The sequence below is a fragment of the Rhodamnia argentea genome, chromosome 10 (genome assembly GCF_020921035.1).
Source record: "Rhodamnia argentea isolate NSW1041297 chromosome 10, ASM2092103v1, whole genome shotgun sequence".
Classification (NCBI taxonomy): Eukaryota; Viridiplantae; Streptophyta; class Magnoliopsida; order Myrtales; family Myrtaceae; genus Rhodamnia; species Rhodamnia argentea.
This window is the reverse complement of record NC_063159.1, coordinates 19700398-19976522: the sequence shown is the minus strand read 5'-3', so window position 1 is coordinate 19976522 and position 276125 is coordinate 19700398. Positions and strand designations below refer to the sequence as shown.

General features: G+C 41.2%; 34 protein-coding genes, 1 long non-coding RNA gene and 4 pseudogenes across 50 annotated transcripts; 15 read left to right on the top strand and 24 right to left on the bottom strand.

Annotated features, from left to right (window-relative positions):
• The window catches only part of LOC115730124, a 6474-nt pseudogene extending 3601 nt beyond the window's left edge, over positions 1-2873 (bottom strand).
• Positions 2874-4398: 1525 nt separating this feature from the next.
• Positions 4399-6550, bottom strand: LOC125312589 (caffeic acid 3-O-methyltransferase-like). The gene is made up of 4 exons (XM_048270985.1): positions 6129-6550; positions 5139-5449; positions 4895-4959; positions 4399-4753 (listed from the first exon to the last, which is right to left on the bottom strand). Exons 1-4 carry the CDS (start codon positions 6548-6550, stop codon positions 4451-4453), a joined length of 1101 nt encoding a protein of 366 aa, XP_048126942.1. The 3' UTR covers positions 4399-4450.
• A 14464-nt stretch (positions 6551-21014) lies between these two features.
• LOC115742328 (caffeic acid 3-O-methyltransferase-like) lies at positions 21015-23130 on the bottom strand. The gene is made up of 4 exons (XM_030676553.2): positions 22709-23130; positions 21709-22019; positions 21457-21521; positions 21015-21317 (listed from the first exon to the last, which is right to left on the bottom strand). The coding sequence occupies exons 1-4, from the start codon at positions 23128-23130 to the stop codon at positions 21015-21017; spliced, it is 1101 nt and encodes a 366-aa protein (XP_030532413.1).
• An 8230-nt stretch (positions 23131-31360) lies between these two features.
• Positions 31361-32263, top strand: LOC115742195. The gene is made up of 2 exons (XM_030676333.2): positions 31361-31486; positions 31571-32263. Exons 1-2 carry the CDS (start codon positions 31361-31363, stop codon positions 32261-32263), a joined length of 819 nt encoding a protein of 272 aa, XP_030532193.2.
• A 9966-nt stretch (positions 32264-42229) lies between these two features.
• LOC115747629 lies at positions 42230-44336 on the bottom strand (annotated as a pseudogene).
• Positions 44337-52670: 8334 nt separating this feature from the next.
• LOC115747553 (nascent polypeptide-associated complex subunit alpha-like protein 2) lies at positions 52671-54800 on the top strand. Its single transcript, XM_030683758.2, has 4 exons — positions 52671-52861; positions 52962-53067; positions 54074-54192; positions 54270-54800. The coding sequence occupies exons 1-4, from the start codon at positions 52778-52780 to the stop codon at positions 54618-54620; spliced, it is 660 nt and encodes a 219-aa protein (XP_030539618.1). The 5' UTR covers positions 52671-52777; the 3' UTR covers positions 54621-54800.
• A 3664-nt stretch (positions 54801-58464) lies between these two features.
• On the bottom strand, positions 58465-60419 carry LOC115747552 (peroxidase 5-like). The gene is made up of 4 exons (XM_030683757.2): positions 60072-60419; positions 59314-59505; positions 59049-59214; positions 58465-58949 (listed from the first exon to the last, which is right to left on the bottom strand). Exons 1-4 carry the CDS (start codon positions 60273-60275, stop codon positions 58525-58527), a joined length of 987 nt encoding a protein of 328 aa, XP_030539617.1. The 5' UTR covers positions 60276-60419; the 3' UTR covers positions 58465-58524.
• Positions 60420-61963: 1544 nt separating this feature from the next.
• Positions 61964-66975, bottom strand: LOC115747551. Of its 3 annotated transcripts, XM_030683755.2 has the most exons (7): positions 66863-66949; positions 66621-66666; positions 66117-66398; positions 64202-65400; positions 63369-63551; positions 63051-63228; positions 61964-62979 (listed from the first exon to the last, which is right to left on the bottom strand). In XM_030683755.2, exons 3-7 carry the CDS (start codon positions 66220-66222, stop codon positions 62114-62116), a joined length of 2532 nt encoding a protein of 843 aa, XP_030539615.1. In that variant the 5' UTR covers positions 66223-66398; positions 66621-66666; positions 66863-66949; the 3' UTR covers positions 61964-62113. The 3 variants fall into 3 exon arrangements, with proteins under 3 accessions (XP_030539615.1, XP_030539614.1, XP_030539616.1); XM_030683754.2 differs by lacking the exon at positions 66621-66666 and having other exon boundaries at positions 66863-66975; XM_030683756.2 differs by lacking the exon at positions 66621-66666 and having other exon boundaries at positions 63054-63228; positions 66863-66975.
• A 5023-nt stretch (positions 66976-71998) lies between these two features.
• On the bottom strand, positions 71999-74024 carry LOC115747648 (heavy metal-associated isoprenylated plant protein 28). Its single transcript, XM_030683877.2, has 2 exons — positions 73676-74024; positions 71999-72489 (listed from the first exon to the last, which is right to left on the bottom strand). Exons 1-2 carry the CDS (start codon positions 73800-73802, stop codon positions 72215-72217), a joined length of 402 nt encoding a protein of 133 aa, XP_030539737.1. The 5' UTR covers positions 73803-74024; the 3' UTR covers positions 71999-72214.
• A 7458-nt stretch (positions 74025-81482) lies between these two features.
• On the bottom strand, positions 81483-83319 carry LOC125312427 (heavy metal-associated isoprenylated plant protein 9-like). The gene is made up of 5 exons (XM_030661888.2): positions 83054-83319; positions 82818-82956; positions 82480-82658; positions 82186-82276; positions 81483-82018 (listed from the first exon to the last, which is right to left on the bottom strand). Exons 1-5 carry the CDS (start codon positions 83072-83074, stop codon positions 81543-81545), a joined length of 906 nt encoding a protein of 301 aa, XP_030517748.1. The 5' UTR covers positions 83075-83319; the 3' UTR covers positions 81483-81542.
• A 3210-nt stretch (positions 83320-86529) lies between these two features.
• Positions 86530-90455, bottom strand: LOC115731237 (protein NTM1-like 9). Of its 2 annotated transcripts, XM_048271478.1 has the most exons (7): positions 90005-90455; positions 89268-89545; positions 88206-88439; positions 88076-88122; positions 87778-88042; positions 87133-87580; positions 86530-87028 (listed from the first exon to the last, which is right to left on the bottom strand). In XM_048271478.1, the coding sequence occupies exons 1-7, from the start codon at positions 90168-90170 to the stop codon at positions 86703-86705; spliced, it is 1764 nt and encodes a 587-aa protein (XP_048127435.1). In that variant the 5' UTR covers positions 90171-90455; the 3' UTR covers positions 86530-86702. The 2 variants fall into 2 exon arrangements, with proteins under 2 accessions (XP_048127435.1, XP_030517747.1); XM_030661887.2 differs by having other exon boundaries at positions 87778-88122; positions 90005-90454.
• A 3780-nt stretch (positions 90456-94235) lies between these two features.
• Positions 94236-96317, bottom strand: LOC115747562 (annotated as a pseudogene).
• A 1746-nt stretch (positions 96318-98063) lies between these two features.
• Positions 98064-100493, bottom strand: LOC115747564 (WAT1-related protein At5g64700-like). The gene is made up of 7 exons (XM_048271855.1): positions 100294-100493; positions 100048-100110; positions 99627-99746; positions 99178-99409; positions 98906-99069; positions 98429-98593; positions 98064-98310 (listed from the first exon to the last, which is right to left on the bottom strand). Exons 1-7 carry the CDS (start codon positions 100491-100493, stop codon positions 98067-98069), a joined length of 1188 nt encoding a protein of 395 aa, XP_048127812.1. The 3' UTR covers positions 98064-98066.
• Positions 100494-105382: 4889 nt separating this feature from the next.
• Positions 105383-107339, top strand: LOC115747600 (60S ribosomal protein L9-1). Of its 2 annotated transcripts, none has more exons than XM_048271637.1 (3): positions 105383-105826; positions 106574-106733; positions 106873-107017. In XM_048271637.1, coding segments are annotated over exons 1-3 (537 nt in total). In that variant the 5' UTR covers positions 105383-105451; the 3' UTR covers positions 106875-107017. The 2 variants fall into 2 exon arrangements, with proteins under 2 accessions (XP_048127594.1, XP_030539668.1); XM_030683808.2 differs by having other exon boundaries at positions 105385-105826; positions 106574-106696; positions 106995-107339.
• A 1978-nt stretch (positions 107340-109317) lies between these two features.
• On the bottom strand, positions 109318-111217 carry LOC115747565 (annotated as a pseudogene).
• Positions 111218-113101: 1884 nt separating this feature from the next.
• On the top strand, positions 113102-115578 carry LOC115747598 (probable L-type lectin-domain containing receptor kinase S.7). Its single transcript, XM_030683806.2, has one exon. The coding sequence runs from the start codon at positions 113348-113350 to the stop codon at positions 115373-115375; it is 2028 nt and encodes a 675-aa protein (XP_030539666.1). The 5' UTR covers positions 113102-113347; the 3' UTR covers positions 115376-115578.
• Positions 115579-117235: 1657 nt separating this feature from the next.
• On the bottom strand, positions 117236-120825 carry LOC115747601. The gene is made up of 2 exons (XM_030683809.2): positions 120760-120825; positions 117236-117829 (listed from the first exon to the last, which is right to left on the bottom strand). The coding sequence occupies exon 2, from the start codon at positions 117780-117782 to the stop codon at positions 117375-117377; it is 408 nt and encodes a 135-aa protein (XP_030539669.1). The 5' UTR covers positions 117783-117829; positions 120760-120825; the 3' UTR covers positions 117236-117374.
• LOC115747566 lies at positions 120198-122121 on the bottom strand. Its single transcript, XM_030683773.2, has 2 exons — positions 121953-122121; positions 120198-120825 (listed from the first exon to the last, which is right to left on the bottom strand). Exons 1-2 carry the CDS (start codon positions 122119-122121, stop codon positions 120245-120247), a joined length of 750 nt encoding a protein of 249 aa, XP_030539633.1. The 3' UTR covers positions 120198-120244.
• A 7572-nt stretch (positions 122122-129693) lies between these two features.
• Positions 129694-130858, bottom strand: LOC115747599. The gene is made up of 2 exons (XM_030683807.2): positions 130607-130858; positions 129694-130316 (listed from the first exon to the last, which is right to left on the bottom strand). The coding sequence occupies exons 1-2, from the start codon at positions 130766-130768 to the stop codon at positions 129744-129746; spliced, it is 735 nt and encodes a 244-aa protein (XP_030539667.1). The 5' UTR covers positions 130769-130858; the 3' UTR covers positions 129694-129743.
• A 3289-nt stretch (positions 130859-134147) lies between these two features.
• Positions 134148-137915, top strand: LOC115747659 (chloroplastic import inner membrane translocase subunit HP30-2). Its single transcript, XM_030683892.2, has 6 exons — positions 134148-134575; positions 135088-135203; positions 136856-136982; positions 137273-137421; positions 137555-137617; positions 137704-137915. The coding sequence occupies exons 1-6, from the start codon at positions 134288-134290 to the stop codon at positions 137735-137737; spliced, it is 777 nt and encodes a 258-aa protein (XP_030539752.1). The 5' UTR covers positions 134148-134287; the 3' UTR covers positions 137738-137915.
• A 389-nt stretch (positions 137916-138304) lies between these two features.
• On the bottom strand, positions 138305-152875 carry LOC115747627 (protein RESPONSE TO LOW SULFUR 4-like). Of its 2 annotated transcripts, none has more exons than XM_030683848.2 (2): positions 152852-152875; positions 138305-138968 (listed from the first exon to the last, which is right to left on the bottom strand). In XM_030683848.2, the coding sequence occupies exon 2, from the start codon at positions 138935-138937 to the stop codon at positions 138575-138577; it is 363 nt and encodes a 120-aa protein (XP_030539708.1). In that variant the 5' UTR covers positions 138938-138968; positions 152852-152875; the 3' UTR covers positions 138305-138574. The 2 variants fall into 2 exon arrangements, with proteins under 2 accessions (XP_030539708.1, XP_048127918.1); XM_048271961.1 differs by having other exon boundaries at positions 152858-152873.
• On the top strand, positions 147722-152187 carry LOC115747612 (autophagy-related protein 13a). Of its 5 annotated transcripts, XM_048271960.1 has the most exons (5): positions 147722-147964; positions 148089-148400; positions 148486-150220; positions 150331-150503; positions 151611-152187. In XM_048271960.1, the coding sequence occupies exons 3-5, from the start codon at positions 148928-148930 to the stop codon at positions 151918-151920; spliced, it is 1776 nt and encodes a 591-aa protein (XP_048127917.1). In that variant the 5' UTR covers positions 147722-147964; positions 148089-148400; positions 148486-148927; the 3' UTR covers positions 151921-152187. The 5 variants fall into 5 exon arrangements, with proteins under 5 accessions (XP_048127917.1, XP_030539688.1, XP_030539689.1 ...); XM_030683828.2 differs by lacking the exon at positions 147722-147964 and having other exon boundaries at positions 147980-148400; positions 148605-150220; XM_030683829.2 differs by lacking the exon at positions 147722-147964 and having other exon boundaries at positions 147980-148400; positions 151614-152187.
• Positions 152876-152903: 28 nt separating the features above from the next.
• On the top strand, positions 152904-157408 carry LOC115747696 (zinc finger-containing ubiquitin peptidase 1). 3 transcript variants are annotated; one of them, XM_030683946.2, is made up of 7 exons: positions 152906-153204; positions 153315-153411; positions 153808-154703; positions 154805-154916; positions 156580-156675; positions 156759-156876; positions 156993-157408. In XM_030683946.2, exons 1-6 carry the CDS (start codon positions 153143-153145, stop codon positions 156840-156842), a joined length of 1347 nt encoding a protein of 448 aa, XP_030539806.1. In that variant the 5' UTR covers positions 152906-153142; the 3' UTR covers positions 156843-156876; positions 156993-157408. The 3 variants fall into 3 exon arrangements, 2 of the variants coding, with proteins under 2 accessions (XP_030539807.1, XP_030539806.1); XR_007196799.1 differs by lacking the exon at positions 156993-157408 and having other exon boundaries at positions 152904-153204; positions 156587-156675; XM_030683947.2 differs by lacking the exon at positions 156993-157408 and having other exon boundaries at positions 152905-153204; positions 153315-153415; positions 153812-154703; positions 156759-156900.
• A 2765-nt stretch (positions 157409-160173) lies between these two features.
• On the top strand, positions 160174-167707 carry LOC115747568 (membrane protein of ER body-like protein). The gene is made up of 9 exons (XM_048271962.1): positions 160174-160853; positions 161930-162577; positions 162962-163046; positions 163771-163843; positions 164063-164243; positions 164847-165113; positions 165903-166082; positions 166525-166586; positions 166905-167707. Exons 1-9 carry the CDS (start codon positions 160316-160318, stop codon positions 167361-167363), a joined length of 2493 nt encoding a protein of 830 aa, XP_048127919.1. The 5' UTR covers positions 160174-160315; the 3' UTR covers positions 167364-167707.
• Positions 167708-170948: 3241 nt separating this feature from the next.
• On the bottom strand, positions 170949-171458 carry LOC115747570 (putative polyol transporter 1). The gene is made up of 2 exons (XM_030683778.2): positions 171273-171458; positions 170949-171191 (listed from the first exon to the last, which is right to left on the bottom strand). The coding sequence occupies exons 1-2, from the start codon at positions 171456-171458 to the stop codon at positions 170949-170951; spliced, it is 429 nt and encodes a 142-aa protein (XP_030539638.2).
• A 619-nt stretch (positions 171459-172077) lies between these two features.
• On the top strand, positions 172078-173953 carry LOC125312732 (probable polyol transporter 3). Its single transcript, XM_048271854.1, has 2 exons — positions 172078-172155; positions 173516-173953. Exons 1-2 carry the CDS (start codon positions 172078-172080, stop codon positions 173951-173953), a joined length of 516 nt encoding a protein of 171 aa, XP_048127811.1.
• A 22984-nt stretch (positions 173954-196937) lies between these two features.
• LOC115747661 (cathepsin B-like protease 2) lies at positions 196938-200244 on the top strand. Its single transcript, XM_030683894.2, has 10 exons — positions 196938-197302; positions 197960-198013; positions 198091-198171; positions 198294-198450; positions 198640-198719; positions 198802-198927; positions 199070-199288; positions 199466-199579; positions 199670-199705; positions 199803-200244. Exons 1-10 carry the CDS (start codon positions 197231-197233, stop codon positions 199935-199937), a joined length of 1074 nt encoding a protein of 357 aa, XP_030539754.1. The 5' UTR covers positions 196938-197230; the 3' UTR covers positions 199938-200244.
• A 2955-nt stretch (positions 200245-203199) lies between these two features.
• Positions 203200-207018, bottom strand: LOC115747660 (LRR receptor-like serine/threonine-protein kinase RPK2). Its single transcript, XM_030683893.2, has one exon. The coding sequence runs from the start codon at positions 206740-206742 to the stop codon at positions 203392-203394; it is 3351 nt and encodes a 1116-aa protein (XP_030539753.1). The 5' UTR covers positions 206743-207018; the 3' UTR covers positions 203200-203391.
• Positions 207019-210638: 3620 nt separating this feature from the next.
• LOC115747665 lies at positions 210639-213275 on the top strand. 4 transcript variants are annotated; one of them, XM_048271936.1, is made up of 6 exons: positions 210639-210731; positions 211505-211616; positions 211708-211854; positions 212205-212278; positions 212361-212496; positions 212959-213275. In XM_048271936.1, the coding sequence occupies exons 2-5, from the start codon at positions 211557-211559 to the stop codon at positions 212494-212496; spliced, it is 417 nt and encodes a 138-aa protein (XP_048127893.1). In that variant the 5' UTR covers positions 210639-210731; positions 211505-211556; the 3' UTR covers positions 212959-213275. The 4 variants fall into 4 exon arrangements, with proteins under 4 accessions (XP_048127893.1, XP_030539760.1, XP_048127892.1 ...); XM_030683900.2 differs by lacking the exon at positions 212959-213275 and adding an exon at positions 212583-212747 and having other exon boundaries at positions 212361-212539; XM_048271935.1 differs by lacking the exons at positions 210639-210731; positions 212959-213275 and adding exons at positions 210758-211008; positions 212583-212747 and having other exon boundaries at positions 212361-212539.
• A 1623-nt stretch (positions 213276-214898) lies between these two features.
• On the top strand, positions 214899-216833 carry LOC115747664 (putative expansin-A17). The gene is made up of 3 exons (XM_030683898.2): positions 214899-215058; positions 215448-215769; positions 216233-216833. The coding sequence occupies exons 1-3, from the start codon at positions 214914-214916 to the stop codon at positions 216609-216611; spliced, it is 846 nt and encodes a 281-aa protein (XP_030539758.1). The 5' UTR covers positions 214899-214913; the 3' UTR covers positions 216612-216833.
• Positions 216834-216869: 36 nt separating this feature from the next.
• LOC115747663 (protein COP1 SUPPRESSOR 2) lies at positions 216870-220837 on the bottom strand. The gene is made up of 6 exons (XM_030683897.2): positions 220562-220837; positions 220206-220421; positions 218816-218939; positions 218329-218402; positions 218005-218162; positions 216870-217305 (listed from the first exon to the last, which is right to left on the bottom strand). Exons 1-6 carry the CDS (start codon positions 220669-220671, stop codon positions 217142-217144), a joined length of 846 nt encoding a protein of 281 aa, XP_030539757.1. The 5' UTR covers positions 220672-220837; the 3' UTR covers positions 216870-217141.
• Positions 220838-223671: 2834 nt separating this feature from the next.
• Positions 223672-224871, bottom strand: LOC115747658 (germin-like protein subfamily 2 member 4). The gene is made up of 2 exons (XM_030683891.2): positions 224634-224871; positions 223672-224433 (listed from the first exon to the last, which is right to left on the bottom strand). The coding sequence occupies exons 1-2, from the start codon at positions 224737-224739 to the stop codon at positions 223886-223888; spliced, it is 654 nt and encodes a 217-aa protein (XP_030539751.1). The 5' UTR covers positions 224740-224871; the 3' UTR covers positions 223672-223885.
• A 1289-nt stretch (positions 224872-226160) lies between these two features.
• On the bottom strand, positions 226161-232908 carry LOC115747610 (protein phosphatase 2C 32). Its single transcript, XM_048271239.1, has 4 exons — positions 229586-232908; positions 228784-228897; positions 227199-227463; positions 226161-226497 (listed from the first exon to the last, which is right to left on the bottom strand). The coding sequence occupies exons 1-4, from the start codon at positions 231803-231805 to the stop codon at positions 226382-226384; spliced, it is 2715 nt and encodes a 904-aa protein (XP_048127196.1). The 5' UTR covers positions 231806-232908; the 3' UTR covers positions 226161-226381.
• A 6391-nt stretch (positions 232909-239299) lies between these two features.
• LOC115747672 (peptidyl-prolyl cis-trans isomerase) lies at positions 239300-242842 on the top strand. Of its 2 annotated transcripts, none has more exons than XM_030683913.2 (7): positions 239300-239622; positions 240395-240614; positions 241289-241430; positions 241522-241610; positions 241728-241782; positions 241939-242024; positions 242397-242842. In XM_030683913.2, exons 1-7 carry the CDS (start codon positions 239582-239584, stop codon positions 242550-242552), a joined length of 789 nt encoding a protein of 262 aa, XP_030539773.1. In that variant the 5' UTR covers positions 239300-239581; the 3' UTR covers positions 242553-242842. The 2 variants fall into 2 exon arrangements, with proteins under 2 accessions (XP_030539773.1, XP_030539774.1); XM_030683914.2 differs by having other exon boundaries at positions 239303-239626; positions 240402-240614.
• LOC115747673 lies at positions 242661-243035 on the bottom strand. Its single transcript, XR_004016148.2, has 2 exons — positions 242779-243035; positions 242661-242734 (listed from the first exon to the last, which is right to left on the bottom strand). It is a non-coding gene; the product is annotated as an uncharacterized LOC115747673 (long non-coding RNA).
• Positions 243036-244350: 1315 nt separating this feature from the next.
• LOC115747667 (protein ABC transporter 1, mitochondrial) lies at positions 244351-250282 on the top strand. Its single transcript, XM_048285924.1, has 9 exons — positions 244351-244491; positions 244542-245161; positions 245814-246039; positions 246147-246299; positions 246803-246961; positions 247256-247415; positions 248463-248572; positions 249225-249341; positions 249704-250282. The coding sequence occupies exons 2-9, from the start codon at positions 244599-244601 to the stop codon at positions 250103-250105; spliced, it is 1890 nt and encodes a 629-aa protein (XP_048141881.1). The 5' UTR covers positions 244351-244491; positions 244542-244598; the 3' UTR covers positions 250106-250282.
• A 1731-nt stretch (positions 250283-252013) lies between these two features.
• On the top strand, positions 252014-256073 carry LOC115747668 (pectin acetylesterase 3-like). The gene is made up of 12 exons (XM_030683907.2): positions 252014-252395; positions 252825-252907; positions 253099-253228; positions 253332-253405; positions 253811-253897; positions 253969-254093; positions 254182-254242; positions 254496-254549; positions 254650-254727; positions 255145-255250; positions 255341-255486; positions 255693-256073. The coding sequence occupies exons 1-12, from the start codon at positions 252185-252187 to the stop codon at positions 255801-255803; spliced, it is 1266 nt and encodes a 421-aa protein (XP_030539767.1). The 5' UTR covers positions 252014-252184; the 3' UTR covers positions 255804-256073.
• A 1068-nt stretch (positions 256074-257141) lies between these two features.
• On the bottom strand, positions 257142-258825 carry LOC115747671. Its single transcript, XM_030683911.2, has 2 exons — positions 257708-258825; positions 257142-257595 (listed from the first exon to the last, which is right to left on the bottom strand). Exons 1-2 carry the CDS (start codon positions 258603-258605, stop codon positions 257510-257512), a joined length of 984 nt encoding a protein of 327 aa, XP_030539771.1. The 5' UTR covers positions 258606-258825; the 3' UTR covers positions 257142-257509.
• Positions 258826-269393: 10568 nt separating this feature from the next.
• Positions 269394-271534, bottom strand: LOC115747670 (transcription factor MYB61). The gene is made up of 3 exons (XM_030683909.2): positions 271030-271534; positions 270741-270870; positions 269394-270639 (listed from the first exon to the last, which is right to left on the bottom strand). The coding sequence occupies exons 1-3, from the start codon at positions 271160-271162 to the stop codon at positions 269658-269660; spliced, it is 1245 nt and encodes a 414-aa protein (XP_030539769.1). The 5' UTR covers positions 271163-271534; the 3' UTR covers positions 269394-269657.
• Between the last annotated feature and the right edge of the window lie 4591 nt (positions 271535-276125).

The window sequence follows — 276125 nt, the reverse complement described above, 5'->3', positions numbered from 1 at the left end:
ATTTGATTAGAGATAAGGTTTGGTTGGATTGAATGTCTATCTATTTTTTTTATGAGGATTATCTAAAATTAAATTTTCAAATCTCAAAGATAATTTCTCAAATCAAAAATGGATTGAATTTTTGGATGAGGAAAGGTGGATCCCCAATCTCATAATTTCGGCCACCCCTCTTTTAATTTTCGAAATTTCAAGCTCAATTGATTTTCATTTTCATTTTATTTTTGTCATGCTTGTTTGTTTTGATTTGTTATAAAATTTGCACATCTTTAAACAAACATGCCCATAATATATGCTCCCTATGTGCCTAGACCCGTCGGAAAAATAAATTACACGCCTTAGCCACGATCTCGTGGAATGGGATGGTGATTTAGTATAGAAGTTCGTGTTCTGCCATTCGGCAAAAGGGATGTTGTTTTTCTATACGCGTATCCGCATACTGGTTCGAATCCTCGAGGATGTAGCGGATGAAATCTCGCTCTAGCCCGGATCTTTGGAAATGAGAGGATTTTCGAGAAAATCGAAAATTAAAGGTATATTATGGGCATTTTTGTTTATTTTTGTTCAGATTTTTGAATGCTTTTGAATGTTTTCTTTTATTGTCGAAAATACCAAAAAAATCATCCTCTAGACGCATAATATATGGTCTCATATTACACTTTTTTTTTTCAAAAAAAAAATCAAAATCAAAATCATTCAAATCACATTGATTAATCAAAAAGGGATTTTTCATGAAATTGGTACCGAAAGGGCATTAATTTTTCCAATTAATGTAACCAAGTCCCCGAATCCATTTTTCTCAGGTGCGCAGAAATAAAATAGTTCTCCCTCTATTTTATTAAGGTTTCTAATCAACCTTCCGTAAAATGATTAGTGACGGCTTCAATTGAATATATTTTCATGAATAAACCTAAGTTGCGATTCGATAGGACTTGGGAGGGTCCAAATTAGGTTAGTTGATTCAATTGACACGATAATCCGTTAGCCTAATTTTAGGTCGCGACAGACCCATATTGGTAAAAAATTTTCATATTTAAGCTCATACGCCAATTGAGGTGAGAGCGCGGAGTAAGTAAGCGCGAGATCAAGCGAGAGCAAGAAAGTGTGAGGAGAGTCATAGGGGTGGGCTAGATTTAAGTAAGTTGTGAATTCATTTAACACACATATTATTTTATGCCTTACTGTTCTAAACCCATTAACTGAATATAACTAAATCATTTAACAACTCAATCTATTAAATATTAGTTAAGAAATGAGTTTATGATATATTTTAATAGCTATAGTTGCTCAGCCTGATAGTGATGGACCTGAGCATGTCCTTAAAAGGCTAAAGGGGAGATAGGGGAAGGAATTCCCCTATAAGTTTTCTCTATATTCCCTCTTTTCAAGGAAGAAAAATATTTAGAAGGAACTTAAGGGGCCTCTGGCAGGGGAAGATAGACCCTCGATCAACTTAGGTTGGCGACAGCTGGGTAGGCGGGTAGAGTAGCCTCCCACACCTACAGTCACAAGAAGAAGCTTTGATGCTCCACTGAGTAGATTTGTGCTTCGCCCAATTTCTGATAACCAACTTATCTACCTAGTACCACCACCCGATCCTTGTAAGGTCAAGTCCCAATGGTGGGAGACAAAGTGGACAAATCGACATCATATTTTTTTGCATTGTCTTAAGGTGTGGCCATTGGCCCAATCCTGATACGCTTTCAGACCTCATCATAAGAAAGTAATTGAATCAAACGAGGATCCAACCTCCGCCCAATAAAAAGTAACTTATCCTACTTTTGGGTTATAGACAACTTAGCTCGATTGAGAATTCATTGGGTGATGAAATCCCGGTTGTTCTAATGAAATCGATGGATTATTAGTAAGGTGAGTAATACGGACTTTAATTTTAATATATTGATTAAATTTAGGTTTGCATTTAAGAAATGAAACAATAATCGATGAATTATTATGTTCACATTTAAGAAATAAAAAAATAGATAAGATATAATCGGTCCGGGCTGTCCGATTCTCTCCTAAAATCAAGAACTAGATCGAAAATCAGCGATTTCAATTTAATGAAATCGAAAATTAGGCCGAACCGATCAGTTCGGTTAGATTTGATTGGTCCGTCTTGCTCACTCCTAGTGAGGAGGAGATCGCACGGTAGAAAGGACACAAGCTACAACTTCATTTTTGGTAATTAGTAAAGCTAATCTTGAAATGAAAAATAACAATTCTTCAAAGAAGTGGTTATAAGAACAAAACGTTTTCGAGTAAGATCTAGTGTTAAGGAGCGGTAAAGAACTTAACATTGATGTAGTTACAGTTTAACATGTCCTTTGTTGCGTGAAATTGATGGTGATGTCTCTGGCTTTTGAGGAAGAAAAATCATGATAACAATCCCAAAGAAATAAAAAAAAAAAAACAGCAAAAGAACGTAAAGGTTTTAGAAAAACGGATACCAGCTTTCCATGAAGACCTTGTCCTGGATGGTCGGGTTGAGTGCGGCAATGGAAACGCCATCCGCGTCCTTGACCAAGAACCTGCACACGGGGAGCCAAACCGGAGAGCCGTTCGACCTCGCTGCCGGGGAGGTCGCGACGGGTGCAAGTTAGCACGGATTAGCTGGCCAGCAGCCGGAAGATCCGGCCGAGCATGACGGGGGTGTCAGGGTTTCGGGGTCGGGAGTTGGGTCGCGACTTCGCTCGGGGAAAGGCAAGCACCCGGCCCAGCCCGGCATTGGCCACAATCTCGAGGAGGTCGAGCTCGATGGTGGCCTTGAGGACCATGGGGAGAGTGGGCGCGATCGCCAGCTGCATGGCGAAGAGGTTGGCCTCCTCGTTGGAGACTTGGGTCGAGGTCATCTGGGTCTCAGATCCTGCTGAACTCATCCTTTTCTCGTTTTCCATTATCCGATGAGTATTGGGAAAGGAAAGCACAGGTAATGGTACGAAAAGATTGCAAAATCGTAAACCGTCATTGATATTTTTCGTCAAGCGCGCCTCCCATTTCCACCCAAAAATAAAAATAAAATTAGATCCCCATTAAGATAAAGAAAGTTACAGCTTCTAATGGTACTGTACACACCGAACGGAGTTTTGGTTTTTGATCCAACAAGCTGTATACCTGTCGAATCATTCCAAAGAAGACGAGAAAGAAATGAAATCGGCACGTGCTTGTGCTCGTGCTCTCATTTTGAGCCTATGATAACAAGTCTGAACCTTTTGTACGATCCAGACATTTTTATAAGCCTTCACTTGCTTACTCCGGCAACTCGTACGTAGAACTTGCCGAAATAGGCGTGCTTTCTTAATTGCGAATCATTTTACAAGGCATTATGTTTACCCCATTTTACTTTCTTCGGGTTGGACCGTCCAACCCGAATTAGTTTTGAATCTCCCCACAATAGGAAAATTAATCAAAATTGTCCCAAATTAGGAAAGGACACGCATCCGCCTCGGGGAGAGATGACTCTGTGACCACATTGAACGTTGAAGAAGAGTTTGCAGACCTCTCATGTCACTTTCCCTTTAGAGAATAATCTCTACTAAACAACTTATATTTAGATGACTTAAGAGGGGAAAGAAATCAATAAGAGTCCACACATCACATCTAAACTTATCGAAATCCTTAATATCTTTATTACTGTTCGTCCTTCTCAAGAATAGATCTATAGCTGCATGAAATAAGGCACTCGCTTTGGTAAAAAAAGGAACTTATTCACAAAATGTGCCAGCATATGATTTCAACTAACCTTTTCATAGCCTTTGATCAAGCTTAGTAATGCTCCATGCCTCCTTTGGTTGTGCAAACTTTCGATAAGTACAAGTGAGGGTGGCATCGGCGATCGCAATCCTGACAAGCCGAGGATGAAGGTTGCCTCATTCATCTATCCGTGCGATGGTCCAACCGATCAGCCTGCTGGAATCGTTGAAGAAGAGGGATCTGTAGCTTGTACCACAACTTCACCCTCTACAGAATATTCCAACAAGTTCTGGACCAAGAACACTGCCCGAAGCTTTTGAAGAACTCGCGCAATTCGGTAGGAAGCGACATATCATCCTTCTTTCTCGAAACGGGTTAACTCGACGTACTCTCCTTATAGTTTTGGTGAGAGTTGGATTTGTTACTTATTATTACATAGTGTTAGCAAGGTAGGGTTATTTATGTAATTAGCCCATATAATTGTACAAGTCTTAATCCTAAGCTCATAAATTTTTCTTTTGACCTCAATAATATTATTCTCTCTTTTACCAACAACACAAGCATCTCCACATAATCTGCTTTGTTACCCCTTTTGTAAAATCAATATGCAGACTCAAACTATATGAATATAAAATTCCTTATTCTTTCCTTTTATTGGCAGAACTTGGTACACCGAAACGAAAGCATACTGCGAAAAAAAGAAGGGATCATTTGCGACCTTCCAAATCCAGGAACCATGAACATCACCACCAAGAAGAGCAGCTCAAGCCATCTTCAAGAACTCCATGATGTGGGTATTGAAAGTGCAACACATGACTCGGAAGCCCTGGAATCCCGCCCCTTTGGCCAAAGCCTCAAATTCCTTCTCCGTCCTCTCTTTCGCACCCGAGAAGTAAGCTAACATCATGCAGTCCATGTGGATCACTCCCTTGGTCGCTAGGCTCGAGTCTGGGTACACGGGGAGTATGTACTCCGCAACGATCACCTTCCCGTTTACTGGAAGCGCATCGTAGCAGTTCTTGAGTAACTTTCCGCAACGTTCATCGCTCCAATCATGGCAAATCCACTGCAAGAATGTAATGTTCTTTTTATGAAGCAATCTTGTACTTGCCAAGAGACAAAATTAAAGCAAAGAAACCAGCAACAGGCCTTGTCTTAGTATTTCCTGGAAATTTCAACTTCAGGAACAGAGAGACATCAATCTGACCTTCATGAAAATGGCATCTCCCTTTGGAACGCTGATGAACATGTCGCCTCCAACGTGCTTGACACCTGCGTTAATCCCGAGATTAAATCCTTCGGTGTCATTTTCGGCAAGTGGCTTCATATTAATTAAGGGGCAACGAATCAAATGTGAAATGTGAATCTGTTCGTAGATCTTGGGTTACTCTCACTTATCCAGGAAATGACAACTAATCTCGAAGTGCGAGCGAGTGATGAAATTTTTTTACCGGGATAGGACGGAGCAACTTCAATCACGTGAGGCAAGTCATAGTTGATGCCTTTAATTAAAGGGTATTTCGCAACGATCATGCTGAGCACGGCCCCGCTGCCGCCTCCTACATCCACCACTATCTTGAGGCCCTCGAAGCCATCGTATGTTTCCAGTATCTTCTTCATCGTAATGGTGGAGTGATCGGACATTGCCCGGTTGAACATCTTGTTGATTCGCGGGTCAGCGCCTTGATACTCGAAGAGGGTCATCGGGTGCGCCTTGGTGAATGGGGTTCCACCTTCGAGAATCGCATCTTTCAGGCAGTACCTGCGAGTTAAAAAGCGAACATTCCAATTCAATAAAAAGCGAACAATCCAATTCAATGCTCAAAGAACATGTAATAATGGAAGATTAACAAGTTCTTGAGCTGTGAAATATGGAAGGAGATTCAGGATGATTCAGAAGATGGATTACGATCACCAGGGGCTTCAATTTCTCTGAGGATGACTAAACACAAAAAGTCTCCATTGATTAATATCATTCCAAAATCTATGAGTTTGTCAAGTTTTGACAGTCATTAGCTATTTCTCGCAATATACTCATATTTGTTTTACACAGTTCCATGGTCCTAGAGGTCAACTTAAGGTTGGTCATTATGTACTCAGATCCTAAGGCTTGGTGAGAATTTACCAAAAAAATGGAGGGAAATAACTATGCGCGTCTTCTTCAATTTCCAACCTCACCTTGACCAAGAAGGATGGTTTAGTCATGTGAAAGGGACCACCATGCAGAATTTCATATGATTGCTTCCTATTATTGGCACACACCGGAGGGATAAATTTCATATGATTGCTTCCTTTGATGACCAGTTACAGTTTACCATGTACTTTTGTATATTTGTTGTGTAAAATTGATCTTTATATGTCTGGCATTGAGAATGAAAACCACGAATACAAATAGCAAAGAAAAAGAGCAAAAGATGGCGAGGGGTTAAAAACAAGTGAACCAGCTTTCCAGGAGGACTTTGTCTTGGTTGAGCGAGTGGAGCGGGGCAATGGAGGCCCCGTCCGCGTTCTTGACCAAGAACTTGCACACGGGAGCCAAATTGTAGAGCCGCTCGACCTCGCCGCCGGGGAGGTCGCGAAGGGTGCACGTGAGCACGGAGTAGCTGGCCAGCAGCCGGAAGATCCGATCGAGCATGACCGGGGCGTCAGGGTTTCGGGTTGGGAGCTGGGACGCGACTTCGCTCGGGGAAAGGTAAGCACCCGGCCCGACCTTGGCCATGATCTCGAGGAGGTCGAGCTCGATGGCAGCCTTGAGGACCATGGGGAGAGCGGCTGCGGTCGCCAGCTGCATGGCGAAGAGGTTCGCCTCCTCGTCGGAGACTTGGGTCGAGGTCATCAGGGTCTCAGATCCTGCTGAACTCATCCTTTTCTGGTTTTCTATCCTCCGATGAGTATTGAAAAGAGTGCAGAAGCCAGGGCTACAGGCACAAGGACACTGGCAAAATCTTAAACCGTCGTTGATTATTTTTCGTCAAGCACACCTCCCTTATAAAGGAAAAAAAAAAGGCTTCGACAACAATTAATTCACGTTCTATTATATCCCCATTTCCACCAAAAAAAAAAAAATTAAGATAAAGAAAGGTACAGCATGTGATGGTACTGTAAACACCGAACGGAATCTTGGTGTTTGATACGGCAAGCTGTGTACCTGCCGAATGATTCCAAAGAAGACGAGAAAGAAATGAAATCGGCACGTGCTCGTGCTCTCATTTTGAGCCTATGATAACAAGTCCTGAACTTTTTGTACGATCCAGCCTTCGCTTGCTTATTACTTCATTTTTCCTGCCGCGTCAGCTGATGTCTTCTTCCTTACTTGGAACTCCATTCGCTCTTTGATGTTGATTGGTAACGGCCGCATGTTCTACTGATGCGCTGAACAAGTTTCCTCTATTCACAGAGTTTGCAAATTGTTACTGGATTGATGTGAATTGGCACAAGAAACTTGATCCTTATTTTGAGGAACTAAACCGCGTTTTGACGTAAATTTTCCATTGCTCAAACCTCATGGACAGAGAGGACAGCATCGAGATAAACATTCCGTTCTCGATCAGATTAGGGGCTACTTTAGTTTATGCATCATCTGCAGATTTTACACCCTTGTAGAAACGTGTTTTGCAGGCAAGAATTTGAGAACCTAGAACTTGTTGAAACCGGCATGTTTTCTTAATTGCGAATCCTTTCACGTGGCATTGCGAATCATTTCACGTGGCATTAGAACTTGCTGAAACCGGCGTATTTTCTTAATTGCGAATCCTTTCACGTGGCATTGCGAATCCTTTCACGTGGCATTTTCTTAATTGCGAATCCTTTCACGTGGCATTGCGAAACATTTCACGTGGCATTAAAACTTGCTGAAACAAGCGTGTTTTCTTAATTGGGAATCTTTTCACGTGGCATCAGAACTTACTGAAACTGGCATGTTTTCTTAATTGCGAATCCTTTAACATGGCATTGCGAATCATTTCACGTGGCATTATTCGCCCCCACCCCACCCAACCCAACCCAACCCCACCACTCTGTGACCACATTGAATGTTGAAGAAAAGTTTGCAGACCTCTCTCATATCACTTTCCCTTTAGAGAATAATCTCCACTTGTTAACACCCAAGGTTACTCCAAGAGCCATGCGACGGGCATGAGCAGGAGTTTTGATCACCTGCGGGCAGAAGTACCAAAGACAGACTCAGGAGAACCTCGAAGATACCACGTGTCAAGGAAAGTTTTGGCAGCATCTTCCTTGAGGGACGAAAGGAGAAGCTCGCGAAAGGAGCCATGATCGGGGCGGTTAATTAAAGATTGGCGGTAAGCCCCACGAAGTGAAAAGAAAGGGCACGAGAATCAAGAAACCGTCAAAAGGCTATTCACACGACTTATCCGAAAAGGATAAAACGTGGAGCCAAAGGAAATAACCGCTCGACAGTTACTAGAGCTAGTCTATAAATACCCTGCGGCAACAACACAACAACACACACAGACAAACACAAACACTTATATTTACAATTAAACTCCTAGCCTTTAGCTTAGCTGTAGCTTTCAAATTCCCATCGTCGATTCAATTCCGGTGAGTTTCATATCTAGAGTTAGGTGTCGTCGATTAGATTTTGGCATCTGCTTATTAGGTTTAGTACCATTGATTCAATTCCGATGTTGTACCCTTCGCTCATTTTGTCCAATACCGTCGATTAAATTTCGGTATTGTATCCTACATTCCCCCATCCAAGGTCGTCGATTAGATTCCGGCATTGTGTCATACAATCTGGTTTGGCCTCGTTGATTAAATTCCGGTGTTGCACCCTAAGTCCTAGTACGTTGAAGTTCGTATCACTGTCGAATGTGTGGGGCTGTCGAATTGTCAAGAGTCCGTATCACGCCTACGATGTCAATATAATTATTCTTTGCATTCGACACTCTCTGTCCAAAACCGACCCGAAACTCCCGATTGGAAAACGAACGGATTAAGTTCGATAAAAGATTCTCGCGTTACCAATCCTTTTCGGCTTCAACCCTTTTTTGGGCCAAGATTCATCCGCTTGGGCCTCGTCGAGGGATTTCGACACGCCAACACCACTAAACACCTTATATGTAGATAACTTAACTTTTCGTGGCCTTTGATCAAGCTCGGTAATTCTCCATGCCTCTGGTTGTGTAAAACTTTCGATAAGTACAAGCGCGGGTGGCACCGGGTGATCGCAATGTCGACAACCCGAGGATGAATGACGGTTGCTTCATTCATCTACCCATGTGACGGCGCATTGATTAGCCTATCGGAATCGCAGAAGAAGACAGATTTGAAGTTATGTACAGCGACTTCACCCTCTATAGGATATTCCAAGAAGTTCTGGATCGAGAACGGGCTTTTTTTCTAATTTAGTATAACAAAATAAATTTATCAAAATAGGTTAAAAAAATTTACCACTTTGGGTGTGGCTCAGCAATAAGACTGTCGAGCGTCCCGGGCCCCCCCTCACTCATGGGCGCTACGGCTCCCAATTAAAGGCGTTGTAGTGCCTTCACGGGCGCCACAGAGCCTTCGGCTCTGCCTCCCTCATTTTTACCCCGATCAGAAGCTCTTCAGCTTTGCCTTCCTCACTCTTCGTCTCAGAAGCTTTTCGACAGAAACTCCCTCCCTCGCCTTAGAAACTCCTCATCGAAGGCTCTCTCTCGCCTCACTCAGAAACCCTCTTCCTCGCCTTGCACTCTCCCTCACCTTAAAAGCAAAGCCCTTTCGCTGCTGTCGTTCATTTTTCCTCGCTCGATACTTTTTGTTCATTGGCCTCATTTGCTCATTGAAGGAGACCCCCCTCACCTCGGGTGCCTTTATCGATATTAAATAAATTTTCAATTAAGTATTACATTTTTTTGTAAATTGATGTTATTATCGGTTGTTAGTTCTTATTTTATTGTTAATATTTTCGTAATGTTTAAATTAATTTGTGAATTTTTTATTTTTAAGAATTTGAAATAAAGGCAAAGTCGGCCTCCTTATTCGGTGCTTTCTCTTGGCGGATTGAGCTCTTCATTCGGTGCGTGCTCTCCCTCGGTAGTTTGAGGTAAATTTTGTTGTAGTTATTTTTTGCGGTTTCGTAAGTATAAATTTATTTATTTGGTTATTATTTATACCTGAATTTGTATGTTACTTATAGGTTGTTAATGATATATTTTAATTATTTGTTAATGTTTTGATAATAGTTATAATGTTTACGAATTTAGGTATTCTTTAAAAATATTTACTGTTTTAGGAACCAGAAAAAAAATTACGTGTCATGATCCGGCGATTTTCAAAATATTTCGCGACTTTCAAAATATTAAAAGTATTTATGTTTACATATTCTGTAAAATAATTACGAATTTAGGTATTCTTTAAAAATATTTATGTTTACGTGTCACAATCCGGCAACTTTCAAAATATTAAAAATAATTTTAAAAGTTTAAAATGAAGTTTTGGGAAAATAAAAAAAAAGGTGATCAGATGGCTCGAGAAGCGCGGGCCGAGTTTGACCTGGTCTTAAAAATATTTTTTTAATAATTTCAAATTTTGAATAATTAAAAAATCAGAAAATAGAAAATTGATTAAAAAATGTAGATAAATCGTAGAAAATTTCAAAAAATTTAGAGAAATTCTTTAAAAATCTAAAAAAATAGGAAATGACCACAATCAACTGGCCATGGACTATTGTGGGTATTTAGCCTCTGATTTTTCAAAAAATGATGATTTTACCCTTACGGTAAATTGTCTCCCAAAAAAATTGAAAAAATCTTTAAAAATCCCCAAAAATAGGAAATGGCCACAATCAACTGGCCATGGACTATTTTGAGTATTTTGGCCGGTGAATCTAAAAAAAATGATGATTTTTCCCTTCTGGCAAATTGTCTCTCAAAAAAATAGAAAAAATTCCAAAAATTCCCGAAAAATAGGAAATAGCCATAATCAACTGGCCAAATTCTAATTTGGATGCAAAAAGTCAAAGGGTGGGTACATACACAATTTGTGAGTACGACGCTCGAGCAAAATAGTCGAAGAGCAAATAGGCATGAAGTGACATATTTCAACTCTGATAGCGGGATTTTTGAAGTGAAAACCGAACGTAATGCATCCGGAGGATTAGGGGGCCACAAGCACGGTGCGCTTAGAAGTGCGAACGTGCACATGTGAAATTTTTTTTTTTGGTCGAAACACATGTGAAAAATTTGAAGAGCTAAAAATCCAATGTTCCCATGTAATTGCAGCATGTCAAGCACATGCAATTGATTACCGTGCGTACGTAGATGAATAGTATACGTTGGATAAAACCCTTAAGTGTTATCGGTATATGTTTTATCCGTTGGGGGATCCTGACATCTGGCATGAATCTAACGAGCTGCCATTAGTGCCATATCCGAGCAATATTCGGAAGAAAAGAAGGCCCCGTGCATCACAAATACAAAATGAGATGGACTGAAGAATACCAAGCAATAACACTTCGTATAACCATTGCACCAACTATGAAAAATCAGGGTACAACAGGCAAATTTGTGCATACGGATCTACCTAGAGTAGATCACGGTTGTGTGAATTATGAAAATTAGTTTGATGAATTTTTTGTAATATTATAATATCATTATTGGATCGATATTTATTAAGTTCATTTTTTTCCTGATTTTTACATTAGATATGTGAATTTTTTATAATGTTATAATATCACAATTGCGCAATATTTATTCAGTTCCTCTGTTCCATGTCTACATTAGATATGTGAATTTGTTGTAACGTTATAATATCACAATCGTGTAGATATGGTACATAGGACTTAAATTCAGCCGGGGTCCGAGGATGGTTCACTACTTACACGGTAGGCCCGACATAGATCACAGGTCATATGGGACGCTCAGGTAACCGAGGAATTTAGCGATTGATTTGTCATTTGGAATATCAATATCAAAATTAGTACTAACAGTTCATGTTACATTTCATAGATAGATCAAAATGAAGTCCTTATATGTCGGCGAGCGACGCTACACGTAGGTGAACTTGATCGCCGCATAGTCCCGTATCTTCAAGTTTCAAGATTTTATGGAATTTATATGATGAGATTTGTTCAGCTTGATTGGCATTTGATTACTGCATTGGTCAAGCGGTGGAGGCCCGAGACCCTCACTTTCCATATGTCGGAAGATGAATGCACGATCACTTTGCAGGATATTGCGGTGCTCACATGGCTTCCCATCGATGGATATGTAGTTACCGACCCTACTAATAAAAATTGGGGCATTCTTTGTGATGATCTACTTGGTGCTCGCAGACCCTAGTTGCGTGACACGCAAATAAAGATGGCCCGATTGAGAGAACACCTTAGTGAGCTTCCGATCGATGCCAATGAGATCACCATAGTGTAGTATGCTATGGCATTCATTCTCCTATTGCTTAGAGGATCTATTCTTGCAGATAAATCAGGGGCCATGGTTAGTTTGCTGTTTCTTCCACTACTGGCAAACCTCGATAGCCATACGTAGTACGGTTGGGTTCGGGAGCACTTGCGTGGTTGTATTAGGAGCTATGTAGTGCAACCGATCCAGAAGCGCAGGAAATTGGCAGTGCCCTATATGTATTGTAAATTTGGGCATATGAGCACTTCGGATGTGTCTCTCCATCGTCGACGAACCCCGATCCTTTACTAGATGCACTTCTCGATGTCGGTATGTAATCTATTGCCTTTTTAGTTCGTGCATCATTGATTCTTTCTAGTGCATATAATATATGAAAATCCCATGTTTTTTGTTTATGCAGCTGGAGTCGAGGCCAACGGACAACGAAAGTCCCCACACATACTTTGTCACATATGCGCTACCAACTTGATAGAATAGTATCCGCAGATGTAAGTAATTATAGCAACCAACGAGTTTAATATAATGTTAGCTTTTAAATTAATTCTTCGTTTAATTTGATATGTTTTATTACGATAACAGATTACTTGAGAGCTTTACAACAAAGACATTTTGGAGACTCTATCATATTACTGCTTGGAGAGACGAGACATTTGGAGGGTTCATGTTCCACTCATCTATTATTGAATAATTGAGTGACATTATCCAGATCGAGCACTTTGGCGGTTTGGTATATAGCAGCCAATACCTATTCCTTCCTGCGATCATAGAGCCTTGCATGATATTGACTTAAGGCCAGTTGGGAAGGATTGGATAGATAAGCACAGACGGTTGATCGATATGTGAGACAGTCGTGTCGATTATACTGTCCATGGTGATCCCGCAACGGAGGCACTTCACTATCATTCAGGATATATGGAGTGGTACCGTAGACATACACGGAGGTTGATTTCTATTACGAGAGACGTAATGGATGCAACGATTCGTGCAAACACTTTCAATTTAATTCATTAATTATTTTTTAGTAACACAAGTTATTGGCATTTGATCACTTTTGTTAATTTTGATATCATTACCAAGGTGATGGCATCGGACAAATCTTATATATGATAGAGTTCGCTAGTCTATCTCCTCGGTTTTAGCAGCTACGGGGAGGATAGCTAGGGCAATGCTATACGCCCATAATGAGGAGACAACTAACATTAACACCGCCACCCCAACTACTAATTATAGCAGCACCCGTTGGGCCGCATGAGGATGACTCACTTGAGATTGTTCAGCCGACCCGAAGAATCACTCTAGCTCATCCGGTTGTGATGTCGTCCCCTACCTCTTGGAATATCATACGATAGATTTCACGCTAGGGTTCACTCCAAGATTCGGCCAGGTAGATTTCACTCCCGGGTTCAGCTAGTTTATCGGCCCATTTCACGGGGGATTTGTTTTTCAACCGCCGAAGACTCCAGCTACTTCTCCGGCTTCAAAAGTATTCGATTTTCCTCTTCCTTTCCCATGCCCTCCTACAATAGGATATGTATCGTCTGAGCGTGACATATTTTCTCACTTTGATGATGCATCTACAGCACAAGATATGCCTTCATCATCTACACATCATAATCATCCGGATCCTCAAACTCGTCGATACAATACTAAACTTGCCGAATGATTGAGATAACCTAATTGCGGAACATGAGGTCATGTAGGAAGATGGCATCATTAGTAAATGTAATTGCGGTTAACGATTGTTATCTATTATAAAAATCTCATGTTTTTCATATATCTCAACACTTTTATTTTATGAATATTTTTAATTAATTACATAAATACAAAATTATTAATTAATTATATATATTAATTAATTATTGATAATTATGTTATAAAAATAAGCTTCAAAAAAATTATAAATAAAATAAATTTTATAAAAAAAAGTAAAAAAATACGAAATTCAAAAAAATAAAAATAAAAAAAAGGCTTAGTTTGGCAGCTGGGCTACCGAGAGTGTGACATCCCTCAAATTTCTATCATATCTTATATTGTGTAGAAATTCGTAGGCGGTATTTCTCACACGCGAAAATTTAAGTTTGGTGACTTGCATAGTTTAGCGGAGACACGAAATATATTTCAGTGTCTATGGTTCTCGAGAAATATGTTTTGATTACTCGGTATTCATTTCGTATCAATTTTATGGAATGGTGACGAAATACAATTGATTATTAATAGATATCGATACGTTTCGAGTTTATGTAGTAGATTTTAAATTTATTGAAATATATATAATTATTTACGTTCAATAAATTTCGCCATAACGTTTTGATAGGTTTGAAATATTTTTTAACGTATTGATGTTTGAAACGGACACCAATTTTTGTTTACGTAGTGATTTTTCTTTTGCCAACTGACGAGCACTTCATCCCTTAGCTTGCCGATGAAGCTTGGGAGAGATGAGTTCATGTATTATCTCAGCAAATTTGGCCTTAGTTCATAAATGCACTTAATGATTCATTCTAAAACTTGGCCAACGGAGAATCATTTCTTCCTACATTCATCAAAATATCCCCTCTTGCAGCAAATGAAATGAAGCCATATGCCCTACCTATAAACTTAGAGGTCACTTGAATCAATTTTATTGGACCACCTACCCTTGCAATCATTATATTAACTCCAAGACAATTAATTCGTTTAACTACGGTTGAGTTTCCTTCATTCTTCACTCGCCGAATGGGCAATAAGCTCTCTATATAAAAGGCAGTGAGGTCCCCACTCATTCACTGCACATAACAGCTTCCATTCACTCTCTTCATTCTTTCGCTTCCAATTCTATGAATAAAATGAAGGTCCCACGATTCTGTTATTAAAAGTTTCTGCCTTCGTCGTTTGATTTCGAACGAGGTATATTATTGATTCTTATTACTTCTATTAAAGAGCTTTGTCGTTTTCGAAATAAAACATATGTTGATTTTCGGTTTTGTTTATTTGGTTTGAAGGAACCTAAACCTTCGATTGTTGGCTCAAATTACCTTCAAGGTAAGTGAAAACTCTAAGCGCTAAGTTAGAATGATCTACTTGGTACTCTAGACTTGGTTGATTATTGCTCGTTAGCTTAGTTACACTTGAAGGTATACATGAAAAAAAAAAAAAAGGAACAGATTTGGCAAGTAAAGTTAATATACTGAATTGTTATGTTTTGATTTGATAAAAATGGGTGTTGGACTATTATATTTTTTTTTAATAGGCAATACGTTGGATGAAAAGAGTGAATATACATATATATATATACATACATATATATACATATATATACATACGGGTAGTTATTAATTTTATTGTTGATATGGGAATGAAATACTGAAACCTTTTGAGTATCAAAGTCACTAAAGTTCTACATAATAGTTGTTTATGGAAGTTACCGAAAGGAATCGGTGGGGTTAGGAAGTAACCGAACTAGATTTGGTGAGGTATGAATTTTTTCTAAATAATACTATTTCTTACTGAATGAAGACACCGAATTTCGGTATTGTTGGTCATCAGTCAACTTCATGGACTTACTGCGGCGTGCTACGTATTCTACTATTTTAATATTAAAATAATAATATTGTTATTACATCGATAAATTAATATTTATATAAAAAGGAGAAGGGAAGCTTTCGATGTAGATTTTTCTGTGAATGTGTGAGAGTGCAACTTTTGTGTGCCGAACGTGGAGTCCTGATTATTCTAGTAGTATAATAAAATAATTGATTAACAAACAAAAAAGCCATCGAATGAGCAATAGTCAATACTATTGACCGAAAGTCCCATTAAGTTTACCGAATCAGCATCAATGTCACCGAATTATGCGGCTGACCACTATTGTATTACTAAAATAATTATATCATATTATAATAATTTAATAATAAATAGTAAAATAATAAAATAAAATAACATAAAATCAAATCAAGTAATAAAAATCAAATCAAATCAAATACAACTAAAGTTGCCCCTCTCATGAATTCGTTGATTATTGTGAAAGTTCTTGATTTTTCTACTTTGATGTCGCCGAACAAGGAGTTCCCGATTAAAATAATATTAAATAAAAAATATATATTCTGATTTCATGAAGGAACGAGTTGAAATTTTTGACGTGCTCATGTTTGGGATGCCAAAATGATGTATGAAAATACATATGCTTAATGAAGTGATGCGTGAACATATTTATGCATGGAAAAGTGTCAAAAAAGTTATAAACCTATTAGATTAGTGTCAATTAAGTCCTAAACCTTTTTTTGGTGTCAATTCAGTCCTAAACCATTTACATTGGTGCCAATTCAGTCCTAAACCTTTTATTGGTGACAATTCAATCATAAACTTCTTGCATTAGTGTCAATTTAGTCCTAAATTTTATGTATTTATATCATTTGAGTCAATTTTGATCGGAAATCGCTAGCATGGAAGTCAATTTTTCTATGTGGCACGGCTGGTCCTAACTTGGAAATTTTTTTAATATTTTAAATAATGTTTAAAATATTTTTAAAAAAACCAAAAAATGCTTAAAAAATTATTTAAAATATTAGAATAATATGAAAAATGTCCAAGTCAACGCTAGCCGTGCCACGTAAGACAATCAACGTCCACGTTAGCGATTTTCGATCAAAATTGACCGGATTAACTCAATTGGCATAAATACACAAGATTTATGACTAAATTGGCATCAATGCAAAATGTTTAGGACTGATTTGACACCAATAAAAGGTTTAGGACTGAATTGGTACTAATACAAAAGGTTCGGGACTAAATTAGCACCAAAAAAAGCTTTGGGACTTAATTGACACTAATGCAATAGATTTAAGACTTCTTTGGCACTTCTCTCTATCTATGCATGATAATTTGGGGAAATAAGATTGGAAAAAAAAATATCTAGCATATCTTTGCATGATAATTATGTAAAAGATTATATTTCGTCGTCCACTTGAGGTGGCGACGATGTTGCGGAGTTGTGATACCCCGTGTGTCGGGAAGCCCCGAGGAGTGTTTCGGGATGCCGCGGAGTGGCGATGCCTCGTGTGTCGGAATGCCCCGTGGGCGAATGTTATGGGATGCCTCGAAGTTGAGATACCCCATGTGTCGGGATGCCCCGTGTGTCGGGAAGCCCCGGGAGTTTCTGGATGAAAGATGAAGTAATAAAAACAATGGATGATCACGTTAATACATTTAATTGTGTAAATAAAACACTAGGTAATACCGGTGCATTGTGACACAATGTGACATTGACCTGCATCATATACATAATATCATGATATGTCATCATGCGAATGTTCATACATTCTTATATTTTACATGAATGCTTATGATGGTGAATTCCAGGTTGAACGTTAAAAAGATCATATATCTTAGACTTAGAGATTTCATTTACTAGGTCTTGACTCACCCCTTTATTTTCTCAGATATGTAAGATGGATCATTGGCCACCACTTGTTGGAGCCGTCGAGTATGTAGAGTATATTTATGAAGATGTCTTTGTGGCTGAGCAAGCTTTAGTATATCCTAAGTGTACAACGTTTGTATGGATAGATGTGGGACTTACGCAATGGGTCCCTCATCTCTACGTGGCCTGGTACTTTAACGTTGAGGGCCATTTAGTAGGACCGATTAGAGGGTTTGATGGTCCTCCAGGGTTTGGCGATGATGGCCTATCGACGGGTGATGTTATTGATCTGTAATTGTTGACCAACGGTTACACATGCGGACTTTTGATGATGGAGGAGCGTGGTAGAGGAGATAGGTGTCCTTAACCTCTTCCCAGGTCTATATTATCCTATATTATATGATGTGCTGACTATGTTTGTAAAATATAGATAATTGACATGTACATTTGGTAAACTAGTGGTACAAAATAAATGATGCATATGTATTTAGTAAACTCGTGTGAACGTGTGTTGTGGATGATGATGTGAAATGATTTTTTTTTTTTACGTTTCCGCATGCAAGTACGTAAAAATAAATAAATGGATAGGGATGATATGTATAGCTTGTGACATTTTGAGGTGTCATAGAGCGGGCCTTTCTTGACACCTCGGCTGCTGAGTACGCCTTGCTGGGCAGCGGGCCTTGCTGGGCAATAAGATTGCCGAGCCACACCCAAAGTGGTAAATTTCTTTTTAAACCTATTTTGATAAATTTATTTTTTTATCCTATTTTTGAAAAAAGCCCATTGAGAACACTGCCTGGAGCTTTTCAAGAACTCGCGCAATTCGGCAGGAAGCGATGCGCATCATCCTCCTTTCTCGAAACGGGTTAACTTGACGTACTCTCCCTGTAGTTTTGGTGAAATTTGAAAGCAAGGTTTTGCGTACCAAAACGTCCTCTGCACCTCCTGTCAAAGGAGGAGGTCAATCCTCAGGTTTGAAAAAAGCCTTTGGCTTCTTGACGCAGAGAGTATTGGCCTCGTTTGTCAAAGCATTATGTTTTGGATTGGACACTAAAAGGTTTGGCGGGGAATATATATAAGATTTCGAAAAGGATGATGAATCCGTCGGAATTCCACTAAAGTGCGGAGAATTCTTGTGAAAGCTTCCCCAGTTGAAAAAAAGAATGCCGCCTATATAGTTTGTGATTCTATATTTGGGCAAAAAACTGGCCGTCGCAGCTAGTGTACTGTAGGGCGCTGTATACGGGATGTCGGGTTTATCACTGATTATACATTGTATTAGCAAGTTGAGGTTATTAATGTATTTAGTCCATGTAATTGTACAAGGCTTAACCCTAAGTTTATAAATATTTTTTTTTATCTCAATATTATTATTGTCTCTTTCATCAACAACATGGTATTAGAGCAAAACATTCTTACGTAAGAGAATACGTGCGACCACACCGCCGCCACGAGGCTTCCTGCCCTTGCTTCGATCATCAGCAAGTGAGAAGTGATTATTTTGTCTTGGTCGTGATTTTGTCTCATGTCTTCACCCGTGCTGCCTCCACCATCACCAAGAATCCCCATCGCTCCTACTCTTGCGGCCTCGCCCACAGCCTCCAAGCAACTATTGGTGAATTCCAAACAACCACCTGCAATGTTGTCCACTTTTCTGCCATCTTAGATTAACCCTAACACTCGCGCCAGTAGTGCCTCAGTCCAGCGGGCAAGTTTCCAGCGATTTCTCTGGCCTCCTCTTCCGTTCCCTTGAGTTTGTTTCTTCAAGGTGTGTTTTGAGTTGCTTGTGGTGATGTGATAACTGGATCACAAAGTTGTAGTGATTTGGGGGAGATTGGTGTACGTTTGTGGTGTTTCTTTCGTCATTGTGGTTTCCGACTAGTCGAGTAAGTTTCAGGTAGTTGACTGAACACTATAGTTTACTAATAGTAAGTGTGAAAAGAAAAAGTTTCTTTGAATCTCACCGTTTAGTGCTCTTATTGGTGTTCTGATAGCTTGTCGTGTTTTATTCTTAGTTTGTGGGTTTACTGATTTGGCAAGCTCTCCGTCTATTGTTTCGGGGGTGATTCCTTCTACTAGTACTCCTAATTCAGGATCTTTTGGTACCTATCATAGTGGTGCTTATAGTATGAAAGGCTTACACACTACCTTGGTCAAGTTGAATGGTACCATTTATCCTACTTGATTAACGGCTCTTTCAACTTCTATTTATACTAATTACCAGTCCAGATGGCTTGAAGAAGAATCACTTGCAAATCCAGCTAATCTAAAAGAATGGAAGGTCACGGATGCTGTGTTGCGTGCTCTTTTATGGTGAAGTATAGCCAAATCTATCCGTGATCTTTTCATGGGTTGTGCAAAAGCCTATGAGGTTTGGAAATGTGTTTTACTCTATTCCAGACATAATAACATGAGCCGATTTTGCGATATGTGAGAGGCTTTATTTGAATCTAAAATTGATGATGCCGAATTGGCAGAGTATTATGGTCATTTTTCATCTTCGTATCAGCATCTCAAATCCTATTTTCAACCAGCTACCATAGTTAATCAGATGAAGCAACGGGAAGGAGATATGGTGGTAGTTCTCTTCCTCCGAGGTCTTGGTCGAGATTACTTTGGCATCGGATTACTTCTCCGGGCTCTCTACCTTCCATAAAAGAAATGTATGCTACACTCCTAGTCCCAAAACTTTAGCTATATCAAATAGGTGGCTCGTAGAGGTCAAGAAGCTTATGGTTGTGTTAATGGTTGCGGAAATTGGAACTCTAATAGTCCTAACCATGGTTGTAGATGTGGATCACAGGTCTACTTTAGGATACTGTGTCTTCCTTGGTGGTAAATTGTGTCATGGAAAGGTAGTAAATTGTTTCGTGATCTAGTGCAAAGGCTGAGCATCGAGCTATGGCTAATGTTATAGGTGAACTTCAAGGGGTTCATATGTTGTTGGCTAAGATTGGATTGCCTATGATTGGATCATGTATTTCGTTGTGATAATCAATCTGGTATTCACATTGCTAGCAATTCATTGTTTCATGAGCGAACGAAACATTTAGAGGTGGATTTTCCTTTCGTTAGGGAAAAGGCGAATTGTGGTGATATACGGTTGGTGCAGTCGGTGGGCATTTTCACAAAGCCTCCTCAACGTGGAGGAGTTTCCTACATTTGCCACAAGTTAGGCCTATTTTAAATGTACACTCCAACTTGAGAGGGAGAGTTGGGTTTGTTGCTTATTAGTACATAGTGTTTGCAAATTAGGGTTATTTATGTAAGTAGCACATATAATTGTACAAGCCTTAACCCTAAATTTTTCTTTTGAGCTCAACAATATTATTCTCTCTTTTACCAACAACACACGCATCTCTATATACTCTGCTTCGTTACCCCTTTTGTAAAATCAATATGTAGACTCAAACTGTATGAACATAAAATTCTTTATTCTTTCCTTTTATTGGCAGAACTTGGTACACCGAAACGAAAGCATACTGCGAAAAAAGAAGAAGAAGAAGATAATTTGCGACCTTCCAAATCCAGGGACCATGAACATCACCACCAAGAAGAGCAGCTCAAGCCATCTTCAAGAACTCCATGATGTGAGTATTGAAAGTGCAACACAAGACTCGGAAGCCCTGGAATCCCGCCCCTTTGGCCAAAGCCTCGAACTCCTTCTCCGTCCTCTCTTTACCGCCCGGGTGGTGAGCCAACATGATGCAGTCCATGTGGATCGCTCCTTTGGTCGCTAGGCTCGGGTCCGGGTACACGGGGAGTATGTACTCCACAACGATAACCTTCCCGTTTACTGAAAGCGCATTGTAGCAGTTCTTGAGTAACTTTTCGCAACATTCATCACTCCAATCATGGCAAATCCACTGCGAGAAAGTAATTTTCTTTTTATGAAGCAATCTTGTACTTGCCAAGAGACAAAATTACAGCAAAGAAAACAGCAACAAGCCTTGTCCTAGTAAATCCTAGAAATTTCAACTTTTGGAACGGGGACATCGATCTAACCTTCATGAAAATGGCATCTCCCTTTGGAACGCTGACGAACATGTCGCCTCCAACGTGCTTGACACCTGAGTTAATCCGAAGATTAAAATTTTCAGTGTTATTTTCAGCAAGGTGCTTCATATTAATTAAGGGGCAATTAAGCAAATGTGAAATGCGAATCTGTTCGTAGATCTTGGGTTACTCTCACTTATCTAGGAAATGACAACTGATCTTGAAGTGCGAACGAGTGAGCGAGTGATGAACATTATTTACCGGGATAGGACGGAGCAACTTCAATCACGTGAGGTAAGTCATAGTTGATGCCTTTAATTAAAGGGTATTTGGCAACGATCATGCTGAGCACGGCCCCAATGCCGCCTCCTACATCCACCACCATCTTGAGGCCCTCGAAGCCATTGTATGTTTCCAGTATCTTCTTCATCGTAATGGTGGAGTGATCGGACATTGCCCGGTTGAACATCTTGTTGATTCGCAGGTCGGCGCCTTGATACTCGAAGAGGGTCATGGGGTGCGCCTTGGTGAATGGGGTTCCGCCTTCGAGAATTGCATCTTTCAGGCAGTACCTACCAGTTAAAAAGCGAAGATTCCAATTCAATACTCAGGGAACATGTAATAATAGAAGATTAACAAGTTCTTGAGCTGTTAAATATGGGAGGAGATTCGGGATGATTCAAAAGATGGATTACGATTACCAGGGACTTACAATTTCTCTGAGGATGACTAAACACGAATAGTTTACATTGATTAATATCGTTCCAAAATCTATGAGTTTGTCAAGTTTTTGACAGTCATTAGCCATTTGCTTAGCAGATAAGTATTTCATTCTAGCTGTATACTCATATTTGTTTCAACGGTTCCATGGTCCTAGTGGTCAACATAAGGTTGGTCATTATGTACTCAGATCCTAAGACTTGGTGTAAATTTACCAAAAAGAAATTTGGAGGGAAATAACTGTGCGCGTCTTCTTCAATTTCCCACCTCACCTTGACCAAGAAGGATGTTTTAGTCATGTGAAAGGGACCACCATGCAGAATTTCATATGATTGCTTTTTATTATTGGCACACACCGGAGGGATAAATTTAAATTTCATATGATTGCTTCCTTTGACGACCAGTTACAGTTTACCATGGACTTTCGTTTATTTGTTGTGTAAACTGGATCTTTATATGTCTGGCATTGAGAATGAAAACCATGAAAACAAATACCAAAGAAAAAGAGCGAAAGATGGGGAGGGGTTAAAAACAAGTAAACCAGCTTTCCAGCATGACTTTGTCCTGGTTGATCAAGTGGAGCGGGGCAATGGAGGCCCCATCAGCGTTCTTGACCAAGAACTTGCACACGGGAGCCAAACCGTAAAGCCGCTCCACCTCCCCGCTGGGGAGGTCGTGAAGGGTGCACGTTAGCACGGAGTAGCTGGCCAGCAGCCGGAAGATCCGGTCGAGCATGACCGGGGCATCAGGGTTCTGGGTCGGGAGCTGGGACGCAACTTGGCGTGGGGAGAGGTAAGCGCCCAGCCCGGCCCTGGCCATAATATCGAAGATGTCGAGCTTGATGGCGGCGTTGAGGACCATGGGAAGGACGGACGCGCTCGCCAGCTGCATGGCGAAGAGGTTCGTCTCGTCGTCCGAGACTTGAGTTGAGGTCATCTGGGTCTCAGATCCTTCTGATCCCATTCTTGTTCTCTTCTTTTCCTTTTTCTACTTCTTCGCTGAGAGTTGAGGAAGGAAAGCTGAGGAAACGGAATGAGAAAGAGAGAGGGAGTGGGATATATATATAAGGGGTTAAGGTTAACTGTGGAAGTGGAAGCAGATTGTTACATCCCTAGACGAAAAAGTTCATAGATATGTGCTCCGATTTTCTAAAGGACTTCGCTAGCATAATATTTTTTTTTCGATGACGGTAAGAATAACGGTATATTTTGGACCACAAATTCTTCAAAAAGTGGACTCCTACAATAATTTTTAATTATTTGTTATCAATTCCTTGTAAATTACAATATGTTGTTAATCTCATAGTGGATTAAAAAAATTGTCACATAAACACATTACTTCTCTAAAAATCTTAACACCAGACCTAACGTTGTAAGATTGTCATATTTGTGGATATATTTAGAAGGGCAATATTGTATTAGAAACCATTGGGGAAAATACTCGATGAGTCTTAAACTTATTGGACAGATATCAATTTAGTCATAAATTTTTTCAATTCTGCCAATTCAATCCTAAACCTTTATGAGGAATCCCAATTCTAGCCCTACCGATTAATTTTCGTTGGAATTTGCTAACATGACAGTTTGGTCATGTCCAACCATCTTATATGAGACACCGGCACTTTAGCAATTTCCGGCTAAAATTAGCCAGAATGGCCACACTGAAATTCCATGCAAAGCCTTAGCGTAAAATTGGCAAAATTAAAAAGTTCATGACTGAATTAATCACCGTACCTAATTGATTGGACAAGTTTCCCAAAAACCAGATTTGAGGGAACTCTCTTTAATCATATTTTCGATCGGTGGATTGCATCTCGCATGCTGTGGATATAAACCTTACACGTTAAACATAACCGAAATTAAATGCGGATAATGCCCATACTTATGACTCACCGATAAGAAGTATATAGTCGAAAGCGGTTCCTCCCAACAGTAGTTGTAGAAAGTATGACTTTATCTAGAAAATTGTTACTACCGATAATGCAATGCAAGTCATCAACACGTTTAAAAAAAAAAAGAAAAATTTGGTATCTCTTCTTTAATTTGTGGGTTGTCAGTACATTCCGGCGGAGCGGTATCCGATAAGAGTGGTTGACGAAAGCTTGGGCTATAGGGTCTACAAGGAGGCCCGCAGATCTACGGATGAGGATACATACGGTGCGATTTGTCTAGGTGGGGTACGCTTTCAATGGGGTTTATTTAAATATTCCTAAAACAAAACCCTGAATTGTTTTCTTTTTCTTTTTTCTTTTTTCTTTTTTGGCGGTGGATGATCTAATTCTTCAAAAAAATTTAATACGGGACCTATGAGTGAACTTGCCTTCAACAAAACACAAATAGCAGGTGCTATAAAGTAGCCATAGTTATCAACCTTGTATCGACAGAGCTGTCTCAGACACTATAAGGTAACTATGGTAGAGGCTTGTTGAAATTTAAGACGGGTGTACTATCTCGCGACGTCGGCCAACCAAAAGGGATTGGGCTTTGTAGTCTCCATGCGCCATTAACCTATACAATGAACAGTATCGGGGTTTCAACAAATCTTATGATCCGTAGGACCTAACTAATGGCAAATGGAGAGCGTGCTAGCAGAAGTAGTTTGTCTTTTTGGACTAGCGGGATGTTTCTAATCTTTTTTAACACGATCATGGCATCGACGAAAGAAGGAAAAACGTTTTAGAAGAATATTAGAGTGTGTATAAGGAAAGTATGTCCATATTAAGTTGGTAATTGGCTAGAGGAATAGAAACTGAAGTAGGTAGCATTAGTAGCGTCGTCACTTCACAGGGTCAAATTGAAAATAACTCAAACGCCAGAGCCCAACTCGGGCATCAGAACAAAGAATTTCCCAATTAGAAGGTAGAGTATTTAGTCTCAGAAACTAACTTATCCAATTTGCCCCTTTGTTGGACTCTCTTAAGCAGTGGGTAAAGTTGTGTCCTTGAACCAGCTCATGACCCAACGTGCTTCCAAGACGAGAGCGTTCACTTCCTAATCAATCTGCTTAAAAGAGTTTACTGAGTTCTTTTTTTTTTTTTTTGGTGTTTGGTTCTTATTCTATACTATTTTACAAATCACCGCATGTACTATGTATGTGCGCAGGTTGTGAAATCCTGCTCCCTCCTCACTGACCACTGAGGCAAACCCCTAGTGATTTGAGTTCACTAAATTCCCAAGAGTCAAACAGTCGAACTCAAATACGATCGTTTCTTCACTTCTATCTTCGATCGATAGAGAGAGAGAGAGAGAGAGAGAGAGAGAGGGAGTCGTGACCAATACTAGGATTTCGGCTTGGAGGCATTTTCGCTCTCCCACCAAAATACCCCGATGCATCTTGAACTACACAGGCGAAGGCTCCCCTATTTGATTCTTCCACAAATGAACTGTCGAAATTCACCTTCAAAGCTCGAATCTTTTGTTTTTTTTTTCTTACTTTCTTTTTTCTTTTCTTTCTATTTCTGCTAGCCACAGGCGAGGGAGAAGCTCGCTCAAGACCGACGAGGCTGGAGCTCACCAGCATTGAGCGAGTGCCTCTCACATGCTGCTTTGCATGTCAGAATTGTGGGCATATTTGTTGTGATGACAAATTTTTTGTTTTGTTTTTCCTCGTTTCATTTTTTCCTTCTTTTGATTCTAGGCCATGGTAGAGCTGGTGTTTCATCATATTCTTCCTCCTCACTTTTGCTTAACCATGGTACAGTTAGGGCATTCTCTCCTATGCTGCCTAAGATTAAGCCCTTTCACAAACACCATCGCGGTCTCTTCGTCCAGCTTAGCCTCACACTCCATCCTATCCGGTCCGTAGTTGAGGTTTCTCAAATGGCCTTTGTATAATGAGGAGCCATTGAACCAAAGCCCTGATACCCGATTTGAAATTATTGTCCAACTTCCAAGGTTACATCTTTTCTTGGATCGGGTGGAATTATTTGATGCGTCTCTTGAAATCTTCTTTTGCCTTGGACAGGTGGGGCTAGCATGTGCTTCCTCGGTTCCAAGAGCATCATATTTACTCGAACTCTTCTACTTCCTTCTCGTTGCCTACACCCACCACTCCCTTTTTTATCTCCATAATGGTACACTAACGGGAAAAAATCCCTTTGTCTTACGCCCTTTTTCTTATTTTAGCTAGGTTTAAGTCTGAGAAGAATAATATTTTATGACTAGCAATTCATTTATTTTCAAATCGATTCATTTACTATCTATTGTTTGATTGACTAATCCGTTATATTGAAATGGGTGAAGAGTCAAATGTTTTGACATTACCTCAATGGGGGATGAATGAAGAAAATTTTGAATGCGGCTTTTTTGTTTCACAATAAGACTTAGGCCCTGTTTGGTTCAGCATTTGGCCAAGGGACTTTGAGAAAATGCAAATACCTTTGGGCTAAAGGTCTTTTTCAAAATGCAAGTAGTGTTTGGTAAAGTGTATTTTAAAAATACATTTAAAAAGCAACTTTGACGAAAATGTTGTTTGGTGAAAATTGAACTTTGTAAAATTTTTTTTTTTTTTGAAAAAAAAGCGGCGGCCGGCGGCGACCGCGCTATTGGTGGCGACGACCGGTGGCGATCGGCGGCGACCGACGATTGGCAGCGGCGACCGGCGATCGGCGGCGGCGGTGGTTGCGGCAAGCAAAGGTGAAAAAATTAAAATAATAAAAAAATTAGTTGCATTTCGCCAAAGTCCCTTAGCCCAAAGTACCTCCGGGGTACTTTGGGCTAAGGGACTTTGGAGAGCATTTGAGATGCAATTGCATCTTTCCAAAGTGAGTCAAAAAATGAACCAAACAACATTTGTATTTGGCCAAGGGACTTTAGAGCCCCAATACTCATTTGCAATGTTGAACCAAACAGGCCCTTAGACGATTATCCCTGCTCTCGGTAGCTTACGAGTTTACATCCACCCTTCGTCGGGTACAATTTCCTTTCGATTTCTCCCTTGTAGCCGTTACCCGAATTCGCGCAAGTGTGTCTACACCTCCCAAATTAACTTGACGAGGGATCCATTCTCGCGAACAAACACAACCCCTGCACACCTATGATGCAAGGAATTATACACTTGCCGGGCAACATAACATGTATCTCTTTTTTTCTAGTTCTACGTTTCTTCCTGCCTTTCTATTTTACTTTATGTAAGAGGAGGTTCTATGACTTTCCGCAAACAGGGTTTAGCGATAAAAGAACTACTATCGAGATCCTCGGGCCTCTTTGATTAGACCGTGGCGATTCCCCACTGTCCGCAGAGTGCTGCCGCACCTGAGAAATTCCTCGCCGGTAGCAGACATTGATGATGGCCCATATTTATTGTAAATATCAACAAAAATTGCCGCCAATTTATGCCGATTGGAGCCATTCGAAGCTCGCACGTAGTACACGCACTCTAATTCTTCACTGTGTCGGACTCCGTCGAACCCGAGAAGCAGCACATTTTCAGGGAACATAACCTTATCACCGACCCTCGGTGCCGATAAGAGCGAACATTGGCTGAGGAAATCGAAAATGAAGTTGCTGGCGTAAGAAGACAAGTACAATAAGGAGGAGGCGCTGACGATTGGAGGAACGATGTCATCGAGGTATTGAGGCTATGGTGGGACGATAAAAAGAAGAGGAAAACAAAGCGTCGAAGAAGATGGCATGGGAGAGACATGCTCACTGGCGGTGAAAATTTGGCTGGCCGAAGACCCTTATTTGAGACAAGTACTACTTCGGGCATTTTATATATATAAAACACACCAACTTAAAGCTCAAATTTGTTCGACAAAAAAAAAAACTCAAATTTTGAATTATCCCGACAAATTCTAAAATATTTTATCTACTAACCAAAATGGGAAATTTTTTAAATTATATTATTGTTCTACAATAGAAAAAAAAATCATTATGTGCAAATGTAATACAATTAAATAGCAAAAAGCTAATAAATCAGTAGATACAAGTTTTTCTCACTATGTGAATAAAGTACCCAAAACTTTTTCTTGCAATGGTAAAGTCCAACCCTAGTAATCTACAATCTCAAGCAATACACAAAGGTTGCGTTTGGTCGTCCGGATTTTAGTTAGGATAGCATTGAATAAGATAGGATAAGAAATCCAAATTTTTTTTCATATCCTATCTACTATTTGGTGAACTATGAATTTAAAGTCGAATAAGCAGAGACAAGGTACGACTGAGATCGACTCTATTTTGCTGAAACATCAAGATGCTATAGAAATTATTTAATGATGTATTCTAATGAGTAAGTTATTCTTGAGCAGAGATTTGTGCCATATAAGCTCGAGCACATCGACGGAGCAGACCCCGTACAATCACCGGTCTCGATTTGGAGTCTAATTCTTTGAGAATGACCTGTTAGCCTTGTTCGTTATCTTGTCGAGTGAGTAAACAAATGCTGAACAACCTAATTATTCGGCCTATTTTAAAGTTAAAGATGCACCTATGTAAGTCGTCCAAGAGAGCCCTTTTGGATAGTCGAGACCCTTTTTGAAAGTTGATTATCAACCTCGTGTTCTTCATTACATGTTGAGACCCCTTTCAGATGTTGAAAAGGTTCAATTGGTTAAAGAACGAGGAACGTGATCTCATATAACGCTAAACAATTGATTAAAGAACAATAACCTAGAGATATCCAGCTTTGTGGATGGAGACCCTAGCCTGGTGTCGACTCGACGATCGCCGTTACCGCAGAGGTGCGGCTCTCCTATCGATATTGAACAACTAAAACACATGAGAGAAATTGAAAGTCAAGATGATTACAGTTCTCGTGGGAAGCCCAAATTGCAGGTTTTGGATAATGGGATATTGACGCAAGCTGCTGCATTGTATACCCGTACCATTTTTAAAAGGTTCAATGAAGAATTTTTGCAAAGTCTCTCCGAACATATTTCGGGTACTACATTTGATGGATTTGATTATGTTTATACTCTCAAGCGTGGAGGGATTCATCGTGAACATGTTGTCAGATTTAATGCCGCAGACTTTTCAGTTTCTTGTGAATGCAAATTATTTGAATCAAAAGGGTATTTACACGGAGGATGCCTATTATAGAGGCACGGATCAGCTTCCAAACATATAAGTTGAATATCGATAGGAGAGCTGTTCCAAAGTCAGGTAACACCTACTTCAGAAGCCATAGGCACAATGACATAAGGTAAGAAGACGACAATTTAAGAGGTAAAACACAGAGATATTCCTCATAGACAGCATTCATTGTTTCACTGAAAACAATTATACATGATCTGGTCCAACATGGGTAAGCTCTCCCAACCCTTTACTTCCAGAAAAATTATGTAGAGATGGAGCCTTTAAATGGCAGAATTCTCCCCGATGAATCTAATTCAAACAAGACACAAATAGTTGAAATCTTACATGGACAGTAATAGCAAAATGTAAAACAAGCAAACAAACTGAAGGAGAAGGGGGAAACAGGGAAACTACAAATATTATGGCCTACTCTCGTATTCCTCGAATAGCAATTTCTCGCTATTTTCAGGTGCTTTTTGTATTGAAAATACTAAATATCAATTTCGACATGGCAAACACACAAGAGTGAATGCAAAGAGCTACCACAAACAGAATTCACAGCAATATTGACATAGCCTCAAAACACTTCACTGCGAAAAGCAAACTACCTTCGTCCACGCTCCTTCCATATGAGGGCAAGTCAGTTTCTCTTGCCCATTCTGACCAGTAGCTGTCCACCGATTCTACCTGTTCAGCCTGCGCTCTATCATCCATCTTGTTACTAGTACAGCAAGATCAAGGATGGAATACTCGAATTGGACTGCCTCGACCTCACAGGGCACTCTCGATGGACTTATTCACTCCACGTCCCAGCACGAGCAGACCGCTGATCACAAGCACATCGATCCGTAACTCCCAGGACTTCCCTTTCAGTAGACGATTCGGCGTCGCTGACATTTACATGACCATGCCATCAGAAAATCAAAACTGAAAATATACACTCTCAGTTGCTGCGGTAGCAACAGGGATCATCGTACACAAACGAAAATCCGACCCATCAAAAAGCCCGACAATCCGAGAAACTACTCACCGACAAAAAAAATATTCCGCGCACATTTGATGAGACTCTCGATCGGAGTCGCAAGCCGACAGAGAGACTAAGACAGCTAAACCTAGGAGACTTCAAATTAAGCCCGGAAGATCGCGTTCGCTTGATTCCTTTTCAATTTGAAACGGGGAAAGGTAGCTCAGTAACGATTGGAACTAACGCCGATGGACAAAGCCAAAAAAAGAGTTCACTGGATTGCGAGGAAGAACGATAGAACCACGGAGAGCATATCGGATCGCGCGAGCTTCAGTCGTCGAAGGGCATAACCGAATCGGTCGCGAACAGAGAGATGAAGAGAGATCGCACCTTGAACGGAGCCGAACCAGGAGCATCAGAAGCAGTGCCAGCAGTCCGAGCTTTCACGACTCCGCCGTCGAAGAAAATGAAAATGCGTCCTCCAGTCGACCGAGAAGGTCGGCCGTCTTTGTCGAAAACCTCATCCCACCAAAAGATTTTCGGTAATTTGCTTTGTTTTTGTTTTTGGTCCATTTCGGTCCGAATTTCTAGTTTGGGTAGGCCTCTTCATATATGTTCCGTCTAGAGTGTCTCTACATCTCGAAGACAGCTCTTTGTTAAATTGAAATGGACAAGACAACAAGTTCTCTCCATCAAAGGATATACGTCCTGCATTAATCGCAATGATTCATAACGTGAACCATCGAACAATTCATATCCTGCACAAATTATAACTTATATATTAAATAAAACAACACCAGCCCGCACGTCGAGTCATCGTGATCAAGGATTGCTTATTTATGTTTATTTGTTTTTCTGTTACAGAATCCTAAACTATAAGGATTGTCAATTTTCTGTTTTACGTGGGATCCTAATTTGTAGGGGTTTGTTTCTTCAGATATTTTAGTTAGTGGGATATGTTAGTGGGTTTTTGTTATTGCTATTCTGTTGCTATTTTCTTGCTAAGTGGTTTTGGATGTTATGCCTATTTAATAGGTTTTTTGATCTGATGAATAAAAGTAACGTGAGATAGAGCAGAAACTCTCTCTACCGTCTTCTTCTCCAAAGCTTATCAAATTATTTTCTGGCCATTGAACCATTTTTTGTTGCTTGCTCGTTCAACAATCTGGTATCAGAGCCTTCTTCCGGGCGTTTGGTGAGCATCTCTGTTGTCAAGATGGGTGATCTTCAAGTCGTTGGAGGAATCAAGAAACTCAACAACCGGAGCTACAATTCTTGGTCCACCTACATGATGTCTTATATGCGGGGCCAGGATTTGTGGGAGGTTGTGAATGGAAACGATGTGAGACAACCGGAGGTTGAAGATGCGAATGGGACATTGCGAAAATGAAAGATTAAAGCGGGCAAAGCCATGTTCGTTTTGAAGACGACGGTTGAAGAGGATGTGCTGGAGCATATACGAGATGTGGATACTCCCAAGGAAGCTTGGGATACGTTTGCCAAGCTGTTCTCTAAGAAGAATGACACGAAGCTCCAACTTTTAGAAAGTGAGTTGTTGTCCGTGACGCAGCGCGACATGATTGTCGCACAGTACTTTCACAAAGTGAAGACGCTATGCCGAGAGATCACCGAGTTGGATCCGGAGGCTCCTATTGGCGATACCAGGATGAATCGAATCATCATCCATGGTTTGAAGCTAGAATTCAGGAGTTTTGTCGCTGCCATACAAGGATGGAAAATTCAGCCGTCGCTTGTCGAATTCGAAAATTTGCTAGCTGGTCAAGAAGCCTTAGCTAAGCAAATGGGAGGAGTCTCATTGCAGAATGAAGAAGAGGCACTCTATGCCTACAAAGACAAGTGGAATTCCAAGCAGCATGCTTATGGTGGATCTAAAACGAATGATGACAAGGTGAGAAGTCATCAAGGTGAAGGGAGCATTCGCTCATGGAATGGTTCTAAGAACCGTGGCAATGGCCAAAAATTTGAAGGGAAGTGCTACAACCGCCGGAAGAAGGGTCATATGGCGAGGATTGCTGGTCAAAAAAGAAGGCCGTCGAGAGTAATGCTGCTACTTCCAAAAGCGAAGAAGGATGGGATGCTGAGGCTTTCCTCGCTGTAGATGAGGAGGAGTTAGCCCTTACGACAACAACATCCAATCAAATCGATTATGAGAATGATTGGATCGTTGACTCAGGCTGCTCAAACCATATGACCGGTGATAAAGAGAAGCTGCAGAACTTGTCGGAGTACAAGGGAAGTCGGGTGGTAGTGACGGCGAATAACTCAAAGTTACCGATAGCTCACATCGGTAATACGGCCATCTCTCCTCAATGTAGTGATGTCGAGGTGCCACTCCAAAATGTCTATCACGTTCCAGGTATGAAGAAAATCTTCTCTCGGTAGCACAATTAAAATCGTCCGGCCATTTTGTCCTATTTGGTCCACGAGATGTGAAAATATATCGAGACCTTGAGATTACGTAAGAGCTGGTAATGAAGGGACGAAGAACGGAGTCGGTCTATGTGATGTCTCAGGAAATTGCATATGTGGACAAAACGAGAAGGAATGAGATGGCGGACTTGTGGCACATGCGGCTAAGTCACGTTAGCTATTCTAAGCTAGATGTAATGATGAAGAAGTCGATGTTGACGGGACTTCCACAACTTGAAGTGAGAACAGACGGTGTTTGTGCAGAGTGTCAATATGAAAAAGCGCACCAACTACCGTACAAAGAGTCAAAATTCAAAGCGAAGGAACCATTAGAGTTGATTCACTCTTATGTGTTCAGACCAATTAAGCAAGCTTCCATTGGTGGAATGAAGTACATGGTGACCTTCATTGACGACTTCTCGAGGTACGTATGGGTCTACTTTATAAAGGAAAAATATGAAACTCTTTCAAAGTTCAAAGAGTTCGAGAAGGTAGCAAAAACGGAGATTGATAAAAGAATCCTTTGTTTACGCACCGACAACGAGGGAGAGTACACCTCGGATGAATTCACAGATTTTCTTCGAGAGTGCAGAATACGCCATCAATTCACATGTGCTAGTACTCCGCAGCAAAACGGGGTAGCGGAGAGAAAGAACAGGCATCTAGCATAAGTATGTAGAAGTATGCTTCATGCGAAGAATGCTCAGGGGCGTTTTTGGGCGGAAGCAATGAAGACGGCGGTTTTCGTAACCAACAGGCTTCCTCAACAAAGGTTACGTTTCCTTTCACCTTTTGAAAAAATATGGAACATGAAGCCTGCTGTTGGTCATTTTCGAGTTTTTGGATGTGTATGCTATGTATTTGTACCCGATCACTTACGTAGCAAGATGGAGAAAAAGGCTATTAGGTGTATCTTCGTAAGATACAACTGTCAAAGGAAAGGATGGCGATGTTGTGATCCAACAACTGGGAAGTGCTACACATCTCGGAATGTGGTGTTTGATGAAGCTTCCTCATGGTGGTCCTCAAATAAGGAAGTACTACCGGACTCGATGTTTTTAAGGAACTGTTAGGAATTTCTCAATTCCAGTTGAGTTCAAGTGAAACAGAAGCTGTAGATGATGATGTAGATGTTGCAAAAGGCACAGCTCAAAATCCTTGGCAAACAGGTGTATACCAAAGACCAAGCGAAGAAGATGAGCCGAATGGAGCAAGTTCACCAACTACGCTTAGAAGATCAACAAGAGCCAGAAAGCCAAATCCCAAGTATGCCAATGCTGCCATTGTTGAAGAAGCATATGCAAAAGAACTAGAGACATTTGAGGAAGCGTCTCAAAGTTCGGAGTGGATTAAAGCTATGGAAGAGGAAATTGCAGCATTAGAGCGAAATCAGACTTGGGAGCTCGCATCAAAGCCAAGAGATGTCAAGCCTATTTCTTGTAAATGGGTGTATAAAATAAAGCGCCGCACATATGGATCAGTAGAGAGGCACAAGGCTCGTCTGGTTGCCCGAGGGTTCTCTCAACAATATGGACTAGACTATGATGAAACATTTAGTCCAGTTGCAAAGTTTACAACTATAAGAGTCCTACTAGCGCTTGTAGCGAGCAAAAGTTGGAACCCGTGGCAAATGGACGTGAAGAATGCATTCTTGCATGGGGAGCTGGATCGGGAGATTTACATGAGTCAACCGATGGGCTTTCAGAGTCAAGATCATCCTGAGTATGTGTGTAAGCTCCGAAAGGCTCTCTACGGGTTGAAACAAGCACCAAGGGCTTGGTATGGTAAGATTGCTGAATTTCTTACTCACAGTGGTTATTCGGTGACATGTGCGGATTCTAGCTTGTTTATCAAGGCTAAAGGAGGGAAGGTAGCTATTGTGTTGGTGTATGTGGATGATTTAATCATCACAGGAGATTGTGAAGAAGAAATTCTTCAAACCAAGAAGAATTTGTCGGTTAACTTTCAAATGAAAGAACTTGGACAGCTCAACCATTTTCTTGGTTTAGAGGTCGACTATTCCGAGGAAGGAATATTTCTCCATCAGCAAAAGTATTCCAAAGATTTGTTGAAGAAATTTGCAATGCTTAAATGCAAGCCAATCTCGACACCAATGGAGCCAAATGCTAAAATGTGTGCTCATGAAGGGAAAGATTTAGAAGATGCTACCATGTACCGGCGGTTGGTAGGTAGTCTTATCTACTTAACTTTAACAAGACCAGATATTTCTTTTGCAGTTGGTGTGATGAGTCGCTACATGCAAAATCCAAAGAAGACTCATTTGGAATCGGTTCGCCGAATCCCGAGATATGTGAAGAGCACACTTGGCTATGGCATTATGTATAAGAAAGGTGGAGCTTGCGGACTAGTTGGCTATTGCGATGCTGACTACGCGGGTGATCATGATACCCGACGCTCAACTACCGGGTATGCTTTCATGCTTGGGTCCGGAGTAATTTCCTGGTGTAGCAAAAGACAACCAACAGTGTCTTTGTCAACCACGGAAGCAGAGTACCGAGCAGCAGCAATGGCAGCTCAAGAAAGCACTTGGCTTATGCAATTATTGAAAGACTCGTATCAACCAACAAAGTTTGGTATTTCTTTATATTGCGACAACTTGTCGGCAATATGTTTAGCGGAGAATCCAGTTTTTCACGCAAGGACTAAGCATGTGGAGGTGCATTATCATTTTATCGGAGAAAAAGTCTTGCAAGGAGAAATTGACTTGGAGCATGTCAGAACAGAACATCAAGCTGCAAATTTGTTTACGAAAAGTTTGAGTAGCAACAAGTTCGAAAGTTTTCGTCATCAGCTCGGTTTGGTGAAAAGAGTGGAAGCTAGTGTTGAGGGGGAGTATTAAATAAAACAACACCAGCCCGCACGTCGAGTCATCGTGATCAAGGATTGCTTATTTATGTTTATTTTTTTTTCTGTTACAGAATCCTAAACTATAAGGATTGTCAATTTTCTGTTTTACGTGGGATCCTAGTTTGTAGGGGTTTGTTTCTTCAGATATTTTAGTTAGTGGGATATGTTAGTGGGTTTTGTTATTGCTATTCTGTTGCTATTTTCTTGCTAAGTGGTTTTGGATGTTATGCCTATTTAATAGGTTTTTTGATCCGATGAATAAAAGTAACGTGAGATAGAGCAGAAACTCTCTCTACCGTCTTCTTCTCCAAAGCTTATCAAATTATTTTCTGGCCATTGAACTATTTTTTGTTGTTTGCTCGTTCAACATTATATACGTAGAGTATATGCGTTCGAGTGCCGGCCCTCCTATCCCGAGCAGCCATTTTTATAGATCAGCCAATCATTTGGCACACTCTTGCACTGGACTAGTGACTCACACATGTAGATTATCGCATTAACATCGAAATGCCTCATACGTGGCTCACCGGGTAGAGAGCGAGAGTTGCCTAGCGCAGCTCATGCCATATTCAAATTCGAATACGAGAATTGTCCCTTTTAGATCGAGCATGAATTAGTCAATCAATCTCCGAAAGCTAGTTATCATCCTCTTGTTGCGTCATTGTTGCTAAAACTCACATCAAGAGCCGATCAAGCCACTTTCGCATGATTTCTTCTTGGCAAAAGGACACTTAGAGTATTAATATTTGTATACAGTGCTCACTTTAGTATCATTATTTTTTTTTTGGATCACTTAAGTAGCAAATCGGAGAAAAAACGATCACTTAAGTGTCATTTCTAGCAAAAAATGATCACTTGGGTACCAATTCCAACGAAACGGTACACGTGGCATTTCTATTAATTTCTTAATATTATGTGGGATTTTTAAAAAAAAATCTGTCCACATGATGTCCACGTGGCAATTTTTCTTTTAAAATTCAGTCCACGAGGACTTTTAAATTAAAAATTAAGTTACTTTAAAAAAAAAATAAAAGTAAATAGAAAAATAACTTAAAGGATTTTAAAAAAAAGAAACTTGCAGTTGCAAAGGCGAGGGCTGTGAGCCCTCGCCGCCGCAACCGAACTTTTTTTAAATTTTTAACTTATTTTTAGTTTCTTGGTTTATTTTTATTTTTTAAATATTATGTGGATTTTATTATTATTATTATTATTATTTGGCTAACTAGGATGCTCCGGCGATTTTCCCCAAAAAACGCTGTTTTCCTTGTCAATTTTGTATTTTTCTCCCTTCGGTGCTACTTCTCGATATCAAATGAACCCTCATTTCCCTCTTTCCTCCTCTTTCAATCTTTTTAGCCGACCGAATTGCATAATTACAACATTATTTATATGAATATTTTACTAATTTTATATTATGAATATTTTCAATAAATTTCATATATCTTACCAATTTTATTTTATGAATATTTTCAATTAATTACATAATTACAACATTATTTATGAATTATAGATCTTAATAATTTTTTGTATTAATTATTACTAATTATGTTATAAAGATAAGCTTCACAAAAAAAATTATAAATAAAATAAATATAAACATGTTAAAAAAATACGAAATAAACTAAATATTATAAATATAAAGAATTAAAATACTTAAAAAAAAATGAAATTTAAAAAAAAAAAAAAAAAGATAAGCCCAGCCTTGCTCGGCAGTTGGGCTGCCGAGCAGCCATCTTGGGCCCAAGAAACCTAGGCTGCTCGGCGACCCAACCGCCGAGCAAGCCTTGCTTGACAGTTGGGCTGCCAAGTGGGCCTCGCTCTGCAACCTTATTGTCGAGCGAGGCCCAAATCTGTAAATATTTATTTTAAAAAAATATTTTTATAAATATTTTTTAAAAAAAAATTAAATTGGAAAAAAACCCACTTACTGCGGCGTGCTACGTATTCTACTATTTTAATATTGAAATAATAATATTTTTATTATATTGATAAATTAATATTTATATAAAAAGGAGAAGGGAAGCTTTCGATGTAGATTTTTCTGTGAATGTGTGAGAGTGCAACTTTTGTGTGCCGAACGTGGAGTCCCGATTATTCTAGTAGTATAATAAAATAATTGATTAACCAAAAAAAAAAAAAAGCCATCGAATGACCAATAGTCAATACTATTGACCGAAAGTCCCATTAATAATAAAATAGTAAAATAATATAATAAAATAACATAAAATCAAATAATAAAAATCAAATCAAATCAAATACAACTAAAGTTGCCGCTCTCATGAATTCGCTGATTATTATCAAAGTTCTTGATTTTTCTGCTTTGATGTCCCCGAACAGGGAGTTCTCGATTAAAATAATATTAAATAAAAAATATATTCTTATTTCATGAAGGAACAAGTTGAAATTTTTGACGTGCTCATGTTTTGGGATGTCAAAATGATGTATGAAAATACATATGCTTAATGAAGTGATGCGTGAACATATTTATGCATGGAAAAGTGTCAAAAAAGTTCTAAATCTATTAGATCGGTGTCAATTAAATCCTAAACCTTTTTTTAGTGTCAATTCAGTCCTAAACCATTTACATTGGTGCCAATTCAATCCTAAACCTTTTATTGGTGTCAATTCAATAATAAACTTCTTGCATTAGTGCCAATTTAGTCTTAAATCTTATGTATTTATATCAATTGAGTCAATTCAGTCAATTTTGATCGGAAATCGCTGGCATGGACGTCAATTGTCCTACGTAACCTTGCTGGTCCTAACGTGGATATTTTTTAATATTTTTTAATATTTTAAATAATGTTTAAAAATATTTTTAAAAAAACCAAAAAATGCTTAAAAAATTATTTAAAATATTAGAATAATATGAAAAAATGTCCAAGTCAACATTAGCCGTGCCACGTAAGACAATCAACAACCACGTCAGCGATTTTCGATCAAAATTGGCTAGATTAACTCAATTGGCATAAATACACAAGATTTATGACTAAATTGACGCCAATGCAAAAGGTTTAGGACTGAATTAACACCAATAAAATGTTTAGGACTGAATTGACACTAATGCAAAAGGTTTAGGACTAAATTGGCACACAAAAAAAAGCTTTAGGACTTAATTAACACTAATGCAATAGGTTTAGGACTTTTTTGGCACTTCTCCCTATCTATGCATGATAATTCGGGGAAATAAGATTGGAAAAAAAAAATATCGAGCATATCTTTGCATGATAATTATGTAACAGATTATGTTCCGTCGTCCACTTGAGGTGGCGACGATGCCGCCGAGTTGCGATACCCCGTGTGTCGGGAAGCCCCGAGGAGTTTTTCGGGATGCCGCAGAGTGGCGATGCCTTGTGTGTCGGGATACCCCATGGGCGAATGTTACGGGATACCTCGGAGTTGAGATGCCTCATGTGTTGGGATGCCCCGAGAGTTTCGGGATGAAAGATGAAGTAATAAAAATTATGGATGATCACGTTAATACATTTAATTGTGTAAATAAAACACTAGGTAATACCGGTGCATTGTGACACAATGTGACATTGACCTGCATCATATACATAATATCATGATATGTCATCATGCGAATGTTCATACATTCTTATATGTTACATGAATGCTTGTGATGGTGAATTCCAGGTTGAACGTTAAAAGATCATCTATCTTAGACTTAGAGATTTCATTTACTGGATGATGCATATGTATTTAGTAAACTCGTGTGAACGTGTGTTGTGGATAATGATGTGAAATGAATTTTTTTTTACGTTTCCGCATGCAAGTACGTAAAAATAAATAAATGGATAGGGATGATACGTGTAGCACGTGACGTTTTGGGATGTCACAGAGCGGGCCTTGCTTGACACCTTGGCTGCCGAGCAGGCCTTGCTCAGCAGCGGGCCTTGCTGGGCAGTAAGACTGTCGAGCCACACCCAAAGTGATAATTTTTTTTTTAAACCTATTTTGATAAATTTATTTTTTTATCCTATTTTGGAAAAAAGCCCATCGAGAACACTGCCTGGAGCTTTTCAAGAACTCGCGCAATTCGATAGGAAGCGACGCGCATCATCCTCCTTTCTCGAAACAGGTTAACTTGACATACTCTCCCTGTAGTTTCGATGAAATTTGAAGACAACGTTTTGCGTACCAAAACGTCCTCTGCACCGCCTGTCAAAGGAGGAGGTCAATCCTCAGGTTCGAAAAAGCCTTTGGCTTCTTGACACAGAGAGTATTGGCCTCTTTTGTCAAAGCTTTATGTTTTGGATTGGACACTAAAAGGTTTGGTGGGGAATGTATATAAGATTTCGAAAAGCATGATGAATCCGTCAGAATTACACTAAAGTACGGAGAATTCTTGTGAAAGCTTCCCCAGTTGAAAAAAAGAATGCCGCCTATATAGTTTGTGATTCTATATTTGGGCAAAAAACTGGCCATCGCAGCTAGTGTACTGTAGGGCACTGTATACGGGATGTCGGGTTTATCACTTATTATATATTGTATTAGCAAGTTGAGGTTATTAATGTATTTAGTTCATGTAATTGTACAAGGCTTAACCCTAAATTTATAAATATTTCTTTTTTATCTTAATATTATTATTGTCTCTTTCACCAACAACATGGTATTAGAGCAAAACATTCTTACGTAAGAGAATACGTGAGACCACACCGCCGCCACTAGGTTCCTACCCTTGCTTCGATCATCGGCAAGTGAGAAGTGATTATTTTGTCTTGGTCGTGATTTTGTCTCATGTCTTCACCCGTGCTGCCTCTACCACCACCAAGAATCCCCATCGCTCCTACTCTTGCGGCCTCGCCCACAGCCTCCAAGCAACTATTGGTGAATTCCAAACAGCCACCTGCAATGTTGTCCACTTTTCTGCCATCGTAGATTAACCCCAACACTTGCGCCAGTAGTGCCTCAGTCCAACGGGCAAGTTTCCAGCGATTTCTCTGGCCTCCGCTTCCGTTCCCTTGAGTTTGTTTCTTCAAGGTGTGTTTTGAGTTGCTTGTGGTGATGTGATAACTGGATCACAAAGCTATGGTGATTTGGGTGAGATTGGTGTATGTTTGTGGTGTTTCTTTTGTCGTTGTGGTTTCTGACTAGTCGAGTAAGTTTCAGGTAGTTGACTAAACACTATAGTTTACTAATAGGAAGTTTGAAAAGCAAAAGTTTCTTTAATCTCATCGTTTAGTGCTCTTATTGGTGTTCTGATAGCTTGTCGTGTTTTATTCTTGGTTTGTGGGTTTACTGATTTGGCAAGCTCTCCGTCTATTGTTTCGGGGGTGATTCCCTCTACTAGTACTCCTAATTCAGGATCTTTTGGTACCTATCATAGTGGTACTTATAGTATGAAAGGCTTACACACTACCTTGGTCAAGCTGAATGATACCATTTATCCTACTTGGTTAACGGCTCTTTCAACTTCTATTTATGCTAATCACCAGTCCAGATGGCTTGAAGAAGAATCACTTGTAGATCCAACTAATCTAAAAGAATGGAAGGTCACGGATGCTGTGTTGCGTGCTCTTTTATGGGGAAGTATGGCCAAATCTATCTGTCATCTTCTCATGGGTTGTGCGATAGCCTGTGAGGTTTGGAAATGTGTTTTACTCTATTCTAGACATAATGACATGAGCCGATTTGCGATTTGTGAGAGGCTTTATTTGAATCTAAAATTGATGATGTCGAATTGGCAGAGTATTATGGTCATTTTTCATCTTCATATCAGCATCTCAAATCCTATTTTCAACCGGCTACCATAGTTAATCAGATGAAGCAATGGGAAGCAGATATGGTGGTAGTTCTCTTCCTCCGAGGTCTTGGTCGAGATAACTTTGGCATCGGATTACTTCTCTGGGCTCTCTACCTTCCATAAAAGAAATGTATGCTACACTCCTAGTCCCAAAACTTCAGCTATATCAAATAGGTGGCTTGTAGAGGTCAAGAAGCTCATGGTTGTATTAATGGTTGTGGAAATTGGAACTCTAGTAGTTCTAACCATGGTTGTAGATGTGGATCACGGGCTACTTTAGGATACTGTGTCTTCCTTGGTGGTAAATTGTGTCATGGAAAGGTAGTAAATTGTTTCGTGATTTAGTGCAAAGGCCGAGCATCAAGCTATGGCTAATGTTATAGGTGAACTTCAAGGGGTTCATATGTTGTTGGCTAAGATTGGATTGCCTATGATTGGATCATGTATTTCGTTGTGATAATCAATCTATTATTCACATTGCTAGCAATTCATTGTTTCATGAGCGAACGAAACATTTAGAGGTGGATTTTCCTTTCGTTAGGGAAAAGGCGAATTGTGGTGATATATGGTTGGTGCAGTCAGCGGGCATTTTCACAAAGCCTCCTCGACATGGACTAGTTTCCTACATTTGCCACAAGTTAGGCCTATTTTAAATGTACACTCCAACTTGAGAGGAAGAGTTGGGTTTGTTGCTTATTAGTACATAGTGTTTGGAAATTAGGGTTATTTATGTAATTACCCTATATAATTGTACAAGCCTTAACCCTAAGCTTATAAATTTTTCTTTTGATCTCAACAATATTATTCTCTCTTTTACCAACAACACACGCATCTCTATATACTCTGCTTCATTACCCCTTTTATAAAATCAATATGCAAACTCGAACTGTATGAACATAAAATTATTTATTCTTTCCTTTTATTGGCAGAACTTTGGTACACCGAAATGAAAGCATGCTGCGAACAAAGAGGAAGAAGAAGAAAATTTGCGACCATCCAAATCCAGGGACCATGAACATCACCACCAAGAAGAGCAGCTCAAGCCATCTTCAAGAACTCCATGATGTGAGTATTGAAAGTGCAACACATGACTCGGAAGCCCTGGAATCCCGCCCCTTTGGCCAAAGCCTTGAACTCCTTCTCCGTCCTCTCTTTCGCGCCCAAGAGGTGGGCCAACATCACGCAGTCCATGTGGATCGCTCCTTTGGTCGCTAGGCTCGGGTCCGGGTACAAAGGGAGTATGCACTCCACAACGATAACCTTCTCATTTACTGAAAGCGCATCGTAGCAGTTCTTGAGTAACTTTTCGCAACATTCATCACTCCAATTATGGCAAATCCACTGCGAGAAAGTAATTTGCTTTTTATGAAGCAATCTTGTACTTGCCAAGAGACAAAATTACAGCAAAGAAAACAGCAACAAGCCTTGTCCTAGTAAATCCTGGAAATTTCAACTTCCGGAACAGGGACATCGATCTAACCTTCATGAAAATGGCATCTCCCTTTGGAACGCTGATGAACATGTCGCCTCCAACGTGCTTGACACCTGAGTTAATCCGAAGATTAAAATTTTCAGTGTTATTTTCAGCAAGGTGCTTCATATTAATTAAGGGGCAATTAATCAAGTGTGAAATGCGAATCTGTTCGTAGTTCTTGGGTTACTCTCACTTATCTAGGAAATGACAACTGATCTTGAAGTGCGAGCGAGTGATGAACATTATTTACTGGGATAGGACGGAGCAACTTCAATCACGTGAGGCAAGTCAAAGTTGATGCCTTTAATTAAAGGGTATTTGGCAACGATCATGCTGAGCACGGCCCCAATGCCGCCTCCTACATCCACCACCATCTTGAGGCCCTCGAAGCCATTTTATGTTTCCAGTATCTTCTTCATCGTAATGGTGGAGTGATCGGACATTGCCCGGTTGAACATCTTGTTGATTCGCGGGTCAGCGCCTTGATACTCGAAGAAGGTCATGGGGTGCGCCTTGGTGAATGGGGTTCCAACTTCGAGAATCGCATCTTTTAGGCAGTACCTACCAATTAAAAAGCGAAGATTCAAATTCAATACTCAAGGAACGCGTAATAATGAAAGATTAACAAGTTCTTGAGTTGTGAAATATGAGAGGAGACTCAGGATGATTCAAAAGATGGATTACGATTACCAAGGACTTACAGTTTCTCTGAGGATGACTAAACACAAATAGTTTACATTGATTAATATCGTTCCAAAATTTATGAGTTTGTCAAAGTTTTTGACGGTCATTAGCCATTTGCTTAGCAGATAAATATTTCATTCTAGCTATATACTCATATTTGTTTCAACGGTTCCATGGTCCTAGTGGTCAACATAAGGTTGGTCATTATGTACTCAGATCCTAAGACTTGGTGTAAATTTACCAAACAAAGTTGGAGGGAAATAACTGTGCGCGTCTTCTTCAATTTCCCGCCTCACCTTGACCAAGAAGGATGTTTTAGTCATGTGAAAGGGACCACCATGCAGAATTTCATATGATTGCTTCTTATTATTGGCACACACTGGAGGGATAAATTTAAATTTCATATGATTGCTTCCTTTGACGACCAGTTACAGTTTACCATGGGCTTTTGTATATTTGTTGTGTAAACTGGATCTTTATATGTCTGGCATTGAGAATGAAAACCATGAAAACAAATACCAAAGGAAAAGAGCGAAAGATGGGGAGGGGTTAAAAATAAGTAAACCAGCTTTCCAGGAGGACTTTGTCCTGGATGAACGAGTGGAGCGGGGCAATGGAGGCCCCGTCCGCGTTCTTGACCAAGAACTTGCACACGGGAGCCAAACCGTAGAGCCGCTCGACCTCGCCGCTGGGGAGGTCGCGAAGGGTGCACGTGAGCACGGAGTAGCTGGCCAGCAGCCGGAAGATCCGATCGTGCATGACCGGGGTGTCGGGGTTCTGGGTCGGGAGCTGGGACGCAACTTGGCCTGGGGAGAGGTAAGCGCCCGGCCCGGCTTTGGCCATGATATCGAGGATGTCGAGCTTGATGGTGGCGTTGAGGACCATGGGAAGGACGGACGCGCTTGCCAGTTGCATGGCGAAGAGGTTCGTCTCATCGTCCGAGACTTGAGTTGAGGTCATCTGGGTCTCAGATCGTGCTGATCCCATTCTTGTTCTCTTCTTTTCCTTTTTCTACTTCTTCGCTGAGAGTTGAGGAAGGAAAGCTATATATATATATGAGGGGTTTAGGTTAACTGTGGAAGTGGAAGCAGAATGTTACGTCCCTAGACAAAAAAGTTCATACATATGTGCTCCGATTTTCTAAAGGACTTTGCTAGCATAATATTTTTTTTTTTTCGATGACGGTGAGAATAACGGTATATTTTGGACCACAAATTCTTCAAAAAGTGGACTCCTACAATAATTTTTAATTATTTGTTATCCATTCCTTGTAAATTACAATATGTTGTTAATCTCACAGTGAATTAAAAAAATTGTCACATAAACACATTACTTCTCTAAAAATCTTAACACCAGACCTAACATTGTAAGATTGTCATATTTGTGGATATATTTAGAAGGGCAATATTGTATTAGAAACCATTGGGGAAAATACTCTATGAGTCTTAAACTTATTATACATATGTCAATTCAGTCATAAATTTTTTCAATTATGTTAATTCAATCCTAAACCTTTATGGGGAATCCCAATTCTAGTCCTGCCGGTTAATTTTCTTCAGAATTTGCTGACATGACAGTTTGGTCATGTCCAACCATCTTATATGAGACACCGGCACTTTAGTGGTTTCCGGTTAAAATTAGCCAGAATGGCCACACCGAAATTCCAAGCAAAGACTTAGTGCAAAATTGACAAAATTGAAAAGTTCTTGACTGAATTAACCACCATACCTAATTGATTGGACAAGTTCCCCAAAAATCAGATTTGAGGGAACTCTCTTTAATCATATTTTCGATCGGTGGATTGCATCTCGCATACTGTGGATATAAACCTTACACGTTAAACATAACCGAAATTAAATGCGGATAATGCCTATACTTATGACTCACCGATAAGAAGTATATAGTCGAAAGCGGTTCCCCCCAACAGTAGTTGTAGAAAGTATGACTTTATCTAGAAAATTGTTACTACCGATAATGCAATGCAAGTCATCAACACGTTTAAAAAAGAGAAAGAAAAATTTGGTATCTCTTCTTTGATTTGTGGGTTGTCAGTACATTCCGGCGGAGCGGTATCCGACAAGAGTGGTTGACGAAAGCTTGGGCTATAGGGTCTACAACGAGGCCCGCAGATCTACGGATGAGGATACATACGGTGCGACTTGTCTAGGTGGGGTACGCTTTCAATGGGGTTTATTTAAATATTCCTAAAACAAAACCCTGAATTGTTTTCTTTTTCTTTTTTCTTTTTTGGCGGTGGATGATCTAATTCTTCAAAAATTTAATACGGGACCTATGAGTGAACTTGCCTTCAACAAAACACAAATAGCAAGTGCTATAAAGTAGCCATAGTTATCAACCCAGTATCGACAGAGCTGTCTCAGACACCATTGTTGAAATTTAAGACGGGTGTGCTATCTCACGACATCGACCAACCAAAAGGGATTGGGCTTTGTAGTCTCCACGCGCCATTAACCTATACAATGAATAGTATCGAGGTTTCAACAAATCTTATGATCCGTAAGACCAAACTAATGGCAAATGGAGAGCGTGCTAGCGGAAGTAGTTTGTCTTTTTGGACTAGCGGGATGTTTCTAATCTTTTTTAACGCGATCATGGCATCGACGAAAGAAGGAAAAAGGTTTTAGAAGATTATTAGAGTGTGTATAAGGAAAGTATGTCTTGCAATTTGGACACCTCTACTTTTGATGCTGCTATATTCGGTGCTGGCTGTTTCCTTTTGTGCCGACGCCTACTGCTTCATTACTTAGGAGCCTACTATATTGCTGATGCTCAATGGATCCACAACCAACGCCCGATGCTGCTTCTTGATGTTGATACTTTCGGTGCTGTGGGATGGGGTTCCTATTGTACTCTCCAATTTTTTTCTGTCCTCTAAGACTCTGCTTCCCCATAGTTATCTCCTTTTGTTTAGGGTTGTATGTTTAGCCTGTTTTTGCTTCGTTTTAGTTGGCTTTGCCTCGGGTGGTTGTGTTCTACACGCTACTATGTATCTTGCAACCGGTTCGCCGTTGAACCCTCTCTGGCACCTATAGTGCCACCCATGGTTCATGGTTTTTGTGTCCGATTTTCTACTTGTACCTAGCTTTTTGAAAAGTTCAATACACACTTACCTTACCAAAAAAACAAAAAATAAAACAAAAAGTATGTCCATATTAAGTTGGTAATTGGCTAGAGGAATAGAAACTGAAGTAGGTAGCATTAGTAGCGTCGTCACTTCATAGGGTCAAATGGAAAATAACTCAAACGCCAGAGCCCAACTCTCGGGCATCAGAACAAAGAATTGTCCAATTAGAAGGTAGAGTATTTAGTCTCAAAAACTAAGGGTCTGTATGATAACGTTTTTGTTCTTGGGAATATATTTAGAACAAAAACATTTTTTTGTGTTTCTCTTCCTGGCTACGATTTTCAAGAACAGAAACGCGTTTGGCAAGTACAAAAAAAAAAAACTTTTTTCACCAAAAGGAAGGATTTGCAACCGGCGGCCGACAAGGGCGGAGGCCGGCGATTAGCGATGGCGGCCGGCGACGATGGCGAGGGGCGGTGGGTAGTGGCAGCCGGCGATTGGAGGCGACCGGCGGTGGTGACGAGGGGTGGCAAGTGGCGGTGGTGGACGGCGGGCGACGACCGACTACGGCGTCCGGCGGCGGGCGACCGGAGGGCGGCGATCGGCGGCGGGCGGCCGCGTCTACTCCTTGCCGTTGATGGTGGGCTATGGTGGCTTGCACAAGCTCGCCCTCGAGTTGTTTTCTAAAAAGTGTTCCGAAGAACAAGAAACAAGTTTTTTTTGTTCCTTAATTTTGCTTCAAAAGTGTTCTTTTTCTCAAAAATGTTCTCCGGAACACTTTTGGAACATTTTTTTATCATACGCGTTTCTGTTCCGAAAGTGTTCTTGGAACACTTTCGAAACAAAAACACTTTCCAGGGAGTGTTACCATACGGGCCCTAAGGGTCCGTATAGTAACACTTCAGAAAAAGTGTTTCTGTTCCCAAAGTGTTCCCAGAACGCTTTAAGAACATAAATGCGTATGGTAAAAAATTCTTCCAAAATTGTTCCGAGAACGCTTTTGAGAAATAAAAACACTTTTGGAGCAAAAATGAGAAACAAAAAAAACTTGTTTCTGGGTTTTGGAACACTTTTTAGAAACAACTTGAGAGCGAGTTTGTGCAAGCCACCACCGTTCACCATCGTCGACAAGGAGTTAAAGCGGCCGCTGTCGGTCGCCTGTCGCCGCCGGCATTGATGAAAAATGTTTTTTTTTTTTTTTATACTTGCCAAACGCGTTTCTATTCCCGAAAATCATAGCCGGGAACAAAAACATAAAAAAATATTTCTATTTCAAATATGTTCCCAGAAACAGAAACGTTACCATATAGACCCTAACTTATCCAATTTGCCCCTTTGTTGGACTCCCTTAAGCAGTGGGTAAAGTTGTCTCCTTGAACCAGCCCATGACCCAACGTGCTTCCAAGACGAGAGCGTCCATTTCCTAATCAATCTGCTTTAAAGAGTTTACTGAGTTCTTTCTTTTTTTTTTATGTCTAGTTCTTACTCTTTACTATTTAACAAATCACCGTGTGTGCTATGTGTGTGCGCATGTTGTGAAATCATGCTCCCTCCTCACTAACCACTAAGGCAAACCCCTAGTGATTTGAGTTCACTAAGTTCACAAGAGTCAAACAGTCGAACTCAAATACGATCGTTTCTTCACTTCTACCTTCAATCGATCAATCGATCGAGTCGTGACCGCTACTAGGATTTCGGCTTGGAGACATTTTCGCTCTCCCACTAAAATACCCCGATGCATCTTGAACTACACAGGCGAAGGCTCCCCTATTTGATTCTTCCACGAATGAACCGTCAAAATTCACCTTCAAAGCTCGAATCTTTTGTGTTTTTTTTTCTTTTCTTTCTATTTCTGCTGGCCACGGGCGAGAGACAAGCTCACTCAAGACCGACGAGGCTGGAGCTCACCAGCCTTGAGCGAGTGCCTCTCACATGCTGCTTTGCATATCAGAATTGTGGGCATATTTGTTGTGATGACAAATTTTTTTGTTTTTTTTTTTACTCATTTCATTTTTTTCTTCTTTTGATTCTAGGCCATGGTAGAGCTGGTGTTTTCATCAGATTCTTCCTCCTCACTTTTGCTTAACCATGGTACAGTAAGGGGCATTCTCTCCTATGCGGCCTCAGATTAAGCCCTTTCACAAACACCATTGCGATCTCTTCGTCCAGCTTAGCCTCATACTCCATCCTATCCGGTCCATAGTTGAGGTTTCCCAAATGGCCTTTATACGACGAGGAGCCATTGAACCAAAGCCCCGATACCCGATTTGAAACTATTGTCCAACTTCCAAGGTTACATCTTTTCTAGGATCGGATGGAATTCTATGATGTGTATCTTGAAATCTTCTTTTGCCTTGGACGGTGGTGCTAGCATGTGCTTCCTCGGTGCGGAGACCTTCAGATTTACTCGAACGCTTCTACTTCTTTCTCGTTGCCTGCATCCACCACTCCCTTTTCTATCTCCATTATGATACACTAATGGGAAAAAATCCCCTTGTCTTACGTCCTTTTTTATTTTTACTTATCTAAAAAGGATCAAATTATCTGAACCCTTCTTATTTTAGCTAAGTTTAAGTCTTAGGAGAATAATATTTTACGACTAGCAAGTCATTTATTTTCAAACCGATTTATTTACTATCTATTGTTTGATTGACTAATCCTTTATATTGAAATGGGTGAAGAGTCAAATGTTTTGACATTTCCTCAATAGGGGATGAGTCAAGAAAATTTTCAATGCAGCTTTTTTGTTTCACAATAAGACCTAGACGATTATCCCTGCCCTCGGTAGCTTACAAGTGTACATCCACCCTTGGTTAGGTACAATTTCCTTTCGATTTCTCCCTTGTAGCCGTTGCCCGAATTCGCGCAAGTGTGCCTACACCTCCCAAATTAACTTGACGAGGGATCCATTCTCGCGAACAAACACAACCCCTACACACCTATGACGCAAGGAATTATACACTTGCCGGGCGATATAACATGTATCTTTTTTTCTCTAGTTCTACGTTTCTTCCTGCCTTTCTATTTTACTTTATGTAAGTGGAGGTTCTATGACTTTACGCAAACAGGGTTTAGCGATAAAAGAACTACTATCGAGATCCTCTGGCCTCTTTGATTAGACCGTGCCGATTCCCCACTGTCCGCGGAGCGCTGCCGCACCTGAGAAATTCCTCGCCGGTAGCAGACATTGATGATGGCCCATATTTATTGTAAATATCAACAAAAATTGCCGCCAATTTATGCCGATTGGAACCATTCGAAGCTCGCATGTAGTACACGCACTCTAATTCTTCACTGTGTCGGACTCCGTCGAACCCGAGAAGCAGCACATGTTCAGGGAACATAACCTTATCATCGACCCTCGGTGCCGATAAGAGCGGACATTGGCTGAGGAAATCGAAAATGAAGTTGCTGGCGTAAGAAGACAAATACAATAAGGAGGAGGCGTTGAGGATTGGCGGAACAATGTCATCGAGGTGCTGAAGCTGTGGTCGGACGATAAAAAGAAGAGGAAAACAAAGCGTCGAAGAAGATGGCATGGGAGAGACACATGCTCACTGGCGGCGAAAATTTGGCTGGCCGAAGACCTTTATTCGAGACAAGTACTACTTCGATATATATATATATATATATATATATATATATATATATATATATATATATATATATATATATATATATATATATAACACACCAACTTAAAGCTCAAATTTGTTGGACCAAAAAAAAAAAAGCTCAAATTTGGAATTATCCCGATAAATTCTAAAATATTTTATCTACTAACCAAAATGGGAAATTCTTTAAATTATATTATTGTTCTACAATAGAAAAAAAATATCATTATGTGCAAATGTAATATAATTAAATAGCAAAAAGCTAATAAATCAGTGGATATAAGTTTTTCTCACTATGTGAATAAAGTACCCAAAACTTTTTCTTGCAATGGTAAAGTCCAACCCTAGTAATCTACAATCTCAAGCAACACATAAAGGCTACGTTTGGTCGTCCGGATTTTAGTCGGGATAGCATTGGATATGATATAATAAGAAATCCAAGGATTTTATCATATTCTATCTACTGTTTGGTGAACTATAAATTTAAAGTCGGATAAGTAGAGGCAAGGCACGACTAAGATCGACTCTATTTTGCTGAAACATCAAGATGTTTTAGAAATTATTCAATTATGTGTTCTAATGAGTGAGTTATTTTTTAGCAGAGGTTTGTGCCATACGAATTCAAGCACATCGACAGAGCAGATCCTGTAGAATCACCGGTCTCGATTTGGAGTCAAATACTTTGAGAACAACCCGTTAGCCTTGCTCGTTATCTTGTCGAGTGAGTAAAAAAATGCTAAACAATCTAATTATTGGGCCTCTTTTGCAGTTGAAGAGACACCCATGTAGGTCGTCCAAGAGAGCCCTTTTTGAATGTCGAGACCTTTTTTGAAAGTTGATGATCAACCTCGTGTTCGTCATAACATGTTGGGAACCCTTTCATATGTCGAAAGGGTTCAATTGGTTAAAGAACGAGGAACGTGATCTCATATAACGCCAAACAAACGATTAAAGAACAATGTCGTGGAGATACCCAGCTTTGTGGCTAGAAACCCTAGCCTAGCATCAACTCGACAATCGATGTTGCTAGAGAGGCGGGGCTCCTCCCCACTCCCCCTCCCACTCTACTCGCTAGAGAGGCAGCCCAAGCGGAAGAGAGGCGGTAGTTGTGGGAAATATCCAGCTCTCCACGTGTTTGTCCTCTTTAGAAATCCTATCCCGATCTATCTCATCCCTCCCTTGGGATTATTTTATCCTTGACATATCCCTCTTTATCCTATCGTGGCTTATATCGTGACGATCGAAGGCAGCCAAAGATACAACCTTTAGGAGAAAAAATTGTCATAATATATCGGTTGTCCTCTTCCCCTCCCTTGTTAGTTCCTGAAAAGATTTCTCTAGCTAACCTTCTTTCCCCTCTAAATCATAGCTTGAAGTGACATGGCCCTATTCATTTTTAGCCCAATACCTAAAAAAACTTTCAACTTTAACATATGTTCCAATTATATCCAATTTTTTTGTCTCATTAAAAATCCATAATTTTTACTTTTGCCTCAATTCTAAGGCCTAATACAAAAAAAAAAATCCAAACTTTAGCATATCCCCGGCACTCAACAGCCCAAAGAACAACTAGACATGGAGATCTCATTATTTGGATGAACGATATCAAATCTCGTCGTGAAACATGCTATCTTCGAATTTTGGATTCATTGTTAAGTTTGGCAATAAATTCGTGCAACGTAGGATTAACTAGCGACGATTATACATGGAAGGCTAACGGTAGTACAATCAAGACAAAAGTAAAAATTAGGGGCTTTCTATGAATGATTATATATATATAGTTGAGACATATGCTAAAGTTGAGGTTTAGGCCAGTAGAATTGAGAAAAAAGTAAAAGTTCAGGATTTTTTATGAGATAAAAAAAGTTTTGAATATAATTAGGACAAATAATAAATGTGTCCAACTCCGAAATATGCCCAATGATCTCGACAAAGTTAACATGAAAAAACTCTTTAACTTCTCTTTTATTGTCTGTTTCCTCTACACATTGCCGAGAGATACAGAGCCATTCAAGACGACGCATTTCAGATTCTCCCCGGTACTCAACAACCCAAAGAACAGCTAGATATGGAGATATGAATATTTGGACAAACGATCTCAAATCTCGTCGTCCGTGAAACCCGTTGTTTCTGAATTGTGAATATTCAATAGTTAATTCAGTAATAAAATTCGAACCGTGTAAAATTAACTAACAGTGATTATAAACGGAAGGGCGATGGTGGTGGAATTGGAATAAAAGCAAAAGTTGAGGTTTTCTATGAAACGAAAAAAAGTTTTGGATATAATTGAGATATATGCTAAAGTTAGAGGTTTTTTGGATATTAAGTTAGGAAAAAAATAAAAGTTAATGATTTTTTATGAGATATAAATTTTTTTTTATATAATTGGGACAAATACTAAATGTGCCCAACTTTGAAATGTGCCCAAAAGAGTTCCATTAGGACATTATCGGATACTAGGCCTTCATTCTTTGAGCCCTTCAACGGAACTCTGAAATGTACCCAAATGGGCTAACGATGATCTTGTCCGTAAGAGCCGTTGAGGAACAGATCGGATCGACCCCAAAGGGCTGCACGATAAGGCCCGAATGGCGTCCCACTTCGGTTGCTGAAAAACCCTCGTCATCCCCAATCCTCACCGAAGTGCAACATCAAAGCAGCCGTTTCGTCTTCCCCAAATCTTCGTCACCCGCTAACTCTCCCTGCTGAATCCGCCAGCCCTGGCACAGATGTCGCCCGCTCCGATTGTCGATCCCGTCGAGCCGGAGAAGGAGCAGGTCGTTTCCGCGGAGGACCTCAAGAAGATTTCTCAGGTGGGTGTGATGTTCAGTAATCAAGTTTCGCTTTTTTTTTTTTTTGGTCAACACCCCTCGCGCGTACGGGTTCCGACACTTGGAGTCTTGATTGTTGCAGAGCGACGAGCCCACCGTTGAGGACGTGAAGGACGACGACAAGGACGAGGATGACGATGAGGACGACGAAGACGACGACGACGACGACAAGGAAGATGGAACTGCGGGTCGGTTTTTCTCCTTTTTGCCTTTGCCCTCTCCTTGGTCGTCGATGTAGAGCTTACGTGTTGCTGTGTTATTTGTGTGTCGTTGGATGTTTATGAGCTTTTAGAGCAAAAGCTGCTGACTTGCGAATCTGGGGATTCACTTCTATGGAATTTGGGAGTTCCCTTGTTAGTCCTTTTGTCACTGGATTAACGGGGACTTATTGAAGTACCCGCTTACTGTCTCATCTTACTCGAGTGGTGTAATTGTAGGAGTGAATTATCGAATCTTTGAGTGCCCACCGAATTCGAATCCTTTTTTAGTATAATTCAACTAAGGGATAGTTGGAGTTACAATGGTTGTTCTTGGTAGGATAGAACCATGCGATGGTTTTTTGTTAGTCGTTTAACTTAATGTAGTTGTCAGATTAAGCTAGTGCTTGTTCTTTTGTTTTCCTCCCCTTGGATGGAATATTACTGGAGTTGTATTCTGGGAATTGGATTGTCGATTTGCGAGACATTCCCTCATCATTTTTTTCCGTTTTCTACCTATGCCGATCTTTTTTATTCTTCTTTTAATCTATCTCCTGAGTAAGAGTTGCATTAGTGCTGTCATTGTTTCACCCTGCCATCAGGGGGAAATAGGAATTTTAGTCTGGCGTCACCTTTATTTTCAGTTGAAACTTTAGGATCATTTTATAAGTAACATGTTTCTCCACTCCCCTCCTCTTATTTTGCTCTATTTATTTGAATTGAATAAGGCACAATGGTAGCAACTTTTTTTCATGTACTTTTAAGTGGTCTAACTACATTGGATATCAGTTAAAACGTGAGTCGGGCGTTGTTGGGTGGCTGTTCTGATTGATTTCCTGTTTTCTGAAACTAACTTTAGAAATCCTGTAATTGCATCGATGTTCAATTTTTTTCTTACTTGACAGACACTTCGATGGCCAGTTTGCCTAGTGGTATATGGGTTAAGGGTTCATTTGAGTTTACTTTCAAAACTTGGATCATGATTTGTATGGTGCAGGTGCAAATGGTGGCTCGAAGCAAAGCAGAAGTGAGAAGAAAAGCCGGAAAGCAATGTTAAAGCTGGGCATGAAACCAATTACAGGTGTTAGCCGGGTCACCATCAAAAGAACTAAAAACGTAAGTTATTTCTGTTTTCTGTTAGTTGTTATTAACTTTAAATACGGAATCGTATCTATAGATCTCTGGTGCTCCAGATACTGTTCTTCATTTCAAAGCCTGATGTCTTCAAGAGTCCTCACTCTGAGACCTATGTCATATTCGGGGAGGCAAAGATTGAGGACTTAAGCTCTCAGCTGCAAAATCAAGCTGCTCAGCAGTTCCGGATGCCGGATATGTCATCGGTTATTTCGAAACCAGATGCTTCTGCTGCGGATTCAGGTGCACTGGCAGATGAGGAAGAAGAAGATGTCGACGAGACTGGGGTCGAGCCTCGTGACATTGATTTGGTCATGACCCAGGCAGGGGTATCTAAGAACAAGGCAGTCAAAGCTCTCAAGACTCATAATGGGGACATTGTGGGTGCCATCATGGAGCTTACTACTTGAGCTTTTCTTTAGTTTTTTTTTCTTGAAACAGCTGATGTTCTGTAATGGGACTCATTCATTACTTACATGGTAAGTTTTGGTTAGAATGTGTTGAGACTTTGTTGAATTTGTTATTGGCCATGTCGAGGGTGTCTGTCCAATTAATCTATAATTGTGATCTTGAGTACTATTATTTTCTGCGCACTTGATTTCTTGTAATCTATTGCTCAATAATAGTATTTAATAGACTCAATAGAAATTAAGGGTGCGTTTTTTTTTTTTAATGAAATCATGTTGAAAAACATTTAAGAAAATATATTCATTATCGAAAGCAATTTATGTTCAATTATTTTTGTGAAATTCATTCATTTCTATAAGCATTACAAACAATTTTTTTGCAAAAGTTGTTGGGCCGTGCATTTTCCATTCATTTCTTAACTAATATACTCTCTATTTTGGTGTTTTGACCATAATATTTTTTATGGGTCTCGCTTTTTCAGCATGAGATGATACTAATATATCAAAAGTGTTCACTTTTTCTTCCTCTTAAATGTGATGCCGTTTGATTTCTTTCCTTTTTCTTTTCTTGTGGGCTCCACCTTCCATCTTATCTCTCTCAACAGATGATGTTGGTGGTCGGAATATAGACTCATTGCGCTTCAACGCTGAGGGCTCCTGGTTGGACCTTAAGGGAGTGACAGAGGTGGTAGGGGTAGAAGACGCGCGCTCGGAGTGGTGCTTGAGGAAGGGGGAGACGATGCCGGGGGCTGAGGGTGTCGGAGTTATCGAAGGAGGTGGTGGTAGTGGTGGCGGGCTTTGGTGAGGGTCTTGGTATCCCAAGACTAGGCCTTGGTGAACCCAAGGGTGGATGAAGCTAAAAAGATCCATGGGTGAATGCTCGCCATGTGGTCGGGCGACGCCATTGATTGATTCCCCAACCCACCACCCCAGAAGAGTTTATCAAAGTGGTACGTCCGAAGGTGACAAGGATAGTTTGTATGGGTGAGAGAGAGTGAAGTAGGGAGAGAAGAAACAGAAGAAATGGTATACTGAGGGTGAGACTCTGGGAGAGAGTCGAGAGCAGTTAGCTCAAGCATAGACTACTCAGTATATTAGTCACGGTGAAGAAGAAGAGGAAGAAGAAATGGAGAGAGAGAGAGAGAGAGAGAGAGAGAGAGAGAGAGAGAGAGAGAGAGAGAGGAGGAGGAGGACTACAATGTTGGTGGTCCTGTAGTTCATGATCATAATTCAGTGGACGATGACTATGTTTGGAGTCATATTGTCCATGGTCGTAATACGGTAGCTGATGAAGAAAACAAAGAAGCAGAAAAATATCAAACCCAGCAACGGAATGTCTCCAACTGTTTCCGATAAGAGCGAGAAAAAAACGAAATTTTAACTTTGAAGCTTCTCTTCTTTTCCCCTTTTCTTTCCATCCTCTTGGCTAATTGGAAAATGTTAATCTTCAGCGCGATTGAGATGGAAGGGAGGTTATCTTCTTTTCTGGATAATGATAAATTACCATGATAGGATTTAATTAAGCTAATCAGATTTAATGACACCCGGAGGTACCTCCGGGAGAGAGCGAACATAAATAGTTAAAAAAGAAGGAAGAAGGTGGGACACCGTAAGAAAAGCAGGAGGAAGTTAAACGACGGAGGACGCTGGGAATGTGGGACTCGCGGAGGATAATATAGTCAAAGAGTGTATTAGCTAAAGGAGGAGTGGAAAAAGCGAAACCCCAAGATGTTTTTGCAAATTTTTTCTTTGAGATGAATGCACCTCAAAAGAGTCAACTGAAGTCATTTGTTATTGCATATAAAAACCTTTGATATATCAAGTTAGTATAACTATTTAACATGCTTAATAACTAATTAAGGTTAGAGGACGCATATTCGGTAATCTAGGATATACTATGGATTCACGTTGGTTAACCTGTCCGAAAAATAGCAGGACAAAAAGCTCGGTAAAGAATTGGCATTGCATATCTCCAAAAGTATTATCGGCTACATCTTACCAGCAATAAGGAAAGTTGCATTTGCCTTCGCGCTTGAATTGAATGTGTAAGACAACAATAAAGTCCATGCAAGAATCTCATCGAATTTCTCTTTGACGTTGATAGGGTTATCGCCATTATCAAAGGGCAACAATATGGTAGCAAATACGTATGCAGAACGAAATTTTTTAATCAAAATTTTCGAATCAACAAATAGAGGGAAAATTATCAAAAAAAAAAAAAAATCCTAAACCTATTGTAATTGTACCAATTCAGTCCTGCACTTTTTGTAATTGTGTCATTTCAATTCATCCGGCGATTTTTGGCCCGCCGGCTCTGACGTGAACGCAGGCCGGCCGGTGACATAATATTTTCATTTTTTTAATTTTTTTGATTTTTTGAACTTTTTTTTTTTTCCTTCCCCTTCCCTCTTCTACCTCTAGGTGGTTGAGAGGTGATGACCGACAAGGCCAAGCTTTGCCCAGCCATGGTGAGGCAAAGCCAAAGGAGCAAACTTGGTAGCAGAATCAGAATCAGAATCGTAGAGAGATGAGCGATGCGTTTTCAATAGCTGCTGCGAATAAAGAAATGTTCCCACGAACGGAAAAGACGAGCGAGGACCAAAGACGGCGAGCAGAACGGAATCTGAGGGTATCAATTAAAGAAAGTAACGAGAAAAGTGGCACGAAAAGGCGATCTTTTTATGAGGGTAGCGAGGAGCAGAGGACTGTGAAGTTGGGAGATGTGCTTTTCGTCTTTGGGAGTCTTTCTGAAGTCTTCTTCTGGTTGAATGGGGATTCGAGAGACCCTCCAAAGTCCGAAGCAAAGAGAGAGAGAGAGGGGGTGATGCCCAGGCGAGGCAGGGTCGGCGAGGTCAAGCCTTGCCATGGCTGGGTGACGCTCGGCCTCGCGCACATCGCCTCTGGCCGGTCGCCGATGTCCAGCGATTGGCTGGAGGTAGAAGAGGGAAGAGGAAAAAAAAAATTAAAAAAATTAAAAAGTAAAAATTAAAATATTATGTAGCCAGCTGGCCAAAATTCGTCGGATGAATTGAAACGACAAAATTGCAAAAAAATTTAGGATTGAATCGGTAAAAAAGAAGAAGAAGAGTTTAGGATTGAATTGGTACAATTGCAATAGGTTTAAAATTTTTTTTTGGTAATTTTTTCACAAAAACAAGAAAAGAGATAATATTCATGCGCAACTTAGAAACACCAGTCTTGCTTTGCCTTCTTCACTTAAATCTTTTCTTTTTCCCTTGTTCTTGTGTCTACTTTACCACGAAATAAATAACAGTGCGTGGTCCGCACCATGCACATTAATAGGCTAATTCAAGAACAAGCGTTGTTAGCCTTAACAGTTGTCATCACGAACACAAATCTAGAGAAGGATGAAAAATATTTTCCTAAAAATGGCTATTTGTATTGCTCACCAAAATGAATAAACGGAAATTTTTTTAATCCTAAACCTATCGCACTTGTGTCGTTCATGTCAATACTATATGTTTGAGACAGTTGACAAATCCTTATATGACGTGCACATGGCGTGTACTCATAATTTTTCTCAAGCTAACACTCAAGTGATCGTTCCGGCCGTTTTAAGTTGATTCTCGTATGGACATTATCATTTTGTCACACGTTCAAGCATGGAGGCGAATGCAACTTTCCTTATTCTATTGGTTATTGTTGGATCAATTTGATATCTCTCTCGCTCGAGGAAGAGGACTAGAAATGCGATTGGAGCATAGGAGACGTGCACATCTGGTAGTCAAAGACGATAAAGAAGAAAATGTAATTAATGGTCACTTCCATTATCTGGACATGTCACAACTTTGCAACAGTGTTTATTTGTCAACTTCATCGAATACAAGCAGCAAAACGCACAGAATATAGAGGCAAAAACTCTTTCGGCCTTGCCCACTGCCCAGTGTTAATGTCCTCTCAACTGGCCAATGATGACCCTGCAATTCTCTCGGATCTCTCCGGCGTCTCCGGTCAAGACACCGATGTTACCCATCTTCACCATCGCCGCCGCAAAGTTGTTCTTCCAGATGGAGGGGGCTCTCACGTTTTGAATGACTTGGCTTGCGGTCGCGGAGCTTGTGAGGAGCGTCTGGTCCGACGTGAACAAGCCTCGGTTCACAAGTATGCCCCGATAATAGCTTTCGTCCATCGTGTTCGGGCTAGGGGGGTCCATCGGGACAACTAGGTTCGGATCATTGCCCTGCGGACACTGTTGCTTCAATGCGGCCGCATATCCAGGGTCCAGGCTCGGGTCTTGGCTCACAGTTGTGTTGAAGCTGTACAGCCTATTGCTGAAGGAAGTGCAGTGAGACCGACCGATGGTATGCGCTCCTGTAACACCCACATGAAGCAACAACTTATGCATGATCTATCTGTGACTTAAATACCCAAAAAAAATTCATAGAGTGCTGCTCTAAGTGAAAGAGTTACCGGACAGGGTGACCATTTCCTGTTGAGTGAAGCCCTTGTTGTCGAAGTTCTGTGTGAGTTGGTCGACATTGAAGGTCGGGGGAGGTAAGTTTGTCAGCGTCTCCGAAGCTAAAGAGACCCTGCCATCTCTTCTTCCTGCAGGAACATCGTACCCAAAACCTCCCGTCTGCGAAAAGAAAACACAGTGCCTCGTATCTTTTAGCGTGATAAACGTGTGCTCAAGTTGGTAAAATTTGAAGAGTTAAAAGGGGGTTCGCTTGATTACCATCTCCACACTATCTCTTGCTGCAAAGGCCAGTATGTCAGCACAGGAGACAACTCCTTTGCACACAGCTTCAAGCTTAGCCTTGGCGTAGTCGATTACTTCGAACCCTCTCAGGCTAGGATTGTTGACTGGAGAATCCTTTTCGGCCGTGTTCGACGGAGTTGAGTCGATGAGCACGGACCCATCACAACCCTAAAATGGATCAAGCACGTAATGTTTATTTAAAACTCATGATGAAATCCATTCCTGAGATGGAGCTAAGACGCTCCTTCCGTGAGGGCCAATTGAGTGTAGGAGGAGTATATTTAAACAAGATTTACAACGCGGCACATGATTAATGTACATATCATATATAATTCAAATCTGCAAACTTGTTAAATACGTTTAGGTGCATCTACTTAAGCAAGTAGCCTTTAATAAATGCACGTGTCGTATTCCGATTCGAATTTGCAATATAATCAGCAAACGTGCCATATCTATTAATCGAGTCGGGACTCTTCCATTAAATTAATCGAAAGATACTGCATTGACATGTAAGCATGTAATAGTCAAGTTGGCGTTCTACATATGAGGCCAGCAGCGGCGTAAACTGCAACAAATCAGCGGACTCTTAGCCGACACATTATGCTGCATACAAGAATGCAACCAAGGAGAAGGAAAAGAAATTAGTTTAACTCTCTTAGTTGACCTTGATGAAAGCATGAATTGCAATTACAGCTGCAACAAAACATGGCATATCGCCACTGGTATTAACTCACCCTAACAAAACAATCGTGAAAGTGCATCCTCACAAGACCAGCAGCCAAACCCTTGTCCTTGAAGAAAGCTTTCCTGACCTCTTCCTTGACGATGAACTCGGCCGACCAGCATGAGTTCTCATAGAACCCAACTCGAAGTTGAGAGTTGACGCATCGAGACAGCGAGACTAGGATGAGAGCAACACAGACAAGAAGTTTCTTCATCTGGATAAAGCGCTACACGATTTCTCGATCCTTCACCCAAAATCGAATGATTCTTTGAACTGGACTGAAGCTAGTGTTGCATGGCACCTTGTAAAACCACGCCGTATATATAGCACAAGAATGAAAACATATCTAGTCATTGAGATGTGCTCTTTTACGCGGAATTTATGTTTAATTTTTAATTTAGCTATCAGGGAGGGATGTTTGGTTTTTGTGGAGGCCCATGATGAGGATTTTACCCGGTAAATCTGGGTCTACAACAAGGCCGAAACAAAGGAGATGAATCACTCTTCGTTGACTTTGGGCGCGTGATTAGCTAGAAGCAGTTCCGATTCTGCAAATATTATATTGCGATGCTCACGAACGACGACCGGAAATTCGGGTGCGCCGGAGTCGAACCTTTGCGCGTCGCTCCAGCTTTCTTCACATCAACTGGATTTCGCGAAGCTAAGATCGGTTGGGGGGAGAGCAATTATTGGCGTTGCTCCGGCTAGGCAGATTGACCGATGCCGATTAACAGTTTTAACAAAGGGGGTCGGGGGATGAGCCGGCGTTGCTTCGAATCAAATGAACCTGCCCAGCCACTGCCGCCGCTCGAGATGTCAAAGAATTTGCTTCGGAGCCGGCGTGCGTACGTTGTCCTCATGCATATGTCGCCTAGGTTGTGGCCGATTATTCTCGGCCCTCGGGTCATTGGCGTTGTTGAAGACAAAAGAGGAAGTCACCAAATCAAAAACGGATTAACAGCTAATCACGTCTTGTCATTTTGACTTCCCACGACGGTGGGGTCGTCTGATATTTCTCGTCCGGTTCGAACGTGTATGTCTTCGCTCGCACGTCTTTTGCTCCGCGCCATCACATTTGCAAGTTGAATGCCATCGTGCACCACGCGATATCTACCAGAGATCCCGGAAACGGATGGCGAAAAAGCTTAAAATAAGCAGCCGTTCGGATGGGGTTCCGATGTACTCTAATGCAAGACAAAGATGCTGTGATCCACCGCACTTATAATCTAGGGCAGTAGCATTATTTTTTTTTATTAAACTAGAAATCATTTGAGTGGACTAAATGCTAGAGAGAGAGAGAGAGAGAGAGAGAGAGAGAGGGGTGAAAGTTTTGGGTAAGATGGTGCAATAGAAGGACAAAACTTTCGACCAAGTGGGGCTTTGGAGTGGTTTAATTTGGTTCGTCATGTTCTTGTCCATTCTTAGCAAGTTTGTCTTCCCGGTACTCTCCCCGAGTTGGCTCCAACTGACCCTGTCGTTTCTGATCCGTGCATTATTGCAACTCGAAATTCAACTCCAATTCTGATCCGATCCTAACTTTACTGAACCAGTGGTCAGCTCTTGTGAGTACTTCATGTGCTTGATCTTTTGCTTGATGCAACTCAATTAGGAAACCTATGTTCTAATGAAGTTGTACTCCGGGCAAGTGCAAGCCCGGTCTTTTTTCGGATTATTATTCGGTGCACTGCCAGTATACGAAAAAAATTTACATATTTATTGTCGGATGAATAACACGTGTCTTTCTAATTAGTTTTTTAACCAAATTCTTCCGCATGTCAACCGTCAGATGATATGGTGAACCCAATGAAAATCCCCTTCTTTTTTGCCAGTTTTTGCGAGTGGTAATGAAAAATTCAGAGAAAGGGGACGGGGTGGCACTAAGCACAGGTTCAAGCAGAGATGTATCAAACGTTAATCTTATTCAAGCGAAACCGCAAGTTTCCGGAGGATCCTGGTTAACATGGATGAACAACCTTGGCGAGATCATTGATGGCTAAAGGAGAGTCTGAGCCTTCACCCCTAAGTGGCCATTGCTCCCTGAACTTGGAGACTTCATACTTCCGCTGACAAATCTCCTTCACCACACACCTCCCAGTCAGATGATGAATGAGAACTATCCGAGCGCCTTGCAAGATTCAAGTTCGAGGAACCACCAATGCACTGAGATTGGGGTGCTTCATCATCTTCGAGAATTGCACGTACATCCTTCCAGGTTGACATTTCTTCAGCAGGATTTGCAGTCTGATGTGGAAAGGCAGGAGAATTACCGAAACTCGGCACATCGGTTTTCTCTGCCGAGCCCGAAAAATAATCTTTCTTCAAAAAGGAGCCAAGACAAGCAGCCTCCTTTGGCCTCGGCTCAATATTCACAGAGGCAAAACCATCATCTCTCTGTCTCAGGATAGATAGTCTCTCCATGACAGAAGCATTCGCGCCATCCACCAGGTTAGTTGGGATTTTCACAGGAAAATGATCAGACATGCCTTCAACGAAACCACCAACAGAGCATGCTCTGTTTGTTGATCCATCAGCTTCCATGAGATTCTGAGATTTAGAGTCCTCAGGACTAACACATTCCACATCATCTCCAGCAGACATGGCGTTTGACATAAAGTCCCAACCTTTGAGATTATTAAATCTGGCCACAACATCATTTGAGTTATGGCCCAATTTAGAATTCTCAGGACTAACACATTCCACCTTGTCTCCGGCAGGGATGACATCTGAGTTAAAGCCCCGCTCCTTTAAAATGTTAAATCTGGCCATAATATCTTTTATATCGGTACCTGCTCTCAGGGCAGGGAAACACTGGGTAGTGGTGTTTTGGGTTGCATGACACCCAGCCTGAAGGGCTGATTTGTCTTCTGCCCGGGAATAGGAGGAGGGATTCAAACTCAATAACGAGTTGTCAGATGAATCTGCAACCAAATAAATTAGGTTAATATGATGTAGGAAAAAAGTAATAATCACAATTAGGTCAGTCTACAACCACCTCTTTGAAAGGATTTGAGCCTCTCTATCTCCGTCTTCACACGCTTAAAGCAAGACTTGAACTTCATGGAACATAATGCAGCCTCTGCCTCGAGCCATAAATTCTTAAACAATTGAACTTGCAGATTCGGTTCCACCTCATCATCAAAATTATCTATAAGAATTTTCTTGATGGCCTAAATGATCAAGCAGACAAGGAGGAGTAGCTATTATTTGGAGGGAAAATTTGAAATTAGCATCATTAGCCACAAAAGATTCATGTATTAAACCTTATCACTCCACTTTAAGAATAAGAAATATACCCACAAACGAGTACCTGAGTCATTTTATCATTGCCAACATTGTCGAGATCATCGCTAGCAAAAAGCATTGAATCAACTTTATTTGGATCACCTTGCGCAAGATAACGTTTTCTCTCCTCAGAGAAGGGCAGAAGAGTGGATTGACCCTGATAATTAGCCTGGACACTCCTTATCTGTGGCTCTTCTGATCTCACACTCTGCTTCATTAACATATTATACAGCTTAGCGTTCATCTAAAAACAGAAGCATTAAGATCTTGACAAAAATCGATGAAATTGCTTTTGCCAAAAGAAGCCTTTCAACGACTCAATCCTTATCCCGAAAGAAGGTATTTACAAGGAGGATGCCTATCATGGAGGGCACTGATTAGCTTCCAAGCACATAATTTTGATAGAAACAGGAGAACTGCTTCTATATTATATAGCTTAGTGTACTTTAAAAAGGGAAGCATTACGTTCTTGAACAAAAATCTACAGAATGCTATTTCCAAAAGAAGCCTTTCAACAACTCAATCCTTATCCAGAAAGAAGGTATTTACAAGGAAGATGCCTATTATGGAGGGCATTGATTAGCTTCCAAGCGCATAATTTTCATAGAAACAGGACTACTTCAATATTATACAGCATAGCGTACTTTAAAAAAGGAAGCATTAAGATCTTGAACAAAAATCCACAGAATGCTATTTCCGAAAGAATCCTTTTAACAGGTCAATCCTTTTCCCATAAGAAGGTATTTACACAGAGGATGCCTATTATAGAGGCACAGATCAGCTTCCGAACATATAAGTTCAATATCAATAGGAGAGCTGCTCCAATAAGAAATTTCAGAAGTAAGTCACTGTAAGTACCTTTACTTGAGCAGTCGGTTTTCCAAAAAGTTGGGCTCGACGAGGTGGTGAAGATGGTAATTCTTGCCTTTCAGTACCTCGCTGGAAGTGTTTCAGAGATGCACTGAGGTTATCTATCACACTTCTAAGAAGGATATCATAGCCTTCATCCCTTAAGTCCCATGGACCATTGGAGCTCTGAAAGAGAAACAATTCTGACAAACAGTGCATTGCTTTGACCACCAAATGGGCCTGTTCCGTTGGCACTGATTCTGTCCCGCACAATTTGCTAAGCACAGTAGAAGCCCTTCCAAGAGAATGAGATGAACTCGGTGAACTACAGCCATGCCCCATACTGGCGAAGGATTCTCCAGATAAGCTATTGAATGAGGAGTTAATCATAATGTTCCTCGGTTTTGACACATCATCCACTAATCGCTGCACTTTCTCAGGTGCAGATTTGCCTACTTCATAGCTGCATTGCACTGGCAAGTGAGGTTCAAAGCCACAATAATCTGTTGACAAATCAGACTGGACATTTCTTTTACTTTGCTCATGGATAACATCAGATGAGTAAGTCTGATGGAGACAGCTTGATCTGGAATGGCAAGAATCAACACGCATAGCATCATCCAACCTCTGGTTTGATGTATTAGCAGTTGTGTGCTGCTCAAAATAAAGTGGTGAAGTGGAAAGACGATTTCTCTCGCTCAGCAAATTGCATGAATCAATGTACACATCAGAAACTCTATGTCCAAACTTTGTTCTCCATTTTTGATCCAACAAATCATCAGCAACACCCTTCTTCTTTGACCTATTATCATCCCTTTCCGACCACGATTTGTCCAATAGATTATCACATCTTTGAAGGTGGTAGCTGACCTGCGTCGCCTCAAACAAATGTTTTGTTTCGCAGTTCTGCACAGCATGAGGCTCCTCTACACCGCAGAGAGTACCTCTGCAAGAATCCTTATTAGCTGCGGCAATGCCACAAGTAGCGACTCCTGCAAAACCACCAGAGCCGGTCCCAGTAGCCGGTGGTCTGATTGCAAGTATGGGGAAAGAATGAGAAACAGAATTTCCCTCCGTAAGGCTAGAATGATGCTGTGATATGTCAGTGGTTTGCATTCGAATATCCCCACTGTGTGAACCTAACCCCAATGATGATGCCAGGTTATGTCCTTCCGATACTAATAGCACGTTGATGTCATCGGAAGCTTCTGCAAAATGAAAATTGTTTAGATTGTCAATCTCCTAGCAAGAAAAAGGGAGAGGAGGAAAATCTGGATTCACTCCTTAAAAAGAGTTCTCAGACATCAATGACTGCTTTAGACATAGGCAGAATGACAGGAGGTAGACAAGTGGCAACAAGCAAATAATCAGTACACCCCAATACAATTTTTGTTCCAAAGTCAGGTAACACCTACTTCAGAAGCCATAGGCACAATGACATAAGGTAAGAAGACGACAATTTAAGAGGTAAAACACAGAGATACTCCTCATAGACAGCATTCATTGTTTCACTGAAAACAATTATACAAAATCTGGTCCAACATGGGTAAGCTCTCCCAACCCTTTACTTCCAGAAAAATTATGTAGAGATGGAGCCTTTAAATGGCAGAATTCTCCCCGATGAATCTAATTCAAACAAGACACAAACAGTTGAAATCTTACATGGACAGTAATAGCAAAATGTAAAACAAGTAAACAAACTGAAGGAGAAGGGGAAAACAGGGAAACTACAAATATTATGGCCTACTCTTGTATTCCTCGAATAGCAATTTCTCGCTATTTTCAGGTGCTTTTTGTATTGAAAATACTAAATATCAATTTCGACATGGCAAACACACAAGAGTGAATGCAAAGAGCTACCACAAACAGAATTCACAGCAATATTGACATAGCCTCAAAACACTTCACTGCGAAAAGCAACTACCTTCGTCCACGCTCCTTCCATATGAGGGCAAGTCAGTTTCTCTTGCCCATTCTGACCAGTAGCTGTCCACCGATTCTACCAGTTCACCCTGCGCTCTATCATCCATCTTGTTACTAGTACAGCAAGATCAAGGATGGAATACTCGAATTGGACTGCCTCGACCTCACTGGGCACTCTCGATGGACTTATTCACTCCACGTCCCAGCACGAGCAGACCGCTGATCACAAGCACATCGATCCGTAACTCCCAGGACTTCCCTTTCAGTATACGATTCGGCGTCGCTGACATTTAAATGACCATGCCATCAGAAAATCAAAACTGAAAATATACACTCTCAGTTGCTGCGGTAGCAACAGGGATCATCGTACACAAACGAAAATCCGACCCGTCAAAAAGCCCGACAATCCGAGAAACTACTCACCGACAAAAAAAATATTCCGCGCACATTTGATGAGACTCTCGATCGGAGTCGCAAGCCGACAGAGAGACTAAGACAGCTAAACCTAGGAGACTTCAAATTAAGCCCGGACGATCGCGTTCGCTTGATTCCTTTTCAATTTGAAACGGGGAAAGGTAGCTCAGTAACGATCGGAACTAACGCCGATGGACAAAGCCAAAAAAAGAGTTCACTGGATTGCGAGGAAGAACGATAGAACCACGGAGAGCATATCGGATCGCGCGAGCTTCAGTCGTCGAAGGGCATAAGCGAATCGGTCGCGAACAGAGAGATGAAGAGAGATCGCACCTTGAACGGAGCCGAACCAGGAGGATCAGAAGCAGAGCCAGCAGTCCGAGCTTTCACGACTCCGCCGTCGAAGAAAATGAAGATGCGTCCTCCAGTCGACCGAGAAGGTCGGCCGTCTTTGTCGAAAACCTCATCCCACTAAAAGATTTTCGGTAATTTGTTTTTTTTTTTTTTGGTCCATTTCGGTCCGAATTTCTAGTTTGGGTAGGCCTCTTCATATATGTTCCGTCTAGAATGTCTCTAAATTGAAATGGACAAGACAACAAGTTCTTTCATTAAAGGATATACGTCTTGCATTAATCGCAATGATTTCACAACGGGAAACGTCGAACAATTCATATCCTGCATAAATTATAACTTATATACGTAGAGCATATGCATTCGAGTGCCGGCTCTTCCGTCCCGAATAGCTATTTTTATAGATCGGTCAATCATCCGGCACGCGCCCGCAATGTATTAGTGACTCACACATTTAGAGCATCGCCTTAACATCGAAATGCCTCGTCTTGGTTCACCGGGTGGAGAGCGAGAGCCGCTTAGCCTAGCTCCCGCTCGATTCAAATTCGAATACGAGAATCGTCCCTTTTTAGATCAAGCATGAATTAGTCAATCAATCTCCGAAAGCTAGTTATTGTCCTCTTGTAGCATCGTTGTTGCTAAATCTCACATCACGAGCGGATCAAGCCACTTTCAGATGATTTCTTCTTGGCAAAAGGACATCTAAAGTGTTAATATTTGTGTACGGCGCTTATTTTAGTGTTAATATTTTTTTCATCACTTAAGTGTCAAATCGAAAAAAAAAACGATCACTTAAATGTCAATTCCAACCAAAAATGATCATTTAAATGCCAATTCCAGTGAAACAATATACGTGGCTTTTTTATTAATTTCTTAATATTATGTGGAATTTTAAAAAAAATGTTTGTCCACTTAGCGTCCGCGTGGCAATTTTTCTTTTAAAATTCAGTCCACGAGGACTTTTAAACTAAAAATTAAGTTAATTTTTTTAAAAAATTTAAAAGTAAATAGAAAAATAACTTAAAAAGATTTAAAAAAAAAAACTTGCGCATCCTGCCTCCGCAACTTAACTTTTTTTAATTTTTTTTAATTTTAGCTTATTTTTAGTTTTATGGTTTATTTTTATTTTTTTAATATTACTTGAATATTTTTTTATTGACTTTTAGTTCTTTGTTTTGCTGACTAGGATGCTTCGGCGAGTCACGTAGATGCCACGTCAAATTTCCGGTGAAGCTCATTAGAATTGGCACCGAAATAACCGTTTTTCAAAAAAATTGGCACTTAAGTTATCTAAAAAAAATATTAATATTAAAGGGAGCATCGTAGATAAATATTGATACTCCTTGTGTCCTTTTGCCGTTTCTTCTTCATTGCCTGATGATAAGTCAGTCGCGCCGCGTTAATCGTGGGCCATAAATCAAAATTTGCCGCACAAATGGTAACCATCATTAACGGGTTGAACGTGATTAGGAGATGGAACCTAATTCGTGCTAATCCATCCATTCCCGGGGCAAGTGTTGATGGCCGATTTGAAAATCAGATGGATAAGTATAATGCTAGATTGTCGCAATGTGAGGTTCCAGTCCTTCCGGTCATTATTTTGGTCTTTGAATCTGCTGAGCCTGTTTTTATTTATTTATTTATTTATTATTACTAATTTTCAACTTCTCGAGTTGTTTTCAATTGAAGACTGAACTTTTATTTGATACAAAGCGAAAAATTGTTCGATCGGTGATAGATCTATAGTACGGATGCCAATTCGGTCTTAAATTTCTCGTTTTTACCAAGTTAATCCGAAACCCTTTATGCGAAATTCCAATATGATTATTATTTTCGCCAGAAGCCGCTGATGTAGCAGCGTGTCGTGCAAAGTCGCCGGTGATCATCGAATCTCCGTATTTTTGGAAGGAAAATCAATAAATAGCTCTTTAATTTAAAAATGATAAGAAAAGAAAAGAAAAGAAAAGTAAAAGCCACTCCATGGAAATTATTTTCTTCAACAATCCATCCACCAGCAACAAAATGAGTTCAAAAAAATTAATATGCTTCTAACTTGATCAACGAAAATGAAATAATCCTAAAGATGGGATCAATTAACACAACTCGACCCCCAGAACAGAACAACGATGAACCAACGAATCAGAAATAAACGATGAAACTGGAAGGGTGCGAAGGTGAGGACGCATCGTCGTTCGAGGAAGAGGAAGAAGAAGAAGCCAGACGCAAGTTTCGGAGGCCGCCACGCAAGCTCATCCCCGGCGGCAACAGCAGCTCCGTCAACCGCCTCACCGCCGCCGCGTACTCCTCCAGCAGCTCCACCACGACCGCCGCCATCATCATCCTCAACGGCTCGAGTCTATTCAAACGGTCCTTCTTTGTTCACGCGTGGACGCTTCAAACTCCAGTAACGAAGACGGGTCTTTGCTGAGAATTTGAACCTTTGGGGTAAGATGTGGAGTCGACTACCATGTCCATATATATTCTAGAGAGAGAGAGAGAGAGAGAGGAGATTGAGTGTCTTACGTTGTTTTCTGGGACTTTCGAGTCTAGTCTTGTCTCCGATTGCTTCCGGGAATGGAACTGCAGGAGAATCGCGTCCCTGTTTTGCTTGTTCCAATTGGCTTTGCCTCTCGCTTTTAGAGCTCCACGTTTTTCCATTTCCTAATACGGATTAACAGTAGCAATTAAAAAGTTCGATGTTATCACCAAAAATGAAAAAAATAAAGTTAGATTTTGCTTTGATTGACAACTTCCTAATACGGATTTAAAAGTAGCAATTAAAAAGTTCGATTTTATTACCCAAAAATGAAAAAAAGAAAGTTAGATTTTGCTTTGATCGACAACTTGCTTCTTGCCAAAACAGAAATAATTAACACTTCTCAAGAGACCTATGCCAAGAAAAAGAAAAATGAACGATATGAAAAACGTTTTAGTAAAAAATGATTGTATGTGTCATTTACAAGCTCCATTGAACGTAAAATATTTTTATCATTCATAAAAATATTTAGACATAAATTGTTATTTACAATGAAAACATTGACTGACTATTTCAAGTTATACGAGCGATCATTTATAGGAAAATATTTTATAAATCATTCATTCACGAAACAAACGTAGCCTTCTAGCTCAAATTGAGACTCCGCTTGTTTCTTGAAAAATGAATTATTTGAACAATATTTTCCAAATTACAATCTTTTACATCACTTGAAATAAATAGACAATGAAAAATACTTTCATTATCGATAATAATTTATGTCTCAATAATTTTATGAATGATGAAATTTTTTTTTGTCAATTTATTTTTATAAGTGATTAAAGCGATTATTTTAAAAATATATATTTTTCAGATTGTCGGTGTTTTTATGAAACGGACGCGGCTGGATATTCAGGACGTACGGCTCGATAAGCTCTATCCACAACAAAAGTTAATGGCTCTCGACGGCATTACAGTGTGTCGTCTCTAACTTTGAACCTGTACTTTAATTATTACTGAAGGAACAATCCGTGAGTTTCTCGTCAATCACGTCCATGTCGGAAGCAAATCATAATCTCCAATATATGAGTACGTGCTTTGATTTAGACAATAAATAAATAAATAAATAATTTCTTTTTCTAATTCATATTCCGGAAAAAATGGGGTAAGACTAATTTAGCTAAATGCAAGGATAAGGCAACGACGAGCATGTGATATTAAGTGTAGCGGTTGCATGTACAATTCCAACACGATCCGATAATCGTTACTCTCCAGAGAATAATCGACAAGAAAATTCGGATAATCCTTGGGATGAAATTGTACTATGCAAAGAGATTAATTTATTAATATGGAACGTCAATTGAGCGTTCCGATCAAGTATCAACAGATATACGGGACTAGTGATTTTTTAGTGGCGCGAGTATCTAGACCTTTCGACTCGACTACTTTCGTGAATTTCAATGCCCGGGTCAAATTGTAGGCGGGACGGAGGCTTGGTGAGGTCGATCGGGTGGAGAAATTAAGGGGTATGGGGGGACCTCGTCGGTGTAGATTGTTCAAAAAGAAGAGGTTGAAAAATTGGAAGAAGTCAAATCGCGCATGAGACGACCAGCATTCCACATCACGACTTGCTTGCACCTAACTTGATCATCCCACAATGGTGCTAACAATCCTGGCTTGATCCAGAGATTCGCGGTACTTGTTAGGTGGCCGACGACCCAACTTAACGGGATTATCTTGACGAGTTCTGGACTGGACGGTGCACTTTGTGCAATTCATAGTCTTGATTTTGCAAGTTTAAACATCGGTGTTTTTTTTCCTCCAAATTGAGGTATTGAGTTTTGTAAAGTCCTGCATAATAACGTCCACGTCTTTTTTCTATTACTTTTTGGGATTTTGCCAAATACTTTGAGTTTTGTAAGTTCTAAATATTTTGGAGCACCTATTCCGACTAGCATCATGTCGCTTTTCTAGGGAAAATTGCGGAAAAAAAAAAGTTTTAAACATATTGCACTTGTGCCGGTTTAGTTTTAGACCTTTTAATTTGGCCAACTGAGTGCTAAACCTTTTCACAATTTGACAATATAGTTCTTTGCCGGTCTCTAGGCCGCGGTGGCGGTGACTGGCAACCGGCCGCAGGTGATGACCCCGGAGGTTGCCTCTCGCCAAATCTCGAAAAGGCTGAGCTTTGCCCAAAACTAGCGAAGGTGAGCATCCCTCGAGCCCTCGCCAAATCCCGGCAAATCGCCACGTCTAGGCTGTCACTAGCTATCGATAAGGCCCAATGACAGGCAGCAAAAAAATGAAAAAAAAAATAAACGAAAGAAAAGAAACGAAAAAATAAAAAAAAAATTATAAAAATTTTTTATAAAAATTGTCCACGTAATGGTTTTTACATCAGTAATTTCCTATCAAAATTGATCGAATGGACTGTATTTGCAAGTTTTCAAATGATTTAGGACTAAGTTGGCATACTTTAAAGGTTTAGGAGTGAATTGTCATAATTAAAATAGATTTAGGACCCCTTTGGCAATTTCCCCCAAAATAATTTGCAACACGTTTGGGTAATTGAGAATATCCATTTTAAATGACTTCGAATTTGTTCCTCTTTTTGAAATTTTCTCTAGCTCGGCGGCCCAGCCATAAGCCAATTCAGCACCTACATATTAGAATTAAACGGCACCAAGGCTAAGTGATCGAGTTTGGAGGGGGCCGAGACCGAGAACTCGAAAGGCGGACCGGCTCGAATTTACATTCATTCTCGCTGTCATAGCAGTGGCACGACAGGAAGGAACCATTTAAGTCCCCATCAACACGTAATCAAGATCATAAGCATGTTCATGGTTTGATTTGGTGTGCCCTTAAAAGGAATTGGATCTCGCGAAGACTCTCTTCCACGCTCTCCAGCTCAGAGACGACCTCGACTTGGCCAGACGCTTAACGCCGCCGGTGCCCTCGCGAGATCGCGAGCCGTCTTCTTCGCCAGCTAAATCCGGAGTGCTGGTGCCGTCTTCAGGGTTCCAGAAACGAGCTTCTTTCCTCTTGGCCCTCATGGTCTCCAGCACGTCGTGCTTGTTGCAGATCCCCCACACCGTCACCTTCTGCTGGTTGTAGTCCACGTTCACCGAGTATATTCCTGCAACCCCATCGTTTAACCGTAGGGATTAGTGGTTTTGATTAACCATGTTTTAACAGCAGGATGGTGGGGGAAGATGGAGAAGTGGCTGCGTCGCGAATTCGCAATCCCTAATGGGCCGGTGTTTGTTAGCAAGAGAAGCTAATTCTCTTCCCACCAAAAGAGCCTGCGGTGATTGGTACGGATTAGCGATTTAACAGACTGGTCAAACGTGTGGGTCGGATTGGGTCATAAATTATCCTACTCAAATTGACCAGTTAACCCGTATGTAAACCATTTATCCATAGTTCAAATTCTTCGACCCATACCTGACCCGCTCCACATTACTAAAACACTTTCATATTATCTAAGAAAGCTCATTTCCTACCATTTTTGGAAAAGTCATGTTACTAAATCATTGTGGATAATTTTTACAATTTAATTAAAAGATATTAGATTTTTTTATTTTTATTTTTATGTCTTTTAAAAAATCTGAATTTCTTTATTTTTTTTTCTTTTCTTTCTTCTAAGACTGGCAATGGCCGCCCGACCTCGCCTAGGCGGCTACCGGGCGAGGGCCACGACCCTTGCCCACCGCCGATAAGGACTTCGCGGCTTTCGCCTCATTAGGCCTTGCATAGTGTTGGCTGACACCTCCGTTGGTTCTTAGGAAAAAAACTAGTAACATAGAAAAATAAAAAACTGTCAAAGAGTCGTAAAAGATTTTAAAGATATCTCATTGACTCAACTAATAACTTTGATAAGCTAAATGGATCGTTAATGGCTTGAACAAACTCATTGACTAACTTATCTGTGACCGATCTTATTGAATATGGGTTTTTTTTTTTTTTGTCTGGAATATGGGTAATCCATTTTTACACCTCTAGGGTTTAAATAACTATGCTTTAAGATCAAAATGGTGGGAAAGAAGGAGCAGTTGCATCACGAATTCGTAATCCCTAATGGGCCGAAGTTTGTCAGCAAGAGAATCTAATTCTCTTCCCACCAAAAGAGCCCGCGGGCCTCTTGGTGATGATTGGTGTGAAGACCAAAGAAAAGCCTTCAGAAATTTCAGACACCGAAGGAATTTATGCACCGAGAGGTTCTGCATGAAATCACGACTTCCTTCTCTATCCTACCGAAGAAGAAAAATGGTCAGAGTAGGGCGAAACCAGGAAGGGAAATCGAAGAAACCGAGCAGAGCTACCCTTTCTATGGGACAACGCCTTCTTTATCTTCTTCTCGCAACCATAAGAGTACAGAGGCACCATCATCTCCACGTACTGAGCCTCCACATCGTTCTTGCAAGCCGGAACGATCTGCATGTTGGCCATGATTCGATTTCTTTAACGTCCTCACGCCGACACTTCTTCCTCCCTCGACTTCTGCCGTCCTTGATGAAGAAGAGGTTGGCTGATCACCCGCATTGCTCGTTCGCGTCCTCATATAGGATCATCAAAATGATTTTTCAATTGAAAAGCGGTCTTTGCTACTTATCAACTTTCTTCTACTCCTCCGCTTTTTTTGTTTCGGCTCTTGCATTACATTCTCCCGATGATTCTTGTTTGTGCTTTGCTTTACTGTCGACGGCGGCTAGAGATCAGTCGGGCTTTTGGGAGGTTTGTGTCGCAAGAAAGCTAGGGTTTGTTCGGTGAATCTGGAGGATACGTGGGATCGTGAGCTGGAGCAGTGGGATGATGCGTCAGCCACAATCGGAAAGTGTAAGATGAGTCCTCTACGTTTTCTTAGGGTTTCAGTTTCGACGCCTCCTTTTGCTTTTCCCGGTTGCATGTGGGATGTTTCAACTTCATCAAAGGAAGCGCCCAAGACTTGGATGGAATAATAATGCTGGGTATTTTAGAAACCCTTTAAGTGGAGAAGGCTAAGAGTTTAGATTCTTCGACCTATTTTGGATTTGCTCAAGCCAAATGATGCCCCACATGCACATGCATGCATCCTTTTCTTCCTTAAAGAGACGTAGGGTTGTCGTATGCGGGTGCGGATATGTTGTAGCCATTAATGTAGCCATCTACTGTTTTCTCATCAATATAATGGTGCAATTTCAATCACAAGTATTATGAATGGCAAAAAGTATATATAAATTATGACGGGATCCACTTTTGATTTTATGCCTAGCATTCCACCATAATAGTGTCACACGGTCATGCTAGCGACACCCCACCCCACATGATTATTTCTATACAAAAGACCTTGGTAATATTAAATCTCACCCAACATACCCCCTCTCCGCCTAAGATATGTGAGATTTTGTAGATTTACTGTCAACTGTTCTAAAAGTTTAAGTTGTTAGATGATTGTATGATTTAATTCTTAATTATTTTATCATCCCGACGTGCCCACGTATTTTACACGCCACCACACATGATTATTTCTATACAAAAGACCTTGGTAATATCAAATCTCACCCAACATCCCCCCTCTCTGCCTAGGATATGTGAGATTTTATGGGATCAATGTTAATTGTTTTAAAAGTTTAAGATGAGTTTAAAATGTTAGATGGAGGCATGATTTAATATGTAATTATTTTATCATTCCCTCTTACGTTTAGTCCGGTCGTTTTGCCTTATACTAAACGTGAAAATATTTGACTGGGGAGGCAAATGGGGTCCGAAGAAATTTAAACTGGGGATCTCCCGATCCGATTTCGTGTGGGATTTTGTGGGATTACCGCCAACTGTTCTAAAAGCTTCAACCGTTAAGTGAAGGCATGGCCGCCTTGTTGACATCCATCGTTCCCGAGCATGACTCAAAACTCACTCTCTCTTTCTTCTATCCATCTCCTCCGTGGCCGCGTGCTTGGCGGCACCGGCTTTGAGCTTATCGCCGGTGGCGGAGCCTGGCGTAGCATGCATTGAGCCTACAAGATGTGTACTTATCCACGAACGTCTAAAATAAAGGGAGATTTCAAATAATAGTATGAAGTGGACATTATTTCAAATAAGGGTCTAAAGTAAATATTATTTTTAATAAGAGCTTGAAGTAGCCATGTCATTCTCAAAGAAGGGTTCGACATCTCTAGCCAGCCAAATCTATATGCAAATCAAGTGCATTTTCATCCTTTACATTCTCTATTTTTTTCATTTCATTTCTCTTTTTTTCTTTATTTTTGGATTTCTCTCCCTTTTTTCTATGGCCGATCTTAGGTGATGGTGGCAATTGGAAAGGGTTGAGCGAGGGTCGCCCTCACCCGATCTAGTGAGAATCGGCCTCTCTTGGGCGAAGCGAACCTAGCCGGATCTCGGCAAGGGTCATGGCCCTTGCCTGCGGCCAATGAGGGTTGGAACCCTTTCCAGTTGCAACAAATAAAAAATAGAAATGGAAAAGGCAAAAACAAAGGAAAACAAAAGAAAAAAGTGAAGGATACGAATACCCTTGAGCGGTCGATGAGGTCTAGCCCATTTTTCAAAATGACATGGCAACTTCAAGTCTTTAGTTGAAATAAGGTCTACTTCAAGCTCTTATTTGAGACAATAAGGGTAGTTCATACAATTATTTGAAATAAGGTCCATTTCGTTTTCTTATTTGAGAAAATGAGGGCGCTTCGGGTCCTTAGTGGAATTTCCTCTTAAAAACAAACCAGATTCTTTTTCGAGAGATACGGACATGACTGTTGAAAGTGCTTAGCCATCATCCAAGCAGTATATCCCTTACATTTCAATTTAGGGCATATATAATCCGAAATACAAATGGGGTTTTTATTCGGTCCATCAATATGGGTATAAAAAAGCACTTTTTCACATATCGTGTGAAGGTGTTAACGAGCTTGCAATTTTCTTTAGGCAACTTCGCCAATCTCCTAGAATACCACCATTATTTTCCCCCACTTTTCCTGGACAAGATTAGAATTTTGGGTATGACATATATGTACAAATAGGAAAGGCAAATGAAGCAAACTCTGCCCTGAAAAGAATAAGCTTAACCTTGTTGTCTTGAAGATGGTCCTCTGCCTAACTTGATACGGTTTCATTTCCTCCTCCTTTTTATCCATCCCCTCCAGAAACATCTTTTGCCCCACCTCCTCTTTAGCCACGAACCTTCCTCTCTTTTGCGGGGGTTCTCTAGCGAAAAGCTTTTCCTTACATCATCATCGTCCACAACAACATCCGAAACTCTAATCGATTCTCCATCATTACAAGTCGCCAGCATCGTCCCCTAAGTGGCTTTCTTTCTTCTCCAAAGTTCAAAAACCAATCTTTCCGCAATGCCACATCAGTTTTGTCTTCCACTTCCATGGCACCTTGAGTGGGATTAGGGCATGACGAACTGCTGCCTAGTTTTTTTTCCTTTTTTTTTTCCTTCGGGTTCATGACACGCAACAAGAGGACAAAAGAGAGACAGGCTTCCATGGCATATTCTTCGTGGCCATCTCATGACACGTCGAAATGGATCCCGTGTCATTCTTTTTCTTTTTGCCCTTTAGATTGTGATTCGTGTCTAGGCTGATTCAGATGATCCGAAGATCTCCAAAATGTTATTCGGGGCCACCATGTGAAGCCCACAACCCTAGCTTCTGAATTCTTATCAGAGAGAGAGAGAGAGAGAGAGAGAGAGAGAGAGAGAGAGAGGAATCTCTTAGTTGTTAATGGTGCTGCTCTTTTTTATCGATCCGGCGCCTTTTGACATGTGATGTCCACAATCTCATGAACCACGTATCTTGATTACGTGGGTTTGTCCAAGGAACGAGTTTTGGTAACTTAATGTAGACAAAACACGCAAGATTAGCTCATTGGAAGAAGATTCTGCTGGCGTTAGGAATTTCGCTAAGTTTTCGATAAGGGATGAGAGAGAAAAAGTTCAAAAAAGCAATACTGTTAGAAGCTCTTATCTCTTGGCATATTGTTGGGTCTTTTGCGTGGCGAGATCACTTATAAAGAACTCAAATCCAAGCCGGCCAACATATCCATTTGTGTTAGGATTCTGCGTATAATCACAACGAACTAAAGCGTAGCAAGAGAGAGAAAATCGAGACGCGAGATTTTTTCCCGATTTACCCTTAAACTAGGACTACCTCAAGCAAATGATTCCATTATAATTAGCACATCATACCTCTCGTTACATCATTCAGCAAAAAAGAGTATAAATAATACTAACTATTTATGGGCCCAAACCTAAACTATCAATAAAAAAATATGGATTTAAATCGTAAAAGCCCTCTGGTGTCCAGGGAGGCGTTGCCCCTTAAGATCCTCGCTAGGGCGGCTCCTCCGGACCCGGACCCACGTACTTTCCTGTTGTTGAGGAGTATGAACTACATTCCAATAAGTTGAACTCACCTTCACTTAGTGAGTGCCATTTGGGCCCGTGGGCCCGGAACCGGCCCGTTGACCGGCCCGTTGACCGGGCCCACGGTTCCGGAAACGCGGGAACCGGCCCGGAACCGGCGGTTCCGGGCCGGTTCAACCGCAAAAAAAAAAAAAAAAAAAAAGATGGTGGGCCCGGGCGCAGAGCCGTTGGGCTCTCTCGCCCGGCCCCCTCCCCCCCCCCCCTCGCGCCCGCTTTGGGCCGTTGCCAACGTGCAACGGCCAAATTGGCCGTTGCTTTGTGCAACGGCCAATTTGGCGTTGCTTTTCATTTTTTTAAAAAAATTATTAAAAAAAAAATGATTCTTGCCTATAAATACATATGCTTCCCCTTTCATTTTTGTCACAAATTCTCTCGAACAATCTCTCGAATTCTCTCCGAAATCCTCTCAAATCGCTCAAATTCTCCCAATTCTCTCAATCCCGATCAATTCTCTCAAAAAATGGCAAGTGGAAGCAGAAATGCCGACAAGGGCAAGATGGCTATGGGAGATTCCGACTATCCCTTTCATGAATACGATCCTCGTGAGTATGCAAGTTGGGAAGACGACGACGATAATATCAACTATGTCCCGATTCCGAACGTCGAGCACATCCCAACACAAGAAAGTCTTCATCCTCCCACTGGTGTCGAAGAAACGTCAACGGCAAATGAGCCGGAACGGAAGGGCCGAGATAATACATCGGACTTGTGGCTACACTTCGACAAGGTACGTGATGAAGTCGAAGGTAAGTATAATGTAAAATGTAAATATTGTTCGCAAACTTATAAATTCACGAAAGGAGACGGTTACGGAACATTCCGTCGGCATTTGACGAAAAAACATCCAACGCAAGCGGGGATCGACAATACGCAACAACAAATTTCCGGGTACGCCACTTCTAAGCCTCATCCTTTATTTCGTTTCACTGAAGCACTTTATAAACAAACATTAGGTGAATATGTTGCCCTTGATCATGCTCCGTTTAATACTGGTGAAAATTTTAATATGAAATATTTGATAAATACTTGCGTTGGTTCCAAGCGCCAACTATTCCAAAAAATACTCTTAAACGCGAAGTTTTTCATCTTTATAAAAAAGGAAAAAAATCTTTAGCAAAATTTTTTGCGGAATTCAATGGACGTGTGCATATAGGTAGCGATATTTGGAGTGATCCTTGGCAAATTCATTGTTATATGGGTGTCACGTGTCATTGGATAGATGACAATTGGATGATTCAAAAAGACTTATTGCATTCCGAGTTTTTGATGAAAGCCATTCGGCTCATAATATTTATAGAATAATTAGGCAAGTTTTAGAAGAATATAATTTAATAAATAAAGTATTTTCAATTGGTTTTGATAATGCCGCCGCAAATACCGCTTCTATTCCCGAATTAGAAAATATTTGCAAACCCACTTTTGGCGGACAATTTTTTCACATTAGATGTGCTTGTCATGTTTTAAATTTATGTGTACAAAATGGTTTACGAACTCTTGACACTTCTCTCGCCCCAATAAAAAGTGCAATTAAATTTTTATGGAGTCGTCCCCAATGTATGAAATCATGGGGAAAATTTTGTAAACAAAATGGGAGAAGGCCAAGAAGATTTCCAAAAGATATTCCGACTCGTTGGAATTCTACGTACGAGTTGCTTCGGCAAACTTTTGAATATAAAGATTTATTATGTATGTTTATTTCACAAAATATTCCCGAAATTACTTTACTTCCTCAACATTGGGACGTTTGCAAGAAAATTTTAGATATTTTGAAAATTTTTAATGATGCTACTAAGACTTTATCTGGTATTTATTATCCTACAACGCATTTATTTTTAATAGAGTGTGTTAATATTAGTAGTGTTTTTAGTGAATATGAAAAAGATACCGAATTAGGTCAAACTATTTTAGTAATGCGAGAAAAATGGTTGCATTATTATTTGCAAATTCCTCTTGTCTATTTAGTTGGTATTGTTTTTGATCCACGTATTAAATTAGACGGTTTACAAGATTATTTGAATGTGTATTATCATGATTGTTTACATTTGGATGATTCAATAGATATTTTAAATATATTAGGACATGTTAAAGAATCTATAGTAGCATTATATGGAGAATTTTGTAGTAGATATGGTTTAAGTGATTCCGGATCTTTACAATCTACCGCCTCACGTAGCGAAGGTGGTAGTTCACTTAGTAGAGGGTATACTATGCTTAAGAGTAGGCAAAAAAAACAAAAAGGGGCAACAGGTAATATTTCTGAATTAGAAAAATATTTAACCACTCAATTTGAGTTTCGTGATGCAGAACATAGTACAGATTTCGAAATCCCCAAGTGGTGGAAGAGTCACCAAATCGAGTATCCAGTTCTCGCCCTCATCGCTCGTCAAATATTAGCAACCCCTTCTTCAACGGTTGCGGTTGAACAAGCATTTAGTTTTGGAGGATTAATTTTGGACTCTCGCCGTTCAAGATTAAGCCCGGACTCTGTGGAAGCTCAAGCTTGTGTCGGCGATTGGACGAGGGCGAAATATCGACACCAAGAGTTAGATCGTGAACACGAATTTTTTAGCGATGATGTTGGAGATACCACCGCCACGGGTACCACAACGGGTAGCGACGATTGACGATGAGGTAAGTTGGGGTTCTCAAAGGTAAAAAGAACTACATGGGCTTTGATTCTTCTATCCCCAAGAAGATATGTAGGTCGCTTAATGATAATTCATTAAGTTCAAGCCCATTCCTTCTTTTTTTTTTTTTCCCATATTTTATTACAATGTACAATTTAATTGTATTTTATAATTTATAATTTATTATATTTATTTTATTATTTATTATTTTAAAAATTATTATTAAAAATGAATCGGAATGAACCGGCGGTTCCGAACCGGAACCGCCATTTTTCACGGCCGGTTCCTGAACCGGAACCGGCGGTTCCACCGAACCGGCCGCGTCTACCTTCACTTAAAAGCTTAAGCCATCGAATTGTGGGCCAACTTGAATATATTAAATACTCCATATCAATCAATTCTCCGATGTAAGATATCTCTAACACAAGTCACACGCGTATCTCAACACATTCATCGGTTGTTAATTAACTTGCCTAGAGTTTGAAAATCATGCGAAAAGCACATCTCGATCTTGTGAAGATCTTAAGAGGTGATCTTGAGTCCAGACCTTAGTTAGACTGCTTTATGGAATTTATGTAGCGTAAATGGTCTGTGCAAAATATGTAGAACGTAATTTTTGTCTTAAACTTTCATGTTCTAAACGAACCGAAACCAATACATTCCGTGGATGAATGCTATAAAGGTGGAATATTCATCCCTGCTCGTACACAAAGCCCAACGAGATGCGAGCAGTTATACTAGCGTGGGAAAAGGGAGGACAGGATCTAGCTAGCAGTTGCCAGATGATGCGCTAAATAATCCCAAAAATGCTAATAGTGATTTATAAAAATTGTACACAAAATGACCTGACCGACCTAAGTTGAACATTTTGAATACGATTCGCTTATTTAAAACAGCTATCACAGTTCACCCACGAATTAGTCATTATACCAATTTAATAAAATAGCTAGGGTATTGAAGTCCATCGATGTATACTACATTTTAACACTTCCCCTGCCCGTCTATCATAAATTACCCATTATATCGTCAAGATATGTGCTAGGATGTATTGAAAATACTCATCATGTATGAAAAATTAGATCGAGATACAAAGGATGATTAATTATTTCATTGATGTTGCAACCCTTTGGACATTGACGAAGACTAGGAGATGCAGCAAGCATTGGGGTTCTCATCACTGAAGAGCTGAGGAGGTGGGAGTCTCTCAATGACATAGAGTGACTGATAATAATGCATCATCCTCCTCATACCCTCGTCATCCACAATAGTATGATTCGCCGTTGCTGCTTCTTGTTCTTCTTCTCCTTCCTTCTCGGCCTCCTCTTCCTTGCTCTCGCCACCACCTTCCTCTTCGCCCTTGTTTCCCTTCTTTTCTTCTGGCTTATCCTCACTCTTCTGCTCACCATTCTCTTCTTTCTTTCCCTCGGCTTTCGTTTCCTCTGCCGGCTTCTCAGCTTCCTTCTCCTCCTCTTTCTTTTCGAGTTCAGGTTCGGGTCGAGGAACTATCCGGGCTTGCTTTCTGGTCCTTCGGTAGACATAGTCGACGAGCTTGTCTGCTTCCATGGTTCCCGTCACTGTGACCTTCCCGGTACTAAGTTCTGTCGCAGCTGTTTGAACTCCTATAAGCGCCGCAAAAATTGTAAATCAATTTGTCGAAAACAAGATATGGTTCACTTTGGTTTCTTTTAGTAGGATTGATTTCGTCCACGAAATCTACAATTGAGCAAAAGGAACAATATGTAAATCGTGTGCATGCAATGAATCTCTCTTCTTTAGGGTTTAATACCTCTCATTTTGAGGATCTTTCTTTTAAGTTGCTCGGCACAGGCCTCGCAATGCATGTTCACATTCAGCTCCACAGTCGTCGATCCACAAACCTGAGTCATGGAAAAACTTAGTCCATATTAGACCTATAGACAAGTCGCTCTCTCTACAATTGATATAATCGGCATCACTAGATCAAATTTGAGAGAAATAAGGTGTTAAAACAAGGTCAATGTGAGTGAGAGGGCATCACTAGATCAAATTTGAGAGAAATAAGGTGTTAAAACAAGGTCAATGTGAGTGAGAGGGCTGAAACCTGTGAACTGCCAAGTTGTGGAGCTGCTGCTTCGCCTTCGGCCGCAGGTAACGAAGGAGATATAACTTTGACTCTCCGCTTGGTTCTCTTCATGATCATGTTACAAGCCACTTGAGGATCGACTACGCCTTTCAATGTCACTTGGTTTTGAGCCATATCGATCACCACTGCTTCCACTCCTACATATCATTATCACGTCACACACGCCATGACTGAAATTTCCTAGAGGCTAATGTGGATGGTGTTTTACCACATCGATTGTAGAATTAGTCAATCTAAGAATTTCGCGTTGTCGGGATCATGATAGTGAGGGCCTTGGTTAAGAGAGAAGTATGTACCTCTTATTTTCATGATGAGCTTCTCAATTTTCTTGGCACACCCAACACAATGCAGGTCGATATACAAGACGACTGGAGAGGGTGGCTGTGGTGGCTCTTCCTTCTTCTCCTCTGGCTTGGCCTTTGCCTTAACCTCTTCCTATATCATGAAAAATTGTAGGACAAAAAAGAGTCGCATCTAACTCATCCATTCCAAACCAAAAAACAAGAGGGCCATATTCAAAATCCCACATTACCTGTTTTGCCTCTTCCCCCATCTTCTTTCTGCCTCCCAGTCAACAAGAGCTCACCTGGTTGATAAGAGCGAAAGGGGGCAGAGAATTAGAAAGGAGAGGAAGGAGTGAGAATGCTTAGAAGTAAGCTGTGAGCGATCTTTTTATTGCAGGACTGATGAGAAAAATTGCAGAGTGTATGGGCAGTCTGGTGATTGGATTAATAAAAAAGAAAATTCTCTAATCTCAAAGGAGACCACATGCAATGCATTCTCTAGTTTAATATTAGGTTTTTCTCAGTCTTCATGGTAGAGAGAAGTACCAGTGGATCAGGGTTTGCAGATTTAGAGGGGAAGGAGAGAGAGTGAGAGATGGAGAATTTTTATTGTTCATTTTCGGTTTTTGAGACATAAGAAGGATGAGACTTCAAATTCAACCACCGACCGGTTGATTTTTCATGACAAATGCCAAAGGGTTAAAGTAGATTGTAAATTGATTTGAAGCGTTAATTCTTCACGACATAGGAGCATGACATGGATTTATCGAGAGAAATCCGACTCCTATATGACACACAACTTGCTTGAAGTTGATAGGGAGAGTATCGCCACACACCGACTTATTTTTACAAAAATAAACAAACAACCGAGATATACTAGTAAAAAAAAAAGATGCTGTTAGAAAGTCCAATCTAAAAATTTTAATTGGTAATGTGGATATCTTAACATTCCCTCCTATGTGCAAGCTGTATAAAGAATGACACATGATATTTGATGAACGGGGGGCCATACACGCGAAATAAGCTAAGACAGAACCCGACTCGTATCAATGTTAAAAAGTCAAACCGAAGAGCTTAACTAATGCGTATCATACATATAATGGTGCAGCAAAAAATCAATAACTCTGCTTTAAATGACATATCTTAGTGATTCCTACCTCTTAAAAGTTTCAATTAACATACTTTATAAGCGAATTTGATGTGGAATTTTCACCCTGATGAGTGATGACTTGGAGAAGTTATTCTACACTAATGCTAGAACAAAATACTATGAAAGTAGATACAATATATTAGCTTCCTTACCTTTTAAGCAGTTTCTCAAAGTTATAACCCTAATTGGGATGGGTGAAGCATAGGGACCCTAATAACATTTCAAGGCTTTTGCGTGTGAAACACTACGAGGTACGAGAGAAATTGGCATCGCACATGGACATGGTCCTTACCCTTTCCTTCGACCGCAAAACATGTCGCACACAATTTTTTTTTCCCTCATCATCCTTCCTTTAGCCGTTCTTTGAGGTTGCCTTAAAGCTATCACTGGTGTTTCTAATCTCTCTTTGCTTTCCACTAAATTAATTTGTCGAGTTGCTTATTAATGAGATCGATGTCGAAGTCCTTGATTAAGACAAGTTCGTGTCGATTACATCGTTCATAATGTCTTTCGCTTCGACGACAAAAGAGGTAACTTCACAGTGAGCTATACAACTTCATCAAGTTCTATACTATTCCATCCTTTCAAATTGAAATTAATTTAGCTTAATCTCCCTTGGAGGGACAAAAAAGGGATAACTTATGATCTTTTCTTGTTTGATCATGTTTCTATATAGGCTCTAGGGCTTCAAGAAACCAACAGAATGAGTAGCCTGAGAAAAAAAATAAACAAAGAATGACGTGGCATTGCGGTCCCCGCCCAATCACTGGCGAAGATCGCCGGCCACGGGGGGAAGGACAAAAAGAAAAAGACATAGAAAGAAAAGAAAAGAAAAAGTACTAAAATATTATTAAAAATGGTCTCCATAAGCGGCGGCTAGTCAAATGGATTAAGTTTGCAGAAATACAAAATGTTTCGAACTGAGTTGGCAAAAAAAAAGTTTAGGATTGAATTGACACAACTACAATAGATTTAGGACTTTTTTGGTTGTGTCCTCCCTTATCTAAGGTTGATAATTTCACTAGCGGCACTGTCAAAGGCAGTTGCCTGGGAAGTATCATCTCATTCAAAATGAATGTGCATTCAACAAAAGTAAGTTAATCAATTCATGTTATCTTACAACTACATGCGAAAAATAGCGCCACAAAAGAAAAACAGCCGAAAAGAAAAGGGCACATCCCAGAGTACTGAGGTTAACCTAATCCGGCTGATCATTCCTTCGTGTGTTATACTACTAATAAAGCAGATTCTAAAGAAAAGAGAGGTGCGGGGTCGTTGTTCGTTGCCAGATTAAGAGAACCTCGGTGATTGCTTGGCTTAGGTATAGAAAGCAACCTTTGTGCTCTTTTTCCACCTAGATGATTCAATCAGGACACAAACATGCTCAACCGCTCAATTAGGATATTCAACCACTGACTACGATGTTTTAATATTAGGGGTACAACTGATAAAGCTATTGATGAACCTAGTGATTGGGATAATTGGCATAGAGAGTGTGTATCCATTCAATCAATGTAAATAAACAAACAAAATGGAATCAGAGATGTCTCATATGAATGGGCGCTTCATCATGAATCAAATTAACGGGGTTAACCAAAATGCCCTTCTAGATTAAGAGTAAATTTAATATTGAAGTGCCGCAAAATCACGAGACGCTAATTGATTCAACTACGGATCGAGTGTTGAACGCACAATGGTAGCTCTATCTACCGAGTGTTTGTGGGACGCCAATTTTTCTCTATACATAAGAAATCAAGAGCGGGTCGAGAGAGAGAGAGAGAGAGAGAGAGAGAGAGAGATGTTATAGCAAAGCAAGGAGTGCGCGAGGAAGCATCATGGGTTACAGATAAGGATCTTGACTAAAACACAAAGTTGGGCGGGGATATTCGTTCGGTGTATGGTGGTCCTTTTGTGCAAGGATACGAGATTTGCAATCTCAAAATGGCTTTTTTTTTTAGTACATTAAGGAATCATCCTTCGGTTCAATGTATGAAAGGAGTGGGGTCTCTCCACTTGTGTCTCCGCTCTTCAGATATAAAAGCAAAATCCCTCCTGTGCATAGTAGCCGAGTGAGCTTTGAAGAAAGTATGGAGTTGTTGACTGTTTGCTTCACGCGCCAAGCCACCGTAAAAGGCTTCTCCTTTCTCTGTTGTCGATCGAGAACTGTCAAAATAAGTATAGACCTCACTCAAAACCCACCACGTCCGATGGCTCAATCGACTCGATCAGGAATGGACTGAGAATGAACCACCAAGACTAGTCCCTTTTTAACTCCAAATAACATCGCCATAACCCATGCAAAAGCTTATGCTAAAATCGAGAAGACTCATCGAGTTTCTGATTCCTCCAAGCAACAGAAATGTCATGCTTTTCAAAGTTCTGGGGCTAAAATAGCTGCAAATGTATGACTTCCTCACATAAAATCTGAGCTTCCTTTTAACCTCACAATTTCCTACCCTTCATGCGCAGGCGTGGGGACAGAAGTGCCATTTGACACGTTGTACAGAGTGCTAAAAATTGCAGAAATGATTGACAGAAAACACAACTTTAGGGCAAGATAAATACATAGACGAATGAATAGAAAACCGCATGATTAGAGCATCCATTGATCAGATTAGCCTAAATACACCGACATATTACCATATAGACAAAGGGAAATCTACTGAATCTCCACCTATGAGGTTAACTAGTCATCTGGAAAAACGGCAATGACAAAAATACACACAGAGGAATGTTCCTCAAGGGCCTCACAGGTTAATAAAAGTCCACGCACCGATTGCACCCAAAGAAAAAACTAATAAAACAACAAAACTAAACAGACTAATGTGTGACCACACTGATCGAATAGAAGGTCCCATTGTGAACAGAGAAGAGACTAGTAATCTGCTTCTAGAACATTGCTTATTCGATCTTGCATCCCGCGTCACCTTACTGTCTATTTCTCCAGAAACTTCACTCCCTTCATCGATATCAGAAGGAGTAAGCTTCCGGGGTTCATTAGAACTACTACTAACAGATTCGTCACCAACCAAATCTTCACCACCCCCAACCAGCTTATTGAAAACTTTTTCCTTTTCCTCCTGCGCACAACACTTTGATAAGATTCACACAGCAAATACAGGGCAACCTATAGAGATCTATTCTGTCAAAAAGACAATGGTGCTCATGAACTTCTTACCTCTGCATTAACGGACTTGGATTTTTTAACTTCATCACCAGAAATAAAATCACTTGACTTCCTACTGCAGCTTAGTGGACCAATTTGAAGTTTACACTGTATACGTAATCTTCTTCGAGCGGAACCTTGTGCCCCATAATCATACTGAGGTTGCAAAATTTGTGAAGAGCGAGGCCTTATCCTGATTCCGGTTCCAAAAGTGTCACCACTCTGAAGAGCAGTTGAACAAGTGTCTAGGCCTTGAAGGTGAATGCTATTTGGCTTCGCGTCAGATTGAGATGATGGTTCTTCCCCATAAGAGATTCCAAACATTGAAGCTTTGACAATATAGTCCTGATCAACATTAGACGCAGGGAACCCCATTTGGAAGTTTTCTGGAGCCATTCCCATTTGTAACGCGTCTCTCCCATTATCTTTTGCTTCATCCCACTCCAATTGACATCCAATCTGCAGTATACAAAAAATGGTAAAGATTAAAGACATACAGCAAATGAGAAAAGTATCGCCTGCTTCGCAAACAAACATTTCCTACAAAGACACTCGTAAAGTCACATTGTGACAGAAGTATTCAAAGGACAAGGTGGACATAATTAAATTCTGAGGTATTCTATGGGAGAAGATAAAGTTCAATTTCACAAGATCACCTGTCTTTCAGTCGCTTCCTTAGGTAGTTCATTTAATAAATCGTCTTCGCCTACAGGCCCATTCTTCCGGATCTCGCTGCCAAAATCCAAATTATGCTGACCACTCTCATCACAAGAGCCGTCATAGTCAACATTGAATATATGGGCAAAGAAGTCAGATATATCATCTTCATTCTTGTCATTCTGAAGCCACACACCAGTTTCGTCACAGCTAATGTCATTTGTAACCCCATACATGCCGGAAGTTCCCAACTCTTCTTTCATCGGCAACGGTAATGGTGGTAAAGAAAGCTCCATCATTGGTTCTCTAAGCAACTTCATCTCACTGTCTTGTGGCAAATTCACCTGAAGTAGGAGCATTAATAAAGAACTAAGCACTAGAAAAGTGAGACAACGAGACCACGAGGGATATTTAGTTGCATTCTCACCTCATTATTCTTTAAAAGCGAACGCTGGTATTGTTCTAAATCACGATCTTCATCTGGCAGTTTATCTTGGGTCGCAGAAGATGGTCCATCTTGAGCTACCGCTAACTCTGACTCGGTTTCATCAGGTGAACATTTGGCTATTGGAGAAGCAACTAGTACTTCTCCATCCTCACAAGTTGAGCCTTCAAGAGTCTCATCTTGCTTCTTGAACAGACGACACAGAACAAATGCACCCTGCAATGGATGCCAATCAGATGAGGAAGTATACAACAAAAAATTGGCAGTTTGTATTGGCTTATTTATTTTTCGAATAGCATGCTTTCTGCATTAATTTCTTTAGAGGCCCACATAATTCTCGTTTAGAATGCTGAAGTCAGAAAAAGGAGAAATCAACTATCCTTTCTTTACAGAACTGAATTAAGTAACAATGACGGCTACTAAACATTTCAGATGTTACCTAGAAGGTGTAAATTAATACATGCTGTACAAAACTGGTAAATGGGTTCACATTATAGTTCGGCGGCAGATATGTGTAGGATTATCTCCCAATGACAATGCATGTTTATTTTAAAATGAACAATCCTCCTGCAAGAACTTACAAACTCTGCATGAGTTCAACATACAAAGTGTTGCACAAGAACCTGCAGAAGAGGAGAAGACCGTGACTAAACAAACTAACAGAGGAATCTACAATACACATGCTACTTCACTTTGGGTAGCATTGCTATAATCATTACGTATACAAAGCTAAGGAAGCAGTAACAATTCGTCTGCAGTCACATGTCATAAAGTAAATGCAAGTGGAGGTGTTTGCCAATATTGAGACCATTCTTGAGATCAGTGAAGGTGAAGTTATCAAATCGCTTCCTTTTGAATAAACCAGTTTTCTCTTAGGAGGGGGAAAAAAGTACAAATCGGTCAAGTCCTTTCACCTCACGAAAAAGGGTGCAAACAAAATAATATAAATCCAAGGCTAAAACAGAACCCTGAGTGAACAAGCACGGTAGAATGAAACCCAATTGAAGATCAATATCCAAATTTTAACAGGCAGTCAAATCTAACCTGTCCGGGATGAGTACCATTGAGCTCTTCTAAAGTTGTTCGGTATTCATGCATCACCCAATTGGTCCTCTTCCCCCTGGGAGCACGGCCAGTGTAAAAGACCAGAGTCTTCTTCATTCCAATCAAGTTTCCTCTCAATTTTATTTTCCGGTCCTTCCCTGTGGCTTTCCAGTATCCAGTTCCCGTTGCCCGGTTAAGCCGATGGCCATTCGGGTACTTTCTGTCCAAGGGACAGAAGAAGAACCATTCTGGATCCTTCGTCTGTATAGCTGATAAATCTACACCACCATCACGAAATTCAATTACTAAAATAATCATTGATCATAGCTACTCCATCACTAAAGAAATCATTTTGACTGTGGAGGAGATTAATCTATTACATCCAGAAAGCGAAATCAAGCACTAAGTTTCGTTCTCACATCAGAAAGAAATCATATTTGGAAGAATCAAGGCGAACTGCAAACTCATTCGTCAACAGGCGAAAGATCAGAAAACCCTACAATCACTCGTCAAACAACTAATGCAGCAAAAACGCGCGCAGCAACGAAATGAAAGAGCAGGTGAAAAATCAAACAGCACGAGAGACGCGATCAAGCGAAACACAAAACATAAAAATAAAAAAAAATAAAAAAAAAAAAAAAAAAACCAAAAGATCAACCGTAAGGACAGCGTGGACTCAGCGCAATCCCTAAACACAAGACGAACACGAAACATGCGAAAAGGCTCGATGAAAATACCAGGCAAGTCCCAGGGCTCCACTTTGCAGACGTCGATTTCTCTGATCACCCTTACTTCCTTGTGGCTCCCATTGATCTTCAATCGCAGGTAGTGATCGATCAACTCCTGATCGGTGGGGCGGAACCTGAACCCCAGCGGGAGCGAATTGAGAGGCAAGACTGCCATAGCCAGAGCCACACCCCACAACCAGTGACACCAAAAGGAAGCTGGAGAGAGAGAGAGAGAGAGAGAGGAAAAACCCTCTTTATCTTCCTTCAAAAACCCTAAAGAAGATGACAAAGCACGGAGAGAGAGAGAGAGGATCGAGGAATGTTTAGATGGTAGTGTCGCTCGTATGGCCCATTGCTTTGGAGAGATCGCGAGGAAAGAGCAGAGAAAGAGATGAAGAGAAGAGAGAGAAGGTAGAGAGAGAGCGAGGGCGCGAGCGACTGAGCTAGCTGATTCCTCCGTCTGCGAAGTCAATCCCTCTCTCTCCGCGTTTTAAAATACCTCGCGAATCCCGCGTGAGGACGTGTCCTTCGCCCTTACTACGAAATGTGCCCTTCCTCCGCACTGCGCTCGCGTGGGGGGGCAAAATGGGGAAAGCGATAGGGGGCAGAACCGGGAGAAAAAAGACCGTGTTAAGGAAGTTCTTAGATGAGAGAAGTGGGAGTTGACGAGCCAATGAATCGACGACACGCCAGCACGAGGAGAAGGTGGGGGACGCGGGGGGGCCTCTCCGGATGACGTGGACGTACGGACGGACGGTGATAGATCCGAGCCGCGATGTTCTTTTCACACGGCGGGGCTCCGCCCTCTGCTGCTTTCCTCAGCTCGTCCTTCTCTCTAACGTTTCGGTAACGGCGTTAAGTGGCGTGGTGGTTTTCCAATGTCGATTTGGGTTTGCGACGAAAAATATAAAAACGAAAAAAAAAAAAAAAACAGCTCGGACACTTGCTCTCTTGCAATTTGGCAATCCAACATGAATAAACCTTAGAGCCGCGACCTAGATCTTAAGATTCAGATCATCCCTTCACATGGAAAAATTGCTAAGAAAGAATTCTCAATCTATTACAATTATACCGATTCAATTTTAATTTTTTTAATCAATTGAGTCATGTACATTTTGTATTTATGCCAATTCGGTTCATATGATCAATTTCGACAAAGAAAATTACTGACATGAAAGCTGACCATTTAACGTGGCGCGACCAACGCTGACGCGAACAATTTCAGAGCAGAGTCGAGTGTTCTAACATGGGGAGTAGGTGCGACGGCAAGAAAAAAAATGAGGAAGAGCATCGGAAACATTCGCTCTCGTCACTTTAGATCCGTCGTGATACAATGTGAACGCAAGAGTCAAAAGGTATGGCCAAAGTCAATGCTCTCTGCAACAAACGAAATTGGACAGTACAAGAGGGGCCCATCTCTTTTTCTCCAGAACAATGAAAACCGGTGTCTTTTCCCACTATAGCAGTACAACCTTTGGCCCCCTTCTTACGTGGACCAAAGCAAAAGCTATGACCTCTCTCCCAAGCTTCGCGAGTCGCGACAATTTAGGGGTGCGCACGACAATTTTTCTCCTTTACAAATCGACTTTTAGTTAAAATTTGGTTTTTAAATTTCTCCAGCCAAGCAAAAATTGATTTTTTAATTTTTAGTTTTGAAGAGAAGTGAATATTTTTCACCTTTTCAAATTACTTCAAAAGTAAAAAAAATAAAGTTAGGTAATCAAACGAATTTTTACTCTAAAAATTACGTTACCGAACAGATTTTTACTCCAGAAATATTGTCGTGTACGTCCAGGCATTCTCTCCATTATCCTGTATTTTTAGGTAATCGAGCAGAAAAAAAAAAACAATAGACAAAACTTTTGTACTGTATATAGTTTTTTTTTGGGTCGGATACTGTATATAGTTTAATAATTCGACAGTTTGCCTCAGATGTTTATTGGAACACGACCCGGTTCGTAGGTAGGTCCAATAATGCAGATGAAACGGTCGTGGCTTTAAAGTAATGTTTGTTTAAGGACCAACCAACGACGAAAAACTTTACAGGGCAAAGGGAGAAAAGCTTTGATGCACGGTTCTTGATGACTTTCTCTTCTGATTCTCGATTTTTTTTTTTTTGGGGGAGGGGGGCATTAATTGTGAAATTTATAGATTTTCAATTTTTCATGGGTCAAGGGATTCGATTCCAAGAGTGAAAAGGCCCACCCGACAAGCCGGTGAGCTCAATGAAGACAATGTTTAGTGAGATTGGGCCTCGCTTGATAAGACAAAAAAAAATGGATCGCATTGTACATATTCAATCTAATCTCTAAACTATATGAAAATATTCAATATTATCTCCGATCTCGAATTAATGAAAAGATCACATTGAACATTCTTACATTGAACATGTACCTAAAGTCCATATATTAGATTGAACAGATTAAAAGTTCAATGAATCATATTATACATTTAGTTAAAGTTTAGAAGTCACATTGAACAAATTAAAAATTTAAGGATCGCCTTGTAAATTGAATCAAATTTCACATATTATTTATGTTGTTATTCCTTGATAACTCGACAGTTTGTCTCAAATGTTTATCAGAACACGACGACCCACTTCGTACGTCCAACAATTGAGATGAAAAGGTCGTGGTTTAAAGTAATGTTTGTTTAAGGACCAACCAACGCCGATGAACTTCCTAGGGCGAAGGGAGAAATTTTTTTGGTTCCCCTTTTGAGCTTTGAAGCGTAATTTTAGTTTGACCTACAGGTGCATCGTTCTTGATGACTCTCTCTTCTGATTCTCGATTCTGAGGGCACTCGTTTCAGTTAATTAATGAAAGCTAAAAAGTGCCGTGAGCTTAGCAAAGAAAATTCATTTTACTTTTCGTATTTTGGTGGCCCTGAAAAAGGGGGGGGAGGGACATTAATTTAAAAAAAAAGGTATTTTCAATTCTTGTGGGTCGAAGGGTTCGATTCCATGAGTGAAAAGGCCCACCCGACATTCGAGCAAGCTCAATGAACATAAATGTTTAGTGAGATTGGGCCGAGCTCGATAATTAGAAAAATGGACCGCGTATCAAAAATTCAAATAATGATGTGGCAAAACTTCTCCTTATTCGAGGAGTCTCCTCTCTTTTTTTTTTTTTCCCCCTTATGGTAAGTTATTTTTTTTCTCACAACTAATCGTTATAAACTATGATATATTTGAAGATGTTTTATTAAGATCATTGAGCGTGTAAAAAGATGAGTATGCTATCTCCGAAGAATTTTTACTTGGACACTTATTGTATAACAATATTGTGGTTTTACATGGGGAAGATACAAAAAAGTCATAATTTTTTTGTAATTGTGTCAATTCGGTCATAAATTCTTTTTTTTTTTTGGCCGATTGAGTCATAAATCTTTTGCAATTGTGTTAATTCAATCTATTTAGCTGGCCGGCATTGACTTGGCAATTTTGTAATAGTATTTTACTAATTTTTAAATTATTTTGTTAATTTTTTTTTGTCTTTTTTAATTTTTCTTTTTCTTAGGGTTTGGGCTGGCAGCCTTGTTGGTCGCCGGCCCTTGCGATGGTCAAGAGAGGGTCGCAAGCCCTTGCCCAACCGCGAGCGAGGGCTCGAGACCCTTGCCTCGGTTGCCACGACAATTTTCTAGCATTCGGCAAGGGCCACGACCCTCTCCTAGGGGACTAGTGACCTCGTTGGCCCAAATCCTTATAATAAACAAATAAAAGCTAAAAGTGAGACAAAAAAATTATTAAAATATTATCATAAAATTGCCACGTCAACGCCGACCTGTGAAATGGACCGAATTGGCACAATTGCAAAAAGTTTAGGACTCAATCGATAAAAAAAAAAAAAGAGTTTAGGACTAAATTGACACAATTAGAATAGTTTTATGATTTTTTTAGTAATTTTCCCAATTTTACATAGATCTTCCCTATAAGGATAGGAATTTTAATAACGCAAGCAAATATGCCACGCGTCAATCTCCCAACATGAACTTATGAACTATTTTGTTAGACTATTGGCGCATTACATTAAAAAAAAAAAACCACTTTTCAATTATACAGACATAAAGATTGGGCTGTGCTAAGATGAGCTAAGATATGCCAATTCTAAACTTAAAGTTTGAAACTCTAAAGAGGGCCTAAATTTGTTTGTACATATTGTGACACCGCACATGAGTTACATAAACACTTATCCTAATTACCGAACTTCATCGCCGCCTGATGATATCCATCTCTAGCGAATCACTTTGGCACGACGATCATCACTTTCGGCAGCAGGGTCGCTGTAGATCCATCAACGGCCGCATCGACATCCATAGCCGCGACATCATTGACCGGGGGCACGGAATTGGTCCTCAGCTCCTTCCTTTTTCCCCACAGGAAGGAGTATATTCCCACCAGGATCAGAATAGTTCCCACTACACTGCGGCATAGCAAGGAATTGGGTATTATACTGAGTAAAAGTTTTGAAAATTTGTAAATCAAACCTTACTAGCTTAGGAGATATTAGGAAGGCAAAGAAAGGGCTCATGACAAGGAGATTCATCGTACGTTGCGAGGTGGATTGCCTTGCCGAGCATGAGCGCTTCCAGCAGAGCAACGAAGATTAGGGTCAAGGGGTTGAACATGGAAGGGAAGGTAGGGCCTCACTCTGCAATCACCCAAGAAATTAAGCAAAACGTCGCAGCTGTCGACAATGCTCCCTACGAACCAGATTAAGGGCTGAAGAGCAGCAGTTAAAGCAATCGCAGCAGCGTAACTCGGGTGAAACAAGAAATGACCTTACCGAGTAGACGAAGGTGATCAGCTGCAGATCCAATCCCAAACTCCACGACTTTGTCCTGCGGTCGATACATAAGCCTACTGTCGCTGCTTGCACGGACGAGATAACGCACGTCAACAATGCGGACCGATACTTCAAGGGGAAAACCCTAATCAGCTTAACCTATTTGGAAACAAGCAATGTCCGCAAGCAAGCATTGTGATCGGTGGACCGCATCCTTAATTTCAGAAAAAGACTCGGAATTTGGTGTGCGCACCTGCACTACGAACCAGATGCCGTACGACAAGCAGCTTCCGACCAGCATCAGCGTGCCTCTCGTCCAATTAGACCGAATGTTCTTGGTGAATCGGTGATAGCATGAGAGCGAGAGCATTGTTGATTAATGTGAAACGGTTTTCCTTGGTAGAAGATAGTGGTTAGCGCGCCCGCGACACAGAATGGTGCTCCTATTATCTTCACTTTACCTGCTCTTGTGTTTAACCTCAACGACTCTACTGTGTGATAATCCAAAATCCATGCCTTTCAGTAGCATGAAGCGACATTCGGATCGACTTGAAAGAAATGCACGAATCCCATTTGAGAGTAGCTACTGAAAGTTGCTTTTTACTGAGAATGTTTTCTATGGAAGTATGCCCATTACATACAGGGTTAATACCACAAAAAACCTAACGAAGTGTAAATTTGTCACAAGCGTCCCAGTTTATGGAGGTTTTTTGTGATCGGTAAATTTGTGGTAGGTGTACCAATTTGAAGATTTTCATGGTATTAACCCTTACATATATGTACCTGAAGCTTTCGCACGTCACATACCTTAGAATGATGGAAAAGACGAAGGTGGCGATTGGGATCATGTTCAAGAAGTTGTTAGCGTATGTTGCTGTTGTATCTCGGAGACCATAGTAGCAAAGCCCCTGGACAATGATATTCTATAACATTATGTGCGAGGCCACAAATAGACATCTCAAATCTGTTTGAGAAAGGGATAAACAAAAAGAGGAAGTCTTTGTTCTGTAATATTTGTTCAAAATTGGCAAACAAATAGCCTGGCAAGAAATTAAAGAAAAGAAAAGAAAAGAAAGAAGAGCTATCTTACCCCGGTAAATGCGTTAATGAAGAGCCAAATCCACACCTTCAAGCTTAGCTTTGTTGTGCTACCTCTGCAATGGAGACATACTGCTTTTAAGAGATTCTCTACACTCTGGTTCAGACGATAATTTGCCCATTTTTAATGGTCTCAGACGCTTGATAAGAAAAGGCGAAGGCGAAGAAGTATGCCGGAGAAAGGGGGTGGCGGCGACAACTCGGAACGAGGAGAATCGAAGGTCGAGATCAGAACCGAACCTCTCGAAGTACAGAGCAAAGGGCACGACACAGACCGCGCCGACCACGTGACGGTAAGCCAGGATGGCGAAAATGAAGGTCCCGTCGTTCAAGACTACCTTGGAAAGCAGTTGCAACCCGGTCGCGAATGCTTGCACCAGCAACATGCTCGCCACGGCTCTCGACGACTCGTAACATTTCTTGAACACCATCATCGCCATCTTTTCTCTCTCTAGAAAGCTCCTCTCAATCTCTCTCTTGTCAAAGATTACTAAGTGGTCATTTAAAGGCAATCAAAACTGTTGTAGAATGTCTAACATGTTCAAGGAATACAAGAGAAGCACATACAATATATGTAGTGGTCAACGATTTAGGGCAGGTGGGCATTTATCGCATATTAGGGAAGTGCATTTAATGGGTTCAAATGCATTTTTTATGGAGTTATTTGATGCGGAATGTATTAGTAGTGCGTTTCTATATCGATTGGACAGACAGAAATTCAATCGGAAGGTGAAATGGTGATGTGTTAAGAATCGGCGGACCGGGTTGACGACATCGGATCGGGCTCAAATTCGATTGGCTGAAGCGAAACGGCATCCCGATCAATATTCACAGCTTTTGGTTGTGACTAATGATGGATTTTGGTGATTCGGGATCGTCTAGATGAGTTTTCCTATTTTTTTTTTAGTATTTTCAAGATTTATTTTACTATTAATGGCAGTTTTGTAATTTTGGATTTTGATGTTTAGAATCCTACTAGAGTTAGGATTAGGGTTAACACCCTGTAAAAGGTGTGTTTATGACATTTTTGGAGCATGATTATTATTTTATTATCATACTTTTCGAGATTTCTCTCTTAAGTAAGGAATTGCTTGTTATCTTTGCTGAACGCTGCGTCATTATCCCATATCGATTATGAAAAGGGTTGACGATCGGATTATAAGTGTGAGGAAAAACCTTATTCTTTAAACGAATTTTTGGGATGGGAGAGGTGTAAGATTACCCAACAAATATCAGTCCAACAGTTATTGCGGCTCCAACTTAGGGCCCGACCCGATGTGTGAGTGTTGGATTGTTGGGTCATCCATAAAGGGCTAATAGTCGAGTTATAAGTGTGAAGAAAAGTCCCATCTTTTTTTTACTTTTTTTTTTCCGGACCAAATAACTTCCTAAACCTATTTGCTATTACAAGAAGTTATATTATTCGTAATTTTCTATTGTCTAGAAACACTTATCTGCAAAATGTTACATATCCGAAAGTATCGTTACTTGGCACTTACATGTTATATGGTTGACTTCATCTTCAACGAAGGTTTTTATCGTTCACCAGACTTTGCTATTATTGACTAAATCTGTCACTTGTTGGTTATGATTAAAATAACAAGAAATTGGTCATTTCTTGGTGTTAAGACATAAATAGGCTGGACAAAATGAATGAAAATTATTTAATACTCTCTTGCGCCAGCCGATGTCGCTTGATTAGACCATGAAGACTATCGAGAGACACAATCATTATAATGTAAACATTTGGATGACTTCAAGTGAGACTCTTAAGAGAGCAAAATATATATATTACAAAATTTGGATCGTCCCACAGTATGCAAAGGTGGAATTTTTCATTCGTTGGTAAGTCGGTCCAATTAATTAATGCTTTGCCAGTTGCGAGGCATCAAAATACGCAATTCATATTGACTTTGACCAAGACACAAGCATTAGGACAAATGGAGTTCAGTTCGAGAGTTTGACCGGTCAAACCACAAACCTGTTTATACACGTGGATCGTGATGAGTTTCCACGTAATGAACCGCTGAAGTTCAGTGTTATTCACGAAGTTTCGTAGGATCGCATTGATTGAGGTCTGGTACTAGTAGGACATTGATTTTGCCTTCAGCACTACTATTCTCCTCCACGGGCCACAGATGGTATGTAAGAGCGACTTGTGTATACCGTGCCACTGCTCAGAAGCCACATCAGGGCCATTCCTTATTACCTACATTTCGTTGTTGCTTTGTGAAATCTATTTGCTCTAGCGAATCGCTCAGCAAGACGATCATCGCTTTCGGTGGCGGGATTGCTGTGGCTTCAGTAACCATTGCCTCGACATCCATAGGCGCGACGTTATTGACCGGAGGTTGTATATTCATGATCGACTCCTTCCTTTTTCCACTTAAGAAGGAGTATATTCCTCCTAGGATCAGTATAGTTCCGACTAAACTGCAATATAGCAATGAATTTTTCAATAAAAGTTCCGAAAATTTTGAAATTGAACCTTAGTAGCTTATGAAGACTATGAAGCCAAAGAAAGGATTTAGGATTATGAGATTCTTCGTACGTCCCAAGGTGGATTGCCTCTCTGAGTAGGAGCGCTTCTAGCACAGTGACGAAGATCAGAATCAACGGGTTGAACATCGCAGGATAGGTAGGGCCTCGCTTCGCAATCACCCAAGAGATTAAGCAGAAAGCGGTAGCTGTTACGAATGCTCCCCGTATGAAGAATCTAGTTTCGCTCATTAGTGAATGAAATCGTAACGTTCATCATATGTAACCATACAAACATCAGACTATGATACTATTGCTAAAATAGAAAATCGTTGGCACATCGAGTATAAGAGATTCATAGTTAGAGACTTGTAGCCATTGTTAAGTACAGATTATCGACCATCCAACCGTATATATTATCGCTGAATTTAACGAACGACAATTCATGGAAGTTTTCCGCTCATGATTGGCCAGGTGCCACTTCCAACAAATGGAGGACCGACGCGAAACGATTTAAGTAGTCGCGGCGTAATTTGAGGATAGAAATAACCTTACCGAGTAGACAATGGTGATCAGCTGCAGATTCCATCCTAGACTCCACGACTTCCTACTACGATTGATGCACAAGCCCACGGTTGTTGCTTGCCCGGACGCGATGATGCACGTCAGCATCGTGGACCAATACTTCAACGGGAAGACTTTAATCAGCTTAACCTATCAAATGAAAGCAATGTCCACGAGCATTATGATAGGTGGACGGTATCCTTCGTTTCATGAATGTTATTTGCCGAAGAAAAGAAGTTGCGAACTTGTTCTACACACCTGCACTGTGAACCAGACACCAAAAGATAGGCAGCTTCCGAGCAACATAAGCGTGCCTCTCGTCCAATTAGATGGAATGTTCTTGGTGATAGCATGAGAGCGAGATTGTTGATGATTGATGTGGAACGATTTTCCTTGGTAGAAGATAGTTGTTAGCGCGCCCGCAACACAGAGTATCGCTCCTATTGTCTTCACTTTACCTGCTCTGGTGTTTAAGCCCAATGACTCTACTCTGCCATAATCCAACACCCATCGGTTTTAGTAGCATGAAGGGACATTTGGATCGACCCAAAAGAAACGCACGATATCATTTGAGAGTGGCTATGAAAGATATGTTTTCCAAGAATGTTTCTATCAAACTTAACGAAACTTGTCGTTCAGAAATGAAATATGAGTGCGCCCATTATATAAATGTGTACCTGCAGAAACTTTAGATGAATGTCGTATACCTTAGAATGATGGAAAAGACGAAGGTGGCGATCGGGATTACGGTCAAGAAGTTGGCAGCATATGTTGCGGTTGTATCCCGGAGACCGTAGTAGTATAGTCCCATTGGCAATGATAATACTCTGCGACATTAGCATCGATACCAAAATTAGAAAAAAGCCTTTTTTTCTCCCGAACGCCGTTTTACAAAGTGATAAAGAAGAAGCGAAGTCTTTTTGTAGGTTCAGTTTACATCTTAATTGTGATAAAATCGGAAAAGTTTAGTCCATGGTCACCGGGGTTCTAAACTTTTCAAATTTAATTCACCTTGAATCATCACGAGGACTTGACTAGGACTTGCATTGAGAACATGAAAAGCTATATAGATGCATTGAAGAGGAGTAAGACAGAGAAATTCAAGAAAAGGGAGAGGAGCCATCTCACCCGGTTAATGCGTTAATGAAGAGCCAAGACCACACCTTCAAGCTCAGCTTCGTCGCGTTACCTCTGCAACGAAGACGCGCCATTTTCAAGAGTCGTTCTTTGTAACTCTGGTTCGTACAATCTTTGCCCATTTTCAATGGCTCGAAAGCTCAGAAAGGAAAAGGTGAAGATTGAAGAACACATGCCCAAGAAAGGGAAGAGACAACTCGGAACGGGGAGAATAAAAAATCAAGATCAGCATCAAACCTTTCGAAGTAGAGAGCGAGCGGGGCGACACAAACCGCACCAACCACATGACGATAAGCCAAGAGAGCGAAAATGAAGGTCCCGTCGTTCAATATGATCTTGGAAAGCAGCTGCAACCCGGTCGCGAATGCTTGCACCAGCAACATACTCACCAGAACTTTTGATGACTCGTAGTCGTGACATTTCTCGAACCCTATCATCGCCATATTCTCTCTCTCTCTCTCTCTGAAGTCTCTCAGAGTCTCTCTCTAGTCCAAGATTATTAAATGGGCATCTGAAGGCAATCAAAACGGTAGTGCACAGACTCCTGCATTTACAAGAACTGCACGATTCGAAGAACACTGAAGAGAAGGGAATGCATGGATATATACAGGGGTCAGTGAATTAGGGCAAGAGGGAATTCAACACAGAAATTCAGTAGACAAGGGCAAATCCTGAAAGTGATGTCCGCGTGGTAATCTTGGATACTCTCTTGCCACCAACTGATTAGACCATGAAGACTAGCGAGAGCCACTTTTATTTGAATACAAGTATTTGGATGACTTCAAGGGAGACTCCCGAGAGAACAAAATAAAACATTAAAGAATGTTGACCGTCCCAGATATGAAAACTAAAATGTGTAATTCTCCGGTAGGTCGATTGGACTCATTGATATGCCTTACCAGATTTGAGACGCAAGAATAGGCAATTCATACTAACTTGACTAGGGGAGGATTACGTATTTTCTTAATCTAGCGCAAGGGCGAAATGATTTGAACTTCGTCGTTTGTTTCGCCTTCTTGATCAAAGGTCAAATGGAGTTCAGCTCGAGAGTTTGACCATGTTTGACTTGTGGTCAGACCTTCATTTCCCTCAAATTGCTTATACACTTGGATCATCACGGAGTTCCATGTAATTAATCGCCGGAAATTAGCGTCATTGACGAAGATTCGTAGGAGTTCAAGATTGATGTGGTTCAAGCAAATTCTCTTACAACCCTCTCTCCGTGCTCCATAGTTGTTCGATGTAAAGTGTTATCAGAAGGGTCTTTCTCGCGCTGATTCTATGCGTTTTTGGGAAAATTTCCTTAATTATTTTGCTTTCGCCGTGCAACGATAATGAAAAGATTCGAAGCAAGCTCAGAAATTGCAAACACGAGATTGCCACACACACATGATCTGGTACAAGCAGGCATCTCTGCAATGGTCCAAGCGACAGCTAGAGAAATGTTTGATTAAAGTCAAACATATTGTGCGAACAAATATCTTGTTTATTATGGTACTTTACATTTGGCCGGAGAGAAAACAACATGACTTAGTCACGCGGCTGGGGTCAGCAATAATTCTCACGAAGTTCTCATTCATATTCACTAAAAGTACCTACGAAAGAAGTAGCATCACAACCTCTAAAAGCATATAGAAATCGAGTATAGCACAGTCCACGACGTGGACTCCACATGGTGTGTCGGAGACTTGTGGTATTGGCTTATTTTTGGAATCGGTTGAAATATAACGTAAATATCTTGATGTGTCGCCCTTTATCACAAGCCCAAATGATCTAGGATATGGTTAACAGGGCAAGAGATTCAATGAATTCAACCTTTGTAGACATATAATGACAAGGCAAACTCGCGTTCTTGGTAGTAACTGCAACTAGGCCCCTCAAATGGATGGATCGGGTTGTGCCGAAAATGATCCCTTCCCGCATTGACCCATTTAACCCGTTTAGACCCATTTCCATGTCATACAAATTTAGCGACACACATGACCCAATCCAGACCCAACACATACCGATCCTATCCATATTTGCTAAAACACTTTCATATATAACGCAATTTAGGAAAGTCCCGTCCCCAAATTGCTATGAAAGTGCAGAGTTAACGAGCGAAAGATTGAGTGAGGAAGTGAGAGACAGAGAGAGTATCATAGAAGTGGGTTGAATCTAAGTAAGTTGTGAACCTATTTAACGTCCATATTATTTTGGACATTACCATTCTCAATTTATCTATGACCCGTTTACTAAATATAACTAACATATCTAATAACTCAGCAAGTCTCTTTACAAACACTCACTTCTTTACCTTGTTCAATACCCATGATTCCAAATAAGATTCGAACACCCAAAAGTTTTTTCAATCACAAATTTTCAGCACACCACCCAAAAAATTGAAAATTTATTAATCTCCTTTAAAACTCATTTCTACAAAAAAAAAAAAAAGTATTTTACCTTCTTATGAAAGTTTAGGCGAAACGCACGCGCCTCAGTTAAAAGTTAAAACCATAAACATGGCCACCTTTAGACATCTGAGAGTCCCCATAACAAGAAATGACACATGACTACACTCAAAGTCAATGAGATGATACTACCGAAACTACATTAACTCCCAACATGACTTCATCGACTATTGTGTTACATGTCGATGAATCGAATAGAAGATCCATATTATTTTACTGTACAAACATAGAGAACGAGCTAAGATATGCTGTTCTAAAATGGTATTTGCTAATATAACAGTTTTTGGGCAACCGTGAGAATAACAATACCTTATGAGTCACAGATTCTTAAAAGAGTGGATCCCACAATAATTTTTAATCAATTGCTATTTTATTTTTGTAGCCCAAAGTAGATTGTTGACATATAAGTTACCCAAAAGACGGTTATATAATCCATTCTCTTCTAAAATTTGATTAGAGAATACTTTTGACCGTGACCCTAAAAGAGCCTAGATTTGCTTGTATGTAGTGTGCCACTGCACAGAAGCCACATCAGGGCCATTCCTAATTAACCTAGATTTCATTGTTGCTCTGTGAAATCTATTGCTCTGGTGAATGGCTCAGCAAGACAGTCGTCACCTTCGGCGATGGAGTCGCTGCAGGTTCGGTAAGCATTGCCTTGACATCCGTTGGTGCAACGTTATTGACCGGAGGTTGCGGATTCATTATCAGCTCCTTCCTTTTTCCCCGTAAGGAGGAGTATATTCCCACTAGGATCAGAATAGTTCCCACTAAACTGCAATAATAGCCATGAACTGTGGTTCATACTCAGTAAAAGTTCTGAAAATTTCAAAGTAAGCCTTAGGGGCTTCTGAAAACTATGCAGGCAAAGAAAGGACTTAGGATTATGAGATTCATCATACGTTCCCAGGTGGATTGCCTCGCCGAGTATGAGTGCTCCTAGCACGGCAACGGAGATCATAGTCAATGGGTTGAACATGGAAGGATAGGTAGGGCCTCGCTTCGCAATCACCCAGGAGATTAAGCAGAAAGCCGTAGCTGTTGCAAATGCTCCCTATGTGAAGTAGCTAGTTTCGCTTATTAGTGAATGAAATTGTAACGTTCGTCAATGTAACCATACAAGCATTGTCTATGATACAACTGCTGAAAGAGAAAGTTTTTGGCACCTCAAGTTTAAGAGTTTCACAGTTAGAGACTCGTAGCCATTGTTAAGTAGAGATTTTGAACCATTCGACCATGTATGCTTACGATGGAAAATTAAGCCTTGTCACCGAGGAAAATTTTCTACAAAGACTTGTACATCTGCCGCAGCGTCACATGTTAAATGTTTGTTACGAAAAGATTTGTGAAATGCTTGCATTTGCTTAAAAACTGACTAATCTCTAGCAAAGGACAAGGACGACGGAAGCTCTTAAATATGCATTGCTGAAGTTTGCCACTTTAGCAAATCAAGGATCAACGTGGAACGATTTAGTAATCGCAGTGTAACTCGCGGATAAGAAATAACCTTACCGAGTAGAAAATGGTGATCAGCTACAGATTTCATCCCGGACTCCACGAGACGACTTCCTGCTACAATCGATACATAAGCCTGCAATTGTTGCTTGCCCGAACGCGAAGATGAACGTCGACATTGTGGACCAATACTTCAGCAGGTCGACATTGTGGACCAATGCTTCAGCAGGAAGACTTTAATCAGCTTAACCTGGTAAAGAAGGCATGTCCACAAGCATTATGATCGGTGGACCGTATCCTTAATTTCATGAATGTTATTTGCAGAAAAAGAGCGGGAACTTTTTTCTATAGACCTGCACTGTGAACCAGATACCATACGATAGGCAGCTTCCGAGCAGCATAAGCGTGCCTCTCGTCCAATTACACGGAATGTTCTTGGTGATAGCATGAGAGCGAGAGCGTTGATGATTAACGTGGAACAATTTTCATTGGTAGAAGATAACGGTTAACGCTCCCGCGACCCAGAATATTACACCCAAAAGAAATGCACAATTTCATTTGAGCGTATCTACGAAGAATGTTTCTATCAAATTGACGGAACGTATCATTCAGAAACAAAATCTGAACACGCCCATCATATCGCACCATATCCGCCTGAAGCTTTGTCCAAATATCGTATACCTTAGAACGATTGAAAAGACGATGGTGACGATGGGGGCTATTTTCAGATTGAATTGATTTTGAAGCATCACGAGGACTTGACTAGAACTTGCCATGAGAATATAAAGATGGAAATTTGAGCGATACCAAATAGATTTCTGTTCTTTCTCTATTTTCGGGAGCAAAAGAACAGGAACCAGAGAAATAAGAGCATTGTCAAACAGACCCTAAAGTGAAGTCCGTAAAAATGAAACTATGCGTCATTGGAGCACCGACCGCTAAAACTTAAGCTCGTTTGTTTTGCGAAAAAATGAATAATTTGAAATTTTTTTTAAAAAGTGATCGTTTGTATCACTCGAAACTATTAGTCACCAAGAAGAGATCTGCATTGTCGACAATTAATAATTTATGCCTAAACACTTTCGTGGATAATAAAATATTTTCCGCTCATTCATTTGTATATGCAATATAGTCGATCATCTTTAGGAAAACATTTCCAAATCAATGATTTTTTCGTGAGGTAGATGGGCCCTCATTTCCGCTCATTTCTTATCGTCCAAATTCGTCGCCGTTTCATGCCACGTAGGATGTTTGAGCCATAGTCCGAGGAGGTTAGGGGCTATTTCGCAAATAAATGAAAGCCTAGGGGGCTAAAGCCTTGACCATATAGTTTGGGCTCGAAAGGCCTAAACTCTTTGGGCCTTTGCTCACGCCTCGCAGTCGCATCATATTCATATAACCACCTTCGTCGCTAGGGTTTTCGTCTCTCTCCCTCTTCTCCTCCTCCGCCATTTGCACTTCTCTGCGGTTGCATACGAGCCGACGCGGAGATGAAGACGATCCTGTCGTCGGAGACGATGGACATCCCCGACGGGGTGAGCATCAAGATCAACGCCAAAATCATCGAGGTGGAGGGCCCTCGGGGCAAGCTCACCCGCAACTTCAAGCACCTTAACCTCGACTTCCAGCTCATCAAGGACGAGTCCACCGGCAAGCGGAAGCTCAAAATCGAGGCCTGGTTCGGCACCCGCAAGACCTCCGCCGCCATCCGCACCGCCCTCAGCCACGTCGAGAACCTCATCACCGGCGTCACCAGGGGGTACCGCTACAAGATGCGCTTCGTCTACGCCCACTTCCCCATCAACGCCAGCATCGCCAACTCCAACAAGTCCATCGAGATCCGCAACTTTCTCGGCGAGAAGAAGGTGCGCACTGTCTGGATATATTTTGTTTCTCCAGTTACTTCTGACTGATTTGTCTGTTATGCCATTTCATGGTTCTATTGGTGGTGGAATTGACATGTATTCTTGACTGTGTAAACTTTCCTTTTGCAGCTATTGATTGGTCAGATGTTAAACTAGAATTTAGCTTGTTACTCTAGTTCTAGTAAACTTGTTCTGAAATGCCTATGTAAATGCTGAATGCGGTAGTTCTCTTGCTGAACTTTCTGTCAACTACTGGATGTGATGCAAGATGGTTTAATCTGGACCTTTGCAGGCCTTTACTGTTATTCACTTCGAGCCTTATGTTGACATATGTGGTGAGAAAAAAAACTGCATTTGACATGTCCTGATGTAGACTTTCGACTAATTTTAAGGTGTTGCCGCGGTGTCCCTGCATGGCTTTGGTTTGTTGCCACTTGCGAGGACATTCAACTTGTGAGCTGCTGAATGATTTCCTTGATTTTAGCACTCATTGTTACCTGTCCATTTTCTAATGGCCACTATTGGAGAAAGGCTTGATTTGCCAATTTTGAGTGCGTTTGCTTGTAACTGTATTCTAAGTTCTACTGTTGTAGACTTGTAGAGGGTGTGTTGAGAGATGCTAAAAACTATGTTCATGGAACTCTACCAAATGGCTGGATGCAAATACTTGAGCGGTTCATGTCTGCAACTGCTTTAAAAGTTTGACCCTCATTGACTGGATACTGATAAAGTTCCTATTTGAATCAGGTGAGAAAGGTTGATATGCTTGAGGGAGTGACAGTTCTTCGTTCTGAAAAGGTCAAGGATGAGCTGATTTTGGATGGAAATGATATTGAACTTGTTTCCCGATCATGTGCCCTGATAAATCAGGTATGGGCTGCCCCGTTAGCTTCGCTCTTCTTAACATGTTTAGATGCACTTGTGCTCATGCTAGTTGCGTTATTTTGGGGAGAGGAAGGAAGACCTGAGTAATATGTATGCCGGTTTAATATTGTAGTTTACTCTTTCATGTTGCAGTGACGCTCTGAAGTTTGCCTATAAAACAGAATGAAACCCCACACTGGAAAACTATCTATTTGGCCCCATGATTCTGATTGCAGTTAATCTAATGCATGTATGCATGCTTAGCATTACTAATCCAGCTTTTTTTGCTTTTTTTGGGAAACAGAAATGCCATGTCAAGAAAAAAGATATCCGGAAGTTCCTCGATGGTATCTATGTTAGTGAGAGGGGAACAATTCTCGAGGAGGAGTGATTGGTGGAAGAATTGCATGTTATATTGTTTCAACGTTTTGAGTTGATCTTGTTTCAAGCGGTTGTTAGTTGGCCTTTTTGTATTTTGGGTAGTTAAACCTTTTTCCAAAGTTACATACTCTTTTGCTTTTGTCCTTCCTTGGGCCTGTGGTCAACAACTCAGCAAAGGGAAAGCACATCTTTGTTGGATTTTAGATTGATTATTTGAGCACGTTGTCCTCTATTAAACCACTACAAGAGTGGTGACATGTTGATTCAAGCATTGAAGGCATGTGCAACACATCTCTTTTCTATGTTCAGTTTTTGTCCTGCATGCTTCTTGACCCATCTGCCTCCGCTCTTTGGAGAAGCGGAGTTTGTGAACTTTGTGCTGAGTATTCGAAGAGGTAGGAGAAAGTCCATCGACAAAGGTGAATGGAGTGTTGCTGTTGATTTGTATGGTCCTTGTCATTTGCCTTTGGTCGGTCAATTGGCATTTCAGCTAATGATTGTGAAACTTCTATACTTACTCCTTTGTGGTTCACTTGAAAGTATTGCTCGTAGAAAAGAAGATATACAATGCCATCCCTTTTCTGATGTTTTCTTGCAATTTCCATTTCTCTGACATAGACTTTCAGTGGGTAGATACGTATTCTCGATTTCTTTGGGTCATATGCTTTTATCGATAAATTGAACCACCTTCATTCCCTATAATGAGCTTGTGCTTATGGTGGTGGCAATGATCTTGAAGAACTCGAGGCACTTTATCAAGCAGATGCTTCCTTACGAAGATTAGGCTGGAGCAATCTTCTCTACTGATCTCTTGCAGCAAATCATGAACTCACCAATTGCCGTCAATGGTGAGCACTCTCCCTCCTTTTTGGTCCTTGCAAATCCACAACGTCACCACCCCCACCGTAGACGAAGGAGGAGCTCATGAAGCTCGGGCTCTTGAGGCAGCCATTCCTATTGTCGTCATTGTGTATGGTAATGAAGAATACGCTAGCCTATTTATAGATTTTATTAGACAACTATTTTAAGATAATATCTCGATCAAGATATGCATAGCCAAATAGCGATACACGGGCGATGCATGTGCAATCTTGAAAATTATAGATATTAAAAAAACATTATAATTATCTCTAACATAGCTAAATATCCTATAGAAAGAGCTAAATATCTCTTAACACTTCCTCATACTTGAGTTTGCATACAAGTCTGAACAGATGTCCAAGAAAAAATATTAAGTGGTCTGCAAGCGGAATGTCTAGCTGACGTGACGTGCCTTGGTATGCTAATATCCAATCACATTTTGACACATGAATATTGATGTGGAAATTAAAAAAATAATTTTTTCTCTTTTCCTCCTCCATCTTCAACCTCCGCTCCGCCTGAGCTTGGCTTTTCTCCACCACCCAAGTCGTTGCTACCACCGTCGCCACCACAGTCTCCATCCACCACCCAACTCGGCCATGTCCATCGTCTCCATTCATCGCGCAAGGTGTGGTAACCTCCATCTTCGTCTCTTTTTTCTCCACCATGGCTGCCGCAGCAAGTTCCGATATATTCAGATCAGATCGGAGTCATAGCCGCAACAATACAGTTACGCTTTCCTTCAGATTTGGAACCGCGGAGCCATGGTTGTGACAGACCAGTCATGCTCGCTTCCAAATGTGGAAGCGCAGAGCCATAGCCACGGCAGACCTTAGAGGGGAGCTATGGGTGCAGAGCCATGGTTGCTGCGACAGACCTTGGAGCGGAGCTACCATGGCAGACCGTAGAGAGGAGCCATGGCCGCAACAGACCTCGGAGGCACAGTCGCAATAGATTTTGGGCATGACAGCATCCGAGTCAGATCTAGAGGCATCGACCATGGACAAGCAAATACGACGGACGGAGAACTTTCAAATTGTCGTGGCAGATGGAAGAGTAGGGAGAAATCCAGTTGGATTAAGATAATTTTTATTTATTTTATTTTCACGTCATGGTATATGTGTCAGTATAAGCGCACGCCACGTACTCTATTGACGTGGCTCTCACAAACCACTAAACATTTTCTCGATGTCCAGCGGCCAAGATCGTTGGCGGATGCGGCAGCGTTCGGTGGTTGTTCGTGACGAAATTTCCGTATCTAGCTAGAATGAGGGCGGTGAGTTTAGTGGTGTTGTTTGTTCTCTCAACGATGCACGAAGGTTGCGAATTGGAGGGAAAATAGCAAGCGGCTAATTCGGTTGGCTTGAGAATCGGTAATCGATGGATCAGGCATATACGATTGGCGTTGTAGCACCGATTGTGTAGGCTCTATTGGCCTCGTAGAACCGATCCTCCCACTGGATAACCAGCCCAGGTGCTGATTGTTCAGCAGAAGAATTTTGACCGGAAGGTTCTCCACTCTAAAAGTAGCCAACACTCCTGGATGTTCATGATAAAGCTTCCATCTCCATCAATGTCCACAACAACCGCATCAGGCTTTGCAACAGCAGCTCCAATAGCAGCCGGCAATCCATAACCCACAGCCCCTAATCCGCCGGATGTCAGCAACTGCGGAGGCCTCCTGTACATGTAAAACTGCTCAGCCCACATCTGATGCTGCCCGACGCCTGTACTTATGTTCGCATGTCCGTTGGTCAACTCATCAAGAACCTGAATAGCATATTGAGGAGGTATGGCGTCCCCGAAGGTCTTGAATCTTCAATGGGTACTTCTGTTTCTGCTCATCAAGCTCCACCCTCCAAGCGGAGAAGTCGAGCTTAAGCTTTGAGCCTTTCCCTTCCAACAGCCTGTTCATCCGATGCAAGGCCAATTTCACATACCCACAGATGGAAACATGAGGCTGCTTGTTCTTTCCAATCTCAGCTGAGTCGATATCGATGTGAACGATCTTAGCTCGGCTAGCAAAAGCTTCCAGCTTGCCCGTCGCACGATCATCAAACCGAACTCCAAAGGCAAGCAGTAGATCGCTTTTGTCCGTTGCATAGTTTGCATATGCAGTCCCATGCATCCCAAGCATATGAAGGGACAAGTCATCTGAGCATGGGAACGATCCTAGACCCATCAAAGTACTCGCCACAGGAATTCCTGTAAGTGCTACAAACTTCATCAACTCACCACTTGAATTCAAACGCCCACTGCCCACATACAAAACTGGCTTCTTCAAATCAGTTAGCAACCTCACAATCTGTTTCTAGTGCACCTCCCGAGGCGGCTCAGGCAACCTCGACATGTATCCCAGCAACCTCATAGGCATGTTCCAGTTGGGAACCACGAGCTGCTGTTGTATATGCTTAGGTATATCAATTAGAACTGAACCTGGCCTCGCTGAAGTCGCTAAAAAGAATGCCTTTCTATCCTTGCCTCCTTGGTATATCTTCCACGTCAAGAACCAGAAAGTTGTGCTTCATTATAGACTGGGTGATCTGGATAATAGGGGTCTCTTGAAATGCATCCTTACCAATCATTATTCGCGGCACTAAAAATCGAGTACATCGTTCTTTTGTCAAAACGGTGGGAAAAGCCATTGCTTCAAAGTTTACACCTTATAGATGGTGAGCTATCAAATAAAGCAGTGCAGATATTTGCGACTAGAACAACAGCAAATGAAGTACTGGCCATCGATGTAACGTGGCCAGTAATCACGACAATGGGGATGTTATCGAGCAAGGCATCGGCAAGGCCACTGACGAGGTTGGTGGCACCGGGGCCAGAGGTAGCGATGCAGACGCTGGGGAGGCCGGAGGTGCCGATGTAGCCCTCAGCGGTGAAAATGCCGCCCTGCTCGTGGCTGGGAAGGGCGTTCTTGATGACGTTGGAGCGGGTTAGGGCCTGGTGGATCTCCATGGAGGGACCGCCGGGGTAAGCAAAGACGTTGGTGACGCCCTGGCGCTCCAGGGCCTCCACGAGGACATGGTGGCCTTTGCGGGGCCCATCGTGGGAAAGTCGGGAAGTGAGGGCCTTAGGAGAGGGTAGAGTGGTGATGAGAGAGGCGGAGGTGGCGGTAGCGTTGGCTTTTGGAACGGGGTCTTGGAGGGAATTGGAGATGTGGAGACGAGAGGCGGAGTGTCTAGTGGGTTTGGAAGGGTAAGAGAAGGACTTGGGGAGGAGAGAGTGAGATTTGGTAAAGAAGATGAAGATGGATGGAGGAGTGCTAGCGGCCGCCATTGGAGCTTGTTTCCGCAGCGAGGGAGAGACAGGAGGAGGGGAACGGCCATTCCGTCTTTTAAACTTGAGGAATGATCATGAGACTGTCCCCGCTTCGCTAGTTACTTCTTTGAGAATCGAACCCACTAGGCATTAAACTCACACATGCGCCAACCCACTAGGAGTTATATCCATGCACGTACTATTGTTTTGAATCTTGAATTTACTTACATATGCTGTTGCGAAAATGGATCTAGCCATAGAGAGAAGAATTGGTTTTGTGATTTGCTGCCAGAGGTCAGTGGAGAAGGTTTTTCTAGCCAAAGCTCTATAAAGAGGTGTCTCCCCACTAAAAGGTCCATGTCAAGAATGGAAATTGCCAAGAACATCATAAAAACCATATAGGATCGGGCCTGGAAATAGACAAAGCCATAATATTGCACCTTCTTTTCTTGGAGGTATGCTTTCAACTATACCACAAAGGTGTAAACATAGATGTTTCGTCATCGTTTAATGAAAACGAATCTCGTGCATAATGGTGTATGATCGCGATGATTGGATAGATGACATGCTATTCTCATCAGTGGGTTAACAGAGGACACCATGCTCACGCAACCTTGAGGAGTTGGTCCAATTTGGAAAACCATCGAGCGTGACAAAGTAACCAATAATTGATTGTCGAGTGACCGGGCAATTTGCCCAATCGGAGTCACAAAAGTTAGTTAAGTGGGGCGAACCCGTTACTGGTAACATAATACCTTGTCCTGAGTTCTACTTGACAAAGTTAGAAGAAAAAAATTAGTTGCATCCCGAAAATACAACTTTCCAAAGTACATCCAAAGTTACTTTGGGTTAAAGGCCTTTAGAGGCTTTTGGAAATGTAATTACATTTTCTCAAAGTTGAGTAAAAAAATGAATCAAACGCTATTTGTTTTTTACCAAGGGACTTTAGAGTCCCAAAATCCTTTGGAAATGCTGAACCAAACAGGCCCATAGTAGTAGCTATTCATAGTGCTCAAGCTTAAACTACTAATGAAAAAATATATGGCTCAAGCTATAAAAACCTCTGGTATCCAAGAGCGTTGTCCCCTTAAGAATCCCGCCGAGACGGCTCCCCCGGATCTCGTGCTTTTCTGACCATAGGGAGTATGAACCACACCTCAATATAAAGTTGCCGTCGTGAAATACATATAATTCTAATTTATTACGGTATTTAGAAAGTTACCAGCACATTTGAAATTTTACCATCTCTTGAAACTTACCAACTTCATCTTTACAATTGTGGGCAAAAATACAGAGAATCCTGTTGACACTCTGCAAACAAAGACGAACAGGATGGCTATGAACCCCCTCTCAAGGATGGCATGGCATCGAGAGGATACTTGTCCTCTAAAATAATTGATAGAGCGATGCTGCTTCTAAATGAAAATCCCCCAGAGGACTATAAAGACGAATTCCTGGGTATTGACGAGCCTGCGGATGAGGTTGCTAGCATTGTCTTGCGACAGTTTGCCAGAGCTCGCGGTTGGGCGTCTGTCAAATCGTCAGAGTAAACGCCAGACAAACATGTTGGTGGGGATCTTGTGCAGATATTTCTTCAGATACCTACCAAACTTGCTTCCCCCATCAGATTTACCAATTCAAGTTCTACATGAATTTTCCCGACTTCAAGTGGAAGGACCACGTCAACCCTGCCCAGAGATTACATATACTTTCTAGTTTCGTGCCTTCCCCGCTTCAGTCATCTTGTGTGGAAGAATCCGGATTTGTACTGCCTCACGTTACCGAAAGCGGACTAGGAAAACCTCGATCAACGGCCCGTGAGCCTTTCGTCTCGTGTCGTGTTGGGCAATGGAAGGGCTGGTCGTATTCCCGCACAGGAGGACGAAAATAGATGTTCGAAAGCCGGACGTCTCAAGAGCTACGATCCACCACGCACCGTCCAGAAACACGCCCCACGACAAAGATGATAGGGAGCACATGAGACTGGAAATCATCCCGTCGCTATCTGCTACTGGAGTGCCACACAAAAATAAAGATTCCCACTCAAGCGGGTCCCTTTGCTCGTGCAAGCGGAGTCACAAGAGGAATGCATTAGCTTGATTTCACAGAAGCAAAACTTATCTCTCTGCTCCTTTATCTTCTGCTGTCATGGCCTTCTCAAGTTTTCTTTTTCTGCTTCTGCTCTTGGTGGGGAGCTCGCTCGGGGTCGATTCAGCCAAGAAGGAGAAGTTCACGGGGCCCGTGATCAACGTGACGAAGCACCTTTCTTTCCCCGATTTCAGCTTAGACAACCCCAGGATGGTTCATGACGTGAGGCTCTTGGGCAGTGCGAAGCTGTCCAAGGAAACGGGTGCGGTCCAAATCCCCGACGTGTCCGAAGCCATCGATCTTCGGCATCTCGCTGGCCGAGCCCTCTACTCCTCTCCTGTCCGCTTGCTCGACCCCGCCACCAGAACCCCGGCTTCCTTCGAGACCACCTTTGATTTCCAATTCAAGAACGACAGCTCGGTCACTCCTGCCAGGAATGATGCCGGCTCTGCTGGTACAGGGGGCACCCATGGTGGCAGCGGCTTAACTTTTATTATAGTACCAGATGAGTTCACTGTTGGAAGATCAGGGCCGTGGCTTGGGATGCTTAATGACGCATGCGATGAGGAGTACAAAGCTGTAGCCGTGGAATTCGACACGCGCCACAATCCTGAATTTGGAGACCCGAATGACAACCATGTTGGCATCAACTTGGGTAGCATTGTGTCCACAAGGACAATCAATCTGTCGGATATCGGGGTTTCTCTCAAGGACGGGTCCATTCACCGAGCTCGAATTAGATACGACGGTCCAAAAAGATGGATAGAAATCAATCTCGGATCGGTGGGGCAAGAATTCCCCTCGACTCCTGCATTTTCTGGATTCCTAGATCTCTCTCCTCATCTGAAGGAGTATATGTTTGTGGGGTTCTCCGCTTCCACGGGGAACTTGACCCAAATCCACAACGTTCTCTCGTGGAACTTCACATCGACAAGCCAAGCTTCTCTCCGGATCCCGTCAGACGAAACCTGCGAGAGCAAGATCATCCTGGGAAATACTCAGACTCCTGGAGGAGCTAAAACAGAACCAATTAGCAATTTCTTGATTTTTGCAGCTGTCGTGGTGCTGGCTCTCGCAATTCTAGTCAGCTTGTACTATAACAGCAAGCGCAGAGGAGATAAACCGAGCACCATCGTCTTGCCGGAGAAAATACAACGACCAAGGCCTCCTAACAAGCCACGGAGCTTCACTGTCAATGAGGTGTCCTGTGCAACGCGAGGTTTTGGCGAGTATGAAGTACTAGGAAGTGATTACAGAGGTTCTTTTTATAGGGGAAAGCTACCGAATGGCTGCCAAGTTGCTGTGAAACGGTTCTCAACTCATTTTCTGAACTCATATGGATTAGATCGGCGAAGAATTTTGAAAGAAATTTGCGCCATCAGTCGTATTCGCCACCCCAATTTGGTACCCATCAGAGGGTGGTGTCACGACAAAGTGGAGCTCATGGTTATCTATGATTTCTTCCCTAATGGAAGTCTTGATAAATGGTTATTTGGAGTCGGCGTCTTGCCATGGACAAGGCGGTTCAAGGTCATCAAGGATGCGGCAGAAGCTTTGAGTTTTTTGCATTCAAAGAAACTTGCACACAAGAACATGAAGACAACCAGTGTCCTTCTTGACGTCACTTTCCGTGCTGTGTTAGGGGATTTTGGATTTGTGCTCTCCGGTTCGGGATCAAGAAAGTTCGAGTCGGCAACAAGTCAAGCTGCCGATGTCTTCGAGTTCGGGGTCATTGCTCTGGAGGTCATCGCAGGTAGGAGGAGGAGTGACCCAGAGGTGGAAGAAGAAGAAGAGAAGGATCTGCTGGATTTCTCATGGAGAATGCATGAGATAAACGAGAAGGTGAAGGTGTTTGATAGAAGGATGGGCTCCTTGGTCAACCTCGAACAAGCAATTCGAGTTTTGGAGATTGGTTTGCTTTGTACCCTGAACGAGAGTAAAGGTAGGCCTAGTATGGAGGAGGTGGTCAATCTCCTCGCCACTGATAAACCGATCCCTGAGCTGCCACCGAGCCGACCTGTCGCTTTGTTCCCTTATAGCAGCACTACAGGTCTCTGCGCCGGCTATTCTTGTGCACCTTTCCGGTGATGTCGCTGGCCCTATGGAAGCCGCTAGATTTGGGAGACTCCATCAACACATTGCAAGATATGGAGATTCAGAATTGATATCTTTAGACTTTGGTACAACCGGTGTTATGATGATCATAGACTCGATCACTGATTGTTAATGTTGGGTGAATCGAAAATTTCCCTTCTGAAATTTAGACTCTGCTCTTGTGAACCTGTTTCCAAGTTGGACTGCCTGCATCATTTCGACTTATTTCATGATCGCTTAAAAGGGACACGTGCTAAAACAAAGAGATAGAATGTCCAAGGAAGTTTCATGCCTCAATCTTTACAGCTAAAGTAATGTTTGTGATAAATGTCAATAGTCAATGAAAACTTGCGAGGCCTCCTCAAACTCTCTAAAGAGAATTAAAAAGATGGTATACCACATGAGCCTTCGTTTTATGCTTCCACAGGTCATCAGAAAATTCAGAGAGAAGCAAGAAAATACAACAAAAGCAATGTCCATCCACAGCACAGCGCCAAAGTCATCGTTCTGATGACCATCAGCCTGTAATTTGGTCCATGCATATTCATCAAAAAGTAACAATAGCAAAGTTGCACGACTTCTCTGTACGATATTTAAAGCTAAATCTGCTTGAACATTGACATAGAGTTTGTAGGCAAAGCAAAACAGTTTCAGCTAGGAAAAAGCAAATACATGCTTCCTACATCTATTGACTCAACCGGACACTGATTTAAAGCTCCTGCGATATGCTGTACATGCCGATTAATACTTCAACTTGCAGCAGCCACCAATTCGCAGCTTACCTGGCACATCTACCATGTGACTACAAGTGGCCATAACTAAGGAGTTTACTATAGATGCCAAAACCAGGGAACCAAATTATGACCCAATATGATCATACTTCTAGGAGATAACAAGTTTTCAGCAGCTGAGGATGATATGAGTCTCCATTAACCACTCAGCTCGTGCCTCTAATTGTTCTGCCTCTCGATGGAGGCAAAAGAGCAGCGCAAGAAAGAACATTTTAAGACAGTCGGCATGCATGGTGTTCAGGAGGCAGGAACCAAAAAAATTATCTCCATTCTTTCAGCATGTGAAGCTGTACCCTGATCTAGAAGGCAATACCTATGCTTTTCTAAACTGTCATTTGCACGTACGCCAATTGACAATACCTTTCATTACCATACATAAAAGTTACACACAGTTCTCATGCTCTTATACTCTTTGGTTAGCTCAGAGAAGAATAGCACAGATAATGTAGCTCCACCTTGCAACCTCCGCTGCTCTTTCAGGTACGTCTCAAAGTTAAGAAAAACCTGCTCCTGTATCTGAGTACAGATTTCATAAACTTTTTACCCAGTAAGGCAGTAATTATAAAGCTACCAAAAGCAATTTCCATTATAAAACCACATCCCCACACCAAGTAGGAGTAACATATGCATTAGTTTCTCCATCAACGTTTGACAACGCAAGAACACAACGAGACTCCTTTACTACCCGATCAACGAGCAGATAAGAGGCGGTCAAAATAAATACTTCAAGCTTCATTGTAAACTAATACAGACATGGAAAACCTGCATAAACTTCGGAATCCATGCCTCTCATTCCTTGAAGATGTCCAGAACTTGACAATTGAAAAGGCTTACAAGAAACTAGAACACAGCAATCAATTTGTTCCAATCTAATGGTGCTAATTAAGGATTTCCAGCAAAATTTCATCAAATTTCTTTCCCATCAATGAAACAAGGAACGAAAACCAATCTCATCATAAGAATTCGGTGATTTGCAACAAATTAATCACGAAATTTCGAGCTCAAGCACCAAACTTATGCACAACTAAGAACATTACCAGTATTTCACAAGATCACACAGAAATGAATCGATATATCATCAATGATTGATATGACCAAAAGAATTAACGCCCGTGGAATCATCCAACTCTTACATACACCAAAAGCACCCCAGAAAGAGAGAAAATAAAAACGAAAAATTCAACTCGCCTCTCCCGTTATGTTCAGAAAAGCCCGAAAAGAACCGAGAACCCTAGCACAATCAACCAAACAATGTGGACCAAAAGCAGCGCCTGACCCGACAACGGGCCCGAGCCGCCATTCCCGACCTCACAGTAGCCTAATTTCGCGACTTCCACGCCGGAGCACGCGGCGTCCGCGCAGCCGCACCAGTAGGTCACCCCGTCCACGCCGCAGACTGGGTCGGCACGAAAGCACTTGACCGGGCACGAACCGGGTCGGGCCGACCCGGAACAGAGGCCTCCGCGATCGCTCCCCTCAGAGGGCAACCTGATGGCCGAACCAGAGATCTGCGGCTCCGATCTGACAGGGGAGGAGAAGAAGAGGAGGGTGGCGACGATCGCGAAGCCGACAACGAGATGAAGCTTGGGAATCGGGGGATCCATGATCATCTTCTAGGGTTCCAGGCGAGCTTTCCGAAGAAAAAGCTCGCACCTTTGAATTGGGGGGCCAAAATGCGAGACTCGAGAGAATTCAGAAAGGTATGCAATTGCGGGACAAGCGAGGGATCTATTCTTGGGCTCGAACGCGAAGAATTCAATGGGAAAATGGAGTTTTTTCCCAAGAGATTGGTTCGACTTTCGAGGACGTTGGATGGAAAGAACAAGAAAGTTCGACGTTTGGTGGTGGCAGTTGGACAACCTGCGTCGCTTTACTTTTCAACGACAACGCTTTTCCTTTAATATTTTTTTTCCTTTCTTTAATGTTTTTTTTATTTATTTCTGGACTGCGTCGTCGCCTTTGATTAATTCAGTTCTCTAATTCTGACAGGCCGGAGATGGGGCTTGCTTGGTTTGACTTCCGTTGGATTGAGTCAATGAACAAAAATTATGAAGTAATGACGACATGATTGCGTTAATTTTGGTTCTTCGAGACGAGAATATTTTCACAAACCACGATTAGTCCTTTCTAGTGGAAAAAAAAAAATCTTTAGAGTCCCGTAGTATCACATTAGTCTAAGGTATTAATCCACCATCGTAAGTCTCGTGATTATAGTGTTATCACCTTTCAAAATCGAGGTCTCATGCCGACAAAAAAAAAAAAAAGGTGCGACACTAGCTATGTGCCATTAACTCATATCAAAGATGTCTTCTATTAACCAATTACAATTTGCGACGGATGTATTGTCTCTAGGAATGACAAAAATCCTAAATCGCAGCCGACTATCTTCCCGAGGCGACCGTAGTGACGTTGAAAGGGAAATCAAGAGATGGGAACAAGGACCAATGACCAAATGTCACTTAATCAGCTCAATAATTCAAGTGGCGAGACATTCGATTCGGCTTATTAAATGGGAGCGACCAGGCGAAGCGACTCAAAAGCGGATTGCGACACCCGCGCGCACGAGCACTCAACAATAATAGCAATCGTAGGCCATCCGGCCGCCGATGTACCTGCACATGCAGAGGGCTTCGCCGAAGAAGCCGCCGTGGATGCTCTCGCATTTCGCCACACAAGCCTAGTCGGTAACAATTCTAGAGCTCTATGAACTCGAGGCACACCTTCCTTGCTTCTACATGAGGCCACACGAACATGGCTGCATTTTTTTTTTCAAAGGATTCAATCGTAGTTTTGGAAGCTTTCTTGGTAGTACATTCCGTGAAGCAAGTAAATCAGCAAGCAATCACTAGTGATGAGCATGGTCCAAATGAGCGATTCCCAACCTTAAATCGGGAATTGCCCACTAAAATTGGTTCTATGAATTGGGAACCGAGAATCACCCAATGGTTCTATAGACCCATTCGAGAACCCGATCGACGGTCCGATCTAGTTCCCGAGTGGGTCCATGGAACCGGTCCAAATAAGATGAGACTATTTTGAATGAATTGTGACTGAATAAGCGTGCATAAGGGACATTTATCTTGGCTTTGCTATGAGGTGGTCCATGGTATTGAGATGAGGCGTTGCATTTCTAGAAGATGTAATGTGAAAATGCAGTTAGAAGCGAGTCAGCATAGTAAAATAAAGAGAGTTGAAGTACACAAGAAGGTTGCTAGTGTTCCCAATGCAAAGACATTTCTACCTTTGCTACAAGTTCCAGCAAAGCAGAACAACTCGAATTACTAATGGAGATGTCTTGCTGACTTTTATAAATCAGTGTTCATTCATGACAACCAAATTGAAGTAAGTCGTGAGAGACTGCTAAGAAAGACATAATTTTATCATTCACATATTCATATTGGTCTAGCCTAGGCGGGGGTTCCAGGTGTGGATTTGGGAACCGGACCGATCCCCATGAGAACCGCCGGTTCTCGATTCTGCGCAGTGCTCGGTTCTTTTGCACACCGTTAATCAAATAAGGAACAAAAATCGATCTAATAAGGTTAATGCCAAAAAAAAATCTCAAATTGGTATATATGTGACAAATTCATTCTTTGTTAATTTGTATTAAATTAGGTTAATACCACGAAAAATCTTAAAATCGTAAATTGCTACACTCATCAACTATCATATACCATCCAATTCAGGAATTTGATGCTAAAATTTTACGGAAATTAAGAAATGGTAAATTTGTCATAAGTGTATCGATTTGAGGCTTTTTGTAGTCAAAACATTAATTTGAGATTTTTTTTTATGGTATAAACCCGAAGAATAATTCAGCGATTTGCAGAAGATGAATCGCGAAATTTCGAGCTCAAGGACCAAACCTACGCACATCTACTAAGAACTTTACGAGCGTTTCACGAGACGACACGGAAATGAATCGATACATCGACAATGATTGATGATATGAACAAACGAATTAACTCCCGTGGAATCAACCAAAACTCATACATCCACCCACCAAAAGCAATCCCAGAAAGAGAGAAAATAAAGACGCAAGATTCAGGTCGGCCTCTCACATTATATATGTTCAGAAGAGCCCGAAAAGAACCGAGAACCCTAGCACAATCAACCAAACGATGTGGACCAAAAGCAGCGCCTGACCCGGCAACGGACCCGGGCCGCCACTCCCGACCTCGCAGTAGCCTAATTTCGTGACTTCCACGCCGGAGCACACGGCGTCGGCGCAGCCGCACCGGTAGGTCTCCCCGTCCACACCGCATACTGGGTCGGCACGGAAGCACTTGACCGGGCACGAGCCTGGTCGGGCCGCAGCCCCGGAACAGAGGCCTCCTCCGCCGTTGCTCTTCTCGGAGGGCAACCTGATGGCCGAACGGGAGACCTGCGGCTCCGATCTGACGGCGGAGGAGAAGAGGAGGAGGGTGGCGACGGTCAATAAGGCGACGACGAGATGGAGCTTGGGAGTCGGGGGATCCGTGATCATATTATAGGGTTTGAGGCGAGCTTTCCGAAGAAAAAGCTCGCACCTTGAACTGGGGGCCCAAAACCAAGAAAAGATTATAGGGCGAAACAATCCGAGAGGCGTCGAGAGAAATTCAGAACTGAAGAAGAATCTATTCTTAGGCTCGAACGCGAAGAATCCAACGAAGACTGAAACGGGAAAGATTGAAGGAATATTGTTCTGAGACGTCGGAAAGAACCAAGAAAACTTCTACCGTTTGTTGGCAGTTGGACAGCCTGCGTCGCTTACTTTTGAGCGATCATGTTTTTTTTTTCTTTTTTTTTAATCCCTTTCCTTTGTTTTTTCTTCGTTGGGGCTAAAGAGGCTAAGAGACTGGACCGCCCTTTGATTAATTCAATTATCTAATTCTGGCCTTAATCAAGATTTTGGGTTTGTATTGCAACGACTACCCCTACCGTATACTGGGTCGATGTTGTACATTGAGTCAAAGTTCAGAAATCACATTGGGTCATAATTTCAAAATTCACATTATACATTGGGTCACAATTCAATGATCATACATATATTTATGTATGATTAAAAGAAAAGGTCATATCTTTTTTATATTTTGAAGAGTTAACAGCATTTCCTTAATCCGAATACAAGTTAAATTTCTCGGCTTTTATCAAGTAAGTGCATACCAATAAGTTGTGAAGAACCATTACATTCACCATGTTTGGACTGATTTCTCCAAGGTTTTTCAAGACGAGAATACTTTGAAGTACGCTCACACAATCGTGAATAGCATAGTTATGTCAAATGTTACCAAAAACCCACACCTAGCATAGTCTATCGCGTGTCGGACTATTAATCCTCTCCAGTGGCAAACAAAACATCTTTAGAGTCTCGTATTGTCGCATTACTGTAAGGTATTGGTCCATCATTGCAAGATTAGTCTCACGATGAGAAGGGTTATAAAGTGTTCTCACCTTTCAAATCGAGGTCTTGTGCCCACAAGAAAAAAGGTATGACACTAGCTACGTGTCATTAACTTAATTAGAGTTGTTTTACTATCGATCAATTCTAGTCGCGATAGACGTGCCTTATCATAGTTAATTATCATCTCTAGGCAAGACAAAAATGCTGAATATTTTTTTTTTTGGTCGAAATGAAAAAAAATGCTGAATTGATTTCGGCTGTCTTTGATCAATTCAAAATCAAGAGATGGGAGCAAGGATCAGAAACCAAATGTCACTTTGATCAATTCAAGAATTCAAGTGGCGAGACATTTGAATGGCTTTATTACAACGCTCGAGCGCTCAACAGTGATAGTAACATTCGCAGGATAACTGGGCGCCAACTTCTTCGTGCACGCAAGCGGCGTGGCGGAAGGAGCTGCCGTGGTTGCTCTTGCATTTCGCCACACAAGCCTGGTTGGTGCACTTCTGGAACTCTATGTACTCGCTGCACTTCCTCTCCGCTTCTGCGTGACGCCACACGTACATGGCTGCAATTTTTCCAAATCGACCGAGAAACGTCAGTAACAAAGCAGTTCGTAGTCACTTTTTTTTTTTTTTTTGTCATAAGCAGTTCATAGTCACTTCACGTCTCGCAAAGCAAGACAAAAACTACTCGGAGAAAAAAACAAAACCTGAAAAAACGAGGGCAAAGATGAAGAATTGCTTGAAGGAAAGCTTGGCCATCTTAGCAAAGTGAGAGTGGTCGGGTCAAAGATAAAGACGAGAGCTGAGTTTAAGGTGGAAGAGACGATGCGGTAATGCCTGGATGGGATCATAGCTTGTATGAGGCAACATATATAGTGATTGTATGAGGCAACATGGGAAAGAAAGTGACTATGTGAATCGAGAGATTTAGTTCCTAAAACCGCTTGACACATTTTGCTTGGAATCTCTACCTTAATTTGATAGGATTGCATGTGTTCATGTCCGTTTTAAGGATTCAATCGTAGTTTTGGAAGCTTTTCCTACTAGGATACTCCGCGAAGGAAGTGAATCATCATATTCGCCTCGTCACCCGAGTGATTTACAAGATCTCTGGAGCGTTTGAGGATACCGAGCAATTAAAGTGAATCGTGCGACCTTAATTGGTATAGATTGGATAATTAACCTTCGCATGAGAGGGCATGTGCCAAAATTATGATTCAATTCCTTTAACTCAATATGAAAAATGTAGTCTCTCCAAAAATTACAGATCACGTGTTGTTGTTGTAGTTGTAGTTTTTCTTTTTTGTAGGGTAAGGTGGGATGATAACAAAATATAGGGTTTCTTATAAATCGAGGTAATTAGGCGGGAGAGATGGAAGAATTTTTGTAAGGCAATGCCTATTTTGATGACCAAGAGAGAAAAATACAAAAAAAATCTTAAAACTTATTGCATTGGTACCAATTTAATCATAAACATTTCAATTAGACCAACTTACACCTAAACATTTTCACATTGATACTAACTTAGTATATCGGGCCAATTTTGGCCGGAAATTACCGACGTGGACGTTGACCATCCTACGTGGCACCGATGATGCTGACATGGATATTTTTTAAAAATTATTTTTAATTTTTTAATTAATTATTATTTTTTTCCCTTTTCTATTTGTCGATGGCCGGTGAGGCTGGCCTCACCTAGGCGAGGGCAAACATCGGCAAGGCCCCCCTTGCCGGATCTAGCGAGGCCGACTAGATTTAGTGAGGGGGGGCCTCGTTGACGCTCGCCCTCACCGACCACCCGCAAATAGAAAAGGGAAGAAAACATGAAATATAAAAATATTTAAAAATGCTCACATCAATACATGCAAGGCCACATAGGACGGTCGGCGTCTACGTCGCCGATTTCTGATCAAAATTAGTCAAATGGACTGAATTGGCACCAATATGAAAAGGTTTAAGACTAAATTGGTATAATCGAAAGATTTATGGCTGAATTGGTGCAAATGAAATAGGTTTATGACTTTTTTGATACTTTTTCCAACACCAAGACAATATGGAATGCTGAATAATATTGTATCCTCATAATCATGGTTAACAAGATGCGACCTAAGATCGAAATTAGATTTACGAATCAAAATTGCACGGTAGAGCCCGACTTGTGCCCTAATTTAGCGAATCAAAGGCCCTAATACTTCTCGGTACAAGCAACGGTATTATCTGAATTGGCTCGTTTTGGATTTACCAACTCCTCAATGACCGATTTAGTGACTCGCTGGATAAAAATAACTCGATGCAATTCTAGTTGTGTTTAAACATTTATTCGACAAACCCTAATCCATTGGCCGCAATTAAAATTTCATGATCGTCAGGCTATTGACCTCGACCACCGAATCACATCTCAAAACAAAACCCTTTCGTAAAAAAAGAAAAAAAAGAAGAAGAGAAAATAAAGGGGATACTTCTGTTGTCCAAGAGGGAAGATTGGTCAAAATAGTGTCGAATACCCCAAGGCCAAAGTAGCAGCACTAGAAAATACATTGTCAACTCTCAATTTTGATCTTTACCACGTCCAACTGAAAACCCTAGACCAGAACTTAAATAAAAATCCACTAAAAATCAAAACGACCACATTTGCTTTGCACCAATCCAATCCAACCCAAGATCCTCCACTCTGTCAACGCATGATTCTTCCAAGACAGACAACCAAGAACACGTCAACGAAGGGCCAACCTCGTTCTTGCAACAACGTGAGAGAGAGAGAGAGAGAGACGAGAATTAACTGTCGAAACTGTCTCCCCCACCATGTTCCACCACGAAAAACGCCAAACCAGACACAAATCTGTCCAAACCACAAAGGGCCACAGCACAGCACCAACCAATTTCACGATCTCCTAAAAACCATCAGCTCCAATGTTTCTAATATTAGCACCCTCTCTCCGTCTATAATTGTGTGCTCCTTCCCTTATAGAAAAAGCCAGAGCTTCCTCCACAACTTCCCGAAAACTCATTCTCAACAAGAGCCCTCTTGCGTGCGAGTGATCATGGGAGGTTGTGCAAGCAAACCCAAGGAGATCGACGGCACTGTACCCGTGGAGGCTCCCGCCAACCCCGTGGAGGCCGATGCCCAGACTGTCCCTCAGGTAATCACCGGAGCCCGTCGTCTGCATTCTTGTATAGGTCGCAAATTCGAACTTCAATCATGTAATGGTTGTTTCTGTTGTTGTGGGGTGTGATAATGGGTTGTAGGAAAACGAGACTCAGCAGGAAGCCCCCTTGGTGGATCTTTCCGAGCCCAAACCTGAGAGCGGAGATGAGACCGTAGAGGCCAAGAGTGCTGAGCCCCAAACTGTCACCGCCGAGCTCGACGCTTTGGCTGCAGAAACACCTGTTGAGCCAACAGAGACCAAGGTCGAAGCAGCTGAGGACAAGCCCCAGGACGCAACGACCGAAGAGGTGAAGCAAGCCACAGAAGTGAAGAGCTCCTGAAGGCCATGATGCTCCACTTGTTATAACAAGATTTAATTTGAAACTGCATTTGTTTCCAGCATAACGATATAAAAAAAAAAAAAAGGGAAAAAAGAAACGAATTGTGCTAGCCTGTTTTGATATCCAAATAATTTATTTCTTCTATATATCTTGAGTTGCGTCGGCCAAGATTTCAGCAAAACCTTCAGTATCGATTCAAAAACACACGAAAATAAGAACATACATCGCCATGATGGGGTCCTTTTCCCGACCAGGACCTGGCTAGGGACATTCGCGACGGCGAGTTCTCAAGTTCCTCGCAGGCGAGTCCTTTTTTCCCTCTAAACCATCAATGCATAGTTAAGCCGTTGACCTCGAAAGCAATGGAGACGACGCCAATTCCTAGAGTCGTGAACCACACATCTGTTCCAGGCCAAGTGGCTAGGATGATGTGGAAAAATCCTAGGAGTGTTTGAAACTTGAAACTAACGTGTTAGAAGATTAATGGGTACTTTGTTTCTTGAGCGGTAGCTCTCGTCAGCTTCTGCACCAGAATTTGTCCTAACTCCGAACAAAAACAAAGGAAATGCGATCGACCTCTTTGTCCTCTTGCGCTGGTGATTGCATTCTCAAAAAAGTCGAAATCGAAGGTCCCTTTCTGATGCGTTCTCGGCGATTGGGTTAACATAAGCTGACGTGCGTTAGTAGTGCGCATAAGGTCGTAAAAAACAACAATTTAATCAAAGAAACAGTATATAGCTGACCTTGGTGTCCATGGATCTTGAAACCAGGAATTGAATGTCACTCATACAAATCTAAATAACCACGTGCAAATTGTTTTGAATCATACCTGTCTGGACAAATCTTAAGGGTGCGTTTGTTTTTTTCATTTTTTTTTTTATCGAAAGTGGTGTGTTAATTTTTCATATATTATATCTTATAATTTATGTTTTATGTTTTATGGTTTTAATTTTTTTTTCCTTTTCTTTTTTCTTCTCCCTTCGTCGGTCGCTTCGCCTCGACGACGATTGGTCAACCGGGCTCGCCAAAGCCGGTGGCAGCCACCGACAGGCCGTGTTAGCCGGTCGCTATGGAGGAAGAAAGAAAAAGAAAAAAAAAGAAAATGATAAAAAAATTATTTATAAAAAAAAAGTTCATTTTTTATTTGAGATAAAGTGATGAGATTGAAATTATTTTTTAAATGAGGTACAAATATGAGAACACATTTTTTTACGCATATGATCCAAAAAAGAAAAACAACCATTTTCTTAGAAAATGATTTTCCTTTTCATGGAGTGGGAATCATAAGGTGTTTCATAGTCTTCAATAGTCGATTCTCCATGTCAATATCTCAAACCTAAAAAAAAAAAAAAAAAGAGAAAAAAAGAAAAAAAAAAAACTGCGTAATCGTCGTAGGAGGAAAATAATTAAAGGGCTCGTGCTTAAATACTTGGTCGTTTCTATATGGCGACGTTAGAAGCTGTCTTTGACTTTGCTTCCCCGACATTCATTAGGTCTGAGGAAACTTCGTGATTCGCATCAGATTTTTATCAGATTGTCCATTTATATATGCAGCAACTTCCTCGGTGCTCGGCTTTCGTGCCTTCTACCCCACCCCCATTTCACTTTGCTTCGATGACACATCACGACACCGACCCCGTTTCCCTAGGTGGAAATATCCGGATCCAATTTTCTCAACGAATATTCGGTGCCCGTTTGACACAAAAATTTGAAATTGAAAAACAAAAATTCAGATGCATTAATTGTTTAGAGGGAAAATGATACAAACACTCCGTAAACTTTGGCTTAACATACGATGTGATTCCTAATTTTTCATTTGACCAATATGATCTCTGAATCTTTATCTAATGTGAAATATGATCCATCAACTTTCAATTTATTCAATGTAATCTCCGGACTTTTAGAATATATTTAACTTAGTTCTTGAACTATATGAAGATATTCAAAGCCATCATTGAACTTGAATTAATGGGAGGACTAGTTTGAAAATCTTCATATAAGTCACGGACTAAGTTGAATATGTTCCAAAAGTTCATGGATCATATTAGTCAAATTAAAAGTTCAAGGAACACATTGCACATTAAACTAAAGTTTAGAGACCGTATTGATTAAATTAAAAGTTTAGGAACTATATTATATATTGGATCAAAGTTAATAAGACATTTGTGTCATTATCCCTTGTTTAGAGCATTTCTTGCTTAAAAGTGCTTAGGAAATTTCGTAATGACCATCTTTAACAAAAGATGATTTATCCAAATTTTAGAATCTCTTTTTGTGTTGTCCGTGATTTCACTAGTAATTTTTTATGAATTAGTCCTAATTCCCTATTTTACTATCACGAGAGAACTACCCCATTACATTATTTATGTGTAGTCCAAGTGTAATGATATTAAGAAATTATTTTGGCAAAATGCATTTTTGAGAGGAGAATTACCAAAAGAAAGTTCTATACCTTTGGAGTGTGCATGTTTTGAGTGGGCGGTTCCCACTTTGGAACTAGAAAAATTCCATTAATGACCAGTTCTACAAAACGAGAACCGTGAACTGCTCAAAGGCTCTATGGACCCACCCGGGATTCAAACCACCGGTCCGATTCAGTTCCCAAGTGGGCTCTGTTGGTGTGCTCTTCACTGTTCACTAGATTTTCCTTTTATATATGTATTTTTCAGCGAAAAAATAAAAAATAAACGAAGATAAAAGATAACGTAACTGTTTTTTCGGGTTCTTCTGGGAAGGCGCTACGGCCTCAGATCCGATGAGCGGGACCCTTTTTTTTGTTTTTTGCTTTTAAATTTTTATTTTTTATTGAGGTGACGAGGAGAAGAGAAGGGGAAATAATAAAGGGAGACTTTCTGTTGGCCTTGAATAATATGAAGAGCGACTTTATCGTGAATTTCGTGAGGATTATAGGTGAAAGTAAATGTGGGGGTAACTCTTTATCGAAAAAGGTTTTAATACGCGTGATCCGGATTGATTAGTTTTTCGCTCAACAATGGAAAGAGGACGCCCTGCATACTGATAATAACCCCCAAAAGCTGATGCGTGCTAAATTGCCAAAACAATATAAAAATTCGGAATGGGTGGAGATCCATGAAGTATTGACTTTCAGGAGGAAAAGATGAGTGCTTTGAGGATTTGGGGAACAAAACATTCCATGATTATGAAGTTAAATTTTGAAGCTGTGCCTACGCCCCTTCGATGAGGACGCGAGTAGTGAGATTAGGGAAGGGAAAAAAAAAAAGGAGTAACTCGTGAGAGTGCGAGAGAGACTGTTCAGAGAGGTATTATTTTAATATATATATATATGTATGTATATTTATATCGGTTCAATTACGTGGGCAGTTCCAAGTGTGGAACCAAGAATCGGTACTCACCGATCCAATTTTTGGAGCGAAGAACCTAGGAACATGTTCGGATCACGCAGCAGAAGTCCGATACCTTCATTCGGGGAGATTGCCACGAGAGAGCCCAAGTCTGAGCCTATCAATATATTCAGTTGGACCCACTTTTATTCAAAAACTTAAGCCAATAAGTTATGAGCCAACACACATGTAGGACTATGGGACTTCTCTAACACAATCAACAATATCTCCCTCACGTATGAGCTCCAGTGTTAGGTTTGCTCATCAAATACCAATATATATTGGGAGTGAGCTATCAATCAACCATCGACTCTGATACCAATTATTGGGGGCGTGCGGCAGAAGTTCGATACATTTACGCGGTGAGATAGCTAAGAAGGAGCTCAAATCCAAGCCCGTCAATATATCTAGTAAAACCCATATTCACTTAAAAGCTCAAATCAATGAGTTATGAGCTAACAAAGATATAATAACTGCTCCACATTACATCAATTTTCAGATGTAGGACTTCTTTAATACAACTCACACGTGCCTCTCAACGTAACCGGATCGGTCCTCATAAAATTTGTCTATTCTAAGCCTGTTCGATCGGGTTCCGAGCGATTGTTTGCACACCCCCTGCTTAACATATTGCAATGGTGTCAATCCAATCCTAAGCATTTTGCGTCTTTGCCAATTTATTCCATCTGACCAATTTTGATCGAAAATCATAATGCTGACGTGATAATTTTTTATAATATTTTAATATTTTTGAAATGCTATTTGTTTATTATTATTTTTCTTTCTATTTCTCTTTCTTTTTTCTGGTCTCCAATCCGATAATGCTACTTAAGCGATTTCCAGCCAAAATCGGCCTAATTGACTGAATTGGTATAAATGCAAAAAGATTTATGACTAAATCAACCAAAAAAATGATATGATTAAATTAGCACGATCATAATAGGATTTTAAAAAAAAAAATTGGTATTTTTTCCCATGTTTGAGTAGCAACATAAATTGAGGCGTTCCCAACAAAATCACCTGCCGAAACGATTGGAATACTTAAGCAAAAGAAACGTAACAAGACAAGTGCAAACCCTTCTCTTTGCCACTGTCCAACCTCAATAGGACACAGAATCTGCTGCTACGACAACAGAAGTACAAAGCAACAACAAATTTCTGGCAGCTTCCGTTTCAACTTGGATTGAAACCTACGCAGCCCCTATTTATTCTTAATGTACTAAATTATCTAAGATCGGTCTATGGATTTGATACTTAAGTTGATGTTTTAGAGCTTTTTTTATAATATGCTAATTTTATAGGCTGGTCTTAATCATAACCGACATTAGTTTTTGTCTAACCACTTTCTTCGTCTCTGTTACCTCCACGAACGTCATCGTCGTCCTCATGGTGCGGGACAACGGCCCATCCGAAGTCGAAGGTGACGTCCAGCGAGTAGAGCATGGCCACCAGTACGAGGCAACTCACGAACATCGGGACCGGCCCGAACATCCACAGGAACAGAGGCAGCGAGAAGTAGAACGCGCGGAGCCCGAGGGACCAGAAGTAGCTCCCCCGGTTCACGGTGGCCGCCACGTAGTCCGCCGTCACCTGGTGGTGCCGGTGGTGGGGTGACATCTTCTTGTAGGGCACGTTCACGAGGATGCTCCCGTGGCTGTAGTAGCGGACGGACTGGACGTTGAAAAGGAAGGCGATCAGGAAGCAGACGAGGATGGCGAAGAACTTGACCGAGAAGCTGCGGGGGCTCTTGTCGCCGAAGACGAAGAAGGCGAACCGGTCGCCGTTGCCGCCGGTCATCAGGAGGCCGATGAGGGAGGTGAGCATGATCGCCGTCGAGGCCAGGAGGGTCGACGCCATTATGTTGTTGCGCAGCGTCTGCACCGCCAGCACTCCGTTCTTGGGCGAGTCCTGCCATTTTCATCGCGACAGATTAAGAGTACTGAAAAAAACCGAGAAGGGGACCCAAAAAAATGGCCGACCACAGGCACACAAAACATGCAGAGTCGTCTGTTGATCGACAGAAACGAGAAAATCCATCTTTGTGGGTGAAAAATGAGAACTTTATCCAGATTTGTTGTTTGATCCCACGAAAAAACAATACAAAAGCTCTTGACATTGAGGCTAATCGATCTTCTATCACCGAGATCGAAAGAAAAGAAACCATGGAGAGAACTGGGCGATCGGAGGGAAAAACAGACCTCCATCATGGCCTGAACCCAGAAGCGGCGGTTGATGGCGTTGACGCCGATGACGGTCTCGTTCGGGTACTTGACGACCCGGTGGAGCAGCCAGGCGTGGTACGCCAGCATCACGAGCAGGCCCGCCGGGACCAGGACGTAATCGAGGACGCTTTTCTCCATGGACGCCGATCAAAGCACGGCCTTTCTTCTCAAGCTTCAGTGGAAGAGAGAGAGAGAGAGAGAGGCTGTGGTGGGGAAGCAAGAGAGAAACAGCCCGAGTGAGAAACACCAGAATCTTAAATGAGGCCGTGCCAGTGGAGAAATTCGAGTTCGATTTTGCGGACGGCGTGTAGTGGTTTTTTCTTTTGCTTTTTCTCCTTATCACTAATTTTGTTAGTCCAAAACTTTTGGTCCACAATGTCGACCGTGCTTTGCTTGCTCAAATATAACAGAAAACTGTTGAGATCTCGCTTTGATTTCAAATGTAACATAATATTCAAGAAAGAAAGCATCCTGCTGATGTCGCGACTTTGCTCGAGGTGAACCACCGAAAGAAAAACCGATGGATTGCTAAGCTAGAGACTTAACGGACTCTTCCAAGCCCATGCTAATTGCAACTTTGGTGTTTCAATTTAATCAATTTAACACGCAATTGAATTCCATTATAAGTCGCGTCTACGTTGCAATTTAATCAATTTAACACGCAATTGAATTCCATTATAAGTCGCGTCTAATCTATCGTGGGTTAATTAGAAACCTACCAAATAAAGTGTGGGAGAACACTTTACTTTTACAAATAAGAGAAGTCATGGACACAATGACATGTTTACGCTAGATAAATCCAATGCCATTTTCGACACCTTTTCTATTTATTGTCAGTAAATACAGATGATGAATAAATGCTAAAAATATGGCAAAATCTTCAACATCTCAATCAAGGCGAAAGCTACATTACGTGCAACACGCCAAGTGTTACTGCAAAATGTTGACTGAACGATACGTGCGTGACCTGAGCATGATTTCTAAAGGCAATATCAATTAATTCTTTTTCGTCTTTTCTTTTTAATGGAAATTAAACTATATGCAATGCGTGAGATGCAATTTCAATGTAAATTACGTCAATTCGATCCTAATTTGACTAATGATATGTGACATAAACTTTGACATTAACTTCTCCTCCCTCTATCTTCCTCCCTCCCTCACCTTCCCCAGTTCTCTCTTTGTTGCTTTATTTATTTATTTGTAGACTTTTTTGTTGATTTCACGAGCAAGGCGAACGGCATCGAAGTGAGCTTTGAAGATCGAAGTATGAGTGTATCGGAAGAATCTTCTCTCTTCGGATCTGTTTGCTCGCTCCGACTCCAAGTGCTCGCTCCAAATTGTGGAACGATCCGCAAGTCTTTGAGTTTTGTTTATTGTTGTAGTCCCAGCCGTCTTATCCGAAAATGATTTTATGATCAGCTAGTATTTTTCTTGTAGCTTCTCTCTCTCGATCTAGAGCTAAATCTAGATTTGAATGCTCTTCCATCCCAATCTAGATATAAATTTGAGATTTTCAAGGCATTACCTATGTTTTTTCAACCTATTGGGATTAGTGTGATTTCTATACGGTGATAATGCTAGGGACATCGAACCTAGGTGCACATCACCTTTTGGCAAAACCATAGTTACTCGAGAGAGATTTCTTGAGTGTACCCATTACCGATGATTCGAGATTCGATGATCAGCTGTTGTTTATACTTTTATGCTATGATAGATACGTTTTTGAGGATCGGACGAGCGTCCGCAATTTGTATTAAGTTGATTCACTTTTTTTATTTACGTGTTTCATGGGATTGCAAAAATTGCTTGGACTGCGTAGGACTCTACCTAAAAGATTGTATATCGAAAAAAAAAATGCTATATCCGTATTTCCGTTTCGACGTCGAGTTTGATTCCTAAATTTCTTATGCAGTAAATAACTAAACGAGGATCGCTAAAACTCGGGTGTTCACAACTAACTGGCTTGTTAATTTTGGAATCCATAAGCGCTTGGATGTTATGTTCTTTTTCATTGCCTTCTAGAGATTTACTTCATATATTACTAGACGAAAGTAAATGTGCATATAAGAACAGAAGTTATGTTATTAATTGGTCGTACCCCTCCAATATTATCAACATAGATTTTAATATCCCATCATATGGATTTCGAATTCGAAAAATGACTTTTTGGGACTATCTACACTTTTCGAGATTCGAACCACAATTCTCTATCATCTAATGGTGATTTCTCTCGATTCTTCATCACGTGTTTAGCAAATCTCCACTTGGTTCGTAATGTGGCGCTGCATCAACACTCGCCCAAATCTAGGATAGTTTGTTGTCGATGGCTTTGTCTGCGCGTGACTTATCACTCTCCTTCAAAATGTCTGACTAATGAAGGATCTCATCGACTGACATCTGCACCATCTACTATCACCGACTTTTTTGGCGAGTTATCGATTTTTTTTTCCCTAATATTGTCGATTGTGTTGTACCATCGTTGACTTTTGCTTCGACCAGACCCTGCTTTCATCGACCGAGCTTACTACTCGTCGATAATTAATAGCTCAAAGCTGGTCATTTTTTCGTCTCTAATCAAGATGCATAGCATATCGAGCAGCACAAACGACATTTATCCGCATATGACAATTTGGGTACCTACTAAACTTATAAAGCTGAGATTAGAGCTAAGCCATTGATATCGAAATCTCCGTTTCTCGTCTCAAGACAAAACTTCTACGGATGGGTTAGTGTGACTTTACCGAAATGAGTTGTTCATGGATTTCACGACAAGATGGTCTCAACATTTTTTTCATTCTACTTCCCACGAGTGATCGAAATAGTATTATTAATAGAGACAGGGACCGCCATGCTAGTCATTGACTCGATGGATGTTATTTAACATATTAGTCTTTTAATTCTTATTTACTATGAAGTCCTATGCAAGTTGATCAAAACAAATACTCTCCAACACTTCGATACTTTCCGACACTCTTTGACATGCGACCGACATATGGTCGGTGCTCTAAACATGTCAGCGACATGCGAATCCAACATCCCGACACGTTATTTCGATACACACATGGTTAATTTTAAGCTTTTTCAATAAATTCGACTATATGTATTATGTATAATAGGGGTCAAAATGTATATTCATTATAGATACATATATACTTAAGTCATTTACCTAGCCATCACAAAATTAATATACACAGCTAGTCAAAAAAATATATTCATGAATCCCTAATAGAAGAAGAAGAAATTCAATACTGATATTTTTATTATCACGTATTTTATAACGTGTCTCAATATATCATAATTTTCTATTTTTTGAAAAATGACGTGTCGCTGTATCATGTCATGTTTCGTTTCCGTCACGAGAAAGACAGACGGACGAGGTATGCCGCGTGTTACGTGTCGTATCGATGCTACATACAATAGCATAGGTATTGTCTCAAGAAAGACGCGGGGCCGGTCGGACCGGAGTCAGCCGTTTAAACAAACGGACAATCCGAAAAAATCATTACAAAATCCGAATTTCTGCCGGACACTCTCTCTCTCTCTCTCTCTCTAAAATCTATCCTCTTTTCCCAATCTCGAACCCGCAGTCACCGAGCCAACACACGAAACGGCATCCTCAGTCAAATCCTCGCCTAGTTCAATCCAAGTTCTCTGCAAATGGAGCAGGGCAAAGCGGGGATAATGGTGTCCAAGCTCGCGCCTCAGCAGAACCCAATCGAGCAATTGCAAGCTCGCTTCAAGGAGCTCGAGACCGGGTTCAAGACGTGGCTGTCGAAGCAGTCCCTGCCCGTCGAAGCCGCCGTCGTCACCGCCACCAGCGGCCTCCAGGGCGCCGCCATCGGCGCCTTCATGGGGACTCTCACCAACGACGTCTCCTCGTCTTTCGCTCCTCCTCCCCAGGCCAATCTCAACCCTGAGGCCATGGCCTCGCTCAAGCAAGCTCAGGTTGAACTTTTAGCTAACTCTGGGTTCTCTCATTTCTAGGAATTTTGGCGGTTTCTGTTTGGGATGAGTGCTTTGGGTTGGTTCTTATTTCTTCAATAGAATTCATCAGGTTGATTTGCTAATGACAAGACACAAGTGAATTCGTGCAATTGATTTTTCTTTTTGCCTCGCGTTGGTGGAAGGATGACATCCAAGTTATGAACTCTGAGAGTTCGCTGGGTCACATTGTGAGCTCAAGATGTTGTTATGCCATCTCGATCAGTTTTTTGACGTTCATAATATGGTTTTTCAAGGAACACATTGAGTACGGAGATTGTCAGGAATTGAATTCGCATATCTAGAGTGCAAAACTTGCTCAGGAGAAGAGATGTATGGAACCACTTTTAAGAGTTTGCCTTTACTTTAGCCAATTGCTTGGTCCAAGGAGGATCCTTCTGTTGACTTAATCAGTACATTGGCCGATGACGGGTAGGGATTCGTGAAAATGTGGTAAGCGTGTTCTTTTATTGCAGGCTTTATCAGGAGGTCCCTTGGTACAAGCTCGCAACTTCGCTGTCATGACTGGTGTAAATGCAGGCTTATCTTGTGTCATGAAGAGGCTGAGAGGGAAGGAGGATGTTCAGTCCAGGTAATCATTTTCGCCTCTTGTTTTTCTCTAGATCAAAATATTTGATCAGGTTTTTACATGCATTATGGTACACTTAATGCATTATGGTACACTTAATTTCCGCTCCCTTTTGGGTTATTACTGCTGTTCATTTAAAAAGAGTGACATAGGTGCCACATGATTGGATTTTGGCTGCAAGTAAGTTGATTAGTCGTTTGCACATTAGCCTTTTCTAATTTCATGCATGTTACCCTGCAGAAAATACTAATATTGAAGTATGTGAGCAATCAGAGTATTCTGCTGCTCTTAGCAGACTTGCCTATAGCTATCAGAATTATGGAGTTCTGGTTAGAATAATATATCTAACCCTCTTATGTTCCTCGAGTTATCTCTTCTTTGAATTGTAGATCGTCGGTTGTCATTATTGTAAACTTGATAAACATTTGACCCATGGTTGTAGACCTGCATGTTCTTGCCCCAAAGGTTCATTTATAGAGATATAAGTGAAAAATCAGTTGGTGTTTCATATGTAGATATCTTCTTGAGGACGATTATCATCTTCAGCTAAGTCTGACTTTTTTTTTTGGGCCAACTGGTGAACATGTGAACCTTAGGTCATGTAACCTGTGATGTTAAGCCAAGTGACTAATTAGTAATTGCTGGATGACTCTCCTTTTTGCACTTCCATTCCCTGTTGGTTGTTTTTCTGTGCATATCAGGAGCGTTTGGTCATGGAGGCTCTTTTTGTTATTGAGTGTCTCGGGTTAAATAAATACCATCTCATTTCATCGCACTTTTAGTTGCCAATTCTCATATTAATACCGTTAGAAGGAGGCTTCCTTCTGTCAAGATATTGACAGAAGCTTCCTTTTTTTGTGCGAAATATAGCTTTGCTTCAGCTACTCAGTTTGCAGAAAGATTATGGTCAAATGAGATTGTTTTATGGAGTTCTTTTCCTTTTCTTAATGTGTTTAGTATTAGCAATACTCTCACAAATTGTTTAATGAGCATAATTCTCTGTTGCAAATTGTTAGACGGTCATAAATGACAAACTTGGGGTGTGTCTGCAGTGAAGCCAACTAATACAATCCTGAAAGGGTTGAAGGGAAGTTCCTATGTCGTCATTCTTTCTACACTCTGCTGCTTGTCTTATTTGCTTTATCTAATCAATTTCCGTCCGATTTGCTTGTGCTTATTGGGTTATCCAATAGCCCACGCTTCGTTGAAGGCTGAGTTGTTCACTCTGAACTTCAAATCATAAGATACCTTATCTGTGCCTAAATTCAGCAATAGTGCATGGAAATTAAACATTGTGTTTGTTTCTTCTATCAAACTTCTTGTTTCTTCTTTTCCGAAGAAGTTTCACACGACACCTGTAAATTCTGCTTTTGGTCTGACTGGTGTGGCTTCGTTCTTAGCATGTAGGTTGAAGGCGATTCTTGAAACTTTTCTTTTAATTGTAGCGTTCTGTTTTCTTTCCTCATCATCATGTGCTTACTTGTCGGTTTACATCTGAACTGTCAAGATCTTCTCTCTAGCTCATCATCATGTGCTTTCGGTCCTGTAATAGGTTTGCAGATGACTGTTTGCTTGAAATGGCCTGTTTCTCTCTCTCTTATATCTGCTAATCCTCAGCTAATATGTAGTGATATTACTTTTACTTGTAATCGCAGTATGGTGGCAGCTTTTGGTTCTGGTGCCATGTTTTCATTGGTGAGTGGGATGGGTGGCCCAAACCAGGCAGCAAATGCTGTTACTTCAGGACTCTTTTTTGCTCTCGTCCAGGGTGGACTATTCAAGGTGAGATATCAATTATAAGCTTTGCAGTCGTGAGTAGCAGAATTCCGGCCTGAGTTTCACCACAAATCATCGCACACAATCAAACTGGGGATCTTGTACATTTTCGATTTGATTTAAAAAGAATGGGATGGTATGGTAAAGATTAGGACCTGGCGTTTCTTCTTGGAGAGTCGAGAGTTTAAAAGTTTCATTTGACCCTCATGAAACACAACATTTGAGCATGGTTGTTTATGTCATGATGTCATTGTGGGGCAGTCTAATGCTTGGTAAATCTATGTGGGCCTCTGCAGTTAGGGCAAAAGTTCTCGCAACCACCCGAGGAAGATGTGCACTATGTTAGAACGAGAAATATGTTGACAAGGCTGGGTCTTCAGACTTACGAGAAGAATTTCAAGAAAGGCCTTTTGACAGACAACACTTTGCCTCTACTTACCGATAGGCGAGTTTTTGGTTAATTCTTTCTTAGGGGCAGAAAAGATTCGTACGACATTATTACCTGGGAAGTTTATCGTTAATTATCTTCTAAAGCATGTATCTCATCTTGTGACGACTCTGGACTGTCACTTCTGCAGTGCTCTTAGAGATGTGAAAATTCCTCCTGGACCAAGGCTACTCATTCTCGACCACGTTCAGAGGTACAGCACATGACACATTAGACTATTCGTTCCCCCTTTGTGATCTTCATATTTTTTAACAGGGACATGAAATTATTTTCTTCCAGAGATCCAGAGCTGAAAGGAACGAGGAAGCGATAGATGCAGTTGGTTAGCGACGTCAAGAAAATATTTGCCGGTTGAGAAACACCTGTACGAGCGTAAAATTTCCCCCCATCTTTGCTCTAGTCTCTATCACATGGGTTAAATCACATTGCTGATCATCTTGAGATGCAAATGCCGAATGCAACTGATTTCTGATGCGCGTGGTGTTTTTGCTCCGACAGTTCTTCGGTTAGTCTTAACAATAGCAGCCGTATCTTTTTACCTTCAATACACATTATCGGGCAGTAAGTCCGAGCTTCAAGCATTTTGTAACTTTAGGATCCCGATCGGAAGCAAAATAAGGAGAGGAGTGTGCATTTTGTTGACATGATGAAGCGCCCCATTTCTTCGGTTCGGTTAGAATTACCGAAACTTTGTCTCTTGAACAATTCATTCGCTCCGTGAAATCACGCCCAAGACATTTGGAGTCGTCAGTTTTACCATTTACCAGGCTGAGGTTTAGCCGTCGAAGGTCGGTCTACGACCAGTTCGACAATCAGGAATTTAGTGATTTACAGGGTGTGCATGAAATTTACAACGTTGATGAAAGCCAAAAGAAACAGAGACAAGAAACGGGGAATTGGATTTGCTCTATCAAACTCTTCGTCGTCCTCCTACAAGTCGGAGGGGAAAGAATCTACCAATCTCGCTGAATCCCAAATCATCCTGACAACAACTACATTTCGGTTACATCTCTGCTACAGAGCCCTACATCTAGCCCCAGTTGAACCTCAAAACCGGACAACTCACCGCCAATTATACATATTCATTTCAATCTCGTCGGAGGTCTGGGGAGGAATCGTAGGAAAAATTGTACGCAAGGACCGACTGCATTCACGACGGAGAAAGAACGGAGGCGACCTGGTGGAACTTCCGAGCCTGCGCGAGCTGGTCCGCAAGGCTGAGGATGCGGGCATGGTAGGCACGCGCATCGAGGACGGCCTCAGCCTCTAGCTCGCCGAGCTGGGTGCAGAGCCTCTCCTCCGCCTCCTCCGTCACCCTCAGCCTCTCCGCCGTCCTCTGCAGCTCCTCCCTCGTTGCCGCCTCCCTCTCCCGGCTCTCCCTCAGCTCCTTCTCCAGCTCCTCGTTCCTCTGCCTCAGCTTCTCCTGCTCGTCGCCACCCACCAGCGAGGCGCTCGCCCCCTGCGCCAGGGCCTGCCTTGCCAGGGGATCCGACGCCGCCATTGCCGGAGCCATTGCAAACTAATGCACTCTCTCTCTCTCTCTCGCACGACCAATGGATGGATGGTAAGTTGGTTGGTTGGCTGTGGAAGCCATGTATGCGGAGGGGGCGTTCTTTATAGGATAATTCGGGAGTGTCTAGGTTCAGTGAATCCGATAAAGGTACGAGAAATCTAGCTCGCGTACGTGCTTAGCTATTTCGGGTAGAATCCATGGTTGAGGAGGCTTCGTGGTTCCAGAGACTTTTCACGGAGATGCAACAGATCTCAACCGTCCAAAAAAGCCGAGATCTGCCGAACGGTTGAGATTCATTACGATGGAATAAACAAAAGCCGCAAGAGACACGGTGCAATCTATGCTTTTATTCGTAATCTTTTTCACTATGCGAGGAATATAAGGCTGCATATGATAACGTTCCCAAAAAAGTATTTTTGTTCTCAAAGTATTTTCGGAACATTTTGAAAACAGAAACGCGTATGATAAAAAAGTGTTTCCAAAGTGTTCCGAAAACACTTTTGAAAAATAGAAACACTTTTGGAATAGAAACAATAAAAAAAAAAACTTGCTTTTGTGTTTCTGGAACACTTTTTAGAAACATATTTGAAACATTTTTTAGAAATAATTAAGAACAATTTTTTTTTAACACACTCTCTTACCTTTTGTTCTTACACGTAGTTGATACCCGATTTTTGATTATTTTATTTTAGAAAATTAATTAAAAATATCAAAAAAATTCATAAAATTACAAAGTCAACCTTGGAAGCTTTGGACTAGCCTTAGGAACCAATTTTGAACAAAAAATATTTTTCGTAAGTTTTTTACTTTTTCGGATTTATTTTAATTATTAAAATATCCGAAAATAAGGAAAAATAGTATTCATGGTCAGAAAAATGCGTAAAAATAGTCCATATTTTTATTTTAATTCCCTTTTCATTTTGGCCTCTTAAAGTTTTAAAAATTCAATTTGGGACAACATGCCTCTTCATTGAACATAATCCTAAATTGACTAAAAAATCTCATTTTAAATCATTTTAGCCAAAAAATTTTACTTTTAGTGTCATGACATGAGACTTTGATACCCTGCATCTCATTTCAGTCCTCATGTTTGGAAAAATTGCACAATCGGACTAAAATGACCTAAATGCACAAATATTTTTCATTTTAGTCCTCGGTTTCGCTCAAAGTGCAATTAATATTTTTTTAGGGGTCTCCGTTTAAAGGTAATCATATTTTTAACTACTTGGGAACATTTTACGTGTGACTCATAATTGTAATTTTTCCTATATATAGAAAACATATTTGATGTTCTCGATGTCCAATTCCAATTCGTCTTCTCTTTCAGTTTTTTTTTTTTTATAGTTGATCTCGTCCATATGTAATTTGATAAATCGTATATAAACTCCTTATATATATATTGGTCTAATTTGATTTAGTAAATTGAACAAATGAGATTTAATTTGATTTGGTAAGTTAAAAAGATAAAGACATCTCAATTTTAATATATATAGTCCCCTTAATTAAATGAAAAAATTAGGAACAATTTTTTTGTAGTTACTAAACGCGTTTCTTTTCCTTTTTTTTTTTGTTCGGAGAACAAAAACTTTATACAGTTACCAAACACGCTTCTGTTCTTTTTTTATTCCGAGAATAGAATCTTTTTGCAATTACCAAACGCGTTTCTGTTCCCAAAAATCATTGCCGAGAACAGAAACAGAAAAAAATGTTTCTATTCCAAAAGTTGTTTCGGGAATAGAAACGTTACCATACGCAGCTTAAATTAACGAAAACGGAAATATAATTGGCGGATTCATCTTTTTCACAATATTTTTCCACTCTTTTAATTTATTTAATGTGAATAGATGTGATGATGTTTAGTTTAATCAGAGTATTTTGTTTTTTTTTTTCCAGCACGCACGCATTTAACACGTGCCCCAATTGCTCGGCCTCTCGATGCAAAAACCATCGTTCCGGCCCCTGTTGAGACATAGACATACTTATCGTTTCGACGTAACACAACACGAATTCTTCATTCATGGCGAGAGCTGAAAGTAGACGCTACATGAGTTCCATGTTTAAATGATGGTTTGGACAATGCGTAGGCATTCTTCGGACTCCCCTTTTCTTTAGTCTCCTTTTCCCTCACTTTAATCACGGACAAAGAAAGAAAAAGAACCATCCACCCGGGTGGCGCCGCTGGTTCGCGCACTCTTCCTCTCGCAAAAGGTCGAGTGTTCGAATATCAGAGGCGTCACAGGGTGACTTACTCGGTGGCACGTGTGTGGTGGCTAGCACGTGTTGCCCCCGGGGTTTACCCCTCGGCCGCCGGCCGTGCGGGGGTTCCTTGGGTCATAAAAAAAAAAAAAATTAGCGACCACGAACGTAATGGTCGTAATTTTCTTGCCGTTCATCGTTCGATTCCAGAGGCGGGAGTCCAAAAAAGATGAGGCATCTTTTACTCTCTTTTTCCGTATGCCCCGACGTCTTAAAATCGTGGTTATAAAATAAAAACGAGATGTTAGGAAAAAGGGACATAAAAGTTTATCGGTGAAGCCGATAATTTCTTCATCTCTTTTTTTTTTTGGCCCGCTTTTTCGCGGGGCGATCACCTATTTTTATTTTTTATTTATCATTTGTGCGTAAATTTTCCCCCAAGATTAACAAAGGAAAAAAAAAAAAAAGAGGTTGGTAGGCGAATTAACCAAAAGCAGCAATGAGGCTTTTGTGTTTGTCCTTCTTGAGGCTAGGAAGCCTCCGACGGTCAAGGAAGGAGGCCCAAATCTTATTGGAGATCCCCATTACATTTTGTTTGGTTTTTTTTTTTTTTTTTTTGTGAAAGGGAAATTACCAAAATACCAATCAAGTATGTGAGGTTTGTATTGAAAAGCAATTGGCGGTTGCGCTTTCTCATCCCTCCAGGAACCCCCGCTGCATAAAAAAGGCAAATTGATTTGGGGACACGGAGATAAATGAAGGGACTTTAGAGCAGGAGTGAGCATGGTTCGGGAGGACAGTTCCCATCTTAGAATCGGGAACCGCCCGTAGGTTCCATGGGTCTGCCCGGAAACCGAACCGCCGATCTAGTCCGATTCCCGGGTGGGTCTGTGGAATCATCCCCATCAAGAAAATGGAGGTGATCGAGAGTGAGAGAGGGAGAATATGAACGGCTGGAAACGTGGGCGTGTGTCACGCCCCGTGTCCTCCGAGCGCGCCAACATCCCACGTTGTCGAAGAAATCTCGCAACTCACCAGGATCGCAAACGGACGTAAAACATGCGAGATGCAAATGCAAGCGGAAGCAATGAAAACAACCCGACAATGAATATAGAATGACCTTAGAACATAACACCAAAATACATATAACATAGCCCGATAAGTTCAAGGTTCATACGGACCACCGTAAATAAAATGACTACGACTCAAGGATACGGCACGGGGACACAAAAGGAAACTCCCTAAACATAACCACTCGTCGACACACGAGGGTCCAAAAGCGAGGATAAGGACCTCTACACACCTAAGGGTCGGGCGTCATCATCAGAAGTAAACTCGGCAGGGGGGGAGCGTACTCCGGGGAGAAACTCGTCACGATGGCTCCACTAAACACCTGCTCAGGCTCCTCCCATGGCTCCTCCTCTAGATCAGACGCCTCCTCGGGTATCGGTTCTTCTTCTGGTTCAGACTCCTCTTTGGGTTCCACCATCTCCCGGTCATGTGCTGGATCCACGACGTGAACTACGTTCGGGACAGGCTCGGGAAGCATCGGGGGTCCATCAACAGGCTCATCAGGTTCCAAGATCCCTCCATCCGGAGCGGGGAGTCAAGGTATGGGAGACCTCGGCTCGGGGATCGGTCCAACTACGGGTCCAAGGACGGGGAGTCTCGAAGGTGAACCTATCGGGAGTCTAGGTCCGGCGGCATCCAAGACGTGCTCGGGAATCACCTCCTCCCTCAAAGGTCCGGATAAATAGTCCCCATCCTTATAAGTCCAAGAGAGGAAGGAATAATGGGTCAAGTATCATCTCACGTCGTCGATCCACAAGGTGCTAACCCTCCGATAATACGTCCGATCTGGTCCCACTCTATACTCGGTAATCACGGGCTCAAACCGAGTCGGTAGTCCAAAAAGTAGCGGCATCGCGGCGATCGTGGTCGAGGGTCCGAAAATGTTGGTCCCACGGAGGGGTGAGATCGACATCTCAGTAAGCGAAGCCTAACCTATCCTAAGGTCCTAGTACCTCCCGACAAAACACGGCATGCAAACAATCCAATTCAAACAGCAGACGGTGGTCAATTCAAAGTGCACAAATAAAGCAATCGTGTACAGGACCACCCAGAACATGCCAAATCACACAAGTCGATCCTCGCCATAGGGCTCACATACCACCTCCATAATTTAGTATCATAATCTCATATATCAAGTACAAGCCTCGGACTCTTAGGAACACGGCATTGTACGTATAAATACAGATATTTTTGTGTGCACACCGGGGTCTCGGACACTTAGGAATACGCCCCATGGGGTCTCGGACACTTAGTAATACGCCCCATTTATTCAACGGTCTCGGACACTTAGGAACACGACCGGATTAAGTCTCGGACAATTGGGCAAACACGGCATACTATACGGCCTCGGACGCCTCAATTGAACACGACTTTATAATCTCATGTATAGGTCATACACAAAGGGCCTCATGCCCTAATATCACAATATTGCAATTCCACCATTACTTGGGCTATTTAGCATGTCAATACCATCACGAGCTCGAATCGGGCCAATTGCCACATATCGCCTCACAAGGCCAATCATGCAATTACAAGGGGTCTCACACTAGCCAAGACATCACAATATCACATAAAATGCATTTAAAGCACCCCCAATTCAGAATTACTACTTTTGATACCAACAATCCCATTCGAGCGAATTCCACGTTTTCTCTTACAAAGCCACACACTTAATCCCAAGAGGCTTCACACATGCCAAGGCATGTAAAAGTCATTCTAAAACACCTTTCAAGTGCCCCACATCAGAATTACAACATTTAGCACCCACTAACCATTTTAGTGCACAATTGCTCCAATTGAGTTATTTTAGGTCCCGATCGCCCCCAACCATGGTCTACTCTTAAACCGCGTGCTATCCACACATCAAGTCACTCATTTCCACCCATATGACCACATAAACATCCCAGGACCAGCATTGATACCAATTGCACGTAAACTTCCAGATTGGTCCTCTCTAGCATTTCTCACTACCCCAAGCATTTAGCACACCATCTAGCCAAACCCAAGTGTCTCTTAGTAACCTAGGGCTCTTGGAAGGGTTAGAAAACACTTACTCTTGCTTTTTGATGAAGAAAAACCCGGCGAAAGCGTTTCCTTCGAGCACAATCAGATTCGACCTAAAAGGGTGTCCACCGGTTTCAAACACAGAGCACCAACTTTTAGTCCAAGAAAACCTTATCACACATAGCCATGAACCTCCTTTAAACACCCTAGAATCCTTTGAGAAGCTTGAGCTCTTACCTTGAAGTTGGATGAGCAAAACCGGCGGTGAAACCCTAGGGTTTGTTCGGCGCCGAGAGAGAGAAAAACGGACGGCACGGCGGCGGCAACAACTCAAAGCCAAGAAAGGAAGATGAAGTGGCGGTGGCGTGGTGGAGCTCCTCCTTGGACCGGCGGTGTGAGGAGGCCGAAGGGGTGCTCGGCCAAGAGACGAAAAGAGAGAGTTCTTGGGAGAGAGTTGAGCTCAAAATGAAGAAATGAGGGAGTGAGAGAGAGGGTGAGTGATCAGCTAAGAGTAAGAGAGGGAGAGGGTGAGTTTGAGTGATTGAATGAGTGACTTGATGGGTGGGAGATAGTAGGTTTAGTGTAGGACATGAATAGTAGAGTAGGTGGTGGGGTTTTTAGGGTTTGACTTGCATGGGGACTTGATCCCTTCAAGTGTCATGTCCCTCCAATATCCACATGGGGATTTAGGGGCTGATGGGTGCGGTACAAGGGTTGACCGAAATTCCTTCGCGGTCGCTCAAGGGCCGAACGAATCTCGGGACCGGAATGGATTTTTTGTTCCGCAAATCCGATCCTCATTTTTCCAACTTATATGGCTTCCAAATATCCTTAATAACATTTGCAAGGCGACATCCAAGTTTATTTGTATTGGAATTCTCGAATACCCGGCCGCCAATTTCGAAGTCCGCTTCGCGTTCAAAATCATCCGATCGCATTTTCGGTGCACCTCGAACCGACGGGCGGCTTTCAGGAGCTACGCGTATCGACCCGTGATTTTAGTTACCACGTTTTAAGAATTCGGACCACGGCGACCCCGGTTGTCATGTAATCGCGAGGGAAATGGTCGGTCTTGACGGGACGCGATTGTCGGGAATCGGTTCACGGTTATTCGCAAATCATGCTATGGCGTAGCGGTATCACCCGCGAACCAATTGCATGACGCTAGCAAATAGTTCCGACGTCAACCCTGGATCGGCCCGCAATGACCCGCAATGTACCCTCGGCGACCCTTGTGGTCGGGATACCGATCCGCGGTCGAGTCCTTTATGGTCTGCGCACTATCCTATTTAGCCATTCCCCTTTGGTTAGTTATCTCAAGAGTGATCAATTCCGAGTGAGGTTACTGGAATACATCGATACTCATTTCATTCATAACTTCGAAATGGGGTCGGAATTCAGAATGTCACGACGTGAGTCGATGGGAGTGCTCTGATTTGCACGGTGTACCTATTGGTGGTGCTGCGACAATAAATCCGATGAGTTCCTTACCTTGTACTCTGATGAATTCCTTTGTTACATTAGAAAATATGTATGGATTATAGTTAAACCCTCTTAAACGATAGTCTTTGAGGCAATAAAGGCCGTCTAACAAGTGGAATATTTGTCGGAAATACCTACTTAAATGAATCCGAGAGAGAGTCTACCCATATGTATGTCAAATACAAGAGAGCACTTCTGTAGAACTCAAGATACACTATCAGTCCGCCAATGCGGGAAGTTCATGATAGAGCCATGTTCTACTGCAGAATAAAAATGAAATTGGCAAGTTCTCGGTACCTCGGAACAGGACCTTGAAATCAGTAACAAGGTGGATTATAGGTTTCAAGGTGTGAACGATAGGTTCTAGGTTCCAAAGTAAGAATAACAGATTTTAATAAGTGAGTTTCGGGTACTAGATGGAACTTGTAAGGAATCAGAAACCGTTCCCCTTAGGCAAAAGTCAGAAAATAGTTGCATGCATCTCTTATTGTAGGCACGGAATGGAAAATTCAAAGTAGCATCGCGGTAAACGGGGTAAATGTAAGGAGAGTTCTAGATAGTACTGGTAGGACCGCTAAGGTTTCTCTTATTTTAGCTTTTCCTCTTTGATTAATCATAGAAGAAAGCGACTTTGATGTCGTCGCTATTAGGCCCTCTTTAGGGCAACTTTAATGAGACGATTCTTTGGCTTGTATGCGAAGTAGAGAACGGGGTTAAAGAACTCATCTGGTGAAATTAAAGACATAGTTATCATGAGGAGTTGCAGGTAGGGGTGTCGGAAAACAAACCGAACCAAACCGAACCGAAATTTAGTGCATTTTCGGTTCGGTTTGGATAATGAGAAAATCAGCTTGACAAAAAAGAAAAAAGAAAAGGAATTGAGTGCGTTCTTGAAATAGTGAGTTGAGTAGGGAAGAAAAAACGAAAACCGAACCAAACCGGGTCTTCGGTTTGGTTTCTAGTTCAATTCAAAGCTAATGCACACCCAAACGGTTCAGTTCGGTTCGGTTCGAATTTCCTAAAAATCAAATCGTTGACATCTCCAATTTTTTTTTGGGGTCCGCCGTTGACACCCCTAGTTGCTGGGCTTCTAATGGGGCAAATGTTTAATGATTCCAGTCCAATTTCGACAAGGCATCGGATCTCCATTGAGTGTCTTTATACCGTAGAAGACTAAATGTGATTTGGGGCTTTGATTGCTCCCTAATCTGGGGTCCCCCAACTTGCCTTTCTCGACCAGGCCATGCCGTTTCGGACTTGCCATTCGTATTGTAATCTCTAAAACAATGTTAATCTACACGTATGTGTTTCGATCTCGTGTTAATCGTCGTTTGTCGCACTGTTTTGAGGAACGAGTGAATGATTTTACACGCAGCGTATGTCTTAAGAATACAACTAGATGATGTAAATGTGAAATCGAATAGAGTACGAAAATGATCGAATGTTGTCCATGTATTCAAGCGAATAAATGGCGCTTGTAGGGGAGTGAACAAGTACCGCAACATGATATATAGTGCTCATGCCAATCATGTCCATGTTCCACCAAAACTTTGACCGGTGTACAGAGAATGCTTGTGTTGTGCAAATCGGTCTCGATATCCTTAAAATTCATGCATGGATTGATTGCTTTGGCAACTTTAGCTCAGTTCCTTGCGATTACATGCTTGTCGTCTGAGAAAATAGTGCAATAAATCATGATAGCGATAGGATCATGCATTTTCGGAATCGCCATAGTACCTTATATTGTACATGCAACGAGACATTATTTGCGTCAAAAAAATGACTGCAAGATGCAAAACATTTATGACACAAGAAGTGGAAAGGAAAACGAGATCAGACATCGATTTCCAAATAGGGTAGGCTAATCATAAATATCTAAGTAAAGCTTTACCGAATCACTCGGTTTATCGAATTTTTTAACCTTAGTATTGCATCAACCATCCAAATTAAAAAAAAAAAGAAGCGAACTTTAACTTTGCAAACTTGTATCTGAAGCTAATAAAGGAAGGAAAGCTAATTTCACACGATCATCGTCTTCTCCGACAGAGCTCGTGATCGTTTGCAACACCTGCAGTTACGTGGAAGGTCCAATCGAAGCCGAACCACCCCCGGATAAGGACAGATCTCAAATTCCTCCGAGAAAGCAAAATCCATGCGTACAGAACAAAAAACACCACGGTTTAACCCTTTTGTTCTGTTTTTTCTTTTTCGTGTTTCTGAGGCAGCGACGCTAGGCTCGCACGTTAATGAATAAAGAACTCGGGTGCAAAGCCGGTAATAAAACCCGAGGCTTCTTATCCTTTTGGGGGCTCTCTTTCTTATCTCCAAGCACATCATTGACGAGGGTGTGCAATAATTTTGCCTTAAAAAAATGATCTTGCTTGTACCCTTTTACTAGCAAGACAATCGAGAAAGCGTGTCTCAGAGAAAGAGAGAGTGTGCGTGTTCGTTCTCTCCAATGGGAGAATGGGGAGTGAATTGCTGCGTCTTCTTGTCGTTCGATGCTAAAACCGGCCGAAAGCCTCTTCATTCCACGCCCGAATTCGATCGACGGATCCATGATTCGGTGAAACCCAGTGTCTGAGTTGAGTTCGGGAGCCGAATTTTGGAGTCCTTGTTCGTCCCAATTTTATCTCCGATCGCGTCTGTGTCCGGTGCACGCAATCTTGCTGTTTCTCCGCTTTCAAATTCGCCGTTTCTTCTTTTTCGGGTAAGTCTTTCTCTCTCTTTGTCATCAGGATCTGCTCGAAAGTTTCGTTATTTTTTGACGTGGCGGGTCGATCTTTCTCTAGCAGGTTCATTGATCTAAGTTCCTTTGTGAGGTTGGTTTCTTGGTGTGGTTGGATCAGAAGTAAGAGACTTTTTGCGATGATTTTATGCTTGATCTGTGTTTATCAGAAGATTGTTTGATCAGGTCTCTGCTTGAACATGTTGCGTAGAGCTTGTTTCTTCTACTCATCTTGAACTGATGATTGTCCCATTAGTCTTAGCTACTGCTCGAGAGGAACTTAGCATGGGAAAATAATGGAAGCATCTGGCGAAGATACAAAATTTCCTGACCCGTGAAGTTCTGATAATATAAGTAGATTTTCATTCAAGCTTCTCGTGAGGGTGAGATTACTTCTGGCAGTGGTGGTGCCTGGTGACTTCATCTGGGTCCGGGACAATCTATAGATCATTCGGGATGTGTTGTGAGAAGGATAGGACTACCTACAGAAAGTAGAATTGGTGCCTCAAATGGATCAGATAGTATCACAGTTCCTGTTAAAGAGTTTGCACATTATTTTGGATTCGAGGATTCCTTCTCTGCACCCAAATGATCAAAGAAGCGGCCACCGTACATCGGTTTCCCGAGCAAGAAAGAATGACAAATGGTTTAACTTAGTATTGGGAGACCGCCCTGCTGCCCTGGAAAACTTGAACTTTTGGCACAGGAATCTAATGGACCCAATGATTATCGACGTGATACTTGTTGACGAGGGGTCTAATTCCTCATCTGTGGATGCTTACTCTGCTATGAAAGCATCTGTTGAGACAGTCATAGAAAGGTGGGTTGTTCATTATGAGTCTTCTAGAGTTACTCCTAATATCAATGATTCTTCTCTTCACAAGAAGATATACAAGAAGTTGATCGTACTATTGCGTTCTCTTTATTCGCAAATGAGACTCCTCCCAGCTTATAGGATATTTCGGCAGCTAAGTTCATCAGGCCAGACATATAATTTGGATCTCATATACAAAGTATCTACCTTTAGTAATCCGTTCTCACGGGCAGAGGAGGAGATGATGAAAGAATATACTTTTGCTCCTGTGGAGGCCTCTTCAGGACGTTTTAGTGTAGCTGTTTCATATCGTAAGACATTGTCTGATTTCAACCTGGAGCCTGCTACTTCGTTGTTTCCGAGGATTATTACTGATTACGTTGGTAGTCCAGCCACTGACCCACTTAGGTCGTTCCCCTCTTTTGACAAAGGTGTTCGCGCTACATCTTTTTCTTTAAGAGGAGCAAGGCCACCTTCTTCAGCACCATTTCAACGCCCACATAGCTGGACAAGTGGATTCCACAGACCAGCTCCTTTTACACAAGGTCATTCCCTTGGTGGGTCCCCACCTACGTACTGCACATATGGTTCTCCATCTCCTCCTACTGACATGTATTCTCAACGAGCTCAAAGCTATAGATCCACATCTCAAAGAGTTAATAGTTATGAAGAGTGTCAACTGTCGCCCCCTTTCTCTCCATCTCCTTCCCCTTCTCCGCCAACATACTTTTCCAGTGGTAGTGTTGGCAGAAATCGTGGACGATCAGAGACCGCTCCCATGACCATTCCGCATCCAACAGCAAGTGGAAATGCAAGATACTTATCTCCAAACTTTTCTGATCCAAATAGACATTCTCTTCCCCCTCTATCACCCAGGCACACAAGGCTTGACCCCTCATCCCAAGAGTCCCCATCTGGAATCAGATCATTCCGAAAACAGGAGTCTTTGAGATCTGGGGAGTTGCATAACCACTATGTCAATCAGAAGGTAATGTCTTCTACTCTAGTTACATTTTGATCCGTGCATCTTTATTTCTCAATAGAAGAGTAACAATCTATAGCATATTTGCTGAAGCCAAATGCAATTTCTTTTGGTAGGTCACAAAAGATGGTCGAGATGATTCGGGGCGGTTTTCGGGCTTGTTATCTTCAAGTGGCTCTCCGCGCATAGGGTTTTCTAGAAGTTCCAGTAGATTATCTTTCCAAGATGACTTGGATGATGGCGACTTTTCATGCCCTTTTGATGTTGATGATGTCGATCCGCCAGCCAGGTACTTTTTGGCCATTTGTTTCTCTTGATTTCAATTGTACATTTGCCTGCATATGAATTTTTCTATGTCTCTGTAACCGGTTTGCTTTTGAATGATAGCTTGGTATAAATGGGTGTCTTAAATGTGATCCATGGATTGGTTAATGGTTATGCTTTCAATTTGAGATCTATTTTAAGAGCACAAGTTACGATATCAATTCTTCATAGGTATCGAGAGGCATTGGCCTGAATCATCCATCAATTATATTCTCATCTGATAAGAGTGATCAGCCTCTTAACTTGATAAAGGATAAAAAAAGACACTATCCATGCTGATGGAACTATGGGGATCCTTCAGTATCGTACAGCCATTTCTATCTAGTCTAGCATGGCAGCTGCAAAAGCTGTGGTTATTGGGGATGCAGCTGAGCATGCTTGAACCTGTAGCTTTCAAAGGGGATGTTATAGCTTTAAGGACACAAGGATTGCCTGTGGGATATGCTTTTCAATTAGAATTTGATGTACACCATCTGCATAAGTTCTGGTTAAAGTTTACTTGCTGGCTTCACAGAGAAAACGCTTTTTTCTCTTATTTTTTCTGTTAGAAGGTTCCCCGAGATCTTTCTGATAAACTATGATACAAAATTTCTGCTAATTGCTAAGCCAATGGTTCCCTGTACATGATGGGAGTTCATATTTTCATTGGACTGTATTTTGCTCTATGCTTAGTGGCCCAACGCCCTGAGACACCTCATCATTACTACATCCAGGTCTCATGTACTCCTCTCCAGAAAAGCTCTAAAAACTGAAAATACTTAAAGATTACGTTTCTTGTATGTTGTGAAATACAGAGGCAATTAAACCTGACTGGTGTATAGATGAGCCAAGAATTTGTTGCTCGGAATTTTGTGTACATCTGTGAAGTGCTACTGTTTTCTGAAAGAGTTGTCATCCCCCGTTTTCCGTCTCCAATTTTTGGGGCATACTTTCTGCAATTATTAATTAGAGAATGTCTGCCGTCTGCCTAATCCCTAATCCCTGGGATAGCTTGGAGGTAGTTCATTTGCATGGTCCTTGTGAGATTTATGTGACCTGAAGCTTTCCTTACCATTCCCTCTTCGTTCTTTTGCAATGCTGTTGATGGCAGGGAAGGTTCAGAGTTAACTTCATCGTCACCTATGGGCGCAAAATCGCAAGATGCCGCTGTCGGGGTTCTTGTTCACATGTTAAGAACAGCGTCTCCACTTGAACAAAATTCCAGTTGTTACTCAGCCCAGTCCTTGAACACGGAACAAGAGGGAGGCGTGGCTACAGCTTCGGGATTCTTTATGCCACGTAAGACCACGGATGCGCTGGAGGAGCTTCGGAGTTACCGAGAAATGAAGAACCTCCTACGCTCGAAAAGTGGAGCTCATGTCTTAACCAAAGAAGAAGCTTGACCTTCACCTCGCGCTGTATATCAGACCTTGTTTCCATAGGACAGAGGGCATCGTGAACACAAATTGTCGAGAGCAAGGTATAGGAGCAGCTGAGTTGGTTGTGCACTGGAAAGAATACAGACAATGGGAGTTGAGTTCGTGTACATAAATGACTGCAAAACTGATTGTGATCATTGATTTAGCCTTCCCTTTGTATTCCTCGTGTACCATGAACTAGTACCAAACTCATGTTAGCCAAAATCAGTATATGATAGCTTTGGTTCTCTACATCTGCTTATTTGGAAATGACTCGAAAGAGTGCATGTTATAGCCGAACATGTACCCATAACGGTGTTAGAATACTGAGATTTGTTGCAGACACAGAGCAATTTGTGGTGAACGAGAAAACCATGATTGATCTGAAAATTTTGATATACGATCCATCTGCATGGATATTAGTTGAAAATCCGGTTGAAATGTAATGGTCACGGGACGACGTGCAACTAAAGTTGAAACAAACGATCCCGCGACAAACATACAGTTGCAGTGGTTTGATCACGGTTGGTCGTGCAAGACGTGTATAATATTGCCACTTCGAGCACAATCGTTGATCAAATCACCATCCGGCCAAGCGTTTCATCCAATCGATGACCGCCATCTTTTACACATCTAGAAGGGGTCAAATTGAAAGGAAAAATAAAGGGGCTTGTCCTGCTACATTAGGGATTCGATCACTTTCTCTAATGCATCGTATGATATGAAGGGCTTTCAAACCAAGTTGGAAAGGTTTGTTAGCTTTGAAAGTAACTTTATGAGAACACCGAGCAAAAGTTGAGATTTTTTTTTTTTTAATTGTCACAGTTGCCATGGATCTTTCATGGATCGAGACCGTGTCTTCTCCTCCTGGGCCTATAGGCCCATCTTCAACCAAAAGCCGTCTCGTTCCTTTTGCTCTCTCTCTCTCTCTCTCTCCACTGAAATCGAATGTCGCATCAAGGCTTCGATTTCCATCTCTTTTTCTCCTAGTTCGAGGATTTGAGCGGGTTCAAGTTTGAACTTTGATGGTTCCTTTGAGGTTAGAGGAACAAGAAGAAGACCGGCCGCCGGTGTTCTTTCCTGATCGAATCATCGTCCCTCTGGTTTTCGCGGAAATTTCTTTTTGGCGCTGGTACTTGAATTATATGTGAAGCAGACCAATACTTCCTCGCTCCCGAAGCGTGCGAAAAGGAGAAAAAAAAGTGCCATGGATGATTTTTCGAGCTGCCCGTTCTGTAGCTTGAGCGTTCCTTACGGGGAACTTGAAAGGTGACGCTTCTTTTCCTTCTTGATGGTATTTTAGCTGCTTAAGAACTCAATGGTAGCAGGGCTTTCTTTGGGTATAGAGCGTTGATTTTGGGGTTGAATCGATAATGTAGGCATGCGAACAGTCACTTTGAGGATGAAGAAGCTGCCAAGGACATGGAGTTGGCGCGGCGAATTGCGATCGCCCCTCCAAGTCCGCCTCTTACCATGGTAATCCTGTGGATTCCCTCCTCGTATGTCTTCACCGGTTTTTGTTTATATGGGATGATATATGCTCTCAAGGTGCAGTTGTATGGAGCTGTCAAGTTTGTGTTGTATGTTAGATAGCTTCATGCACAAATTATATGATTTATCCAACGAACAACATGGGATTTACGCCATTATCTCGATAGCCAGAAGAAATTAATTATTAGAATACATATACATCAGAATGGAGAAGAATAAGAACCATGGTTAGCATAAAAAGCTGTTAACTTTTGTGCAACTTCCAATATACAGAATGTGATCAGAAAGAAGGGAGTATGCCATAATAGATATGTGTGTTTCTTTTTTGTTTATGAACATGCCCATAATGCTATTCGCAGTAACTTAATGTTTGTTTCCTAGGCTGATCAACTGGAAACAGACAAGTTGAAGGAAGTAATCTGTCATAAAGCTGCTGAAGTGGACGCAACAAGGTGTGATGGAAGGACTCCCAGTGATGTCGAGGATGAGATCTTCCATCTAGTCAGTTTGCAAACGATAAGTAGCTTCTACAAAATTGAAGATGGTTTAATGGCCCTGTTAAAGAGATGTCTCGAATTAGAAGCTGAGCAGTCTACATGTATACTTTGTAGTTACCTTGATCATTTTCAGAGCACTAAATCTGAGGATGTTGGCTGGGGCTGTGGTTGGCGTAATATCCAAATGCTCGGCTCTCACTTACTAGTGGAAAGGCAGGAAGCTAAAGAGGGGCTATTTGGTGGTTCAGGATTTGTTCCTGATATCGTGTCACTTCAGAGATGGCTCGAGATTGCTTGGAAAAGGGGCTTTGATGAAGTTGGATCAGAACACTTCAATCAGAAAATCTACGGTTCTAGCAGTTGGATTGGAACTACTGAATGTGCTGCTCTTTTTCGATCTTTTGGGCTTCGGGCGAGGATAGTGGATTTTGGTCCCAAGAACCTTGAATCACTCTTTCTTTCTATTCCTGGTTCTAGAATAGACTCACAAAGTGCAGGAGCAAGAGGAAAAGGGAATGCAGTTCATATTCATGGCCCGATGGATAGATATTTGGTTAAGAGGAAACAGATCTCTCCTGAAGTTTGTTCCTCCATTGGATACACTGGCTGTTCTTACATTCAGCCCGATCAAGTTTTGGATAGCAGTAATGAGAATCTGGGCATAAGTTCTGCCAGATCTAGTAAGGGTCAGGAGGTCCTTACTGATTGGGTGTGGAGATACTTTTCAGATAAAAGCTTCATAAATAATTGTTTCAGTCATGTCTCGATTAGCAGAAAGCCGTAAGTGATTTGCTTGATATAACGTTGATCCTGATCATATTAAGTAATGCCTGGATCTCTGGTGTCTGATAAATAATATATTTGAGTGCTTTTGTGAGTAGGCCTCTTTATTTTCAACATGATGGACATTCAAGAACAATTGTTGGGATTCAAGTCATACATCAACCAAAGGGGATGCAGAAATACAATCTCTTAGTACTCGACCCTGCTCATGTAAGTATCCATTGTCGCGTTTGTGAATTGTCCCTTATGTTTATTTTCAGAAGGTATAAAGAAGGCAGGACATATGTGTGATTTTGCTACTAATATGTAAAGTACTGTTGGATGTTTCCTGGCCCCAGCCAAAAGTGTCGTGGGAACTATGTTTATGTAAGGACCGGGAACAATAGACTGTTGTGATGGGATATCAGAAAGCATTGGGAGGTCTTTCTTCCAAGATAGCAATATTGTTTGCCTAGTTAGATTTTGCAGTAGAACTTTCAGTTAGCTTTAAAGTAGAGGTGAGAAACCTGCCGGTTCAGCCCGGGAACTGGACCCAACCGACCTCACCAATTGGTTCCATGCCAGTTCACAAGGGGCCCGAGGAGGTTCATGGATGAAAAAGCAGAGAACTGGCCTTGACCGGATTGGTCTCTGGTTTTATACTATGATTATAACCTATTCATACTTCATTAAAAAATATAACAAATAAGTTATATGGGGATCGAATCTGGCTGGCCTAGGTACTCTATCAGTGCTTCAACCCCTATGTTAAAGGTCGTTAACATGACCTGTTATCCTTAATTTATAATTATATTGCTTAAAATTTGTTCAGAGTTGTAATCGAAAAGGGCAGAGCCAGTTCCAGGCCAGTTACTAAGGGACTCCTTTTCTGTTCAAATACTGGGATCCCACTGTGACAGGGTTGGTTCTATGTTCTTGTCTGGAACCTACGTAGCTTGGAACCATTCACTCCTATTTTGGAGTGTTCTTAAGACAGCAGTAGTGGGATTCTAACAAAAAGCTATATCATATAAAGTTCCTCACTCGACGCAGAAGTTTTGTCATGCTATCCCAATTTTTTTTATGGACAAAGGAGACAGAATTGATTAATGGAGCTTGGGAAGGATGGAAAAATGATGCTTCTACTGAACGATAATTGAATAAGGAACTTTGGGTAGGTCGCAATTGGAACGCCTCTTCTGAAACTTAAATGTATTATGAGAGCCTTCCTAAAACAGAGGTGGCGTATATGCTAGAACATGTATAAATGAAAATCACTTTCGCACTCTACCTGCATGTGTGAGTACTGATCATGAATTTTATCGGCAAAAAAATTTCAGAATGGGTAGAGGTTCTTGGAAGGAAAAAGATCTGAATAATAGTATCAGTTTGTCGTTTCTGTTAGCAAGTAATTATGAGCCTGGGGTGCTGATAAGATTATTCCGCTTTTAAATCCCCCTCCTCTCGCCCCCACAAAGGAAAAAATTCACGTGCACAAGGGAAGAAAAGAAAAGAGAGAGAACCTCACAATCACAATACTTGTAGATAATATTTTGACCTCCAGTATTCGAGATTTCTTCTCTTAGTTAGAGAGAGAGATATATTGTTGCCCTTTGGTTCAGCAAATTTGAAAGATGTCTTACTTTTAGCTTCAGAGTAAATAAGAACTCATGATCCTCATAGAGTGGAGTGGTTGACATCTTTAAGTGTTTTTGGATATTCAAGCTATACAATATCCAGTTATAAAGGCATTATTATACATTGTTTAATTGCCCGAACTTTGATCACTTGATTGCACAATAGTCAAAGTTATAGTTTGGTGAGACTTGTGCATGTTATTCGCGAGATGCTTCTTACTTGCCAAAATATCTGAGTTATTTGTGTGTTCACGTAGAGAACAGCTATGCTGGAAAGATCACTGAAAAGAAATGCCGGGTGGCAGAAGCTTATAAAAAGGGGCGTTCATACTCTGAAGAAGCCGCAATACCAGGTATGGACTATTTTTCTGTGATTTTTTTTTGTAAAATCCTGAAGTTATAGTCCTGAATTGCCTGATTCAATCGTTTGTTTCAGTTGTGTTATATCGATCCTGGAATTGCCAAGGGAGAAGAGTTGGAGCAGCTCAAAACAGTGGACAGTGTCTACATCGAAATCTAGAGATGAATAGAAAGTTGGTTTGCGCCTCTTTGAGGTATTACCGACTATATATAAGCTCTATCGCTGGAATGTCCAAGGATCAGACGGGGCAAGATGTACCCATTTCTCACCCTATGCTTGAGAAGATAATCTGTTCCTGGATTTGCGCCAGAAATTATGGATCTGTCAGGATCCAGGGGCTTAAGGCGGGGTGTCCGGTACATATAAGTAAACAAAAAGGAAGAAACTTTGCATTGTAGTTTTCTTCCAAGGCGTGACGTTGGTGTCCCAAGCGTTTCTTAAATGCACTCAACTTATCAGCTCAGCATAGGCTTCGGCATGAATGACCACGAACTGCTTTGCGACATCACGTCGACCATAGTATATGGACAAAGGATGTGTGTTTGGTCCTAGTTTTGCGGCTCCCTCTCCCAAAAAAATAATAAAATAATAATAGTAATAATTCGAAGCTTAGCATGTGTTATAACTCTACCACACTGATTAGTGTCTAGAGTATGGTCATTCGTTTTAATTTGGCAAGACTGGGAACGTACTTGGGGCCAATGAAGTAAGAATTAGTTCTTGCATTTACTCGATTACCTTGTTTCTGATTGTGGCATCGATTGACATAGCCAATCACAGTTTAAACGACATCGAGTCCCATCTTAGAGCTTGCAAAATGAAAGAGTGGTGTCTTGTTGCACATCCGGAGGTCCAATGTGTCGAGGAATTTGATGGAGTCGATGGACTCTGACACCGTGTCGAAGGATTCGGTTGAGTTGAGGTGCTTGCGTTCTTCAGGATGTTCCTTGAGCATTCCTAGCTATACATCCATTCCAACATAAATTCTCCAATCATGCTGCCTTAACACTCAAATTATTTGAGTTGGAGATGCATTGCCATTCACTCACTATTATTCTAAAAGAGAAACACTAGTCCAAATTATGTTTTGACATCATTTCAGATCAAATATAGACACGACGGTCGTATTCTAACATAAAGAAAATCCATCTTTCAAAGTTTCGATGGAGTTAGAGAGTTGGAAATTTCGCAACATACACGATCAAAACTCAAAAGCTGTAAACACATCGCAGATGTTGATCGATTTCGAGTGCATGCGATTCGAATTTTAAGCGCCAAACGCAACACACAGACGAACATCTCCTTGTGATTTTCATTGACAGTTCCAAGAATGGCATCGGTGTCACCGATCCCATCCTCCATGGGTGGGCTGCCACAACATTTAAGTTTCCTGAGCCAAAAGTAAAGTCGGGCCCCGTGCATTAATTTTTCTGACCGGTGGGGGCCGATCTGCCATGTGTCAGACATGAAAGTGGTTTAATGTAAAATCTATTTGGCACATCTAACCTAATTAATATTTTTTTCTTTTAAAAGTCGCTAATTCGACAGTTTAATATTTTTGGCTTCACGATTTTTAATTAACGAATATTTTATATAAAATACGTATTATGAATCTACGATTGGTAGTACTGTCAGGACAGTCAGGAAATCATTTCTCTTGTTTTTCTCTCTGGTCTACCTCATGAAAATGGAGTCTGCGACCAAGCTCTCCGGTGAGTGTCGTGCTCCGCGGGAAGATGTTGACCTGGCCATAACCGAGACAAGCGAGGAAGATACGACACGTGCTGCACGACTCCTATTTAGCCCAAAGAAAGGAGGGACGTCAAAAAGTTAGGTGGGGGGATTCAACTTGTGTTTGACATCTTGCCACCCTCCTCGTGGGGTACTTCGTTACAATCTGAACCTGCTCGCGCCCGCTCGCCCCGTCCGTCCGACCGACGATCTTGTGTTGATACCACCGCCTGCGCACTTAAGAAAGAATCGATCAATATCTTGTTGGATTCCTGATTTAAAATGGTCTAATATCCAAAAAAAACCTTCAATTAGAATCTTTATCCTAATTATATCCATTTTTTTTATCTCATAAAAAACCCCCAAACTTTAGCCTTTGTCCCAATTCTACCGGCCTGATATCCAAAAAATCATCCATTTTAGCATCTCTCCCAATTATATCCAAAACCTTTTTTGTCTCATAAAAAACCTCTACCTTTTACTTTTGTCTCAATTCTACCACTGCTAGTCTTCTATCTAGTTCTAAGATAAGAAAAAATGGCTTTAGAATCAGAAGTGGTTCACCCACCAAACACTCACACTGCTGGAATAAGAAGAATAGGCTTTTATGGCACAAAGGGTCTCAAGCGAGGGTTCATCATCATAGAAAATTAGCTCGTATTTTCTCGTCAAACTTATCAATAAATTTTCGAAATTCGAAAACATCGGGTTTCGGGGATGACTAGATTTGAGGTCGTTCGTCCAAATGATCATCTCTCCACGTTTAGCCGTTCTTTGGGCTATTCGGTGCCGGCAAGAATCCGAAAACACACCGTTTTGAGTGGCTCTATATCTCCGGACAATATGTAGGGGAAGCATACAACATAAGAGAAGCTGCGGGATTTTTTCATGTCTTCTTTGTTGAGGTGTAATTTATTAACGTCGTGAAAATGTTACGTAAAATTAACTAATGACGATTATAAATGGAAGGCTAACGGTGAAAGAATTAGGGCAAAACTAAAAACAAGGGATTTTTTATGAGACAAAAAAAGTTTTGGATATAATTAGGACATATGATAAAGTTACGGATTTATTTGAGTGTTGGGTTGGTAGAATTGAGACAAAAGTTAAAGTTGAAGGTTTTTTTTGGTATCATGGAGGTAAAATTGGGATATAAGAAAAAATTGAGAGTTTTTTATGAGATAAAAAAAAAGTTTCGGATATAATTGGGTCAAAGGACAAAGTTGGAGGTCTTTTTGGATATTGGGCCGATTAAAAACTGCCATCTTTTCTTGCTCCGACGTGGAACCTGAATGCTTTTGACAAAGATGATGAGCCATTCAAAAGCCAGGGTTCTTTATTTTTTTCATGTGCATTGCTTCACACGTCTGTCATCGTTATTCACGAACGTATTACTTAAATGCTGAAACCCATGACTCGCATTTGGTTTTGCTGCCCAAAAAAGATTCAGATCAAGCGCATGCAACACATTGCAATTTCCGAACACTGCCGAACAATAATGTCAAACTCGTTTTCAATGGACAAGTGCTGTTGACTGTGTTAATTAATTCTTTACTGGTAGTTGGGGAAGAGGCGAGATATGAATGAGGACGGAGAGAAATGAGAGATGGACGAGAGTCGCCGGCGGTGTTCTCAAGAACTCCCACCGTCCGTTCAACACTCGCACCCGCACTGTCTGGTCTTAAGATGCATGTGAAACGGATTAATACTTGCTTCGTTTTTTTGTCTATATATTATCATTGGCGTTGACCCAGATGGATGATGAATGGTTGTGGTGTGTGGACTAAACAAATTCTCGAAGCCTCGCTGTTGTGTGTAGACGAAGGCAAATCTGAACAGTGGCACTTTGGTGGGTCTATCTTCCTCGTATCTCCTCTGTCTGTCTGTCTGTCTAGCTAACAATGAAGGCTCAAGCTCAACTCCAACAACACGAAGAAGAAGAATATAATCTGAAAGTGGAAGTGGAGGAAGGGGAAATGGGTCTACTGAGAAGGCAGTCCACAAGGCGAAAACACGGTGTCGATGAAAGAGATGCCTCTGGGAGTGCTAATGTCAGCAGAACCAGCAATAATGGTACCGATGCAGAAGAAGAGCCAGAGGCAGAACAAGAATGGGTTGAGGAGGTGAATGAAGGGAAAAATGGCGTTGAAGAACAGGGACCAGAGACAGAAGCAGAGCAAGAACCATGTGAAGAAGTGACGAACGCAGAGACCATTGTCAGTTTCAAAGAACAAAGGCCAGATGACAATGACGGTGAAGATCAAGAAGCTGCACCAGAGCCAGACGAAGCGGATGATTATGAGAGCCATGGCTGTGAGAATGGAAAGGGAGATGGTGCAATTCTTGCACCGGCGGCGAGGACAGAACTCGACACCGACAATGGGGTCGAAGGGAAGGGGTCGACCTGGACCAACATCGTCCACTTCGACGATGAACGAGGTAAGTCAACCAGTAGCAACTTCCCTCAAACTCAAGTAGCAGAGGATTTTCAACTCGCACCATCATATTCGTTCTCTTCAAATTTCACGCAATGCGGCAGTGAATGTGATACATCGGATGCTTAGAAGAAGAAATGCAATTTTTTTTTTAAAAAAAAATTTTGCAAGCTGAACGTCCTCCAGCACAAATCGTTCTCTTTTTTCTATGTAAAGGATTGGACTTTCTTGCTTCTTGCTTCTGACCCGTAATCTGATCTTCCTCTGGAAGTGTGCTCCATCTTGATTTGGTGACTAGGAAAAGATGCCGCGCTGCATTTACCAAAATGCCCCGGATCTTTCACTTACCCCCTCACTCCATCAATCTTTTGTCTTTTTCCGTCGCTTAATCTGATCTGCTTTATTGGCAAATTTGTGTTGGACTTGGCATTGGAGGATTAGTTCCACTGAACTCCGTTTGATCCCAGCTTGACAAGGTTCCTCTTTGTCTATGACCTTCTTTGGAATTCTGGGTGATTCTTGAGTTCTTGGTGACGCTATCTGGTTCCATCTTCTGGGTAGTTCTAATGTTGAACTCTCATTTCGTTCTTGACTCTCTAGCTTCGTCTGACTAGACGTGGTTAGAGAGATGCATTCTTTGGTTATGGGCAACAAGAAAAAGATTTGGGCTCGTATTAGACTATACAGCAATATGGGTGATTATGAAAACTGATTGCTATGGCATAGATTTTATGGCTAAGTAGTGGTTTCTTTCTGTCATTCCATCTGCACTGCATTTGAACGAGGGAAATTCCCCTGGCGACACTCGAGGGCTTGCGTTGGTTGATGTAATTTGTACTAGCCTTTAATCCTTATGAGCTTCCAATTTGTGGAGCATCTACTGATTAACTCGTTCAAGTTAGCTTATCTCTTGAGAGCTGCATTTCTTTGTACGTGGGTTTCTCCCAAGGTGAAAGATAGTCCAATTTGAAAATTCATGGGTGTACGTGTAGATGGTCACAGGATGCTGTTATATTTTGTATGAGCACGCCACTCTGGTTAAAGAATTAATGACAATGCTTGTCTTCCGAACAATTACAGGTACTGAATCCATCCAAACAATTGTCAAGACGGAATACTGCGATATAGAACAAGTTTTGTATGAAACAGAGACATTGCATGAAACCTCAGATGTTGCAACAGAGAGGTTTAGCGTTTTTCTAAGCTCTCAGGTTGATCATCAAGGTAGAGAAATTTCTGGAGATGAGAGATTTTTGGACTCGGCTTTGTTGTCTCCAAGAAAGTCTCCTGAAGAGAAGAACACGTGTTCTAAGGAGAGTAAAGTAGTTGAAGAAGTCGATCTGATAGAAGAACTTAACCCTGAAGAGACAGGATTTGATGTCGAGAAGGTACTAGAGAAGCAAAACACTCACGATTTATACTGTCCCAATTGTCATTCTTGTATAACAAGAAGGGTAATCCTTCGGAGAAAGAAACGGAAGGTGCGCAATGTGCGTTACAGAGTGAAGTATGACAAAGTTGAAAAAACAACTGCCTCTGAACTACATGCTCACCCTGTAACTGTAGTGGAGGAGGATCGCAGTGTTGATGCAATTACTAGCGTCGATGAGGTTCCAACTCCTGCAGCCATAGATAACATTTCGAGGCCTGAACTCAATGGTCACCATAATGATAGCGAGCCAGAAGCTTATAGATGTCTGTCATGTTTCAGTATTTTCATTCCCAGAGGTATTTTTCTATTTCTCATCGCTATGGAAGCTCATCATTTGTGCCGAATACCTATTGCTGTTAAGCACCTTCTAATTCTCTGTGTTGCTTACAACTTGGTTTGTCACAGATATGACTGTTTCTGTTGGTTAATAACACATTAGGAATCTTTTGAGTGCAAGCTTACTCAATACTTACCAAGAAAATCTTTTGTAACAGATTGTAATTATCTGTCTGGAATCTATATCAACAGGTGCGATACCAAACAAGCCCAATAAATGGCAAAGTTACTAAGAACTAAAACTTCAAGACTAAACAATAAACTGAGAGGATCATGTTGTCTGTCCATGTTGTGTTTAGCTTTCAACTATCCAGTGGGAACTGAACTACTACTTTTCTTAGCAGGAGACGCATTTAAATTGTTCCGACTTTTTGGAGAGAGAAAAGAGGTTGAAAAAGTGCAAGATCCTTCAGAGGTACCCGTGGCAAAAAGTAGTACATTCTTCTCTTTTTATGCACCAAGGAAGGGGAAAACGGTTATTCAGCAAGGTAATCTGTTGCCCTGCAGTCCATGACTAACCAATTCCATCATGAGCATTTGCCAGAAAAGTTTATGTCCTTTAACCAAAAAACAACTTTCTTACAACTTCACAGCTTTACATTCTGTAAAACAGCTTTGAAAAGTGCGTGCCTATACAAGTTTTATTAAGGACCAACAGTCGCTGTCATTCTCGTATTTTTGTGTCCTTCTGACACTGCGAATTCCATGCATCTACGGCATAGAATTTATCATCCTTATTTAGTAAAAGCTCTTCGACAACTATGCGATATATAGATTCTTTTGATATGCTTTTCAATATAAGTAGGGATTGCATTGGTTGTCTTGAAAAGAGTTCTTTCAATCTACAAGAGAGAGAGACGCCGGTGTGCTCTTACGCTTCCCAAAAAAGTATGGCTGTGGTGTCTATCATTTGCTCAGTTTTTAAGGCATCATGAGATTGTAATTGTTCACATCAATTTTAGCAGAAGATATTGCGAATGCCCACTGAATCTTCTTAACATATTCATATGTTCTGTACACCATGCTATCTTGTTCCTTCATTTTTCTGTCAGCACATTAAATCAACAGTGACATATTAATGATTCACTGTGTTGCAAACATTTTTTCTGACAATGTAAATTAATTTATAGACTGCTTTCTTGATTGTCATTGCAAATAATGCTGTGACAGAGGCATCGCGGATGCACTTAGAGCATGGAGATTCAACTGCGGTAATTAAGAAGTTGGTTTACCAGGGAGCTTTTGTCTCATCAACTGAGGGCACTTCTGTGACCATTGAAGCATCATCTGATATGGGGCTGCTGAACTACGAAGTCTCTCTACCCAAGGAAGCTGAAAAGGAGACTGTGAGCCCTGTGAAAGATGTCACAAACGATTTGAAAAAGGAGTCAAGCGTCAATACAGAACAAGATTCAACTGCAGTAATTGAGAAGTTGGCTAATCAGGAAGCTTTTGTCTCATCAACTGAGGGCACTTCTGTAACCATTGAAGAATCATCTGACATGGGGTTGCTGAACTACGAAGTCTCTCTAACCAAGGAAGCTGAAAAGGAGACTGTAAGTCCTTTGAAAGATGTCACAAACGATTTGAAAAAGGAAGCAAGCATCAATACAGAACAAGATCCTGGTAAGTGGAAGTTCCTCTAGGTCATTTTTCTAAGAAAATTAGTAGGTCAATTGATGCCAAACATGCACTGAGAACAATACCTATGAAGCTAACCACTTGCCTTTTCAAACATAACACAGTAAGTACATTTCCAAAAAGAGAGAGAATTCATCTGTTTTTTTATTGCTTCTCTAGCCATCATTAGTTGTATGGATTTGGTGCATGATGAACTGGATAGAGACTACCTCGGTTGTCCTGGAAATCTTTTCTTCTTATCCGTGGGAGAAAGAAAGCAAACGACCATTAGAACAGTTCAATGGGACTTGCAGCTCAATATTCTCCCCTTCCCTCGAAACTCAAGCAATTGGGGCGTGTCCCAGAGCAAGACTTCTAGTTACAATCACCATTCTCAAGGTGTTAACCCAGGATCCAAGAGCATGAAGGTCTAAATTATTCTTCGATATAGTAATACGTGCAGTGCATGATTTTCATGATAAAATGCTGCAAAGTAATGCTGTGGAGTATTAACAGAATCTAGTTTTGTTTAATTTAAGAAGTGAATCTCATTGTCTTTTATACCATGTGTTATTGGAATGCTGGAGCTTTTGGTGACATCAATTGCAGGTGAAACTCTGGCAGCTATTGGACAATCTCTTGAAAATGCATATACAAAACCTCAGACCGTTCAAGTGATTCCACCTTTAATACCTGTTGCCTCAGTGGTCAGGCAAACTTCAATAGAGCGTGACCAGAAATCTGTCAAGGAAACATCAAAAGAATTACCTGCTGTGAGTGCTCTCTCCGCAATTACAGAGGTTTTACCATCCCCAGCTCAACCATCTCTAGCTGAATCACAGAAAGTTGCGGACTCTGCTATCAAATTAAGGCAGCGTATAACAAATATCCAACAAGCGATTAATGTTGGAAAGGAATGGAGAGATGCTGTCAAAAAGACCACTGGTATGTGAAATTCATGCCTTCTTGGTCTTTGTAGCATGTAATTGGAGGATACTCACACAAACTAGTCCACACAATGCATGCATCCTTGTTGACGTACTAACAAACTTGGCGCGTCTTCTCTTGGACTTAGTACTGCTGGCCTAATCACCATTCTATTCCATATGTTGTGTGCACGTGTTCCTCTGTATGCATCTCTTTGATGATAAGCCATGCGCGTGTTGGGTAATCATTCATAAGAGTGCTGCTTAAGTATTGGGAAATTTTTGCTGGTTCTACTGAATGCCATTTGTAATTCTTTCAGCTTCTCTGTAGCTGGAATCAGTATGTTCTCGTTTGGGAGCTTCTGTTCCTGAAAGGATAACTCCTGTAAACTTTTATGGTTCCTTCACTAACAGAGAAGGTTTCATGCGACAGTAGTAAATCTCATTGACCGAATATTCATGCCTAAACCTTGCCAGAGCTGATTGCGTAGACTATTTTCCTAAGAGATTTCACGTAAGGTGCAAGACACCACTCTCCAACTTTTCTGGGTTTCTGCTCCCTCTTTCTTCTCTGAACATAGACTTCTACTAGCAACCTTTTTGCACCTATTTATTGCTCAAGTATCTGATCGTGACTCTGTATGATCGCAAATGCGGTAGATGACGTGATAGTTGTCATTGACAGAGGGATGGCAGCAGCAGCAGCTACTGAAACAACACAAAACGAGTGATGTTGAAGCACAAGTGGAAGTGGCATCACAAACTGGAACTCAGACACTAGCCGAAGAGCCACAAGTTGCTCAAGTCCATCAACCTCGTGAATGGGATATTTTGAAGAGCATTATCTACGGTGGCTTGACAGAATTAATAACAAGTCTAGGTGTTGTGTCATCTGCAGCGGGAGCTGGTGCTTCCACATGTATGTACCCAAATTTCGTCCATTGAGTTATATGCTCTAAACTGCTCATCCTTCCCGGGTATTCCAACTTTACACAAATCTGAAGTACATTTGGGTAGAACTTCAAAATTTGGCTTCTTTAGTTTTATAAAAATTTCTAACATATGTAGTGTGAAAAGCTGCATGACGCTTGATTTCACTGCCCAAAATTACTGATTTGATTGCTTATTGCCCTACAATTTTTCTCTGTCCTTGTGTAAGTTTTTTGGTTGGTTCTTCACATTACTTCCACCTATGTTTAATTCTCTGGTGACTAACCGTGCAATCAGATGACAATGGTGTTGCCTTTCTGAGTTTCTGTGTTTACCTTTCTTTTAAATGGTTCTGCTATGAATACGTTTCATAGCATTTCGGTTCTCAGGGTTTCTCATTGTTCTCTAACATTTTCCATTTATGAATGCAGTGAACACCTTAGGTTTGGGATTGGCTAATTTGTTTGGAGGACTTCTCGTCATCGCCCATAATGTGAGTAATTCTCTTTTATTCCAGTCAGGCATCTCATAGTCATCTTTATGTCTTCCCACATAATATTTATACATCACTGAGTTCTTTTAAAGTTTACTAAAATTGCTTTGCCAACAGAAACTGCATCCAAACAGAACTTGAGGATGTTTTAGTTAACGCAGAAACATATATTCTTGTAATAAAGCCAATCTATTAACACAGAAACACATCTTCTTGTAATAAAGCCAATCTATTCAAGGATGTGAGAACCTGTCATTACTTGCTCGCTCCGGCTGACTTTTATCCAGGTCTTGTTGTAATGAAGGTAAGTTTTTGCAGCTTAGAGAGTTGAAGAATGAGCAGCCCAGTCAAGGTACTGAGCAGGTAGACCGGTACCAAGAGGTACTAGGAAAGAGGCAGCACTTTCCCCTGCATGCAACAGTAGCCATTGTATCCTTCATAATCTTTGGCTGCGTGGCTCCGATCACCTATGCATTCTCATTTAGGGAGAGTGACAATAGGGATTACAAGCTTGCCGCCGTTGCGGGCGCTTCTCTGTCTTGCATTTTCCTACTTGCCATAGGGAAAGCCCATGTCAGGAAGCCACCTAAAACTTACTTCAAGACAGTGCTATACTATGTCATTATGGGGTTCATGGCATCAGGAGTCTCTTTCTTAGTCGGGGAACTGATTGACAAGCTTCTCACCAAGCTCGGCTGGTTCGATTCGACCTCATCTATGTCTGGGACCGGGCCTCTGGAGACTGGAACGTTGCAGTCTGGATGGGCAACCTACTGAAGTCATGGGATCTCAAAAGCACGCATGGCGCAGAATGGATGGAAGAAAGTTTTGTTCTCGAGGTAGTTGTTTTCACTCATGTTATGCCAAGGCACGACTCTTTTCCTTTCTGAGACCAGAAAAACTGGTAGGAACCGGCTTCACCCCCACACCCTTCCTCATTCTCATATCATGTCTTAGATTTATTATTTCTAGTCAGAAGAGAATGGCTCACTATACCTATTCGGAAAATGTACTGTTTCTCTTGCCCGATGGCGGGAAATAAACCATGAAGGACATGGCCCTTTCACCCTTTTGTGAACTTCTGTACATTACCTTCGTTGATGATGAACTGTTCTCTGTTACATGTTGTGGTGCTCGTTTTCCTCTTGACGTATCATTGTATCCATGAAAGCAACTGTCACGCCTGTAGACATGTTGCCGTGTATTTCTTCTGCATGGGCACAAGTCGAAGGCCTTCTTTTCTCTTCCCCTTTTTAAGTTAAGTTCGAGATGGACAATATTTGAAACAATTGGTACAAAATCATCCAGCACGTTAACGAATTTGGTTAGATGAGCCACTATGCATGTTTTGAGTGCAGTCTTCGTTTACTAGGTCTTTCGGTCCGTGATGTGATGAAAGTTACTACCTCTACAAGGAACTGAGAAACCGAACATTTCGACGAGTCAGGAACTATGCGCACAACGCAGGTCCACGTTTTTTTTAATGTTGCTATAAGGAAAGTGACAAATCCAATTGGAGCTCTTTTTTGCATGGGTGAAAAGAAAGTACGATTTTGTGGGAAAATGCTTGGAATGACTACTCACGACAATGAGGAAATTGCCGGAAAAAGACGCATTTATTTTAGTACCTTCATTTCCATGTATTGCAGAAATAGTTATGAAGAGGTGATTGGATTTCATAGGAATGTACGATATAGTTGAGTCTTATGATCCAATTACTGGACTTTGAGGAAGAAATAGTTACTGATATGGCTGAGGACGGTGCCGATGTTGAAGAACACCTGAACCACCAAAACAAGGTAAAAAAAAAAAAAAAGATGCATAAATTAGAAATGAAATGAAAGGAAAGTCAGCGAATACGTCGACGAAGCAGGCGAGTTTGGCGCGGGAGGAGGCAGGGGAAACCTTGGCAATATAAATTGGGGTGATGGCGAGTGCATTGGCCGACGTTGGCAAAGAGGTGGCTGATGTGGGCGGAGGTACACCCCGCAATCAACGACACAAAGCATTATAATGCGGTGAGGATCACTGTTGGGACCTCAACCGGCGTGTGGGAGTATTCAGCTCTTTTACAAATATTACTGGACAGCTCATTAGTCTCACATCTGTTAAAGTTCTAAAAAAATAAAAAGTAAAAGAGATCACTATGTCCCAAGTAAATGATAACCTTATACAAGTGATTTTTTTTTTCATGCAGTATAGCTGGATCTTTTGTTACTTATAGATCTTTGACAAATTCCTAATGATGGACAGTAAAGATACACAATGATGTTGTACGATCCAAGCAAGAGTTGCTTGGCAATTCCACTAAACAAGTACTTGCTTGATAATGAAGAGGAGATTTCTGAAGCACTTGTGTTATACATGATAAGTTATGCTTTTGCAATTTTAGATTGATTTGCATCCCATTGATGACCCTCTTGATAAAAGAGAGAGATTTTCATAAGCAAGAATTTCCATTTTTATATAGCATTAAAAACTTCCATTTTTTTAATATGTATTTTTCTTTTGCCGTTAATAAGGCTCTGCTGAGAAGTAGCAAATCTAAGTTCTTTCTTTGCATGATCAACTACTTAGAACCATCAACCAAAAAAACTATGAATAAATAACTTTCAAAACAGAGGTTTCAGCTTGTAAATAGGTGCTTTTGTGCTTTATGTGTAACAACATCTCAATCAGAATATTGCATTAGGACTTTTAAGTATTTGTTGCTTGAACTATGAGTTTTGAAAGGATTTTGTTTTGTGACCGACAAAGATAAAAAAAAATTGATACTTTGTGCTTCACCTCTATCAAATTTGGGTGATCAGAAAAGGATATATTTCTTATGATAGGGGTAATCATGGGCTGGACCAGCGGGGTTTTGCCAAAATTGTGGTCTAATCCGGACAATCAAGTCCAAGACTTTCGGTGAAGGCCCTGGCCTAGCCTGGCGCGCAACCGATATTGAAAAGTATCTAATTCTAAGATACTAAATTCGCCATATCACTATTTTCAAAAAAAATTTAGCCCCACAGTTTATTTGCTCAAAAGAAAAGTTTTCATGATTAATGCTATCTGCAAAAATATTGCAATGTCAAGTGATTAATTGTAGCCCTCTAGGGCCTCTTTCTTATATATAGGCTAAGCTTTCTCAAAAGTGTAAAGTTTAGCATTTCTGGTTTCCTTGGATAAAGGAATTTTTGGTCCTTTCTTACTAGGCTCAACCGCTTAACCCGATTAAAATTTTTTCTATAGTTTGAATCAAATTTGGAAATTCAACCACACCACGGTTTGAGGCAGGGTGGTGAAGTGTCATTGTTAAGACGATTACTTTTAATAATGAAAACTGTTTGAGAGAGAAATGGAAGGAAGAATAGAACAAAGGATAGTTACTATTTTTAAAACCATTCTAACATTTTCATCTTGGTACATAACTTTTGGCAAAACAATGCTTGAAATAAATACTACATAGATTGCCAACATAATCAACCCAAAGATAGGCACAATGACAATCTCCATCGTCAACCCCCATTGCGATAGAAATGGCATGGGAGAGCTCTCGAGGAAGCTCGCGACACGATTGAGTCATCATCAATCCTATTAATCCTTTGCATCTCAATCTCTAATGATGCAGACCTCCATTTGGTATAATTACCAAAAAGCTTCCCTATCTCCTCTAGTGTTGATCCCCAAGTCTCCTGCATTATCTTGTAGAACAATACCCATAGGATTGTTCACAAACGTTGCGAACAAGAAGACAATCCCGCCAATGGTAATCTCCTTGCACAACCATAAGAATATTGATGGTGATACTAGACTCATCCCCCGGTTGATGGGGATGCCAATTGCACTCCCTTGTGCGTGCAGCCTCAGCGGAAACATTTCAAAACTATACATCGACATGATCGAGGCCATCTCGATGAAGAAGAAAATCATGTAGAATAGCGTCGAGATAATGTACATGGTAGGGTTCTCGTCGTTGTTTTCAACTTCACCGAGGAATGCTCCAAGGGAGACCAGCGAGAAGAACATCTTGCCGTTGTTGAACAGCATCAACGGCTGCTGGCCGACCCAATCAAGTAGGAAGATGGGGAAGATCATGCACACCGACTTTATGAGGTCGACCGTCATGATTGCGAGGAGCTTTTTATCAAGGTTGATGATGTTGGAATTCGAGATAATGCGAGGGTCTTGGAGAAAGGTGTCAATGCCGGAGGCATGTCCGAAGCAATACATCCCAATTGCGCAAATCATCATGTGCCAGATGGACAAGGTCTAGTAGAGGAGAAGGAAATTGCGCCACTCCATGCTCTGCTTGGTAACTTGGGCAACATGGTTGTTGCACCCCTCGGGGATGCCGACAAACTTCTTAATATCGTTTTAGCGGATCTTGGACTCCTCGTTGGAGTCGGAGATCGGTTTGAGGATTTGCATCATGTCGTTGAGGAGGCCATACATGATGAGCCACCGAGGGGATTCCGACATAGCTAGGACCCCTATAGTGAGCAAGTACGAGGAGAGTGCTCCCAACTTGAGTAGGACACACCACCCATGGTCGAGTTGGACTTTACGGAAGAAATAGTTACTGATGTGGCTGAGGACGGCGCCGACGTTAAAGAACGCCTTAACCACCGAAACGATGTAAGGCAAAAAAACAAGTTACATAAATTAGGAAAATGAAAAGAAAAGAAAGCCAGCGAATACCTCGGGGAAGGAGGTGAGTTTTCCACGGGAGGATGTAGGGGAAACCTTGAGAATATACATTGGGGTGATATCAATGTCGTAGCCAAGGTCGGTGATGGCAAAGAGGCAGCCCACTTGGAGAACGGTGTAGTTGCCGCCAGAGCCAATGAGCAGGCAGCTTATGATAAAGCCGGCCCCCGCCAACATGATCGAGTGGCGGCAACCAATTTTTTTGGGGGGAATATGCCCCGAAATCGACGACGCGAAGCATGATAATACGGTGAAGATCACCGTCAGGACCTCAACTGGCACGTGGGAGATATTAAGCTCTTTTATGTATATTAATGAACCACTCATCAGTCCCACATATGCTAAATTTAAAAAAAAAAAATTAAAAAATGAAATCACAATCCCAAGAAAATCATAACCATATACAAGTACTTAAAATGTAAAAAATACAAAAGATATTATGTGTTAGAAAACTTACTATAACGAAGTAGTAAGGGGGTCATGGGGTAGATGATGGCACTGGTTAAGGGGTATCCATTCGCAAGCATGTATTATTTGGCTAGTTTTCCACTTGAATTTGGGGCTATGTAAGGATGGATGTAGGGCTGTGGATGAATGAAATAGGAAGGTGTGAATTTGGGGCTAATTGGATGGTTAATGACTAACAAGGAGGGTCCCTATATATAATAGGGAGGGTTCCTAAAAATAGTACAACCGGCGAATGGCCCCGCCATGCTGCACTAGTTTTGTCTCCTCGATCGGGACCCCGCTTGGAGGATCCATCAGATTGTGGTGGGACTAGGGTGGGTCCTGGATCATGTCTCGCAAGCCCTTCTTCGCTCAGGATCCGGAGATGAACGAGGAGGAGACCAAGGCCCTTGCGTCCCACAATAAGGTGTGCTTGAGGCATGTGTTTAGTCATTCACAGCCGGTCTTCTTTTCCATCTCCTTCCTTGCTTCTTTTCGCTCAATAAATCCCAACCAAATGTTTTATATAAGGCTGGTCCTCCGCAAGTGTAGGTACATCATCATGCTCAGTCATTCGCCGATTGTACTATTTTTAGGAACCCTCCCTATTATATATAAGGACCCTTCTTGTCGGTCATTAAACATCCAATCAGCACCAAATTCACTGTCTTCTTTGTTATGCACCCTTCTTGTTTTTAGTCATTCACGGTCCCACGTCTGTCCTTAAATAGCCCCAAATTCAAGTGGGAAACTAGCTAAATAAAACAAGTGTGTGAACGAATACCCCTTAACCTGCGCCATCATCGGCTCCACGACCCCCTTACTATTTGGTTATAGTAAGTTCTTGAACAGATAATATGTTTCATATTTTTTTACTTTTTAAATACTTTTATATGGTTACGATTTTCTTGGGATATTGTGATCTCAACTTTTTTTTTTTTTTTAACTTTGGTAGATGTGGCGTTGATGAGTGGTTCAATAATATATATAAAAGAGCTGAATATCTCCCATACGCAAGTTGAGGTCTTGATGATGATCCTCACCGCATTATCATGCTTCACCTCATTGATTGCAAGGCATACCTCCACTCGCATTAGCCACCGCCACTCGGTCATGTTGGCGGGGGCCGGCCTTTTCATTTACTGCCTGCTCATTGGCTCCAGTGGCAATCATGCCGACCTCCAAGTGGGCCACCTCTTTGCCACCGCCGACCTTGACTACACCCTTACCATCACCCCAATGTATATTCTCAAGGTTTCTCGTGTTTTCTCCCGAGGCAAACTCGCATCTTTCCTCGAGGTATTCACCGACTTTCTTTTCTTTTCATTTTCCTAATTTATGTAGCATGTTTTTTTTCCTTACATGGTTTTTGGTGGTTCAAGTGTTCTTCAACATCGGCACCATCCTCGGCCACGTCCGTAACTATTTCTTCCCTAAAGTCCATCTCGATCTCGGGTGGCATGACATGCTCAAGTTGGGAGTAGTCTCCTCGCACTTGCTCACTATAAGGGTCCTAGCCATCCCGAAATCCCCTCGGTGGCTCATCATATAGGGCTACCTAGGCGACGTGATGCAAGTCCTCAAAATGATCCTCGATTCCAACAACGAGGCGGAGCTTCGCCACAATGATATCAAGAAGGTTGTCGGCATTATCGAGGCATGCAACGACCATGTTGTCTAGGTTACCCAACAGAGCACTCGGGTGGTGAGATTTCCTCCTTCCCCACTGGACCTTCTCCATCCGGCACATGAAGATTTGTGCGGTTGGGATGCATTGCTTTCAATAGGCCTATGGCATTGACGCCCTTCTCCAAGACCCTTGCATTGTCTCAAATTCTAACATCATCAACCTCGATAAAAGGCTCCTCACAACCACGACAATTGACCTTATAAAGTTGGTGCGCATGATCTTCCCCATCTTCCTCCTTCATTGGGTTGACTCGCGGCCGTTGATGCTGTTCAGCAATGGCAGGATGTTCTTCTCGCTGATCTCCCTTGGAGGGTTCCTCGGTGAAGTTGAAAACAATGCTGAGAACCCTACCATGTGCGTTGTCTCATCACTATTCTACATGATTTTCTTCTTCATCGGGATGGCCCCGATTATGTTGATGTACGATTCTGAAATGTTCTTGTTGAGGATGTGCACACCGGGGAGTGCAATCGGCATCCCCATCAATAAGGGGAGCGAGTCTAGCATCATCAGCGACATTGTTATGGTTGTGTAAGGAGATTACCATTAGCGGTATCGTCTTCTTGTTCGCAACGTTTGCGAACAATCCTATGGGTATTGTTCTACAAGATAAGGCGGGAGACTTGGGGATTAACACTGGAGGAGATAGGGAAGCTTTTTGGTAATTATACCAAATGGAGATTTTGTAGCATGGGAGATTGAGATGCAAAGGATTAATGGGGTTGACGATGACTCAATCATGTCATGATGTTCCTTGAGAGCTCTCCCATGCCGTTTCGATCTCAATGGGGGTTGATGATGAAGATTGTTATTGTGCTATCTTTTGGTTGATTTTGTTGACCTAGCAATCTATGTAGTATTTATTTCAAGCATTATTTTGCCAAAAGTTATGTATGAAGATGAAAATGTGGGAATAGTTTTAAAATTAGTAACTATCTTTGTTCTATTCTTCCTTCCATTTCTCTCTCAAAAAGTTTTCTTTAATAAAAATAGTAGTCTCAAGAATTACACCTCACTCTCCTGCCTAAAGCCTTGGTGTGGTTGAATTTCCAAATTTACTTCAAACTATCAAAAAAATTTTAATCAAGTCAAACAGTTGAGCTTAGTAAGAAAGGACCAAAAAATTCCTTTATCCAAGGAAACCAAAAATGCTAAACTTTACACTTTTAAGAAAGCTTAGCCTATATATATGAGAGAGGCCCTAGAAGGCTACAATTAATCAATCACCTAGCATTGCAATGCTTTTACAAATATCTTTAATCATGAAAACTTTTCTTTTGAGCAAATAAACTGTGGAGCTAAAAAAAATTGAAAATAGTGATATGCCGAATTTAGTATCTAAGGATTGGATACTTTCCAATATCCGTTGGGCACTAAGCTAGGCTAGGGCCTCCATCGAAAGTCTTATACTTGAGTGTTCGGATTGGACCATAATTTTGGCAAAAGCGCGCCTGGCCCAACCCATGATTACCCCTATCCTAAGAAATATATCCTTTTCTAATCACCCAAATTTGATAGAGGTATAGCATAAAGGATCAATCTTTTATCTTTGTCAGTCCCAAAATGAATTCCTTTCAAAACTCAAAGATCAAGAAGCCTTAGAGCAATGAATGCTTAAAAGTCCTAATGCTATATTTTCACTCAGATGTTGTTACACATAAAGCACAAAAGCACCTAATTACAAGTTGAAATCTCTGCTTTGAAAGTTATCAGTTCTAAGTAAGTTTTTTTAGTTAATTGTTCTAAGTAGTTGATTATACAAAGAAAGAACTCATATTTGCTACTTCTCTACAGAGCCTTATATGAAAATCTCTCTGTTTTATCAAGAGGGTCCCCAATGGAATGAAAATCAGTCTAAAATTGCAAAGCATAACTTATCACATATAACACAGGTGCTTCAAAAATCTTCTCTTCATTATCAAGCAAGTACTTGTTTACTGGAAATGCCAAACAGCTCTTACTTGGATCATACAACGTCATGGTGTATCTTTATTGTCCATCATTAGTAATTTGTCAAGACATATGAACATAGATATATAAGCAAAAAAAGATCCAGCTATACTGCATGAGAAAAAAAAATCACCCAAATAGGAAGTTTTCAATCCCTCATTATACTCCTCTCTCTCATTCGCCAAAACATCTAAAGTAGAAGTAGAGGCCTCAATAAAGAGGAGGCTAACAAAAATAGGGAGCTTGATGGTTCCATGGAGATATTTTATTAGATCTTCGACAAGCACATGCTTGCCCAATTTATATGATTAAAATGGTTTAGACCATCATTTGATTTTTATACTCTCATTGTGCTCTAACCTTTTCTTTAGAGGAATCTATCAGATATTGTTGGCTCTAGACCATTTCAAATAGCGTAGATCCCACGTTTGACATTCTAGTCCCCTTATCAGAGTTATAAAACTTCAAAATATCCACAAAAAAGATGGAAAGGCTACCATATCAAGGCTACAACTAGGCAAATGAATAAAAAAAGATGGATACTACAGCAAACAAGAACCAGCATCCATCTACAATCTAATTGCAGCATTCAAGTTCCTTCAATAGAATTGCTCCCAATCTCAGTTAATAACAAAATTGGAGCTATTTTTGGGTGACTGCAAGGGTGATTATTTCTTGTGATGATAAAAGAAAAGTCTAGAGCTATTTTAGTAATCCACAAATTCATCAAGACAAACCATGAATCATAAGAAAGGTTGTGCAGGTGAGGTAACAACACTTTAAGATGAACTTACAAGGGGAGGAGTCCCTTGAGCAGTTTTCTGGACAGCAGCAGATCACAATGCGTTCCCCATGTATGATCCACCCACAGCACATAGAAAAATTGCACTTATGCTTCCCATACTAGACAAAAAGAAAAGAGAACCATAAGTCTCCAAATAACTTCAAAAGAGATGGCTCCACGTCTATCAAGAGATTGAAGTTAGTACATATCTCAAAACATCAGGAAGTGGAGAGCCCAAAAAATCTGCTTCACTCCTGCAATAGCACTAGTTTCATCAACAACTCCCATACATTTGGAAGACAAAATGAAAAGGTCTCATTCTATTAGCCATCCTTATTGTTGCTTTCAGAGTCGAAAAGAGATCCTTTTCAAGAGTACCATAATAATGGTTTCACTTAGTTTCACCATCTTTTCGACTAGAAAAGGATAGAAACCACAAATAATTATATAAAAAGAGAGTTTCATTTCTGACAATGGCTTCTTTCTTTTATCACAATGCTGTGAAGTTAATGACAATGGTATCTCTCACTTTAACTCTTATGAATAGATATATCCGTTGGTCCCATGGGAATAGCTGTCATTTTGGTGCAACTAGGAATGACTTGAATTTTCTTATCCATGTCCGACATGTACCCAGTGAATAAAGGACATTGAAATAAAAATTCAAGTACATAAACCATGTATAAGGAAAGAAAGAACGAAAAGCAAAGAGAAAAGAAAACGTCACAAGACTATGCGAAGTTATAAGATGTTCGAATCTGAATAAAAGAGCACAATACATAAGCAACCCAAAATTCTAGAACCTTAAACACTATTTTGTTGTGTTGCTTCCCTATGCACCACATGACCCAAAGCATTGGAGGAGCACTCCGAGACTTCTTAGAAATTGAGCCTCCTCCATAAGTGTTCCAATAACCAAAAAGCCGAATGACATTACTTGCAATAAGCCTTGCTTCCTTAGACAAGCTAAGGACATGATTCCAAAGCTTAAGATCTAAGTCAATGAAGGAAGAGACAGTCAACATATTACTTAGAATTCTTACATATGCAACACCAATTGTGAGAATGAAATTCTGTTTCATGAGATCCTCAAAAATAAAAATCTTATTCCAAGCTACCTTCCAACAAAAGAAAGAGATTTTACAAGATATATGAGGCAACCAGATTGGTTTAGAGGGGATGAACAAGGGGCGAAACTCCCGAACTACTTGCCAAACACCGGGTTTGGTCAAACCAACGGGGTTAACACTAGCTTGATCCCGACTATGACCACGGACACTTTCACAGTAATAATTGGACTACACCTACCTTATCCGGTCCAACTTATCGAATCGGCCAATGTATTCCAATTTGGAAAACATTGACACCAATGGTCAACTCCCCCCCAAACAAGACAATCGAAAGCAAATCCTCACCATCACCTAAATTGCCCACCGCCTTCATTACCGGTCCACCAAACCCACCAGCCACTTCCACGACCACCTCCATCAGCTGGCACCATAGCTGCTCCCCCACAATCAATAGTCATTAGCAAATTGTTATATACTTAACCTTTCTAAGATTATGCAAACGTACGTCGCGGCTACTATAAACAAGTTCTTTTTTAAGTTCGTAGCTTTTAAAGTAAAAAATTTACAAATTATGGTTACAGTACAGGCACTGAGCTTTAGTCATACAGATGAAAACTAGTTGGATTATTCATTTTCTAAATCTTGCAAGCCAAACATGGTCTTCAAACAGATTCTATACGAGCCAAACTGTGGTATAGCTATTCCAGTGCTATTTGTTCTCTATTCTAAATTTGTGGAAGCTACTCTAGCCAATCTTATTATGTACATAATCTAATCTTTTGTGTTTCTACATAGACATTAGACATTTCTAACTGTATCACACTAGAAGCACCGTACGATATTTCTGATTTAGCCCCTCAATATAGGGAAAAAAGTCTCAATCTAGTGAGGGCCAATTTGATTGAGAATTCAAGGTGAGATCATGACAAATGATAAAACCAAAGACAGTAAGTTCATTTGAACACCACCCTTGAAGCTTTCTAGGAATGGAATAAAGGGTTTCTTTAAGCATCGCACATAAGACGTCGGCATCACAAAATTAAAAGCAAAGAATTGCTAAATTTCAAGATCGGTTAAATAAGAACAAAATGATAAAGGAGGCACATAATTCAAAGAAGATCGCCTGAAACTGAACATTCACAAACAGGATAATCAAGTCACGATCAAAGTAAGTTGATAGAGTAAAGGCGGTAGACAAACCAGAAGCATATATTAATGCTCACACCATCCATTTCGAGTTATTTCCCCTCCGGCAACAAGACAACCATTGAACAACAGCACCAAGATACATAAATGGGACGAAAACACAATTTGGAAATTGGAGTTACTCTAGGCTAGACATTCTGCAATCACAGGAAACAAGACTGAAATGGATGAATCGAAATTATCAATCATGATTTGAACCCGTTATGAACATAAATGCGACCAGATTTCAAGAAGGAATTCCTCGAGTGAGTATGCCACCGTCGATGCAAACAGAGGCGAATAGGATGATCCAACTCCATCGTGAGAAGATTCCGGATGGTAGCTTGTGACGTTCAACCTCGTCGGAAAGATGAGAAAGCAAGAACAGGAAACGGTTAGAGGAGAGAGAGAGAGACTAGAGAGATTGGTGGGTCAAACTTAGCCAAAATTTAGGAACAAAATCCGGAAACTAGGAAGATAGCTTTATTCTTAGAATTGCCGGTTGAATCTCCTTTAAAAATTTAAAGTTTTGAAAATCTTAAGCTCAAAATAGGAAAAAGTCATATCCATAAGTTTCCAGTTGTTTAAATTTCATTGAAATTGAAGTTAATTCAATTTTTTTTTTCAAAAAACCAAGCAGATGTCAATTTAGTTACAGATTTTCAATCTAACGCAGACAATTTTTTTTTTAAAAGAATGCTCTCGAGATGATTGAATTTTGAAAATTCATAAACTAATAAGTTTTAAAGGATATTTTGATTTTCTAAATTGGAAAATTTCATCGGGTTTCATGATCCGAGTCAAAAGTGATCCGGAATTCGAAAACTATCTTAACTATTTGGGTAAAACGCATAAATGATCATAGTCGTGGGAAAAATATGAAAATACAATAAATTGTGAAATTATAGAGCACATCTTAAAATTTAGAATGGAAATTGTGGTGACATGATGAGTTGATTTGCTATGTTTGCCGAACTCTAGAAAAATTGGGTATGTTTAGGAGAAAAATGGATATAAGTGGCTAAATTGCAAATTATGTTTTTTAGGGGAAAATTGCAAAAAGTTGAAAAGTAGACTTCCCAAAATTTTTAAGCATGTGCCAAGCACCCCATTTAAATGTCATTTGGTCAGTCTAAGTTATAAAGTTAAATTAGATAGACAGGGTTAAAACAGAAAAGTCAACTTGTAAAGTTGACTATTTGACTTTGACTTTCCTTGATTGATATGTTTGTCAGTTGAAATATGCTTAACATTCCGACTATATATATATGCTGAACATGATTACTTGTTCAATTACTCATTTGGTTGCTCATCTGAATACGTATCGATGGGTAATTAGGTCGGGGCATTTAATTGGAGAATGTTAAGTAAGATCCATTTACGGCTTTGAGGACTTTGCTTAGTACAAGTCGGTCTTTACTTAATCCATCTAATCACTTTAGAACTCGACAAATAGAAGTGGATTGGGATTTAGATTCTAAATTAGAGTTAGATTTAGGATTTAGATTCTAAATTAGGTTGAGTCATAGACTTAGTCTTTAAGTGAAATAATTATTTTAATATTACCTAGACGTAGGTTCAATTCATAATTTAGTCATTATTCTCAAGATACATTAAAAAAAAAAACGGTTTAGTCCACGAATCAGCTCAAATATTTGAATGTGTGATATGGGGAGTGCCTTAATTTAGGAGAGTCTTCAAATGAACTAATGGCTTCTAATTACTATGAAGCGGGATTGGAACCTTGACCAGGGATAGCAAGGCACCGTTCTCGCTTCTCCAGAGGGTTGTGAGCGCCCGCTTTACCCATTTAAGATACTATTAATCTTTAAAATTAAGCTTATGATGTTTATGTCTCAAGGCTTATAACAAAACTTTGTATGTTCTTTGTCCGACATGTATCGTGTCAAGCTCACGAGGGATCATGTTTCTAGACTTACGTAATATAGTATGTACATACTGCCCGACATCGCCTTGGATTACTTTCTTTGCTTACTAGCTTTTCAATTTATTCTTGGTACCAAAATAGTCTATTCCGGGAATGTCACAGGAACATAAATCTTCATTCTGCATCATACCATGGAAAAATTAGAAGAACAGTTTCTAATTAATCTACAGTTGTGCATTGTCAACTGAACAGAATTTTAGCTATACAGGACGATCTTAGTGTAGAAAGATCTTACCTGGCTGTAATCAAACAGTTCGTTCGCCCAACTATCTCTTTGTATAACCTGCACAAATTAGCGCAATCCTCTTCCTCATTTCAAGCTTTGGGGTTTTTCGATGAACTGATTTTGTACGCCATGGAAGCTTCAAAAATGAGAAGAAACACTTTCCGATCACGAGGGAAAAGGATAAGAGGAAGCGCTTATCATTTTATCAGGAGAGCTCGACATACACTGAAAAAGAGGCGGTTCTGAACCCAAATCGACTCGTGTCGAGAGCTAACCAAGTCTTGATGACGTTGAAGCGATCTTGCAATACAAGTTCAATAATAAAAAATTGCTCCAAGAAGCTCTCACTCATCATACGTTCATGGACAAGACGTTTTGCTACGAGAGGTTGGAGTACATCGGCGACTCGGTGCTCAATTTGTTGTTCGCTAAGGAACTACACTTCCTACATCCGGACTTGGGACCCGGGTCGCTGACCCGGCTGCTAGCAGCCAACGTGGACACTGAGAAGCTCGTATGCGTAGTGATCAAGCTCGGTTTGCATTGGTATGGGCAGGAAGCCTTTTTTGAGTAACAAGTAAGTTTCTTATTTTTTTGAATTTTTCAAACTTAGTTTATTTAATCAGGAGAATAACAATATAGTTAGGGAACAAATCCCTATAATCTTCACCGAATCTCCATTGATTTTCTCATCACACAGGTCACTTTGTTCTGTTCTCCATTGACCGTTTCTATCGGTCCTATGAAATGTTGTTAACGGACATGAGAAACTTACTTTTGGGCCAAGTCAATAAATAGACTTCTTTGACAGTTTGCAGCAGTTTAATCTTCAAGTCAACAACTTGACCTTTTGTTTAACACCTGCCTTTCTTTCCCGTTGATATTTTTGAATCAGAAACCATAAGTCGTTAATTCAATTCTTGTTGAAGTTTGTTTGCAAAACAAACAATGAAGTGCCTAATCATTGTTTATTCCATATGTTGTGTGCGTGATTCTCTGTATGCATCTCTTTGTTGATAAGCCCATGCGCATTTTGGGAATTCATTCCTTTTCCAAGAGTGCTGCTTAAGTATTGGGATACTTTTGCTATGCCATTCTTAATTCCTTCAATTTCCTTTAGCTGGAATCAGTATGAAGCTCTCGTTTAGGAGCTCCTGTTCCTGAAAGGATAAATCCTGTAAACTTTTATGATTACGTAAACTATTTTCTTGAGAGATTTTCATTTAAGGTGCAAGACACCACTCTCCAACTTTTCTGGGTTTCTGCTCACTCTTTCTTCTCTGAATATAGACTTCTACGAGCAACCTTTTTGCACCTATTTATTGCTCAAATATCTGATCATGACTCTGTATGATCGCAAATGCGGTAGATGACGTGATAGTTTGTGGTGGCACAAGTGGAAGTGCCACGGAAGTGCCACCACAAACTGGAACTCAGACACTAGCCGAAGAGCCACAAGTTGCTCAAGTCCGTCGACCGCGTTAATGGGATATTTTAAAGAGCGTTGTCCATGGTGGCTTGATAGAATCGACAAGAAGTCTAGGCGTTGTGTCATCTGCAGCGGGAGCTGGTGCTTCCACATGTATGTACCCAAATTTTGTCCATTGAGTAATGTGCTCTAAACAGCTTACCCTTCCCATGTATTCCAACTTTACAGAAGTCTGAAATACATTTAGATGTGTTTGTTTCAAGGAAAGTGATTTCCGGAAATTCGTTTTCCGGAAAGTGATGTCCCATAAATCAGTGGATTCATGATAAGTTCCTCACAAAAAAAAAAGGGTTAATGATACAATCATCCGATGAATTATGACTTAATTATTCCATCACTAAGATTCATCCAGACGAAGTACTAACAATTTCGAATTAAATGAATTTTAAAATTCAAAAATGAAAAATAACTTTTTTTTAGTTATGTCTTTATCCTTGAATTGACATCATAACTATTTAGTTACAAGATCTCCATTTTAGAAGAGCATAAACTACGAAAACTTGCTTATGCGTTCATACCACAAGACTTTATTACTCAAGCTGCATTATATACTCATCACCAATACATCGCAGGATTCGTCATGACTCATGACAGGGGCTTTTGCTCATGGGGCTATATTTTTCACTAGAGATTACAATCTTGAACAAAATGAGGATCATGTGTTGGCAAGAATGTTAGATCATAAAAAAGCTATCATATCCTAGTGCCTGTGTACAAGGAACATACCGATGCTATAATTTTCATTATTATTCTTTTTGGATCCTATCTTGGTTACGTCCAATTACATTTGTTTTGTTCCACAAAAGTGTGATTCATTTTATTAATCCCTTTTATAGTTAAGGGATCCCTCGGTTTGATTTGATTCATATTCCGACAAAAAACTTTATTTCTTAAAAAGGATTTAATCCTTTACCTCTCAACGAAAGATTCAAGGAAGAACATACATTCTTGTGATTTGTATCCAAGGATCAATTAAAAATTGAAAAATTAAATTTTTATTTATTCTATTTTATTTGTATTTGAATTATGGTCATGACCAGCTAAAGCTAAAGTTCCATTAAAGAGCGTTTCCATGGGGTAGAACCTCCTCGGGGAATATAACGTTTTCATGAGAGAAAATTTACCACAAATGTACCAGTTTAGAATTTTTTGTGGTCAAAACATTAGTTTGGGGTAAATTTGTTACAAATATACCAATTTTGGGTTTTTTATGCTATTAACAAAAAAAAAACCATGATACATAAATTAGGCAAGCATGTGCTTTTCGAACATCTCCCAAAATATCTCCATGGAACCATCAAGCTCTCTATTTTTGTTAGCCTTCTCTTCATTGGCATTTCCACTAAAGAAGTACTTGCTCGATAAATGAAGAGGAGATTTCCGAAGCACTTGTGTTATATATAATAATATATGCTTCACAATTTTAGAGTGATTTTCATTCCATTGACGACCCTCTTGATAAAAGTGGAAGATTTCATAAGCAAGAATTTCCATTTCTATGTAGACCGTTAAAACTTATTTTTTCTGTGCAAAGAAGTAGCCAATCTAAGTTCTTTCTTTGCATGATCAACTAGTTAGAACCATCAACCAAAAAAAAAATACTCAAAATAGAGAACTTTCAAAAAAGAGGTTTCAGCTTGTAATAGGTTATGTGTATCATCTCAATCAGAATCTTGCAGTGGAGTAAGGCAACTATTGAATGATGCATTGGGACTTTTAAGTAATCATTGCGTTGAGGGTTCTTGAACTCTTGGTTTTGAAAGGAATTTATTTGTGACTAACAAGGAGAAAAGATTGATACTTGCTGCTACTACTCTATTAAATTTGGGTGACTAGAAAGGGATATATTTCAAGAGATAGGGGCAAGCATGGGCAGGGTCAGGCGGGCTTTTGCCAAAATTGTGGCCCATCCCAAATAATCAAGTTTGAGACTTTTGGTGGAGGCCATTCCTGGCCTAATCACCCAACCGATACTGAAAAGTATCCAATCCTAAAATACTGAATTGCACATATCGCTATTTTGAAAAGTATCAAATGTTTGTTTGCTCATAAGAAAAGTTTTCATGATTAGTGCTACCTGCAAAAATATTACAATGTCGTGATTAATTGTCGCCTTCTAGAACTTCTTTCATATATATAGGCTAAACTTTCCCAAAAATGTAAAGTTTAGCATTTCTAGTTTCCTTGAATGAATGCATTTTTTGTTCCTTTCTTACTAAAATCAACTTCTTGACCTAATTAAAACTTTTTTGATAGTTTGAACTAAAATTGGGAATTCAACCACACCAAGGCTTGAGGCGGGGAAGTGAGGTGTCATTGTTAAGATGGTTATTATTAGTAATGAAAACTCTTTGAGAGAGAAATGAAAGGAAACATAGAACGAAAGGATAATTACTATTTTTAAAACTATTCCTCACATTGTCATCTTGGTACATAACTTTTGGCAAAACAATAACTGAATAAAATACTACATAGATTGCTAGGTCAACAAAATCAACCAAACGATAGGCACTATAACAAGCTTCATCATCAACACCCGTTGCGATCGAAAGGGCATGGGAGAGCTCTCAAGGATGGTCGCGACATAATTGCATCGCCGGCAACCCTATTAATCCTTTGCATCTCAACCTATCTAGTTGTAGACCTCCATTTGGTATAATTACCAAAAAGCTTCTCTATCTTATCCGGGGTTAATCCCTGTGTCTCCGGCATTATCTAGTAGAACAATATCCACATGATGCTTCGCAAAAGTCACGAACAAGAAGACGATCCTGCCATAGGTGATCTCCTTGAACAGCCATAAGAATATCAATGATGCTATTAGACTCACCCTTAGTTGATGGCGATGCTGATCGCACTCCCTCGCGTGCCTAGCCTCGGCGGGAAAATTTCATAATTGTACATCAACGTGATCGGGCCAATCCCGACGAAGAAGAAAACCGCATAGAATAGCACCAAAACAACATACATAGTGAGGTTCTCGTCATCGTTTTCAACTTCACCGAGGAATGCTCCAAGGGAGACGAGCGAGAAGAACATCCCATCGATGCTAAGCAACATCAACGTCCGCCGGCCAAACCGATGAAGGAGGGAGATGGAGAAGAGCATGCACATTGCCGTTATGAGGCCGACCGTCATGGTTGCAAGGAGCTTTTTATCAAGGTCGGCAATGCTAGCGTTCAAGACAATGCGAGGGTCTTAGAGAAGGGTGTTAGTGCCAAAGGCATATGGAAAGCACTGCATCCCAACTGCGCATATCGTCATGTGCAAGATGGACGAGGTCTGGTAGAGGAGGAGGAGATCCCACCACTCGGTGCTCTGTTGGGTGACCTGGACAATATGGTTGTTGCACTCCGTAGGGATGCCAACCGCCTTCTTGATATCGTTGTAGAGGAGCTTAGCCAACTCATTGGAGTCGGAGATCATTTTGAGGACTTGCATCGCGTCACCTAGGGGGCCCTACATGATGAGCCACGAGGGGATTCCGACATGGCTAGAACTATGACAGTGAGCAAGTAGGAGCAGATCGCTCCCAACTTGAGCATGGCACACAATTCGAGGTCGAGTTGGACTTTGGGGAAGGAATAGTTACTGACTTTTCTTTCTTTTCATTTTCCTAATTTATACAACATGTTTTTTTTTTTTGCTTTAAGTCGTTTTGGTGGTTCAGGTGTTCTTCAACACCAGCACCATTTTTGCCACATCAATAACTATTTCTTCCCCAAAGTCCAACTTGATCTTGGGTGGCATGCCATGCTCAAGTTGGGAGCAATCTCCTCATACTTGCTCACTATCGGGGTCCTAACTATGCTAGAATCCCCTCGGTAGCTAATCATGCAAAGCCGCCTAGGCGACGCGATGCAAGTCTTCAAAATTATCTCCAACTCCAATGAGGAGGCTGCTTTCCACTACAAAGATATCAAGAAGGCAGTCGATATCCCTAAGAAATGCAACGATTATGTTATCCAGGTTACCCAACAGAGCATCGAGTGGCGGAATCTCCTCTTCTATCGAACCTCGTCCATTTGGCACATAATGATCTGTACGGTTAGGATACACTACTTCCGATAGGCCTTTGGCATTGACACCCTTCTCCAAGACCATTGCATTGTCTCAAACGACAATATTGCCGACCCTAATAAAAAGCTCCTCGCAACCACAACAATCAGCATCATAAAGACAGTATGGATGCTCTTCCCTATCTTCCTCCTTGATTGGGTCGGCTGCTGGTCGTTAGTGCTGTTCAGCATCGACGGGATGTTCTTCTCCCTCGTCTCCCTTGGAGTGTTCCTTAGTGAAGTCGCAAATGGTGATGAGAACCTCATCGTGTGCGTTGTCTCGACACTATTATACGCAATTTTCTTCTTTATCAAGATGTCCACGATCATGTCAATGTGCAGTTTTGAAATTTTCCTACCGATGCTATGCGTACAAAGGAGTGCAATCGGCGTTGCCATCAACTAGGGGGTGGGTCTAGTATCATCATCGATATTCTTATGGCTGTGTAAGGAGATCACCTTTGGCGGGATCATTTTCTTGTTCACAACGTTTGCAAAGCAACATGTGGTTATTACTCTACAAGATAATGCCGAAGACACGGGGATTAACACTAGATAAGATAGGGAAGCTTTTTGGTAATTATACCAAATGAAGGTCTGCAACAAGGGAGGTTGAGATGCCAAGGATTAATAGGATCAACGGCAACACAATTGTGCCGGCCTTCCCGAGACCTCTCCCATGCCTTTTCAATCACAACAAGGGTTGATAATGAAGATTGTTATAGTGCCTATCTTTTGGTTTATTTTGTTGACCTAGCAATCTATGTAGTATTTTATTCAGTCATTGTTTTCCCAAAACTAATGTACCAAGATGAAAATGTGGCGAATGGTTTTAAAAATAGTAATTATCCTTATGTTCTATGTTTCCTTCCATTTCTCTCTCAAACGGTTTTCATTACTAAAATAACCATCTTTACAATGACACCTCTCTTTCCCGCCTCAAGCCTTAGTGTGGTTGAATTCCCAAATTTAGTTCAAACTATTGAAAAAGTTTTAATCAGGTTAAAAAGTTGATCTTAGTAAGAAAGGAATAAAAAATGCATTCATCCAAGGAAACTAGAAATGCTATACTTTACAATTTTGTGAGAGCTTAGCCTACATATATGAAAGAGTTCCTAGAAGGCTACAATTAATCACTTGACATTGTAATATTTTAGCAGATAGCATTAATCATGAAATCTTTTCTTTTGAGAAAATAAACAATCTAGCTAAAAACATTTGAAAACAGTGATATGCCAAATTCAATATCTTAGGATTGGATACTTTTCAAGATCGGCTGGGCGATCAAGCCAAACCAGGGCCTCCACCGAAAGTCTCGGACTTGAGTGTTCAAGCTAGGCTACAATTTGGCAAAAGCCCGCTTGACCCAACCCATTCTTGCCACTATCTTCAGAAATACATCCCTTTCTGGTCACCCAAATTTGATATAGGGGTAGCAGCAAGTGTCAATCTTTTCTCTTTGTTAGTTACAAAACAAATTCCTTTCAAAACCTAGAGTTCAAGAAGCCTCATCATAATGAATACTTAAATGCAGCATTCAACAGTTGTCTCACTTTATTGCAGTATTATGACTAAGATATTGTGACACAAAAAACACGAAAGCACATATTTAAGCTGAAACCTATGTTTTGAAACTTGTCGGTTCTGAGTACGTTTTTTTTTTTTTTTTAATCAATGGTTCTAATTAGTTGATCATGCAAAGAAAGATCTTAGATTTGCTACTTCTATGTAGAGCCATATTAATAGCAAAAGCAACATATATATATATATATATATATATATATATATATATAATGAAAGTTTTAACGTCTACATAGAAATGGAAATTCATGCTTATGAAAATCTTTCTCTTTTATCAAGAGAGTCATCAATGTAATGAAAATCAACCTAAAATTGCAAAGCATAAATTATCACATATAACACAAGTGTTTTAGAAATCTCCTCTTCATTTATCAAGCAAATACTTGTTTAGTGGAAATGCCAAGCAACTCTTGCTTGGATCATACAACATCATTGTGTATCTTGATTGTCCATCCTTAGTAATTTGTCAAGGTATATCAACATAGATAGATAAGCAACAAAAGATCCAGCTATACTACATGAGAAAAAAAATTCACGACCGAATAGCAATTTTCAAATCTCTTGTCATACTCCTCTCTCAACATCTAAAGCAAAGTAGAGGTCTCGATGAAGAGAAGGCTAACAAATTTAGTGAGCTTGATGTTTCCATGGAGATATTTAAGTATATCTTGGACAAGCACATGCTTGCCCAATATATGTGATTAAAATGGCTCAAGCCATCATTTGATTTTGATACTCTCATAGTGCTCTAACCTTTTCTTCCGAGGCCTCTATCAAATATTGTTGGCTCTAAACCATTTCAAATAGCGTATATCCCACATTCTACGTTCCAGTCCCCTCATCAAAGTTACAACTTCAAAGTATCCACAAAAAAAAGAAGGAAAGGTCACCATATCAAGGCCACAACTAGGCAAACGAATAAAAAGGAAAATGGACACTACATGCAAACAATAACCAGCATCCATCTGCAACCTAATTGCGGCATTCAGGTTCCCTCATAAAATAGCTCCCAAACTCAGTCAATGACATAATAGGAGCTATTTTTGGGTGACCGCAAGGACGATTGTTTCTTGTGATGATAAAAGAAGAGTTTGGAGCAGTTTTGGTAATCCCCAAATTCATTAAGACAAACTACGAATCATAAGAAAGGCAGTGCTTGTGAGGTAACAAAACTTGTAAGATGAACTTACAAGAGGAGGAGTCCCTTGAGCTATTTTCTGGGCGGTAGCAGATTACTATGCGTTCCCATGTATGGTCCACCCACAACCATAGAGGAATTGCACTTATGCTTCCCATACTAGAACCATAAGTCTCCAAATAACTTCAAAAGAAATGGCTCCACGTCTATTGAGGGATTGAAGTCAGTACATATCTCAGTAGCATTAGGAAGTATAGGGCCCAAAAAATCTGCTCCACTCCTGCAATTGCACTAGTATCATCAACAAATCCCCTACATGTGGAAGACATAATGAAAAGACCTCATTCTATCAACCATCCTTATTGTTGCTTTCAAACTGGAAAAGAAATCCTTTTCAAGGGCACCATAACAATGGTTTCACTTAGTTTCACCATTTTTTCGACTAGAAAAGGATAGAAACCACACACAATTATATAAAGAGAGTTTTAGTTCAGTCAATGGCTTCTTTCTTTAATCCCAATGTTTTGAAGTTAATGATAGCGGTGTCTCTCACTTTTACTCTTAAGACTTGTAGTAATGACAAATTGCAATCATTTTTACAAATAAGGAAAAGCAAGAACACAAGCATATCTTACATCATGTTAGATACATCAGAGAAGCTATTCTATTCCCTATCTAGTCCCGATGGGATAGTTAATGCAACAGCTCATTGAAAAACTCATCAAGAATAACTATTCCACCAGAATAGATATGCATATCCCTTGGTCCTATGGGGGTAGCTTTCGTTCTAAGGCAACTAGGAATGACTAGAATTTTGTTATCCATGTCCGACATGTACCGATGCTAGTTGACCCGATGAATATTTTTTTTTATAATAAAGGACATTGAAGTAAAAAATCCAAGTACATAAGCACCGTATAAGGAAAGAAAGAACGAAAAGCAAAAGAGAAGGAAAACGTCACAAGCCTATGCGAAGTCAGAAGATATCTGAATCTGAATAAAAGAGCACAATACATAAGCAACCCAAAATTCTAGAACCTCAAAAACTGTTTTGTTGTGTTTCTTCCCCATGCAACACATGACCCAAAGCGGAGGAACACCCGGAGACTTCTTAGAAATTGAGCCTCCTCCATAAGTGTTCAATAACAAAAAAGGCAAATGACATATCTTGCAATAAGCCTTGCCACCTTAGACAAGCTAAGGACATGATTCCAAAGCTTAAGAGCAAAGTCAACAAAGGAAGAGATGACCACCATATTACTCAGAATTCTTACACGTGCAACACAATCATGAGAATGAAATTCCGTTTCGTGAGATCCTCAAAAGTAAAAATCTTATCCCAAGCTACCGTCAAACAAAAGAAAGAGGTTTTATATGGTATATGAGGCAAGCAGATTGTTTTAGAGGGGATGAACGAGGGGAGAAACTCCCTAACTATTTGACCCGGTTGAACACCGGGTTTGGTTATATCAACGGGGTTAACGCCAACTTGATCCCAACTATGACCACGGACGCTTTCGCAGTAATAATTGGATTGGACCTATGTTATCTTGTCCAACTAATCGAATCGGCCAATCTATTCCAGTTTTGAAAACACTAGCACCAATGGCCAATGTTTGGTATATGAGGTTTTATATGGTATATGAGGCGACCAGATTATTTTAGAGGGGATGAACGAGGGGAGAAACTCCCCAACTATTTGACCAGGTTGAACACTGGGTTTGGTTAGATCAACGGGTTTAACGCCAACTTGATCCCAACTATGACCACGGACGCTTTCGCAATAATAATTGGATTGGACCTATGTTATCATGTACAACTAATCGAATCAGCCAATCTATTCCAGTTTTAAAAACATTGGCACCAATGGCCAACACCCCCCCCCCTCCCCAACCTAAACAACCGAAAACAAATTCTCACATCACCTAAATTGCCCACCGCCATCACTACCATTCCACCAAACCCACTAGCCACTTCACAGTCACCTCCATCAGCTGCACCACAGTTGCTCCCCCACAACCAACGGTTATTCGCAAATTGTTATATACTTAACCTTTCTAAAATTATGAAAATGTACCCCGTGGATACCATAAACAAGTTCTTTTTAAGTTCATAGCTTTTAAAGTAAACAAATTAGGAACCATGATAACAGTACATGCACTGAGCTTTAATTATCATATTGATGAAAACTAGTTGGATTATTCCTTGTCTAAATCTTGCAAGCCAAACATGATTTTCAAATAGTTATTACAGGAACCAACCTATGGTATAGATATTCCAGTGCTTTTTGTTCTCTATTCTAATTTTGTGGAATAGCTACTCTAGCCAATCTTATTATGTACATACTCTCAGCTTTTGTATTTCTACGGATACATTTGTCATTTCTACCCGTTATCACCCTAGAAGCACCATCCAATATTTCTGTTTCAGCTCCTCAATATAGGGAAAAAAAATCCCAATCTACTTAGCTCCAATTTGATTGAGAATTCAAGGCGAGATCGGGACGAATGATAACACCAAAGAGAGTAAGTTCGTTTAGTCATCACCCTTGAATTCTAGGAATGGCATAAAGGGTTTGTTTAACCATCGCATGTAAGAGGTCTGCATCACACAATTAAAAGCAAAGACTAACTAAATTTCAAGAATCGGTTAAATAAGAACAAACCGATAAAGGAGGCACATAATTCAAAGAAGATCGCCGAAATCGGACATTCACAAACAGATATACCGGAAGGAGATATTAACGCTCGCACCATCCATTTCAAGTTATTTCCCCTCCGGCAACAAGAACACCATTGAACAGCACCAGGATCCATATGAACAAGTAGATACATGGGACAAAAACACAAGGGAAGACATTATGAAATCACAGGAAACAGGACAAAGGTGGATGAATCGAAATTATCTATCGTGATTTGAACCTGCTATGAACATAAATGTGACCAGATTTCGGGAAGGAATTCCTCGAGTGAGTATGCCGTCGTTAGATGCAAACAGAGGCGAATAGGATGATCCAACTCCAACGTGGGAAGATTCCGAACGGTAGCTTGTGACGTTCAACCTCGTCCGAAAGATGAGAAAGCAACAACTGGAAACGGTTAGAGGAGAGAGAGACTAGAGAGATTGGTGGGTCAAAACTTAGCTGAAATTTAGGAACAAAATCAGGAAACTAGGAAGATAGCTCTATTCTTGGCCTTGCCGGTTGAATCTCCTTTAAAAATTTTAAGTTTTGAAAATATAAAGTTTTTTTCAAAAACCAAGCAGATCCCAATGTAGTTACATTTTTCGATCTGACAAGGACAATTTTTTTAAAAGAACGCTTTGGAGATGATTGAATTTTGAAAAGCCGTAAACTAATAAGTTTTAAAGGATATTTTGATTTTCTAAACTGGAAAATTTCATCAAGTTTCAAGATCGGTCTGGAATTCGAAAACAGTCTGACATTGTTTGAGTAAAATGTGTAAATTCCCACGGTTGTGGAAAAAAATATGAAAATTTGATAAACTGTGAAGTTCTAGAGCACATCTTAAAATTTTAGACTGGAAATTGTGATGCTATGTTTGCCGAACTCTAGAAAAATTGAGTCTGTTATAGGAGAAAAGTGGATATTATGGGCTAAATTGCAAATTATTTTTTTAGGGGAAGAATTGCAAAAAGTTGAGAAGTAGACTTCCTAAAATTTTTAAGCATGTGTGAAGCACCCCATTTAAATTTCATTTGGTCAGTTTAAGTCCTAAAGTTAAATTAGACAGATCAGGGTAAAACATAGAAAATTGACTTTGACTTTTCTTGATTGATATGTATGCCAATTGATATATGCGGAACATGATTTCTTGTTGGAGGAAACCGTACCATGGAGGGGGAACATGGATATTTTCCTTTAGCTGTCATTGGAATTAGAGTTAGTTTTAGGCAAACGCATAACTGACAGTCGCTGTTACTAATGTAAATAACGGTGACATATAAGCCACAAGATATAATATGAAAAAGGCAACTGTAGCCCACATACCACCACGGGTGTTATGCTAGAAGTCCAATTGGTGGCTCACATACCACCGTTGCTAACGGTGACATTTCTCCTAGCACTACCCTGAGTTTTAGAATTTAGATTCTAAATTAGGTTTAATCATAGACTTAGTCTCTAATTGAAATAATTAGTTTAATATTACCTAGATGTAGGTCCAATTCATAATTTTGTCATCATTCTCAAGATATATAATAATAAAAAGGACGCGGTTTAGGCTATGAATCAACTCAATTAATATTTGAATTTGTGATATGGGGAGTGCCGTAATTTAGGAGTCTTGAAATGAACTAAAGAGTTGTAATTACTATGAAGTAGGATTGGAACCTCAACCTAAGATAGCAAGGCGCCGACATTATTTCTCGCTTTCCTGGAGGGTTTCAAGCGCCCGCATTACCCATTTAAGATAATATTAATCTTTAAAATCAAGCTTATGAGGTTTATGTCTCGAGGCTTATAACAAAACTTTGTGTGTTCTTTGTTAGACATGAATCGGATCAAGCTCATGAGGGATCATGTTTCGGGACTTATAGTATAGTCATGTACATACTTTGCCCGACATCGCCTGGGATTACTTTCTTTACTTACTAGCTTTTCAATTTTACTCTTGATATGCGCTTTTACCTCTTTACATAATTTTTATTGTTTGTGTTCCTTTTCAGTTTAGTTTAAACATACGACCGTAATGAACACAGAAAGACACGGGATTATCTCTTGGTGGATAAACCCTTTGGAAATCGTATACCAATTTAAGACCGTGCAGATATTTAAAAAACAACTAATGTAATCAAGTCTGGTATCAAAAGCACGTCAGTTAAAACAACTAATGTAATCAAGTCCTCATGTCTAGAATCAAGTTGCGTAGGAAGTGAAATATTCTTCAGTGCCTCACTTGATTTCTAGCCCACACAATAGGCAAGCCGCGTCTAGATCTTACAATTAAGTTCAATATTAATAATTAAAAAAAAGATGCTCCAAGAAGCTCTCACTCATCAAACGTTCGTGAACAAGACGTTTTGACATGAGAGGTTGGAGTACATTGACGACTCGGTGCTTAACTTGTTGTTTGCTAAGGAACTATACTTCCTACATCCAGGCTTGGCGCCCGAGTTTCCGGCCCGGCTCGGAGCGGCCAATGTGAACCCCGAGAAGCTCGCACGCGTGGCGATCAGGCTCGGGTTGCATCGGTATGTGCGCCATAGGAAGCCTGTTTCTGAGGAACAAGTGAGTTTCATATTTTTTTGAATTTTTCAAACTTACTTTCCTTCTTCATTCCTATCTATATGTAGATGGAATAATAAGGATTGTAATGAATATCAGAGGAGTTAGGTGATTGTGCATGTCCAAGAGTTTAGTAAAGACACATGAATAACGGGCATTACAAAATATGTCAAAAATCAGGAGATTAATCAATGTAGTTAGGAAACAAATCCCTACAATCTTGACCGAATCTCCATTGACCTTCCGATCATGCACGTCACTTTGTTTTGTTCTCTATTGATTATGTCTATCGATCATATCTATCTCTAGCTAGAAATGTTGGTAACGGCCATGAGAAATTTACTTTTGGGCCAAGTCAATAATTTGACGTATTCGGCAGTTTGCGGCAGTTTAGGGCGCGCACATGATAACACTTTAGAATAAGAATTTCTGCTCCAAACCTTATGGAGCGGAAATTTATTTGATAACGCAACTTCTGAAGCAGAAATATGTTTTGTTACGTAACTTTCATTTTTCTAATTCTGAAGTAATTTTTTGCAGTTGTTTTTTAGCAACTTTCGAAAGAAAAAAAAGATCGCATCAAAAGTAAATTTTTGTTTTTGCCCTCGCTCTTCACTTTTCCTCTTCTCATTATGGGACGCGCCTCTCTCTCTCTCTCTTTGCTCTCTGTCCTCACTCCCAACTACGCTCTCTGTACTCACTCCCAACTACGAAGCTCTGTGTACTCACTCCCACTCACGCCTCTGCCTCTTTCGTTGCCTTCCGGAGCCGTTGATTCCAATTCACGCGTCCGACGAGCTCAATGAGCCGCTGAATCCGATTCATGCTTCCGAGACGCTGATCCCCTTCTCTATCCGTCTTCTGGATCCAACAAACTCGACTTGAATCGTCGACGCATGCTTCGCTCCCATTACTACAAAGGTCTCTCCCTCTTCGCTCCCAACGACGCCGCCACCTCTGCTTCCACCGTCGTCTTCTGAAGACCCATGGGCAACTCCGATTCATCGTTTGCGTCCAAGGAACTCGGATCTACTGGAGGCTAGGGTTTTCTGCCTCTTTCACGTTTGTTTTAGATTTACCAATTGTTGAATTCAATTTTGGGGTTTTCATGTGCCAGAAATGTTGATTAAATCCGACCGATCTCATACGCATCCTCGATGACCACGCACTAATCAGCGTACAGAGAAAGCTAGCCATCGCGTATGGTAATGACATGATCCAGAAGCAAAAATTTTGTTATATTATCAAATGCATTTCTCTGATTAAAAATCAACTTCTGGAGCAGAAATTGATTTATGAAATGTTGGCATGGGTGCCCTTAATCTTCAAGTCAATAACTTGATCTTTTGTTTAGCACGTGCCTTTCTTTCTTGTTGATATTTTTGAATCGGAAACCATAAGTCAGTTAATTCAATTCTATGGACGTGCCCTAGATTATAGAATTCAAGCCTGCGATTCTAGATTACCCCGTTGCATTCATGTAGTCTAATTGACGTGCTTAAGTCTCTAATTGATATCGTCGAATCAACCATTGGTGCCATCTTCATTGATTGCAATTCCTCAGTTGGTGCTGTGTGGAAGGTAACAATACAGATTGCAATCTCTCATATTAATTTCATGCTATATTTCTCAAGTCAAAAACATTCGGCTCGGGTTATTTGTTTCTAATATCTCGATTTACGATAACAATTGAAATTTTGTCTGAGTCTAATGTAGATAAGAACAGATATTGAACATTATCGCGCCATGGATGGGTTAGGCCCAAGTAGTTTAGTTTTTAAATATATACATGATTATTTTGCTTCCTGTACTTGGGATCTGATATATTTTTTAAATTAAATAATTTAGAAATATTAGTATTTGGCCCATCAGCAGGGTGGCATGCCCATATTTTTCTATGGACGGGCCTGGAAGTTTGAACATGGGCCTGGATGAGACCATATAAATTTGGGCTAGAATGGGTCTGGTCGGGCAACCCATTTAGGCCTTCAAAGTCCAGTAATTGGAGGTTGTAAAAGAGGTGATCGGAATTCGCGGGTACGCCCGATATAGTCGGGTCATAAGATCCAAAACATCGATACCCTCATTGGGACATTGTGATCTCATTTTTTTAATTGGTCCCCGTAATATACATAAAAGAGCTGAACATCTCCCACGCGCCGGGGTGAGGTTCTGATGGCAATCCTCGTCGCATTATCATGCTTTGCATCGTTAATTGCGGGGCGTACCTCCGCCCGCATCGGCCGTTGCCACTCAATCGTGTTGGCAGGGACCGGCTTTTTTGTCAGCCTCCGCTCATGGGCTCCGACCGCAATTACACCATCCTCCATGCGGGTTGCCTATTAGCCAACGTCAACCTTGGCTACGTCCTCGCCATCATCCCAATTTATATTGCCGAGGTTTCCCCTATCTCCTCCCACGGCAAGCTCGCTTCCTTCCCTGAGGTATTTGCTGACTTTCCTTTCTAATTTATGTAGCAATTTTTTCTTTTCTTTTTTGCTTTACGTCGTTCAGGTGTTCTTCGACAACAGCATCCTCGTAGTAACTATTTCTTTCCCAAAGTCTAGTAATTGAAGGTTGTAAAAGAGGTGATCGGATTTCACGGATACGTGCGATATAGTCGGGTCTTGAGATCCGAAAAATCGATACCCTCGTTGAGGCACAGTCCGTATTTCATGAAGGAATCGCCGTACAAGCAAGGGCTTTTTAATATGCATTTTCCCTCAAATAATCAAAGAGAGAGAAATTGCCCCATGTTCCGACCGTAAAAAGGAGACCAAGAAGATAATGAGAAAATTCAAGGAAATTATCCTGGGAAAATGGTGGGCACTTGTAATAATGAAATTGGTCCTTAAAGTATCTGTCTGCCGTGACGAATCACCCAATCGGATTGCTTTGATGTCAGCTCCAGTTGAATCTGCGGTAAAAACCAAGAAAAGTCTCTCTCTCTCTCTCTCTCTCTCTCTCTCTCCGACTTCTTGGAATCTTCCCCCCTCTTGCTGCCTTCGTCATCTTATCTTCTGAATCTGTCTGATCCTCTCTGCTGCTCGAGGGGAAGTGCATAAATTTCACTTGCCCTTTGCAGTTCCCTCCCACGGCCATCTTCTTCTTGTTCCTCTTCCTTCTTGAGGGAGAGAGATGGCCGCCAACCAGCTGAGTTTTGTCAAGTTCTTGTTTTTCTTAGCAACCGTCTCCATCTTCCTCGCTCAGGTAATCAGACGATGATCGCCTTCTCTCTCTTTTTCGCCTCGTCATCTTTGGTTTGCTGATGGACTATGTAATTTGAGCTCGTTTCTCTAGCTTTGCTATTGGTGACCGATTACTCTTGAAAGATAATAAACAGCTCTAAGAATTGCTATGAAAATTGGAGATAGTATCCCGTTTATCCTTTGACAACACCAGCAAAGATGGAGGTTTTCAAGTAAAGATTTTCTTTTTGCAAGTCTGAATTTCAGTTGATTTCGTGCCGATCATGGTCTTTTAGATGGTTTACCTGCTATCGTTTTTCGGTCCAGCTTTAGTTCCATTTTTTGAAGTTTGGCTTGTTTTCGGACCTTGAGGAAAGGACTCGGTTTGAGCCTGTTCATCATTCTCCTATTGCGTTGCTTTCGATTATGGGAGTTGCAAACTTGCTGCTTTGAATCAACAATTGGTCGATGTCATCTTTTACCATTTTCTCCTCCAAAGAAAGTGATAATTTGCTTTTGAAAAGATGGGACTGGTCTAAAATAATGGGGAACTCGAACAAGGGCAAGAAACCTGATGATCATGATTGGCTTTTCAATGAAAACTGAAGGTCATCATGTCTTGGTTCTTTATCATGTTGCCTTAGTGAGGATGTGACTTTCTTTAACCATGTCTCGGCAGATCGATGCAGAAAAAGCACTTTCCCAGCTCAAGCTCAACTCTCATATACTCCAGGTAATACACAGGACACAGATCGAAGCTCGTATCTTTAGTTTCAAGAACATGTGCTGAGCTTGAATATTTTTATGCAGGACTTGATAGTCAAAGAGATAAATGAGCATCCCAATGCTGGTTGGCAAGCTGCCATGAATCCTAGATTCTCAAACTTCACTGTAAGTCTCCCAAGGCTTCAAAATAATAAGTCTATTCTATTTGCAGGAAGCCATTTTGTGTTTTGGTTATTGTCCCGCAGGATCAAGTCCAGAGATTGATAAATATTTTTGGTATTTCCCAGGTTGGCCAATTTAAGCATCTCCTTGGAGTTAAGCCAACGCCCCATGGGGAGCTGAGACAGGTTCCTGTCAAAACTCATCCCAAATCCTTGAAGTTGCCAGAAAAGTTTGATGCTAGGACTGCTTGGTCCCAGTGCACCACTATTGGAAGAATTTTAGGTCAGCTTGTTTGCTTGGTCTTTCGTTTGGTTTCTTCTAGATATTATGCTGATGCTTTCTCTTTATTGTGTCTGATGCTGGATTACCTACCAAATGGCAGATCAGGTAATCAAGCAATCAAGCTTCTGCACCTTTCATTATGACTCGTATGCTGCGGTGAAAATGCTAACGATGTTACCTTTTATTCGAATCAGGGTCATTGTGGTGCATGCTGGGCATTTGGTGCCGTGGAGTCACTGTCAGATCGTTTCTGTATCCATTTTGGAATGGTAGCTAATCTCCAAGGGATTATCCTTAGATGCTATTGTCCTGTTTAAAAACTTATTCATTTCCTACAATGTCTTGTTTCAGAACATCTCTCTGTCTGTCAATGATCTTTTAGCCTGCTGTGGCTTTATGTGCGGAAGCGGTTGCAATGGAGGTTATCCCCTTTTCGCATGGCGCTACTTTAAGCACCACGGCGTTGTCACTGAAGAGGTGGGAATCCTTTTTTTTTGGCATTTTGATGAGCATTTGTCTAAATCCAAAGGAGTTCAAGAGATGGTTCTTTTCCGAACTTTTTGCATCATGCTAAATAATCTTGATTCATACCTAATGCACTTCTATCCTGATTTAACAGTGTGATCCATACTTCGACGATGTCGGCTGTTCCCACCCGGGTTGTGAGCCAGAATATCCTACCCCCAAGTGTGTGAGGAAGTGTGTGAACGGGAACCAGATGTGGAGGTCCTCAAAACACTACAGCGTCAGTGCATACAGAGTTGATTCCGAACCATACAACATAATGGCTGAAGTTTACAAGAATGGACCTGTGGAGGTGTCTTTCACTGTTTATGAGGTAATGCCAGAAGACTTGGTTTGGACTTTTGTAAGAGGATCCTCTGGGATGGTCAATAGAGGCAAAAGTACATCATGCATTTTTCCTCTGCTATCATGTCCCGCTGACCAAGATTTTGGGACTCTGGAGCTCATCAATGCCATTCTTTTGTGCGTCTGTAATGTCCATTAATTGCAGGATTTCGCGCATTACAAATCAGGCGTTTACAAGAACCTCGCCGGTGATGTGCTGGGTGGTCACGCTGTTAAGTTGATCGGCTGGGGAACTACTGACGATGGCGAGGATTATTGGGTACATAATCATCTGGGCATCTTCTTTCTTGATAACAGTTAATGAAATCAATTTCTATGTCTGATTTTCACTCTCTTCTCCTTGTTGCAGCTTATTGCGAATCAGTGGAACCGAAGCTGGGGCGATGTATGTCTCTGCTTAAGCTTTTCACATCGCACCAACAAAAGTTTGCAATCGTGTTCTTGGGTTTAAAGAGTTCCTCTTTTGTCTCCGTGAATTGCAGGATGGTTATTTCATGATCAGAAGGGGCACTAATGAGTGTGGTATTGAGGAGGATGTGGTCGCTGGTATGCCTTCGACCAAGAACCTTGTCAGCTATGTTGCGAGCGTGGATGATTCTGGGGATGCTTCACTGTGAAGAATGTGAAATTCCGCGTCATATTCTATGTTGCACGAACACCGGTAGCTGGGGAAGATGACAGTTTGGACTCCATCCGAGCATAATACTGCACAGAAGCTACGTGGTGCGTGTACATCGGTTGCCGTGGAAGAAGATAGATTGGACTCCATTCAAGCGACAAGTTCCTTGGATGCTAGTCCTATTATGGAAGTGATGCTTTTTATGCTGTTTTCTTTCCTTGTATCAATCAACAGACACTCCTGTTTCCGCAAGAACCCTTGAATACCTACTCTAAATTTATACAAGCTGTACTCATATTTCATTACCAACTGCAACTATACATGCTGCAGAGTTGAACCTCGACCTGATGAGGGTTCCCTCTACTATGAGCCGAGACATTGGAAAACTCCATTTATGATGCATAAGTCAAGACCCTTGATGTCCATGCAGGGCATGTCACGTTTAATCTCCCATTTTCTTGTAAAATCTCTCCCCTTTCCTGGGAACCAGATTGCTCAGAAAAAAGGAGAGGCTGTCATCTGGAGGGTTCCAGTGAACAATGGAAATCTCATGTACAGGACTCAGGAAAATGATAATCTGTCACCCTGCAAAGACGAGTAGGCCTACATGTGCATAAACCAAGTGTCAAATTCAATGTCTTTTCGCTCATAATTAAGTATAATTCATACGATTCCATAGTACCATCATTTCACCAACTATTACTTAATTGGCAAAGCTTTATTAGCCAAATATGTCCACAACCTAGGGGATTGACAATACCGATAAGAACAAGTATCTCACAAATGACCTCCTTCCAGTTTCTTGGATCCAGTTCCTTGCAGCTGTTTGCCAAAAGGATAGATGGTCCTCAAATCATGCTGGGTAATAGATGAAACAAACTGGAACTCAATCTGCAAAAACGTGGTATTCATATATTGCTGTTGATTTCATATCTTCAGCCTGCCAAGATCTTGTCTATATTTGCTACAACCAAGGTGTCTCTTTCCCACACGAACCATTCGAAGAAGTGTCAAGTGTAAGGCACCAATCTTGAAGTGAGATGACCCGATGGTTCCTTAAGGTAGATAATCATAACCAGCGTAAGCATGTCATCTGGCCAATGCAGTAACATGCCACCAAAACATTATAATGTTCATGCATTTAAAGAGCCAGTGGCAATCCGAGAATTGTTCAGGTTAGTGTAAAACGTACGTTAAAGTAGTTGCATCAAGGACGTCAAAGTCAACTATGCAAGAAACAGTCGATCAACAGCTTTGTGCAAGTGTAACCTCTACTGACCACTCCCATCAGCAAAGCACCAACAAAATGGTTCCCAGAAGAAACAACATCCCAACCTCCTAGAGGATAACAGAAGCTGTACATCTAGCAAATATCCAAGAGAGACACAGAGGCATTCAATGCATCACTTAATTCTCTCTAAAAACGTTTGCCGCATCACTTCGAATAGCAGTACGCAGAGCTAGCATCTTCCTTCAAATAGAAAATGGCATAAACTGAAGAAGACTGATACATTTACCACAATTCATTTTACGTATTGATGATGGAATGACAACTAGGGGAATGGGCTCTGCTATTGACAAAGAAATTTGTGGAAGTGGAAAAACACATGGTAACAAAATGTCAAATATATCCTCATAGTAAATCATGAGAAAGGGGAAAAAATGATGACATGAAAAATAGCGTGAACATATGGCAAGGACTGGGTATTCCATACCAAGAAATCCCATTACCTTCTAGCAGTGGAATGGACCATAAAAGCTCTACCAGATGTCGTAAATCAAAGGGCAATTCCATGAAAGGAGAAACCACTTGTATAAAAGGAAAAAATCACACATTCATTTCCTTTCAATAAGCATGAAGCACCTAGCATTGATTAAGAGTCTCCGAATATGGAAGTACAAGGTGGAGCTTACCAAAATATCATGACTGACGGATCATCTGATGACCAGGAGTATCCAACCCTGCCATCACATGTTCCTGAAACAGGGACTGATGTATGGAAAGAGAATATAAAAATTCTGAGAACAGCCACGACCAAAGCACCACCCTTCAACACTGTCACATTTATAACAAACACTCAGTGATTCCATACACGGGATATTCGAGACTAGGCATTTCTTTAAAGGGATAATGATTAATGCTATTTTCTGAACTGAGCATTTGTTTTATGAATAACTGAAAGTTTAGACCCGATATACAGAACTTTTGAGGTAGTCGGTAACCTGTGATAAAGATGGGTACCAAAAAAGAGAAGAGAATTTGTTCCAGCTAGAATTAAGATGTGAAAAAATGTGTAAATCTTAATCAGGTGGCTACGATTGCTTGCTACCCCATCTTTGATGATTTACTATCCACAGTGTATGTTTCAGGACACTTCCTAGACCTTTGAGAAGGAATCGCAAAAGTAGATGGTTTCTCCTGTACTTTCAACATGCTTATCCTCGTTTAAGAATTTCATGTTATTTAGGAAGCGAATGGCGGATGAACTATTCTTTTCAGAACCGCCTTTCATGCTATAGGTACGAGAGGCAGTGACGTGCTACTGGAGCATGTAAAATTATCAGTCTCCAGTTCTGTAGAGTAAGACCTGACATCATGTTCTATTCAACTGATACTGTGTTGATGACAAATTGACAAGCATGAGGGCAATTATGAAGCAGAAGAGTTGTGCAAAAGAAAAAAACTATGGTTAGGTATATCGCACATGAGAATATCAGCAAAAAAAGAAAAAACGATATATAAAACTCAGCCAGCACCCTTTTCCATTTTTTGGTCTCAATTCAAACATACATGGCTGAATGGAATACATGCCAAACTCCTAACTCGTGACAGTAAATTCAATGAGGGAGAGAAACCATCTATAAAATGCTAAAAGTCTGAGTTCACCGGGCAGATCGTTTGACAGCCATTCTTTAGTCTACAAGAGGTTCATGTCAATTGTAACAAACGGCCTGAACGGCATGATCAACAAAAATCGAAGCACACTGACCTCTGCAGCGCATGTGCCACGGGCTGGTTTTTGGCATATGTGTGACAACAAATATGTGACAAACAATATGATGCAAAACCGGACCTCTCATCAAATGTACAACTCCACCACACTTGTGGCCATCTCATCATTAGCGTCCCACATCTTTCACTAGGGAGCTCTGGTTATAATTAACAATGTCCAAGATTATTAGTCGTCTTACTTTCACGACGAGCCTCTATTTGTAATGAAAAGTTACAAAATGAAATAAACAGAAGACACAAATATAGGGCTGTCATGATGGCTATATTCAATTTGGGAATTTGACAACCAGATTCTACCCCAAAAGGAAAAAGGGAAAAGATCAGCCGTTTCCTCTTTACATGATATTTGACTGAATAAATGATAAACCAATGGTCAATTACAGGTCCCTATCTCAACATTTTTCCAACTTACAGAAGAGCTATGTTGACCAAACCTCCACTAGCCAGTTGAGGGCTGAATGCACTTCAGGCTTTGAGCAACTTGCTTCATCGAAGGCCTTGCAGAAAGATGTTCACCCGTGCACATGACAGCCAAGTGAAGCATCTCAACGAGATCATCATGTGGCCCAGAATCCCACAGGCCAGCTGTGAAAAATTCGTCAGCTTGTCCCTGTCGGAGAAGCATGCTAGCCCACTGCACAATATTGAAGCCGTTTCCAAAGGAAGAGAAAGAGGAATCCAGCGCCTTCTTATCAGATATCAACTCTAAAAGGACAACACCATAACTGTACACATCTGCCTTGTCAGAGACACGGCAAGTCATTGCATATTCAGGAGCAACATATCCAAAAGTCCCAGCTACATCGGTGGTGGCATGAGTCTCAGAAGTACCCAAGAGCCTAGCCAGCCCGAAATCAGAAAGATATGCGTTAAAGTTATTATCTAGTAAAATGTTGCTCGGTTTGATGTCTCGATGCAGCACTCTTGGAACGCATTCGTTGTGCAAGTAGGCAAGAGCACGTGCGATATCCAGAGCAATCTTGTGGAGAACGCTCCACTGCACAGTCCTCCTTGGCCTATCCTGGATAAATTTCTCAAGGTTGCCGCCAGGCAAGTAATTATAGATGAGGAACATTTCAGACTCACTCACATGGTATCCAATCAGTGTAACGAGGTTAGGATGCTGAACTCTTCCTAAAGTTCTGATCTCAGCAGAAAATTGCTGCACACCTTGAAATCTTCCAACCGAAAGCCGCTTGACGGCCAATACCACTCCAGGTACAATCTCAGCCTTGTATGTGGCACCAAATCCCCCACTGCCAATGCAATTTTGGATATTGAAACCACCAGTAGCCCTAACAACATTTTCATAAGTCAGCTCAACACCGATTTTATTGAATGTTATGACTTCTTTTCTTTCTGAACCTTGACACAAGACTGATTTGCATCCGAATCTCTTCATACACAAAAGCAGGACAACCAGCGATATCAGGACACAAACAATGATTGAGGCTGAAGTGATGGAAGCAATTTCTATAGGCTTGAATCCATTGCCTCCTCCCAGTGAGCTTCCCGTGGGAGAATAAGCTGCTTGTTGGGAACCATTACCAGAGTGCTGCTGCTCCCACTCAGAGGAAGATGGAATAGTGGTACAAGGTTGGATATATGGATTACCTAGCGCATTTTCGCACTTTACAGACTCTGAGTTAAGAGGGACGGGCCCAGAAAGATTGTTGAAAGACACATTGAACACTGAGAGAGAAGTCATGTTACTGAAGCCAGCAGGTATCTGTCCAGATAGTCTGTTATGATCCAACTTTAAAACTTCTAGATGCTGAAGTTTTGCGAAAGCAGCCGGTATTTCCCCTGCCAGAGTGTTCGAGGAAAGTTCCAAGACCTCCAAAGAAGTCAGCTGAGCAAGTTCCAGAGGAATTGTACCAGAGAAGTTATTAGTTGACAGAGATAGCCACCTCATATTCATCATCTGGCCAATATAAGATGGTATGGATCCTTGAATCTTGTTTCTGCTGAGATTAAGGTTCACCAGAGCAACCAAATTGGCGAAAGTACGAGGAAATGGGCCTATTAGTCCGTTACCCGCCATATTCAGAAGTTTCATGCAACTGCACATGTTCCCCATGTCCACAGGAAGTTCTCCCGTTATCTTGTTGTAACCAATGTCAAAAGCTAGACCAGCCAAGTAACGGCAGAAGAGAAACGAGTATGCCGAAATATTGCCCTCGAGATTATTCTTGTTCAACCATAATCCATAGAAAGGGGGTGCAGATAAACGGTCAAAAGCAATAAGTAAGGAAGGGATGGGGCCAGAGAACATATTTCTGCTGAAATCATGCAATACAGCCAGATCATCGGCATTGAATGAAAAAGAAATAACGCATGTGCGAGAATATTGATAGAAAAAGTAGGCGTAGAAATCAACCATGTTGACACGCCGCACTCTTAAATTAACGGACTTTTGAGAACAGTTACGAGTAAAACTTGGGATATGTCCCGACAAAAAGTTTCGGCTGACATTAAAGATGATCATGCAAGGAACAGGAATTTCCTTTGGAAGTGATCCAGTGAAATTATTGGAGCTCAAATCAATAAAGTACAAGCTCTTACAGCTGCCAAGCGTTGGAGGTACTTGTCCCTCAAAGTAATTTTGAGCTACATTTAGAATCTCCAAGCTGGAACAAGATCCCCATTCATGAGGAAAACTTCCCCCCAGGTTTGAATGTGGCGCCCAAAGTACCCGTAAGTTGGGAAGTTTTGCGATGCTCTCAGGCAATTGACCCTCAAAAAAGTTGAAGTCATCTTCACTGTTCTCCTCTAGGGGGTCCTCTACGCCGAAAACTTTTCTGGAAAACAAAGGCCCATAGTTATTCTTGAACACGAGAACCTTGAGCTGATTGCAATGACCCAATTCCGGAGGTATAATGCCACTCAAGAAGTTCCTAGACACATCAAGAACTTCAAGCATTCCAAGATTGCCGAGTGACGAAGGTATACGATCTTGTAACATATTCGACGACAAAATCAATGACCGTAACTGACTGCAATTTCCCAAACTTGAAGGGATCGAACTCGAAAGCAAATTGCCAGCGAGGTTGAGATGCTCAAGTACACCACACTTCTCACCCAGTTCAGGGGGAATAGGCCCCGCGAACACGTTATAGGACAACGAAACTACTTCTAGACTGCGAAGCATGGCTAAGAATGAAGGAACTGTGCCATTTAGCTGATTCCCAGAAAGATCAACCACTCGAAGTGCAGTACAATTCCGAAAACCGAAGGGTATGGGTCCTCCAAAATCGTTAAAACTCAAATCAAGAACCTCCAGAAAGCGAAGTTGGCCAATTTCTTGAGGAAGCTCACCGAAAAACCCATTAAACCCAAGAGACAAGACCTTGAGCTGAGAAAGCCGCCCTATCGCAGGCGCTAATCTACCCCTCAATTTCGCCGAATATGGCGAACTGTGATTGCCACCCACAAAGTCCGAGCATGGAAATAGTAAGGAGAAGTTACCTCGCGCGTCCACGGCGTCGTACTCGGAGCATGCAGAGCTGAAGTTAGAAGAAATGTGAAGAGCAGTGACTCTCCGAGAGAGAGAGTCGCATGTAACTCCATTCCAAGCGCACGAGTCTTCGTCATCCGGGTTCCAATTCGAAAGAAACCCTAATGGGTCCACAATGACGGCAGATTTGAGCTCCAACAGTGCATGCTTATCGCCGTCTCCGTCGGGCACGCCCGAACCCACCGACCCGAAAACAGCCCAGAAGAGAACGATCGAGCAAGAAGCGATCACCGACCCGAAAGGACGAAACTTGCCGGGATGCTTCCGTTGCATTTCTCAAGTCTTGAGGCGGTCGCTCCAAGTACTCGGAGATAAAGCGAGAAAATACGGACCAAAAAAAGAAAGGGAAGACGAACCCTACCCACTTTCCAAAAGCAGAAGCAACACGAGGTGCTTCATGGACGACGACGACGACGACTGAGCTCGTTCCAAGAGCAGATCGAACCGGAACACGGGTCGGGCCGATTGATCTGCGAAACGCCGTTCCAAGCTGGGAGGGGAAGCTTGCTTAGAGCGGTGTCGCTGTCCACAGTGAATAAGCTGGAAGCACTGCGAGTGTGAAAAGAAGAGCTTATACCCAACAGTGAACCCGTCACAGAGAGAGAGAGAGAGTAAAGAAACAAATCCGAGAAGGGAGAGAAAGTCGTGCAATTTGAGAAAAAGAGAAACTGTAAAAAGGTCGCCTGTAGCAGGTGCGTGCAGTGTCGCGTTTCGTGTCGTCCATGCGAGGCCCGTTTTCAAAAAAGGAAGAAGGAAAGAAGAATCAGGACAACGCCTCTTCAATCGCTCAACACGTTCTGTTTTCCTCCTGCTAAACGACTGCTTATGGCGCTTATTAAGCTTAATAGCCCATGGGCATCGATCCTGCTAGTAAAGAAATTGACGTGAAAATGCTAAAATCATAAGTGTGAGATTCGATTTCCATGCTCTATAACAAAATATATGTGAAAACTCGGTTCGAATATAATTTTTTTTAATAAGGATAGTGGAAATGAAAAAAGGGGAAAAGAAAAACAAAAATGTAAGTGAGCTTATTGACGAAAATCTAATCGAGCGCTCGAGACGGGTCGAGACCTTATAAAGCCCGACACACCAATTCCCAAATCGCCTCGAACCAAGTTACAACTATCTTTGGTAAAAAAATATATGTCGAAGGCTTTCAAATGTCTAGCCAGGCGAAATTATCTTCGCCAACTTTCTATCGTTTTTCATTTCGAATGGCCATATGGTAGTCGCGATAATTATCACTGTGATTACCGAAAAGATTAGTGTTAATCGAGGTTCTCGATAGAGCCCTCATCCTTGATTACGCCGGGCCGAGTTCTAAGTATGTTTTAGTGAACAATAACGGAAAGTCTTAGAATATTTAATTGCACGAGTTATCTTCGCCGACTTTTTGAACAATTCAGCACTTTGGAAAATCGAAAAATCTCTTTGTTTAATTACCTAACGTTGAAATTCTGGATTCGATAAGGAGACGCCGCCCATGTTGTGGGGGCCGTTTGTCTGATTCAATTAGTCAAAATCCGATAGACATCAACAAACCGAATGTGCTGCCAACGCAGCCTTTGCCGTGGTTGTCTCCGGCCGACCTGAAGTGCTGCTTCTCGGCGCCGGCGTTGAAGCGTCGGGGACTCCGTTGACGCATTTTACGATCGGGTTCTCGAGCCGTTCTTCCCCCCCTTTTTTTTTTATGATTACCCATTTTTCGAATGGCAGTGCTGTACTTACAATAATTATCACTATGATTACCTAAATGATCATGTTAATTAAGGCTCTCGATAGACCCAATAAGGGGAAAATTACAAAAAAAAAATTAAACGTATTGCACTTATTTTTTAATTGTGTCAATTAAGTCTTAAATATCTTCACGTTTCATCAATTGAATCTCTCGGACCAATTTGGGCAGAAATCACTAAGGGTGAGCATGGTTCCAAGGTAGAACCGAGAACCCGGAACCGAACCCTGTAGGATCCGCTCTGGTTCCAGGTTCCAAGGTATGCGAGGTAGGTTCCAATTTCCAAAAATTAAGGAACCTGCTTTAACGGGTAGATTCCAAGTTCCACCACCTAGAACCTGGACCCTAGATTTTGAAATAAATTTTTATATTTTTCTTGGTATATATTTTTGCACAATCATACAATATTATATGGCATCCGATGATGAGTGTATAATTTAGAGCCAAACAACTTTTTAGTTTTCAGATTTCAAAAAATGATAAACGTGTTCCAATGAATTGGTTTCAAGTTCTAAATGTAACTTGTACATAGCCTAAAACCACTCACCTCTACTTTCTCTTAGATGTTGTAGCGTTCACTCTCATTTTGCTTAACTAAAAATGAAAAAATAAAATAAAATAAAAGAAATTGATAGGTTCTCGGGTACCCTGGAACCGACCCTAGAACCTGTGACGGGGTAGGTTCCGGGTTCCAAGGTGTGACGGGTAGATTCCGGGTTCCAAAAAATGAGAAACCCGTTTCGACGGGTATGTTCCGGGTTCCGGTGGAACCCAGTAAAGAATCTGGAACCGCTCACCCCTAAAAATCACCGACGTGGGTATCGGCCATTTTATGCGACATAATCGGCGATGACATTGACATTCTTGAATAATTTTTTATATTTTTTCATTTTTCTTATCTTTACTTTTTTTCCTTGGACTTATGGTCGACGAGGGTGAGGGGCCACGCACCCTCACCGGCCCTAAATCTAAGGAAAGAAAGAAAAAACTATTAGAAAATTCAATAAATTATTTTTAAAAAAATGTTAACTCGGCGTCAATCGTGCCACGTATATGGTTGGTGTCTATGTCAATGATTTTCAACTAAAATTAATCGGATTGACTTAATTGACAAAACATGAGAATGTTTAGAGCTCAATTGAGACGAGTGCAATAGGTTCGGGACTTTTATAGTAATTATCTCGGCCAATACAATATTGAGGCCATGGCGAGGTTAGCCTCCCCTAGATCTAGGCAAAGCGACCTCTCTCGTGTCTCGATGGTCCGGGCAAGGTGGCTTTGCCTATGATAGCTACGGTCTCACTAATATTTAGGCGAAACCGAGCGGCAACCGTGGCCCTCACCCGGTGGCCAAGGAGTTCCGACAACCTTCTTTGACCACAGTGGGGAAAAAAAAAAGAAAAAATATTAATAGAAATATATTTAAAATTCATTAAAAAAAATTAAATTTTATTAAAAATATTCACATCGATGCTAGCCATGTCACGTAGAATGGCCAATATCGACATCAATGATTTTCGGCCAAAATTGGCCGGATGGACTATATTGACAAAATATGAAAATGTTTAGGACTAAATTGATACAATTGTAATAGGTTTATAATTTTCTTAGCGCTTTTCTCAGCTTTCCTATATGGATGTGCTCAGATTCAAGAAAGAAATCGATCGTCCAAGCTTGTCTAATCGTGTTTGGTTTTTGGTGGCACGGGTGAGCCGGCATGATGCTAGGTCATGATCAAATCTGTTGAGTACGAAAGGCTCCCTATCTACACATTTCAAAATCGATTTAAGGGGAAATCAAGGGTGTGGGAGAGTGTTAAAGATTCTCGATCGGACGCTTCAGCGTGATTTATAAAGTAGAGTCGACCATTAGCTAAATTGCGTAACGAGATTAAAGATAGCCTCCCAATGCAAGAGACGACACTCCTCCTTTTGCATATAACACATATATATAGCAATTACTTATTCAAGCTTAGGCCCCCTTTTTTAAAATTAAAAAAATAAATAACACAAATGATCCATGAGCATTTATTAAATGAGCAATGTAATCCCTAAACTTTATATTTGTTCAAGATGATCACTGAATTTTAGATCAATGTGCAATACCATCCCTAAATTTCTAGTTTTTTCAACATAATCCATAAACTTTTGAGACCTGATCATTTTAGTTCCTGAATTGTATGAGAACATTCAATGTTGTCCTTCTTGATTTAATAGAATAACAACACCGATCATTTTGATAGTCCAGGGATTAAATTGACAATGTACCAAAAATTTAGAAATCAGATTGAAAATATTAAAATTTTAAGGATGACATTATATATTGATCTAAAATTCGGGGCCATATTGAATGAATTTAAATTTTACAGAAATGGCAAGTTTGATCAAAATTCAGTGAGCATTTGCGTACTTATCTCAAAATGTGAGGGGATTTCGCGCGCTCTTGTGACCCTATTTAAGCCTAGTTGGTGCCTCGTTCATTGTTGCTTCGCGAAGTGAGAGTCTTGGCGCGAAGAGATCTCCAGGTAACGATGCGCACAGTTTCGTTCGAATCTTTCGATTAACGGATTCGATTCGTCCGTGCTTTGGCGATCACCGCTTGCTTTTTCCCCGATTCGGAACTAGTTGATCTCAGAGTGTGTAGCGAGAGAACTGGATTGAGAATCGGAAGGGGAGGAAACGGTGCTTCTTCGAGATCAGAGCACCACCAGTCGCGCGATTCCGTTCTTCTTTCGCGCGTTGATCTCCTGAATGATTGCACAGTCGGTGGCATTGCGCTCCTTTCGTAGAGGTCGCTAGCATGTTCGTCGGATCGTGATTTGGCTGATTTAGGCTTCTTTTGTGCTTGTGTAGTAATTGATTGTTGCCGGACTTTGTGGATGAATCTCCGATTCTTGTAGCTCTGAGAGGTGGAATTGTTGCTGGAGTGTTTGCATAGCTAAAACCTAACCGGTATTAGCAATTCCTGGCGAAGCTAAGTTCATTTTGTTAGGACCACTGCTCCACTTGGTAGTTTGGATTTGGAACTTGCGCACGAGCAAGCTCGTCAATGCTTCTCTTTAGCAACATCAAGACGGTAAATCACGCTGCAGATTAGACATGCAATGATTGAATTTTCTTCTCCACATTGCTGTCTTAAGAGAATTTCACTCTCGCAATGGTCACTATGTTCATTGAGCTGTACAGTGCAGTGCTGGGCTTTTTCTAACCATGTTGTTAGCAATCATGTGTTGCTGCCATGAAGTATGTTCAGACCTGTATAGTAGCCGTCACGTTTTCCTCTTTTTCTATTTCACAGGCTGTAACTTGCTCGAGGAGAAATCATTTACACGAGATACAGTATTACCATAATGGAGTTGGTGATGGTAGGGAAGGGAGCAGGATCTCTAAGGAAACGCATGAAACCAGATGTATGCTAGTTTGTGTCCGACTATTTCAGAGAAGGCAAACACGTTTTGCTGCAGAATGTAGGTCATTTAAAATTGTGCTATGTGTCAACAGGTCGAAGAGAAGGAAGAGGACCCAGGACATAATGCTATTGCAGAGATAGTAGAAAAGGAAGAGACCGAGGCAAATGTTGGCGGGTCTGAAGAGATGGAGCTTCATATCACTCACATTCTTGATAAGATCGAAAGCTTCACCCAGCTGGTAATAGCCATGCAGGAAAATGCAAACTGATTATCGATCATTGTTGCCAAATTCAGTCCCTATTAAGTGGTCGAGGTCTTGATCTTAGGGAACTGATGATATCCTGGAGGATAACTGCTCCTCTTGCGTGTTCACTTCTGTTAGGCTTTTCTTTTGAGATCTATTTCACGAGTACTCTGGCAGTGGCATCCAATCATCTGCCTGCTTGAATTTTAGACCTTAGAACCGGCATGTTTAGGTTGCTTCTGGATGACTTCTTGACAGAGCGTTATTTTCTGGATTTTTGTCATAGCAATTGCCATGGTTTCACTGCTACTTTACCTCTTCCTAATCAAAATCGGTTACTGCAGGTGTCAGAGCTGCTGGAATCAGGGAAAACAATGTTCAAGGAACTAAGTGATGAATTTGAAGAGCGGTTGATAATGTGAGTTGTGAAGAAAGTGGACAGGTCTTATGATGAACTGAAATTTGGTTTCACATTTTGCAGCATAAATTGTTTTCTGCAGGATACACAAGGAACAAATGGAGAAGTGGCAGAATGAAATTAAGGAAATACGGCTACTTGATGCCTCAAATGAAGAAGTGAATGCTACTTTACATAATGCTCGATATTTACTTCAGAACCCTCATGTAGACTCGTGAAAGGTAACTCTCAGTTTATTTTCTTATGTTAGTATCGTTCAACATTTACTGTGAACTTACCTTACCAAAAAAAAAAAAAAAAAAACATTTACTGTGAACTAAGGAACTCCACAAGGACTAGTTTTTCAGCTGTAGATTGTACATTGAACCATTGGAACTTATTCTGTTTCTGGTAGAGACCAAATTGGCCAGTGATCATGCCAAAGGAACTATTAAGAGGAGCAAAGTTCTCTTTAGCCTCTCAAGCAAACGCACCAGTTGCGAAGAACTTCGAAATAGATCGTTATATCTGGCATTTAAAGTCAATTGAGTTACCTTAGACACCTCAGACATTGTCTGCAATGGCCATCTTCGCAGCTAGGTTCATTTGTTTTGAAGTATGATGCAATTTCTGACTCATAACGTTAAACCTATTTTCCCCAAACCGGCATCTATAAGGTCTTCTTTTAACTGCTTCAATCCAGGTTGGAGAGCCTCATGAGTGCCGGCTGATCATCACAAGAGTCACTCTATCACATGATTATAATCTTTCTAGATTACGTGATAAACGGCGGATAAGCCCTTGAAAACTGCAAAGAAAAATGCCCTTTCTTTATGTTCCAGAGATTGTTGATGTTTCCAAGCAACTCTGCATCAAGAAAATGTGCAAATTGATATGATCGATACACTACGGGAGAATTTGAGCACGCATCATTCAAATGTTCAATCCGTTTTGTAAGTTTGTAGCTGCATATTCTGTTATAGCTCCTACCTTGCCAGTGAAGAAGAACAAGTGGTCATAGAGATATCGATTTGCAAGCATTCGGAACCTCAAAAGTTCCTGCTTATTATCTCGTACGTCCTACCTACCAGATGCACAAAATCCAGAACTAGCGAGATCTTTCGAGATTGGGGGTTCTTGTCGGGTCAGTCCAAAATTGAGAATGGACGGTTACTTATGCAAAGTGTCAACTCAAACCTATTCGGGAAAACAAGCACTAAACCTATGGCCACGCAGCAATCTTGAACTTTTGGTTCAATGACGTCTTTATCTTGATTTGGGAACCAGACGCGGAATCTAAGGTAGCATGGGCATCGATCGAGATCGAGAGGGAGAGATCAGTGTACATTCGTTTTAGGGTTTGAATTCGACAAGGTGACTCCATGTGTGAATCATTGGGATAGATCACTCGTGGCATCACCCATGTTATAAGTAACATGGAAGCTCCGCAAAACTTGGCTTGACTTATGGCACGCTAATCATTTAAAACTTGTACATTTCCGTACATCAAGTATACAAATTTGACCTTGATCTTGTCCTCTTGCTCCCTTCCTTTCATTGTGTTTTATATCTCCCTATTCCTTCTCTATTATATAGCCATCCTTCGTAAACAACGCATTGCGGTTCCACATGCAAGGTCCTGATAGAATTGGTGGAAACAGCTTATTTATACCCATTGACTTTGACTTTCGGTTATGGAGCTTGAATATCTACACCATCCATCTTCATCAGAGGATATAATAGTCGAGCCAACAGAAGCAGAAAGGGTTATAATAGTAACTCTCAGCGCGGAATCTGATCAATCAGGTTGCAGACCAGAGGCAACTTGCCATATGACATTATCCCCGTCCTTACTGGTTTTATTGTGTTATTGACAACTTGGACGTCAACTGTACGACTAACGTACCACGGATTCTCTCCCTAAATGCGCGAACATGGAACTTCCGACGGTGGATTTGCAAACTGCGCCCCTCTGTCTGTCTAAATTCCATGAACTTAGACGCTTGAGGATTTTAAATTGTTAAAACGCATCGTATCTCTAGACTTTCTTTGCTTAAACCGAAGGTTGGGTAGTTCCATTTCAATCGCATGATTTGAGAACAGTTATATATGTACAGATCACGACGCTACAGAAAAGCAAATTTTGCATTTCTTCTTTATGTTACAAAGCTCGGTAGATTTAATAAACGATAAGAGCTAAATAAAATCGAGCAAGATGGGACTCAAAAGAACCATGACTACCGACCTTCAAATTTAATCAGCCAAAACAATCTGATGTGACAGAAGATTTTACAGCTGCTGATTATTTTCAAGAAATTCTCACAGTTGCTATTGGAAATTCTCGGTGTGGCCTTTGTCACATAGTGTGAAAATGGAACATGTGTTTTTTTTTTTTTAACACCTTAGATTATGTATGCAACATGGTATGTCATGAATCATGATTCATCAAGATTCGAGTGAATAATACATCATTTTGAGGAACATGGTCGAGTCAACTTATCTGTTATGTTATGATACAGAGTTTGGAAATGTGAAAACTTCCGGTGGTTATCTCTACCTCCATCCCAACAGTATAACTTATTAGCTCATTATAAATAGCTCGGCAGTCGGCCACCTTCAGCAATAACAAGAAGGAAGAGAGAGAGAAAGAGAGAGAATGGAAAGGGTGTCCATGCATGGTGGTCTTATACTAATTCTTGGACTGGTGTTTATGATCACCGCGCAACCAGACGGAGCAGCGGCTGCTTGGCTTAAAGCCCATGCAACTTTCTATGGTGGAAGCGATGCTTCAGGAACAATGGGTGAGTGCTTCCTCTTTCAAGTCCCTATCTATTCACCTTGCTGTACGAGCACAGCCACAATCATGCCCAATATTTGAAACGCATCCATGACCTGCCACGACTTTCACAAAGGCTCATTCTTCTCCTGCAGCATTTATGAACATCTATATAGTCGATACAGATGCTTGATATGTATTGCAGTCAGCTTTAGTTTTTCACTGTCAATGGTTGTCTGACTTTGTGGAGTCTTTTTATTGGTCGAATTGCATGATGTGGATGGTTTTTCGATACTAAGATTGAAGCATTGGAACTTTCTCTAAGGAATAACCTTTCGTATGGTCCTTACCGGAGCATGCGAAATCTCTCTTTGAAGAAGATGTAAACCGATAGGTGCCCTTCTCGAATTGCAGGAGGAGCATGTGGGTATGGCAATCTGTTCACAGACGGCTACGGAATCAAAACAGCGGCGCTGAGTACGGCTTTGTTCAATGATGGCAAGTCGTGTGGCCGATGTTATCAGATAGTCTGTGATGCCACGCAGGCTCCTCAGTGGTGTCTCAAGGGCACTTCTGTTACCATCACTGCCACCAATTTCTGCCCGCCAAACTATGCTCTCCCCAGCGACAATGGCGGGTGGTGCAATCCCCCAAGGCTTCACTTTGACATGTCTCAACCTGCATTTGAAACCATTGCCAAGTACAGGGCCGGAATTGTTCCTATTTTGTACAGGAAGTATGTTCTATCCATGTGCACTTGTCCATTCTCTAGGTCTTTTCTGAATATAGCTTATCCAGTATGCGACATGATTCAAGAAAGTTTGTTAGGTTGACTAGGCTTTCCTGGGCCATAGTGTTAGACGAAAAGAAAAATTCTGACGAAACCCGACTGAACCGATCATTCCCTTCCACGTTTTTTGGCTTCTGAATATATTTTTGAATTGCTAGTTGGGTTGCTTAAACACAGAAGCTTCTTCTGCATTTGACCTGCTGAATACCCCTTAGTCTTCTGACAAGGATATGGAGACTGAAGACACCTAGTTTCGGGGCAAATTTGGCACTAGGAAAATTCAACAAAACTAACCTAACTAGATTTACTACATTACAATGATAACAGATTACTTCAGCCCCAAAAACAGAAAGAAGAGGATGATCTTCTATGGGATTAAATCTGTTTCTCCCCCTGTATCCTTCATTAGGGTTGGATGCAAGAGAAGCGGAGGCATCAGATTTACCATCAATGGAAGGGACTATTTCGAGATCATCCTCATATCGAATGTAGCGGGGGTCGGAGAAATCTCGAACGTATGGATCAAAGGGTCCAAGACGAACAAGTGGGAAGCCATGTCGAGAAACTGGGGGGCAAACTGGCAAAGCCTTATCAAAGGGTCCAAGACGAACAAGTGGGAAGCCATGTCGAGAAACTGGGGGGCAAACTGGCAAAGCCTTAGCTATCTCAACGGCCAGAGCCTGTCCTTCAGAGTCCGGGCCAGCGATGGCCGAACCGTCACGGCCCTTAACGTGGCGCCTTCAAATTGGAAGTTTGGCCAGTCCTTTCCTAGCAGCACCCAATTTTAAGAAGACGGGTGCAAATGCTCCGATTGATGCTGCCTCATCAATCAACTATAGAAAAAGGTTTGTCATCTCCCATTGCAGTATGTATGTTTCTATTAATTTTTACAATTCATTCCACAATTGTATCCATGGGGTTGTGCCGAGTATCTTCAAGGACCCGCCCATGATGTAGAACATTTTGAAGCTGGAGCGCTTAGCCGATGCTCAGAAGTTCAAGAAAGCAAGAGAAAGACGTTAAGAAAACTGATTCAATAGACATTCTGGACTGGATCATGCGGTTCTTACATGAATCCTTCAGGAAGAAAACTGATACATTAGACTATGAACTTTCCACTCAGAATTCCACAACACCAATATCCATGTCCAGTTAACAATGAACAAGAGGAGGCCCTCCATTGAATAACTCAAAAGTAACTCATCAGAGAATATCGGCTTTGCCCGAAGTTTCTGTTGTTGGAGCCTACATCTTTCTAGTTTTAGATGTATAACTGTCCATGCAAATGCAGCTCGGAGAAGCAAAAAACCAATCATAATTATCTCCTCATACCCCGGTGGCGCTCCCGTCTTCGAAAACGTTCCAGCATAAATTCATCTGTTGCAGCTTGCCTTTGTCCAGGTGCATCAGCGCTATCATCTGCTGGTTTTGATCCAGCACCATCATCCTGTGAACTACGGTCCTTGTACAGCTCAGGATGCTCTGCAATTTTTTCCATCAACAAATGTTTAAACAGAACTGGGATTAACATGAAAACTCTCCACATCAATCAACCTATGATAGGAAACAGAAATTTGCATCCAATCTGGCTAAAGAATCCAGTTAATCCACACAAATCCATGTATATACACTATGGATCACCCAGCAATAATCCTAGCCAAAGTCTCATGGCATGTTTATGGGGGGCGGCTTACATTTTTCAGCCAAGGCTTTTTCACTTTATGTTGAGATGCACATGTGAGTTGTGTCAAAGAAGTCCCCATCGGAAAATTGATGTGGGGTGGAGCAATTAATATATCTTAGTTGGCCCATAAATCATTGATTTAAACTTTTGAGTGAAGGTGATTCCAATTGAATATGTTGAGGGGCTCGAACTTAGGCTTTCTCTTGGCAATCTTACTAGGTAAAGGTATCGGGCTTTTGCTATGCACTCCCAACACTTTATACCTTAAGGCCCATGATTATTCGCTTGCAACTTTAGCTATTATGTTTTTCAAAGTTGGATCGTTAGAATTTTTATTTCTGTGTTTCACTAAAAAATTATTTAGCATTTACAAATTTGATCTTATATTTTGCATTCAAAAGATTATTTGCCAAAAGCTTAAAAGCCAAAAGTAGAAGTAGGAGGCTACCGGCTCTAATTCACCCATCATGAGATGAAGAAAAGAAAGGAAAAAGAACCTCTTCTAAGTTTTTCAGCATAATCTCTGCCACGATGGAAATAATCTGCACTGTAACTTGAGGGGAGGTTAAAGTCGGACTTTGTCCTTCCCATGAGCCTCTTCTCCTGCAGGAGCTTTTTAGCAGCCTCTGTCTCTTCAATGTTTCTTAACTTGTATCTGCAGAATTAAAGATGCACTCATAGAAAGAAATAAGAATACACCTCCTTAATGTTGGAAAGAATGCAATTAGATCCCTAAAGAATGTGTCTAGTATAATGGTGCAAGTGCACTGAATTCAATCTTAAACAAAATTGCGAAATGGAAATCAATGCTAAGGGCGTACTCAATAGGAAGCTGAATCTCAGCAATCCCAGTTGTCCACTGGGTAGAGCCTTCATCCGAAGTTCTCCCCTTCACCTGTGACAAACGGTATGAACAAATTTGGAGTTATCAGCTCATGCATGAAAACCCTAAGTAGCATTCCAAATCAAAGGGGTATGCTCCTTGCCTGTTCATTGATTTATTACAAAAAAAATATTCACCGTCCTGGATAGAAATAATGATGATCATGTTAACGATTAAAAAAATGAAAAGCTAGAAACTTCGCTGTTTCCACATCAGCGTAATCGGACCCCCTTTTTAAATATCTCTCCTTATTTGGGACCCTATTCAACTCTTTTAGCTTCTATTGAATCGAGAAATGGGTTTGACTCTTTGGTTTGATATAATATTAATACATATAAGGCATCCTCTGGATAAGTCGCATCAAAAGACGGATAACATCGAGAAACTTCATTTGAAAGGAATACAGTTCTTTTCAAGCAACTCACTTTGAGATGCTCTGGAATCTTGTACAGTTCATCTTCCGCACTCTTTATATCATTCGCCAGTTGATCACTTTTATTAATGTTCCTGCCCCTTTTCTTCGCCAATTCTTGCTCAACATACTTTACCCTGTTGCAGCAGATATAACAATAGCAATTACAAGTGAAACAATTGAAGCAAATGGGGTGGAATATCTTAACAAGAGCAAATAGCTAAACATAAAAATACATGTGGACATGGTAAGAATATTACTTTTGGACTCTCGAAGAGTAAAATTACTTATGCAGAGAAAAGGTTCCATTTGTTTTATCCAGATAAACCAGCCAAAATGTCAGAACAAAATGAAGGCACCTCTATTGTGGAACCTTTAAAGCCTAACAACACACAAGGGCTTTGGTAAGAATTCAAAAGCTGAAGAAGCATAAGGTTATTCTAACTGCAGTTTGTCAAATCACTAATGGTGATGAACATAACCATTGAAAATTCTTCTTTTTTCTGAAAAACCCTTTGAGAGGTTTTTACATCTTGTTGATGGTAGAAGCATCCTTTTGCTGCAAATGAGATATTATAGTTCTTTCTATATCTCAGTTAAAATGTACATTGAAATACTAAGTTTGGAGCATGTTCAGGAAAAGTGATTCCCTAATGTTCAATGGAATCACGTTACCACCAGCTAGTGCTAGAGATCCATAACAATTAACCCTTAAAGTAGATGAGGAGCATAGCATAACTTCAAAATACAAAGTCCACCTCCCAGCTCCAGAAGATCTTCGTTATAGAAATGCCAAATCAAGTCAAGCTATCAGCATTTCTTAGCAGAATATAAGAGAGTACCATCTCAAGTGAAAAGAAATGCTAGTACTACTCCAAGTAACAATTGTAAGTTTCTAACCTAACATATTCAAAAACTATTGCATCCAATCTTCTCCACATGGTTCAAAAACCGTTGACCCAAAGTGTTGCTATACCACATGCAGTTCCAACGCACACAAACTTCTTAAAACCTACTGGTTCAATTCTCAATCCAAGTTTCTCAGGTAGAAGAACATCGTACTTGCATGGGATACAGAAAATTAAACTATCTATCACCATCAACAGAAATACATAGCATGAAGAAGCTGAAAGAAAAGAAAAAGGAAATATATTGCTCATGCTCCTTGTAAGATGATGACCATGCAGACAATTTCTTGGGTTCTTTTATCTTTTCCTTCTCCTGTACTATCCAATGTAAGCCCAGCTGTTCGTAGAAGATGTAATCTACCATGCCTAGGGGTGACATTTCAAGGCAAGATTGATAATTCGGCCTTTTTTCTGTTTCCACAACCCAAAGTGGTCGGCGCTCACGGGCGTAAAAACCAAACAAGCACTGCGAACAAGGTCGCTCCACCAACTTACATGTTAGGATCTTCAACCATGACCGCAGTCTCCTGAGCAAAAGTGTCTTGAAGAACCAAGTCCTCCTTTTCACCGTCGCCTTCGCTCTTCTCGACCAGCGTCGCAGCCGAGCCCACGCGAGCCCCGACGCCGCTTTTCTGAGCCTTCAGGACGGCGGGGATCCCAGATTTCCTCTCCCTCTGTTTCTGGAGAAACTTCACCTCCTCCAACGCCAATCTGATTTGACGACCACAACGCAAGACGCGAAAATCGCAAAATCAAACCGCGTCGCTCACTGCAACCGCCCCGAAGAACTAAAAACAGAAGAAGAAATGGAGAAATCGTTCGTTCGTTCGTTTGTTCGAGTGTTGTTGCACCTTCGTTCTTCCTCGTCATCAGAGTGACTGCTTTTCGGCTCGTTCTCTCCTCCTTGGCCTTCTTCCTCTTCGAGAGACCGCTTCCTGAAGTTCTTCTTCTGATGCTGCATCAGGATTGATTGATTCTTCGTTCGAATTCGAAGAGTGGATCAGCTCACGAATCACAAGAACACCGAAGCGCTCCGCCTCGATTCGGAGCTCCTCTTTTCACTGGTCAACTGCGCTCCGCGCCTCCGAGGTCCCTTCGACCCCACGTTTTCATCGCTCCACAAACGACACCCAACTCAAGTCGTTTTTGAGCGGGGCCGGTTTCGAGCTATTGAATCACTGTATCAGTCAAATCAAGAAAAATTATTCAATAATTCCTAATCATGATGTACTTTTATCTATTTAACCTTAAATTTTTTAATCTTATCGAATCCTAAAATATATTCACAGCCTGTGTAAACATGAATATTTTTTTAATAATATTTTAATATTTCTTTAGTGTTTTCCTATTTTTTCAATTTCTTTCTTTAAATTTTTTTTTCTTTTTTTTTCCTTTTCTTTTTTCCTTTGCTGGCCTCGGGCGAGGGCGGCCAAGGTTGCCAAGGCCGACCCTAGTCTCTAAGAGACCTCCACTGGGCATCGATGAGGCCCAGTGATGGCCGACAGATGTAAAAAGAAAGAAAAATGTTAAAAGCAAAAAGGAAAATAGAAAAAAGAAAAAGGAAAGAATCATAATAATTAATTTTAAATTTATTGAAATACTATTAAAAATTGTCAGCGTCATCGTCAGCAATGACACGGAAGATTGTCGATGTCCACGTTAGTGGTTTGCGACAAAAAAATGGCCAGATGACTCAAATGAAAAAACGTGAAAACATTAAAGATTTAATTGATAAATCTAAAAAATTTATTGAATTAACAAAAATGTAATAGGCGTAGGAGTATTTGAACGAATTTACCATCAAATCAACCATCTCGGCAAATCAAATGGGATCGCATCATTCTATGGCCCAATGACCAAAAAAAATATTTAATTTTAGCATTTGTCTCAATTATATCCAAAAATTTCTGTTGTCTCATAAAAATCTTCAATTTCTTACTTTTTTCATAATTCTACCGGCCTAATATCCAAAAAAATCCCCAACTCTAACATCTGTCTCGATTATATCTGAAAAAAACTTATCTCATAAAAAATCCAACTTTTATTTTTGTCTCAATTCTACTACCGTTAATCTTCCGTCCATAATCACCATTAGTTAATCTTTCCACGTCATTAATAAATTATATTTCAGCAAAGCTGACATGAAAAAAACCCACAACTTTTCTTCTATTGTTTGCTTCCCTTGCACATTGCCAAAAAATAAAAAGTCATTCAAGACGAGGTATTTCGGATTCTCCCCGACACTCAACATCCCAAAAAAATGACTAGCCATGAAAATCTGATTATTTGGACGAATAATCTAAAATCTCGTCATCCGTGAAACCTATTCCTTTCGAATTTCGAAGATTCATTGGTTAGTTCGGGGAGAAAATTCGAGCCACGTAAGATTAACTAACAGTAATTATGGATGGATGGTTGACGATAGTAGAATTAGGATAAAAATAAAAATTAAGATTTTTTATGAGATAAATTTTTTTCAAATTTAATTGGGACAGATGCTAAAGTTGTAGGGTTTTTTGGGTATTAGGCTAGTAGAATTAAGATAAAAATAAAAGTTGAATTTTTTAATTGGTTCACGCTATTTCCACTCTTCCGTTGGCTTCCGACACTTCTTTTTCCATTGAATTGACTATATTATCCCTAATGGGTCTCATTCTTGATTTAAGATTTTTTTGACTCACGCTATTTTCACTCCCTTATTAGCTTCCGACACTCTTTTTTTCGTTGAATTGACTACATTATCCTAATGGGTCACATTCTTGATTTAAGGTTTTTTTCTTACCTTTTTTTCTTCCTTTTCTATTGTTTCAAATTTGCTAGAGATGAAACTATCGTGCTTCTCTCAAACAACATTTATTGAGGTTAAATTTAGCCTCTACTCTTGATTTAAGACTAATGCTTGCCTTCTTTTTTGGTTTTTTGCTTTTCTTTCTTAGTTTGGAACTAATTATTGTGTTTCTGACCAAAAAAAAAACTAATTATTTTGTTAATGAGTTGTATATATTTTTTTACTAGGAAACTATTATTCAAAAAACAACTTGAGGACAACTAAGAATCTTTGAGTAAACTGTGTACAATGCATACATAAACCACGACATTCAATCTTTGACTAAATGCTTATAAAGTCGTACCAAAAGCCGAAGTCGAAACATTCACAATCATGAGGATAATATAGGAAAAGGAAGTAAACAATTTGTAGATAAAATTAACATTTCTCTACTCTGATATAGGATTAGTGTTTGCATAGATTACAATAATGAAGAATGAGTTAAAAAAAAGAAAGAAAGAAAGACAAACAAGAAGGAAATATTGAAATGTAATGGGTGTGGAAGAATCGGTAGATAAAGGTTGTTTGGAAGAGACGAGGGTAAATTTTTCTTTTAGTAAAATTGAGAAAAAAAAAGGTAAGAAATTATTATGGCCAACGCGAAAACCGTAACATAATTAAAACTGAGAAGATAATGAGACATGGTAAATTGGTATATTGACAAGTGTAATGGAATATTTGTATTGTGCAATTACTAAGAGTGATGATAGAAATAAAGGCAATTTTATAGATTAACAAGATAAAAAAATGAAGAGAGGGAAGGGTATTTGGGTAAATTAACAAGAAAAAAAATAGTGTATTAGTCAAAATGGGAGTGAAAATAGCGCCACCCTTTTTATTAGATAAAAAAATTTGAATATAATTAGAATAAATGCTAAAATTGGAGATTTTTTTGGATATTAGGCCTGATGCTAGGGTACTTGTTCCAAAAACCATCATTCAGGAGAGAAGATTCCGACTCAGACACAATGGCAGTGAGGTAATTTCGAGCTGAATCATGGGCATTTTATTTTTGCGTGAGTCGGTCTGAATAAGTCGGCTTCTTTGCAGTCGGAATGAACATGTTTTTCAGTCCGAATTATATAAGACATACTGATAGTTGGGAGAGGATTCTCTGAACGAAGGCTTTGATCGCACCAGGAGTTCATGCATTGCTTCATGCCGCTGATTTCGATTATTTGTCTCTCGTTTACATAAGTTATTTTCGCAAAGATCGAATTACATTTATGAAATCGTAGAAAGTTCGACGGACAAAACTCGTGCAAACATCGGAGTAAATGGAACGACAGAAATCAAAATCTCGAATGGATGGGTTCCTCCTGTGCTGCCGGACAATGCAGTTCATCTCTCATGGCTTCTTGGGTGCGAGGTTGCCCTTGATCTTGTTGATCTCTTTCTTGCCGACCTGGAACGCCTTAGTCAGCACGTCATCCGGCACTGCCGGCGTCGCGGTGAACAGGGTTATCGCGATGGACTGCGTTCCGGGCAGCTGGCTGTTGAACGCCGCGAGAACCGAAGCGGCCTTGTTGCCGTTGTTCTTCTGGAAGTGAACGAGGCCCCTCGGGAACACAAACACCTCGCCCTTCTTGACGGTCTTGGAGATCAGCTTGTTCCCGGTGGTGATGAATCCGACGTCCAGCTCGCCCTCCAGGACGAACACGATCTCGGTGGCACGCGGGTGGGTGTGAGGAGGGTTGAGGCCGCCCGGGGCGTAGTCAATGCGGGCCATAGAGACGCCTAGGGTGTTGAGGCCCGGGATTTTCTCCACGCTGGCGGCTGTGACCAAGGATCCCACCGAGCTGTTGATTGTTCCTGGTTTCGCCAGGCCTTCGAAGGTGAAATCGGCTGCCGTGATGTTTGCTTCGCTCTTGCAGGCGAAGCCATTGACCTTTACACCTGCAAGGAATACCAAATTAAGCATTTCACTTCGTGCGCCGGATTCTAAAGTGAATGGTGTTCATTCAGGCCCCGGTCGGACAAAACAGAGGATAAGCACCACCACGCTAAAACTCTCTCTAGGACAAATCCAGAATACTTCGGTTCAAACTACTGTGAGTGTGAAAGCAACCCGTTCAAGGTTACAGCAAGGAAGATACCTGAGGAAGGACTGGCCACACAGATATCCTGAAGCATGTCAGGATCATAAGCAAGGGTGCCAGGCAACACAGCAGAAATGACTAGATAGAGGAAAACCGCCAGCATTTTGTAAAGCGGAGGGGGGATCGATCTGAGGCTGTGGAGGCGAGAACGAGAAGAAACCCGGTTTTAAAAGCCAGTCGGTGAGAGACCGAGCTACTGATGTCTGAACAAACTGGTCTAGAGATGGAGTGGCTGACAGGGATAGGAACTGAGAGTTCTTCAACTTTAATACAAAGCAATCAGATCTCAAAGGGGGCTCTTTAGTTTGATTTTCACTTTCAGAATTATCATTTGGTGGCGCTGAGGTGATTTCTCGTGTTAAAAAAAGTGACGATTAAGCTAAGAAAACGTTCACCAGACAGAGAAAAGAAAAGGAGGAAAAAGGGCGAAGACAAGGACATGGGACAAATGGCTAAAGTAGTGAGTAGTTGGTGAATGAGGTTCAGATGAGTGTTAAGTGCGTCTTGTTGTTCCCAAAGAGGAGTTACCCAACTAATGGCAGCACTTAGAGTTTGGTGGCAGAGACATTAGCCATCTTTGTGTTGGGATGAACCATAATATGTCAAGGAAAATGCAAAAAAAAAAAAAAAATTGTTGGTATAACCGATCATAAATTGAGAAATGATTATGCGATTGTTCTCAATCCGTTTACCTGGATGTTCTGGTCTGCAAAAAAGAAATGCAAATTATTGTGAGATCCACACTTTCAAAAATTTATGGTCCGGAACATGTTAGTCTCACAGTCACTCAAAATGCGATTATGCTAACAAATCCCCGTTAAAAGTTAGATCAGATTAACGGCAAAATGGGCCCTGGAAATGGGACTGGACTTCTACTTCGCACCATCTTTCGGTTTTGGTTGCTGACATGTTCCAACTTTCTCGTTTAGATCCAAACGTAAGATGACGTGACCCTGCACATAAACAAGGCAAATGTGGGTTTGGTCAACCAGCCCTGTTTCAGTAGTTGGATGGTCCTGTCTGTCAGCTCCCGAGCAAGTCTTTTTAGGTCGTGCGAACTGCAAGATGCTTCGCCAGAAATCTTTGAAAACCAGAAAAAGATTCACGCAAGAGTTCCACTTTATGAAGCTTTTGTTTTTAGCTCAGGTGAGGCCATATGCTTCGTCTCGTTTGGTTTTCTTCAACATTTGCACCTGATTTGTCGGTTCGGTATGCAGTCATGCTACATCACTCGCTTGCTTTAATTAGAATTGCAGAATTGGGGAACTAATTATTTTGCTAACAGTAACAGCTCTTTCTGATCGTCATCAGCGCGATTTGGATAGCATTTTGCTTCGATACCGTAAACCATTGACTTAAAAGTTATACCAATCTCAAAGGATTATCTGGGTATAGTCATTGTCAAGACACCAAGCAATGTTTACCCAGTTACTGTTGCGGGCAAAACATAGTTTCTGGGCTTCTCCTCCGCTGATCGTGTCAAGATGGGGATCAAAGTGGAAGCATGTTTTACTCTTTCCGATGTCGAGAAGTTGAAATTATTGATTGAGCATTGGCCTTTGCTATGGTGATGGAGGCGAACGACCTCATCACGAAAGATTGACGAGGAAGGAGAAATTTTTGTGTCAAAAGATCTGGAGGCTTTGAGATTTTTGATCCCTGAATGAAAGAAAGGGTGAACCCCAAACTGGGAAAAAAAAAATTTGATACAACGTTGGGGTAAAATGAAAATGTGAAGAATCATCTCATCCAGACGATCTCCAAATCCTTCCTTCCAAGGAAACCACCATGACCGAAACATCATCATGGTATTTACGTCTGTCTCCTTGAGGAATGTCAAGCAGCTCGTGAAAATCCATTCCTGCAATGGGAAAATACCAGTCCCGGCTATAAAATGACAGCAGTAATTGCAAAATACAGGATTTCCTTGGAAAAGAAGTTTGACAGTGCGACAGGATAAGCATAAAACGACCGCTTATGCTAGTGCCAAGAAGATTATGGAAGTCTTCAATCTAGTTTTCTAATAAAGTAATAACGAGACACAAACATGTTATCGGCTGCCAGACACAACAAATTATGAAATAGACATAGATGAGGTCAGTCGGTTGACTAGCTTTTTATTTGGTCGGAAGGAAATTTTTCATTTCACTTCACAAGAGCGATACATAATTTCTAGATAAAGATGCAAATTAAACAAAGAAAGTAAATCTGAAAGATAAATCAACTTGGTATAGCCTACAGAGACTCGCTCATCCCACATAAGACGGGTCTGTCAACTAGGTGACAACAAAGTAAGTTTAATTTCATCCTCGCAGCAACTAGCAACTCCACGCAGAACATATTACTAAGTTATGCACAAACTCCAAAGACTATCGTCTCATGATGGTTGGGATTAGGTGTCAATGTAATATCGGCAACAGGAAACTATGAGCCTCCGAGTATTTTAGGACAAACATGTTGAATTGCATTACTCCTAAAACTGGATGAACTGAACGGGTTACTATCATTCATCCAGCCAGGACAAGAGAAAAAGAACGAAAGACACAAAGTTCTATGACTGACCATTCTTTTTAGCAGCACGGAAAAGCAACTCCGCAATGAGGTATTGAGCAGGATCGCCTTCAGGGACATTTTCCATGAACCACGTGACATGCGCAACCACCTCTTCGTTGCTGAAGTATTGATAGAGCCCATCGGAGGAGAGTACCAAGAAACGATCACTCGAGGAAAGTCGGTGATGGACAAGAGATGGTATGCAGCTAATATAGGGAGCCGTTCCCAGATAATCAACTTGAAATATCTCTAGCAGAGCCTCATTCAATGTTGTCTGCAAATAAACAGTTATATATCTCTGGTCAAGTTAACCAAACGGAAAGAAGATAGCAAAGAGCTATTGCAAAAACTACTACCAATGTGAAATGAAGAAAGTGCTCTCTTTCACTTCACTCAAAGAAGAACAGATTTAGGAACAGAAACGTGTCTCTTTTTATCAAACCAAAAGTTCCACATAGAAGTTATCTCCAACAGTTCAATTTCAGAGCCCTTCAGCTGACAGTCTTAAAAAGGGCCATCCGTGTACAGCCATTTCTAACCCATGTATGTATACCTCCAAGAAAAAATAGCTGAACTTCCCTGGGGCTCAAAGCCATTTCCTTACAAGTTCATGAACATGGAATCAACAGTGACCAAAGAAGCCAAAGCTGCTTTAGAGGCTGTTTCAATCATCGTCTCCAAGAAGCTATATGGCGTGAACTTAGCTCAGTAAATTTCCAAATGAACCATCATACACTAACCACACCCACTCATTGTAACACTAGAGATAGACCTGGGCCGCTGAATGTGCTCTAAAATTAAGCGCGTGAAAACTTTCATATGCATCTGCTGCTGCTACAACAAAAAACAGAAAATCCTTATTTGGCATCCTCAAGTTTAGTTACAATTCTCGCTGACAAGCATTACATCATTCTTAAGTTCTCTATTAAGCATGACATTATTCTCGAGTACTCTGTTCCTCTTTCTAGAATTATATAATTGTTGCACAGTTATGTGCACTATCATTACTTGAGAATTTCTGTCTATCTCTTTATAAGCAAACTGGTTCATTTCAAAGCATTTTCTCGCTAAGATACTCGGAGAATAGGCATCCACCAAGAACATCTGAGAAACTAAATCAATTCATCTTGGACATCCACACATCTTCAAGACTTAGATCTTCCTTTATTGTTCAAATTTGAACTACATAAATGCACTTTTTAAGTTAGTAGTGCAATGTGACAACAGATATGATGAGAGCCCATGCTTCATCAAGCAGGAGAGAAAAATAGGCTCTATAGGCTCAGGAATCATAGATAGAGGTGGTAGAGCAAAAGTAGCTAGGAACTATCTGCAGTGAAGCAGATGATTGCTTCTTTTTTTTTTTCCAAATTTCTGAATTGCTAACTCTTTATTACACATCCTTTCTACCCGAAACATGCAGAAATGTATATTGACTATTGTCCTCTCGTGCACGCACTAATTAAATCCTGACATTATAAGCTGTGGCCAAGCCTACCCAACCCCAAACAGCCACCTCCTCCAAAGAGAATTGTCCGACCAGAGCTCTGCGGCCAAAAGGCAAACTTCGATAATAGTTATTAGAATGACCAACCTTCTTGAGGAAGCCAGCCCCAAATGCTCTAGTTACTTTCAACTGCCCCTTAACACGATCGTTCAAAATGGCTTGGTTGTCATCCGGATGTTCTGATTTTATCCTCAAAACCTCCTGCAACAGAAAAGAGAGATCACATGTCATTACTGTTGCCATTGATATTGAACCCAGTTAGAAAACGTTACAGAAAACATGCTGTAATGATAAGTACTCTCGATTATACAAGTGGGGTAGCTGAGTAAAATACTCAATCCGTTTCTTTTTATAGAAAAATTCAGGGCCACATTTTCACAGACAACACTAATGCTTATATATAGCAGCTGCACCACATCTGGAAATTACAGTCTTCACTTTGGAAGAAATTAAGGAGGCACCGCTTCAGTCACTTGATGAACTTTAACCATACAGAGTGCACTTTTCAAAGATGTTTTTAGATCCCCTATTGACAGCCATATGAATGTCCTGCTAAAATTGGATTTCATCACTAGGTTCTCCTAATTCAAAACATGTTGGTCATATAGACGTACCAACAACAAATCAGTGACAAACATACTCCTTGCTTCATAAAACCAATACATAACAGTGCTGCCATGATATAAGGAGAAAATAGTTGCAACAATGGCCCAACAAACCCAAGTTAACATGCATTCACCAGAAGAAAATTAGAGTTTCAAATCATACTCCAGAAACCACTGACCATTAATAAACTCAAGTGGTTCAATTGATGATGACTATTCAAATTGTCAGATTACAGTATGCAAAATGGAAGGAAAAAAGGAAAAAACTTCCAAGAGGGACATACTTCTTCAATGCTTGTGCTATGGTCAGTTGAAAGCTGAAGTGCCCTCATCCTTAATCTGCAGATGGAAATCTCTCTATTCTTGTTTATCTTGTTGATATGATTGCTCTGATTATGCATTGGAGACTCCTCTGATATTCTGTCTAGCTCCATCCGCACTAAAGACTCCCTTGATCTGTTCCGATGCCGCAGATCATCCTTCAGAGAAGTGGAATTAGGAATGCGATCACTCGGCCTCTCTTGTGCCAAAATGATGCGGCTGTCACCAAGGTTCATGACATACACATCCTGATCCTTCATTAACATCACTAATACACAGGATCCCATTAAAGCAAGCTCTGCATTTTTGTCCAAAGACTTCTCCACCATTTCCATGTAAGCCTCTTCAGTCTTTTCGAGTGCGCATGCCATTGCCCTTAAGATGGCATCATGATCCACAGTTCCTGATATGCATTTCCTGATTGGTCCGGATTGTTCCATTATTCTCTCGTCAACAAAGTTGTCTTCTCTATGCCAATCATAGCTCCAAGGAAACAGTTTCTTGTGCAGTGACTTTTGCTTCCTGTACATCTTTATAATCTTCGAACTTATGAGGGATTTTCTTGCATTTTGCCACTTTCCAGAAAAAGAAACTGCTGGGTTAGCGCCTTTTTTGCTCGAATTAACTCCAGCCCCTCCATTTTCTCCTGAAGTAGTGGGATCGTCACCGTGATTAATCGGAGTATTCCCTTTCGAATTCAATGAGTGAGATCTTAGCTGCTCCTTTCTTAAGGCTTCCTTGGGAATCAGAGAGCTTGAAACTTGCTGAGAATCCCATGAGCCCCTTCTTCGGCTCCCGGCATCAGGTGGCAAGACTGTTTGTCCATCCCTTGATTCCAGCTGAAGCAATTCATAAAGCCGCATACTCTTTCTGCCTTGCCCACTTGAAATTCCAGTTGAAGTGGAAATAGGAGCACAATTGGAGATGCTGGGCTCCAGACTCCCCTTTTTTCCATTTCCTTCCTCAACTATCTCACAGTCACAGTTAGATGACTGAACACCAGTAGCACTCAAAGTACATGATTCTTCCAAGATGCTAGACCTTACTTGAGCCGAATTAGACAGCTGTCGGTCATCAATACTGCATCCTGAAATAGTCTCAGCATTTTCACTTTTCTGAGGCTGACCTTTTGGCTGATCATTTGGTGATTTGCATTCATAATCCCACAGCAGACCCTCTAGTTCCTTGTCCACAGCTTTATAAAGATGGGTCATAAGAAAATCCGGTGCATCTGGCCCGCTAAAGCCATCATATATACCAATATATAGCCACCCTTGTTCTTCAGAAAGCACAACATGAACCCTGTCTTCACCAGCCTTCCCATGAGCCCATTGCAAATTGTTGGCATTTCCATAGTCCCCTTCAGATACCCCCACTTCAAGACTATTTCGGGAGCCATCCGATCGAAACTTTGCCTCCTTAGGATGCCACGCCAATTGGGTCACTGGGTGCAAGAAAAACCTTTGCATCCAATGAGACCCCATGGAATGTCTAGAAAAGGTTCGAGTAATAGTACTTTTCATGGGCCCACTGACACTCCTCATGAGACTCTGGAGACCACGTCTTCGACGCCCCCATGCAAGAGGTGCCGAGAAGTTGGATTTATCTGTAGCATCCAGAGGACCGGACATTACCCCCCTCTCGATTGGCCCAGACAAAAAACCACCTCCTTTATCTAAAGGCCCCGATGCAAAACCCCTCTCCAAGGGTCCAGACATGAAACCATTTAATGGTCCAGAGCCACGAGGTATTGGCTGCAAAGGGATCGCAGCAAAGGAGGCTGTGCTCTCAAATGAGGCAGCAGGCTCTAGAACATCACTGGCAAGCAATGCATTCTGGTTACCGGTCCTGGCAGTGGAAACATTGGCACTTACTGAGGCACCCGAAATAGTCTTGAATGTGGTTTCGGTGAAATTCTTGCTTTGTTTGTTCAAATTCGACGGATCATCTACATTCTCGTGCCTAAATGACCCACTTAAGGTCTCGGAATCGAGAGTGCTTGAATCAACTGTAAACCGCTCAGAGTTTGATGGTGTAATGGCTGGAGAGTCAAAAGCAGTTGGCCTCACATAGCAAAACGAATGGCCTAATCCCTCATCCAAGGGCTCCGAGAACTCCAAATCGACTCCGCCTTTCCCATTGGGAACGAAGCACCCCACGACGCGAGAAGTACTGTTGCCCATCACTACACTCGCAATGAACCTCACAAATGAGACCTCTCATGTGGAGGGTTCCTATCACTTTGTACCATGACCAAATACAGGGCAAAAGAACTCAAGCACAGTGGAGAAAACTCAACAAACCCAACCACCCCACGGTTGCCCAGGTCACTATGCATCATCAAATTTTCATGCTCGACGACATACATATACCAAATATAGAAAACCAGTGCAATCCTACTCTCTGGGCCCGTTTTCGCTATCTATCATATTGCCTGGTCAATTTCAAAGAGCGGGCAGAATAAAGAGGGAAAAGACTTTTAAGTGATGATCTGACCTCAGGAGTACTGTTTGAGCAGGAACATAAAAGCAGAGTGAATCGAGCAAACCTGGAAACAGATCTACGAGGAGCAAGGACAGCAAATGGAACACATCAGAACCAAACAAAGGATACCCGAAAACCCATTCGGTTCTCATGGGTTTGTGGAATCTGACAGAGTACCCAAATAAGGAACCGAGCTCATACTGATTCGACCCATTCGATTGAATCATGCAGACGCTGACATCTGTTCAGCAAAGCCATCCAGCACTGAAACATCAAAACAAAAACAGGGGCCCAAATGAAAACAAAAAACAAAAAAAAAAAAGGAAGGAAGGAAGACCCAGCGGAGAAATCAGACAGGAGTGCAAGAAAATGGCTATGGCGGCGATTACAGATGGAGAGCAAAGAAGACAGAGAAACAAGAAGGGTGAGCAGAAACGTGCAGAAGGGAGGTGGGGGGGGGGAGAGAGGTTGGGTTTATGAGGGTGCGTTAGCATAAACAATTGGGATTGGGTCTGATGACGCAGAATCAAAGTTGAGTTCATCAAGGAGGGTCTCTTTCTTGGGGTTTTCAAATGGTTTGGGAGGGTAAAAGAAGAAGAAGAGCCAAAAAAAAAAAAGAGGAAAGCTCAAGAAAAAACAAAAGGGCATGAAAAATCGGACATTTCAATTTCAAGCGTTGAAAAGTCGAGACTCTCTCTCCACTGTTACATAACTCCAAGGACAGACTTTCACCTCCAAGTTTCAATCTTTCTCATCTTTTTTCCCTTCTTCTCTGTTCTTCGTTTCTCCCAAATTCTTGAAAAGAAATTCCTCTCCTTTTGCTGGCGAATGATTGATATTCGATGGGTGTATTTTGGTGCCGCGGGAGTCAATACAGATGCACTATCTATCATCATGGTCATCAGTGAATTTGGAGAGGGGAAGGCCCATGTGGGTCTCCACCCTTCGAACTTTGACACCCCCCCCAAACATTTTGTTTTCTCCAAATTTGTGAATTCCGCATCTTGTTTGACGCTTCTAGATCACATAGATTCGGCGAATGAGGCGAGTTCATAATTTTTTCGACCATGCATAACGTAATCGGACAAATTTATGAAGAAAAAAAACAATCGGAATTAATTTCTGATCGACCCTTGAATTAGATTTACCCAAAAGAGATGTTAAGACAATTTTATATCCAAAGAATCTCTTTCGCCAGTGTTCAAATGATTCCGTCGATCATTTATATGAATCAATATATCGGTCGCTTTTTTTATTTTAATTTTCTTCCGCTTTTATGCAGTTCTCCAACCGAAAGGCTTTCAAACACCCCAGCACGTAATCACGGATTATCCCTCGCTTTCGATAGAAATAAATTGTGGTTTGAGCATTTTTTTTTTTTTTGTACGTAGGAGTCCGTAGATTAGTCTCGTATTGCAAACTCAGTCATTACAATTTGACAGCTCGATCGAGAAGTTCTTCGAATTGGACATGCCTGTGTAATTGCGTGTGGGCAGATAATCAGTAGCAATGACACGCTCGGACCGTTAGCTCTTTACGGCATCGAGGGCTTCGATCGAGAAAGCTTTTTTTTGGGGAGTGCCAACAACAACTTTGAAAGGGGGATTGGGAAATTTGGCACCACCTTTTCTGTAGCGGACCAAATTTTTGCCCTAATAGTTGAGGTCGGCTGAAAAGGGAGATTGGAATTGATCGATGGGCTCAACATCATTGAAAAAGGCAAGATGGAGTCCTGACTCCAGACAATTATCGGAGCTAATCATTTTTGGTTCAATCATTAAAGCAAAAAGGCCCCTTTTATGAAATTATATCCCCCTCTGGAAAAGGCAAAAGTCTCCAAAAAAAAAAGAAAAAAAAAAAGGGAAATGCTAAGTGAGTTTTGCTCAGGAGAAGCATCATTCACTCACACACTTTGATCATCATGACCATGAGTAATTCTGCTCTCTCTATGCTGAGAAAAATGGGTACAGAAACCACCATCCACCAACTCACCATCACTTAAAAAAAGTTAAATCTTTTCAGGTATTTCACAGGCGGGTTTCGTTCGGTTGCACCGAATTCTCGTTCTGAAATGAAATCGTCCGAGATATGGAAGCCGCTTTTTGATATTATCGGCGAGGCGATATCCTCAGTCGATTTTCACGTATCCTGTTAAGTCCGCTCGTTTCGACATGATCCGAGGAATGCCGTTATTCATGTCGTGGTCGGGGGGGAAAAACCGTGCAAAGGCTGGGATCGAGGGAGGCCGCAATGCTCGCAGCGAACGTCTGAGCGGGATCAATTCCGTTTTTACCCCCCCTTAGTTACTTCACGGGTGGGCGAGATTCAAGGACATGTTGACCTAAGCGATGGAGCATGAAATGCACCTGAAAAGCATCAACCCCAGTGTTCCTATAGATGGGAAAACGTAAGTATAAATGTGCACAAAAGCTGCACATGAGATGAGGTGGTAGTGGCCAAAAGCGCTGTGGCTGTGAGCAACCCCCCCACACAACCACTCACTTCTCTGACGTTGTTGACTAAACCAAACCCACCCACACAAAAAAAAAAAAAAAAATTCACATTGGTCGCATCATTTTGTCAGATCTTCTCCCACAAATTGCCTTAGTTAATTAACTAATTTAGTCACGAAGACTCGTGATTAAATTATAGCCAGTGGATCAGGAAAAGGGAGAGGACCCTGAAAAAACAAATACCAAAGTCTAGAAAACCTCCAAAATTAAATACCCTCTCGAAAAAGTTTCTTGCAAAGAGTGGAACACCCGAGACTTCACTCGTGAAAACCCTTCCCGAATCGGAACAAAACCGCGAGTCCAGGATGGGCACCGGGAGAAATATTAAAGTAAGGAGGGACGAATCGATAAAATAAAATGCGAGCCCCCGGAAAGTCCAAATTGATTCCCACGTCCTTCCAAATCACTAGTCTTTTTTTATAATGGCCCCTCTTTTAAAATTTGCGTATTTATTTTTAGGCCCTTCGGCAGCAGGCAGATGGGTTAAAGAAAGAGACATAAGACGAGGACTCCACCAAAGTGGTCAATTTAAAAAAAAAATTATATATTATTGCGACTTATAGAAAAAAAAAAAGTGGAAAAAATAAAATACCCATTTTGCCCCCCGAATCCACTAATCGTGTTTTAGTTGTTTATTATGGCTTGCCAAAAGGTCATAGGTTTTGGGGCGATTATGCGGTGTAGAATCATGATAAACTACTATTGTTCGTGTCTTAAAAGGCCATCTTAATGATGATGCTCGGCTCGATTTTATCGGGCTCTTTTTTTTTTTTTTTTCATGGATCCATGCCTGGGATTGTTGCTTATCGAGCTTTCGCGATCGTCCACGAGCCTAGTCACGATCCGACACCATGATCGCGCAAAGCATCTTAAGTTAATTTAACTCTCGCAAAGGCTCGCGGGTCTTCTTGTTCTCATTCGAAGCTTTTCTAGAATAGGGTAAAATATCAACAACTACTAACAAAGGTAAAATTAAAGGGGAACATAAAACTAATGAGTGGATTAGCAAGTAATGTGGATTAAGAAAGGAGATAATCTTCCCCCACGTTGCTGAGTTTCTTAGTTGTACCGACTCCACAGGACGGAGAGCCATTCACGTGTCGTTAAGTCAACCAGCGTGGGAAACTAGTCGATGGTTTCTTGTCTCGGCATAGAAACATGTGATCGATATACCTTGGCGGCCGCATGGAGAAGCCGGAATCATATCGTATCCTAATCAAAACACAACTCCTCTGACCGAAAAAGATGACCTGGATCGTATTGGGACATGAGGCGACGTTGTGTTGACTTCGAACATATCAACACTTGCTGAGAAAATTACAAAAAAAAAAAAAAAATCTAAAACTAGGTACACATATGCTAGGCGAGGAGTCGCAGTGGCCGGTAAGGGCCTCAACGGCTTGGATGGCCCAAGCAAGGACCCGAGGCCCCACGCCTAGATCCGGCGAGGGCTAGGGTTGGGTGCGGGCAAGGGCCGTCGGCCCTCACTTGTGGCAGGAGGGGTCGGCCGGCGACCCTTGCCGACCCTCTGCCAAAAACAAGAGTAAAGAAAATAAAAGAGAAGAGACTAAAAAAACCAAAACAATATAAAAAAGATTTCAACAAATTATTAAAATATTATTACAAATATCCACGCCGACATCATTCGCATCACGTAGGATGACCGACGTCCATGTCGACGGTTTTCGATCAAAATTTTTCCGATGGACTTAATTGAAAAAAATGAAAATATTCATTAATAAATTGGGATAATTAAAAAATTTAGAATTGAAATGACACAAGTACAATAAGTCAATAACTTTTTCGGTAATTTCCCAACACTTGCCTCTGTTCCAAAACACGATTGAAATGACACAAGTACAATAAGTCAATGACTTTTTCAATAATTTCCCAACACTTACCTCTATTCCAAAACATTATAATGGACCCGTAATTTTTGTTTTCTTGATGGACCTCCATTTGGACCCCGATAACATTTATTAGATCCCGATAGTTATAAAAGGCTCGAGTTCGAAAGAGGCTGCCAAAAAAAAAAAATCTCGTCGGATTTTCAGTCAAATCTAACTCGTTAATGGCAGCCCATCCTTGCTCGAACCGAGGCTTGTGGCGAGGGATGAGGACACTCGCAACGAGGAATGGAGATTCATGGGACATGATGTTAATGGCGCTGCGGGTAGCGCCGGAGGCAAGAATATCGGTCTTACGTCTCTCTCTTACTCTTCTCTATACCAATTACAACGATCAATGCTGTATGACTGACCAAATCTAAAAAACGCAAAACTACAAATCCAATCGAAATCTTGCTCGGCAGCATGGCGCATTGGCCGAAGACAAGACAAAGGCGCGAGGAAAACATCCGACGGACTACTCCAATTGCAAGACCGATCAGCAACCCCAAAAAACATCTTTCACTTGTCGGGAATAAAAGCTAAAAAGCCCTACGGACGTCCAAATCGACATCCACCGTCGATCCGAAACGAGACCATTGCTTTTGTCCTCGCAATTGCTCGATGGGATAGGAAGGGAGGGCTGGTGGGGGCCCATCTCGGAGCGCATTTCGTGGCATTAATTGGCAAAGCCGTGTGGCAATAATGGCGAAGATCCTCAACAAACAAAAGATTTTTGGCCCTATTGCTTCTTAATCATTCCGAAACCCACACCACCATCAATTTCCGAAGAATGTCAACGCCCCGGGTTTTCAGGATCAAAAAACGGTGGCTCTGCCTGATGATGGACGAGGATGCTTGTCCGAAATTGGGCCCCGTTCGGCTTGGGCCTTCCTCCCTCCCAAATCATCGACCGTTCGATCGGGTTGTTATCTCTTTTTGATCAAAAAGATAACAACATAAATAATTGTTGAACTTTAACCTAATATATAATATAATTCTTAAACTTTTAATATGGCCAATATAATCTCAGAACTTTAACCCAATATATTATGCGATCCTTGCATTTTTAATTTAACCAATATGGTCTCTTAACTTTTAGAACATATTTAACTTAATCTCCGAACTATAGAAAAATGTTTAATATAGTTCTTCCATTAATTCAAACTCAAGAACGAATTGGACATTTTCTTATAGTTCATGGACTAAATTAAAAATGTTCCAAAATTTTGGGTACCGCATTGTACTTTGGGCTAAAATTCATGGATCATATTGATCAAATTAAAAGTTTATGGACTACATTGCATATTGAGCCAAAGTTTATGAATTATTTATGTCATTTTTCCTTGATCGAGCTGTTTTATGCCGAGAAATTATGTTTTTTTTCCCTCTTTTGTACTTTTCTAGATGGCATTGATGTTCTTTTATCTCACGTGAATTTCAAGATTTGTTGTTGCCAAGTAGTACTTTTGGCGTGCGCATAGCCGAGGATAGGGCACATCGAGTCCCGGATGCGGCCTCGAAGCAACGAGGCGTGTCGGGGCGATGGGTTTTAAGGGGGTACTGCCACTCGTCGTGTCGAGAAAGTAGAGTCGGAAGCACTCGAGAAATCGGGGTGGGTGATTCAAGGATCGGTCGGTTTCGGGCCGCTGAATGCCCGTGACGGAGCATTGGCGTTCTCGGGCGTGGATCGTGGACGAACTCTAAGTTGGGCCAGTGGAAGCAGAGCCATGAAACCTCAATGGTCTCAGGAAAGTGGCCCCAATTCGTCAACCCTCCGAAATAGAATCACGAAAACAGACACCTCGTAGGAAAGGAGACACACGTGTCTACAATATCGTCTACGGGTCAATTGTAACGCGGGGTTCAGAACCGGACTCTTCCTTGGACTATATCATAGACAAATCTTCCCCTCCGCACCAATCATGAGTTTTCCTCCGTTCCTCTCGTATATCGTCGTAAGTTCGTAACGCCCTTAATGCTAGGTTTTGAAAAAAACTTTCATGTTGTTCCAAATTTCAAATAATGATATGAAGTGCTCTCATAAAGGCTCGAAATAAACTTTATTTCAAATAAAGGCATGAATACCCCTCATTTTCTCAAGGGCATGGAGTGCAAATTATTTTAAATAAGAGCGTGAATTGACTATGTAAGTCTCCAAGAAAATTTTGACCTTCAAGCTGGTTAAAGACATTTTCATCTTTTACTTTTTTTAAAATTTTCTTCCTTTTTTTCCTTTCTTTTTTCCTTTTCTCGCTTTTTTCTTTTCTTTTCGCCGATTACCGGTGGCAATGCTCGAAGGGGCTAGGCAAGGGTCGCCCTCGCCGACCACAGGCGAACCTCACCCTAGGCAAGGTTGCCCTTGAAAGCCATAGGTGAAGACCGGCCTCGTCTAGATTTGGCAAGGGTCGCGACCCTCGCCCAATCACCAACAAAAATCACCGGGCTCTCACCGATCGCAAGCAAAAGAAAAAAATTGAAAAGTAAAATAGAATGAAAATTATCTTAGGACGTAAAATGCCCTTGACTTGCGGAAATATTTACTTTAGACAATTTCCCTCTTTCGATCCATTTTCTCAAATTATTATTTTTGGACGAAAATACCTTTAATTGGCCGAAATATTCACTTTATATAATATCCATTTTGGGCCCATTAATATGCACTTCGGGCCCATTTTACTTTTTGTTTATCGTTTAAAATTCTTTGATCTAGCAAAAAGGCACGGTTGTCCGAACGAGATTCGAATCCATCGACGCTCTCGCAAACTTCTAACAGTTGAAAGGGATTGCAGACGGCCGGGGACGGGGGGAGGACGGAGACTTCGAAGCAGCGTCTGAGATTCCGAAGGAGGCCGTACCGGTACCGGTGCGCACGAGGCGCACGTTAACCACCAGCCCCCTTATTTTAGGGGGAAGGATAAATGGATGAAAACAGATATAGAATATGCTTTGCGAAAAACCCCCTTAAGCCCTCTCGGGAGCTCATTTTGTCGTCGTTCTTCCCACCGGATAACTGCGTCTTTATCTGAACCGCGAGTCCAGCAGCGAGAGAGACGGAGAATCTTCCTCCATTTCGATGGCGTCAGCGATCTCCTTGCACAGCCCTCCCCTCCTCCTCAAGGTCCGTCTCTTCTTCTCCGCAGTGCTCTCTCTCTCTCTCCGCCTTATTTTGAGACGTTGCACGAATAGGAGTCGGTGCTCGCATGAATGGCTTTTGAGTTGACTGAACTGTCTGGATTAGAGCTTTAAGCGCCGAAACTGGAGGAATTGTTGACTCGATGATTTTGAGTTAATCATAGCGGACTAGTCGTAGTGCATTTGAACTGTTTCTCCTACGGTTAGAAGTTGGAAGCGGTAGCTCAGCTGTTTGATTTGGTTTAGAGATGGTTGGTCGAGACGCGCAATGTCGTTCTAATTCGGAGCTTCTTGTGGTTTCCTACTGAAAGCGTTTGCTAATCTACTAGGAAGGATGGCCTTTACTCAGTGTGTTATCGGGAACTGTTTTGATGCTCTGGTTAGTTGCTTCCAATTTCAAGATGTGGTCTCTACATTGTCGCTCTTATTATTTCCATTCGATATACATGTTCCAGTGTCTGTGCCTGATAGACTAGTAAAAAACGAGCTGGTTTTGCGAGTTTAGGAGTCTGAGCAAAGAGTGATGGACATTTGTCCCATGTAGTTAGAATTGGGTAGGAGACGCGAGCGAAACCAAATATGCATAACGACTCAGCATCTGCTGGGTCAGAATGTGTGCATAGATCCTTCCAGGACAGCGTATGGTAGGCGCTCATGCGAGATGATGTATGCAACATACTTTCAAGGTTCACGTGTGTGATGCTTCTAGCACACATGTTTCATTTAATTAATGTGAATGGAACCATCGTGGGGCCTTGCAGGGTACTAACAGTAAAGACATTACCGAAATGGGTAAGGCACCTACAAGCTCTCACGTTGCTAACATGCAGCAAAGGAAGTATGGGGCAACATGCTGTGTGGCAGGGGGATTAACATCTAGATCTCGCTATGCCTCCAGCTCGGCACTCCGACAATTTTCTAAAACAGCCCCCATCAAATACGACAGGATGGTTGAGATCAAGTCTATGGCCACTGTCAGTATCTTGTTCCCTCACTTCTTTTCAGCGCTGTTGTTCTTGTATTTCCAGAGCTTCTCAGTAAGAAACAGCACAGCTGATGCTCACATGTGGAAACTCAAGGGACAGCTTGGTATTAGAAGACAATTTCGGTCGTCATGAAATTATTTTTAGCTTTCTATGTTCTTGAAAAAATGATTGTTAAGGAAACCCGAGAACTTTCTTTGGAAATAACAATCCTAAAAAGAAGGTTTACATATCATCAAAATCATGGAAGAGCCTTTCCTTTTGGTTTAGCAAACTCCTGGTTTTCATTTGGAACGAGAACAATAACATTAAACAGCAACCTTCAGTTTACAACGCTAATTTTCAAAAGCCTTTTGGAATGTTTTTCCATTCTCAAATGAAATTAATAACGTAAACCTGTGGAAATTTTTAGAAACCAAAGGAAGCATAATTTTCCGGGTGGCTGAATTTAGCTTTTACAGTAATCAACCTGCCACAATGTCTTGTTTTAGTTGTTTCTTTTGAAATACCCTCTTGACAGCATGCAATCTAACTCCAACCTTTGTTGGTGATCTGTTTGCATAGTTGACATTTGTACAGGGTGCTTGATCTTTATGGCTTTAGTGATTTTAGCTTTCATTTTGATATTGACACGTTGTGCTGTTTGGCATGCTATGCTGCTTTAGGACTTGGGTCTGCAGGCGAAAGTAACAAACAAATGCTTCTTTGATGTGGAAATCGGGGGAGAACCTGGTGGTAGAATAGTCATTGGCCTCTTTGGAGATGATGTTCCAAAAACTGTTGAGAACTTCCGTGCTTTATGCACAGGTAAGCTTTCAATATAAAGAGGCACTGTTTTCTGGAAAAAGATTTTTGGTATGGTGCATTCCATTCTTTAACTTGTGAAATTCTCGTGCAGGTGAAAAGGGATATGGCTACAAAGGATGCTCGTTCCATCGTATCATTAAGGATTTTATGATCCAGGGGGGGGATTTCACTAGAGGAAATGTGGGTTCTCTTGCTCTATTTTTGTGCGAGAGGGGTGGAGGGAAATTATATCGGTGCTCTTGTGTGGCGAAGTGTTGTTCTCATGAAATTTAATTTTCTGTTTCGGTTGGCTTGCAGGGAACTGGAGGAAAGAGCATCTATGGTTCAAGTTTTGAAGATGAGAACTTTGCATGTATGCTCCCTTCATTTTAACCAGGAACTAGCTTTGATAGTGCAAGCATTGCAAAATGCATTTCCTTGTGGTTTTACCTTGGTTGCATGTGTTCGATAGATGGGTGACGAGTTAGTTTGAGAAGCATTTGTTATATACTGTCTTGTTCCATTGCAGTGAAGCATGTTGGACCTGGAGTATTGAGCATGGCTAATGCTGGTCCTAACACTAATGGGAGCCAATTTTTCATATGCACTGTGAAGGTGATATGGCTCAACCGATGACTAATATTTGCGTTAGCAAATTCTTGACCCATGTATTTAGAATGCAACAATACCACGGGTACATTTCTGACAGAGTCTCTCTGACTTTCGCCAATTCATCCAAAGTGCAAGGAAGGATACTTTTTGATGTCAATGTCTTGAGGCTTTAATGCTGACTGCCTTGTTTCATATTAAGTTTTATGCACGAGGCTACTTGAATTCTTTAAGGACTCTTTTTGCACTAGTCTATGCCATCTGTCCTATACTGTAGCTTGATGAGTGTTGTGAAAGTTCAACTGTGAGGTTAGATGATAATTAAAGCGCGAGAGTTCCCCGTATCTAACGATTTTTCATTTCCTATATTCTTGTTAGACTCCATGGTTGGACAATCGCCACGTTGTGTTCGGACATGTCGTTGACGGGATGGATGTTGTGCGGAAACTTGAATCTCAGGAGACAAGTCGATCGGATGTGCCTCGGCAGCCATGCAGAATTGTGAACTGTGGGGAGCTTGCCCTGGATGGTTGATTCACATGAGTTGGCCGGTTGCAATGCGGAGCACAAATTTTGGTAATGCGTTCCGGTTTTGTCAAGTTTCATATGGCAGCTCTTTGTCGGGTCAGGATTTTTTTTTAAAACTGGAAGTTCATGTTCGCTTAGTGACTCCATTGGCGATTCCGACTTCTGTGGTAGCCCATGAAATTTGGGTTCTGTCTCGCAATTGTTTCACAAGGAAAGTGAATTTTCAAATGACCCGTAATTTTACTCATGCGGCTCTGATAATGCGAAGTGCTAAGTCTTTTGAGGCTCTGATGTAGGACTCCCAATGGTCGGACACTTCTTATTGACCTGTTGGCTAAAAAGTTTGCACTGGCGTATGTCGACATAACAGATGGTCATTGATTTTGATTCTAAATATGTAGAATATGTTGCGTCAAATGAACTTTCCGACATAGGAGTAGACAGGATCAAACTGGCGGACCGGGCCAGTCAAGTGGAATTTAATTAGTAAAGCTTGTTTCCCGTCGAAAAAGTTACGTGGGAATTTTGAGCCATCCTGGGGGCAGAATCGGCTATTTCTTCTCGGCTTCTTTTTTTTTGCGACTTTTGCTAATCCTGGAGGTGTTGTTGACCCCGATTGCTAGTAGTAGTTGCTATTCTTTCTACTTAAAAATAAAGAAATTAAAGATCAGTCTACCTTGGGGCCTGGCTGATGCATTCCATTGCGATCTTATCTCGTGTTACACACCCAGACCCAGGGATTGATCGAAATGTTTGGCTGGAGTATTGATATTACTCATATTGAGTACGTTCATGATCGAAATGTTCAGTTCAAGACATAGCTATTACTTATGTGACGGGCCATCAAAAGTTGGACTAAAGTTAGAGTGATTTTTATGTCTAGTTCCTACATCACGGAAAATCTCAAATTGGTACACCTATAAATTTATCTCTAATTATTTTTTTGATCACAAAAAACTTTAAATTTGTTCACTTGTGATAAATTTACTCCAAATTAGTACACTTGTGATAAATTTATCCCGTGTTAGTTTTCGTTAAATCTGACCCTTAAATTGCTGACTTGGATAACATGTGGCAGTTTATGAATATACTAGTTTGAGATTTTTACCCTATGTTTATCATATGTGTATCAATGATTTTTTGTGATATTAATTCAATTTAACGGAGGGTAAATTTATTAAAAGTATATCGGTTTGAGTTCTTCCTAGTAAAAAAAATTAGTTTAGGGTAAATTTATCACGGATATATCGCTTTAGGATTTTTGTTGATAAAAAAATAGTTTGAGGGAAATTTGTCACGGGTGTACCAATTTAAGGTTTTTCGTGGTAAAAAAAAATAATTTTTCGTAAATTTATCATATATGTATCAGTTTAAGGTTTTTTGTAATACTAACCCTTGAACTTATGCCATAGACGAATTTGGATTAGGGGCAATTGGGTGATTCGGATTTATGATAGGTTGAATTTTTGTTTTGTTCTTTTTGTCGTTTTCTGCAAGTTTCATAATGTAATGTGGTTTTCGTTCAATGTGGAACATCCATAATTGAATCATATAATACACAACCTTTGACGGGTGTAATTTTTTTGTCTGATTTTTGTAATGTTAACATTTTTTCAGTTTGGTCAAAAAAGTTGAAAATGCAAATCGCCAAAGACCGAGATTCTGTACGAAGCCGGATTTCTGGTCAACAGCCAAAAGAGAATTGAATTCTGGTTCCAAAAAAAAGAGAGAGAGAGAGGGAGGGAGATAGAGAGAAATAAAATAACTGAAAATGCAAATTGAGTCGGGTCCCTGATCCGACCCGGCCACCGGGTGGCCGGTTCTAAAACTGTCAAACCTACAGCTCTGTCTTCGGTGTGCGTTTCCACACCTCGAACTTTCATGGCGGTGACAAACCCCACGTAGCTCCTCCGTGCTCAGAACACCTGATTTGGAAGCCACCCCTGGAGCACCGTCGTTGCGCGTCTGGCCCGTCGGTTCAGTCGCAGCTCAGCCGGATTTTCCTAGCAGCTCCATTGTCTCTCTATTTCGCGCCAAAAGGGACGTCCGTAAATGAGAATGGCGTGGCTGAAGGACCTCAACCGGCTCGTGAACGGCCTGTCTCTCGTCGCCAGAGAGATCGCCAAGCGCTCGCCGGTCATCGAAACCGCTCGAAATGGCGACATCGAAGGGCTAATCCGATCCACCGCCAAGCAAGCCCTTGTTTCGGCGACGGACTTGTCGGGCCTCACCAGGGGCAAGGTCCGCGACTTCTCTAGGCCTAGGCCAATGGAATCCGTCGTCTACTTTGACCGTTCAGCTGAAGCCGCCCAATCCAGTGGTGATTTAGAGCGAAAGCATCCGATTGGTGATGATAGGGAGGTTGATAATGCAGAGGTTGTGCGAGCGAATGATCCTGGTTCTCAGGCGGATAGGAATGCAGATGAAACGTGTAGTTCTGTAGAGGAATTAGATGATCAAGGTGTTTCGGAAGGGAATAAGTCTCACAACTTGGCCGAGGAGGTGAATGTGGTGGATGTAGGAGGTGGAGAGATGGTGGTGCCGCCACCGCCAGCGAAAAGGCGGAAGCCAAGGGAGAGGAGAGTCCCTGCGACGCCTTTCTCGAGAGGGCTTGGGTGAGTATGGTCGGCTCTCTGCAATTTTTGTAGCTTGATTATGTTTTATAGTTGACTATATGATGTCAGAGTTGAAATTCTGGGGAAAGTGCTACGCGTTCTACGTTCTAGGCTAACTCATCCTGAGCGATTATCGCCTTACAATGAATTTTACGTCTTAAGGGGGCTGAAGATAGTTTTGACAGAAACAATTTTAACAGAGGTGAACTTCAGTGCTGTTGCTTACAGGACAAAGGCCCTTACGCAATTCAGATTGCGTGGTGATTGATGTCTACTTAAGTGTGAAATTCGGGGTATGAGGTCCTGCATAAAGTGTCATGACATAATTTGTCTTTATTTCAGATGAAATCTGTAATTTATCGGAACATATAGATAGATCAGGCTTCTACACGTTGTAGAAAGCATTGCCATCATGTCTGGAGCAAACTGGACTAAAGAAATTTTAGCACTTTACAGAATTGTTCTGGCATTTATTGCATGTCCCTCTGAGATATACCGATGCATAATCCTAGCAATTCTGACATCCCCATTATAGTTTACTTATGACCAGGGTTGGGGTTATAGGTGCACCTCTTTGAAGATTTGAAAGTTGACTTTTTAATTGTGTGAATTGGTCGTTTGAGTCCTAACTTAAACCCTACAATTGCTTAAGGTTTGCTGGTCTAGGTGCTGGTCTTGCATGGGGAATGATTCAGGAATCTACCAGGAGGCTCGTGTACGGGTCACCGCAAGAACAAGACAAGCAATCTGCTCTCTCTCCTTTTTTAACCAAAAGCAATGCGGAACGCTTGGCTGTTGCTCTATGTAGGATGCGTGGGGCCGCTCTCAAATTGGGACAGATGTTGAGCATACAAGATGAGTCTCTTGTGCCTGCCCCGGTACCATAGCTCTCAATTATGCTTGGCTGTTGCTTTGTCGATTCTTATAACAAACTCATGTTCTATACACTCACACCAAAATAGTTTTGCATTTTGTTCACGCATAGATGTTGGCAGCTCTGGACATTGTTCGTCAAGGAGCAGATGTGATGCCGAGAAGTCAGCTCAATCAAGTCTTGGATGCCGAATTAGGTCCTAATTGGACATCAAAATTGAGTAGTTTTGATTATGAACCACTAGCTGCAGCAAGCATTGGCCAGGTCATCAAAATTGAGTAGTTTTGATTATGTCTAATTTGATTAGCATCTGTCTCTCTTTACATTGTACCTCTTTCCATATGCTGTCTCTAAGTTTGAAACTTCTGCTGCTTTTATGTTATTGTCTTTCTGAATCTCTGGAGGGTCAAGGGCGAGCTTCCCCTCCCAAATATTATACGAACTTCACATTTCATTTAGCATTTTTTTTAATTGAGACACCTTCTATTGGATGTTTTTTGCTCTCCTGTCTTCTTTATCGTTGGTCTTGTGTTTTGTCCCTTTTTCAAACGCCATGTTGCCTCATTCTCTTCAGAAATCTCATGTTCATATATTTCTACTTCTCCTCTAATTCTTGTATATATCCTATGAAGATTTGTCTAATCTAAAACCTGACCGCTCTAATCTTTCACGAAATCCCACAAGATGGATAGCCCTCATAGGGCAGCTCTGTGTAATCTTGTTTGGGCTTGATAATCTCGTCCTTACAGTTCTTAGAATGATTTCAGGTTCATCGAGCTGTAACGAAGGAGGGCCTGCAGGTTGCAATGAAAATTCAATATCCTGGTGTTGCAAATAGTATTGAGAGTGACATTGAGAATGTAAAACTTCTTTTGGATTATACAAATTTGATTCCAAAAGGACTTTATCTCGACAGGGCTATGAAGGTAACTAAATGTTTGTTTTTATTTTCTTAGTATCAATGTCCCTATACTGCTGGGAGTGATTGGGAGGACCTTTGACCTCCATGCACCCCTGCTAGAACAAATCATTATCTTTAATTTAATTGTTTTTGTTTACCTAAGGATACACCGTGAGATGTTGAATTGAATGGAGTCTGCAGACTCTTCTTTTAATTCTTAAGAAACCCACTAATCTTGGTCACTAGAAGGTTGACTATCAACACGTAGGAGGGGAATTGCAAAATCAGTGGGTAAATTTATTCCCAATACTTCTCGCAGGTGGCTAAAGAGGAATTGTCTCGTGAATGTGACTACGAACTAGAGGCAAGTAATCAAAAAAGGTTTCGAGACCTTCTATCTGGCATGAAAGGGTTTTATGTGCCAATGGTGTTGGATAACATTTCAAGCAAGAGAGTTCTGACTACGGAGCTTGTTCAAGGTACTATACTTTTTATGAATGACTGCTCTGATGGTATACTGTAGCAGTTCAGCAGTTAGTACTTCTACTGTTGATGGATACTAATCTACTACCTTCTTGGCTGCTTGTTCAATTATAGTAAAATGGGAGCAACATCACTGTGAACAGAAGGGGGAACATAAAACGATGGGACCTGTGATTTGAATGCACTGGTAAAACACAGGATATAGAAAGAATGGGAAGGGAACTGGATTAAATTTTTTCAGCACTAAATTTGTCGATATCCTTATGTTCTCACTCATGTGGAGTATACAGCAAACTAGAATGCTTCATTGTAAGGGTTTAAGAAATGGATGAAACTGATGCTTAAAGAGCTTGATTTGAGTTTTTGAAGCTCTGTATTTCCCTGCTTAGTACTAGAAGAACGCGTGGAATGGGAAGGACAGACCTTAAAACCTTGTCTGTGGAGATGATTAGCTGATTTTTAAGGTAATTTTGATTGAATGCAGAGAACTTAGACTAATATTTGAAGAAACTTATTAGGTAGATTCTTTATATTCTGATTACCATCTTCGTGAAAAGTACTTGGAGAAATTTGGCCAATGATTAAAACTGCTGCTCATGTAACTGCTACTGCACAATATGGCAGATCTGCAGAATAGCAAAATCAGTGTTTCAAGGTATCAATCATTTTAGACTTGTCTTTTATTGAAGTTCCTTGCACTGTGTTATTGCTTTCTGCTGTAGAAAAATGGTTCTACTGGTTTGGACTGCAATAGTGGCCGCACAATGTAAATTTCTAGTCAATGCGGTCATTGTATAGCGTGCTGTTAAGACTAAATCTTGAATTTCACAGTATTATTGGGATGTAATTTTCAAACCATCCTGCATATGCTGTCCTAACTGTAATAGAAATCATAGTATTTCCTTTTGCTGGACTAGAATCGAATATTTTCTCTTTTTCACATTTGGTTATTGATTGTTGTTGGATAGGTGAGGCTTGATTGGAGAAGTATTGGAAGTAAACACTGTCAATGACATAATGATGAGTTTCCTCCTATGTGGCAGGTGTTCCAATTGATAAGGTGGCATTACTTGACCAAGAAACTCGTAATTATGTTGGGAATAAGTTGCTTGAAATCACCTTAATGGAGCTATTTGTCTTCCGTTTCATGCAGGCAAGCTCTTCTTTAGCTACCTCTTTTGTTTCATCTGCGATATGTGTTCAAACCTAGGTTTACCCAGATACTTTCCCTACACTCACACACTTGAATTTTTTGTCTTAGAAGCTAGAACTTTGTGCCGACTGATAAAGGAGGAGAACATTGTGCCTGACTTATAAAGGCTGTTTCATTAGTAAGTTACAAATTAACTTAAAGAGCACCATTCATGGTGGGAGAGAATTTTGGTGTGCCTTTTGACATGGTTAAGTTCATTCCTTATGAAGTCCCACTTCCGTCTGGCCTTCTCATTACAGTTACCTCCGCTATAAAACTTGGCTACTGGCAAACTCATATACAAAGTTTATGTTGGAGGAGGGGAAATCATAGTTGGATCGAGCAGTTGCTTGGTTTTCAGTAACTTTGGGATACTCTGCTGTCTGTAGTTAATTAAAACACATTCTTGAACTTTTTTGTTCTTCTGCCAGTCCGGCAGAATCTTTATATGGTTGTTCATAGAGAAATCCTTCCATACGGTTCTTTCTTTGAGAGTCATCCTACCCCAGTGACGAGGGAGAGAGCTTGGCCATATCAGGAGTTTTATTGAGGAGCTTTCTGTTAATAATTTACTCTTGTCATCCTTTGCTTATAACATGCTCGCCTGATGCAGACTGATCCTAACTGGAGCAACTTTTTGTATGATGAGGCTACAAGAACAATTAATCTCATTGACTTCGGAGCCGCTCGTGATTACCCTAAGAGTTTTGTGGATGACTATCTACGCATGGTGAATTCGTTGTTTCTCTCTCGACTTTCCCTTTGTTCCTGGAATTCTATGCTTCATGACATATAGTAGGAAATCCACAATTGCCATCTGTTGCTGTCAAAGGTTCAAGTGAACCTTGGCATCATCATGCGGCTTGAAGTGATTTTTACTCATGCTATGAGCTTTCAATGAGGGTCATTACAATGTGCTTGCTGTTAATGCCAGTGTTTTCAACTGGTATTCACTTGAGTTTTGAGATTCATTCGAACTACTTTGAGCAATGCTACTCCACTTGTGAAACACTGCTAGAACTGCTGGATTGATTTGTAGAACAATCTTCTTAAGGTTTGGACTAAGCTGACTTTCTCTTAATGCTTGATTAGGTTGTTGCCTGTGCAAATCAAGATAGAGATGCAGTCATTGAGATGTCCCAGAGACTTGGGTTTCTCACAGGAGAGGAGTCAGTTGTCATGTTAGATGCTCATGTTCAGGGTGGCTTTGTGGTTGGATTGCCATTCTCGAAGACTGGTGGATATGACTTCCGTTCCTCTAATATCACTCAAAGCATTTCGAACTTGGGGGCGACCATGTTGAGGCACAGGCTTACACCACCACCTGATGAGGCCTACAGTCTCCATCGCAAGCTTTCAGGCACTTTCTTGGCTTGCATCAAGATCGGGGCCGTTGTGCCTTGCAGAGAGTTGTTGTTTAAAGTGTATGAGCGCTATCAGTTTGGCCATGAAGACGATGGTGCCGCAATGGTGTCGAGCGGCTCAATCTTTTGAAGCACCATTCTTTTTTATTCTTGCATTTCTGTATTGATTCTTTATTTGTGCAATAATTATGGTATGCAATCCTGTCCCAGCTCTTGTATTAGGAAATAGTTTTCCTCTTTTGAGCAAGTTGACCAGCTCGCCTCGCAGACCCTGAGTTTGCTGCAATAAAGTTTTTCCAGCTTATCACGTCAGGTATGGTTCTTACCCCATTTGTTTTTCAGGGGAGAGTGATGTTATTTAGTGGTTACGAACTACGCAGGATTACAATTTCTTCTATGTTCCCAAGTTCCATTTGATTTTGGTCAATGTCTTTGTTGACCATATTGTAGGAGGAAAATTTGGTTAAAAGAGGAGGAAATGCTATTGACATACTGTATTGTACGGCAACAGATACTGCTGAAACGAGCGATGCAGATCCGAACACACGAGTTTCACAAATCTAAAGGCAGTTGTTTGATTTTAAGCACATGATTGGAATGCGATTAATGGGGTGCGCATAGATCAGAAGGTTCCCCTATAGAAGGATAAATGTGGACGTGCAAATTAAAGAATATTTTAGGTTATAGATACGGCACGCTGGTTAGGTGGGTGCAAAGACCCATCGCTCTCGGTCCTGAACCTGAACTAGTGGCATTCGGCGCAAACCAGGATGAAATCTCTCTCTCTCTCTCTCTCTCTCTCTCTCTCTCTGCGTTGGCTTTGTTTGTTTAGAATTAAATTTGACGAGAAGTTTTTCTTCTTTCCCATATGAAATTTCATATGTTATAAAATCATCAAGCAAAATATATGCGAATCTAAGTATTGACATTTGTATATCGTTTCGAGTTTTTAGAATCAGAAAGAGTCGAAATGTACAGGATCACAACATTTATATTAAGATAAAATTGGAAAAAAAAGAAAAAAAAGTAGAAGTCCATCTGAACACGGCTGTAACTACTTAGTTTTGCAAGATTATAGATCGATTGGCTAAAAAGGTATCATCGTGGGTCGATTTCCCAAGAAACTAGGTTATATAGTCTAATGAAAAAAATTGTGACACTGTAATTGGTAGTTGTTGTCGGTGCAAAAGAGGGAAAGACAGCCGAAAATGTTTAGATTGAGAAAGTTATTGCTATACATGCTAAATTGAATTTCGATTATTAGAAATGGCTGATGGCAGATCTTATATGAATTAACACGAGTCATTTTGACCACACAACTACGAGTCATCACATCCGTTGATTCGAATATATATATATATGTTGATTTACGTGAGCTTAAGGCACATTTAAAATCCACATAACTGTCAGTTTTTCCCTCTATACAGATATATATATGTTGATTTACGTGAGCTTAAGGCACATTTAGAATTCGCATAGCTGTCTGGTTTTCCAATGTATAGAGGGCGTATGTAAGGATTGCACGAGAGTGACGGGAGGGAGGAAATTTACGAAGAAAGAATCCGGAGAAGACGACAACGGCTCTATATGCATATGTGATTCTTGTTCATACCCAAAAAATAAAAATTGCTTTTTTTTAATCCTTTTCTAGTTCCGTTGCACTCCAATGAACAACAGAGCACCACCCCTCGCTATCGCATTAGCAATTAAAAACAGAAGAAAAAGCCAAAGATTTCTTCTTCAGCCGAAGAAGCCGATAAAGCTTTGCTTTTTCTTGTTGGTTTCGTTTCGTTTGGAGCTGAAGATCCTGCATTTTTTTTTGAGGTCGCGCGATGGCGTGAATTCTCATAGTCTCCTCATTAGGAAAACAGAATCCAGGAGATATCGGCAAGCTGCAAAGTTTTGGAAAGAGCCTGCAGAATATGAATTTTCCTTTCGCTTCTCAACTAAAAAAAAGGAAAGAGAAATCTTCCCGCTATGGAAAGTATCGAAGTAGCGACAAGACAACCCCGCCTTGTCTGACCCAAAAAAAAAAAAAGAAAGGGAAAAACCACGCCTTGGGCTCGGACATTTTTTCCTATAAAATAATCCACCGAAGAATGATTGTTTCCTGCAGGCGACTGTGGTGCTAGCAGTGAAAAGTACCCCAAGGAAAGGAAAGGAAAGGAGGGTTCTTGAGAGCCTGCGCAGAGAGAGGCAAAAAGCAAGAATGGAGCTGAAGCTGAGAGGGATGATGTTGGGATGGTTTCTGTGTTTCGCTTTTGGGTTTGCATCGTGCAGATCTGAGGAGGGTCTTGAGGATTTCGGGGAAAGGGAGAGTCTCCTTTCTTACTTGGAGAGCGATGCAGTCTCGTCCTCCACTTCGCAGCCCCTCATGGTTGGCCTCACTCTCATTCAGGGTGCTGCTGCTAACGGAGCTGGTAAGACTTTTCTTGACCTCCTTTTCCATTTTTTATGACTTTTTACTCATAAGAGGTGTTTCTGTGTATGGAGTAGACTGGGTTCGCTTCATTCGTAAGCAACTTATGGATTGACAAGATTATGGTCTTCCTTGTTTATTAAGCTGCATTATTTGGTGTCCCTGGTTAAAGTCTGTTCTCCCTTTTCCAGACATTGATTATTGCGCACATAATCAAGACGGGCTTGCGTCTTATTTCTTCGAGATTTTTTGTTTCGGTTGATCCACTTTTCTGTTCCTATGCCCCTCGTGCAATTGGTTGTTTTCCCTTTTTCGTTTGAGCTCACTGTAGAATGACGGAGTTTTTCTTTTTTCTGGTGGTTTTTGACAGTATTGGAAGCTGAATATTGATGTTTGAGGTTCTTATTTAATCTTGTTCTACAATGTTCAGTCTGCTTAGATGGTACATTGCCTGGTTATCATCTTGACAGAGGCTCTGGATCGGGTGCAAACAGTTGGCTCGTCCATTTAGAGGTTTGATGAATGGATTTTATGTTATATGATTTGAAAGAGCATACTTCGGCTAGTTAGTTTTGCAAGCTTATGTTATTTCTTCCCTTCTGCTTGGTTTTCTCTCTCAGTTCTTCATAGCACTCTGCTTCTTGATTTTTTTTTTCTCTCTGTATTTTCTAGAAGCTGTTTTATGTTGTCCTACATTAATGTAGGGCGGGGGATGGTGCAATACAGTGAGGAATTGTGTTTACAGAAAAACTACTCGTCGTGGTTCATCAAAGTTTATGGAGAAGCAATTACCTTTCACAGGAATATTGAGTAATAAAGCTGAAGAAAACCCTGGTATTTGAAATCCGTTGACGATTCAATCTGTCTCAAAGCGATTATTTGCTTTAGTTTATTCAAATTGGAAATGTCATATGGAGAGATTATGCTTTGCTGGCAGATTTTTTCAATTGGAACAGAGTAAAGATCCGGTATTGCGATGGGGCTTCTTTCAATGGAGCAGGCCAGGATGAGGTTGGCTGGAAGATTCTAAGCTTTTGTATTCTCTATTGTTTGGTTGAAATGACTACTGTTGTTGTCTTAGTGTACAGTCATAAGAGTCTACATCATAGGCCAGCCAAATATTTAAATGGTACATGAAACACACCTGCTTCTGTGTGGCACGCTGGCACATTCCCTGATAGGGGAACTTTCAATCATCTTCCTGTATACATGACCTCTTTTAGCTGCATTCTAATCCTTAGGAAGCAAGTCATTGATTACTGCCAATTTCACACACAAGTGCACACACAAGTTGTGTGTGCATGGCATGCTCACGGGAGTGTGCGTTTGCTCATGGGCATGTGTGTTTTCTAAATCAAAGCGTAAAAGCAATTTAACTTATTGGGAGTTTACCTGAATAATTTTTTATCATTTCAGGCTGCGCAGCTCTACTTTCGAGGACAGCAAATCTGGTTGGCAGCAATCGACGAGTTGATGTCCAAGGGAATGAAGAATGCCGATCAGGTTTTTGAGACTTCCTCCAATTGCTTTCAGCCTTTCTCAGCTTCAGTCAATTCATCATTAGATTTTCGCAGGCTCTTCTTTCTGGATGCTCTGCTGGGGGTCTAGCATCTATATTGCACTGCGACGAGTTCGGCACCTTATTCCCAAAGACTACCAAAGTGAAATGCTTAAGTGATGCGGGAATGTTCCTTGATGCGTACGAAGCTCCCTTTTGGGTTCTTAGTGTCTTCATCAAATGGCTTAGAGTTTTTGTTTGTCTGAGAGTTTTTTATTCCTCAATGCAGAGTAGATGTTTCTGGGGGCCATGCTCTTCGGAGTATGTTCAATGGTGTAGTCACCTTGCAGGTTGCATTTCACTGCTCCTTGAAATTTATAGTAGCTTTCCTTCAGGGTTTCTAATTTTTATTTGTGACTGATGCTAATGGAGTTTACAAGAATTCTTCATATGGGCCTAGCCTATATGTTAACTTAATGGGTGTGGTAATTTATGCTAGTGACTCTGTTCTCTAGATAAAGTTGGGTGGTGAACGATTGAATGACTTTGTCATCTTTGCATATCTCGGTTTTCCAATTTTATAATTCCGGTTTACTGTTTTAGGATGTGAAAGAAAATCTGCCTAGTACCTGTACCAGCCATCTGGATCCAACTTCGGTACTCTTCTCTTAACTTCTCTACTCACTATGGAAAATTTCATCGTTGTTGCAGAGTGCCCCTACCTTACACTCTCTCTCTCTCTCTCTCTCTCTCTCAGTGCTTCTTCCCACAGAATTTGGTTTCAAACATTAAGACTCCGCTGTTTCTTTTAAATGCCGCCTATGACGCATGGCAGGTAAGCTTTTCTTGTTTTGTGCGTTCTTCCCTGTGGTAACTGTACTTGGTAAACCTGTTTTTAATGTTGCATTTAGTTTTGAGAGGGCCATCATAAGGTTCAGAGGTTGATGCTGTCATTGAAGTTGAACCATTATTGCTCCTCTGCTACCTTGAACACACACACACACACACACACACACACACACACATATATATATAAACGAGTTAGCAATTGAAAACGCATGGTTTCAACTGCTTTTCTTTCTCACTGGTAAAATTAAAAGTGGGTTACTGTGTAATGGAACTGTTATTGAACTTCTCGTAAAATAAAACACTGCCTACTCTTTTGGAGTGTTAAATCCACGCCTTGGCATAGTTGCATTCTCCGGACCCTTTGGTGCTGAAAAAGTCTCGTCTCTTGAAATGTTTTCAACAGGTCCAACAAAGTTTGGCTCCACCATCAGCCGATCCTCATGGCACTTGGACTGATTGCAAAATGAACCATGCACGTTGTAACTCGTCACAGATACAGTTCTTTCAAGGTAATTTGATTTGTTTATGCTGTCCATTAGATTGAGGGCAGCCTCCAAATACTTACTGGGGTCTTCCCTTTTGTCCATTTGATAATGCAGATTTCAGGAACCAAATGCTCGAAGCAATAAAAACTTTCTCGAGGTCTGATCAAAATGGTCTATTTATCAATTCCTGTTTTGCTCATTGCCAGTCCGAGAGACAGGACACATGGTTTGCCAGTGATTCTCCCCTTATTGGAAATAAGGTATGATAAACAAGCGAACATCTTTAGGAACATAACAATACACACTAATTTGTATGCAGAAGGTACCTTGCAGACTTGTGGTTTTCCATTTTTTCCTTTATGGTAGGATTGTTAGTGCTCGTGTGAATGTTGCCGAGATGCCGTAGCTTCCAAATGCATATAACTAATTTTATGCACATTCATATCCCGAATTTCTTCTCGTGCAGGGGGTTGCTGAATCCGTAGGAGACTGGTTCTTCGATAGAGCAACTGTTAAAGCCATTGATTGCGCTTACCCCTGTGATAAGACCTGTCACGATCTGGCCTTCACTCACTGACTTATTAGGGCTCTCTCTGATTGATTATCCCTATTGGTAATTTTTGAAGGCTGTAAGATTGTTATGTAAAATAAGGTGTTCCTGCTAAATTGGCGGAGCAACATCATTATATATGTCAGAAATATAGAAGGGACTACTAAGGAGAACGGGATGGAAAGGGCATTTTCTCGTCATTCTTTGCGAGTTCTCTAAATTGTTATTATTCAACACGAGAACTCAAGACGAAGTGATGTGGGATTCCATCCTTGTGCTTGTCAACAGGGTTTATTTCTTCTAAGATTTTGTTGATGTTTGTGCTTGCTTTGCTTGGTCTTCCACGAGTAGCCTTTTGAGGTTCCAAACAGTGGAATTCGATTACCATTCCATCTGCTGAGAGGAGCAGTATGGCCTTAAGATATATAGGTGTCGTTTATCGTCTTCTCTCTGTTGTGGAGGGTTTGCGCGACCGAGATGTAATCCATCACGGCATCATTCGTCAAAACACATTACGCAATCGAGACGAATTATATGGACCAACATTTCTTTGCATGCTCAGACGAGGCACGAAACTAACACATCCCGAATCGTAGGATGATGCGGAGATCCTGATCCTAATGGAAGCTGAAAAAAGTTTCATTAGTTCAAAAGAAAGGCCGGCATTATGCACCTTCTCCTAACGGTCCTCGTGAAGCGTCAAATGCATGACGGCCACCATGTGAGAAGAAGCCCTCGGGAACAGCCCTCCCACGGGTACCGTAGTGGTCGCTTTACCATAATAAAAATGCTTATTCCTTTGTTTCCAAGCAAATGGCTTTTCCCGAGACAGGAATTCATCGGTTGGGTGCGTTTCAATTTCCTAGGAATATCGTCTTACGTGTTCATCTCATTCTTTAGCATCCTTCCCCAGGCTGTCGTCCTTATCTAGTTATTAGCCTCGCACGTCAGTCAACAACACATACCAAGAAATATCACAGCGGCCGACAGTCTTTCCTTATATTTTCAGAAATTGCTTAGTGCTGTCACACCCAGAGACCAAGTCGAGAATCGCAGTGTCTGTCAGTCTTTTCTTCTAAACTTCCACCATATCAGATCTCCCCACATTGCTCACACAGACAAGTTTCCGATTCTCTTGGACTCTGAAAAAAAGAACACGATACCGAGAATCTTTTCGGCTGCTGATGAAGTTCCCATAATAGACACTAGACAGATCCTTCACTCTTCCAAATCCAGTCTTAACATACCCCAAAAAAAAAAAAAAAAAAAGGAAAGGTGAAACGCAATGAGAGGCCATGTTTTTGTTGGTCCCATGATCACTCGAATCACCAAGTCTATGACCAAGACCCAAAGATCATTCAATTCCCTGCACAAAATTCTTATTGTATTCACATATGATGATGATGATATTGATATTATGTACAGAAAGCGATGAACAGCGAGGAGTAATAATCGAAGACCAGGATCGCCCAAGACCCCGGAGACCACGCAATCCCTGAAACCCAATCCAAGGACTGCTGGAGAAAAGAACGCCAAGCTCTGAAGAAATCAATCCCTAAAAAGTGAAAGATGCTCTTCCTGTTGCAGAGTAGAAGATTGAAGAACCCTCTCCCCCAATCTCCAACCCCCCGAATATTTTATATATATAAAACAAAAAAAAGGGAGAGAAGTAGCATTTCAAGCCGGAAATAGAAAATTATAGATCAAAAGATTAGCCAAAAGAGACGAAAAACTCAGTTGCCGTGACGAGACGTGGATGCGAGCGCCACTGCCTGCGCCCAGACCTTGAGCCGTGCCTTCACATCGCGCGGATCGTCACCTGCAAGTGCATCCAATTTGCACAAGCCGTCAAAGAGTTTTTACTACTCCGATATGCACATTGATTAGACAATCTGACCTCATAAGCAACAGCTTCAACCGATCGTGCTTACCAGGACTCGAAATGCGCCAATTGCCGATCGGAGAATTCCCGCCACTGCTCGTGTCCAGCGTGGATCCGGAGATGGAGAGCCGACTCGGCATCTCCACCATCCGCTCGTGCTCCAACTCGAACCCCAGGTCTCTGCACGCCTTCACCTCCTCCAAGTCCATGCACAAGCTCCTCCTCCCTCCCTTTGGCCTCGTTATCACCATCAGTCCTCCGCCTCCTTCGCTCTCTCCGCTGAAGCTATTGCAGCAACAATCGTCTCTCTTGAGCTTATTGCTCTCGCCACCACTGCTGCTCACGAACCTCTCCCTTATGATCCTCCTCCTCGCGTATTTCCTCGCCCTCCCGCACGCCCCACCTTCACTCTCGCTCGCGTACTCCTTCAGCTCCTCCGAGCTCCACTTCGCCGGGCCCCCTCCGCACCCCCCGCGGTTCCTCCGCCGCGGCGGCGTCGCCGGCAGCGAGTAGCACTCCCGCTCCTCGCCAGAGTCCGACGTCAGCTCAGCCGCTCCCCAGCCCGGCAGCCGCTCCTTCTCGTCCGACAGCTCCTCGTCGGCGTCGCCGTCTAAGCTCTCCACGGACAACCTCGACAGGTAGCTCGACACCACGGCCGCGGCGCCGACCCCGCCGGGCGCATCATCCGGCCCTCCCCCGCCGCCGCCGCCGCCGCCGCCATAGAAATCCGCGTACACGTCCTCCTCGTCTACGCCCACGCCCATGTCCACGTCGTCGTCGGGGCAGGAGAAGCTGCTGTTGCACACGGACAGCCGCGAGAGGTTGCCGCGAGCCTGAGGATGGTGCTGGCCGTCGAGGTACGGATCGTCGGTGCCGTCGGAGGACTCGACATCGTCTTCCAGCACGGAAGAGGAGAGGATCGCCGAGACGGTCTGTCCGGAAGCCATGGGGGCCGCGGGAACGGAGAGATCTGAGCGAACGAAACTCCGATCAGCGAATCGATCGACCGACTATACGCAGAGATTGCGAAAGTTCTAGAGAGAGAGTGTGTGTGTGTGAAGTAGCAGCAGCAGCAGATAAGAGTTGTAGAGTGAGAAGTGGAAGTAGATATGAACAGTTTTCTGGAGAGCAGAGTTAACAAGCGCTTCAAAACAGAAGAGTTATCAGCAGCAGTGCTGAGTCATCCGTTATGGCGAGACCGCAGCGATCCAACGGCCTCATTTATACGTGACCCGGCCGGGGCACTTTCGGGTTTCCAATTTTGCCCCGCCAGGTGTTCTGTTGCGCTTCGCTTTGGAATCATCATTTAATTTGATTTTTTTTTTTTTGGGAATAATTCTATCTTTCTCTTCTCTTTCCCTTTTTCCTTTTTCCCTGATATTTTCACATTCGGAGATATGTGATAAGGACAAAGGAAGATGGGTTAGGTAGGACCATTCAAAATAGGAGTCTTGAGCCATAATTTTTGTGTTAACACTACATCACTTGGTAGCCCAAAACGGTTTTAGGTACGTAGATCTTTGGCACCAATTCCGCTTAGCTAGGCATTTCGAAATGTCGTTCTGATTAGATGCGGAGTGGGTCGATCAATCTATCTAAGTAGATCCATATCCGCGTCTGTCTATCCGAATATTCCCTTCATTAGAATTTGCGTATGGACCTCGAAATGGTTGATTCGTTCGTAGTAGACAAAGTACAGACGCATGAAGACCTTACTATCTAAATTTGATGGATCAAAGAGGAAAACTACTATAAAACTTCTTAAATCTATTGATCTTATAATTGTACCAATATAGTCATAAACCGTTTCACACTTTGTCAATGTAGTTCATCCGACCAATTTTGAATAGTCAACACACGAATGCCGGGTATCCTTCATGGCAGGGCTGATGCTGGTGTAGATAAAAATATTAACTTTTTAATATTTTTTATATTTTTATTTCTTTTTCCTTCTTCCTCTACCAGTTACTAGGTCTCAGCAATGACCGATGACTAACCACCGGCTACGACCAACAAGGGTCGCCCTCGTCGTGAACTGGCGAGAGGGGACCTTGCCGGCCTCGCGCGAGGGCTACCATCACTAGTAGTTGCATTTGGCCGGTCGCCGGAGAAGGAAAAAAAATAATATAATATAAACATAAAAAATTAATAGAAATAGTAAAAATTAATAAATTTTGTTTACATTAAGAATTTTCAATCAAAATTGACTAGATTGACTATATTGACAAAATGTGAAGAGTTTTAGGACTTAATCGGTGTCAAAAAGGTGGGTCGGGTAGAATATGGTCCAACCCATATTAACCCATTTACCTATTTTGACACATTTTCATGTAATAGAAATCTAACCACCCATACACCACTCGACACGACCCGTATTATTTAAACACTTATATATTTAAGCAAATCATGAAATATTTATTTATTATAATTTATTAATAAAAATGATATTACCAAAACACTTTAATGCAATACAAATCTAGTGAATTTTTCTTAATTTTTTTAAAAATATTTTTATTTTTTTAAAGCATTTTTATTTTTTATTTTCCTTTTTTAATATGCTTTTAAGTATTTTTTATTTTATTTTTACTTTATGTTTTCTTTCCCTTTTTCCCCTCAGAAATCCAACGACGAGCGACGGTGACGACGACGGTTGCGGATGGCGACGGACGACGACGGTTGGCGGCGGCGACCGACGACATTCCATCTCTTTAATATTTTTTAAATTTTATAATTTCATTTTTCTCTCTTTATTTTACTTATAAAAATTAAAATTAAAATTAAAATTAAAATTAAAAAATATAAGAATATAAATTAATATACTCGAAGCCCATTTACAACTGGTGCTTGCAAAAGGTGCAGGCCATGCCCACTTTCGATGAGTCGAAAATGGGTTCAACCGTGTGACTCATTTTCAACCCATCCGATTCAACTTTAACTTTTTATGCTCATTTTGACTCGACCATTTACAAACTTACAATTCATATACAACGTATTTGTACAAAACACGAGTAAGAAAATGGATCACCCATGTTGAGGACTCTAATTGAAACAATTTAAAAGTTTATGAGCGAATTGGTACAAGTACAATAAATTTTAAAAAAATTTAGTGGTTCTTTTATCGAGGTTAGCATTCGGATATTTAAATATTAAATCATGGATGTAACTAATCATTTAAGCTTAATTAATATCGTGATCCCACAAAATATCGTACGATGCGATGTAAATGAACTAGCAATGCGAGGTTCAGCGCGGCGGACTCGCAGCTCGGGGTTTTGCTGACGGACGGGAGGCCCCGGGGGCAAGTACAACGAGCACGGGGAAAGAAGAAAAAGCAGATGGAGACGGAGACGGGTGACCACGAGTTCGCATGAACATTGCCGAACGACGACAATAATTTGCCTCACATGCGCACGCTCTCGTACCACTTTTTTGTCTATTTTGCTCTCTCTCTCTCTCTCTCTCTCCTTAATTTTCCTTTAAATCCTACTGATTACGAGGATGACAACCAGAACCAGAAAAACCCAGAAAAGAAAAATTGAACAGTAGGTAATTCACGAGGATGAAAATGCAAGAGAAAGGATTCTTTTCTCTAGTGCTTAATTTTTAAGATTCGACGCACGATCACAATGAAATAGAGCAAGAGCGTCGCTTTTCGCTCATACTTAAACTCTATTTAGATCCAACAGAGGAATTCACTATAATTAGCATCTCGCACTTCTCGGTTACATTACTCAATTATAAATTAAAGAGATAATATAAAACAATGACTATTCATAAATCCAAGCTCAAGCTACCAAATGAATATGAGCTAAAACTATAAAAAAGCCATTTGGCTTCCTGGGAACCTCTATGCTTACATGACGATAGGGAGTATGAACTATACTCCAACATTAATGACTTTGAAATTGGACTGGGGGTATCTCGAAATTTATAGATACATTTATGGAATTCCAAGATAGAACTCAAACTCATACCATCGGTCCAGTTTCAATTTTCAAGATATGCATAGCCTGACGGGTTTTAGGTTCCAAAAATTGGGGAAATGATTCAGAGTGGAATTTGAAATAAGTCATTGTGTTTTTCTTGTTATATGTTTGCGCGCGATCCTGCGTTATTCCATTGCTTCCAATGACGAGTGTATAATCTGGAACCACTAGTCGATATACTATTTCAAGGCGATATCCATGATTAGGAGTTTTATTTTTTTAATATTGTGTATTCTTTGTATATCAAAATGTGAGTCGTGGTCGAGAAATTGTAATAGCAAATGGCGATCGGTAGATGTGATGATTCATTGCAATCATGCAATTAAGAATACAGGTGAAACTTGGGTAGACTTTGGAATCGACCTTGGAACTTGTGCCATGATAGGTTTCAAGTTGCAAGGTATGTAGGGCGGGGCTGCGGGTTCCAAAAATTGAAGAACCGATTACAACGCGCAGGCTCCAAGTTCCAAGTGAAACTTAGATCAACCTTAGAACTATTTCACTTGGAACTGCTAACCTTTAACATTTCATGGGCCGATTCTATAATGGGGGTGTATATTGTAGTTATACGTTCCAATCGGTTATGCGCTTGGATATGGATCGTGAGTTTATTTGGCGATATATTTCAATTTTTGGCAATGTCAATTATAAAGGTGTTTTATTTTTATTTTTATTTTTTGGGTAATTTGAGGAGGCGCGTTCTAGGACATGTTAGGCTGCAAGTAAAATCGGAAATATTGGCGTCCGAATGGATAAGTTATCGGGACAATTTCGACAGGCAGACATATTCACATTTATCACTACCAGTTTTCATATGCTTAATATGCACCCCAAAAAAAAAAAAATCAACACGTGGCGGATTCATATCGCGCGAAATTCAGGATCACAGTTCCAAAATTGCCCCTTCTATTCCACGAAGCGGAGACCGGGGAAGTGGGAACATTCCGGAACGGGAGGGGCAGTTTCGGCAGCAGATAAAGGAGGCCCACGCTCCCAGTCCAGTCCACAGTTCCCAGCACGAGCCGTCTTGCGTCCGATGACGTAAGCGAAACCGCGTTTTCTCGGGCCGGACAGGTGTCCGCGCCTTTTTTTTTTTTATAATGTTTTTTTCGGTTAATCCAATCCCAACCGAACCTGGAGACCATAGCAGGCTCGGGGTGGGGAAAGCGACGCGTCATGGCCCACTGGGCCCACGTCACCCATCCTTCGCATGCCACGTCACGTCCCTACCCCCACGTACTGTTCTTATCGCACACCGCCGGTGCCCTTCCAACTGCCGTAGGAGCAGCTGTAGCTTTCTCTTCCCCCACACGTTTTTTGGATATCATACGAAAGGAGTGTTTTAGAAAGACGCCCATAAATCGATACGTATTCCCCAATAGAAAAAAGAAATAGCCCCCACGTTGAATACGACTAATGGGATTGATGTAGTCATATCAAGATTTTCAACTCAAAAATTTAAATTGATAATATATATATGTATAGATATATAAGGAACATATAAATCTCACTGTGTATTTGAAATGATTTCGAATCGAACCAAATCATTTTCCTTTTTGTTCGTTTGTTTTACCTTTTGTTAATTTCATTATTTGCTTGCGGTATACCAAGGTAGAGTTTTGTGTTATTTAAGAAAATGCCTATTACCCTAAGAAAAATTATAATTTTGGGTTCACTCTCAATCCTATCCTAAACTTTTTTTGTCCCGTATAAGACCTCCAAATTTAGGTCCAATCTTAATTTGCTATGACCTTCTTTTTTATCTCGTAAAAAATCACTTACTTTTACTTGAGTTTTAAATTTGGCCTAGTTAAATCTCCGTAATAAAAAAAAACAGACAAAAAAAACCCTCCGTCCAAGATCTCTCTCAACAACTAAGAGATGGAAAACTTCCGAGCATGAGCTGTTCAAGCATCTCAATTACAAGAGATAGAAGATTCAAGAGCACAAGAGATTGGATATTGAGCTCCAAATCAAAGATCCCTAAGCGAGATGGAAGGACGACCTTTCAAAAGTAATAGTAATTGAAAAGAGCCAATCATAATTATTCTCGTATTTACCCAAATTTTAGATCCAAGAAGGGGCCGTCCGGGCTAGCGTGGAAATTCATCTAAAAAAAAAAGTCTTCTTAAGTATGCAATTTGGGTAAAAACTAGAACAACGACTTAGAGATGCCATATTACGAAGGACGATTTTTTACGGAGTGTTAACGGGGCTAATATGATACTCAAGTAAAAGTTTATGATTTTTTCTTCTCGAAAAAATTAAGTTAGAATTGGGACATTTAAGTTTATTTATTATTATTTATTTTTTTGATGACCCGGGGAACCCCCGCACGGCCGGCGGCAGGGGGGTAAACCCCGGGGGCAACACGTGCTAGCCACCACACACGTGCCACCGGGTAAGTCATCCCGCGACGCCTCTGGGATTTGAACACTCGTCCTTTTGCGAGAGGAAGAGTGCGCAAGATAAATGCGCCACCCAGGTGGGTGGTACATTTAAGTTTATAGTAGAATTAAAATTGAACAAAAAAATTGAAGGCCCTTTACGAGACGAAAAAAAAGTGTAAGATAGAATTGTCATATGAAATGAAGTTGAGGGCTTTTTCAGAGCATTAAGTCTTTAAGAAAAATCAGAAAATGGTCATATTTTTTTTTTTTGGCGGGATGGTCAAATGAAAAATATACAATTAATCAAGTGCTTCCGAGAGCCACGTCAGCAAACTTTTAAAGAAATGAATGGAGTATGTTAATGATATGTTTATAAATCAAGAGACCCACGAATAGTTCTTACTTTGCTTTATCAATTATTTTTTAAACCCGTGAACAGCATCTTTAACGGCTGTCTTTTGGAACTACCTAATAAAACATTTAAACTTTTTTTGTCGGGAGATTTGACGGGCCTTCAGTAAAAGCACAGCCGGTCACCGACCGCGGATGGCATTGACCATGACCGGTCGCCATAATCGGGCCGGCTTTTGTCGAGGGCCTGGGCTGAAAGGGACGTCCGAGGAGCTGCCGCATCGCTGATTTTGCTCGCTCGCACGTCTCCCGCCCGCTTCCCCCGTGGAAGATTTTCCCAGCTAAGCGGTTCGAATAAGATTTCTCAACATAAAATCGCCGGACCATTTTTTACACAGTGCCGCCGTCCCGAGATTGGCCTCGAGGCGCCCGAGCGCGAGAGTTGGGGATTCAAGCCCGACCTCGGGGGTTCTTGCGACCCAATGACTTTTCATTTTTAAAAGAAGGAAAATCATTTTCTTGAATTTAAGTATCGATTTTCCGATGACCATGAAGTTATAATTTGCCAACTCATTTTCCTAAGCAATCCAAACATCAGAAAAATGAGAAAATGGTTTCTGGCAGTAAATTTATCGTGGAACGAACGAATTCCAAAAGTAATTTAAAATGTTTTTCCGACAATGAATTCCGAAATTAAATGTCGATCTTACCCTTAATATTTAATGAAAGCAGAACGTGCATATCTTTGGTGTTGATACCATGCCCTAAAAATTCGAGCTCAAACTAATGACCCGAATCAGATCACGAAAGTAACACTTGACCCACCGGACGCATCGATAGAATAACAAATGAGCACACGTCGACGAGTTTCTAATGAGCAAGACTCCAAGGTGAAGAACGTGGCAGGTGACGACGATCCATTGACACGAAGGACGCAATTAATTTCCCCACCTACAGATGAAAGCCAAAGATTCGACGCGAATCAATCTCCATATCACGGCCTCTTAATTACACGGGGCTCACGTGGGGGGCTCACGCATGCCTTGACGTGGCCCTTCCTCGATGGACAATGCAAGCCGAAAATGTGTAATTTTCGTTCCCTCTTTGGACCCACTTTTTATCAATGCATAATCAAACATCTTAATCTCTTTTTTAATTTTTTTTTTGTGTGTGTGTTGGTGAAAACAAATTGAAATCGCAAATCTTCAGATTACCATCAATGACGTCCATCACGAAAGGTTAAACCCACCTTTAACGCGGAATTTGTCCCGAATCGGGGACACGAGTCCAATCTTGGAATCACAAGCAAATCGCGTAGCCCCTTCTTAAACACGCTCGCCTTTCCCTCTCTCTCCCTAATTTTCATGATTGCTTCTCCGCTCCGCCGTCCACTGATAGGACTTTCCTCGCGATCTCGGGATAATTTGACCATAATCTATAAATATAGGGGCCAAAAGAGAAAAATTCAAAAAAATTTGGTCGGTGGGCCCCGCGAGATCTTCTCCTCCTCCTCCTCCTCCTCCACGGACCTCTGAATTGTTTTTTGGGGTCGATTGGCCAATGACCTCGTGACGTGGCGACGCTCGAGGTGTCGGCAGCGTTTTAAATGTCCGCCGGGGAAATTTCATACACGAAATTCCAGAGAACTTTTTTAACGAGGGTGGCCACGTGGCGAGTGGTGATTGGTCGTCGTCGCCCGAAGACCCCGCCCTCTTTCTCTCTCTCTGTCGATGTGGTGTCTATGAAGTGGCTAAGCTTCTCGAGGAAGGGTGGTGGGGCCCTGGTGGTGGCGACGTCATGACATGGAGATGTGGGTTGGGACCGACTGATAGTCAAAGATTCAACTCCCAATACGAGGAAATCGTTTTGTTTCTTGCTTTCGTTTTGTATTCCCTCCTATGGAACTTTTGCGGTGAAATCTTATAATATTCTCTAGGCAATTCTCTTTTGGATTGCCATTCTAATTTAACCACAAAGATCACATCAAACTTGGCCAATGAACACACACACACACACACACACAAAAGGTGCGATTCTTTAATATGCTCGGTTACGGAGTGGGTGATTGTTGCACGAATCAAGGAATCGGATGGGACATAGATTAATTTTTAGTTTGTGGAATCGGGGGCCAGCCTTGTCCATCTTGGAACCTTATCGTATTATTTTCTTAAGAATATTGTATTTTCTTTCTCAAATTTTCCTAAATAAAATTATTTCTCTGTAGGATGAAATTGCTATTCACGGAGAAGTTACCGGTAAAAGAAGAGATCACTCTCACAAATGATATGTACTTTTTGCTATGGGTGAGTAGGATTCTAGGATAGAACCCGGAATCTGACACCGGAGCTGCGGGGAACATGTCCGTATTCGGGTTTCAAGATATGTAGGACAGATTTTAAGTTCTACAACTTGAGGAATCAGTTATAACGAGTAGATTCTAAGTTTTAGGTAGGTAGAACCCGAAACTTGGGACTTGAAACTTGTAACCCATAATCTTATTATATTCCCTAGGCATTACACTTTGGATTGTCATTCTAATTTAATCACCAAAAAAAAAAAAAAAAATCACATCATAGTTGGACAATAAAAAGAAATGGATGATCTTCAAAATGCTCGGTTCTAGAGTGGGTCGGTTTCCACCCAAAATCGAGAACCGAACAAGAAGTGATTGGTTTTTCAATTTTTGGAATCGAGAATCAACCTTGTCCATCCTAAAACCGACGGTCTTATCATTAAAGTTATATTTGTGTTGGATGAAATTATTAATCAGCTGGAAGCTACTAGTAAAAGAAGAGGTTGCTCTAGCAAATAATCATTACTTTTTGCCTTCGTTGGATAAGAAAACAATATATTATGAGCCGATTCCTCCTCGGGAATCGGGAATCGGACCCGTTATTCCAGGTTCCAGCAATTTGGAGGCAATCGGACCGATTCCCGCGGTAACCACTCAAAATAGGCCAATTTGGTCCGGTTCCCGAGTTGGACCGGGACCGATGTGCATATCCCTAGTTGAAAGTTGAAACTGAAAGGGTCGCTACTTGGAAAGAGACCTCAAAAGATAGCTGATTCTCTTCAGCTGTTGTGCTGCCCAGACGGTTGTATTGTAACTGGGCCAACACCTGAGAATCTGACTTATATTGGGCTACAAACTTTTGGTTTTGGCCCATTTGCAAACCCCCCCCCTCCTCTGCATGGACAGAATACCAAAGAGATTGCTGCCATCATACTGACATGAACAAATGATGGGTGCGAACTGTCGTGACTCTCTCTCTGTCTCTCTCCATCCTTGTCAAAGATCAAGAGATCATCCGAGGACATCATCCGTCTGAATCTGTGATTCGACAAAGAGAAGTCTTGGCAATAATGGGCATGGTTATAACGTGGCTTACTGTCTATTTGCATAGCCAATTGGAGAAGTGGGAGTTAATGAGGGGCTCATGAGTCAGATGTGAAGTGGGTCCTCGGTAGCTGTTGGGTTTCGGCATTTCCACGGTAGTTCACGGCTGGAGATTCAATCGGTGAAGTGTTATTAGCCGCTTCATTCTGAAAAACAACCGAACCCGAGCTCAGCAAGCAATGTTTACACGCCGGAGGTCGCTTTCTCAAAGTCGCCTCTCGGTCTTGCTCGCCGTCGCATTCCGTGCATTTGCCACCCTCCTTCCTTCTTTTTCTCTTTTTCGAGTTCGCGGATTAAAGAAAGACTCCGTGCTGCTGTAGGGTGCAGTCAATTTGAAATGCGAGAGATCGAGATGATCATTAGAACTGCGTGTTCAGAATCCAGGTGATGACAAGTTCGTTAAAAATATCCCCTCCATCGCATCCAATGCCGACTTCGAGAAGGAGGCCAAGGGTATGGCCGCGATCATCTCTTCGTCTCGGCACGCTTATGTTTCGGTAATAAACCATCACTGCTCATTTTTGCATTGGTAAGATTCAGTATACAGTTCTCTAACCATCTGTTTTGAGTAATGAATGAAGTAGATAAGCATGGAATGAGAGAGAATTTTCTTCATATGGGGGATAGTCTACTTAGACCGGTCAAAATGGGTCATAAACTCAGTTTATAACTCATATACGGTAGGTTGAATTTTTAGTATGCGCTTGTTATATACAATAAATGGGATTTAAACATAATATAAGTATTAAATGGGTCACAAATGAGTTGCAAATAGGTTTACAACTTACTTAGATCCAACTCACCTTCATGACTCTCTCCTTATTCTCTCTCGTCCTCACACGCTTCGCTCACTCCATTCAGTTTGGGCTTGAATTTTCTAAGATTGAATCAAATATGAAAGTGTTTAAGGAATACGAGTCTGATCGTGTCTGATTCGGGTCACGTATGATATTTGCATTTCAATAATTGAGCCATAGAAAGGTCAAAACAGTTTTATTTAGGCTGGACCATTTGTGACTTGGCTCGAACTTGACCCGCCCCACCTGTGTCGACGGGTGTGTACTGTACGTACCTCTACTGATTTTTTTCATCTTCTTCTTCTTTGTTTGCTTCTCGATTATGAACAACGTCGATGTCGATGCTTTTTCGACTGGAACGAGTCATATATGGTCCTCAAACTCATGGAAATGGAGGTCGCTATCTCCTTGTTGCGGGCCCATATAGATTTAAGAAAGCAAAACGGAGGAGCATCTCTCCGTTCCATCGTACGTGCAGTAACTTCGACTCCTCTTGCTTGTCCTTTTACCTCTCGAAGTCTGCATGAGCTTTCGTCTGCGTAAGCAACAAGACGTACTACACTACACAGACATATTTATGAACCATTAACACCGGATACCGATGTACGAGGCTATGCTACCGCTTTTCTACAGGGTGATTCGAGTGTGATTAGTTCATTCGAATCGCGGTTACGGTTTACGACCTCATCGGCAAATTGTTTACCGAATCACAGGCAACCCGAAAGGACGGCCCGTTTCTTGAAAGTTCATCTCAGAATTGGGTGGGATGGGAAGCGACTGAGGCACAAGTTAGATGCAAAACGCCACTAGTTCAAAACCCAGGAATAATGCAACATCACGTCCTGTATTCAACAGCAATGAAGCCGAAACAGAGCAAGGCCTCCGAATCTCAAGTATTAAAACTATGTACATTGAAAGAGGAAAAGGGCAAAAAATAGAAAGAAAGTAAGAATCCACACGTAATAAATAAGCAGTCTGCGAATTTTCAAGTCACTACCAATCAAATAGCCCGTCGTCAAATGATCCCCGCCCCTCCTCTTCAACAATGAGGCTCCGTCAGCTAATGACAATTCTCTAGCTAAATGTGTCCGAACAGCGCCGTTAATCTCTGGACATCCTTGACGCATGTGTCTGAGGAATTGTCCAAGAATTCGTGTCCCTGAAGATGATCCCACATGGAGGAACTTGAATTGTCTGGAACAAACTGGGTCTCTGGCTTTATCTGGTTGTACAAACTGACGTGTTGCTGGGCTTGATTCTGCAGCGCGGCCGCCATGAACAGAGGGTTCTGGAAATATTCGGCAGCCCACTTGAAGTCTCCGGGTTGATGCATATCTGATGGATGAATTGAGGTCGATCCCTCCTTGTCTGGTGAGCCACAATCTGCCAATAATCCCCAGGAAACTAAGCTGTTCCCGAAGTAGGAGCCGCCGTGGTGCAAATCTGCAGTTCCTGTGCTTGCGCTTGAAGTTGAATTCGCTGAAGGAACGGCATCAGACGGCTTGAAGTCCATGCCCATTGTAGCAGTAGAGATAAAAGAGTTGGTTGAAGGAGGAGAAAGGGTAGACATTACATTGGAATTGAAGTCGGGGAACAAGGTGCTTCCAAGTAATTTGCCCGTTTGGGTGAACCAGAGGTTAGAAAATCTGGAATCACTTGATGAGAAGTTCAATTGTTGCGGAGAGAAATTGTCAACAAAGTCTGAGCTGCAGATGTTCATCATCGAGTTCTCTTGGTGATTGCTCACGAACCCATCTGCGATTGTCCCCTTGCTCACGGTGGGTGCCATCAAGTTGCTGTTTTTACTGCTTCTTGCTGTCCTGGAGCTTGAGATTTGTGGATTGAGATGGCTTAGCAATTCAACTGACGCTCGGGAGACCTTATCTTGGGTCTGCCCTGAAGTCGCGTCCCTTTCATCACTGGTTTCAACCTCAGAGAGAGGCTTGTGGGTCACAGGGTCAATGCCTCTCTGCCTGAGCTTCTTCTTCAGGCAAGAATTCCACAGGTTCTTTATCTCATTGTCTGTTCTGCCTGGCAATTGGGCTGCAATCTGTGACCACCTGTGAATTACCCGCAAAATAATCTGTAAAAACCAACCAAAAAAAGAGAGATTGACCAAGAAAAAGAAAGGCAAAATGATCAATCAAGAAAAGAGCAGGACTTGTTCCCCAGAACGGCATGGAACTCAATGATGAGGTCCTCTTCCTCTTGGGAGAATGCCCCTCTCTTCAAATCAGGCCTCAAGTAATTAATCCACCTCAATCTGCAGCTCTTGCCACATCTCTGTAGACCTGCCAATTCCATCACATTGAAATAATTACAAGAGATGATAAAGCTAGGGCCTTTGCAAATAAATTCATCAAGAATCATTTTGTTTTGTAACTGCACAGTTGACCCAAAAGCTGACTTTCTTTCAAAAGTGAAAAAGCAGAGGAAGGAGCTCAATGTACCGGCTTGCTTTGGGACAGAGCTCCAACAACCATGGCCATACTGAGTGATATGCCTCAAAAGCTTCTCATCCTCTTCAGGTGACCACAACCCTTTTCTGAGTTTCTGCTTGTAACAGCAAGAATGCCTCCCCATTCAGAGACTAGATTCTCTCTCTCCCTGTCTCTCTGCGTGTGTTTCCTCGAAATTTTCCGAAAATAGCGACTACAGAGTTTCGTGACTTCTAGGTGAAAAGTCAGCCAGCACCAGAGGCGGCTCCTAGCAGAATTTCAGTGGTGGTGTGACAGAAAGAGTTGTGAGCACAGACAAACAGAACAGAGGAGAAAAGGAGAGGGGAGAGAGAGAGAGAGAGAAAGAAAATGAAGTAGCAGCTGCGGAAGGGAGTTGAATTTAACATCAGGAAAAGGCCCCTTCAGACGATAGAGAGACTCGCAGTCAAAATGGGCATCAGACTTTCTTGGTTTTCCATTAAAATTTGCTTCTTTTTCTCCCCCCTGTAGAAAGACGTGGAGAAAAAAAAAGATGGGAATTGGCTTAAAGATATGATCTTTTTCTTGAAATGTGGTGGAACGTGAGAATCAGGGGAATATACATTTGTTCGCAAAGTGTTCCATTAAGGGGGGCCCTGGGGATTAAATGTCAGCTTGCACTGGTGGGTCCTGATTCAAAATGATACTTATTATTGCAGTGTTCTTTTGCAGAGGAGATTGGAAGATGCTTATGCTTGTGACCTAAGTCTGAATCATGGTATTAATGGCGTTTTACAGAGACTTTGACAAATCTGCACAGGCAACAGCGTTAAAGGCGAGCACAGACCCAAGAGCAGTGTCTAAGCATTCTGAGCCAACCCCCTTGCCATCATTCAAGCTTAAAACCTGATTTGATTAAAGGGCAAAAATCCCATTTCCAGGTGGGAATAACTTGCAGGATTCTTTGCTTTGCCTTTTTCCTCTCTTTGCTCACCTGCTAAAACTGTTAATAGACACAAAACATAAACTAATGTCCCAGAGACAACTACACACCCAACATTTGAGATGGTTAGAAAGACGTCGAATTCGATCCGTCACGTCCTCTTTAAAACGATTGAAGCGTAGTGGCACACGTCAACGATGGGATCGGAACCAAACTCGAAGGGAGACGAAGTTTTACTGATAAATCTTCATGGATGGTAAATTGCAAGAGAAGTTCTTCTTTATGTGAGCTAATCAACGACTTTTGCCATGAAATTTCAGGGTTCTCTCTCTCTCTCCTTTTACTCTTTGAGCCCTTTGGGCAACACTTGCAAATCATGATCGCCAAGAAAAGTTACTCAGCGGGAAAAAGATCGCTGGGAAAGTTCCATCATTGCGTGTGAAAAGTAAAGTTTTTTCTTTTATTTTTGTTTAAATTATACTTCCCTTCGGTTGATGTAATGCACTCGATGTTGCCCATTTCTTCAATCCATCACGTTTTCCATTTCGATTTAAAAAAAGGTGCGAGGAAATTTCTATTCGACCTTTCCTTTTCGGATTCATCCAAAAGTAGGGCACGATCCCACGAGAAAGGCGAGACAGAGTGATGTGGTAACAAGTACAGTCGAAGGCGCCTCCCGATGAGAGCTTAGGTTTGACGACGTGTACCTGCGTTGTGGTGTCTTTTTGTAGATCTCGTTCCCGTCTTATTCGAGGAGGGATAATGATTCAAGATACGAAGCTACGCTTAGGCCGGCCGACCGAGGAAGGAACGCCCTTTTTGACTTGGGGGATGTACAGCGCAGGAACCAAAAAAAAACGCAGAGAGCCAAGGAAACTTTGTCGGATCGAATAACCGGGTCGATCCAGTGAATCGTAGCCGTTGATAATGGTAGAATCCACACGTGATAGCCATCGCGGGACGGTCGATATCAAACATTTGTGGTTCGCCGGGACCCAAGTCGAGGCAAGAAAATTTTCTGGCTTTCCAGATACTCACTAAAGATTCCTCAGTGCGATCCTTATGCAAAAGAATGCGCGGAACATGGCGATGCAAGATCGAGATAATGGACGGAAAAAAACAAAGCTCACACACACTTTTTCTCTCTATCCATATCGCGCCACCTCGTTACAAATGTGCTAGTTTCCCGCCATCTAATAGCTTAAACTTTTTAAATTGGACTTTCTTGTCAGGTATCGGCCATTTGTTAACATGCATGGTGTGTGCTGTATATCACCAACTTGGAAGGTCGAGAACCATGACTTTCGTGAGAAGTGGTATTAATCAAAACTACGTGACCTTAAGCGAGGGAAAGTTTGAAACGGAAGCAAGATGCCAGCTGCTGCTTTAATACTTATTTCTGTAATTTTGCTGTGCATGATCGAGACAAGCACAGATTTAACCGCCCTTTCTTCCTTGGGTGTTCTTAAGCCGGATTTAGGTCGTTTCGTGGAGGACGATGAAAAGCCCTCGAACTAGAAAAGCTTGTGCACGAATCCAAAATAATGCGGGCCGACTTTCCAAAGTAATCCTCGAGTCGTCGCTCACTGCGCTTGAATTTTACATCTAGCTATGTTCGAATGCTAAGGGTGATCCGAATAGAAAGTACAGGTACCCCCGCTTGTAAAAACAGGTCTTATCGGTGTCTCAAAAGTATTCGTTAAGGAAATTACAAAAAGAACGAGCACTTGTAATAAAGAGCATTGATCCCCTTCCACATTACAAGATACAAAACTATATATTATAAAAATTTGGGGTTGGGATGGTCCTACTTTAGTAGCGGCAGAAAGAATCTAGAAGTGACATTGATTGGAAAACTTAGGAGGAAAATTGAGGCGATCCCTAGAGGATACGCATGTTTTCATTATTGGACATAATGGTAAAATTGTATTTGTTTCCTTGCGTGTGTATTTTCTCAATGCACATAGCAAAAAAAAGAAAAAAAAAAAGAATGATGTTGGGGGGAATCGAGCCTTCAATCATTGAATTTTCGTTATTTCATGTGCATATTCGGTCTAGAATTAGATGGGATGTCCTGGCCTTTTCCGGGCCAGCCAATTTCATTCATGTACTGGCTAATGAACTTGCTTTTTTCTCTTTCTTGACCAAAAAAAAAAAAAAAAGACACTGGAAGAGGCATATGCCATTGATTTTGCACGAAGTCTTCTACATACGATCAAGAAATCGAAGTCACGGTTCGTGATGAAAAGAGAGGGCAAAAGATCGCCGAATATCGTGAGATCCCGCGATTGAGGACCGTTTTTTGGGTTTTGCTACGCTTAGGTAGCCCAAGGAGAATTCATGAAGATTTCTCGGAACCTCCGTGGTCATGTTGTCGATCTAATGATGTTTGATTCCATAAGGCTTTAATGAAGCTAAATTACATGAAGGGCGGGCCAAAGCTTTTGCTATGGACAGTAGGTGCTCCGTGCTCGTGTTCATATACAACCAAAGCGCACACACTCACTGTCCCTCTCTCTCTCTCTCGTGCAAGATCGGAAAATATCTGTCTTGTGCGTTATTATAATTTTGTCTGCATGTAAGAATTATTGCAAGACACTGTTCGAGCAGCGACCTTTGTACGTAGAATTTTGTCCATGTTTTCACACGTTCAATAAGATTACAAACACGACAAATCCCTTAAAAGAATGGGAAAAAAAAATTATGGAAATCACGTAAAGATTCTCTCCTCCCTCCGTTTCTTCTCCTAAATATACAAAACTCGCCAGCTTCTCCTGTTCAAGCACATGAGCTGTTTTTATATTCGTCGTCAACCCTCGCCTTTAGGGTTTCGATTATCCTTCTTCCTTCTCAATACAAAAATGGTATCGTCGAATAAGATGTGCGCTACATCACTCCGTTCATTTCCAGCTTCTCTCGTCTGTCGCCGCCGCCGGCGCTTCATTGTGATCTCTACCGAATTACTTATTCCTCGGTCTATTAGTGAACTATCTCTTTAGGAATTGTGAAAGATGTTCCACTCAAAATATTCTTGTTATTACTTTGACTCATATTTCCCAAAAAGTGGATCCCGCTCTAGTAGCTCCGAATAAATTAAATACGTGCATTAAGATACGAACGCTTCTTATTCCACAGCAACGAAAGCACTTTTTCAGCCTTTCGTATACTAGGGGGTTTCACTTGGAAAAGAAAATGTTCCATGCTAACGGATTCGGGTTCATAACCATGGGTTCCAATGTACGAGATCCTGTATCACTCACTAATGAGGGCCTATCGATTAGTATTACACAGAAGAAATCAATTCTAGACACTAATATAATTAAATCTGCTCTTCACGGACAGAACCCCTCCGATTGCCACCGCCATATGGATGATCGGGGTGGTCCACGTTTTCTACCAAAATCGGAAAAAATTATTCGGAAACTCCTAAACCTATTGAACATATGCCAATTTAATCCTAAATTTTCTAATTTTGTCGATTGAGTCCTAAACCTATTTACGTTTTACCAATTGAGTCCATCCGGGTAATTTGGCGTAAGATTGTTGACGTGAACGTCGGTTGTCCTACATGACACATAGTATTGCCAACGCCGACGTGGAAATTTTTTTATAGTATTTTAATATTTATTACGATATATTATTCTTTTTCCCTTTTCTTTGTTGTTTTTACAACTATGGCTGGCGAGGCCAAGCGACCCTTGCCTAGTCTGGGCGAGGGCTTCCGCGTTCTCTCTCACATTCATTTTCACCAGCTAAGAAATTGATTCGACCATAGCCAACAATGGAGACTCTTTCCTTACATTTGTTCGAGTACCATGATAAAACGTCACTGGACGGTGTATTTCTTGATTAAATACGTCACGTAATTTATGTATCGTAGACTCTTCGGAATATTGCATCTTGCTTAATATAGTTCCAACCCAATTCACAGCTTTTTGCAAGTTTGCTTTGGCGATCGAATGCCGCCTAGAGCCAGACGAGAATCAATCAGGACCAACCTCATCGTCTGGTGTGGATTCCCAAACCAATATCTACTACGACTGCATACATTACACGGAATTGTTTGCTATATTCCCTTACATTTCTCTCATTTTTCATAATTTTGCTTCTTCAGACGAAGCCCTAAGATGTGTTTAATGAGTCCGGAGCGAGAAAAGTTGACGCAAATGGATGCGAGTGTTGAAGA

What these genes read in the sequence shown, in the direction of transcription:
- LOC125312589 (XM_048270985.1), bottom strand. Translation starts at nt 6,550, where the DNA reads ATGAGTTCAGCAGGATCTGAGACCCTGATGACCTCGACCCAAGTCTCC. An exon ending in AGTTGCTCCGTCCTATCCCG is followed by an intron (nt 4,960 to 5,138) that starts GTAAAAAAATTT and finishes GGATTAACGCAG; the next exon opens with GTGTCAAGCACGTTGGAGGC. An exon ending in GAGATGCCATTTTCATGAAG is followed by an intron (nt 4,754 to 4,894) that starts GTCAGATTGATG and finishes ACATTCTTGCAG; the next exon opens with TGGATTTGCCATGATTGGAG.
- LOC115742328 (XM_030676553.2), bottom strand. Translation starts at nt 23,130, where the DNA reads ATGGGATCAGAAGGATCTGAGACCCAGATGACCTCAACTCAAGTCTCG. An exon ending in AAAGTCATGCTGGAAAGCTG is followed by an intron (nt 22,020 to 22,708) that starts GTTTACTTGTTT and finishes TTTAACTGGTAG; the next exon opens with GTACTGCCTGAAAGATGCAA. An exon ending in AGTTGCTCCGTCCTATCCCG is followed by an intron (nt 21,522 to 21,708) that starts GTAAATAATGTT and finishes GGATTAACTCAG; the next exon opens with GTGTCAAGCACGTTGGAGGC.
- LOC115742195 (XM_030676333.2), top strand. Translation starts at nt 31,361, where the DNA reads ATGGGTGATCTTCAAGTCGTTGGAGGAATCAAGAAACTCAACAACCGG. An exon ending in AGGTTGTGAATGGAAACGAT is followed by an intron (nt 31,487 to 31,570) that starts GTGAGACAACCG and finishes TTCGTTTTGAAG; the next exon opens with ACGACGGTTGAAGAGGATGT.
- LOC115747553 (XM_030683758.2), top strand. Translation starts at nt 52,778, where the DNA reads ATGTCGCCCGCTCCGATTGTCGATCCCGTCGAGCCGGAGAAGGAGCAG. An exon ending in ACCTCAAGAAGATTTCTCAG is followed by an intron (nt 52,862 to 52,961) that starts GTGGGTGTGATG and finishes TGATTGTTGCAG; the next exon opens with AGCGACGAGCCCACCGTTGA. An exon ending in CCATCAAAAGAACTAAAAAC is followed by an intron (nt 54,193 to 54,269) that starts GTAAGTTATTTC and finishes CTGGTGCTCCAG; the next exon opens with ATACTGTTCTTCATTTCAAA.
- LOC115747552 (XM_030683757.2), bottom strand. Translation starts at nt 60,275, where the DNA reads ATGAAGAAACTTCTTGTCTGTGTTGCTCTCATCCTAGTCTCGCTGTCT. An exon ending in TTCACGATTGTTTTGTTAGG is followed by an intron (nt 59,506 to 60,071) that starts GTGAGTTAATAC and finishes GATCCATTTTAG; the next exon opens with GGTTGTGATGGGTCCGTGCT. An exon ending in CAAGAGATAGTGTGGAGATG is followed by an intron (nt 59,215 to 59,313) that starts GTAATCAAGCGA and finishes TTCTTTTCGCAG; the next exon opens with ACGGGAGGTTTTGGGTACGA.
- LOC115747551 (XM_030683754.2), bottom strand. Translation starts at nt 66,222, where the DNA reads ATGGATGATAGAGCGCAGGGTGAACTGGTAGAATCGGTGGACAGCTAC. An exon ending in AACCGACTGCTCAAGTAAAG is followed by an intron (nt 63,552 to 64,201) that starts GTACTTACAGTG and finishes TTAATGAAGCAG; the next exon opens with AGTGTGAGATCAGAAGAGCC. An exon ending in GCAATGATAAAATGACTCAG is followed by an intron (nt 63,229 to 63,368) that starts GTACTCGTTTGT and finishes TTGATCATTTAG; the next exon opens with GCCATCAAGAAAATTCTTAT.
- LOC115747648 (XM_030683877.2), bottom strand. Translation starts at nt 73,802, where the DNA reads ATGGCCAACATGCAGATCGTTCCGGCTTGCAAGAACGATGTGGAGGCT. An exon ending in GGCGTTGTCCCATAGAAAGG is followed by an intron (nt 72,490 to 73,675) that starts GTAGCTCTGCTC and finishes ATGGGGTTGCAG; the next exon opens with GAATATACTCGGTGAACGTG.
- LOC125312427 (XM_030661888.2), bottom strand. Translation starts at nt 83,074, where the DNA reads ATGGGGGAAGAGGCAAAACAG. An exon ending in CACAACTTGGCAGTTCACAG is followed by an intron (nt 82,277 to 82,479) that starts GTTTCAGCCCTC and finishes TCCATGACTCAG; the next exon opens with GTTTGTGGATCGACGACTGT. An exon ending in AAAGATCCTCAAAATGAGAG is followed by an intron (nt 82,019 to 82,185) that starts GTATTAAACCCT and finishes CGGCGCTTATAG; the next exon opens with GAGTTCAAACAGCTGCGACA.
- LOC115731237 (XM_030661887.2), bottom strand. Translation starts at nt 90,170, where the DNA reads ATGGCAGTCTTGCCTCTCAATTCGCTCCCGCTGGGGTTCAGGTTCCGC. An exon ending in CGCTTTTAAAGAATAATGAG is followed by an intron (nt 88,123 to 88,205) that starts GTGAGAATGCAA and finishes CTCCTACTTCAG; the next exon opens with GTGAATTTGCCACAAGACAG. An exon ending in AGGAAGCGACTGAAAGACAG is followed by an intron (nt 87,581 to 87,777) that starts GTGATCTTGTGA and finishes TGTATACTGCAG; the next exon opens with ATTGGATGTCAATTGGAGTG.
- LOC115747564 (XM_048271855.1), bottom strand. Translation starts at nt 100,493, where the DNA reads ATGATAGGGTTCGAGAAATGTCACGACTACGAGTCATCAAAAGTTCTG. An exon ending in GTGTCTGGTTCACAGTGCAG is followed by an intron (nt 99,070 to 99,177) that starts GTGTGTAGAACA and finishes TTCATTTGATAG; the next exon opens with GTTAAGCTGATTAAAGTCTT. An exon ending in GAGGCAATCCACCTTGGGAC is followed by an intron (nt 98,311 to 98,428) that starts GTACGAAGAATC and finishes GCTATATTGCAG; the next exon opens with TTTAGTCGGAACTATACTGA.
- LOC115747600 (XM_030683808.2), top strand. Translation starts at nt 105,452, where the DNA reads ATGAAGACGATCCTGTCGTCGGAGACGATGGACATCCCCGACGGGGTG. An exon ending in ACTTTCTCGGCGAGAAGAAG is followed by an intron (nt 105,827 to 106,573) that starts GTGCGCACTGTC and finishes TATTTGAATCAG; the next exon opens with GTGAGAAAGGTTGATATGCT. An exon ending in CATGTGCCCTGATAAATCAG is followed by an intron (nt 106,697 to 106,994) that starts GTATGGGCTGCC and finishes TTTGGGAAACAG; the next exon opens with AAATGCCATGTCAAGAAAAA.
- LOC115747598 (XM_030683806.2), top strand. Translation starts at nt 113,348, where the DNA reads ATGGCCTTCTCAAGTTTTCTTTTTCTGCTTCTGCTCTTGGTGGGGAGC.
- LOC115747601 (XM_030683809.2), bottom strand. Translation starts at nt 117,782, where the DNA reads ATGATCATGGATCCCCCGATTCCCAAGCTTCATCTCGTTGTCGGCTTC.
- LOC115747566 (XM_030683773.2), bottom strand. Translation starts at nt 122,121, where the DNA reads ATGTACGTGTGGCGTCACGCAGAAGCGGAGAGGAAGTGCAGCGAGTAC. An exon ending in CGCCCAGTTATCCTGCGAAT is followed by an intron (nt 120,826 to 121,952) that starts GTTACTATCACT and finishes TTCCCGTTTCAG; the next exon opens with TCTTCGTTGGATTCTTCGCG.
- LOC115747599 (XM_030683807.2), bottom strand. Translation starts at nt 130,768, where the DNA reads ATGGAGAAAAGCGTCCTCGATTACGTCCTGGTCCCGGCGGGCCTGCTC. An exon ending in GGGTTCAGGCCATGATGGAG is followed by an intron (nt 130,317 to 130,606) that starts GTCTGTTTTTCC and finishes TGAAAATGGCAG; the next exon opens with GACTCGCCCAAGAACGGAGT.
- LOC115747659 (XM_030683892.2), top strand. Translation starts at nt 134,288, where the DNA reads ATGGAGCAGGGCAAAGCGGGGATAATGGTGTCCAAGCTCGCGCCTCAG. An exon ending in TCCAGGGTGGACTATTCAAG is followed by an intron (nt 136,983 to 137,272) that starts GTGAGATATCAA and finishes GGGCCTCTGCAG; the next exon opens with TTAGGGCAAAAGTTCTCGCA. An exon ending in TTGCCTCTACTTACCGATAG is followed by an intron (nt 137,422 to 137,554) that starts GCGAGTTTTTGG and finishes TCACTTCTGCAG; the next exon opens with TGCTCTTAGAGATGTGAAAA.
- LOC115747627 (XM_030683848.2), bottom strand. Translation starts at nt 138,937, where the DNA reads ATGGCTCCGGCAATGGCGGCGTCGGATCCCCTGGCAAGGCAGGCCCTG.
- LOC115747612 (XM_048271960.1), top strand. Translation starts at nt 148,928, where the DNA reads ATGGATCAGATAGTATCACAGTTCCTGTTAAAGAGTTTGCACATTATT. An exon ending in ACCACTATGTCAATCAGAAG is followed by an intron (nt 150,221 to 150,330) that starts GTAATGTCTTCT and finishes TTCTTTTGGTAG; the next exon opens with GTCACAAAAGATGGTCGAGA. An exon ending in GATGTCGATCCGCCAGCCAG is followed by an intron (nt 150,504 to 151,610) that starts GTACTTTTTGGC and finishes TTCGTTCTTTTG; the next exon opens with CAATGCTGTTGATGGCAGGG.
- LOC115747696 (XM_030683946.2), top strand. Translation starts at nt 153,143, where the DNA reads ATGGATGATTTTTCGAGCTGCCCGTTCTGTAGCTTGAGCGTTCCTTAC. An exon ending in CCTTACGGGGAACTTGAAAG is followed by an intron (nt 153,205 to 153,314) that starts GTGACGCTTCTT and finishes TCGATAATGTAG; the next exon opens with GCATGCGAACAGTCACTTTG. An exon ending in CAAGTCCGCCTCTTACCATG is followed by an intron (nt 153,412 to 153,807) that starts GTAATCCTGTGG and finishes TTTGTTTCCTAG; the next exon opens with GCTGATCAACTGGAAACAGA.
- LOC115747568 (XM_048271962.1), top strand. Translation starts at nt 160,316, where the DNA reads ATGAAGGCTCAAGCTCAACTCCAACAACACGAAGAAGAAGAATATAAT. An exon ending in CCACTTCGACGATGAACGAG is followed by an intron (nt 160,854 to 161,929) that starts GTAAGTCAACCA and finishes GAACAATTACAG; the next exon opens with GTACTGAATCCATCCAAACA. An exon ending in TTCTCGTCATCGCCCATAAT is followed by an intron (nt 166,587 to 166,904) that starts GTGAGTAATTCT and finishes AAGTTTTTGCAG; the next exon opens with CTTAGAGAGTTGAAGAATGA.
- LOC115747570 (XM_030683778.2), bottom strand. Translation starts at nt 171,458, where the DNA reads ATGTTGGCGGGGGCCGGCTTTATCATAAGCTGCCTGCTCATTGGCTCT. An exon ending in AACTCACCTCCTTCCCCGAG is followed by an intron (nt 171,192 to 171,272) that starts GTATTCGCTGGC and finishes TCGGTGGTTAAG; the next exon opens with GCGTTCTTTAACGTCGGCGC.
- LOC125312732 (XM_048271854.1), top strand. Translation starts at nt 172,078, where the DNA reads ATGTCTCGCAAGCCCTTCTTCGCTCAGGATCCGGAGATGAACGAGGAG. An exon ending in CCCTTGCGTCCCACAATAAG is followed by an intron (nt 172,156 to 173,515) that starts GTGTGCTTGAGG and finishes TGCTTTCAATAG; the next exon opens with GCCTATGGCATTGACGCCCT.
- LOC115747661 (XM_030683894.2), top strand. Translation starts at nt 197,231, where the DNA reads ATGGCCGCCAACCAGCTGAGTTTTGTCAAGTTCTTGTTTTTCTTAGCA. An exon ending in TGTCTTTCACTGTTTATGAG is followed by an intron (nt 199,289 to 199,465) that starts GTAATGCCAGAA and finishes CATTAATTGCAG; the next exon opens with GATTTCGCGCATTACAAATC. An exon ending in ACGATGGCGAGGATTATTGG is followed by an intron (nt 199,580 to 199,669) that starts GTACATAATCAT and finishes TCCTTGTTGCAG; the next exon opens with CTTATTGCGAATCAGTGGAA.
- LOC115747660 (XM_030683893.2), bottom strand. Translation starts at nt 206,742, where the DNA reads ATGCAACGGAAGCATCCCGGCAAGTTTCGTCCTTTCGGGTCGGTGATC.
- LOC115747665 (XM_048271936.1), top strand. Translation starts at nt 211,557, where the DNA reads ATGGAGTTGGTGATGGTAGGGAAGGGAGCAGGATCTCTAAGGAAACGC. An exon ending in TCGAAAGCTTCACCCAGCTG is followed by an intron (nt 211,855 to 212,204) that starts GTAATAGCCATG and finishes CGGTTACTGCAG; the next exon opens with GTGTCAGAGCTGCTGGAATC. An exon ending in TTTGAAGAGCGGTTGATAAT is followed by an intron (nt 212,279 to 212,360) that starts GTGAGTTGTGAA and finishes TGTTTTCTGCAG; the next exon opens with GATACACAAGGAACAAATGG.
- LOC115747664 (XM_030683898.2), top strand. Translation starts at nt 214,914, where the DNA reads ATGGAAAGGGTGTCCATGCATGGTGGTCTTATACTAATTCTTGGACTG. An exon ending in CGATGCTTCAGGAACAATGG is followed by an intron (nt 215,059 to 215,447) that starts GTGAGTGCTTCC and finishes CTCGAATTGCAG; the next exon opens with GAGGAGCATGTGGGTATGGC. An exon ending in GTTCCTATTTTGTACAGGAA is followed by an intron (nt 215,770 to 216,232) that starts GTATGTTCTATC and finishes ATCCTTCATTAG; the next exon opens with GGTTGGATGCAAGAGAAGCG.
- LOC115747663 (XM_030683897.2), bottom strand. Translation starts at nt 220,671, where the DNA reads ATGCAGCATCAGAAGAAGAACTTCAGGAAGCGGTCTCTCGAAGAGGAA. An exon ending in GATGACGAGGAAGAACGAAG is followed by an intron (nt 220,422 to 220,561) that starts GTGCAACAACAC and finishes TCGTCAAATCAG; the next exon opens with ATTGGCGTTGGAGGAGGTGA. An exon ending in AGATTCCAGAGCATCTCAAA is followed by an intron (nt 218,403 to 218,815) that starts GTGAGTTGCTTG and finishes CGTTTGTCACAG; the next exon opens with GTGAAGGGGAGAACTTCGGA.
- LOC115747658 (XM_030683891.2), bottom strand. Translation starts at nt 224,739, where the DNA reads ATGCTGGCGGTTTTCCTCTATCTAGTCATTTCTGCTGTGTTGCCTGGC. An exon ending in TGTGGCCAGTCCTTCCTCAG is followed by an intron (nt 224,434 to 224,633) that starts GTATCTTCCTTG and finishes TATTCCTTGCAG; the next exon opens with GTGTAAAGGTCAATGGCTTC.
- LOC115747610 (XM_048271239.1), bottom strand. Translation starts at nt 231,805, where the DNA reads ATGGGCAACAGTACTTCTCGCGTCGTGGGGTGCTTCGTTCCCAATGGG. An exon ending in GGGCTGGCTTCCTCAAGAAG is followed by an intron (nt 227,464 to 228,783) that starts GTTGGTCATTCT and finishes GTTTATTTGCAG; the next exon opens with ACAACATTGAATGAGGCTCT. An exon ending in CCGTGCTGCTAAAAAGAATG is followed by an intron (nt 226,498 to 227,198) that starts GTCAGTCATAGA and finishes TTCCCATTGCAG; the next exon opens with GAATGGATTTTCACGAGCTG.
- LOC115747672 (XM_030683913.2), top strand. Translation starts at nt 239,582, where the DNA reads ATGGCGTCAGCGATCTCCTTGCACAGCCCTCCCCTCCTCCT. An exon ending in AGATCAAGTCTATGGCCACT is followed by an intron (nt 240,615 to 241,288) that starts GTCAGTATCTTG and finishes ATGCTGCTTTAG; the next exon opens with GACTTGGGTCTGCAGGCGAA. An exon ending in CTTCCGTGCTTTATGCACAG is followed by an intron (nt 241,431 to 241,521) that starts GTAAGCTTTCAA and finishes ATTCTCGTGCAG; the next exon opens with GTGAAAAGGGATATGGCTAC.
- LOC115747667 (XM_048285924.1), top strand. Translation starts at nt 244,599, where the DNA reads ATGAGAATGGCGTGGCTGAAGGACCTCAACCGGCTCGTGAACGGCCTG. An exon ending in CTGCAGCAAGCATTGGCCAG is followed by an intron (nt 246,300 to 246,802) that starts GTCATCAAAATT and finishes GAATGATTTCAG; the next exon opens with GTTCATCGAGCTGTAACGAA. An exon ending in TGGATGACTATCTACGCATG is followed by an intron (nt 249,342 to 249,703) that starts GTGAATTCGTTG and finishes ATGCTTGATTAG; the next exon opens with GTTGTTGCCTGTGCAAATCA.
- LOC115747668 (XM_030683907.2), top strand. Translation starts at nt 252,185, where the DNA reads ATGGAGCTGAAGCTGAGAGGGATGATGTTGGGATGGTTTCTGTGTTTC. An exon ending in TAAAGCTGAAGAAAACCCTG is followed by an intron (nt 253,229 to 253,331) that starts GTATTTGAAATC and finishes CTTTGCTGGCAG; the next exon opens with ATTTTTTCAATTGGAACAGA. An exon ending in ATGGTGTAGTCACCTTGCAG is followed by an intron (nt 254,243 to 254,495) that starts GTTGCATTTCAC and finishes TTACTGTTTTAG; the next exon opens with GATGTGAAAGAAAATCTGCC.
- LOC115747671 (XM_030683911.2), bottom strand. Translation starts at nt 258,605, where the DNA reads ATGGCTTCCGGACAGACCGTCTCGGCGATCCTCTCCTCTTCCGTGCTG. An exon ending in TTGGCGCATTTCGAGTCCTG is followed by an intron (nt 257,596 to 257,707) that starts GTAAGCACGATC and finishes ATGCACTTGCAG; the next exon opens with GTGACGATCCGCGCGATGTG.
- LOC115747670 (XM_030683909.2), bottom strand. Translation starts at nt 271,162, where the DNA reads ATGGGGAGGCATTCTTGCTGTTACAAGCAGAAACTCAGAAAAGGGTTG. An exon ending in CTCTGTCCCAAAGCAAGCCG is followed by an intron (nt 270,871 to 271,029) that starts GTACATTGAGCT and finishes TGGAATTGGCAG; the next exon opens with GTCTACAGAGATGTGGCAAG. An exon ending in CATGCCGTTCTGGGGAACAA is followed by an intron (nt 270,640 to 270,740) that starts GTCCTGCTCTTT and finishes GGTAATTCACAG; the next exon opens with GTGGTCACAGATTGCAGCCC.